This window comes from Passer domesticus, chromosome 2 (assembly GCF_036417665.1).
Source record: "Passer domesticus isolate bPasDom1 chromosome 2, bPasDom1.hap1, whole genome shotgun sequence".
Taxonomy (NCBI): Eukaryota; Metazoa; Chordata; class Aves; order Passeriformes; family Passeridae; genus Passer; species Passer domesticus.
Window position 1 is genome coordinate 25697412 of NC_087475.1, and position 288358 is coordinate 25985769.

Consider the following 288358-nt stretch of genomic DNA (forward strand, 5'->3'; position numbering starts at 1 on the left):
CAGCCCTGACCTTTAAAATTCAATGCTAACATGGTTTGAGGCTAGTGAACAAAACAAAAACAAAAATAAAAAAACCCTATTTTTTATTTAAAGGGATTTTTGTCTCTCTTGCACAGTAATCATTCCCACTAAAGTAATAAAAATTGAAGAGTCTTCAGACCTCTGTCTTATATTGACTACTGAGTTCAGAATTAAGTTCTGCATCACTTAGATTAGGCTGTAGGAGAAACAGCAGGCAAAAAAACCCCAAGGAGTGGGTGAGCTGGTCTGTCTGTACTGTGACAAACATGAGGTTAACAGCAGTTTTCTTACTCCCCTGTTGGCTTCATCCAAGTGGAGAGTAGCTCAAGCAATCCCTCATCCTTCAGTGTTCCCCCAGCTCTGGACATGCAAGAGCAGGGATGGGCTCTGGTGGTTTTTCTGTCTCACTCCAGGAGTGAGCAGTGTAAGTGTACAGGATGGGAATTCCATGTTTGCTGTGGGCTGGAAACATCTGCAGGTCTTGCCTGAGGGAGGGCTGCTCCCCATGCCCTGTGGAGAGAGAGCTGTGTCCTGCACATCCCTTTATCCTGCCAGCCCAGGAGGTGTGTGGGGGAGGTGGGCTTCCAGGAGAGTCCCCTTGGGGGGCAGTGTGCTTCTTCATGTTCCAGCCCATGTCAGACCAGGCTGCCCATGGACTGATGGCACTGTGAGGCTGTGGTAGGCATTTCTGAGCAGTCCTCTCCCATCTCAGCTCTCTCCCATGCCTTTCATAGCACAGCTGGAGCAAGGACAGGGGTCTGACTGATGCTGTGTGTGCACAAACACGAGCCTCTGTGTCTGCAGAGTGCCTGGTGCTGCCGTGGCATCAATGCATGCTCTGCCCTCAGGTGCCACCTTTGGGGTTTCAGGGCAGAAGATTGGCAAGGCCACCACAGGTTATTGGGGCTGACAGTGTAGAGGTCTTGTGGCTCTGACAGGGATGGCCTCAGCTCCAGCATTCCCACCTTTCCATCTCCCTTGACTTCCCCAGTCCACCTGCTCTGCTCATAAAGACGAATACCTGTCAGGCTGGTGACCCACAGGGGGACAACCACACAGTCCTAGCCCATGTCAGTGAGCAGCTGTCTGATATCTGCTTCAGGATTTCAGGACTTTTCTAGGTGAGTTCTCCTGATGGCTTTCCATTAAAGCATGCACCTTCTCCCTGTTAAGAGAGTCTCCCCAGGCATAAAAGCATTTCTCAAATGTTGCAGTAGAAGGCATACAGGTGGCACATTTCCACCAGGTCCACCTTGGTTTCAGGAAGGTTATAGAAAAATGCTGGTTTTGCTCCAGGCAGAGGCTACTCTTCCCTAACAAAGCCATAACCAATGGCTTGCAAAGAGGCATGTGGTGAGCCTGGCTGTGGGGCCCCCCAGCACAGAACCAGGCAGCCCCGAGTCTCCACAAAGCCATGGGAATGTCCTCCTGTCTCAGGGATGAGGCTGCTGCTCCTTGCAGAGCCAGTGAGCAGGAACCTTCCCCTTGTGTGCTGTGATAACCATATGGCAGCACAGCCTGCAGCTCACTCCAGCACAGCCTTCTCAAAGGAGGCTTTGTCCTGCCCAAAGGGAAACACCCAGGTCTCTCCTACCAGGGCTGCACTGATGTGGTGCCACTTACCCACCCTGGTAAAAGTGACTTTGTACTAAATACACATTTAGAGCCTGCATTATTTGAGAAAGACCAGTTCCATGCAGTTTCTAACAAGTGTTGCAGATTTTAGGTTGTGGACATCTGCTGCAGGCTGACCATTCTCTGAAAAGTCAGGTCAGGCCAGTGGACAGTGCTGGCCTTTGGTTCTTCCCCAGGTGGCTTTATGCAAGATCTTTGAGGAAACAAGGATACAGAAAAGCTTTAACGTTAGCCTTAGGAGTAGGGATATAAAAGTAGAGATAAATAAGCAGCTGAAAGGAGGATATGGGTGAAGTCTGAGAGAAATTTATGTTGTGATCTACATTATTCAAAATATTTGTAAGTGATGTAGGAAGAAAAGCATCCGTCATGAGGTGGGAGGGTTTGTTGGTCAGAGAATCATAGGATTGTTTAGGTTGGAAAAGACCTCTCAGATCACTGAACCCACCTGTTAAAGCAGCTTGCCATGTCCACCACTAAACCATGTTCCTAAGGCCACAGCTGCAAAATTATCCCAAGGAATCTGAACTGTGACCAGCTGCAGAAGATCTCATGGTACAAAATAAATAGAAATAAAGGCAGAGGTGAAAGCTGGTGTTACAGCATTCACCACAGGTCACATAAGGAAAACAATCTTAACTACATACATACAAGTATTGGTGGGCTCTCCAAGTGCATAAGAAATATCTGATAGTGCTTTGAGAACACATTTGAGTGTTAAGGAGTAAAGAGACTGTTGGTAATTACTAGGAAAAGAAGGGAGCACAAAACAGCATGCATCATTACACTGTAAATTTATGATGCATCCTCTTTTCATATACTGTCATCTCTCTCAAAAGGTTATCATGGAAATGGAAAAGAGGTACAGGAAATAACAAGAATATGCTGTATAGATCCACTTCAAAAAAGCACTGAACAGAATGTGATTCTTCTGCTTGGGAAACAGATGATTGAGGAGAAATATGATGTAGCTCTACAAAATTGTGTGCTGCATGAGAAAATGTATTCACTGCTTCTCACAGAACTGTGGGTCACCAAATGAAACCACCAGAGACAGCATATGAAAAGGAGCACTTTTCAGTGAAAATTGAATTTTCACAGAATACTGATTTTTTTATCTCATTGGCAAAGGATGTTATAGTAGTCAAAATTATGAGCAGTTTCAAAAGTAATGAGACAAACTGATGAAGAGGAGGCAGTCAAGGGATATGGGAAACTGGTGTGCAGATACACTCTGGCTGGGGCCAGAGCTGGTAGCAGAGGCAGGCAGCAGCAGCTGGGCTGCAGCAGCAGGAGCACAGTGAGGAGCTGGGGCAGGAGCCCGTGCCCAGCACTCGTTGTCAGAGCCCATCTGGGCAGCACCAGTTTGGGGCCCCAGAGCAGAAAGGCGCCGGGAGCCGGAGCGAGCTCAGCCTGCAGCGCCCGGGGCTGGAGCCCGGCCTGTGAGCAGAGGCTGGGGCTGAGCCTGGGCAGAGACAGCTTTGGGGGCACCTCACAGACACCCTGAGCCCGGGGCGAGGGGAGGGAGAGGAGGCAGCCGAGCTCTGGCAGAGGAACTGAAGGGCTCAGGGTGGGCACTGAAACATTTCCATGAGGAGAGGCAGGTCCTGCACAGGGAGGCTGGGCAGGCTCCATCCTTGGGGGATTATGAAACCTGGCTGGGCAAAGCCCTGAGCAACCTGGTCTGACCTCACTGCTGGCCCTGCTGTGGTGCATGAGGCACCTCCTGTGGTCCCCTCCAGGCTGAATTTCCCTTATCTTCTGATTCTCTAATCCTAATTACTTTAGGGATAAATTTTCAGAAGTCAGAAAGGGAGAAAATGTATGGGGGAAAATATTATATTGAACAAGACCCACCCTGATTTGAATTCCATGCATCTGTTTATTTTTAATGTGTTCTTACAAAGAAATAAATGTAAAGAGTAAGAAAAAAAATTTAAATTTAAAAAAAAGTGGAGCACAGTTCTGGGGATAACAGAGCATGTGAGGAGAAACCCTGAAGCCTGAGAGTGACCTGAGCCTTATGACAGTATAAAACTGTAACTGCAGTTGATTCATGTCTGTCCTGAGGAGCTATTTCAATGAAGAGAAAGTAGTTTAAGGCATCCGTTCTGTCTTGTACATCTTCAGCTGGTTCCTTCTGCAAGCTCCTATTACTCAGCCAATCAATCACTCCTGCCCTGTGGCTGCAGAGGTGTCAATGAAAGCCTTCACTACCTTGCACAGTCCTGAATGTACTCAGCAGTGTGTCAGGCAGAGAAAAAAACAAGCTCAGACCTCTGTTCACAGGCTGAGTTTGGAAGATTTGTGGCTGAGAAGACCTAGCACAGGGGTTTTCCAGAGTGACCCAAGATATTGGATCTGTAGTGTAGAAAACACAGACGAACTTTTCAACTAATTTCACACAAGGCCATTTTTCACCTAATTTCAGCCCATGTTTTGGTACTGAGTGAATTCCTGAAAGGGCTGGAAGTGGAAACTACAGTTAAAGAGCTGTTGGTCTCTTGGAAGTCCCAGGGTGATGTGTCATAAATGTCCATGGTGTGGGGAGGCTGCAGCTCACCTACTGGTGCAGAACAGATGCTGTATGGACTGCAAGGTGGGAACAGTGTGAGAGACATTCCCAGCCATTTATGGGTTACAGAGGAATCTCCGTGCTGTTCAGCAGCATTCATCCTTTCTTCTCTTTATAGCTTTTTATAGGAAGGACAAATCAGCTCCTCCATCAAGTGCCAGATAGATGCTGGCAAAATTTGTTTTTCTCATGCCATGGGACTCTCTGAGATAGTTGTGTGTTCATGGGTCATTTCAGGATGATGCACATTCATTTTACCCTCGGGTAAATTTTGGGCACAATGGGCTTTCCCAGCAGAGAAGGCCTTGGTGACATTGCATCCAAAATCTGGACCTAGCACTGCCATCTCAGAACCACAGAGTCACAGAATGTATCAGGTTACAAGGGATCACAGTGGTCACCTGGTCCAACCTCCCTGCTCAAGAGGGATCATCCCAGAGCACAGAACACAGGATTGTGTTCAGGCAGTTCTTGAATATTTTCAGTGAGGGAGACTCCACACCCTCTCTGAGCAACCTGTTCCAGTGCATGGTCACTGCACAGTAAGGAAGTTCTTCCTCATGTTCAGGTGGAGCTTCCTGTGCCTCAGTTTCTGCCCATTGCCTCTTGTCCCATTGCTTGGCACCCCTGAGCAGAGCAGAGCCTGGCTCCATCCTCTGACACCCCCCTGCAGATACTGGCAGACATTGACACAGTCCCCTCCCAGCTGTCTCTTCTCAAGGCTGAACAGCCCCAGCTCCCTCAGCCTTTCCTTGTATGAGAGATACTCCAGTCCTTAACCATCTTTGTAGTGCTGCACTGGACCCAGTCCAGGAGCCCTGTGTCTTCTTTGTGCTGAGGAGCCCAGACTGGGACACCACTGTGTCTTAATCAATGCCTTGTTCCACTCCGTGTAAGAGCTGAGGAACAGGCTTACAGCATCGTGTTTTCCTGTCCCTAAACAGCAATGCCTGATTTCCTAGGGCAAGACATCACACTTCCACATTAATCGATATAGATGTTTCCAAAGTTTGATACTACAAATCAAGCAAGAAATTAATTTCAGAGTGCAGGAGCCCTGTACTTTCTTTCCCTCTCAAATCAGTTCCAAATGCTTCACTCAACAAGTTTCTCCTCTTTTCAATTACAGTTCTCCAGTGGTAGCAAATAAATTTATTTCAAACACACACTTTTCTCTTCTTTTCAATTATAGTACCCTCTCAAGTAATTTAATTTCTTTCAAGTCTTCAATTCACATCCAACTTTCTCTCTAGCAAATGTATACACCTGGTAACAGAAATGCATTCTGGGCTCTATTTTTCTTTGGAGGTTTTGTAAGGTGTTTTTTTCTCCATTACCTCTGAATTGACTAAAGCAGTTCCACAAGAGATACTTACTCATAACACATGAAAGCTGCACAAGTGGCCTTTTGTTTGGGCCATCTCCTTTGGTTCCAGCAGCTGCCCTAGTCCAGCCACAGGAGGGACTGGAGTGCTGAATTCAGAGTTCAAAACCTTATTTCAATAAACATTTATTTACTATGATTTGCAGCACTAGCTGATGTGATAGTGAAACCCAAGAAAACCTCATCATTATCTGCTGAAGGCTGATATTTTTCTCCACCTTGTCTTCACAAAGTAAGAGAAGATGTGGAGAAGGACAGGGCTTATGAGGCACGTGAGGTACAGACAGAGGGGTGAAGGAGCTGCAGGTTGGTGACTTCCTTGGAGCTGAGACTGGGATGGTCAGCACAGTGTCTGGCTGCTCTGGGAGGGGTGTCATGAAAGACTGGAGGACAAGGCAATCCTAGGAGAGGTGTCATGAAAACTGGAGGACAAGGCAATCTGCCAGTATGTGCACTCGATCCCTCCTGAGAATAAACACAGGACTGAGGCGACCATTTGGCCACAGTGTTCCACCTGTGCAACAATACATATTCAAAAGGGGAAAGGTGGTGAAAAATGCACACAAATTCATTACAACAAGCACTGATTTAAACTGCTCACATGACAGTAAGGGGTTCAGGGAGTGAGGCAGTGCATGGGTCTCGCTTAGCATAGCAGAGATAGGTGGTTGGACTCTGGGATATTTGTTAATTCAGCCAGCTGAGTCAGTAGCTTACTGAACAGACACAAATATTTCTCTGATGCTTTACTACAGCCACCTGTCAGAGGATGGGTAGAGCAGTCAGTAATCCACAGAGATCCCCAAGGAGCTTTCTGCTGCCTGTTGGCTGGATCACAGCAGTGAGTAGCGATGATTCAGGCTTTCCTTAGAGCCGTGTGAGGGTTATGAGAGTGAGGGACAACTCTCCTGAGTCAGCTCTCCTGAGCTCCAGTGACCTGATCTCGACAGCTTGCACGTAGGGACTGAGGTGCTGTGGTGTTTTCTCTGTTCCCACTGGCTCCATCCCCTGGCAGGTCACCAAGCAGGCAGGATCGCTCCTCATGGCACTGGGCAGAGGGAGCTCAGTGCCTGTGGTGGACAGCCACCACAGCTCCTGATGGCCATGGGAAACAGATGGTCACACTTGCTTTCATTCTGGACATTAAAATAGAAAGCATGTTTCTGTCTTCAGGCTCCTCAGCTAATAGTGGTTTATTTCTCTATGGATTTGGCTTTTATTGTGCACCCCAACTGACACCTGCTGTTTGTTTATTGAGTCTGTTTTGATGAGAGTCTGTCTTTTTTTCCCCTTTACTTTTTTGTTGTTGTTGTAATTTTGGGGTTTTTTGTTTGTTTGCTTGCTTGGGTTTTTATTGATAATTTCTCTCCCCATTTCACTGTGGTTTCAGTTCATTCAGTAGCTTCCTAGTTCTATAGCTCTGACCCAGGATCTGGCACAGTACTCAGTCTGTCTCTCTGCCTATACAATACCATTTCTTTCCTTACAAAGGCTTGTTTTCCTAACATCTAAATTGTGCAGAGAGGCCCATATGTTTCCATAGCCCATGTGCTCTAAAGCATAGCAAACCACTATTTAGAAAGAGTGCTCTGCAGTCTCCTGTGCAAGCCAAAACACACTCCTTGGCACACTGCCACTCCCATTTACAGAACAAAGCAGTCTCAGGGAGAAGGTTCTCAGGAGGGCACCAGAGCTGATGTGCACAGCAGAAATATAGGTGCAACCAGAGACCAACACAGCCAGTACGCTCCACATGTAATAATCTGCAAGAAAGAAACCTCCCACATCTTCAGTGCCACACAAGGCTCATGCTGAGCTCCCCTTCCTGAGGTGTGCAATGATTAAACTCCTTCAGAGGTTCCCAAGCACACTGAAACCCACCTCTAGCCATTTGGAGCAGACAAGGGATTGTGTGTGAGTGCACAAAATGTTTGCTGGAGCTTCATTAAATGCCTCCCCCACTTTGCTTTTGTCCTTTCCCATTTTTCTTCTGTGTCAAACATCTGTTCTCACAACTGTCTCACAATTTACTCCCCTCACCTTTTGAGAGGTATTTTTGTTTTCTGCACCAACACACCTCCTTGAAGGCCTTGGTAGTGGAAATGATGGGAGTGACTGGATTTTGCTTGTGACCTGCCACAGAAGGCACCTACTCTCTGCTGGCAGCTGTGGCTTCTGCTGCACAGGGGAGCTGCCCCTTGCTGGCAGCCCCAGGCAGGGTGGGGGAACCTCTGCTTGCTGCAGGCAACAGTGACAAGGGAGCTGTGCTGCATCTGCTAGGGAGAGCCCGTGGTTCTGCACACCTTTGGGTTCAGACACTGGGAAGGGACAAAAGGACAAAGTAGCTGCTGGAAGGGCTCTTCCAACCTCTCGGCTGGTTGTCCTCCATGTCAATCCTGTTTGATCCAGTTAATTGTTTCCAGGTGGGAAATTGGATGTGGAATCTGCTTCTCACTGCAGAGTCTTCCTGCAGCGTTTATGCTTCCACAAAGCAAGGAAGCCTCTCCAGGACTGGGACCTCCTTCCCACCCTCCCTCCTCCTCTGAGCTATGCACCTCCTTTGCTGCAGTTTGATATCCCAAGTATTGTTTGTCCTTGTTTTGGTTTCTTTTTCGTAGCAGATTTGGAATATTCAGTTTTGGCTTCTTTCTCTTTCTATTTGCTGGTGCCTCTTCGCTTTCAGTTTGAGGGTATTGCCCAAGCTCTGCACACCCTCAGGGCGCAGCAGAGAATCCAGGGTGGGGTTAGAGCAGAGCTGCACTCAGGGCTGCAGATAAACAGTGTAAGGATGGATGGGGAATCCTACACATTTGTGTTACTGAGAAGTCAGAATGGGGTCTTAAAATGAAATCTGAGGTAAAGGATTTTTTTTCAGACTGACATATTACACGAGCAGTATGTGGAGGAAGACTGTTCCTAAATGTATAATAAATCAAACTTTTCTTGCACATAATCACAGTGGGACAGAATCTGTAACATTCAGAGTATTTGATATTTTCAAATAGGTTCCTATGGGAGAACATATAGAAGAAGAAAAGAGAACATCTCAGTGTTACTGCCACTCCATGTTGGAGCTGCTGTTTTCTGAACTTTCAGGATGAAAAGAGGCAATCATGCTCATGTTTGCTGTCTTTAGTCTCACAGTACCCAGCTGACCTGTCCAAGAGGTCACCTGTGCATGACTTGGTTCCTCCACTCTGCAAATTGAGTCCGAGGGATGATCCTGTTCTCCAGTCTCTGGATTCAGCAGGATTATTCCCTCAGCTGTTCTGCCTTTTACTATTGGGGTCACGGCAGGCTTAACCTCAGGCAGGCTACCAAAGACCTAATAAATAGAGCTTGTTGTTTTGGGCTTGGTGCCATGCTAACCTGGTTACAGATCATCCAGCTGGCACACATCTGGCTGGGGCTGTGGCACACATCTGGCTAGGGCTGTGCAGTGCACAGAGCAGCTCATCAAGGCTTGAGGAACACTGAGCTGCTGCAGCCCATGTGCCCAGCAAGCCTGTGCCATTCCCAGCAGGGGATGCTTGGCACCAGGGACTGGGAGGGCTGCTGGTCCTGGTGTGGAGAGGGATCTGCCAGAGGTGAGGGCCACGCTGCCACTGCCACTTTCCTTCCCTCCGGAACCTTTAATCCTGCAGCCCTTTGCCCCTGCAGGCCACACGGCAGGCTTAGCACAACTCCACCTGCTGATGGGCAGGGGCTGCCCGTGTCAGGAGGAGCTGGCTTTGCAGGCACCTTCACACCACATAATGGTGACAATGATGATTCTCTAGCTCCAGAAGAGCACTTGGAATACACTTGCCTCCTGTAAAACTGCCATCTACCAGAAGTGGCAGGACAGCTGCCCCTGCTGATGGAGGCAGCGCTGCTCATGTAGAAATTGCTGTGCATTCAAAAAGGGGTGAACAACAATGTTTTACTTGATTACTGCCAGCAATGCCAACCCCTACCTGCAGGATGATGCTCCGAGATGGAGAGTGAAGATCTGTCTAGGAAATGGTGACAGTTTCAGTGAAACAGTGTCCAACCCATCAGCTAATGGAAAACACCTCTGTGATTTATCAATACTAGAATTTCAGCTAAAAGTGCAGACTTGAAATATTAATTATGAATATAGTCCAATAAATAAATCCCTAGGCACTTTATTAGATGTACTGTATATTTAAAAAATCCTAAGAATTCTACACTTCCTAGAATTTACAGGATTTTCTGGTTGGACATCTTATAGTAGGAAGAACTGCTTGATCTCAGGAACTACCATTTAAGTAAGTGCTTTTCTACATCAAGCATATACTTTTTGCTTGGTTCTTCTTACATTGTGTACCTGCCTGATTTTCATAATTTGTCTTTTTGGTACTGATTTTTAGAAAATATTTGTATTATACTGTGTGTTGAATATGAAGCAGAATAAATTCAGGTTCTAAGCTAGGTAGCTGACACTTGATCCAACTCACAACACCTTTTAGAAACAATGAGAATAAAGGGAACAAACCTCAACTTCTCCTCCCCCATACAAAACCTGCAGGCACTATGAAGTTTGTGGTTGGAAAGCACAAGTATCTGTGGTGAGACTGAGCTGCCAGCTAGCCCAAACAGCGCCTGACCTTTCAATAACATCAAAAAGAACACTCTTCTAATACATGGTATTTCCTCTGCAGTAAGATTACATCCTGCCTTTGCAGCAAAACAAACTCAGACAAACTTACTTTTCTCCTTTAACTTACAGTTTTAGCTGGCAAGAAGAAATATAATTAAGACTATGCAACTTAATTTTGTGTTCAGTTTCAAGTATTTGGTTACTTCCCTTGTGGAACACTGCTCAGGTTAGTGATCGAGCCAGGGCACTTGTCTTCAGTGTCAAATGTGTGTCTCCTCTGACTGCACTTCAGCCAGTCAAGCCTAATTCCTGCTGATCTGGAAATGGTTATCAAGTCCTGTATGTGCAGCTCCATCTCAAGGAAGCAAAGAGAAGTTACTCATCAATGCTTAGGCTTTTTGGTGAGAGAGATGATGCCCAGCTTTCATTCTCATATCACAGGTAACATTCATTATGCTTTTTGGGGGTGGGTTAAGATTTTGAGAGTGGCAAAGCTTTTAAATTTGATATTAATAATTCCCATAACAGACTGAAGTAGATGGCTCTTTTATAAATTATTCCACTGTATTAAAAAAAAATTAAAGCCAGATATGCTTTAAAAATAAACCATCTGCCTTAAACCAGAGTTCTTTTGATCCTTGCCTGTGAACAACCAGGCACCAATATGAGACAGGAAACTCTGGGAAAGGAAGGAGAGGTGTGAAATGTCTGGGAGTCATTAGCAGTGCAGCAGAAATGTAGTTACCAGTTGCCAGGAATAGTAAATCCTGCTTACACAAGACTTTTTTTTCCCCCCTCATTCAGCTGGGTCTCAAGGATTTCGGGTCTGTGAATCTGTGTTCCCCAGCCCTGCAGCAGCAGGAAAATGGGATGCTCCCAGGGTACCATCTTCCACTCCTGCCTCTTATGCTTCAGCCTAATTGCTGCACAGCACTGTCCAGCATAGGAAGGTGCCACTTCTACTCCTTTTTGTCAATGTAAGACATCCACAACACTGCTCCATCCCCAGGTTACCTGACCCCAAACATGGCATCCAGGACTTCCATCCTGGAGCATCAAGAAATTAATTTTAGTTGCACCTTGACACTAAGCCATATTTGTGTGGATTTAGGGGCAAATAACAACAACAACAACAACAATGACAACAACAACAAAAAAACAACCAAAAAAACACCAAAAAACCAATCACTTAATAGAGTGACAGAGAAGGTTTTTGTAACAAAGGCCCCTAAAGGCACAATTAAGAAGAATTTCACTGGGTTAGTAACCAGCCTGGAGAACCCGTACCAGGGTTTGAATACGTCAGTGGGAAGCTGCAGTGTGTGTGTGTGTCACTTGTGATGGCAGCAAGGGAGGAGTGCTCCAGCTGCCTCACCCTCTGCTGCTGCTGCCTGCATTCCCAGCTCAGGGCACACAGAGGACGTGCTGCATTGGCTGGGTCAGCGTGGAAACACACACTGGGCAGCTCTGTGCTGGGAAGGTGGTTTGTCACCGACTGGGAGAAAGTGGCAGTGCACACAATAGGTGGAGATGTGTGCAAGGCTGTGGCTGAGAAAGTGTGTGTGGAGCAGCTGTGCTGTAGGTTGTCCCTGGTGGGACAGCAAGGAGCCCTTTTCCATACAGGTGTGTTTTCTGCTCAGGATTTATTTCCATGTGTTGTGAGGCAGCTCTTTTGGATATATTGCATCTGTAATTGGAGTGGCAGAAGCTCCGTAGTAGATTTGTAACTTGGATATAAGCAGGAAAGTGGGGTTTAGTTTGGGACTGCAGGAGGCCAAGCCTTTGTTCAAGCAGTGAAATACACTGTATTTCACAGTGTCTTTTTCTAGCTGACCAAACGAGAGCCAGAGCGAGGGTCAGGATTTGATCAGTAAGATGCAGGGCCAGCAACCAGGAAAGTTCACAGGATGTGAAAGTTATTTGCATCTGCTCTTGAAGCCAAGCAGCATCTCATCTTAATCTAATACCTATCTCAAATGAAAACCTTCCTTCATCACTGTTAGAAGTTTAGCATAGATTTTATTTGGAATCAGGGGATTGTTAAAAATATTAAGGACTCTAACTACGTAAGAGGTAGTGTAACATTTCCCTCTTCCAACGTTGCTAATTTTAACTACTCAGTCAGAAATATTCTGTATCAAAATACTGCCTGAATCTGTACTGACTTGTATTTCTGCCAAAACTCTGCAAATGGTTTTGAAAAACAAAATAGGAAAGGAGCTACATTTAGAGGGAATTAGGGCAAAAACATCTACGTCAGCCAGAAAGAAATAAACTGAAATTTCACACAAAATTGAGTCAAAGAGATTATGAGGAAAATGGTGAGAATAACCAGTTAATGAACTCCATATGACATTTGCAGTGGTGCTATCGAGTTGCATCTGTCAGATGGAAAGAAAACTTTGCTTTTGGACAGCCATTTCCAGAACCAAGGTAAGAGTAAAACAAAGCAATACCTAAAAATAAAAAGTTTGCTTGATGCAAGTATTGAGAATTAGAGACTTGGACAGAAGTGCCAAGTATGAACAGTCCTACAACAGTACTGCCCTTGCCAGGCAAAGAGCTGGTGAGACTTTACCTCCAGGTGTTTCAAACCCAGCAGTCTCTTCAGAACTGCCAAGCACAGCTTCATTCAAGCAGCTCAGCGCTGCTGTCAGCAGAATCTGAGACTCGGGAACTCAGGCCTGAGCAGGGTTTGTGAGCGCTGACAGGCTGCCCAGACCACCTCAGCTGCTCTAGCACAGCAACCCCAGGGAAGTCCTCTGCATTTCAACAGCAAGATAGTTAAAAACAAGGCCTCTGCATCATCAATAGCTGTATGTACCTGCCCACTGCAGGAGGTTTGGAAGCAGATGATTTTTAAGGTCATTTCTACCCGGGCCATCCTGTGATTCTGTGGTAAGGGAAGACACAGCTGCATCCAGCAGAACTCATTCTGTGCTTGACAATCCTCTGCTTACCAGTCCAGCACAGGAGTGCAGCTGGATCTGCTGAGCTTATTACTTTTATACCTTATTGCTCACATGCATCTCAAATTACAAGACAAACTGAATCCAGAAAATTCCAAGGAAGCATGAGAACTTTTTTCCTGTGAGTGTGGTATGGGCTCACAACAGCAGCATACACTTGGGTACGTATTCAGCAACCTCAACCACGCTGGGATTCTGTGATTCCACATTTCATGTTTCATTGAAGATTTATGAGATAATTTAAAAACAAGAATTTAGATGGCCTTTGCAGTAAATAAATATATTGTCTCAAAGAGCATCTGCAAAAATGCCATCTTTGAATTCTTATCCTTATTTGATGTTTTAAAATGTATACACCTCAGCTCTTGCCTGAGTCATACTCTGTCACAGCGGTCTGCCTTTGCAACATGAACTGTAGACAGACACCTGGGGGACACACAGAGTGCACCTACATCATATGGCCCTTTCTCCACACAATCCTAATTTAACACTTGGCTTCAATGGGGCCTGACAATAGATACAGACCTTGAAATCTGTCTCTTTATCAGCATGTGGCTGAACACACAGGCACAGAAGTGCTTTTTCAAATAATTGTAAGTACAATGTCTTCTAAGGTATTTTTAGGTGAAAATGTGTGAAGAGCAAGTGAATGAAAACCAAATGTACACAGATTTTAAAAATCTTGCCTTATGAACAGAATCTTATCTTGCTAAAATTATCTACCTAACATTACACCCTCATATGCCAACTTACCAAAGTTGTACCCAAAGCAAGCTCTCCAGGGACCAGTTTACAGCCATGGTAAGATGGAGTAAGGAAAGATGGCAGTGCTTATTATGAGCTGCTTTCATTTATTTGAAGAAGTACCAGAAGGCATGTGGAGCAAACTCGGCAAATACTAAAAAGATCCCGAAACCCAAATGCTACAGCAAACAGGAGCCACTGTCTCCTGACAGTACAGGGCCATGGCCTGTGCTCCTCTGGGCACTGCACAGCAAATTAAACCACCTAAAACCAGGGCCCAGGTACCGCTGTCCAAGCACAGACACGTGGCTAATGTGCATGCCAGAGCAGCTCATCTCAGGTAACACTCAGCTCTCATTAAAGGTCTTTTTTTTTTCCTTTTTTGTTCATTTCCAGAAAGCACTGAGGAGTTCTGCTGGTCTGTGAAAGAATTGGTCAAGTTTCCTGCAAGTCCTACTGTCAATCTGAATACACTGTGAGCATCTTGTGCCCAGTGAACCACTCAGTGTAAAGGCTAATTCAAACACTGACGTCTCTAAAATGAATAGCATTTTGCCTAAAAATGTTTGAATGAGACTATAATTTTTTATTTACAGACAAGCAATATTTTAACCAGGTATTTTTTAAGCTGAAGGCTGATGAGAGCTGTCATACACCAGGTATCCAGTTTGTGTTTCTGTAATTCAGTCAACGATAGCTTGTTGGGCTGTTCCCATTTGCTTTCATATATGGACAAGAAAAAATCCACCAGCAGCACTGAGCAAGATTATGAGAATTGTGACTTATACACTATTGAACACTTTTTCAACTTGCCGCTAAAATAATAACATCTGAACAAAATATTCAGATACAATGTAATATGTTTCTTTATTTATTTAAAATCCAACTTGTAAAGGTCCCTTTTTAAACAAAACAAGAACAAAAAAATCAACACAATTCAGAGGGCTTATCTCATTTACCATATTCTTCCCCACTCTTCACTTATAACACAAGCAGCAACTTATAGTATTAGTGCTCATATAGTGCACTTATATGAATTTTGATTTGTGTATTAAGCATTAAATACAATGTATTTTCCGTGAGCATAGCCCAAAGAGTACACAATGTTACATTTTCAAAGCATATGTTAAAAAAAAAAGACAATAAATGTATATCCAGGACAGTCAAACTCAAATATTTTGACTTGGCAAATTCTATAACGAGTAACAGCAATTTTAAACTGTGTACAAAGCAGAACAGTGCCAACATGCCTCCAGTCTGTGAGCTATGGTAAAACATCAAGCACACATACAAAGGAGAGAAGCCAAAGAAACCCACCACAGAGCTAACCTGAGGCACACCCAACTGCGACCGAACAAAGGCAGCCCACGTCCCCACTCTGTAATGCAAAGAGCCCAACAACAACAAAAAGCATTCTACGCTACAGAAAGTGAAACAGCAACTTCTTCCAAATTTGTCTCTGCATTTTTAAACAACTCGTTCGAAAAATTTAAAGATGAACATCTAATTATACCAAACAAATGTACAAACTATAAAGTCAGAGAAGCTCCAGAAGATTGCCACTTTCAACCTTGCATAGTGAGAGCTGGCATTGATATTGCTACCATAGCTTCAGCAGAAGATACGGAAAAGAAAAAAAATTACCTCTAAGTGATGCACATATGTAGCAATTTCTTCACAAAATTCAGTTAAACATTGTTTTAATAAAAGGGAAAACAGCTCTAAAAAGGGAAAGATAGTGTTCACAAGCTTAGAAAAAAAATACAAAACCAGAACATTCCATAATAAAAAAATAAAAACAATAAACATTCCATCATGACAGCACCTATTTTATCACTAAATAAGCCCCATACATGCAACAAACTACAACTATTGTATAAGGCCATCAAATTAAAGGTTTACTTTTCATATAAACAAAGTGTAAAAATAGCAACAAGTTGCGATCTTCAAATTTAATGCTATGTGAGGATTCTTTCCCCCCAGTTTCATTTGGTAGCAATTTCAATAAGCATTAGATATGTCATTGATCTAGGAACCGTGGTACAAATACATTGTGCCTAGGACAGTATTGTCATATCTCTGTTCGACCTTGACAGAATTGGAATGCTCAACAACACTACTGAGTTCAGGGATGCTTTCAGCAGTATCCCCAAAGCCATGGTAGTGTCCATAGTGCAAAGTGTCTCCAGGGTCTTCCACCCACGAGGGCCGGTTAGAAACGCAGCTACTCGGGCTTCCGTTCAGGTGCAGAGATCCACACATATCAGTGGAATTACTCATGGCTTTTTCGGGCTCCTCGGTGCCGTTACTGGTATGAATCCGATGCCTGCTGGGAGAAGTTACTCCAGGAATGACTCCGTTAGGTGTTAATGCTAAGCACTCCTCACGCCTGGCATCCATCCCACCGAGCTGCTGTGCGGCGCTGAAATCCAAATGTCCATTGATGGCACATCCATTTGTCAGTGCATTCAATATGGAGCTACTGCTATTCATATCTGCATTAAGAAATACACCTGTCACCAACAATTACGAATAAATCGAAATACATCAAAATGTCTCCACTATACTTCATTTACTTAAAGACGTTTCCATACACAGCTTTGAAAATGAATCTATCCTTTCTTTATAACAATGTAGTTCGAAGTAATGAGATCTGACCAGTAAATTTGTGGCATGGATTCTTATGTTGAAAACAGAGCTATCTATCCACATTTGTTTTGAAAACATAGCTGTATTAATCTTTGCAAAGACAATGTGAACTTCTCAGTTTGTTTGTTTGGGTTTGTTTTTTTTTTTTTTTCATTTAACTGTAAGAACTAAGTGCAGCTGACAACATTCTGGGCAGTATTTCCAAGGGAGGAATAAAAGTGATCTTTCCACCTTAACTACAATGCCCTCTTGGAAGGTTATGTACATACAAGAACTGAGAATCTGTGAGAGGGTGAAGGGTGGTTTTTTTTCCATTTTTCAGCTGTAATTTAATTGTGGCATTTTCTTTTTCTTTTTAATTGTAACTCTCACAGTACAGTATGCACTGAAGTAAGTCACATGAAGAAATGTTACATTGGAGTGCTAATATAAAATGTTTCCAAGTTCCTTTATTCAGAAAGTACTTCAATGTACCTAGCAGCTTGCTAAATAACATACTGGGCAGGTTTGTATTTAATGCTATGTTTATAACAGCATGTGTACAATCCACATGCAAAATGCCATACAACAGCAACAGCAGAGTGCACAGAAGACTAAAAAATAGTAGTAGGAAACAAAATTCTAAAAATGTGCATGCAAAAATCACTGACAACTGTTTTGAATCAATTTCTCCTTTGAAGTTAGCAATTAGTACAGTAGGTTTTGTTTCCATGAACAGATTTCATCAGTCTGTCTGAAATGCATGTTTTTGCAGTGGTACTCAAAAGTACTAGCACAAAAAATGCATGATACATTCTGCCTTTAAAATATAATTTATGTCTATATGGGTAAAGATGAGCAAGGCAAACATAGCAACTACAGAGCTATGTGGTGACATTTAAAGATTTTACATTCTGTGATTATCCTTGGATACATGCACATATGTTTATGTCTCCATGAACGCATAAACCCATGTGCAAAACAGGATTGCATTTATGGCGTGTATGCAAATTAATTCAGTTAATTTAGTCTGTTGGCAACTTCCCACATTTGTAAAACACTGGGTTCCCATTTAAGTGACACATAATGAGTACCACTGTCTGACAAGGAAGAATCTGGAGTTTTGGTTCTCTCTGTTTTTTGCATGGCCATTATTTGAATTACAACACTGACACTTCACAGACACCAGTATGTTACACAAGAAATGTGTCCAATTTGTAACTTCCTGGATGTACTAACTGGAGTTTCCCATTCAGTCCCTGCATCAGTTAAAATAACCACATCAGCTAACCTCACTAACCATGAATTCTCATTAAAAGTGGAAAAAAAACCCCATAAACCCATCACGACATCAAAGTTAATACTTCAGTGATGAAAACGCACAGAAGGAGTTTCACATAGTGTTTATTAACTTAAAAGTGCAAAATTTTAACTGTTTAAAATAAACCATTATAGGCTGGTTTTGCCAAATAAAATTTAATAAATCTGGCACTTCTATTAGTTAATATGCAAAAGTAGGTAATGAATAGTTTTAGTGATAATTATAGAATGTTATTATTGGTTAAAAATGAGCACCTATAGCAATACAGCAATAGTATATATTTATGAAAGAAAATAATTTTTCCATAAATAAGAACACTTAGTAATTATCACTGGAAAATACCATAGTCTACTTTTAAAGTATTGATTATATATATGTATATCTATTTATTCCTAACATATTAAAATATCTATCATTATAATTCCTTTTGTTGAAGTGGATCTGTGGTACAAAGCATAAACATATTTCTGGCAGAAAAAAAATTAATAAATAGGAAATTAATTTCTGAATGTAATAATGCACGACTGTAGTAACTCCATGTCTTAACCTACAAAGTGCAAAAAAGGCTGACCCAAGACAGTTTTAATCAAACTCTATAGGCATCCTGTCACCAAAAGCATCTTGATTAAGCAGCCCTTAAAAAATCTAGAGCATTAAAATTGACCAATCCTAGTAACATTTTGACTGTTTCATTATGATTGGTACAAAACACAAAATCTGTTTTGCCAGGTACACCAGTTCTAAATAGTAGATTAGAACTGTGATGTCTGGTCTTCTATTTACATAAAAAAACCCACAGCAAGATTCTGCCCTTATGTCATTGTGTCTGAGAAAGTTCTGAACACAGGGTTTATGTGTAGACTATTCTCTATAATATTTTTGTACTATCTTGAATACAATTTTATCACAACACCTTATTTTCAAAGCTAGAATATGCTTCCCTATCAAGTCTTCTTACTATCCACTCAATCAAAATTAAACAAATAATTTAGCTTATTTCTGAATTTCTTTTAACTCATAATTATAGCAACTAGAAGCAAGGCACAACATAAAACAAGCCTCAGGTTAAAAGAGAAACAGCCATCGTGGACTTGTTTACTTGAAATGTTAAGAAATTACTAATAAACCTTCTCTTTCACCATTACAATACATTGCATGAAACAGCTAATTTTTGATACCTACTAAACCCCCAATATAATGGGTGTTACAGCAATACAATAGTTTTCAAGACTCCAGACAACAATGTGCAAAAATAAAGGACTAAGTTTTATACTTAAATTAAAAATAAAACGCATATTGATTCTTGCAACGACAAGGAGTTTGCATTGCAGAAACAGTGTATATTTCAATTTCTTTTGGTCCAACAGAAGTACTCTCCTGTTGTTTGGTGTCTTCAACCATTTGAGTGTTGTAGTTAACAGGAAACTGTCCACTCCCACCTGATACAACAGCAAACTCTCTATCAACGTGCATATTGTCAGCATCGTCCTCAGCTCCTCCATTCAGCATTGGTATTAAGCCATCAAAGCTGCAGGCTGACAAAGAAAGTCATGTTTAGTCATAAGTGCCCACTTGAAAACTCAGCCAACAAAAAGGTGAGTACTTTGATTATTAAAGCAAAACAGAAAATTACCAGGGTACTTATCGGACTTTGCACCTACATATTAAAGTTACTAGTCTGATGTACAAATAAGTTGAATGAAGAGAAATTTAAGTTACTCATACTTAGGCTTTACAAGCGGTAAAACCAGCACATTGCCCAACTCACATTTGTCTACTGTCAGTTTAGACTGCTCCCTTTTTCACCGTCGAGGGCCAGGTCCCAAAAACCCACCCATATCCACACCAGACTGCTCCAGGGATCTCTTCAAGAGCTGAACAAGCAGAACTGTCTTCTGAAATAAACTGCCAAGTGGTTAGACTGCTGGGGGGAATGCTTTAATAAGCAAGATGGGCTTGACTTCACTACTACTTCTTGTACCTACCCAGAGCACTGCTCCACCACGACCCCAGCAGGCCCTGCTCTGCTCTCACACTGACACTGACACGCTTTTCTACACACACTCTCAGTATTATGTTGTAAATGCCTGCTTTGGTGGACTGCAATTCAGCTCCCATTACCTGGGGCACAACCAAAATTTCATAAGCTACTCATTTTTAAAGAACCTTAAATCCTGAAGTGTTCCAGGGACAAAGAGATCACCAAGGGCTTAAATGATATCAGGGCCCTTGGATCAGCAGACTTCAAATTACCCTAAATCAGGAAAGGAAAGATTTTTTTTTCCAGTTAACTAGAGGAATATGTAAGTGCAGTTTCATGCTGGCCAATTCCAAAGTCCAATTCCAGGAATGCCCTCCATCACACCTCACACAGAACACCCAAAGCATCTGTGTTGAGGCTTGTGACACCAAAACATTGGCTGTAAGCAGCACACACATCACAGAGCACAAGTCAGCCTGCTGAGGGCTGGACTCGAGGGGTCAGGATTATGACTGACACAAACACAGCTGTGTAACCAGCTGGCCCAGGGTGCATCATCATCATCACTGAATCTGTGCACCCTCTGCCGATCTTCCCAGAAAGCAGAACGAAATTTCTGAAAGTGATTTCAGAAAGATGGACATAAAATTCAGTTTTATGTTTCTAAATCAAAATTCAGTTTATGTTTCTAAATCAAAATTAAAAACTATTTGGAATGTATTCTGAAAGAGGTCACCGATTTACTTCTGTTAATTACACTTGAGTAACTAGTTTCTGATACAGTGTATCATGTATCAGTGTTGCCTAATTTTCAGGTTCAAGCCTTTTTTTTACTACTATGCACCTGGTCAGCAGATACAACTGTGTGCATATAAACAATTACAAGTAATGCCCATCCACTGCCCAGTTTAGTTATTCCAGGGCAAAGCACACCCTAAGCATTTATCTTCTCTCAACTCTAGTGCTTACAGCTTCTTGCAAGGGACATATGTTGTTGCAGTAAGTCACTTCAAAGCAGTGATTGCTCCAATTTGGGGTATGGCTATCAAAACCTGACTTTTCCCTGCAAATACAGGTTGGCTTCTCTCTCTGAACATCTGGAATCTCCTGTGCAAATAGCCTTTAAAGGAAAACAGATCAGTGTGGTTTTAGTAAGAGTTTAAAAATAACCCAAAATTGGGCTTGTTCTGTAAAAAGGCCAGCTAAGCACAAAGATGTACTGATAACTCATTACTCAGCTCTATTATTATATCTATTTGTTGTTTACCAAAATGCCTCAGGAACCGTGACTCATTCTCAGTGCAAGAGACTTTTTACATCGATGCAGTAGTTATTACTGATGCTGATGTCTTTGAGGGCAAACACGTCAGACTAGAAACTCCCACAGCTGGGATGCATCTCTTAGCTACTCCAAAAGCCCTCAAGCAAAAGCAGCAAAGCTTTTGCATTTGTTTGTGAAGGTCTTAAAAAGTCATACTGTTAACTATTTCAAAAATAATCTGCTCTGATTGCTTTTCCAACATTTCTGTAATTGTTCAGGAGCACTTGTTCACTTCAAGCACTGTGTTTATTTGCTCAATCTAACTTAGGTGCTGGACCAACTCTGAACAGTGAAATAATGCAGATATAGTGTCACTGCCCCTGACTGTGGGGAAAACACTGCCCATTGACTAGCCTGGAGCATGTTCTGAAAGAGACAGTTGCTTAGGAACACTCACATGGGGCAGCTCTTCAAAATGCAAGATAAGTTAACTTGACTTCATGCAGTGCCTCCTGGTACATCAACGGACTGAAAACACCTTTCTGCAGTTGTTATGGATATTTGCGTACTGGGCAAGTTTTCTTATTCTGTGTAGCTACTCAGGAAATACTTATTCCCGAAGTCTTGTATTTAATTGCCCTGAGACTCTTCTCCATAATGAAATTTATCATTTAGACCAGCTAGATGAAGCAACATATCCTGTTTATGATTTGCCATGGAGTACCCAGTTAAGGTCTTTGATCCTGGTATAGGTGAAATGATGTTTGGATAGCAAGTACTGAACAAATAGTAGTGTTGATATTGATGTGATTTATGTTGCCTATGTCGTATTTAGAAACATGGTTTAGGTCTCAATTCCCCCCTTGCTATCTGGAATTAAGCACTGTTTAAACCCATTCTCTTTGGCTCACTGAAAGTCCCTTATGTTAGAGCGTCAACTTTAACTGAACAAAGAGCCTTCAATGAAGACCTATGAAGTCCCTTTCCTGATGCTAAAGAAAAGCATCATTTAGCATAATCAGGAAAAAGGAGGTTTGAATGCAGAATTACTCCCTTGTGTTTAGTAAGAATTTAATGAAATGACCAATAAAAAGAAGATAATTCTCCTCCATGATGTTATTCAAGGTGTTTCTAAAAACATCTAAAATCTAAAAAGATTTCTACATAGAGCTACCAAAAAGTATCTTTAGGTTGTACTATTTCATCATCGCTGGCAAAGCAGTATCCTTAACATACAAGGCTGGATAGGAAACCTTAAGGTTCATTCTGTTCTTACACCTTGTGTAAGACAGCAGTTCCCCTTGGAAAACAATCCTGGAAATTTAGGGTATGTTAATTTAAAGACATAACCCCTCTTGATTTGGGAAACCCTCATGCACTGAATTTCTTCCATACACCTTATGCAGCAGTTTCTGAACTGTGAATTAATCTCTGAATGGGAAATTACCATCAGAACATCCAAGTATCTCAGTGAATCAATGGAACATGACTTGGCCCTTCTAAAGCTGAAGAAACTGAGGAAGGAGTAGAAGCTTATTTCAGCTCCTACTCCTCTGCATAATTATTCTCAGCATCACGCAGCTTTAGCACTCCCTGGAAATAGAAATTTCTGAACACGCCAAGATGATGACAGGGAGAACTGGGATCTTGCAGCATGGAGTAATTGTATTAATCTGCTTCTTGTATTAATATGTAATTTAGATATGTGAGTTAGTCAATAATACTCAACATCCACTCCAAAAGACTTTAAAACGTTTATTTTCCTTTCCCAGCAACAGTATCAACCCCTCCCTTTTACCTCTGGGGTCTCACCTTCTGTTCTAGCCTTCTTTACTCCAGCAGACTCCGCATCTTCAAAGGATCTCTTTCGACTTGTCCCACCACTGAATGGATTGGGACCTGCATTCTGATGAACCCCATTTAAGGTGCCATTGCTATAGAAACGATTCAGGTGACAGTTCTGGAGGTTCAAGAGAAACTGGGCACATTCTTGGAAGCCCTGGGTATGTGCAAGGTCTGCTGCTGTCAGGCCACTGGCATTTCTCAAGCTGTACAATACAAAGAAACTGGATTACACTCATTCATCAGGCCAGCTGGCCGCTGCTGCTGCCCTTACTGACTATCTATCTGCTGGTGATGAGAGAAAACATACACTTAGCAAATTTTCCATTAAGAAATTAGTTATCAATCTTAGTTTTATAACTATCTTAACTTTTTGCACATATATCTCACTTCTAAGCAAAATTTGGGAGACAATACACTTTCAAATAAAATCAATATACTATGTGCCTTAAACCATCTTCCTATTTAAACTTCTCAAAATACTTTATTCTAAAATAGTCTGAAGTAGCTGATCTTTACATAAGCTTCAGACTAAGTTAAGTGTTGAATTTTACCATCTTCTGCAGTTTATTCTGCAATCTATTGCTTTAACTTGAGCAAAAGTTCAAATACTCAAAACAAACTTAACATGACTTGGCAATTGTCCATGGCATTCTGGTTTCTAACGTAACAACAACATCACCATTTTTCCTAACAACAAAATACAAACATATATAGTAAAATATAGATAAAGATGCTATACTTAGCTGTGCTTTGCTTATACTTTTGTTTCAGGTTTGTTTCTCATTTCAAAGTGTGTGACATCATAAGTACTGGGACTTGCTTTGGTAATTTCAACCAAGACTTTTCTGTGCACAAGAGAATGGCACTGGATTTTGCATATTCTATTGCGTCAAGGAGGTGAGGAATGAAATCAGGGAGGACATGCAGATATGCAGAGGTTTCATTTCAAAAAGTGTTGTATCATGTGCATTTACACAAACATACAGGATGTCTTGTGCTTAGTAATCTATGCTAACTTTATCAGGAAGAGCATAAAAGTGGAGACAAGAAGGCCAGGAATGACAAAACTAGATGGTTACGCAAAAGATGCCCATTAATCTTTCCTAATATTTTTCCAGAGAGATGTAATAGAGAAGTGGAATTTTTTTTCTTGGCTTCAGCCATTTAGACAAGTTCCTTACTTAAAAGTCAGACCAGCTAACAGAATAAGCATCCAGAAGATCAATAGACTTGATTCTCTTGAAACTCCAGCTCATAAGAAATCAAAGAACAAAGCCAAAATTTGATTCCTAGATCACTGTAACTTACTTGCTATAAATAAGAAAACCTTTAGAAACTGACTATTACAGAATCACAAAACCCATAATCTGAACCAGGATTAATTTCATTCCATACTGTACTATTCTAAGTCATTATTTACTTGGACTACAAGTGAAAACCCACAAAACAGCAGTCAAGAGCACTCTAGAAAGTAAGACTTCAAAATATTGAAATCCTAGTCAGTCAAAAGAAATGGAACTCTGAGGTAGTATTAATTTTGAATACTTACAGGAGAGCTGCAAAACACTGTGCATCCAGTGTAGGCAGTGTATGAAAGGGATTAATATCAAAAAAGGAGAATTAAAGCTAGCATCAGGAGAAAGTTTTAGAGTATAAAGGTTGCTGAATCTTGAGAGGGGTCTCTTCTCCTCATTGTAAGAGCTGCCTATGATAATCAGAAATTCTACTGTCAATCCTTTCCCCTCTGAACTAGATGACCTCTTGAAGCTGCAGCTAAGCAAAAAAAAAATAATTCCTTAAAAAAAAAAAACTCCTTTAGCAATTCTGATTTTCTTGTGCAGCATAAGGATGCAGAACAATGAAACTACAGCTTAGGAAACAGAAATTTTCAGAGATCTGTTCTATTCAAGAAGAAAAGCTCAGTTCTCTGACATATTTTTTAAGTTTCTGAGCCCCAAGAGAGCAATAAAAGAAATCTAAGAAAGCATTTTTATCTTACACAAAGATAAAAATGACAAAACCAATATGGCATTGAATGGCCACCTAATTTAAGAGAAGTTCAAGTAATTCTATTACTTAGCAAATACTACTGAACACTAACTCTGCCTTTCAAAGTTGACTGTAAGAGACTACAGCTAAGTCACCGTTTCCCAAAGGATTGTCAGTGTAAGATGCCAGAGGCATCTGGAGATTTATAAACTAAGATCAAAATGTGTAAAGATACACAACCAAACTCTGGGAAAGAAAAACTAAATTTCCCAGAAAAAAATAAACAGGAGTTAGATGCTGTAAAACTTTAAAATTTAATGATCTTTGATATTTAAAGATCTGTCCCTTCTTGTCCTCATTCCTACCTCCTCTTGAACTAATATTACTCTTAACAGGCAGACAAAGATGTGCTTGTTTTACAGAAATATCCTGGAAGCACTGGATAGATTTCAAGGGACTCAAGCCTATTGGATTAAACATTCTTGCTTCTGAAGTTTATAAACACCTCTTTTAAAGGTGTCAATCTGAATTTAGCCTATCAAGTTAGTATTGAAAAGAAAAAAAAGTTCAATGAAGTAAGAGGAGATTATAAGTTCTAGATAACTCTGGAAACTGTTTGAACAAATGTTATGGAAGAGGACACAGATGTTCTCTCTGCTCACTTACAGTGGGAACACTAATTTGAATATATTTCAAATATCCAGTTGTCCATATCCATGATTTTAATCAAAGCCTGATTATTCTTGAACTTTTATATATTCAAATTTCTGTTACACTGCCTTGCACTCCAACATTAACAGGATGCAGTAAAGGAAAAGCTGACAAATTTTGCAAAAACCTTCCGTCACTTTCTCAGAAACAGGCTAGAAAGATAAAAAAAGACTTGCTTCTTTAGCTGATTTCTCTAGCTTTCTCTAGGAGAAAAAAATCTGTCAGTGGGAACACAAAAGGCAGCAAGAGGTAGCTGTGCTATATTATCCCATTATAACAAAATGCAAGCAATAATAAAAAAAAATTGCTAATGTAAATAGGAACAAAATAGGAAACAAAATGCTCTTAACAGATAGCACAGAGTTCTACCAGACTGGAATAATTAATGTATTTTCAAAATAATTTAGAAATATTGTCAATGACTGAAAGGATTCAGAGTCTAACAAAAACCAGTATAATACAGTCCTTCCAGAAAGCCTGGAGTACTTGAATGAATTAAAAAGCTAGGATATCTACTAGACCACTCTTTAAAAGTGTTAATCTGAACTTGGAGTGGAACCTCCCTGTTACAGCTGTAATTACAAGGAACTAGGAACACATCTAATACTAAATCTGCTGCCCGTGTCTGGCAGTGAAGCGTTTGCCTCAGCTTAGATGAGCTGAGGAGCTCGCAGGAGCTAAGCATTTAAGTGTCATTAGACAGACTAGATTATACAGATGAAAATAGAAATGGCTCACTGTCCCAGGCACATATAAGAGGAGTTCAACCTCTTATGTGCAATCCCTGTCAGCCCTTTGTTACGAACTGCAATCATATGTAAACTGACTATCAAGTGAAAAGGAGGATGAATAGTATGTGATTGATTTGGCTACGAAGTGTAGTAGCCACATGACATCAAACGCATGGCTAGAAAAATGGAAGAATGGAAGAAAAATCAACAGGCAGGAAACTCACAGATCATCACTATATTCAAGTAAATTTACAGCTCTTTCAGTTATTGGGTGTCCCTTGAAAGGTACTTCATTTATTGTAGCTGCTGACATAAAGAAAAAGGATTGGTAAAGGGCATTATAACTGAAAGTAACTTCAAGACCTGAGCTGTAAAAGAAAAACACGGGAAAAAACAGTGGACAACATGGACAGAACTACCTCAGGGTCACAGATCTCCAAAAAAAAAAAAAAAAAAAAAAAAAAAAAAAAAAAAAAAAAAAACCCACGGAAAAAAAAAATCTTTTTTTCCACCCATTCCCTGCTTTTTTTCAGTTAGTTAAAAATCCCTCTGGCACCAGCTTTGATCTCTTATTCTAAACACCTTGAAATAGTGGAAGCTCCAAGAAGCTTGGAACACACTGATATTAAATCTTCAGGCAAACTGTCCTTTTGTTACTGCTAATCATACAGCAAATATGACAGGTCTATTTCTGCAACTGCATTATTCAGAATTAAAAAACAAGTACAGAAATTTCCAGCAGGTTTTACACATTGTTTTGTAGGGGGTTTTGTTGTTATTGGCTTTTTTAAAAAACTTCTTGTTTAGTGACAAAGATGCCAAACTTCAGGGCAAGCTTATGTTTCTTTTTTCAAGGTTCATCTTTTGGCTAGGCTTCTAGCTGAAAGAAGACAAATATCAGGCCACAAACACTGCATTGTTCACATGAGTTCATTATGAAGGAAGAAGCCAGCAGCAAGGAAGGTATGGAAGGATGGAAGGAAGACATAACTAAGAAAATCAGAGTAAGTCTTAGAAAGTGACACGTGTTTTATGTTTAGTCAGCTTTTATTAAACAGTATTCATTGACTTGATGCAGAATTTTCTAAAGGCTGGCCTAGTAACTATCAAATCAGAGAGCAGTGCTCCAAAAACTTAATTCTTTTTCTTTTCAGTAAAAAATAAAAAAGTCAAAAACTAAAGACAACTCTGAAGCTCAGACTAGCTACAGGAACAGGTAGAAAAACTGAAGAAAGGACACAGAAAACAAAAGCTCTGAAAATGTCATTCCTTTTTTGGCACCTGTTCTAGACAGGAATACACAGGAAGGCACGAACTGACAAACAGGAGAAAAATTCCCTGCTTAACATTGCCCAGGGCTAAAGGCAGTCATCAGAAAGGCAACTCACTCCATGTTTATAAAACACATACCTTGCATCCTCTCCAAGGCAATTCAAGTATTTGAAAAATGACTGAGTCCTGTTCAGGGTATCTCACGAAGCAGCAATTTTTTGCTATATACTTTATTCACTGTTTCCATGAAATTCTTATTACTAGAAACAAATTAAAATCATTAAGCATGCTATTATTTACCCTCAGCCTTCTTGTAGGCTAAAATCCAGGAGTTGGGAATAAAAACATCATGTTGTCTTCAAAGATGCTAATGCATAAATATATATAAGTATAAAATACTAACTCCAACACAAAAAAAGAAAGCCAAATGTAAGGAAAGATATATTTTCATATTATAAAGCTATTCTAAATAGAAAAAAAATCCATGAAAAAAGACGATGAAAGTCTGAATATGGATGAGCAGGTGAACTTGAAGCTTCTTGACATGACACTTGCTTATCACACTCTGTAGTGACAGGTGTTTTCATAAATAAACTCAAAACACACACTGATATATTGAGTTAATGCTCTGACTTTTGCATATGAATTTATTCACAGACCTACAGTGCTTAAAACACTCTTATAACACGTTTTTCTTCTTCCATCAAGTGATGTTCACAGGCAGTCTTCAAAACTGACTGATCTTGGCATGAAGAGGGCTTTTTTTTTTTAGGATCCATTCTTCTCCCTCTGGGTTGACATCATCTGAACTCCCATTCTAAATGTCCCGTTCATCTGAGAGTTCTGGTACCCAATTAAAGCAGCTATTAAGAGGACACTGATGAAGCATGACTTTAGGTATTTCCTTCTTCTGAAACACTTTTTTCAAGAATGTTGGCTGTGAGTGTAATTCAATTGTTGCTCTAAACCAAGAGACAAGCCCATTATCTGACCAAACAGGATTGGTGTACAGAAACACAAATTTAGCTTTCAGCTTAGCTTTACTTAGGAAGAAATTTTTATTATTTCAACCTAATTTAAGAAATTTACTAAAGGAAGAAAAAAATTGAGGCAAGCTTTCAAAAAATATTCAAGATGCTTCCACTATGGCTAAGCCACAGAAAGTAAAAGAAAAAACCAAAAAAAACCAAACCAAAACCAACAAAACACTCAAAATTCAGAATTGTTTAAATATGACTTTGTGCTAGCAAGATTTACTTCAGTGTAATGTACAGAACTTATTCTTTGAAAGATCTGTAGAAAGAAAACAAAGACTTGTGCTTCTCATACTGAATGTACTTCAAAAAAATTGCTTCTAGTTGCTTCAATTGTTCATTTTTCATATTCCTTGGCAGAAAAAAAACAGATAGTGTATTTCTAAGATATTTCTACGTTAAAAAGACATAGATTTCTATCTTCAACTTATAATGTCACATACCTTGAAAAACAAAACAAACATTTGCTACACAAAAGGTAAATAAATATTTTTGAAAATCATATATGTAAAAAAATTCTCCTGAATATTTAATTTGAAATAGTGATTACAGCACCTACAGCTTACTGTGTTTTTGTTAATGCCATGCGACAATCTAAGAAAATAAACCACAGTTTTCGTATATCAATGTAATATCTGTTAAAAATTACTGATCTCAACTTATCTATTGTTAGTTTACAAATAAAAATGTAGATAATTGTAAATTAGGGTAAGCAAAGCATGCAAATCTATAGATTCTATATCTGAATTCCTAGATTAGCATTAAAACCAATCACCGCAACAAATACCTCAACAGTATGCCTTGTGTGCAGAAAGGAAGCGATACTGAACATTCAATGCCACAACTGTAAGGTTTTCGGAGAAGCACCTGTGGCAGTTTCAGCAGTTTCTATATGGAATGCTCCCCCTTTCTAGGATTACTTGAAAAAATCAAGTCAATTCGAATTACGTAGCTGTAAAACATTGACATGTGTAGTTTTTACAGTTTCAGAATCTTCTGTTTGATTTAAACGGGCAATGGTGCATAAACAGGAAACTTATATCATAAGGGATCACATATTTGCAGGCAACATTAAGATTAAAAGTACATTAACATACATAAAGTGCTGTAGCACATTATTCAATATGTAAGCCATTATCATGTGACCACCTTAACAACAAGATACTAAGCCTTTTATGCCTTTAAAAGCATTATAACTTTCATCCTGAAACCAATTTTTCAGTTCTTCACTGAAATTTATATAGAATGGATTAAAGTTACCGGTCAACTCATGGCTTCAATTACTTTAAATTTAGTAGTCTGTATCTCAAAAGAATTAGTAGCTATTCCTATATAAAAAAAAAATTAGCAGATACAAGGATTAAAACAAAACAAAAGAAGAAAGAGAAAAAAAAGATCAGAACACTAAAACGCCCACAGTGAGAAAAATTGTTTCCTATATAAACAGTAGTATACTAGTCTAAAATTTCTAAAGCAAAAGTATTTTAAAATACTAAACTTTAAGTGTTTTAACCCTTTGGTGTCCAAATACAGAAGTTATAAAATTGTTTCAAACTTTTTTTTTTCCAGATACCAAGAGAATAATAATCTTAACTAAACAGATGTGTGTCACTGCTGGGGCAGCTATACAAATTCATGCTAGAATTACACACTGAGCATCTACAAAAGCACAAGTTGGTGCCAAGTTTTTATTTCACAACAAAGCATCTGGCAGCTGAAATTATTTTACACTTATAAAACCAGTGGTAGAGTTCCTGTGAACATCATCCAAAATCATAACAAGAGGAATATACTGAACAGAAGGATTCTGTTTTGTGAAGCCACTTTCTCCACAGGAAAATCAAGGTTCACTATGAATTATGCAGCTATAATTAGCTCCTAGATACTTCAACTCCTGACTAAGCAAACATTGGCAGAAGAAAGAACTCATTAACCATGGTAGGCAATGCTGCAGTTACAACAAACATCACCATCAAGATTTTTTCTTCTATCTGTATTCCCATTTATATGCTTTACTAAAGACCTCAAACAATGCACTTTATTTTCAGTGCCTTTTGTAGAAAATATTTACATTTCCAAGTAAACTTTTCCCTGGTCAATATAGGCTTTACTTGGCCTGGTTCCAGCAACAATATTTTTAAATTCATATTTCATTATTTAAGAAGTGATTCCTAACAAAAACTCACAAAGGGAAGGTAGGAAAGACTATGGTAATTCTTGGAACAGTCTGATTGCAATACAGCATAACAGAAAAGACCTTTCCCACTAAAATGAAAGTACTTCCTAGATCACTAGCGAAATGTAATTCTTTATGAGCACCTTTATAGTACTGCAGCCATCTTAAACACAAAGAATGTAAGAGTTACTTAACCAACCTTATGACAATGAGAACTGTCATTGCTGTTAATTTCATGTTTCTAGAAAAAGCAAGAATTGCAAATAAAGTTGCTAACAATGAAGAAAGTGTAATGGAAAATTACTGAGGACAGGTTCAGAGCAAACTCTGACTTGAAAAGATAAAACAACCTTGCAACACAGATATCCACCAAGATGACTCTAGTACTAAATAAAATGACATTATTTCTCAACAACATAGCCAATGAAACCCAAAGGTAGCTTAGAATTAGAGAAATGAAGGAAGCAAGCTTCTCTCAAATGTGCCAAACTTGAAAGAAAGTTCAAGCTGTTCAGTACAAAAAGCAGGGACAGTGGAAGTCTGGAAATAAAAATGAAGAGGTAAATTAACGTTAAGGTACTTTTGTGCCAAAAGCAGGGCAAAAATCAAGAATGAAAGGACTATAGGTAGTAGAAGATGGTTTCATTATTTGCCCATAATAGGGCAAATACAGTTTTGTCAGGGTTTTTTTGGTAAAAAATAACTTGGTGTGTTTACTCAAGCAGACATAAAATCTTTTGGATTAAGGAACTACTGAAGTGCATAAAATTAAATTAGCTTCATAGAAAAGTTTTTCAAACTTTTATTTTTCTCCCTTTATAAGAAAATTTATCCATCATATATAAGCTCAATCAAGTAAAACAGAATGAAGCTGAAGAGTAATACTTTCCCTAAGTTATGCCTACAAAACTCTTCCATGGTTTGTTAAGCCTCCATGCCATGAGATACTCAGCAGTGCATGACACACATTAGAAAACTTTTCTGACCAACCTGAACATGTTCTGGGCCACACCACAACTACCTCCTGGGTTTTGTCCAGAGGCTACTAGGTACTAGTTGGTCTATGACCAACTTTACTGAAAAGACAGAAACCAGATCAGCAAACAAAACCCAAATCAACATGGCAGGCTAGAGCAGATGTTGCAATAAACAATCCTCTCACCACCTATCTAGTCAAAAACTACTGCCAGATCAAGCATAGCACCCCTAGGGATCACCACCACTGACATCTGGAGTAACCATCAGAACTAGTAAGACTACTGTATTTGGGATATAATTGTTTCTTTCACTGTACTTAACTCTGGCAAAGCTCCACTTTGTAACGCTTTCATTTCTCTGCTTGACTTAACTGCACCCAGGTTTCTGCAGGTAGAATAGCAACAGAGTAGCTTATCTTGCAGGCAAAAATAAAAAATATCTATCTTAAGGGAACCTGCACATATTAATGTGAACATCAGCACAATATCTTACATGAAGGCAGATCAATCCCAACAAAAAACCCCAAACATCCTGTCAGAAATCTGAGCTATCTGCACATAAAAGTCTTGGTAACACTTCCATATTCTTTACCCAGCTCTCTTGGACTGAAAAAAAGTCAAGAAACCAATGCTATAAGACTTCCTCACTAATGAATAAGCTAAACTATCAAGCTCACATGTGTCTAGTGAATTTCCTCTCCATGTTTCAGAAAGGTCATAAGTGTCATTGCTTTAATGATGGATTTTACTTTATTGATAAAAAGCACAGCCTCCCATATTCTGTGCTATTTTCCAGCTGATGTCAGTAATCACTGTTGTTATTCCACCCTCACTAAGAATAATCTGCATTCAAATGGAACAGGAATTCAGTGGTACAAGTTTGCCTCAGCTTCCTGCAATTATTTGAAGTGCCAGTAACTCTGAAAACTACACTTTTCCAGACTGGTTTACTCTAAGACTGAGCTTCTCTCATTTTTTATCAGTCACCCATGCATATACATTCTGTGTTGGTATTTCCAAATCTTTTCTTCAGACTAAATCCAAATTACTGCCCTACTTCATGATCACAAGCTCCTACAAACCACCTCAAGTACTGCTACAACCATAGCAACCAAACAGGAAACCAAACATGGAAGAAATTACCAAGATTTACTTGCAGTTTTTTTTAAAGGAGAATTAGTGTTTTACCACTGAAATGTCCATGCCACTTTGAATTTACCTTCCCATAACAATTTATATAAAATGGGAAAGGCAGAATAAATTCAAACGTGTATCCTCTACACTGAAAAATGGTCATTACAAGAATACCAGTGATGGCCCTTCAAATGCTTGTTACATACAATTAAACAAGAATTGCCATATATTCTTCCTTAATTAAACAGCAATGTTTAAAAATGCAACGACAGCAATTAATCCAATGTTTAACTAGTATCTGGAGGCAATCAGGTTTATGAAAAGAATGTGTATTAAGTGGTCTGAGTTTGGAAAGTACCAAACAGAATATACAAGCACTAATATAATAATTAACAGATAAGAACCTCTCAGGTGAGAAAGCACCTAAATCCAAATGACCAAGAAGATCCTGAAGCATCTCAAGATGAGGTTGATTTAATGACTGTAAGAAAGTAGAATTTTGGTTCTCCTACCATGAACCTATGCTGTAATACAGGTTCTGAACTAAAGAGATGACATAGTTGTGGCACATCACTAGTATGTTAACACCAGAAATGGACTGCAATTCAATATTAGAAGTTTGGTAGTTAAGTTAACTAGGCAAGAAAAACAAGCTCCCAGTAAAAACCTGCAAATAGGTCCTAAGATTTTAAGAAATCAAGAAGATATCCATTAACTAAGACAGGAGATTTCTGAACCCTGAGACCCCTTCAAGAAAACAGGCCATGTAAGCTTCCCCTCCAGACTGAAAAGGAACTGAGGGTTTGCATCAGAAAGGAATGGCTGACTTCTGTGCTATCCTGAAAACAACACTGTCTCTTCACTAGAGGAGACTGATTTTCAGGAAGTCAAGAAATCACAAAAGTACAAATGAGAAGAATAAAAGCTGAGATATTACAAGAATGGTCATGTGGAACAGGAATACAAGAATTTCACAAAGGACTAATCCAGCAGCACTAAAAAAATCACAGCAGAGAGATTTCTGTTATGGAAGATGGAGAGCAGTTGTGAAAAAGTATATTAATATTGCCTTTTTGAACAACACAATGCAGTTTGTGACACATGAGTTTGAAAAGAAGAAACAAAATTAAGTAAATCCCTGTCAAAGAATGAGAATAAAGGGCTTGCTGAAAAACTTAGTACCAGTGATAGGACATTTCTGGCACTGAATTTACACACTAAGATGAATGCCAGACAGCTTTAACATAAAAGTGGCTGAAATGTCTGCCTAAACCAGATCAACATCACAGTATGAATCTGTCATCTGGTGGAAACAGATGCACTGGTTTATTTATCTCAGCATGTCATTGGTCTCAAGGTTGGAGTAGAAGCAAAGTATATTAAACTAGAAAGGAAATTAATTCTTTAGGGTCTCATAACATGCCATCTCAGTATATAACCCAAATTTACCCAAAACCTGAAGATCTCTGGCAGGCAAATAAAAAGCTTTTCTATAATACTATTCAAATATCATGATCAGTAAAACATTTAAGCAAGCAAGAATTTGTGTTCAATTGGATGGGTGCATAACAAGGCACAGCCCATTCCACAGTGGGAGGGCAGTGTTTGAAACATCCCTCTTAGCTCGAAATCAAGACACTAAGGAATACACAACTGCTTAAATGACAGTTGCAGAAGAATTTTTACTCAGAGATAAGTGGACACAATGCAGAAGTGCATCACATGCAAGTGCACATGAAACAAGTCAGGATAATCAATACTTGCATCTGCTTCTTTTTGATTCAACAGTGTCCTGTGTTTACAGCTGAGTTTTTTATTTTTATATATGCTGTGATACAATCTACATAACTACATTAAAACACAGCATTTACATAACAGTGCAAAAGAGCAAAACAAAACATGGCACCAAGAAGGCTTTTCCTCTGTAAAGTGCTGTGGACACTTATCTGTCACCATGATAAATAATACACAATTAACCATACATAAATTGTCTTTTACTGAAAATCCAGCAGTAATTATGGATACTTTAAAAGGTACTATCCACATTAAAAAGTCAGTTACACAGCAAACCTTTTCACTCATATGAGGACATTGTGACCACCTGCTTCCCCCTCTTCAAGGGTCCATGAATACCATAGTTAGTGGAGCAACCATTTTTATGGCTGTAGAACATACTGTGCACAGAAAATGCTTCAGCTAAAATGAGAAGGTAAATACCACAAAAAAATCAAAATATTTTCACTAGGGTACAATTAATATTTTTTAATATTATTAAAAATTTACACAGGAATAGAGACCCAAATTCTCTCTCATCAATTAGGAAAACAATGCAACAGCTTAATGATATTTATACTGCAATATCCTGTCTTTCTCTGCAAAAGCAATACACTAGCAAGCCTGAAATATAGTAAACGAGAAAAATTCAAGAGAGGCTATTTTATTAAAATTAAAATTCTTACTTTTATCCTTGATTATTATCAATATTCTTTGTCTTCCAATATAACCAAAGGAGGAAATAAAGTAGAAATGTGGTAAACACTAATAACAAGATTACTCTAGTCCAAGTTACTTCATTTTAACAGCAATAATCACTCATTAACTAAAAATACATTTCTTGCAATATTACATTAGTGGTTACTAGTGTTTGTGTAATAATGAAATCTTAGCATCCCTGTTCTACTTGCTATAAAAAACTAGGGATGATGGCATTTTAGACATATATTATAAATATAACGTAAAAGTAGTATACTTGACTATTTGCAGTCCCAAGTGGTATTTCATTCATCCTTATGAAACCAGACTTCAACACTGTTAACTATACTAAGAAATAAAGAAAAAACTGGATTAGAAGAACTAATCCCAGTAAAAATAGAAAGTACTTATTCATCATCAGTACAGATCAGCAGTTTAATTCTACTTAGTGCTTATTTCTGTATTTCATAAAGTTCTTGCCTTGGTTTTATCAATCAATCATCAGTTAATTTTATCAGTCAATTATAATTCCAGTTAATATATACAAATTGAAACTCAAATACATGGCTAAAATCCCTCTCCTTTTCCTTTAACTGGAGTAATAAAATAAAGGAGTCAGAACTTCCAGAGCATCTACCTGTCCATGTTTTTACAAAAATGAGGAAATCCACATAGCCATTAATCAGGGCCAGCTTTCAAAACCAGATGACCCAAAATTAATCAGTGTCAAAAGCATATACATGGATTTGGACTAATTTAACATATTGAAACTGGATTCTAAGGAAAAAAATCCTCATCCCTATCAGTCAATAGCTAACTCCCTAAGGTCACAGGGCCAAGTCCTAATTCTCTAAATCATTAAACTTGGGTTGCTCCACAAGCCTTTTATATTTGCATCCCTGATTTTACCAATCCCATGACAGGACCTGATGCTTAATTACTTATCTGAAACATAGATGGAATTCTAAGTTAGAAAACTGAGAATTCATGTTATTTCCTGTTCATTAAAACCTATAAACCTACACTGTTTCTTCTGCAAATGGCTTTGGTCAAAGACAGGCATCACCCATTTCACATTGTTTATGCAGTTCAACTTTTCTTTTGGTTGCCTACTTTGTTAAAACCACAAGATTACATACTAATTGATGATGATAATTAAGGTTTGCTCAATTCCACAGTAAATTTAATTCCCAGTTTATCTTAAAAATATCCAAAAGTGAGTGAAAAACAGGAAATTATACATTTAAGACTGATTTAATGTGCTTGTCAATAACTGAGACAGCTTATTTTGTTTTTCTATAAGGAAATCTCTTTATACAAAGCAATTAGTTCACTACTATTAACTTAAAGGTAATGTATTTCCAGATATGACACAATTAAAAGACTTAAATTTTATGGTAGATTTATCAAGGCAGCATTACAAAAACAGTAAGATGGAAACCAAAGGGTAAAACAAGAAATTAACTACATGATTCTTATTTCACTTACAACTTCAAAGTTTCATAGTGCAGGTTAAAATACAGTAACTAGTTACCATTTAAGATAACAAAGCTAGCTCTAATTAAAACATATTGCTAAAGTATTGATATTATTTATAAGCCATAGAGCTTATACTCAACATTTCTAGGTGAAAACTGCATCCATTTTGTCCATGCTGTAAGTTGCAAAAGTTTGTGAGCTTTTCTGAATGTTTTTGCAGTACATAAACCTTTAAAGAAAAAAGTTAACAGGGCAAATACACAATACACTAACAAACAGTAATAAACTAATGGTGAAGTGTGTGAATTGCTGTTTTGCACATAATGTTGCTTTTGCATTGTTTTCTATATTTATTCACCCGTGCAAGGTGTAGATTTCTCATAAAAATAACTACATACTGAATAAAGTGTACAGTTTGGGGTCATCTGAAACACAATAAATATTTTACTATATCAGATGTATGTGCAACACTAATGTAGCACAACGGTATCATTTAAGGAAAATTAACTTTATTACTAGACATGCAAAATATCTTGGGCTTCATTACAGTTGGACATGTCTAGCTGTCATTATTATTTGGATCATGTGCCTGCTTTTTTGGCTTTTCTTTCTGAAATTAGTATCTATGTTTACCAATCTAAGTTAGTCAGCTACACACACAACAATCAACAACAACAAAAAAATACCTCACTTACTCTATTTGCGCACCATGAGCCACAAGGGCACTTATGGAATCCATACTACCAGACCGTGCTGCTTTATGAATAGGAGTTTCACCAACATAATCCTGTAAAGACAAACTACATTTTGTCAAACACACTCTTTCTAAAAATTAAAACATTATTACATTACTTTAATTAAGATAGCAAATATATAAAAGAAGCATTTATTATTAGCTAGCAAATACATCAGGTACTTCATCATTACTTTAAAGTCTGCAGTTGGCTGCCAAGTACATTAGACTTTTAACAAGAAGTAACATTAGAGGCATTTAATTCACAAGATAAGCTTTATCCAATAGCTCAACAATCAGCAGACTCTTATTCAGAAAACTGGTTCACCCTCCCAGCATCCACCACCGTAACACGTTATTCTAACACCTTCATTTCCTGGCACTCCTTTCCCAACACACTGGGCTGCACAAGCCCTCCTGAGCTCGGGAGCAGCAAGGCTGATTCTGGGACTGTGCTGCTTTCAGATCTTGCTGGCACACTGACTCAGTCCTTGAGGGCTGCACCATCAGTACTCGGCAGGAGAGGAGCTCTACTGTAACAGAGGTATGCCCAGTGTTCATAGGACAGGCCAGATCCCTCCCAACACATACACATTGATTCACATCCTATATACTTGTCTTCTGATTTTCTTTGTCAATTTCTATCCCATTATTATTAACCAGCACATCCAAACCTTTAATTTTTTTGCATGATGTGCAGACATACTGGGGGTAGAGTATTGCTTTTCAGACAACTCCCCCCCATTAACTGTCTTACAGGTAACAGGGAGGACCTACAACAATTTTATAAATCCCCCATCCAAGCAAGCAGCAAGTATTCATACATCATGATCTACAAAATGCAGAGGAAATTCAGTACTTGCAATTAACCATCAGTATTAAGAACCACAGAGAAGTATCTGTAATTGAACATTGCCTTGGAATAGCAAGTAAACGTTTTTACTGGTTTGTTAATGTGATTCATCCTCAACACTTCCACAGTGCAGCAAGGGGTTTTTTGCCTTGTTTTCTTCCCCCTTCTCTTTATCTCCAAACTTTTGACAGACTTCACTAGTCTGTTCCAGATATTAAACATGTTCTAACCGTATGTGCCTCAGTTTAGCTGCCCTGTTCCTTTTATTAAAATATCAACATTAGCTATTAAATTAACACAGCACCTTTACTGATTCAACAGTGTTTACACACAACAGTGTTAATGCCTAACTCCCCAGTACTGGCTTCACTTTAGCTCTATTTGAAATGTGAATATATGCAAAATATGACCATACTACCTAGAAGCTACTAAGTGTCCTAAATTGTCTGTCAAACTTTTAAGAAATTTAATCCTATCTTTTAGACCATGTAAGTATAACTTGAAAATTAATTTTGAATTATAAATTATGTAGTCTCAATCTTCTACTTGACAATTTTATTTCATGGTGAAATATCTTTGTAACAAGTTACAAAACCACTGAGGCTAAGCCAGCTTACCAGTGCTTAAGACATATATTCAGCCAAACAGTGAACTACCTAGCACAGCCAGCAGGGAACAATGGCACCCAACAAAGTTTACTTTCTCATAAAACAATGAAAATTGTTAAAAAAAGTTTGGATATAGGAAAGAGCAGCAAGTGTCTTAGAAACTAGAAAATGGCTATAGAAATTAGAAAAGGGCTATAAAGCCTTTCTTCCAAAGTGGATGTCAGCAGCTGGTGGATAGAAGACTGCTTTCCAATCAAGCTTATGCAGATTTTTCCTATTTGTAACTTCCCCTGAAGTAACAGGAAGAGAAAGAAGTTTAAGAGAGAATACAATTTTTTTAACCATCATACATGGAAATTTGAGGCTGATTTATCCAGAAAAAAATTCTTTCGGTAATAAATTTTCCAGTCATAAAAGCTGTCTTCGATTCATCATTCTGTTACTGTGTCCTCCCCTCCCCCCTTTTGTTCAAGTGGTCAAAGTAGAGAAAGTAAGTTATTTGCCTCTTTTGTCAGCATTAGTATCTACAAGCCAAATCCTAAGTTACAAGAGAGTCACTCATATGAAGTTCAGGTTAGGGTTAGTTGGACATGCATATGAGAGAGATAACAAAATCTCCTCTAGCTGTATAAACCTGGCACACTGCCCACAGTAAGATCTAGAGAACTGAATTCCAACATTGCTGTGGGGAAACACAAAAGGGATGAGAGAAGACCTTTGCAAAAGGACTCCCCAGCATTGCATTAGAAGAATGAGCTAAGCTTACAGCAGCTACCACTTCCATCACCAAAAAGAAAAATTAGTACTTCAGAAGGGAATATATGTCTTGAGAAGGGCTGCTTTTAATCACTGGTCCAGTAAACCATGTGTCTAAAGTTAAGGAATTCAAATAATACTTAAAAGTGCCAGAATACTCAGATTTAGATTTTTATAGCATTCCTTTTAATTACAGCACCCAAATTTCAGTCATCACTACTATTATGCTGCTTTGAAATTCTCATAAGGGGCCAAATATATTTGCACTGAAACACTTTCCCAGAAATTATCTTTCCTCAGAAATTCTCTCCAGATTATAAATTAGACTAAATGGAAAAGAAACATATATGGAAAAATATATATATCCCACTGAAAGATGGCTTTAAATCTTTCAGCGCATACAGAAGAAAACAAAAGTACTCTGTATGAGTCTCAAAACAATTGTTTTGATTCAACTGGAATGGATGTGACCAAGCAGGAAAACAAAGTAACATTTTTTTCCAAGAAGTTCCTCAGAGCTGTTCAGGGTATAGCCTGTTAGCACATTCTCATGTGCAAGACACTTCTTTCCCTATCTCTTTTATCTCACAAAAGAAGTTATTTTATTTTGAGAAGCTCTATTAATTCCTCATTACCCCTCATAATCCTTTAAATTGGTCACACTCCCCATCTGTGCTTGAGTCTGATACAACCCCTTTTGTAATAATATTCCAGGAAGAGAAGCATGAAGGACTTGTAGTGGCCTTTCACAACTAGAGCAGAACTTGTCCCTCTGTTGCAACACTGCACAAACAGCCCAAACTTGTCTCGCAATCTAGAGGATGCATTATCAATAAATGAGTAGAAACTCAAACTAAGTTTCACTAATTTAGCATTCAAGATAATACATTTGGTTAGTAAATATTTTGTACACAGTGCTCTTGAAGAAATGGCAAAAAGGATTTGTGAACCATCACAGACATTTAGTTTTTGTAGCTCATTACTGAATGCCTTCCTCCTTGGAGACAACGGCTACCCTCTCACACAGACAAGGGCAGTTTTCTCTAGCTTGGGGTCATGACTAGATTACCTTTGACTCCTATTTCATTTTACTGAATAAACATCTAGCTTCCTTCCTTATTATGTTTTTATTTATGTGGCTGAAGAGTCTTTTGCTTTTGTTGGCTTTAATCAGTAAATCTATCTCAGCTTGATTAATCAGTTTCTAGTTCCTCACTAGGCTCTTAACCTCGAAAGACACTTCCTCTACCAATTAAATACTTTTCTCAAACTCTCCTCCCAGGCCTCTTTCATGCATGGGTATTTTTTTCAATTCAGTCTAAAGCCATTTTTTACTGAATTTCTCCTCCTCCTGTCTCTTTGAGACCTGGATTCTGATAGCTTAAGGATGGTTCAGTTGAATTCAGAGCACATCTCCTATTTTGTTCTCCAAATTCCAAGTCCCTGGACATGATTCAATTGATCTCACTCATTGGTACCTTTACATTCCTTCCATTTATTAAAAAAGCAACCAAACACAAAAAAACCCCAAAACAATCAAACAAACCAAACAAAACCCACCCCAAACAAACAAAAAAAACCCCCAGCCAAAACCAAAACAACCCACCAACCAAAAGCAACTTAACTTACTTGCAGGAATTTATTTTTAAAATAAAAAGCTTCCACACACATTTGTACTGAAAACTTTCAACTATGTATACTGTTTTGGATGGGAGAGTTAATTTTTTCCACAGTACCCATTTTGGGTTCGTGACCAGCAAAGTGTTTTTGGTACACCAATGCTCTAGCTGGGTGTGCCACAGCTGGGACCACTGACCCAAATGGACAAGAGGATTATCCCATGCCATAAGACATCATGCTCAGCAAGCAGAACTGGGGCTGTCATTGCTCCAGCACTGGCTGCCATCAGTGAGGTAGTGGTGAGCCACAAAGCTTTTTGCGCTGTGCTGTGAGGTTTTTGAAAATGTTTTATCACTTTGTTTTCTTGGATTTCTTTTTCTTTGTTTCCTGTCTTTATTTCAATCCATGAGTTCTCACGCCTCCCTCCTGATTCTCCCCCTCACCTCGCTGGGTGGGGGGAACAAGGAAGCAGCTGTGGGGTGCTTAGATTCCACTGGGGTTAAACCTCAACACTGCACAAGCACTTCTAAAATACTTCTAGTAGTGATACCTGACTAAGACACAGCAGCCCTTACTTGATAAGAATCACAAACCAACTCCATTCCTTAACTTAACTGCCTGAATTTCAATCATCTATCAGGTGATCACATTTCCAAACACTACTCATTTCTTACATTTCTTAGAAGCCATACACTATCCTTTCTGAAGCTTGAAAGCAGAAACTAGAGAACACAGAGCACTTTTCCTCCTTTGCTAAAAGGCTTTTGTGTGCAAGTGAGAACTTATGGAATCTATTTATCTGGATTTAGACCTAACTGTTGTTTTAAAAAAACCCTGTAATATACCCAAAGAACATTTTCTTCCTCTCCACTAAGGATATCAGCCTATTTAAAGTTCTTGCTCCTATGGGTAGTCTAACTCTCCTAAAACTATCTGCCACCACTGCCATGTGATGTTAACTGACTGCATGAATAGTAAGTTGCATCCCCTGTAAGGGTGCAGTATTTCTTTTCCCTTCCCTTTATGACAGGCCACATACTTTTTTTTGGCCAATCAACAAAGGCAACATACAAAAGAAATGTTTAATAGGCTGAGGCTAGAGGGAAAATACATTTAAATGAAGTCAACAGTTTTCTAAATCAGAAAGTACTTATTATCTGATGTATCTAATATATACAACAGCCCAGAACCCATCTGGTTGTGACAAGGATAAAACATCAGAAAAAATCCTCAGGAAAACTAGCAGGATAATTGCTTTGCACTGTTACAGTGAACTAGAGCAGGCAGGCAGCCAAATGCAGGTCCTGAGTCACACTACTAAGAACTATTAGCAGTCACAGCCCACTGAGGGGAAAAAAAAAAGAAAAATCAGAAACAGTAGGACATTGTCTTGAATACACTGATGGGTAGAAACAGACCATTGCTTGGCACTTCAGCTTTCTTCCTGTGTACTTTTATATGGTGATCCTGGGGGTAAGGAAGTGCCCACTGACGAGAGACAGATGTGATTCTAGCCAGCACACACAGTTACATAAGAGGGCTGGACATCACAGGATATACTCACATAATTTATTTGGGGAACAAAGTGCAGTTGGGACAAGCAGTTTTCAGCATTTGTCCTTCATTGCTGCTGCCTGAGAAGCATCCTGGGCAACTGTCACCAGCAACGAGATAAGACATGTTTAAGTTTTCCTAAACTTCAGGGCAGGCAGCATGAGCTACAATACAATACCTCAGGGCAGGTATGAAACATGCATGCAAACTCTACTGAGTACCGGAGGTTTACGGTAAAACTGAGAGACTCGAGTGGATTCCTGTTCAGAAGCTATCCTTTTCTTTTTCCAGAAGTGAAGGGTTAGTCTGTAGCCAATGACCAGAAGTCAGTTTGGAAGGAAAAGTTTACTAGTTTAAATATCAAGCATTCCCAGATCTCTCTCAGCATGTGTTTTGTATCCAGTGTCCATGGAACACTTGTCCTCACACAAGCATTAGCCAGTGACTATGTCTGTTTGGAGTACAGCATCAGTCAGCGAGCTGGAAGGAATAAACAAAATACACATCAGGAAAGAGTGCTCCAAAAGCTCAAAAAGTGTGGGTGGAAGCCCTAGATGATCACCTAAAAGTGCTTGCAAGTTAAATAAGGAACAGAGACCATTTAAGGAGTTCAAATCAAACAAGAATAGTAGAATTTGACTGCAATTCAATAAACAGCTGAAGGAACTGGGGATAGCAAAGCATGCACTGTGCTTTACATAGCCATGTATGAAACATTCCAACTATCTGTGGGATGAGCTTTCTGCTTTAGTTATCACCAAGGCACGCTGCCTAGCTTTCAGTGTTTGTGCATGAGAAAACAGTGTGACTGACCAGTTGTATCCTACAAACTTCAGAGACTTTTTTGTTTCTACTACCATTTTAATTAACCAGAGGTATTTATTTTGTCACTAAACTGAGTCTGAAATAACTCTGGTCATATGTTCAATTAGTATTTTGTGGGTGCAAAAAAAAGTTACTACATTCAAGTGTAACTTTAGCCTACCATTAATGACATACAAGGCACCCACTGTGTCAGCTCTCAGGACCCACCTCTGTTGTGTCCGTGGTCTGTCACTGCCTCAGTCTGCCCCTAGCAGTCTACAGGATACCATCATCACTATCTGAGAACCTGACAATGTGGAGGACCATTTGCTCTGGCAACCAGCCAGCAACATACAGACTCCTGATCACTGGCTTGCCTTAGTAACTTCTTTTAAGCTGGAATGAGTCTCCTGCCCATTTTTAACTGCAGATTACACTGCCTTTGCTTTCTTTTACAGCCATCTGCATGTTGCCCTCAGCCCATGGAGAGATCTCTCCACACTCTTCTCCTCTTCTTCTGGGAGCTAGCTGCTACTTTCTTCTTTGCTACAACCTCACTCACTACATGTGATTTTTTTCCCCCTCATCATGTTCCAGGACATCAAGCTTGTTCTTCAAATCCATTTCAACCTCACTGGTCAGTTCTTCTCTTTATCCTCATAGCTGGAAACTTTCATTCTTCTCATTCATTCACTTTCATTCATTCTTCTCTTCTCATTTAGCAGTTATTTGTATATCTTTATTCTGTGCATGCCACGTTTCCTCTCTAATCACCATTTCTTTACATTCTTACCTGGTCTCCAGATGCATTTACAGTTCTTGTATTTTCTCTTCTGAAGATTCTACCACTATGCAGCAATAACTTTTTGCATAAGTTACTTTTGTCAGGTATCAAGGAGAAGATGCGATCTATAGCCTCTGCATCCAGCCACCTTCATTGTTTCTACAATTCTCCTGGTGTCTCACAGCTGTTCTCAATGCACCAGACTTCTTTTCTGAAAACTCAACACAAACTTCCCCATTTCTTATTTTTGCACAGCTTAAAAAAAAAAGAGAACCAAACTCTAGAAATGCAAATGTTTTAGTTCTTCAGCAGACTTAGCTTAACTCTACCGCATACAAAACGCAGTCTGGCCCTTAAATATTTTAAGAAAAGTATGATGCAAGATTTAACAGGCCAGACATTTTATGGATGCTGTGCTATACCACAGCTTTTAACAACAGCATATGCTGTAGTAATAATTATTCTCAGAATATTATTAAAAATACTTTTAATTACCGTTAAAAAGGACGTTATGTATGACCAGCATACATAACAGATTCATTCAGTACTTCAAACATTTTCTTCAAAAACATGATGATAGTTTTTAAGTATTGATTCTGTGTTGTTACTGTACCAAAGTACAACACTTCTTTGCAGGAATTTTTTCTGTATTAATAGCACTCTCTGCTACCAAATATATTACATACTCACCTAAAACTAATGAAAGTTATAGTAAAAAAAAAAAAGGGGCAAATGAAATTTTTTTAATCACTTATTCTTTGTTAGTCAAGTACATGTTTCTCATCTACTTTCATAAAGCTACTAGAAAAGCTTCAGAAATAATCTAAAAGAAAAACAACATAAACCCAGATGCACCTTAATAAATCAAGGCAGCTCTTATTAGTTAGATCTATGAGTAAATCATGAAGCACCACAAAGGTCTCATGGTTCTGCAGATAATAGTAAATTTTTCAATTCTTAGCATATTTATTATGTTCCTCACTAGTCTTTTCTTGCCCCTGCAGCAGCACTACAGTATCAGAGTATTTGCTAATGCTGCCAATAGCAAGGCAACATTACCACTTTGTTCAAGAAGCAGCAAGATGTCAATTCCTAAAACAAATATCCTCCAATCCCCTAGAGGCTTAAAGGACATTTATCAGTCCTACCTCTACTGCAATGTAAAATGTCTATAACTGATAATTAAGTCACTTGACTTCAGCTGATGTCAAAAATGAAGCATCTGTATGTTAATGTAAGGCTCATACATGTCATAAAAAGGGATCAAGACAACCCTTGCAGAACTATATGCATATATGAAACACACATTAATCCATACCTGTTTGTTTATGTTGGCCCCCGCTTGAATCAACCAATTCAGGCACTGTGGATGTCCTCCAAAAGCAGCAATGTGGGCTGGTGTTTGAGCAAAACGTGTTGTACTGGCATTTACAGAAGCTCCAGCTCTTACTAACTGCATTAGGCACTCCAGCTTTAAAGACATGAGGGAAAATAAAACCAAAAACGTTACACAGATGTGCTGTGACAATTAGCATGTGGTAATAAATACATAAAACCTAAAAGAGCTAAAATTACCAGTAAGACTACATGAATGAAAAACAAGACAGAATATGAAATTTAGGATTTCCTCCCTCCTCCTTCCTCATTTGGTCATAGACCACACCTGAGAAGTATTTCTCACCTCCAAAACTGAATTTCATCTTTAATTTGAGAAAAGAGGAAAAGGGGGCATAAACACTTCAGTCTTAACTAGAAGAGATATTCAGTTCATTTTTGTTAAGAGGGTGGAAAGGGAAGAAAGAGAAGTAAGGAAAAAAAAGGGGGGAGAGTTCCAATTCAGCAAACATGATACTAACCAGACATGATTAGATAACATTTGCCAAAACAAAAGTGTTGTTAGGAGACACATAGATGCTGGACTCATACTCTCAGCAGAGTTTATATAAAGCTAAATCAGAAAAACAAAAAGATTTTTCATTTCTTTAATGCACTCCTGGAGTGACAGAAGATTAGTCAAGAAAACTAATACTTAAGAATACATATATAATATGTTAAATCTGTAAAAGGAATAAATTAATTCCACCATTTTCTGGTTATTTCAGATAAGAAACTGTTAAAAACAAAACAGGCTGCTTGTGGCACCACAAAGATAAAAAGCCTTTTTTCTTTTAAAAAATTGCAATAATTGTCAAATTATATTCTGCCTTTTTTCCTAACATACCAACCAGAAGTGTCAGATAACCAGATACTATTTTTAAAGGTTCCTAACTTCTCATTTTTAGAAACCAGGCAAACCCCGGCTACGATGACCTCAACTTTCAAAAATAGTCAAAACAACACTCCTTTCCTGTCACCCAGTAACATTGTCTTGTTGACAGGAAAAGAAACTCACTATGCTGAAATAAACAGTTTAGTCTAGGCATCCATTTACTGTGGGTACAAAACAAGTACCACTGCACAAAACAAATACCAGCAGCAAAACAAAGACCCTTACACCAGCTCAGGCATTGGTTCATATAAAACAAATCTGTGGGTGTCTCAGTGTATCACAATTAAAGAAAACATCAGCCACACCACAGCTGTCCATAAAGGAGCAATTAAATATCTGAATGTGGGCTGGCAGCTTGACTCAGGCAGAAGTATCAACATCAGGATTATAACATTCTTCTCTGTTCCTGTATGTCAGCCTTTCCTTCTCCCTCTCCTAGCCTGTACATTTCTCATCTTGCTGAATTACAAATTAGATAAAAGTACCAACCACTGTAATGAAGTATTTTATATTAGTTTTTGCAATTAAGGTGTCAACTTCATTTGTTTCCTTCCCTCATATAATTCAAACACACATGTGAGCCCTATCCCTTGGGATATACAGAAGTCATTTTTTTGGACCGTAATGGAGTTAAGGCTGGACACAGTTGTACCAGGAACTCACTAACAGCATGATGGAAGGGTGAGGATAACTGGAATTTTGCATATTAATGAGTCTAGCTCCATAAACATCAACATTGCCAAAGAAAAAGTACCTTTTCAAAAGAAAATAAGCACTTTTGTTGGGGGAAAACCTCCACATCCAGTAACTTGTTTAAGAAAATTTCCAACTCCAACGCTAGACTACTGAACTACATTTTGTATTTGCCAATATTAGACTCTCCACGATCTTCACATGTTAGCACCCATAATACTGCTGTCAATCCTCCTGTAATTATTAATTAAATTGTAACCCTGCGACTATTAATAAGTCATGTGATAGAAAACACCCCTCCAGCTACACCAAGGGGTTTGTCTGTGGTAACTGAAGGCAAAAATAAATTTCAGCCAGTTTTTAGAACAATAGACTTTATTAATAGAGTTCATTTGAAAACACTTCCAGACAAGCATTACAACTTCAGGAAAGAATAATATTTCCTGCACAGGCACCAGGCTAAAAGAATTCCTTAATCAGGAATCAGCCCATCAACTGAAAAGGAAAAAAACACAAACTGATTCACCAGCACTGTCCTGCACTGCTTAAATCTAAGATGGCCACAGACCATGATTATCCATGTAACCTCATTTTTAAACATTGTTTTTCTTTTTTTTTTTTCCTTGCATACTCTGACTTTAGAGTCATAGGGCTTTAACTATGAATACATTTCATCCCATTAAAAGCTTGAGTATAGATTTTGTGTATCATGGCTGTCAGAAAAACCTGCTTCCAGCATTATGGAAGAACAAGATTAATTCCATCCATGAACAGGAAAAGTCAACACAACAAAAACCAACACTTCACTTGATCATTTATACTTGAGATTAGGACACACAAGTCCAATTTCATTAAATAACCTAAATTTAATACAGAGGATATTTTCCAACCTAAAGCAGAGGTTAAATTGATTTAGTGAAGAAAGACAGGCCTCCATACAGACCACACCACTGGCAAAGTACCAAGCAGGAGACAGGCATTTCTATCTCTACCGCTTTTGTTCCTAAAGAAACAGAATGTATTTACTACTATTTTGCTTCCTATAATGTAAACAGTCAAAAGACAAAAAAGAAAAGCAGGCGAAGAGCACAAGCAAAGAGATATGGTCAGAGAAAATAAGAATTTGATTGTAAGTGATTAAAAAGAAAATTAATGCTAGTCCAAAATAAAGTGAACTAAAATTAAGATGAAAATCAATTTTTTATACAAGCCCTGTATTTTCTACCTCTCTGGTAGCTTTTTTTAGACTATTAACATTTTTACATTCTGACCCATCTTCTCAGAAATCTGTGGAATACCAGTGTAATTTAGGGCACTATAGAATTAACTCCAAATAAAATATAGAAACTCTAATGGGAATTAATTCACATCTCAGAAGACAAGCACTTTTCTCCGGTCAGGGAATGTCCTGAAAATGCAAACTCCACCACAGGTACTCAACACAGCAAGTAAATTTGCACTTGCTACTATCTCTAAAAGGAGCTCCATACTGTCATTAAATGCCCAGGTATTAAACCTAGAAATACAAGCTCTAATATCCATCACCTCCAATTGACTTTGCTGGTATTTTAAGTATTACCTGCAAACTGTAGAAGTGTGTTTTAGAGTAAGGTATTCAAGAACTCTGTGTTTTCACTTTTAGTTGTAAGAGACCCCATTTTTACTGGTACTGGTGCAGTTACACCAGTATTTTCTCCCCCATAAGCCACCTTTCCTCTTTCACATATTCATTTATAACCAACTTGACTGTTGCTGCTACTTCCTTCCTGAAACATATCCACAACTGCATGCAAGAATTTAGCTCTACACAGCTTCACTGTAATTCTGGACTGCCCTTTGATGCAGGGAGAGCCATCTTACGTTCAACCTGTGCCACAGGCAGAAGGAAAGAAAATTCTCTTTGAAGTTCACCAAACCTGGACTCCTGCTGTGTGTGCAGGCACACATGTGTGTACATGTGTGAACTGGGTTAGATTTCATTGCTCACAAGTAGATCCAGAAAAGAACTAAACCAATTTTGTCTTTTCAGCATCCTACAGAGCTGCAGTGAGAAGCAATGGTCTGATGGACCATGCTACTACTGGCCCTATATCAGACATACAGACATGAAGCTCTGTCATCACATAATTTCTTCCAGGAAAAGAAAAAAAAACCACAAGTGATTATCCCACAAAATCTAGAAAAACAAAGAAGTGAAGAGAAAGAGACCTGTTCAGTAACTGTTAAGCAGCACTTCAAAAATTAACATCTGAAAACTGTGGTACTTTGAGAAACAGAAGAATTTTCTATTTTGTTTTGATGAATGTGAATTTGGGAAACAAAAATGCCACAAATGTGAACGTAAGACATGCATCCGAGCAGCTCTTGTGTCACTGCTGGCAACACTCAGCTAACCCGTGAAAGGTACAAGTGTAACTATGCCACACAAACACAAAGCCCCTCGGGTCTGGGATCCAACTACACTACTGTAACTTCTTCAAAGTGTTTCAAAGTGCAGTCTTTGGCTCTGAGAAAGGAACACAACTTGACCATAAAGTACGTAGATAACTTCCACAAATTGCTGTCTGGATCTGATGGCTTTTAGGAAAAAACATATGAACAAAGTTCTAGAAAAACCCATTTACTGCCTATGCCACCTTTGTAAGTCTCATTTCATCTGCCACATTTCCCCCCTATGTAACACCACCACCTACCAAATTTTGCCCATACCTAAGAATGAAAACAGAAAATAAAAGCCAGTGTTGCAGGCTGACTTGTTCCCTTTGTTTGCTATTTCTGCAAGAGTCTCTTCAACAGAAACTGGAATGCACCCAAAAGCTCACTCAACCTAGGATGGTTAGCAGAGAGCTGAAGATGCTTAAAGGAAAAAACAAAACAACACATACACTATCCAAAATCTATAGCCAATAATTAAGTAACTACTACCTTGCAAAAGCACGACTGCCAGAAGCTCATACTGAAAAGAAATTCTTACAAGACGGGAAAAAGAAACAGAAGACTGTAAGGCAAATTAGTACCTTAATACTTCCTGCGAGTGTACTTCGCAAGGAAAATAAAGGCACTCCATTTTTTTCGGAGTGCAGATTATTAGCTTCTCTCTCATCTGATACAAGACTATCCTACATTTTGGATTTTGTGGGTTTAGGGGTTTTTGTTTTCCTTTGTTTTAGGACTGGAAGACTACTTAGATAAAGCTGCTTCGAAAAGCTAAGATCACATAACGTATAGAAACCATCTCCTAATGTCCTTTTATAAACCATGACAACTGCCTAAGCACATCAATCTTCCTCCTCTGGCACACAACCAATAAGCAAATAGAAGTATATGGGAAATGGGAGGGAGAACAAGAACAAAAGCCCCTCGAATACTGAACTCAGACAAATCAATGAGGAAAAAAACCAGATCCCAACACTCTAGGCTGGAATCCTGCATAGTCTGAGACACTCACTGCATCAGAAACAGGAAATGCATATATTAAAATCGAGAAATTAGAATATCGCCCATTCTAAGATGTGAAGTTAGCATAGTTACTTCTTATGTGTCGGTCTTTTCTGCAATACATCGACGCCAATGCACAAAATTCCATACGTATGAACCACAATTTATCTTTCCTACTGAAGGCAAAAGGGGAGCGCCGTACAGGCACAAGCAGCACCTCCTGCCCAAACTGCGAGCGAGCCGGTTGTCATAACACGGGCACCACAACACCACGGTCTCCAGGTGCGGAGCCCGAGGACGACACGGATCGGGAGCAGACCGCGCAGACAAAGCGCCCAGCGCCCCGTGAGGGAGGCAGGCAGGCAGGCAGGCAGGGAGGGCCGGCGGCGAAGGACGATCAGCCGAGGGCGGAGAAGGGGTCGCGCCGCGGCCGTGCCTCCGGCCCTCATGGCCGGCGCCCGCCGGGGGTGTCCGGGGGCTATGGCTGCTCCTCATCATTCTCTCCTGTGCCCGTGGCCCGCGGCCGCCGCTGCCAGCCGGGAAAGCGGCGGGGAGGGAGAGGGGCGGCTGCCGGCGGCAGTGGGGGTGGGATGAGTGATGCCGAGACGGCAGGTGCCGCCAGCCCCGTGACCTGCGGCCACCCACGCCTCGCCGACCGCGGGGACAGGAACGGAGCCAAGCGCCACGGCTGTCCGCCCCGGTCCCGCCCGATTCCCCGAGGAGCGGCAGGAGGCGGTGAGGAGAGGCGGGGGGCGGCGGCGCCTCCCGGCACAGCGCGCGCGAGGGGCAAAGATGGCGCCGCGTTGCGCGCGAGCGGGAATCGCGCCCTCCTTCCCGCTCCCCTTCTCCTTCCCGTTCCCGTTCCCCTTCTCATTCCCGTTCCCACCCCCGCTCCCGCCGCCGGCTGAGCCCGGCCAGGCCCCACCTTGCCGAAGTGCGCGGCCCAGTGGATGGGCGTCCAGCCATAGAAGGAATCCTCGGCCGCCAGGTCGGAGCGGGGCGAGCTCTGGAGCAGCGTGCACAGGGCGGGCAGGTCCCCATCGCGGCAGGCGCGGTGCAGGGGGAAGCGCAGGGTCAGCAGCTCCTCACTGGAGAAGCCCGCCTCGGGGCCGGCTCCCAGCGACATGGCGAGCGGGAGAGCGACGAGAGGGAGTAGGAAGGAATGGGGGAGGGAGAAGGGGAAAAGAGGAGCGGGCGGGCGCGCGCTGCCCTGGCGGGAAGCGGCGGCGACTGCGGCTGGCGCGCGCGGCCCCGGCACAAAGGGAGCGGGGCGGGGCCGCGCGCGACGCTCCGCCCCCCGGAGGGCGGGGCCGCGAGGCCCTCAGGGAGCGCGGGGCGGGGCGGGCGAGCCGGAGTGAGGCGGGGCGCAGCGGGGAGCGCGGGGCTGCTCCTCTGCCCTCCCTCCTCTCCCCTCCCTCCCTGCCCTTCCTCCTTTCCCTTCCCTTCCCCTCCCTCCCTCCTTTCCCTCCTTTCCCTTCCCGTTCGTGCTCTTTCCGCCTCCCGCTCCGGGTTCGCCTCTCCCTCCTTCCCTCGCCGCGTCTCTGCGCCTTTCCTCCCCCCCTCCCGCTCTCCCTTCCCTTCCCTCACCCTTTCGTCCTGTCCCTCCTTCTCGTTCCCTCTCCCTCTTTCTCCCCTTCTCCCTCATTCTGTCCCTCCCCTTTCTCCGTTCCGCTCTCCTCTCCCGCTGCCGGGTTTTCCTTTGTCCGAGGCGGCCGGGCGGGCGGAGCGCTTTGTATCCTTGGGGAATGGTGCCGGCACGGGCTGAGCCGCGGGGCAGCGCCTGTCGTGGTTTGTTCCCGTACACCACGGACGTGCTGTTAGGGCAGCTTCAGCACTCGCATATCACTGTGGGTTTGTCCTGCTCAGTGGGTTGCAAACCAAAGGGTAACCCTGTCAGGTGTCTGGTTAAAATGGCAATGCCTGATTTTAAATTGTTTAAACCAGCAACCAGTCTCAAGCCATTACTTGAGTTGTGGCTCCACAGAAATTTTAAGGAGCTTCTGTCGGTTGCTCCTATTTGTTTTCTGTCCGAAGTATTTGTGAAGGTCTTTTTCTGACACCAGTAAAATTTAATTGATGGCAATGAAGAGTATAATTGTTTAAATGTAAGTGCATTCACCTGTTGCTGAAAATCATGGAATCACAGAAGCATAGAATGGCTTCAGTTGGAAGGGACATCCAACCCCCCTGCCATGGTCAGGGACACCTTCCACTAGACCAGGTTGCTGAGATCTCCATCCAACCTGCCCTTGAACACTTCCAGGGGCTTCCACAACTTCTCTGGGTGTCAAAGAGTATTCCTTGCTCAGTATACATTATCAAGCAATGCAAGCCAGGAGTTATATTCTGAGGCAAAGAAGGAACAAATAAACTTCTATTAAAAGTGTCAAGAGACCCAGGCATTTAAAAAGCTTTTATTTAAAATCAGTCTAAACTGATCATTAAGATGCTGTGAAATATCTTTTTCTTAATATAGGACTTCTGACTTCTCACAAATTGTGATTCTGTAGGCATTCCTCACATTTATTTGGCTTCTTTTCGTTTTGGCATGTATAAAGATGTGTGTGTACAGTATCCAGTGCTCAGAGATAAGGTTCCAGCACAAAGAAAATCACCTGCACACAGAAAGAACTGCACCTTGGCTTATAGCCCAGCACAAAACACCCCTCTGACATATGCATCCCATGGCAAATACTCTCTTTGTACATATGTAAAATCTTAGGAAAGGAATTGGACAGTCAGCATACACCTTTTTTTAGCCTTCAAGTAGGTGATTAAGGAATTCATGCATTATGGAAAGGCACTGACAAAGAGTGGGTGTTTGGTTGGAATGTACTGCTCTCATGTAGAGAAGGTTCTTTCCAGAAAGCTGTTGCAACAGCAGCAAACTGGAGATTTGGCTTAAGATTTTCCTTAAAATATCACAGGGATGGCCTGAGCTACAAACCATGGATTTAGACGGTAGAAATCATAGCAAAATGAAACACCTTTTTTTTGTGTGTTCTCAAAGCTTTGTTTTGATCTGCACATAGTAACATACATCTCTCTGTATTTAGGACTCGAAGCACAAGTGTGGTATCAAGATATTTAACTCTAAATTAATAAAAATAATTAACTTGAAATGTGGCTATATTTTTATAGCTGTGTCAAGTCAGAATATGAAGATGGAAATCTCGCTTTCAGAAACTTTGTTTTAACCTTAGCTGTATTTATTTGAATTGTAAAGGCTTATTTAATTTTTTTTTTTAATCTGCAAAATGGGAATAATAAAATCCTGTTCTGAGTGGTGGTAAGAAGCTCAATTAATCAAAGTGCTTTGAAGTAAAAAATATAACACTGTGATATGCATATACAGACGAGGCATTTCAATGTGAGGCATTACTGCAGCTAATATTTGTATCCCCTACATATTATTATATATTCACCAAAATAAAGTATTGCTTCAGCTTCTAGAGTGCTGCCAAGTTATAGATCTCAGAACAATGTGCAGAGGAGGATGGATTGCAGATCAGCCCTTTTATAGGTGGTGACACTGAAGCACGGGCAAGTGAAATGCTTTGGCCAGGGGAGGGAGTACTTTCAGCTACAGCAACTTTCAGTTCAGTCCCTTATCCTTACAAAAACAAGCATTTTATTGGATCATTTTATGTTGGACCTGGCCTTGGTTTTCAAAGCTCTGAAAGTTCATCATCCTCTATGCACTTCTCATCCTGGGTTATGGGGATTTTTTTTTCCCATGTGCAGCTAGGCAGATGCCAACACTTTTATTTACTGCATGGTTTGGGGATTAACTAATGCAGATCCTATATGATGGAGCAATTGAAAGAAAAAAAAGAAAAAAACCAAACCACACAAAACCCAAAAAACAAACAAGGAAAAAGCAAAACCAAAACAAAACCAAAACCCCAACCTATACCACACTTATGTCATAGAATGGACCTTACCAAAATGTTTGGTATTAAAGAACATGGTTTCCCAGGTTGAAAAAGCAATGTTTTTTATAGTGTAGTGTATAAGCACTGACATAGTTGTTCACATATTGTTTATAACTATCATAAAAGGCAACAAATGTAAAGAACTTGGGTTATAGTGAAGAGGAACAAAAAGATCCCTGGCCTTGAGAAGATTAATATTCAAGATTTGTTTTTTATGTCATACAGGGATATGGAAACTGCCACACCAGACAAAGGCAGCCTGGCTAGTTTCCTTATGGACAGTGACTTCATTTACCTGCTAGTGATTCTACAAGGTAGACAACTACCACTGCATTTCTTTTGGAGGGGTGGAAGGAGAATGCAGGGAGGGGAAGAGGATTTAACAATGCCATGCAGGAATTTGGCATGTGGAAATGAACTCTGGTATATCTTGTTTTGTGACTAGATTCTTTGTTATGAGGTCAAACTTTTTTATTTCCATGCTAGTGATCTACACCAAAAGTTCCAAAATAGCACAGCACAGTGCTCTCTGTATGAGACTGATTCCTTAATCAGTCTGTAGCTGGCATATGACTTGTGAAATCACATTTGTCTCTCTATTTTTTGAAATGTGAATCATTATCCAGATAGATGTAAAAATGTATATGTTTTGATATTCTGCATTTCCTTTGACCTCCTTAAAATATTTTGGCAACTGACTTCATAAGTTAATTAAATTTAATAGAAGTAAAATCTTTAATTACTGTCATATCTTGTGAAACTGAGGACATGGAAATTCTGGAGTTTTTAACATTTCGTTTCAATTACATTATAATTTATTATTTTATACTTCTCTATCATATCGTAGCTTAATTCTGTACAGAACGAGACACATCTTAAAGAGATTTTCAACAGTGTTTATGCAGAAAAGATCAGATACATAAAATATAAATCTGTTTTGTGATTCTAACCTCTTTCTAGATGATAGATCTGGTTTCCTTTACCTGCTATTATGGTCTCTTTGCACATGGCATAATTGAAGAAATTGAGAGTCATGGGTTAAACTGTGATTTACAAACTTTTATGAAAAAGGGGCGCAGTAATACGTAACATTTCAGGTTCTTTGCATTTTCTGTTTTTATGTTTAATATGTTTTTTAAACTGAAGTCTTTATTGGAATGCAGTAATTAGTATTGTAAATGCTTACAGTATTATTTATTTTAAAAAATACATTCTTGGTTTTTTTAATTACTCAGAGAGTTCACCTGTTAAACTTAGTAGAACACATTTTTGTATATTTGAAAAAAAAGTAGTTATTTGCAGTCCTATTTGCATTAATTTCATCCTCAGTTCTATTCTTGGTCTTTTAAGGGAAGTGAGAAGCTTTGTTTCTGTTTCTGTTTCTGTCAGATCAAGGAGGAAGACTTCATGTTTTGTTGGGGCGTTTAACAGAATTAAATTTCAAACAGCAGAACACACAGAGGAGCTTGTAGGCAAAGTGGAGTGGAAGAAGAGATTTGCTCTATTTTAGAGAAGTTTGCTTTTATGTTCTCTTTTGGCTAATGGCACAGAAATAAAATGGTCTATAAATGAAGGCTTCTTGAATATTAACTAGTCTAACAAGTGTATATTTTAAAAGTAAACATGTCGTTTTTAAACATGTGGTTTGTGGAAAAGGATTTGCTGTGTTACTTAGCTGTAGTGTACTTGTCTTCTCTGTGCCACTGTGATACAAATAAATTATATTTGCTTGGATTTTTTTTCAGACAGGTTGAATATGGAGCATTTTATAATAACTTGTACTGGACAAAGTCAGGATTCTGTTGTTTTTTTTTTGTTGTTGTTGTTTTTTAGTTTTGGGGGGTTTTTTTTGTAAAATGTATTCTAGAATTCAATCAAAACCAAAATTCATTCAAATTCCTCCATTCTTGCTGTAGAAAGTTTGCACTGGTTAACACTTAGGGCTTTATTTAGTTGCCCATACATACATTTCTAGTGCCATTTGAGATGCCCAAGAATATTTGTCTCTGCTGCCAGCTGCTGCTGCAGAACAGATAAGTTTACACAAGTTCTCTGCTGTGCCTGCACAGAGCTGGTAGATATCTTGGGAGCCTGAAGGCTTCTTAGGCTAACACTTCTCCACAAATGTCATGTAAATTGATGTGCCCAGTCACATAAGAAGTTCCTCAAATTTTGTCTGGTCCTGAGTCTCATTAAACCTCTTGTCTTTGAAGGAGGTTGTCACACAGTCGCTGTTTACATCCTGCATTATGCCTGAATGTGGTTCTGGGTCTGTGGGTCATTGTTCATTCTGTTTTCCTGTCTTTGAGGGTGATTTTCCAAAAGGACAAACTTATTAAGATGTTATTCATCTTTCTTTTTTCTTTCTTTTTCTTTTTTATTTCTTTTTTTCCTTTTTTTTTCTCAGTGAACTGTAATGAAAATGTGACATTTCTTTAGATGCCATGATTTTTTTTTAGCAATGGTGGGAACTTTGCATCATTTTTCTAATGTAAATAGAGACTGACTCATAATTTTCAGGGAGTAGTTCAAAGATTAGATTTACTTCCTATTTTTGGTTAAATTAAACCACAGCTGAGTGATGCACCACTTGAAGTATGTTGTTCTTATCTAGATTTTTAGCTGTCTTCACCTTTCTTCAGCAAAGACCAAGTGTTCTATTTAAATCACTCCTAAAACAGCATCGGAAATAAACCCTTTTTTTTTTCAGATGGAAGTTATTGGGTAAAAGAGCTGAAACATTTTGTAAAAGCTGATTTCATAAACTTAGAAACATTGGTGTTCAAATGCTAAAACTGAGTGTGCAGAGTATGTGAGGCCTCTGGAGGTACAAAGATCAGAAAATTAATAGCAGCAGTAGCTGCTAACATGGAAAAAAAAGTCATGAGTGGAAAAACAGTAAACTGAAAATCCTTTATCCTCCTTTCCACTCCTCAGTTCTCAGAGTTTTGTCTGGCAAGAAAAGCAGGGAATCTGTCTGACTTTCAAATAATTACTGATGTATTACTCTGTTGGAGGCTAGTAGCAAAGAGCAGCTGTGCCCTGTAGACAGAGCCAATTTCTCCCTTTCCCATCCCCCATTTCTGACTGCCTTCCCTGGAGAAAGCAATCTCACTGTTAAATAAACCAGGGTTGGGTTGCAAGACAAACCAAGAGTTCATTGGGAAAATATTTACTCATGCGTAAAGAAGCCTTTTTTAAAAACTTTGCTGCTTAGGAAACGATGTGATTTCGTGGGTAATAAATAAAAACAGATTTGTTGCACTACAGTTGTAAAGCTGCCATCTTTTATGAGCCTGGGAAGAGTGACCTTTTTCATCATAAGGCTTTGTCAATTCTGCCTCTGTGCAACTCTGCTCTTCTCTTCATGTATGTGAATCATCTGGGCTGCACTCAGCTGAGAGGTCTAGTCCCTAAAAGATAAGGTAGTTAATTATAGTTCTTGTTTTTTGACAAACTACCTTTCTTTTTCCCACACTTTTTACAAATTTTAACTGAAAATTAACAATTCTTGAGTGGCAAAATACCAGTATTGTGGTTAAAAACAGTACTATAAGAAATCAATACCAAACCATTTCCATTTATATTGAACCTGAACCACAGAAACAAGAAGGTTCTTCAATGTCCTCATGTTCAAATTGTGTCCTGACTGTAAAAAATAAAGGGAAAAAAAAAAGTTAAAATTTAGGGTGAATAAAAATTTCACTTGCTGATTGCTTGGATTCAGTAAGTAACTGCTATCTGGAAAACTGGATGGGTTAATTGTGTAATAATCTAGAAACCTTCACATGGGAAAGTATTTAATAAAAGTGAAAATGCCATTTCTACTTACAAAGAGAGGAAACAAAAATCCAGAGGAAGGTGAAGAGTGTGAAACATCTGTCTCTGAGCCTAGCGAGTGTTCTTGAAACCTGCATCCTATGCAGTGAGATCGGATGCTTGTATTTGAGGGATTTAGTTCTTACTTCTCAAAAAGATTGTGCTCCTCCCCAAACCGTGATTTAACAAAGCAATTGTGGCACCACATCTTCATTGGGCATTGGTGCCTGGTGTTTCAGGAGAGGGATTGAAAAAAATCTAAACAGCCTGTGTTATCAGAAATGGTTTCTATTTCAGCTTGCATCATATGAAAGGAGCCATCTTGTGGTTGTCTCCTTTGCAAATAAAATGTTGCTGGAAATTGCCTTGAAAAGCTGAAGTGAAACATGTTTCTACACCTCTGTGATGATTTTTCTTCTGTTGTTTGGAAATGTAACCTTCCAAATAGCATTTGGCTTTAGAAATGTTTTTACCCAGAGAATTTTTTCTATCAGGTCCCAGTTCTACCAAATCTTCCAAATTAAAATAGCACATCTGTCTGTTCATACAGGATTAAACTAGATGTGTTCAGTCTGATTTCACTCTAGTCAGTTCATCCCAGTAATTGCTAGTCCTCTGAGCTCTGTTCAGACAAACACAGTAATCTGCACTCTAAATTTTGCTTTAAACGAACAATCAACAGCATGTCCTCTGAAATACAACTCTTAGAGGAACTGTTTGTTGTGCTAAGTGATCTATATCTGTATCTATATTTATATATATGTATGTATCTATATCTATCTATAGATACGTAATCTTCATTGAAATGCGCTCACTAGGAACTCTGGGCATTCGAGGCACAAGGCATTCCTACCCTTTGCTCCTGGACTTTTAACTCGTCTTGAGGAGCTAACATTTAGATGACACAGCAGTCAGATTTCTTCACCTCTTTGCTGATACACAATAACACTTACCAGTTTTAGAGTTTGATAAATCCACAAAATCCTGAGTAGATAAACAAATTTATTTTATGTTGATTAGCTCACTGAGGCTTGTATCAATTTATTTAAATATATTTTAAAAAAATTCCCACCAAATTACCTTAGTTAGACCATATAAACAGAAGCTTCAGCCATAATGTTTCATGTTCAATTTCCTTAATAACTTTGGGTAAAGTTATGTATGATTCAGCTTGGGTAGCCATCTGCCTACTGCAGTTTTTAGTAACTAAATGTAATATCCAGGCCAAGGATCACCATAACTTGCTGAGAATACAGAAAAATGTTACAGATTTTATTTCATTGCTTTTTGAAATTGATTGAGGGCAAAAATGCATGGAATCTATATTTCTGGTGAATTTGTGCACACACACCAACTAACAGATAAGACTTACTTTAGAATGTGCCATTTGAGGTTTATTGTGTTGAAGAAAAGATTGTTCTAGGAAAATGCAAATCTGCAACTGGGATTTGAAATGAGACTAATATTTGTTCCTGCTGAACTGGAAGGTAGACTTTGAGATCTAGGAGAGACAGGATTAGGAATAGTTTTTACTACATCTGGATTGGAAAGGCATTGTAAAAATATATTTTGGGAAAGTATTTGAGACATTGGATTAAAATTAGACCTGATAAAATTTTCAATCAGGGAATACCGATTGCTTTTTTTACTGAAAATATGAATGGGCTCCTTCAGAATATGTTTTCTTTATTAAGTATAACATTTTTGAAATTAAAATCTGGTTTTAAAAACATTACTGAAATAGTTCAAAACTTCATACTAAAATTGGAATGTTTTTAAGCTGTTAAATAAGATGCTTAAATTTCTTTTCATTTTTAAAAATATCTTGCTGATATCTTTACTTTTCCTCCTCAGTTAAAAAGAAGACTTAAAAAATTTGTATTTTCCTTGAGATGGAAAAATCGTTTTCAGTGTCATCCTAAATAAGATCAAACAGTCAAAAGACATCTCACTGTTTGAGAAAATTACTTAATGGAATGAAGCACCACAGTTGGAGAGAACATAAGTAGGGAAATGACAGATATGCCTTGTAGAATTTGGACATAATCTATCAGTAAGATTGTGTTTGCTCTACTGTGAGCAACAATAATTTTCAGGAGAAATCATAGATCTTTACTTTCTATTTTAATTACTGCTCTCTATCTTGCATCTAGTAAAGGAGATAGAATATCTGGAATGAAACATGTAGGACCTATTTCTTGGAAATAGGTTAAAAGCAAATGAGTTATAATATCTTCCCTCCAAAAATGTTGCTGGTGTGACAGTGATGATTATTCTGAGTGCTGGAATAAGAGAAACAATATATATATGGGATTATTTTTCACACAAATAATCTACGGCTATAAGTCTTTCAATGTACAGGATTCTGGAAGGTAACACATTAGACTAACAATTTAAAATAATATTGGTTAACCTGCCTAATTTCTGTAGCTGTTAGGATGCAGAAAGTCTCCTTTCAAAAACTGAGTCTGTGCCTCGCTAAAGACGTCTAACAGTTACCTAGAACCACAGCTTGTTCTCTACATATTTGGGTGGCACTGGGAGCAAAAACTTATTTTTCCTATGTTTCCACAAAAACATGTATTTACTTTGGTGAAACTGAAACCACAGATTTATAGATCCAAGACAGATGCAGTTGTGGAACTTTTTTATGGAAAGGCATATAAAAATCCAGAAATTTGGCAATTGTAGCATATTTAGAGGAGAATAAACACACATTTTTAAGAAATGTGGAATGTAAAAAAGTTAAAAGAGGATCAAATGCAAAAATGGACTGCTTGGAAGTGAGTACCTTTGTAAAGTATTGCATTCCCTCCAAGTGCTAAACTCTATGAAAGCTGTTGAAAAGTATCAGCATATACTCATTTAACAGAACTGATCAAAGTTGATTAGAATTACCTGGATTCAGCTTCCGGAAGTTTCTTGTTGCTAAGTGAATTTAGTAGTCATAGATACGTTTCTTAGGTCAGCACTTCCATATTAATAAACAAGAAGTTGAGTAAGATTTTCCCTAGGAATAAATCACTGCCATCCACTGTTTATGGAAGCTTTTAGCAGACCAGCCTTAGAGTTACCTTTGTCCAGATTTTTTTTTGTTTCTGTTAACTAGGATTAGGCTGAGTTGGCAATCAGAAATTGTGTTATTCAAAGCAGTAAGGAAAGCATTTTTAAACTGTTTTGTGAAATAATTAAATGGCAGAATCTGGAAGAGAATGAAGAGAATGTTGTAATGCCACAATTTGGAAATTCATCCAAAAATGAAACTATTTGTCTCCCTGCTTCTCTTTGCACCTTGACATATTAAATGAATGTGTAATTTACTTGATTGAAATCTTTTGCTTCAATAGTAAACTTCTGATTTGCTAAAAATAAAATACTTTTGACACAGAAAGACATTTCAAACATATTTGGAGGAAAATGAGCTTTATCTGTGCTCTGAATGTTTACAGATATCATGTACATGGTACTGAATCTCCAGTGTGAGGGTCCAGTGGAAGTTAATCAGTGATATTTCCTGTGAATTCTCCTTCAGATGAGTGTTGTCTCTTTTTGTCATTTACTTTGCTATTATATTATAACAATTGAATATTTCGTGCTTTTTATAAAACTTTAATATTGATAAATATACTGTATTTATATATACACTGTATGCTACACCTCATTTAAATCAGCTAAATGCTGCTAACACCCTATTGCACACCCTTGGCTCTTGCAGACACCCCATTGCACGCCCTTGGTTGTTGCAGTCTTTCAGCAGTGCCATCTCTTCTGCAATATCTAAGTCCAGGTTCTGATCTGGTTGGAATCACGCTAATTTGCACTGAACTCACCAAATTACAGAACAGCTTTGAACTGTTAACTTTATTAATTAGATTGGTGATTTTACTGTATAAATCTGTGCTAGTGATAACTATTTGGCTGGACTGAAGAAATTATTATGGACCAAATGCAGCTGTAGCAAATGACTGTGAAGACCTTGCCTTATGTGCAGCTTCAGTATGTTTTCCTTGGTCTGCTGGGTGTATCAGAATACTTTCTGAAATAACACAGTTCTCAGCAGGAATTACCAAGAGTAAATGCTGGCCTGAAAGCAAAAGCTTTAGGCAGAGCAAACCAACATGGCAGCCTGGAAGCCTCTCCATGGAGTCGTTTTTATTCTATCCAGATGCTGTCTAGCTGGCCATAGTGGCAACATTCTTGTATCAAAATATCCTAACATGCAGATATTCTTTTTATTGACCAATCTTTCTGACAGGTACAGACATTTCAGGGAGAAAAGATATATCTTGTTTAGTCATGGTGTTGCCATTCTGAAGATGTTTCTGAAATTAGACCTAGGAAGTTGTATGAAGCATCTTACAAGGAAGCTTAAACCACAGCCATTATTTATATCAACATAAAGTAGTGGTGTAACCCCAAAGGAATGGCAATGTGTTATTTTAAGCAACCAGACAGGACATGAGAGGCTGTCTGATATCACACATTGGCATAAAAGTTGGTGCTGAAGATATTTAGCCATACCAGGTTTTGACATGATGGATAGTACCATGTCTAAAATGTGTTATCTTTTTTTGAAACACACATAATTTTCTCCCTGCTTGGGGAATAATTGTCTGCTAATTAAATTAATGGCCAAACTTGCAATCCACCTTGACTTTCAAGCATTTGAGAAGCTGAGGAATATCAGCAGTTTGGATACCAGCCTGCATTACGGTAGAGTGGGTTTGGTTCATCCGCTACTTGAGGTTTCTTATGTTGTCCCAGACATACTGGTCCAGACCTACAAAGACTCTTTCTCACATTTGTAGCAGCTGAAACCCTCTTTAAATAGCAGTTACCTCCTTAAAACCTACAGTGAATCTGCACCTAGGTCCATATTCATTGCAAAAATAATCTGGGAGCTCTGCTGGGAATTCCATTGTTCCACAAGGTTTGTGAGGTTTAGTATAATATATGTAAAGTCCTGAGCTACCACCAAGGACACAGAAACAGAAATACATAAACAAAAGCTTACAAGTTTCTATAATACATCACCCATGTAAACATCTTTGATACTAAAACTGGAATATATTCATATCAAAAGGCATATAACCACTGGAATAAAAAACCAAACAAGCCAGACAAAACCCCAAAAGTACAAGCTATAAAACTTTTGAAAAATGCTTTGGGTTTTTTTTCCTCAATGAAATTGTAGGAAAATAAAGCCCTGTGTGTGGATAAGAGCCATTTGGCTCAAATAACCCCAACATTTGGTGCTATAAGCAAATTCGAATTGAAATAATTCTAGGCTGTTGCGATACATAGTTATGCAGAACAATTGTTCTTTGCTTTCTGTATGTGTATCATGACATGATTTTTTTCCACACATTTCACACATTTATTAATGTATTTTCTTAGCTTAATGCAATGTATCGTTTGCATTCAAGTTACATAAATCATAACCTAAACAATTACTTGTTCACCTGTATGTCAGAATCAAGCAGGGGTACTTTTCACTATTAAAAATAGTGCAAATCTATTTTTCTGATTTTCTGATTTTTTTTTCAGCATGTGAACTTGAGCTTGTGGATTCCTGCTCTCACACCAGGTGATATCTATTTTCCAAAGGACAAAGCACTGGTATGTTTTTGCCTCTTCCAAAAGTGTTTCTGCAGCCTTTAGAAGGGAGCAATGTAGGTGACTAATTACTAGCACTCACTTCACTACAGCCTAGGTTAAGGCCCATCAGTTTGAGAGGTACACACATCATGAGATATGTGATGCCCTTTGCCCCAGCATCACCCCTGGCTCACTGGGGCAAATTCAGCATACTGGATCCATACCCATTCTCAGGGGAAGGCAAGGAGCAAAGCTGCTGTTTTAAGGTGCTCATTCTGACATGGTTAGCCCTCCATTCAAAACTGCACTATACAGGAGCCAAGGCACCTGTTTGGGTATGAAGACATCCAAGGTTAAATGTTGTAGTGCTCCATCTAAATCAGTTTGTAGAACAAGTGTATAAGGTTTTTGATGGTACTAGACTGAGGAATCAAGTTCACCCCTTGTAGAACAAGACATGGTAAGGGCAGCAGCAGGACCACAGTGATGAAAATCACTGCCCTGCCACTCTGTTTTAGCCTTGACCAAAGACCAAGACCTTTATGATTCATTGTCAATATCTGTTCTACCTTCAGTTTTGACTAAAAGAAGAAGAAGAAAAAAAGAGGATGCTTGCCACTGTTTATGGTTTTAAATATTCTAGGCTATTTTAGACTTTAAATATTCTAGCACTAGATGTGCTGAGATGTGTGACCTTGGAAATTAAAGTTATGCATGTAGTACATACCACATATATTTGGAACTTTATCTGGGAGTCTGCATACTTTTCAAAATGTGTAGTGCTAGTGATGAAAAGAAAGTATATTTAAAATTTTCAGTTTTGATAAAAAACTTAACTAAAATAGGAGTATGAGTCTGTAAATTCACTGGGGAATTATAAGGATGGTTGCTGATCAGGCCTATAGTGAATTTAGGAGCAGAGCTTTTAAAGAGAGATGTAGCTAACAGACAGTTTGGTAATGGGCGCAATGCTGGAGTCTCAAACAGATAGGATGTCTTCTGAAAATGAGAATCAGAAGGAAAATTATTTTTTCCCTGCTGACTTTATATTTCTCACCTCTAGCCACCCCTTTGGACTTTTCTGACCAAATGCTAAAAAGCTCTGTCAGGGTAGGTCTTATGTAATAGGTTCCATTAGTTGAGTTTAATCCAGCAGTTTAGATTTGGGACTTACTTAGCTATTTCTTAGAAGCATTACCTCAATTTTATTCAGATTTTCCATGGTTTTACTGCCAGGCAGTTTAACTGAAAGTAACTCAGTTTTTCCCTGTGTCTTATATTGTGGGAAAGAACCCTTAACTGTCAAGAATTCCTATGATGCTTTATATTTTTTTTTCTAATACTGATGTAATTCTTGCACAATATAGGTGTTCTAGTGTCACCTAGACTCTACAGTTACTATTATACAGATGACATACTGCTGGGAATGTAAATGGGAAAGCCTGTTGTTCAGAACTACATATTTGTAAGAGCAGTGTGTTAAGAATAGGAGCAGTGAGGGTACTGAATCACAAATGGTGAGGCTCATCTAGTGATGGCTGTGACACTTCCTGCTCCCAGCTGTCCTTTCCATCCCATGACATGGGGCTTTACACCCTCAGTGCAAAGATAGTTCAGCTGTTCAATGTAGCAGCTGCTGAATTTCTTTAATTTGCAGCCAAGCATATTAAGGTAAGCCCAAATAATTTTTGGGCTACCTGAAAACTAAACTAAATTAAAACTTAAACTGTTCTGCCAACAGTAGTACTTCAGTTTTACAACTGAGACACAGATGCAACAGAACAGAAATCTTGGGGGAATGGGAGAGATGACTTTTATCAATGTCATCAATGGACTCAAATTGTTGGATGGAAAAGAGGTTATATCATTATTCTGTGTTGAGAAGCTCAGGAACATTTCCAGACTCTTTGGTGTGGGTACATACCTTAGCCTTTACCCAGCTGCATATTCTAATGAAGCACACATCCAGGACAAGTCATCAACTGATCTTGAATGAAAAGAGGAGTTCCTGCTCCCAGAGCCGGAATCATCTCCAGACTCAGTTTAGGTGTCTATGGTGTAGATTTCTACATGTGATGTATGCATGCATTTAATGCACAAAGGATTCAGTGAATGCAGTCAATATGTCTCTGAGATGAGTTTTGTATCTTGTTGGATTATATCCTCTCCTTTCATTCACCATTCCAGAAACAGTCACTGTATCATATTCATCTCTCTCTTTCTGTAAGTGTTAATGACTTCTGAATGATCTCCCTCTTTTCTTCATCAATTGTCCTCTACTCCATTTGTTTCTCAAGTCTAGTTGGGATGTAACTGTCAGAGATTTTGTGTTCTCTTGCAGAAATGTCATGAATGTTAGTGGTTTGAATGGTGTTTGCGTTATGGACTCAACTTCTAGATGTGCTGATAAGTCTACAAGCAGATGACAGACAGCCTGCATCATTTGATGTCCCTTCTCTCCCACACAAGCTGCCATGTGTCTCACTGAATCAATAAGATTTGATTAAGGGTACATAATGGCTTGTCCTTTTTTCTGTCTTTCATACATGTGAAAAGGCATTATCTTATTAAACTTCAGTTGTGCCTTTTCCCCCAGTGTTCTCTTTAAGACCACAGCTGTTGAATTGGGGTAAATTACAGTGAGTCCTTTGTGGTTACTCTTATCCCTTGGTGACTTCATCTGCCATGAGGTTGTCCATATAGCCAGAGCACCTACAGTTTTCTTCCAATATTCCCATCATCTTAATACTAAAAGAATTCTCCACAGATCTGTGAAATGTACCCTTATGCTGACCATCATTATGTTTCCCTTTCCTTTCAATACTTTCCAGGTTTTTTCATTAGTTTGTCTTTTTAATGCTGTTCTTAACAAGTGTGCCTGAGATTAAAGCGAAACATTGTTCAGGGAGAAAAGGGCTTCTGGTGAAACAGATGTCACTTGAAGGACTGTATATCCCTTTCTTTTGGCAACTGGCACAGATTCTGGCTAACATCAGTGGGCATCCTGCCCTCCAGCAGATGGTGAGAAGTGTGGAGAGCCAAAAGCCCATCTACGAACGTGGAATACGTTGGAGAGTTTATGTCTCAACAAATGTTGAATGAGCTTTTTTAGTCTGAACTTCTGTGCCTGCAGCTAGTCTGGAGAAAAGGAGAGCTTTTTAACAAAAGAATATTCTGCATCAACATATGGCTGCTGCGGTGTTTAGAGCAGATGATTGTTACAGGAGGGTTTGGGAGAGGGAGATCATGAAGTAATCAGCATATTAGAAGAGTGGCTTCTTTGTATTGGGAATACCAATAAGAGACCAAAATGCAATGTTTCTGGTTCAGCTGAGTTTCACAGAATTAGTTCTGAAGTTGGAAAAATCTGTAGTATAGTTGCTCAAATTAAGTTAGGCAGCCTTAGAACAGAATTTCACATGTGTTTTAATAGAAAGTCTAACTTGTTTTCTTATGGCTTAGTCATGTTTTCCAACAATTTTGAGAATAAGGGATGATTTTGATGTCACAAAACCATCTCGCAAAATACAGAAGTTGTCAGATGGATCAATGAGAAGTTTGTGTGGCTTCTGATGGATCAATGAGAAGTTTGTGTGGCTTCTTATAGTCATGCTTAGGAACCTTACTTGTTCTTAATTTTCCAGGGGAAAGGCAGTGACCTACGCTACTGTAGCTGGACAGGAAATGTGTGTTGCAACTAATACAGATATACATAATTAGGTCAAGGCTTTTGCCTTACATTTTCCTGTGTCTAGAAACATTAATATACAGACTGTACTGTACATGTGATTTGTCTTTACTTGTAGGTGTTGAATACCTACCCATGTGAACTTAAATATTGAGAAGGTTTAAGTCAGTTGCTTGGCATGCTAGATGAAGGAATAGCAAACTGTGATAAACACAAGAAATTTACTGGATAATACGGAGAAATTGATGGACATTTACCTGAGTCAAAGCAACTCAGCTGCAGAATTTGTATGTTTTGTGCATGATTGTAGGGGAAGAACTGACTTGAGCTTTGAAAGAAAACAGAGGCAGGTATTAAAGAATTGTTGTGAGGGACACAGATGAGAAATTGAAGGAGCTGGCTACTTGTTTGCTGTGCCCTGAGAAGAATGTTACAGGTGCTTGCATGCCTTGGAGCATGAACCAGAACAAAGAGAGGCAACAGGCAGTCTGCACTCCTCACCATCAGAGCATCCAGGATTCTAAAGATTGCCTTTGTTATAGCAAAAGTTTGTCTTTAAGGAGTTCATGCAGAAATGAGACCAAATGCAATTAAAAAACTGGTAGTGTGTGCACGTTCCCATGGAGGCTTGTCTAGAGACTGTTAGAATTGTTCATTTAAAAGTCATAATACACAACTATCAGGTAATAATGATTTTCACTCACTGTCAAGTCTGTTTTGGTGACTGAGGAATAACAAGTCTCATTGTCATTTACCCAATACTTTTTGGGTTCAATTGCATCCCGCTTTCACATTGATTCCTCCTTACAGTTTTTGTTATAATTCATGATGTTTTAAAGTCTTTCATTTTTAGAGTGGCCAAAATCATATGCTTTGGTTTTTTAAAAAAACTTAGTTCTTTATAGATGTGTTATTTCATTGCATACACATTTCTATAGCTGATGATTATAAGGTCAATCCCCAAGCGAGCTCACTAGCAGTGTGCATTCAGTAGCACTCCTCATTAGTTTGTTCATAAAAGCATAGGGTTTTTTTCACTTCTTTGTACATTGTACTGGAGTGAAGTGTCCCATGAACTCAGTACCAGCTTTCTTGTATTTACCAGCCTGTTTTCTATTCTTTTAGCTCAGCTAAAAATCACTGTGATTACTAGCTGGTGCACAATCTCATGAGCAACATGAGATTTGCTTAGTAATAGCAATTTATTTAAATAATGAAATTCACAATGGAGTTGAATTACGGTGCTTGCTTCAGAAGTATTTTCAAGGTCTTTGTCTTTCTAATATTTAAAGCACACGTGGCAGGTGTAAGAGAGGGGAGGACAAAGCCTAACTCGCTGGGTAGAAAAGTGTGTCTTTGTGTTAGCACTGTGAAAAAGGCCCAATCAGGGACCTAATCAAGAGACTGCAGAAGCTAAAGGCTCTCTGTGATCCACAGGCCTGGCATGGGGCTATTGTGTACTGGTTTATAGCTGAGGCATTGTGTTTGCTATTCTTATGGAGCCCTGCACAGGGTATGAATAGGAAAATGGTGGCCAATGTCAGTTCCTGTTAATTTTTTGTTCTGTACAAAAATCTATTAGCAATTTTCCACGCACCCTGAAGTCCTACTGTCATGTGGTTTTGTTTCCTGGCCGTGTCTCTGCCAAGATATTTTCACCGTCCTTTGTTCATTATCGTCTCCTGGCCCACGTGCTGCACCTGTGTGCTTTTGAAGTGCTTTATGCATCTGGAACTGTTTGTCAGATTCTGGACAGTAGTTTTTCTCCCTTAGGAAATCTGTCTCTCCCTACTGTATGAGGAAATCTGGCTGTGTTCCAGCCTGCTTGGAAGCGTGGCTTTGCAGAATGAAGTGTGTACACATGAATACCGAAGTGAGTGCTTAAGTAAATCTCCAGAATAAATCTGTGTGTGTGTTACCTGGGTGAGGGCTGAGTGACAAATCAGGTGATTATGGAGCCATATTTCACAATTCAACAATTACCTGCTACTAGATCTGAATCCACGTAGCTTTTAAGGTGTGTTGAATTTCTTTCTTTTTTTGTTATGCCAGAAAAGAAGAGCTTTTCGTCCTCATTTACCAATCTAGCATAAATACTACCACCATTAATAGAGAAATTCATAGGTTTAAGTTACAGGAAAATTACCCTGATAGCTCTTCATACTCTTGCCAGGTCAATTGAAGGACTCTATTGATTTTTAACACAACACACACATCACAAGCTGCAGAGAAGTCTGATGTCCATCTATTGCCTGTAGGAGTGCTTCAGCCACTGGGCTATAGGTCGAATTGAAGGCAAAAGAATTCATTGCTCTAGTTGAAGCTTGGCCAGTGTATGACATGGGAAAAGGAGACTCTCAAGTGCTATGTGTTCAACTGGGGACAGTAGCAAAAATGGAATATTAGATTCAAATGTACATGACTTCTACATAGAAAATAAACTGGTCATCTGAGTCTGAATATATAGGAGCAGAGCCCTGCCTTTTTTCCCCACTTAAAACTTCTAGCTTATCAAATTATCATGCAGGCATTCAGTGAGCAAATGTGTCATGTCAATGAACAAAAATTAATTGAATGTATTTATGCCTGTTACCATGGTTAATTCTACATCCTTATTGCAGAACTGCTGGGAAAATTAGAAGATTATTGGCATGGTTGATTTATATTCCACATCTAATGCGTAATACAGAATTTTGCTTTCTTATTTGTGAACAGAACAGTTGGGACTTAGCATGGACTTGATAGAGCCAACAGGCACTGCCATCTCATGTCAGTTTGGTCTCAAGTAAATGGTTGAGTTAGAGGATGCAGGGCTGCTAGCCTTCATGGTTCTAGTATAACTTTTGGTGTTTTCCTTAAGTTTTCAGCCTTTTGTTGGACTTCAGCAAAGCATTCAATGTGTTTTCCTTCGTCTTTCTCCTGCACAAAGTGGCAAGTGGCTGCACGGGTGGTCTGTGAGATGGGTATGAAATTGGCTGAGAGGTGGCACTCAAAGGGTAGTGATCAATGGTTTGTACTCAGGCTGAAAGCCTGCCACAAGTAGAATTCCCCAGGGATGAAAACAGGACCCCATACTATTCAACATCTTCGTAACTTAGCTGGATGATGGTGCTGAAAGCAGCCTCACCAAGTTTGCTAGTGACACCAGCCTGGGTGGTTGAGATGGGTGCGTCAGAAGAGAAAACCCTCTCACACAGAGTCCAAAGGAGGACCACAAAGATGATCAAAGGGCTGGAGAGCCTGCACAGCAAGGAAAGACTGAAGCAGTCAGGTCTCTTTTCCTTGGAGAAAAGAAGGCCTGGGGGGCATCATCACAGTATTCCAGTAACTACTGCACCAGGAGAGGTTTCATCTCTGTATAAGAAGGAAATTTTTTACGATGATACCCATCATTCACTGGAGCAACTTCCCCTGTGCTGGAACCCCCACCACTGGAGATTTTCAAGATGCCATTGGACACGGTGCTAGATAATCCCATCAAGGCTCCCTTTCATCGTGATGTTGGGCCAGGCAATATTTTGAGGTCACTTCCAATGTGGGATGTTTTGTGATTCTATTATTGTTTAAAAGCCTACTTTCTTTTAAATAAAAGCAAACTTTTTAGTCTTAGATTTTGGAGTGTCTTGAAATGTTAAAAATAATGTGGTAAGAGCCTTGGAAGGCAAATAAAAGCAGCTGAAAATGAATTGTTGTAAAGCAAATCTGAAACTTTTTACAAGCCAACCCTCTATATTTGAGGAATCAGTTCAGAATTTGTAAAGGCATGGAGCATTCAATATTGTGGAAAGCCTCTCTTTGGTGCAGTTGGTATTAATGCTTATTGAGTGGATAACTGAACTGGTACCCCAAGTGGCTTGCTAAGCTACCCCCTAAATTCTAGAGTTTATGTTCCATGGCACCAGAAGAAATTTTGCTTCCCTTCTTCAGAAATGCATGTACATATCCAGCCTTCTGCTGTCAGTTTCATTATCTCCTATTATATTTCTAATATTCTACTGTAGTTCTAATTATGGAATCTTATTAATTTTAAAATAATTTTTCAAATGTTCAGATTCTTTAAGAAATCACAGTTTTCTGTTCTGAATTGTTACCTTTGTCAATGCATCTCAGCTTTCATTGGACATAAAATACCTACACATTTCAGTTTCTGAGGAAATGCTTGAAAATATGGCTGGAGCACACTCTAGAGGCTCAAAATTTCAACGGCAGATAAATTATCCCAAATTTATTTGTACAGCAGATATCATTATTTTGAAGCAAATCTCATGATTTTTAAAGTATTTTTTTCATTTCTATTGAAAATTAGAAGCAAGATTTGTGAAGATTATGGGTTTCTTTATCTCCCATTCCTCCAGAGAAATATATTTTATTATTACTCTTAATCTGCTGACAGGGAGCTGGGTTTTCTATGTTCTGCTAAGTCTTATATCTAGGTCAAAGATGGATGACATTCTGCCAGTTCATAGAGGTGCTGATATTATTTCTGTCAGGTTTTGCAAACTAGGAAAATTTAACTTGCTAGATTAAAAAAAAAAAAAAAAAAGTGTCCTGAAAAGCAAAAATGCTGCACTTAATAGAATTGTTTGGAGGACCAAGATACAAGTATACATAAGTTTAAAAATTCTAAACAGGTCTGTGGATATAATAAGGTTGTATAGAATTTATTATGCCACTTGAAAAAGGTCACTACCCTACATGGTAGACTTTGTGTTCTGTGCTATTTTACATCATGTTACATGACTGGAAAGCTTGCATGAAAGCTAGGCAGAGCAAGCTTCCTAAAAGTCCTGATTTATGTGTTGTTTCAAATAATCCACTTGCCTATGCATCTTCACTTTGCAGTTATTTTTTATCTGTATAATATTTCCAATCAAATGTGAAGCTCTTGAAGTGTAGCAGAAGGATTAGTGCATTTTTTGGATTGCTGACACTTTAGGACCATATTTAGTAACAGGTTCATGTTACTCTCTTGAAGGATGGTGCTGAATGTCCAGTTGAGTGACCCAGACAGCTGAATGCTGCCACTATATCTGAGCAGCAATTTGTGAAGTCCTTCATGGTGTTTCTAACCTGTTAAATAGGCAGCTATGAACACTGTCAAATTTTTGTTATTATTTCCAGCTATTTGTTTAACATACATGTTGCCTGCTTGGATTGTGTTGATTGTATACTATTTTATGCTGACACCCTAGAGCCTCAATGGTGAATCAAACTCGGGCATCCCTGTCAGGGTGTGGAGCCCACACACAGTAGTCACAAGACCTTTCTTTTTTTAACCTGCAGTTGCTGTCTCTGTTCCCACTTCTCTGGCTGGTCATTGCTTCATTACACAGAAAATGTACCCTCCAGTCCTCTGTCCTACATTGGCCTTGCTGCTTATTTGAAGAATTTGGGGCAGGTTCAGGCATAACCAGTAGCAGCCCTCCTGGGCACAGGTTCCAGGGATGTGCCACAGAGGAGCTGACCTGGCATGGAGCCACTTGGCACACTCTTGCTATGAAGACTCTGCAAGTGCTCAAGACCTGGGGCTGTGGTCAGGGCAGCTGAGGGATGTGCTGATTCACCATGTCCATGCTGGAGCACGGATTCCCAATCTGTAACCCGTGAGCTAACATTTACCTTTGGAACAGGTGGCTGGGGGTTATTTTCTCTAGTTGGTTTACACTTTGGAAATGGCCTGAATGACTCTCCAGGCCTGTGAACTGCTGTGACTGTAGTTACCAATCTCTGGCAGAAACCACACAGCTGAAAATCAGGGATAAAAGAGCAGCGATAAACTGGAAAAAGCATCTGAGCAAATCTTGTCCCTAAAAGGTATGGACTACTACGAAAAAAAAATTTTTTTTTTGCAAAAATTTCTCAGGATTCTGGATTACAATTTGAGAAAGCCAAAGTATTTTCACTTGAAAACTCAAGGAAAAATATAAAAACTTCTATTATTTTTTGTTAAAAAGGAGAATTCAAGGCAAATTTGTACATGGTCGATGTCACACTTTTCTATCAGAAGATAGTTCTGCTAATCTTACTGGACAGTTTTCAAAAGCAGACCAAAGAACAAGTTTTTCTGCCAACCAAAGCATACAATTTCTTTTAAAAAAAGATTAAAATTGTTTTTAAGTGGCCATGGCATTCATTTGCATTTGATCCTTTTCAGCATTCTGCATCCCTTAAAATCCTGAGTTTGTCTGAACTCTGGTTACAGAAATGGTGTGGGCAGTACAAACTACCAATTTCTATGTGCATGTGTAGTCAAATTCCTCTGGGCAGAAAAGCTTATATTTCAACATTACTACCAGTATGAAAAAAAGAAAAGGAGAAACAAACTCACAGAGAATAAATAAAGTGTATACAGAGGAGGGAGAGAACACCAAGAAAGAGAGTAGGAAATACACCATGTGACTGGAGTCAGAGCAGGAATGATTATTCTTGGGGTTTGACCCACAGGCCTGGCATTTGAGCTTGAGCCTTCTCTTCAGTTCCTGATTTTGGTGCCCAGCACTGATGCCAGGAAAGACATCTAAGACAGTTTATATATACCCTATATACCATGCTACTTTCCAGCTAAATAAAATTAATTCATGGTGATACATAAGACAGGGTATTCTTAAGGAAGACATCATCCACACATGTTCTTTCAGTGAGTTTGCTATGATTCTATGGCTCTTATGTTTTCAAAAATTGTTCCTGATTGTGCAAATGCAAATAATGTTTTCTTCTTGCACTACTTTATGTGTGCAAACAGTACTGCCATATGTTTAGCTAAAGGCTAGGGAAAAGTCAATGTGGAACAGACTTGTTTCTTATCTGGAAGTTTAAAATGTGTATTGTCATACCACTTACAGTAAGTCTTGAGAAAGATTATTCTCTTTATCAATCTTATTTTAACAATTACAAAATCAGTAGGTTTATTTGATTGGTAGTAATGCTTGGATATTTTTTTAAGATCACATAAATAGGTTTTGTTTAATTACTATTTATTTGCTGCAGGTTAACCTTCAAATACACTTATTTTTAACTGCTTGCAAAAAATGCCTTTGTCCACTGCTAAAGTAGAGGAAGACAATTACACTGCAACAGAATTAAGAGAATCATGCAGTGGCTGTATTATTTTGAGCTACTGTTGCACACACGTATGTGTAAAATGAATGTGGACAGAATTCATACTGCCTGAACAAAATTTGTATGTATTGAGCAGTGTGAACTCCCCAGTTGGGGAGAGCCTTTCAGTGCCAGAACGTGACAGGAAGGAGAAGCTGCTCCTGGCAGAGACACATGATGAAATTAATTCCCCTTCATTGAGCTCATCTTACTGGTAAGGGGAGGCACTGTAAGAGTAACTGTTAAGAGGCCCTGCTAAGAACATCAGTGAGCTCAGCATACTATGCTTTTCAGCTTTTGTGATTTTATTAGATATCTGGATGAGGTAACCTCTTGAAATAGCTGAGAGGAAGAGACAGGAAAAAAGATGCTATTTGCCTTACATCATCCTGCTAAAGAAATCGTATAGAGTCTTGCTAACACCAAGAGGTTAATTTTGAGTTGCTGTTTTCTTTATCAAACAGGATGTGTTAAAAATTTGAGATTTTTTTGGTGTTGTTTGTTTTTTTTTTTTTTTTTCCCTTGCATATTCTTGTGAATGCAACTTCTTGTCCTGGAAAATCATATGAATCACCATAACTATTTCAGTCTTTCTGATCTTTGGTGACCAAAGAGAAATCCTGTTTTATGCCTGCACTTTAAGACCAGAAGTGAGAATGATGATTGTTTAGCCTGAAATTCTCCTCAACACAGGTCATGTCTCAAGTCAGAGTCACAGAGGTTCTGCTTGATAAGGGGATGCTGTCTCATCTGCTTATTCAATACTGAGTATTAAAATGCCTTGAGCTTTTTCCTATATTTTTTTTAATGTAAAAGTGATTGCTATGAATTCCCATAAGCAAATACTATCACAAGGAAAGACTGGCTATTTTTTTCTACAATTTATTGATTACTGATCTTTAATTTATAGCTGTAATTCTGGTTCCAATTATATTCTAGACTGTATTTTAGATTTAGGGAATTTTTGTGGGTTTTTAAATGGTTTGATATATAGAAGTTTCTGTATGAAATCATTTGGCTTGAAAGGACATCAAAGTTCATCTAGTGCATCTTTCTGTTGCCAGGCAGGAACATGTGTAGACAAATCCCTTCTGACAGATACTGGTCTAGTGTTTTGTTAAAGGTTGCTAACAATGCTAAGGTTACAGCGCCTCTCCAGAAAACCTGTAAGGACATTTCCCCATCTCCAATCTGAATTTGCCTTGCTGCAGCTCCTTTTCATTGCATGCATCACAGACATGAAAAACACATTCTTTCCATATGCTTTGCAATAGCCCTTCTATGTATCTGAAGATATGTTCAATTTTTTTTGCATAGGTCATATATTTTGTGTGCTGTGCTGTTGTTCCTGCCTTGCATTCTCACTTTCCCCTTGCTATTATCAGTAGCTTCAATAGCACATGTAGCTATTGTTATTATTCTTTCATTTTTCCTTCAAGTACTTGGAGTTAGAATCTTCACAGTGAGTAACTTATTGATAGTGAAACATCAATACTTGCTTTTGTATTTTATCTAAAATATTTTATTCACTGGTAAAGACACAAGATTTCTAAGGTCACTACAACAAAATTTTTTTGCTAAGTCATTGGAACTTAAAAGTTTTATTTTGGTGTTTTTTAAACACTGATTTTCATTTTCAGCTCTCCAGAATGAAAAGCAAGTAAGTACAGGTATCCCTTGCATTTGCCTCTGTTTACAGGATGTCAGACGGGGCAATTTCATGCAGCTGCCATTCCTTCTGTAGAAACAGCTTTGTGCAGCAGAGCTATGTATCCTGCCCTCAGAAAGCTTTAACTTTGCATTAGCTGGATGGTCTGTGCTACCAGTTGGTGGAGAGTCTGAGTAGTCTGAGTAGTCTGCCCCTAGAAGACAGCTCTTGTTGGGGCAATAGTACTCGCCTTCCATGCCCAGCTTCCCACCATGAAACATCTGTGGTCCCCTCAAGACAAACCTGGATCATTTCACCTCACATAATCCCAGAACAGCATCGTGGAATAACTTAAGTCAGAAGGAAACCCTGGAGGTCTCTAGTCCAGCAGCCAGTCCAGCAAGGCTTATAAAGGACTTTTTCTAATTGGGTTTTAAGTAAAGAGAAGCATGTGGTCTCCTCTACATGAGATAACACAGAGCCAGGTGTTTCCCAGGTGGAGCAAGCCCAGCTTTCCCAGCTTGTCCTTTTGGATGTGGTGCTTCAGCCCCTGGACCATCTTGTGGCCCTGTGCTGGACTGGCTCCAGATTGTCAGCAAGTCTCCAGTGTTGTGGTGCCCAGAGCAGGAGATACTCCTCCAGAGGTAGCCTCTCTAGTGGGAATAATGACCTTACAAGCAAGAGAGTTAAAAAACCACTTCTCTTGGCCAGCTTGCTACTTTCTGAGTGCTCAAGGCAACGGGGGGTTGGTGTAGAGCAGATAAAATTTTTGTATGGATTTAAAAGTTTTAATTTTTTCCCTTTTGCTTAAAGCTGCTTATATGAGTTTTCTTCAAACAATATTTTAGTCCCCATATGTGTAGCTTGTATTTAGAGTTCAGCATCACTTTGAATGCCTCTCTCAAAAAAGTCTTTTCCACTTCTTCTTGCAACCAGTGCCCCACGCTTCCCATGTATTTAAACAGATCCTGGTACCTAGTGACCAGGTGGCATGTGGATCCATTTGTAGGCTTGCATTGTCTTTAAAGGAAACACTGTCTGCCCATCTCATTTGCTTCCAGAATAAGTTTCAATATTATTAACTGAATATTCAGATTATTTGCAGCGTTCCTGCTGTCAGTGTATTTATACCTCCCTGCCTGAGTAGAAAGCTGCGGCTTAATTGTGGTCAACAAACTCACCCTTATTTTGGGAGCTCAGCTGGCTGTCATGGAGGGACAGTTTCCATTTCATCTGAGCACATCCTGTGTGAGATAACTCAATCATGAACATATGTTACAGGAAGTACAGTTGTAGCACATTGGGGTTTTTTAATTTATTTTTAAACTTATGACTAAAGGGCAGTGTCAAAGTTCATGGTCTAAAAGTGAATATTTTGTGACAGTCATCTTATTTTTAAGTCTCAACTTGAAACAGGATTTCTCTTGGCTTGAATGGTGATCAAAAAGATAAACAGCTGTGATTTGCAGTAAACAATTAAATGCCTTTGTGGAAGCTAAATTTGCTTATGTGAGATTTTAATGTTTACAAACCTAGTAAAAGAACAATATTTGACTACAAAAAGTGGAAATCTTTCAAAGTTTGTTTGCTTAGTTTTTATTTTAATTCTGGAAGAGGAAGAAAAATTATAGCCAGCTTTGTAGTCCTGCAGGCAGGATGTGCCGTAGTTTCTCTTTCTCGTTTCATTAGGATATTTGGCTATAAATTAAATGTAAAAATAAGTATATTTCAGATAACCTATACTGTAAAATTAATACGTCCCTAAGATGTACCTTAAAATAAAGCAAATTATCTTGTGCTTTGCAAATTAAAAAGTACAAACCAAGTCTTAAATAAAAGTGTCTTGGGCTCAAATTTTGATCTATTTGTTTTGTGGAACAGTATCTGCTCCTCACACAGTCCTGCTGTGTCTCTTTGAGGAGTAAAGCCAATCTCCATGTGAATAAGACTATCCCAGCCTTGTCATACAATATTCAGTTATGTTTCATTACTGCTACAGAAAATCTGCTCTTGCAGTTGTTAAAGCAAAGTGTGTTTATCTAGGACTGAATAAAAAATATGGGATCACTTTGTGGCTGTATTGTTTAAATCAAATGCATTACAGTCGGTTTTTGTGCAATGTTTAAATAAATATATATGGTGTTGAACTACTTGATTCATAATTCTCTCCAGTTAGTCTTCAAAGGCTTATATCTTTCCTTTAAATCAACTTGGGTACTTGCTGAAAGAGCGTGGATAAAGACCTCATGTTGTTGTAGAATTCATCACTTTATTACTTTCACTTCTTATTTTTTACATATGCATGATCTTTAGCTATGTTCCAAACACAATATTGCATTTATTAATTCAAAACTTGTTGCAACTTCTGCATAAAGACCAACCAGTATCTAAAATCCAGAGAAATTCAGAACAATTTTTCCTGGACATGAATTATTTCTTCATGCATTAAAACAATAGGAGAGAGTAAGGAAGGAAAATCCCTATAAAGGTCCTGCCACAGTTCTCTCCAATGCCTTTTAATTTGGCAAAAATGAACCTTGGTATTCAGCATAATGAGCTATGAAGCTTGGGAACTGTACAATCTTCCTGTATCAGTGTTGTTCTCATTCTTGTGCAGTTCTTCTACAGTTCAGGATAGTGCAGTGCTGTTTGGTGATGGAGGAGCAGCATCCTTCCTGGAAGGACGTTCAGGGCAGATTCAGAGGGATGTGTCCTCACTGGCCCTGGTAAACAGCCTCTTTTCGGGTAACAGCAGCAGTGAATGTTGTCTGTAACTTCTTTTTGCCATTTAAGAACTGTATGAATGGCAGGAAACAGCAATGCTTGCCTTTTTCTTTGAAATACTTCATATATGTATGAAAGTTTTGTTTAAAAGAGTATTTTTATATTCATTTGAGCAAAAATAGTGCATTTGTACAGGTGTGACAGTAGTCAAAGGCATTTTTCTCCCTGCTGGTTTAGAAAACAACTCGAAACTTGGAGTTAACTTCTGAACAGCTTTCTTGTCAAGAGCAAAATTTTGAAACTGCACAAGGGAGCCCATTTGTGAAGGACCTGCTTTTCTGGTGCCTCAGACTCATCTGTGACATATCTGTTACATTGTCTGAGCTTGGAATCAGAGGTGGAATAGAACAGGTGAATGTTTGTCTGTCACATGTTTGCTCATTCCATACAGGTACATATGATCAAATCCTCAGCCTGGGAAACTGCACCCAAGAAAATTACTTTTTAAATGCTATTCAGCTACAAGTTTTATAGAATGGTTTATTCTCATCCACAGAAGTTTGCACAGTTGAAATTTGTCTGCTGCAGTGACATCTTTTGAATAAGTGATAATATGAGATTTTATACTTCATGTTTAGGGCAGTATTTTTCCTTTGTTTTGTACTGAAATTTAGGGTAGAAAAATAGTCAGAAGTGGGCTTTGTTACTTCTTCCTCGTGTAAAACTTCTATTTACCTTTGGCAAATTTGCTTGAGCGTGAACTTTGGTGTTTTGACTTCTGTGTTAGTTAATTAAATAACCCTGTTTTCAAGAAGGACTTGAGCAAATCTTTATAATGTAATTTAGTGGTGTAATACTAATCATTACTGGTCCAGACAGTCTTGTGAGTTTGGGTGGAACAAAGTAATGAGAAAATAATGTGGGTTGGAATGGTGAGAACTACACTCTATTTCAGGTGCTTTTTTTTTTTACCTCCAGCATTTTTTTAGGCTTTATCACATTTCCTGGTATATATTTGGAAGGTTAAATAGGTGGATTCAAGTTATTTTGGTGGTGCTATTTCTTCCCACTGGCATTAAGCTGTGACATTCAAGCCACAGCAACACAGCGACGCAGCATTTGAACACCTCTTGTATACATTACTTTTGTCAGACATCAAAGCAGAAGGCTCAGATTTAGGTCTGATCCCACCCATATTATTAAATGTTAAGATTATGTCAATACTGTTGTGAGTTAAACATAAAATACAAATTGGTTACAAAACATTTCTTAATGTTAAACTACCTCAAATTGCCTCAATTGGTGTAATTAGACGGTGAATGTAATTTACATGTTAAGCAGTAGAAAAAATTCTTCCTTGTGCTAACAAGGATACATTAAACAATGTCTCCAGCAAATTTCCTTCCCTTAACATCCTTTACTTCTTAAGTTATTGTTTAATACACTTCCTAATCCTAAATTAGTGCAGGTAGTACTGATTTAGTACTATTTGGCACTGTTGCAGTGTTTTCACATTTTCTTCTGACTGACATACATGATAAGGAGATTTTAATTTCTGAAATGAACAATTACAGACTTGTTTTGCTGTTGAACTGAATATGCAAATAATTATGAGGAAAATAGGCAATGCTCCCAGGAAACCTCTGGTTTCCAAGTCCAGTCCAATTAGTAAAGAAGGAAGCTTTTTTACACAGCATTTATCATGGTCTGTTTCACTGACCAGACAGAGATTCTTGGCAGAGATGGACTGAAAGATAACTATGTATAGAGTCAATCAATTAAATCGATTACTGATCAATCTAGTACAGGTTTATAAATATCATCACATCAAGACAGCACATGTAACATGCAGAAAATACAGAGATCTGCAGTGCTTTGAAAGTTCCCTAGAAAATTCAAGGTAAACACTGAAAATCTTACTTTGTTTAATTACAAAAAAAAAAAAAAAAAAAATTCTCTTACCTATGCAATGTTGTTTATTTCTGTAACAATATCTGATAAATATCTGGAACTTCTGGAAATTGGCTGAGATGTGGCAACAATGGCTGCAGAGCTGTCTGCAAAACAGGCTTTACATGAATACAGAAACTCTCCACTAGGAGCATAGAAATCATGGACAAAGTAAAAGGAGACAAAAATTTCAGGCAATCTTCACCCTCTCAATGTTTCATAGTCCAGTTCCTGTGTTTAAAAGCAAGAATATTCCATTACTTGGTTGGAAACATAAGATTTAACACAAGGACATCAAGTAATGAAAGCCTGATGCTCTCCTTATAAGGAACATTTTTATATGGGGTAATAATTTAGGTGGGATTATACCTAGAATCCTAGATTCATTAAATCATTATGTTTGGAAAAGACCTCTAAAATCATCAAGTCCAACCTTGGATTGAATACCACTGTGCCCACTAAACTATATTGTGAAATGCCATGACTACTTGTTTTTTGAACACTTCCAGGGACGGTGACTCCACCACTTCCCTAGGTAGCCTGTTCCAATTCAAATAGGAAAGGTTGCAAGGAGAATATGGCATGGGAGAATACGGCCTATGAGGGCAGACCTTACAGAGAGGTTGTTTGCTAAATGGTGGTGCCACCTGAGCTTGAGAATTCTAGGAAATTCAGCATGTCAGTGATACCTATTTCTCCTTTCTAATCAGCCCTGGTGTAACTATGTACACCTTGGCTTTTGTAACATTGTAGATCTTTAGTATTCAAGCCCTCTGAAAGACTTTGTTTAGTAAGTTGCTTGTCAAGTAACTACTAATTTATCAGAGTATACTTATTAGTTTTATTTGGCCAAAAATTAAGAGCACTGAGAGTTATAATTGCTGCCAACAGGACTATAAAAGCCAAGGAAAAATACACAAGATTAATGTCCTTAAACACTGTGAGCTTAAAGAGAAAATGGTAGAGAGCTGAGCCAAAAAATCATAATCCATATTTGTTGGGTGACTGTAGTTTTAATCAGCAAAAAAGAAAGTATCCAGAGGTGCTCAGAGATTCTGGGGCAAAGTACAGGATTTCAGCTGTTGCCATCTCTGTATATTCTGTCTGAGCAGCTTCCACAACTGGGCCTCCATCCTTTTCTTGGTACCTGGTGACAGCACCCCTAAAAACCCTATAGTGCAGGGAGGTGAGGCTCCCATAAGCTAGGTAAGCCTTCAGCAGGACTTAGTATTTGGTTTCTTTCAAAAGGAGTGCTAGAAGACCATCTTATTACTGATTGAGAGTGTCACAAATAAATCTGAACTAGTGATGATACAAAGGTCTATAAGCTAATTAATATAACCTACAATGTAGCATAACATCATATCATATCATTACGGGCTGGAAGAGTGCAAATGCTCACTGCAAGGCAGATGGTGCAGTTTATTGACTGTAACATTTATTGACTGTAACACTTATTGGTCAATCATTAGAAGGCTTCTAGTGCCTTGGCCCTTCAGTACCTACTGCGTAGGAAACAACCATAGTCAACAAATAGTAGTGTAGGACTAAAAATAACAGCTCCATCAGCTCACGTGGTCTCTTGCAAAAGTAGTCCAGAGAGCTCTTGACAGCCTGATCGAGCCATAGATGTTCTGCTGAGCTCTGCTGCGTGCCAGGCTGGGGCTCTGGCCTGGTGCCAGGGGAGCAGGTTCCCAAACCCCTCCCCAGAGCATGTCCTGCTGTCGGTGGCAGCAAGTGCAACCCCCACACCCAGAAAAGCACATGGGTGACCCAGCAGATGGTGACACTGGCTGTCCTACAGGGAGACAGCAATTTCCCCTGTGAATGGGGACTAATCCAGTTTTACAGTTTTATCAAATGTATCCAGTATGTTGACCACTCACAGAACTGTGAATAAGAATCTTCTTGCAAACCTCACCAGCCAACCAATCCCATCAAAATCAGTTCTTCTCTTTACCTGAGCCAAGTGTGGAAGTCTTGTCATAAATACACTGGTGGAAGAGCTGTATATTTTGATGCTCCTGCTCAATGCATTGACTAAGAGCTTCTATCATCCTGTGTTCTCTTCCTCTGTCTCATTCCCTGTGCTGCCCTTCCATCTGCCCACACTTCAAAAATGCCTTCAAAACTGTCTGTCTACTGCCAAGGATTTTGGACTAAAGTGGAGAACAGGCAGTGGAGTATCAGGATGCTACATCGCTCTGGTAATTGCTGTGTGTTTAAAAACAAAAGAGGTATAGATATATAGCAAGCTTTTATAGGATTGAAAAACCTGAATGCAAAAGGGCTCTAAAATAAAATCCAAAGGTCACTATGTGTAGCTTGCAACTCTGCGAGCCTATATCTCAGAGAAGAGGGTTTTCTTCCATTAACCTAGTTCACTAAGTGCATTTTCCAAGCGGCAGTGAACGAGTGTCATTAGCATTCACTCAGAGTGAGGGAATGGCTTTGACTGCGGTTCTGCTTATTTGACTTCTCTCACTAAACCTTATCCATCATGATGAATGCTTGGCCCACTTTGATTCTGGTAGGCGTAAGGCACAGTCTGCTGGGGAACGGAGCCTGGGTGATGTCCAGTCCCGGCTACTGCACTCAAACCATGTAATCACTTTAGCCTGCATATTGTACACCCCTCTAAAAACAGCTGGGTTATTTGCCCTGCTCTTTCTTCTCAGCATTGAAAATTTTTATGGCTAGAAGAAGCAAATATATTTTACTGATTTCCAGCACAAATTTATTCAGAAACTGTTTACACCCATTTGCTCTTGTGCTAGCATTGTCCTGAAACTTAAATAGCTGCATGCCTATCTGTGATATTTACCCAGTGGTGTATTTATAGACAGCCCTCCTGTACCCTTTCTCAGGCTTTGTTTCACCAGGGCAAACAAGCTGAGTTCCCATAAGATCACTGTCAGTCTTCTAATGACTCTATTGCTGTGTGATTTAGTTTTTCCAGAGAACAAGTGTCCAAGTTTCTGTGCTATAATTCAAACGAGTTTCTACTGATGACTCAGTAACACTCTTACATTTACTCTGCCCAAATTTCTTCATCAGATACAATTTAGAATCCAATTTGCCTTTTCTATGGATAGTCATGTCAGTCCCCTGTGATCAGAGCTCTTTGCAAATTGTTGAGCTCGCTGTTTAAAAATGTCATAGATTCATCAACTTTAAGGGAGCCGTGACAACTTCCACCAGCTGGGGATCTGCATCTGATATTTCAGCTTGCAGGACACAGCTTTCTCTGCGTCTGGCCTGAAATGGTGGAGCTCGCTGCCAACTCCCCTCCCCCAAGCCCTTCCACAGGGGAACCACTGATTTGCTTCTGTCCAGCCTGCAGTGTTAAAAAAGCACTTATTCCAACTCATGCTAACAAAATAGGGGGCAGAATTTGGAAAATGCTGTTCATTCATTAGGCATTTGTTTAAAAACATCCAACAATCTCAGCTCCTATTTTTTTTTTGTTTAAATTCAAAACATTTTCATTCATTTTAGTAATTTTGATTTCTCACTGTTCTTGTCCTTCATTTTTTTTTCAGACCTTATAAAATGTGAATAAAACTTTTGAAATGGCAATTAAAACAGGTTTCCTCCTGTGGAGAGAGCGTAAGTGTGACTGTGCTGCAGGCTATTGTCCTGCTTCATTTCTTCCTTTCTCAGATCTATCCTTCATCTTCCATCATCTGTGATTTAGACTAAGCTCTTCGTGGCAAGGACCTTCGTTTTATATTCATCTCTGCCGAAAGCAGAGACACTTACTGGTTTCTGAAAGTATAAAGAATGTAGCGGATCAATGCCATTATCCTGAACTGCTCTTAGAAGACAAAGGCAGGTCTTGAATTGATACTCTCGGGAGTGCAGAAGCAGAGCTACATTTTGGACTACTGCAGACTTGCCAGAGGACTCTCTGTATATTTCCTCCTAAAGAACATAGCCAGGGTAAAAGCTACAAAAACACGAGTGACTGTGATAAAGCTTGTAAAACAGGATTGCCTCATCAAATCAAGCAAATTCTGACAAAAAATTTGACTGCTAGGATTAAGATAGACAAAGACTTGGCAGCAGACTGGACTCTGAGCTCAATCAGAGCATAGTGTCAATAGGCTGCATTGATTTAAAGTAAAAACGAGGTGACCAGGTCTGCTTTTGGGTAGGCACTAAAGGCACTTGCCCAGGAGGCAGTAAAGCAAGTGCATTAGATCCTTGGGAGATTTGAGATTTGTGATTGGGGGAAATAAATGAGGGACTTGATCTCCAGGGCATCTCTCTTCCAGCTAAAAGCTCTCATGATGCTAAGCATCCCTGTTTTCCCTCAAATTCTTCAACAGGTGCCTGCAGCCTGCATGAAAGAAAGTGGTTTTAAAGCATCTTTTGTGGTTTTTTGGGTTGTTTGTTTGTTTGGTTTGGTTTGGTTTGGTTTGTTTTTGGCGATGGCTTGGATGCCAGTGTATCCAACACATTGCATTCTGTGATCCCTGTTTGAGAGGCCCAAGCCTGCCTGGGCACCCATGGTGCTGCCCTGGAGCTGAGCAGTGCAGTCCCAAGCATCATGCTGCTGTCACCCTTGGTCAAACACCTGCTGTCAGAGTCTTGGATTTGTGTTTCTGCATCAGCACTTTAGCTGCTCTCTGTGTGGTACTCATTTATTTATGCTCAATTGACAGGCCTCTCAGGACAAAAAAAAACATTTTAATCTACCTATTAAAATACTTTGCAACTTGGAAGATAATGAAATTATTTGCTCTCTCTTGTGTGGGGTTATTTTTTAAATTTTTTAAATTCATAGAGACTTGTTCCAGCACCACACAGCTTATTGATCTGCCTTCCCAAATTCACCGACACAATCTTTGGTGTATGGGTTTTAACTGACCCCTTCACTGACAGGTAGTCAATCAACAGCAGGGAGAGCTGGTGATGTTGAGCTCGTGATAGCTGGTTTCAGGAACTGCAAAAGACTTGCTCCTCTACAAGCCTCAAGATTCCTTTGAAAAGGTAGGTTTAAATGGCATGGAAATACATCTCTGAGTTTAACACAGAAGTGTGCTTTGTTGGGGGTGAGGCTTTTACTACGGAGAGATGTAAACCTCCCTAGGCTAAAACTACAGAGATAATTATGTATAGCATGGGAGCCCCAGCACAGCAATTGATCCAGTGTGACCCCTATATAGCTAATTACAGATTGTCAAGGCAATTTCTGTTCAAGCCGGACTGATAATTAATTAGCTACCTCCACATTGAAATCCTGACCTTGGCTTGGCACAGGGAAAACAGAGACTTGTGTATCTGGCCAAAGCATCTCCTTGCTGCCCAGGGGCAGGTAGACAAGGCATTAACAGCTGAAAATGGAAAATGGCAAATGGAAGGCCAAAATGAAAGAGTAGATCTCTTTACCTGCTCTTTCCTTCCTCTCCTGTTCTTCCTCCTCCAAAACCAATTGCTCAGGCTAAAAGAATAAATAAAATCCACAGAACTATAATCGTCTTTTGGAGACTTTCAGTTAATTCATACCACAGAATAGAGGATGTAGCTCTTCTGATAACTTTTTGGTCAAAATTCAGACTGGCAATTTATTCCTGCTGTATTGTCTTTCAACCAGTCGCTAATCCATGACAGAAATTTACCTTCTACCTTATGCCTACCTGGTTTCCTTAGTAACTTCTTATAAGAATATTACAAAAGCTTGGAAAAGACCAAATTGTCAACTGCTCAATCTTTATTTATACAAAATTATGTGCTGTTAAATCTACTAGACCTCTAACAAAGCTGCCTGATGTATTTCGGAGAACATTTAATTCTTTCTTGTTCAAAAGAGGTTCAGATATTATTAAACTGAAACCCCTCCCTCCTCCCCCCTCCCCCCCAAAATATAAGAATCTATTTGCTTGTGTAAACAGATTTAAGGCCTGGAAGTTACCTGAACCTCCATACATACTTTATATATAGCCTTTGTTTATGAGAGTCAGTACCAAGATTACTTTTTCAGCTTTGCAAAAATTTAAAGTGTTTTGCAGAAAAAAAGTGGTTAAAATCAATCCTCTATGATAACTTCAGAAAGAATTTAGATTATTTTAATACTATCAAAATGGATGCATGAATAAAGATGTAATGAGTTTATCATTTAGGAGCAACAGTGGGACCAGAGTCAGGACATAAGAGACTCAAGCATCTTTAATTGTGAAACAGAGAAGAAGAAGGAGTGCAGACTTGCAATAATTGTGTGTTTCATTGTCTGTTACTTCAAAACTTCCACCATGGCATGGGCTCCACTCGCCAGACAGCGCAGATGCAAAATTTCTGTCTGTCCTACAAGGTTGCAGTGTAAATGGACAGTACTGGGACATGCAGGAGGAAAGAATAAAACAAGAGAGCTGTGCAGAGAGTTCAGGTGCTTTGCAGTAAATACCTCGCAGGGGAAAGTCCGACAAAAAAGGAAGCCAGGAAGGGAGTGGCATTCTCCTAAATCTTTTGGGCACTTCAATTTTTTTTCCTTTAAAGATCTAGAAATTGTTTCCTGGCCTGTGTCAAGCTTCTTTTAGTAGTCTCCAGGCAATCCATCCACAAAGCTTTCCAACGGCAAAAATTGCCATGTTTGTGTTCTTCATAGATGGAAAATGATTGGATCAGAAGCTGTTGCTCAAACTAAATTTGGAAGGGTGTACAGTTAAGTGCAGAAGAATGGTGAGGAGATAGGTGATGGATGTCAGTCAGTGACAACCCAGATATCTCTTATAATGAAACCCTTTATGCTTTGTTAAGATCACTGCTCTCTGCTGTAATATGTTGTTACTTCCATTGCCTTTGGATGGGTTTTCCCACATCATGCTCTCTGCTGTAATCAGCTTCTCACCTTATTCATGTACCCATCACATCTCTCACATAAAAAGTGTCATAAACTCATGCCCATGGTTTTCTACCATGGGCCAGTGCCAGGGATGGCCCCACTTGCTGCTCACCTTGCTCTGGAAGCTACTGAGGAACCCTGTTGGGGATGCTGAAGTAATAGATGCCTTCTGAGCATTGCTGTGTGCATTGTACTTGTTTATCTCATCCTGCTTGAGTCCAGGTGGGCATTAATACTGGCAGAGGCCAGTCTGCTGCTCTCACCTTGACCAAAAAACAAGGAGCAAAAGGAAAAACGAATTTTGGAAGAGGTATCTACCTGAAGTGTCAGAATTTAAGAAAATCTGCACCTATTATGGGTTAGAAGGAGACTGAGTGTTGAAATTAGATTTTCTTGTATCAAATTGAAATGCACCTCTGTCTTTCTGGGCTGGCTGGTGTTTTGGGAGGAGATTCTGGGTCAAAAGAACCTGCCAGAGCTGCTGCTCAGGGACTGTGGTGTTGGTGGATACAGTACGCCAGGCTGGAAGCAGAACAGAGATGAGTCGGGGTTGGCATTATTCCCTCTCCCTCTGCCTTGGAGGTACTTTTGCCCCTCGAGGGGGTCAGGTGGGGCGAGAAGGAAAAGCAGGGGATGTGGTGGTATCGCCTTTCCTGGCGCATGTGCTGCATCTGGGAGGCTGATGGCAACAGAGGGACCCTGGGAGCCCACACCAGCCAGCTCCTAACAAAAAATACTGATTGCTCGCAGTGTCCTGTCCAAGCAAAGCCTTGGGAATGGTTTTTGTCAGAATAAAAGGCACAGGAAGGCTCTGTTTCAGGTTAGCCTTCACAGTGCTTGTGAGTGTTTACGCTGGCTTCCCAGGCGGTGCCGCAGACCATTGGTGTGGAAGGAGGCGCTCCGGGGATGGAGCATCCCGGCAGGCGCACGGCGGGGATGGCGCGCACCGGGGCGAGCCCGCGACCCGGCCGCTGGGCCGAGGTTCCCGAACGGGTTCGCGTGCGCAAGGGAACGACGGGCAAAGGCAGAGATGGCGTGAGTGCGGCCGGTCGGGCCGGAACCCGCTGCCGGTGCTCCCGGAGATAGCTGGTCCGAAACCAGCCTCCCCGCGCCTGCCGCCGAAGGCTTGCGGGGGTTCGCTCTCTGCGCGACGGCGCCGTCCGAGGGCGAAACGAGGGGCCGGGGTGTCCCGCAACTTTTCCCCGCGGCCGGCGGCGCCCGGCGGCTCCGGCTCCCGCCGCGCTGCGCGCCCGCGGAGGCGCCGACGGCCCGCCAGGGGGCGCGCGGCGGCGGGCGCCCGGGGCGCGCAGCGGGCGCGGAGCGGTGCGCGGGGCTCCGCGGGCGCGCGGCCCCCGCCCGCCGCCGCTGCCAGTGATGTCATGGGGCGGCGGCGGCGGCGGCGGCGGCGGCGGCGGCGGCGGTGGCGGGGGGGGGCGGGGAGGAGGCGGCACTGCAGCTGCATGTGTCTGTAGCGGCGGGGCCGGGGCGTCGTCATCTGCATTCACATGGGGGCGGCGCCGCCGGCCTCCGCCTGAAGCCCCCGCCGGGGGAGACACAAAACCCACGCGAGGCGCGGGGCGCCGCGACCCCCGCCCGCCGGCGCCATCGCCATGAATTCGGCGGAGCAGACCGTTACGTGGCTGATCGCCCTGGGCGTGCTGGAGTCGCCCAAAAAGACCATCTCCGACCCCGAGGGCTTCCTTCAGTCCTCCCTGAAGGACGGCGTGGTGCTGTGCCGCCTGCTCGACCGCCTGCTCCCGGGCACCATAGACAAAGTAAGTGCCCGCGGCCCCCGCCCCGCCGCCCTTTGTGCGGCCGGGCCCGCCGCCCCCGGCCCCGCCCGCGCCGCCCCCCGCGCCGGAGGGGGCACCCCGGGCCCGGGAGGGCGGCGGGGGGCGTGGGGGGCGGAGCGGGGCCGGGGGAGAGCGGGGAGCGGCAGCCGGGCCGGAGGGGCTTCCCCCCGAGGGGCCACTGTTCTGCAAGTGCTGTACGATCGCTCCGCTCCCCAAAGCGGAGCTGCTGTGCGCGGGAGATGCATTCATTCTGGGGGGGGACTATGGACCCTTCTTTGCGTGCCACGAGCCGGCTGCAAACTTATCTACGCAACTGCTGGAACTGCCGGTGCCTCACCTCGCCTGGGAGGTGATTCAGCTCATCCCTTCCAGCCTCTGAAGGACATTTTAGCCTTTGATGCTTAGTTTTCATGAAGGCTGTTTTAGCGTTATTTGGGTCCTTTACTGTTCGGTAGCCTGTGGAAAAAAATCTCATCGTTTTTTGGGGGAGGCTGAAAAAACGCGTTACAGCTCTAGTTTGCGTTGTGTTTGAAGAAAATGTACTCTGTCAGGTAACTTTTATGTGTTCTGTGTGCGTACATAATTCCTGTCGTAGCTCAGCCAGAGGGAGAGGGGTTTGGTTGTGCCTCAAAACTCGGGACAGTACCGTTGTCTCACCTGATGTTCAATAACGTAGTTCACGCAGAGATCCACATATTGGCAAAAACTTTCCTCGTGCCCCAGTCCAAGGTAGTGAAGAGAAGATTGATGAAGGTCATCTGCTATGATGATGGCATGACTCCTTGTGCTTGAAAACAACACCATATTTTTCACCTCTTGCAGTTGGCAGAGCACTCCACTCGTTGGAGCCTGCTGACAGTGGGCTTTTGTTACCTTTTGTGGCTTTATTTCAAGTAGTTCTCAGACCCACAAAGTCATAACCAGTGCCTTGAGCTCATCAGGGCACTGGGCTGGACTGTCCCCCTTCGGTTCTTCAGTTTGCCACCCACTGGTGTTGTTACTGTTTTGTGTTGTACTGTAGTGTGGAGGTCTTGGCTCTGGACTAGAGTCCCATTCTGCAGATTTAGTACATTCCTGCCTCCCAAATTCACAGGTACATTAGGAGTGGTGTGGAGATAAGGAAACCTCACAGGAGCCCGCGGTGCTGTTAGCGGGCGATGGAAGTGGTGGGAGCGGGCGCAGTGTGTCGGTGGCTGTGTGAGCGTGGGTAGCTCAGGGACCACCATGGTGGCCAGCGGGGCTGGCTGGGACAGCTGAAGCCCCTGCCACTGCTGCTGCCGGCTTTCCCCGCCACCATTTCCCCCTGAGGGGCTGTTCAGGCAATAGAGCTGAAGAGGATGTCGCTGCTCCCAAGGGGCTGCAGCTTTGTGGAGGTGGTACATGAGGTGCAAACTCTTGTCCAGCGCACTGGGCTGCAAAGTGGGGCTCCAGAGCAGGTAAATGTCCTGTTCTGCCAGCCGGTGTGACACGTGTGATGTGGGACTGGGGGTAAATGGGGGCTCCTCCACCTAACTATCCACTGGCTCTGACAGGCTCTGCCCATGCCTCCTTGTCCTCAGGCTCTTTTGCCTGGTGGCACCAAGCCAAGGAGGGTTTTGGCAGCCTTTCCCACACTGCTGCTCCAGGCACGCTCCCTGAGCACCTCTTGGACTTTGGGTTCTGAGCTTTATGGCAGGAAAGGTCTTTCCCCTTTGTGTAGATGTCAAGCCTAGTAAAATGGGGTCCTGCACTCAATCTGGGAAAGAGGCTCTACCAAAAAACCAAAATAAACAAAAAAGCATAACAGAAATAAATGTTAAAAGAGTGTTTCCCACCTTAATGTGCTTCTCTGTTACAGTATAGTTTGGGACAGCCCGGTTATTGAATGAAAGGCTCTCATTTCACCTCAGAGGAGCAAACACCTCTCATGTTCGGGTGGGGGTCCCTTCACAGCAGCCGTATGCAGAGGAGGGTTTGCAGAGGTGCACAGCTCCCCACAGCCAGCAGTGACAGCAGCCTGGGTGCGAGGAGCTGTCGGTGGGACTCACCGGGACCTCGCAGTGCAGGATGTGCGGGCTGGGCTGGCAGCCAGGGCGGGAGCAGCGCTGGCACCCTGCAGCCTCCCAGCCCCGAGCTCGCCCTGCGTCCAGCAGGGCACTGGGACAGAGGGGCACAGACAGCCCTGGGCATCCCCGGTGGCCCTGTGTGTCTCCTCTGGCTCTCACTTAGTTGTAAGTCTGGGGAGAAATAGCCTTTTAGAATTATTTTTTAGGGGGACTTTTGGTTTTGTGAGGGTAACTGTTCTTAATTCTATGGGCCATTCACAAAGCACTTTCTAATTCATAGATGTCTCTCAAACTCATTTTTCCATCTAACTTTGTAAATATTCTTTTTCTGTAGAATCAGGATTTATACTCCATACCTCTTTCATGTTCTCATCTATGTTATGTCTGAGATGTTTCTGTGTTACTTTATTCTCTTTCTTTGTTTTTTTAGTAAACAGCTATAAAATCCTTTAGTGTGCCATGGTAATTTTCCAAGTCTTTTTGGCTACTACTGTTTGCTACTTTTTTTTATACTGGGTGCATTTAAAATATGAGTCTTTTTATTCTTTATTTGCCCTGAAAGTCTCTAGTTAAAACTGGACATTTTTGAAGTTTAAAAGATACAAGGATGTCCCACAGATGTAGACTGATTCAGTTCTTAAAATCATTTGAGATCATAACTTTCTATAAATATCTGACATTAGCAGACACTTTGAAGACTTACAGAGCTCATTTTTCTGTAAATACAAAATAATAACTAAAACCAAAGACAACATTTAAAAAATTACAAAATATAAATATGAAGAAAAGTTTATCAACTTGGGGTGCTTTTAAAGATGTTTTCTAAAAAATGCTATAAACTTATTTCTTTCTTTCAAAAACAGATTAGAAAGAGGATTCAATATATGCAGGAATGTAGTAATATGTTTTTTGGCATTTTATGCTTTTTATAGCCTCTGGGTACCCTGAGAGTAATTAGTAGGAGATTTTTAATAAATAAAGATTGTGCGACCATAAAAGGAATCAAGCACTTGAAGGTCAAAGAACAGAATTTTCATAAGTCGATAAAACAAATTAGTGGGTTTCAAGGCTGCTTAATGTATTCTTTCTTTAGATTGCTGTGTATTTGTATACCAGCATTGCACAGAACAACTTACAGAGCTTCTTGCTAGGAAGTTTTGGCTGAATTTGTTTACATTACAATCATTTTCTATCTTGAACAGGAAAGGACAGATATTAAATTCACTAGATTTCTCTAAGTCAGAATGAAAATACCTTGAAAAGTAATGTTGTTACAGACTGTTCCTTATTTTTGGGCTCCCATTTAATGTCATAATCATTACTTTGCATTTTGAAAGAGACCATGACAAGGTCTGCACCATGACAAGGTGCAGTACCATCACACTGCCTAACCCAGCAAAATAGCTGGGTTAGGCAGTGTGATGGTACTGCACAATAACCTTGTCCTGAACACAGGAAATGAACAAAAGTGAGGGCAATTATTAAAAAAAAACAATGCAAAATCAACAAAACCGACAACATCTTCCTCCACCCTGTCCAAACCCAGCCATGTCTTAGTTTTTAAAGCATGGAGATCTGTGCTGAAACATGGTTAGTTGATTTGCTCCAAAATTGCTGAATTTATGTAATTTGAATAAAAAAGCCATAATTTCAAGTTAGAGGATTTCAGCCTTGTGTGGTAAAACTGAATTACATTGATGGCAGGGAAGGGATCCCCGTGGAAGCATTGCAGTGCAGTTGTCTGCCGCTTAGATGCTTTCCCTCTCAGAGATCATTTTCCAAACAGATTCCTCCATCGCAGACCAGTTTGACCCACTTTCAACGTTGTAAACAGAGATCAGAATTGGAGCGGGAATTTTCCTTGTCATATGAGGCTTCGCGCTCCATTAAGTTTTGTTTGTACTTTTATTTTTGGTCAGCCGTTCGACAGAAAGCGTCGTTTTGCGGACAGCTTTGTTCTTTTTTGGGGAAAACGCAGAAGGCGCACCGGGGAGCGCGGTGCAGCAGCCATTTGACACCCGCGGTGCCCCGCTCCCGCCGGGGCTCCCGGAGGGCAGGCAGCCGCCGGCTCGGTGTTTGGAGCCGGGCACGGGAGCGCGGCTGGCTCTCGCACGCCCGGGCCCCCTCCGCCGAAGGGAGCATCCCCAGGAGCCGCACTGAGCGTAGGATGGAGCGAGGCAGAAGCTGCTCTGCTGCGCGTGGGAGGCTGATCCAAAACACAGCCGCTGCCTCCTCCCGCTCCCGCCGCGCTGAGGTGGGAGACGGGCGGCACGGGGCTGGCCCCGGGAGAGCAGAGAGAGCCCTCTCTCCTGCTGGGTGAGACTTGGTGCATGGCCGAAAGGATCGTCATTCCCATTCCCCGTGGAGGATTGGGTACTGGCGTTGACATTAATTTGGTTATTAATAGGGGTAGTACCAGGACTGATGGCAGCAAAGATTAAGGTCTTTGTACAAATACCTCATACATCTGTATGATTCTCTTTTTAATGAGAGAGGTCTTTGGCTAAATGAGGCATTCTGAATTGTAATTTAGGAATAAATTAACCCTTTGTGGTCCACAACGCAAATTAATTGTTGTGTATGAGCACAAGCACTGAGGGTTTGGACTGCCACATGTGGCAGCCATGTCACCAGTCTTGTCCCCACGATGAGAGTGTGCGCCTACGGCTCCTCTGGCAAAGGGAGATTTATGCTCACTTATCTCTCATTTCACACGTAAATATCAGGGCTAAGTATACTTCGCTCCTGTTGTGACAAGGTGTGACCTGAACATGATATTTCACGTGTTGTGAAGGAAGAAGAAAGGAAAGGTGTTTTGGACCCAGAATTAATAACAAGTGACGATTTTTGTAGCCCAGTATATTTGCAGAGGGTGCAATGCTGGCTGGGAGCTGAATGTGAAGCTCAAACAGAGCTTGTCCCACCAAGGGTAATGTAATTACTCCTAAGGTGGAAATGTCCAGGTGCTATCTGGCCCCAAACCAACATTTTGGAAGTTCTTCTGGCAGGATGTTCTCACCTTGAAGCCTTGGTGAGGCTGTTTCGGTCTGCCTGGCTGACCCCAAAGGCTGTTCTGCCTTTGCTCACAGAAATCTGTTGGGAAGGTATTGTGGTTGCTGTGTGCAGCAACAGCAGAGCAGGTCATCACAGGACAGGACAAAATCTGCGTTGCAATGTGCATATGCTCCCTTCCTTCAGCAACAGTCCTCCCAGGGAGATTATTGTGCTTCTGGCAAGAATAATCCGTGCTGGACAGGTGTGCCTGCCATGGTTGTGTGCTCAGGGAACGCTGGTGTGTGTATGAATGCTGTTGCTCCAGGGTGGAAGCACTGCAAGGACGAGCTGAGAGCCTGGGGAAAAGTTATCCCAAAAAAAGTCATTAGAGTGCCTTTTTCCTGAATGCATGCTGTTCCCATCCATGATGCTGTGAGCTTTGTAGGAATTTTTGGTCCTGTTATAGACTTGTCATTGACCATGCTACTCCTACTGCCTTGGGAGAGCAGAGATGCAGGAATGCTTTGAAGGAGAGTGCCCTTGCTTTTCCTGTCTATGTACTGGGTCTGTAATTCTGGCAACTGGGATATTATCCAAAGAAATATGGTCTGCCTGTGCTCACTGAGGAAGCAGAGGACTTGTATCTATGTGCACTGCTTTTTCCTTGAAAACCAGATCCTGTCATTGCAAAAAGATCTGGACTGAGTTAAATAAGGGTGTGCCAGGTCCTGAGAAGAGGGGGCAATTAAGGAAACTGTTGGTGATTACATTGTTTTTTGTGAGAAAATGTGGAAAAACAATGTAGTTCTGTTGGTCTTATTCTCATTAATGTCTTTCCCACAGTTTTTATATGCATTCTTTCTATGCCTGTACATAATACGGACAACAAAAACGTTGGTCCTCAGGTGCCCTACTGCTACCCAGACTATCCTCCAAATGCTCTGTGTCTGTAGAGAAAAGGAAGCACTGTGGGGATGCCACCAGCACTCTCCCCTCTGGTTACGCTGCATGCTAGTGCCTGATGGCACCACATTGTTCAGCTGAAAATGTTTAAGATTGTAATTCCAGCCTTAGAAAACTGGAATTCTGGCTTTAAAATTGAAGTTTGTGGACTAGGTATGTATGTAAGTGTATTTAAACATACACACACATATATATATTTATATATATTATATATAGTATGCATATATATTATTAAAATCTGGCTATGTATCATTGAGGGGAATTCAATATATATCTTCCTTTAATAAAAATTTGAATTAATTGTTATCCAGTGGCTGTGATTTGAAGAGCTGTAACTTTAAAACATTTCAAGCATGACAGGGCTTGCAAAAATACTGTGAGCTGGCAGCATGGAAGCAAGTGTCTTGCACCTTGGCTGGCTGAGCTTTACTCCCTGATCCTCAGCCAGTGTGACACCTCTGCTCTCTCCCTCACTTTGCTGCCTAGAGCAAAGCCATTTTCTCTCCACATCTCTCAGTGTGATGTGGTTGCTGCCATTACCCACCACCAGAGTCATAGAACCATAGAATGGTTTGAGTCGGAAAGGACATTAAAGATCATCTAGTTCCAGCAGCCCTGCCATGGGACACCTTCCACTGGACCAAGTTGCTCAAAACCCCATGCAGCCTGGCCTTGAACACTTCCAGGGATCAGGCACCCATGACTTAACCTGGGCAACCTGTTTCAATGCCTCAGCACTGTTATTGTGGTAGGGAGCTGAGCAGGGGTGGCCAGCTTCATCTGCAAGGAGTTTCCTTCGTGCCACTCCTCATCACAGATCACTGACACCCCGTGGGCAGAGGCCCCTGTCCCTTCTTGGCCAGGGAAACACTGCTTGGGTCTAAGTGCATTTAATATGGGTCTCCATTTTCCTGCTCTGCAGTGAGTGCTATTGGATGATGTTGGCAGCTTGCCCAGAAGAGAATCCATCCCTTCTGTAGGGTTTTCGTAGTCCTATGGAATATTTTCATGGGGTGGGGGGAAGGGGAAAGCAGTAAAAAATCATATACCCCTCACTGGTGCAGCTGTGCTGTCAGAAAAGCGGTTTTGTTGGCTTTGTTAATGTCACTGGGGGAAGTGGTACTGTTAGACTGGCAGAGGAATTCCCTCTCTGGCATATGTTACATCCACACTGAGGAGCGATGCCAGCATATCTAGCAGCAAAGCTCTCCCAGTGTAAACAAACCCTGAGTGATTGGACTCCTGAAGCCTGAGCTTGTGCTGCATCAAAACAGCGATGCTCCACGGGAAGCACTGCAGGGTTTACGTGACAAGGGGTGCAAACTCCTTCCCCATCAGCCTTCCTTCACAGGAGAATCTCTTTGGTTCAGTTCCTGCCAGTCCACACCTGGAGCTTATCAGGCTTCAGGGAAATACACATCTTCCTGTGTACGCTTAATGCTGGCACCCCTGGAGCTCTGCAGCCTGAGACTGGTGCTGCTGCTTGGGATTAGGGTCAGTTGCATGCTAGCTGATTTCCTCTTTTTCTTTGAAACAGCAAGAAAATAAGCAAAACCAGGAATTAGGAATATTAGTTCTTAGCTTTTAGGAAGGAAGGGAAAGCAGTTTACTGCTGCAGCTGTAGCTAGTCTCTCTTATGTGTGTGTATCACATCCTTCAGGCACACTCCTGCGCATGTGTTCTGGAAGGACTCCTGCCTAGTTCAGGTCACAGCAGGGAGCCTTCAAGGATCCTAATAGCAGTTGCAAAGACAGCTTGTAAGTTTTATGTGCATGGCATTCTCATTTTCTTAATGCTGTGCCAACCTATGTTTTCTGTCTGAAATATAAAAATTGGATGGAAACTTGAGACAACAAAAGTACTGTACAGACTGCCCTGGTGCCCTTAGACTACAGTGTTTGTATCTTAGGGCTGGGTTAAAACCTGCTTCATGGGAGTCAGTTTATAGACTTCCACAAAGTCACAGAATCAATTATGTTACAAAAGACCTCTGAGATCATCCAGTCTGACTGAACACCAGCTTGTTAAGTAGACCTTGGCACCTCCCATCCAGTCTTTCCTTGAACACCTCTAGGGAAGGTGACTCCACCACCTCCCTGGGCAGCCCATTCCAATGTTTAATCACCCTTTCGTGAAGGAAAGCCTCCTAATGTCCCACCTGAACCTTCCCTGATGCAACTTCAGTCTATGTACATTGATGGGAATTTAATCAGGGTCCAAGGGAAGTGGCAAAAGTACTGTACTTCTACTGCAAAAAGAAAGTACTGTTTTCCTGCATATTGTTTAATTCAGGTACATATCTGAAAAGATGAACTCAAACAGCTGAATCAGGTTTGCAGAGTTGTTTTTGGAGGGCAGATTAATGAAAAAAAGCAGCTCTAATTTTTGTATAATATCGCATTTATAAAGGCTGCCACAAGTCCTGGCTGGCATTTTAACCAAACTGTACATTTCATTTGCAAACTTAGCTGGACTTACATTTTGAGGGCTATTACACTAAAGAACTGAAGCAGCTAAAGCAGAGCATTTGTGTGTTTGAATGTAGGTCACTGTTAATGATAGCTAGACAGGCAGAGGAGCATTTCTGAACGTGTGTAGAGGAAAAAATCAGGAGAACTGGAGGAGTCTTCAGCCAACTAAAAGTGCTCCTGGTTTCACATAGCACAGCAAAGTGGAGGTTGAGGGAGCACAGAGTGGTGGCTGATGAGTTGGTGTGGCCTGTTGGGCAGTAAAGAAAAGGTGATGGGTTATGTTTGTGTGGCTAAATGTGGGATTGGATTTGCTGGTTTGGAAGGTGGTGGTGTGTGGTCTGAGGTGGGAGAGATGGAAACATGGAATACAGGGACTGGCGTGGGGATGTGGGATGTAAAGCAGAGGAGTGTTAGATGTGGGGTTAGTCATGCTGATGGCTTTGGAGTGAGGTAATGGGATGAAAGAGCTTCTACTGTGGTTGTCACCAATAGCAGTGGTGTCCAAGGGCAAGAGATTTGGCAACCTTTATGCTCTATTGTTAATAAAAAATGGACACTAACCACTTTTCAGAGAGTTCTTCCAAATGACACTCAAAGGACTCTTGTAAGTCTAGGAGAGACTGGAGTTTGGGATACTAAGTAGATTCCTGCTTTCACCTTCTGCTGTGTCTTGATTAACTTGCTGTGTGCATATCCTTTTCAGCAAATATGAATTTTAGGGCATATCATAAGGCACCTTCCTTCCTCTTTGTATTGTATGCAGAGTCTAGGTGAGTTGTGGAAATGTAAAGTTTCAGCACATGAAAAAATTTAATGCATGACCTGTAGGAGCTTCAGTCTTTTGCTGGATCTAGCTCTTGCTATTTATGTGTCTATCTGTCTGTCTGCTGGTATGCTTTAACAGCATGGGCTCCCTCAAGCCAAAATACAGGTGTGTAGCCCATGCTGACTGCTGTGCAAGTTCTTATTGAAAAGTTGTGGGTTGCAGGTTTTATAGGGTGGGAAAAGTCAGTGCTAAAGAGCTACAGTACTGCAGAAACTGTATCATGCTAAGGTCTGGTGCTCTGTCAAGACACCTGATTTTAAAACAAAACTGCACTTCGTTGAGAATCCTGATCTGTGTTTTTAGTTTAGTTATAGCATCCTGCTGGTGTGCCGTCAGTAAGATGTGCGGTTCTTTAAGTGATTTGTCTCAACTGCAGAGTGCTCCTTGCTTAGAGATGAGGAAGATGTGATCCTTGGAAGTGCAGCTGTGCCTCCTGCTGTCCTGGGAGGAGCACGGGACTCCCATCTGCAGTTCTCTCAGCCCAACTGCTCACTGACTGCGGAGGAAGTGCTGCACCTGCCATTGGTCCCTAGCAGTGGATGCTTCCTCGAGAAACAGAGGGCGTCCTCCTGTGTAACTGTGTAACCAGTCTCTCTTTTCCATCCCTGCTGGGTGCAATTTGTGAGGGCCAGTGGTCCGGGACAGGGCAGGAAAGCCGAACGCCGGAAGGGATGGGCTGTGCAGGCAGGAGGCAGGGCTGGGAGGGCTGGCGAGGCAGGAGCCGGCAGGAGCTGCTGGACAGTGACTCGCCTGCAGCTTCACCGCTGTGAGAATGGCCAGGCTTCCTCCTTGTGATGCTTTTCATCTCATTTTTGTCCCTGAACACAAACCCTGGCAACAAATCCCAGCCTGTAGTGCTTGTGCAGGAGGTGTTTGCCCCACTGGATGATCAGTTGCCCTTGACCAGTCAAAGGGGTTGGAAGCAAGGGAAACACAGCTGCTGTGGGACTGAATGTGATCAATAGGACCCTTTTGTTAGCTTTGCTGCATTGTGCAATTATGGTATTTTTACTGATTAGATTGCAGTAATGCTCTGTGTGTACAAGGTGCTCTGAAACATGGAGAGAAAACTGCTTTGTGCTGTGAGGGGAATCTGATACAAAAGGGTCCGGGCAGGATGAACAGGATTTCCCCTTACTTAAGGGCTCAGTCTTTGAAGTTCAGGCTCAAACAGCTGTTCACCTGAACAGGATGTTTTTAAGTGTTTACTGAACTTGGCTACTAGTTTGCAACTAGGTTACATTTTCTATTAGTTTCTGCTTTCTAGTTACTGAGATAGTCTTCTTACATACTAAACCATGTTGTACTTATATGTTGTACTAGGTAATTGACTGGTGTAACTTGCATGTAGGAACTGTGTTCTTACTCAGTCTACCTTGTAGATTCCAGTTTCTATATAAAGGCCTTGTACACTTCTTGTTCTGTGACCCAGTTTGTCAACTTGTTCAGCAGTGAATGCAAGTAAACAGCTGATTTCCCATACATATAGCTGAAGATGTCTCCTGCTTTTTATTAATGTCTCATGATTACTCGAGATTGCAATCAAAGAGCTGTGGGTTTGCTTGTTGGTTTTGGTTTTTTTTTAATTTTATTTATTCATTATTGTATACATTCCTTGCTTATTTTCTTAATATAATTTCCCTGTCCAAATGAACTAATAGTAGCCTTTTTTATTTTTTCTAAGACCACCCCTGTTATACCTTTTCCCGATGCAGCCTCTCCACATTGCCCTTTTTCATTCACTCGCTATGTTGTTTAAAACCATAGATTTAAACTGATCTAAAGGGAGGTAACATTTAGCTAGGTACCATCTATTTGCATTGCACATTGTTCCCCGCCTTTTCTGGATGGTGAGAAATGTACTCTGCTCCTTGATAGCTGCAGTGCATCACATAAGTGTCCTCATTGAACTAGCTGTGGTTTCTAGCACTGCTCCCCAAGAGATTAAATCTTAATCAGAACCTGTCCCTGAACCACAAAAAAGTAGTTTAAACAGTGGCTGCTCTGCATATTACCTTCCTCTCGTCTCTCTGGATTCCACCCTGGCACCCTGGTCCCTAATTAAGAATCTGTCATGCCCCTCTGGAATCCCTGTCTTTTCTAATTACTATTAACCTTTTTTTTTAATTTGTATTACTAGAGCACACAGAGATTCCAGTTGGACACTGAGGCCTCTTTGTACTAAGAGCTGTGTATACATATAACAAGTAGACAAGCCCCATTAATGAACTAATGGTGTTGGTCTATGATAGGAAAAGGATGAAGCAAATACTGGAGAGGAAAATACATAACCTCTTCACTTCACTGGCTTTACATACATGCAACCTACTTTTTATTAAGCTAAGAAATTTGGGAATATGACCCTACTTTTATTTATCCTTTGTCTCTGTACAGATTAGCTGTCTTTCAGGTGTATCAGGACTTACCTGCCTGCAGTCTTCTTGCACGATGTTCTGGTACATTTTGAATAGTCTGTGAGGCTATAAATGTGATCTGTGTGAGAGGTCATGCTCCTGAGCTTCCTGTAACTACAAAGGATATAATGTACCATATGTGTGATTTTATCACGGGCCTGGCCCACATAACTGCACTTCAACATTCTGTCACAGGGCTGGTTTTGTTCTTCGGGTCCCTTACTGTGTTTCTCAGCTGTCTGTAGGAGAAGGTTGCCAGAATCACATTAAGATTTTCCAGGTAAATATCGGGTTTGCTTCAGTTTTCGGGATCATTAATGCTTTACATTTCTAGCAGGATGCAAATGCTAAGATATTTTTAAATCTTTTACCCATATGCTTCTGTCTTCTGTTGTATAAAAATGCTGCTGCAGCCACAGAACTGAGAAAATGTACTCTGCTTCTTTTATCACTCCAAAGTCTTTTCCCTTGTTTTGAAGGAAGAAATGATATTTCTAAAGATTTACTGTAACTTATTTTATTGTTTAGAGGAAGATGATTTTTAACTGAAAACGTGTTGGAGTGGCTAAGGTCTCAGTGGTGTATTTGGCATGTCTTTTAAGCTTCCATACCTGATAGGGAACAATTTGCTGGGTTTGAGTTTTCTTTGCTTGTTTTTTTAATCTTCAATTGAAAGTTTTTGCCTTTTTCTAATCATGTCTCTCCTTACCCTCTCTCCTTTCTTCCCCCTAACCCTTTTTTAAATTTTTATTTTTGGCTTCTTTTTTCCAGTTGTTGCTCAGTCTTTTATGAATTATGTGCGGCCTCTTATGAGGTGGTAGTACATGTCTGGGTTTCTTAAAATTACTGAGTTTAATGTGTCGGAGACTTTGGGACCTTTTGTGTTAATGTGGATTATGTTATGAGACAAGATGTGCTTCTTTTAATAGAAACCTGGATTTACTGTGATTTCTTGGGAGACATTATTCGTGTTTGAAGAGCAGAAGTAATGTTAAGGTTTCTCAGAATGAAAAGAGGCCTTGATGAATAAAGTAGATGAAAAAGAAAATGGTGGGTACAGAAAAGAGACAATGAAGTAGCACACGTAAAAGGAGATAAACCCCAGTTATTATGCAATTAGTTTAAGATAAAACAGCTCTAAATTGTAATGATATTATTGTGTGAATATTAAGACTATATAGGAGAGAACATACTGGAAGCATCAACATGGAAAAAATTCCCAGCATCTTATTCTAACAAGGGATGTTGGCGTGATAGCTTTGGATTTCTTACTAGAATTAAGAAATAAATTGATATAGTAATCAAAAAGTGTTTCAAGCAACAGACATGAAGGTTGTGGTGTTTTCAGGGAGGCTCTCTCACTTCTTGTGTCCTTCAAACTTACTGAATTTATCTTTTGAGCTGTAGTCCTTCCATAGGGCTTCTTTAGGATTCCCTTTATGTTTTAGTGTAGTAAAGGGTTATTCTTAAGCCACAGTGATTTATCATGGTACCAAACAATTTGAGGATTTTGGAGGGGTGTGTGTGTGCTCTTTCCTTGAGGAAAGGAAGATTCTTCAACTCATATCATTATCAAATTCCTTGTATTACAGAGTAGTGGCTTTCATTTAGGACTCATCTGAATTTTGTTTAGAAAATGATAGTGACTTGTGTTTTAAATTTCTTTGTGCCAGGTTCACCCTGTCATGCTGTCACATTTGTTAATTTTTGTGGTATCAAAAATTACCTCTGTGGTACTAATTCTGTATCAAAAAGTACCTCTGTGGGTCAGAGGTACCTTTAACATCTTATAATCATGCAGGAAGGCACTACCTTGGTTTCAGCTTGACAGAATGTTTGGAGTTAACCTTTTGTGAAGTTCCCAGTGCTGTGCAGGTGGATTATGCTATGAGTTTATGTAACCCTGACACATGTGTGTAACCAAACCTCCTCTGAGTGTAATGCATGATCAAAGGCCGTGACACTGTGTTGCAACACCTCGGCTTCCAGCGACTTGCCAGTGCACTTCAGTGCTAGGCTTTCCCCTTCTGACAGAACGAGGTGTCCAGTTTGGGCAATGACTTGTTTGCTAAACGACTTCACAGAAATCAATGAATGTATTGTGAAAGGATGCTAACGTGCACACAGAATTTAGTTAAGCTGTGGTAAGTGAAGCCATGTCCCTGAAGCCCTTGGGGCAGGCTGTTTTTCCATGGAAGGGCTACACTTTCCTTTTGTGGTCTACAGAGGTGAGCTGAAGGCACCGTGAGCGCGGCTGCAGAGAGCAGATGGCTGCGTTGACAAAGCTGTCTCAGATTGAGTCAAGGTTTTACTCTGTGTGACGTTGTTTTTCTTCTGGGGTGGGAAGGGGCTGTTTAATAAACCACGGATAAAGGTCATTAACATCAGACCCTGAAATTGGTAGATTATTAACTCCGGCTGCTGCTATTTTCTGCTGAGGTCTTCGGAGCATTTCTGATATAATTCCTCGTTAGCAAACCGACACCCAAGGGTGAACCGGAGTCAGAACGAGGGCACCGACGAGCCCCGCTGGCGACACCGGCCACGCGCGGCGTGCGCCTCGCGCCCTGTTCGCGGTCACCGCTTGTCCCGGGGAGGGGCTGCGCCCGGCTGCCGTGGGCCCTGCCGCCAAACCCGTCACGGCTCGGGGGCCTGTGCAGCAGCAATTTGAACAATTCAGAAGCGCGGCGCGGCGAGGCCCGAGGCCGCTCCCGCCCGCAGCCGGGGCGGGCCCGGGCGGGGCCGGGGAGGGCCGGGCTGGGCCTGCCTCCCGCCCGCCCCCCGGGGCAGAGCCGCCGCGACCGCGCCTGGCCGGGGCACCCCTGCCCGCGCTCCTGCCCGCCGCCCCCCGCCCTCGCACGCCATTTCCTGTGCTCCGTGTTTACTTCCCGGTTCAAAGCCTCCAGTGGGAGCGATCGGCGCCGCTGCCTGCGGAGGGAGCGGGAGGTGAGGGGAGCGGCGCGGCGGGGGACGCCCTCCGCTCCGGTGCGCTCCCGTCTCCTCCCCGCGCTGAGCCGCCCGCCTCTTCTCTTGCAGGTGTACCCGGAGCCGCGGACGGAGGGCGAGTGCCTGAGCAACATCCGCGAGTTCCTGCGGGGCTGCGGTGCTTCCCTGCGCCTGGAGGTGAGTCGGGGCTGGGGGCGCCCGGCTCGGTCCCGGGGGCGGGGGGTTTCTCGCCCTCCCTTTGTGCCCGGGGACGCGGCTGACAAGATGGTGGCGGCCGCCCCTCCCCTGGCCGCGGGCGCGGGGGGCTGCGGGGAGCCCGGGCTGCCTCGGCTCGGCGCGGGGCGATGCGGCGCGGGCCGGCCGCGCCCCGGCGGAGCCGCGGCGGCCGGAGCGCCTGGAAGGGCCGCGCCGTCCTCGGCAGCGCCCGGCGGGCAGGGCGCGCCCGGCCCCCCGCCCTGCAGGCACCGCGGACGGGGCTTGCCTGGCTAAAACCGCTGCTCTTCTGTCCGAGTGACTTCTCGGAACGGATAAATTGTGCCCGCTGTATTCGTGGAATGGCCGTGGAAGCGCAGCGGTCGGCTTAGGGAAATTTAAGTTGCCTACAACCGAGTGAAATGCTAATTGAAGAAAATGGCAGGTGCTGTTTCTTCTATTTAAATTTGCGTTACATAAAAGCCCTGCAAACTGCCATCTTTTCCGAACGTGTGTTCGCAGGGTTGCAAATTAGGTTCTCGAATATTGCTGGTATATTTAGCTATAGCAAGTACATACTGCTGTCGAGTTTACTTGATGTTGGCGTGTGGGAAGGAACTGATGAGATTAAAAAGAGGTTTCAGCTTCTCTGCGTTGGAAAGTGAGAGGTATTGTAATTTCAGTCCTTGGAGACAATTTTTTTTGGGTGGAAAAATTGGTTTCTGGTGGTTCTGGACTTAAATTAATGTAGTATTGCCTTAATTAATTTGCAGGGTCTTACGGTACCTCTGGTCTTGCCTGTGATTTCGCCAGGCAGTAGCTGCATGTCATTAAAAAAAGACTCTGATTGCTTTCCTGAGGCCTCTAAACAGTGTAGTATCATTGGTGAAATAAATGATACTTGCAGGACTTGCCCTTTATCTTAGGTTCTCTCATGGATAAAGATGGAAATTAAGACTGCTTTTAGCACTCCTCTTGTTAAGTCCTTACATTTTTACCTTCCTTCCCTTCTCCCTGACAAATATGTAGAAAATCCCTTAGGATTTCCTGGGAGAAAAACCAAATTAAGTTCTGAAATACTCAGAAACCATTTTCTGGGATTAACATTGCATTGTGTCAAGCATTCTTTTTGCTTTGGAGAAGCTGCCACTCCCATTTGTCTTTTCTAGGGCCACATTGAGCTTTTCATGTTTTGAACATTGGTGTGTGAGAGCAGACCCAAACTTCAAGTGGTAGACATTCATGAACTGGGGAGGACTGCGGGAGGAGGTACTTCTGATCTCAGTGCAGAAATAAATGGAGTGTTGTAAATGTTAAAAAAGGAGAAAATGGCATTTATATCATCCCCTCCCCTTTACTAATTTCCTTCATCAGGTCTCTCAAAGCTTGAAGCTGTTGCAATTGTGACAGGTTGGGAATGGTTACAGTGTTGCAGTTTGGTCTCTTTTAAAGTTGCAAAAAGCTTTTCTCAGCTGTTTTCCTTGGGGTGAGGAGAAAGTGAAGAAAAATGATTGAAAGAAAAGATAATTTTTGCTCTTGTTCTGAGAGCCTGAATATCTTTGGGAATAGTCAAATTGTTAACCTGGCCTCAGGGGCTTCTCAGCAAGACTGCCGGAAACACCTTTCCTACGTGGAGGTAACTGGCAGCAGTGGCTTCCAGCTCAGCATGTTGGAACAGGAATTATTCCCAAGCTACCAGAGAGTTCAGAAGCTGGCAAGAAGGGGTACAAATGCTTGGGCTTATGGAGCTCTTGTGTGTGTATTTATGGTTTGTACGTTGTCTGTTCCCTGTTGTTTTCTCATTAATTTTTCCAGCCCCCTAACTGTGGCCAAAGATGAGAGCAATGGCAGCCTGGATTCAACCAGGGAGTAGCTGGCAGGGGCCTCTTGGCCATCCGCTACTCCTGGGCTCCTTCCCCTCCCTCTGTTAACAAGGTGTGAGTCAGCCCTGGAGAATCTGAGCCTTCCTCACCGTGGGAACTGGGGAGATGCCACAGCCACAGCTCCCCTGCGCAGGGCCTGTGTAATGCTTCCTGAGTCTTAGGCAGGGATTAGAGATTGCCCTGAGCAAGGAGTGTGAGGAGCATCTCTGGAACCGCTTTAGGGGATATTATCAGAGAGGGCAGATGAACTAACAAGGAGTTAGTGGTGAGTACAAATATTTGACAAAGGGTTAGATGTGTGTCTGGTACCTTAACTAATAGAAACATTTGGTCAATATGGGTATCAGAGGAAGCTCTAGGGTGGTGTGGGGAGATGTGACATTATTCTGTGCTCTAATGTGGTGCTTTTCCTAATAAGTATTCCACAATATGGAATTTTCTGTGACCTATAAGGGTTCTGCTTGAGCCTTACATTGAATGTGAATTCTATGTAGTTGGATCAGATGATTTTTCTGTGTGTTATTTTGTGAGCCTGGTAGTGGTTTGGTTAGCTGAAGATCAGCATTGCACAGGCACTTTTTGCTCCCAGATCTGAACTCATCTTGGAAGCAGTAATGGTGTGTTTTTATGAAGCCATGTCAGAACTCCTTGCCTTGCTGCAGTTCTGTAGGTCTCCAGTTTAGGAGATTTTGTTATGGCATTTTTGAGAATTTGATAAACTGTTGTGGTTAATGGAAAGCTGCTCAACAGTAGATAGCTTCTTAGAGATGCTTTCATCTGTGGATCTTTTTTTAGAGGATATGATAACTTTGGTTGTTTTCCTACATGTGAAATAAGGGGCAGAGATGAGAAAATCTGTTGGTTTGGAAAAGTGCTGGGGTCTGAAAGCTGTTCTTATTTTCTTTTTCTTGCTTCCCAGCAACTTTGGGTTGTTAGAAAGATAATAAAACATTCAGAAAGGGTATTTCAAATTCTGATGAGGAGGATTGCTGTTCCTCAGAGGAAACCAGTGGCTCCCTTCCTACACCCCCCAGTATTTTTTGATATTTAAGTGTTCCGTAGAAAAGAGAATACTTAATTTGGAGCTTGCAGCAATCTTTGTACAGCAAAGCATGATTCCAGAAATAACCAGAATAATGTGCTGCAAGTATTGGGTTTTAAAAATTATTTTTAATACAGTTTTTTTTGGTGTGCATATACAAGGAACTGAGACCTATTAATGAAAAAATGTTCCTAAGACCTCCACCAGGGACTGAATTTCCATGTTTTTTATCTTCTGAAAGCCATTAATGTATCCTTAGAATAATTGTAGTGTTGAGTAGTTTTTTCTACTTTGAGCCTTCAATGCTATTGCTGAATGTCTCTATAGATGGAGGGGACTGTAGAATAGCTACCTGTGTTGTCAGTTCACGTCTTACTGTGCACCTTTTCCTTAGGCAAATAGGACATTTGCTAGGTAGTGTTCTTGCCATTTTTGTTTTAAAGGCTGTTTTCCCACCCAGTTTTCTCTTTGGCTGGGAAGACATTTAAGTTTACTCCCTTCTGAGGAGCATGACTTGCTTTTCAAAACAGGGTCCTAGATACTTGTTGTACCTGAGGGACTCTGTTCTAGAAGAATGTGGGTGGATATGTATGGTTAAGAAGGAACTCACTGCAGGTATGTCTTTCACACAAGTCTTGCAAAGGAGAGAAAAATGAAAAAGTGATGGCTTATTTCTACCTGAGCCCTAGCAAGTTTTGCCATTATGGTTGTCTTGTACCTGTGTCATATTACTCTAGTTTTGTTCTCTTTCAAAGGAGCTTGAGCTTCCTGAATATAATGCTGTCTTTTCTTATTCTTTGACCAGAGCTATTTGACAGCTTGCATTTGCCCTGGAGAAATCACTGTATAGTTCAACAGCAGTGAAGTTTGTTGGGGGAGCAGTTGAATGTAGAATAATAAACAAAAATAGAACATGGAAAACCATGTTAGTATCTGCTGTTTAAAGGGCAGAGTGTTTGACATATTCTGTGAACAATGTCACTGTCTGTGTGATCAAATTCTGTAAGTACAATCTTGAAGGGTTTTTTTGCTGGCTTTCATCAAATAAAAGATTAATGCTTGCTTATCTGAATGTTAACAGGTTTTTTGAGCTCAAAAGTGTTTTGTATTTCTGACTTTTATACTGATGGGTAGGATAGCAAAACAAGCCATGGATCTGAGAACCCTTTCTCTACCTGCTAAGAGACCCGCTTGCCTCTAGGATTCAAAGATGGTCATTTTATTGCAGAGGCAGCAATGCCAAGCCTAGGAATTTATTTCTATAATAAACTAACCAAAGAAGAAATGAAGCAAACCTGGCAGTCTTACACAGTCTGAGATCCTGTGCTTGTATGTTAAAAAATCTCTTGAACAAGAGGGATTTGCCCTTAAGGTTCAGAACACTGTATGCAAATTTGTAAAATAAAATTCATAGCACTCAAGATTTAATCAAGATATACAAATGCTTGTAAATGTCTATAATAGAGCTTCAGCCCTGGGGAAAATTTTGTGAGGGGTGTCAGTGTCACTCTGTTAGAGCAGGTAATCTTTTGGGAGCAGAGGTACCTGTCTGTCTCCTTCCCTCACACCCACCCCTCACACAGCAGTTCATCTGTTAGGTGATGCTTCTTTCCCTTGAGCTTTGCCCACTTCTTTAGATCATTATGGCTACAATCCTACTGCCAGTGTGGACTTGGAAAGGTATTCTGCCAGCTGACTTTCAAAGACCTATTTGTATAAGGAAGGCGTAGAGCTATGCTGCTAGTGTGGATGGACTTGGCTGACATTCGCTTGTCAGTGAATTAGGAATAAATAGGTTTCTAGTACTAAAGGCCTTTATGCCAGTCTTAGTACAATGATACAGAAATGAAATCATCTACCTATCTTTTCAGCCCTTGTTCAGACTATGGTCTTTATTTTGTCAAGAACAATATTCCTTAGATTTGCTCCTGGGTTTATTCCAACACAATGTCTTTCTAACCCAGAAGGTGCGCTGCCAAATGCCTTCATGATTCTTAAATGTCATAAACCTTTTCCAGAATTTCAATGTTTTAAAAGTTACCATTCTTTGCTTATGGACTACACATAGTGAAGTTTTATTTTGAGGCTCAGATCTTATTGGTATGTTTTTCAAAGGGGAAAAGTTGTATCTTTTAAGTAAGATGTGTCTACTGTATTCCTTACTTGTTCACAAAACTGTTCTGAATATATTTTAAGTATTGCTTAAAGCAAAGTGCCACGTGTCACTGCAACTTGTCTTGTACGTACAGGCCTCCAACATGTGACTACTTCTCTCTCCCTCACACCCTTAATTTCTATCCTTTTTCTCATGTGTAAATATGTGTTTTTAAGACAGGGAGGTGCTGTTGTTTGACTTATTTGTATTATTTTCGTAAGAATGGCTTCTTGTGATATGCAGAATTTTTATGATGCACGGAGTAGCAGGCCTAGGACTGAGACTGTTATTATCAATCCTTTGTATGCCTGTTGAAGAGAGGCCTTTGAATACTGCTTTAAGGGTGTCTTACAGATAGAATAGTGGAAAAACAGTGGGTTTTTTTTCAGAAATTAAGCCAGTTCCTCATCTTGTGTACCATTCATGCATAGTGTGATGCTAGCTGAGAAGGTGACATAGAGAGGCAGGAACATATGGCATTGGACAGGGAGGAATGGTAGTATCAGAAATACTTACAGTTTTATTTAGTAAAACCCACTCTGAAACACAAATGTGTATGGTAGCTTTTCAAATCCTTGCGTGGTTCCCCTTTCACTTAAACCTTCCTGCTCTTTCTGTAAGAATTTACTTGTGATTCTGCCTTGTGTGAGCTTGTTGCATCAGCAGTAGCATGATATTGTGCTTGCTAACACCTCCTGACTAAAGTGAGTCCAGTGGCTTTCATTAAAGAGAAGAATGAACCTCCTTATTGGAGTACAGGTTCAAAAGCACCTGATATATGATAATCTGAAAAAGACTTAGAAGAAAGCTATCAAGTAACAAATGTGGATACTTAGAAGAAAGCTATCAAGTAACAAAAGTGGATTACAAGCGTATCTTTGTAATGAATAATGTAACAAATATTGCTAGTATTTTTTTGTATCTACTAGTATTTTTTTTTTGATACTTGAGGTCCACGTTCAGTACTTTCAAGGTAAAAAAAAATAATTTTGAAAGTTTGAATTAGACCATGAATATTTTAATTCCTACCAGTTCTTTTGTATTGCCTGATTTGTGGTACTTTGAACACAAACATATAAGACAGCGTGCATGTGAGACTGGCACAATGGCTCTATCATGGGGGCAAGATTCTTTTCTTTGCTGCATGAAACAAGTGCGAGGAGGAGTCCGGTATGTCACAGTACATCCAAAATGTTCCAGTCATGTCTTGGTGGTCAGCATGTACAAGGCAAGTTGCAGTGACACAGTAAATATTAACTAGTCCTCCTAATTTTGGCTAGGATTGAGTTAATTTTATTCCTAGAAGCTGGTATAGTGCTGATTTTTTTATTTAGAATGAAAATAATGTTAATAACTCACTGTTTTAGTTGTTTGTGAGCAGTGCTTACACTAAAGCAAGGACTGTTTAGATTTTTATGCTGCCAGGGAGGAGATTGGTGGACAGGAGGTTGGAAGGAGACCCAGCCAGGACAGCTGATCCCAGCTGATCAGAGGGATATCCCACACCATGTGGTGTCATGCTCAGCACTGAAACTGGGAGAAGGTGACTGGGAGGTGTCCACCTGCTGTTCCCTGGCCACTGGCTGGGCCCTGGTCAGCAGGTGCTTGTGCATCACATTTTTTCTATATTCCCTTATCACTGTTATTTTCTCTTCCTTTTCTGTTGTATTAAGCTGCCTTTATCTCAACCCATGACTTTAACCTGTCTTTCCAATTCTGTCCCCTACCCCCGGGGGTGGGCTGGGGGATGAGTGAGTGAATGGCTCAGTGGTGTGCATCTGCCTGCCAGGTCAAACCACAGCACTGGTGCAGATCTGTTCAGAGCAGTTTTGCAAATGAGTTGCTCTGTGGTTTGGGAGAGGCTTCTGTGTAACTGCTTCATTTGTGGTGCTTCTTTGGAGTTTGAGAATAAAATGAACCTTCATCTAGCAATTAAAATGTATTGCGCTATTAATAGAGAATGCAAAGAAGACTTCAGTGTTATGTTCAAATATAGCAGACTGTTTTCACAAGAGGATTTCATGGCTTCTTTGATAGAAGAGGAGTTAATCATCTGAGGGAAGGTGTGGAAACTAGGAAAGTTGGGAGAAAAGGGTGGGTAGAGAGAGTTGGAGAATTTTGAGCAGAACTTTGGAGTCCTTAAGGCTTAAAAAGGGAGAAGAGTCTGCTTCCCGATTTATACGCTGTTCTCCTGACTTGTCAGAGGAGTTCTTGCTCTCTGATTTCTTTAGCCCTGTTGTGTCCTTTGTTGTGATGCACAGTGAGGAAGGACTCATCTGCTGCTTTTCTGAAGGGTAGGAGCAGTGGGAAGGGGAGCCCTTCTGGTTAGCCCCGAGCAGGGAGCTGTGCAGAGGAGGTGGGGATGCCAGGTGGGAAGGCAGGTGAGAGCAGGTGAGCTGCTCTGTCCCTCTCAGCAAGGGAACAGCAGGGACAGTAGAGAGAGGAATGGAAATGGCATTGGGACAGTGTGGCACCTGCTGTGAGCCCAGTGCTCAGCAGAGAAGGGCATTTCAGAAGTCAGGTCTTGTTCCTGTCACCACCTGCCTGCCTTTTTACTTCCCAGATGATGGTTACGGTCTTGTTAGTTGCTGTTGTGGTTTTTATGAGTGCCTTGTGGACTTAGGAGGTCTCATGCACTTTTTCTCTTGAATAGTTTTGAAGAGATTTTTTATCTGGCAAGCATACTAAAAATATAAATGTAGATAAATCTTGCACTGTACAGCTACAATTGTGTATATTGAACACAGTGACATTGTTATTAGCTGTCAGATTATTTCCCAAGCACACGTGTGACAGGAAAACAAAGAATATACAAAATAGGTTATAGTTGGTGGTGTATTGTGTGAAGAAAACTTGGGTACCTGTAGACCTTAATGATATAATGTGTTTTCTTAATGCATGCATTTGGACTGAGAAGGTCCTCAGAGCTGAAGTGCATCCTGCAGTATGTCAGATGGCAGTGCTCAGTCTCTTCAGGAACCTGGAAAACTTTCTCCTCTTGTGACAATGACTGTATTGCATCATTTTGGCAAGGGAGGAATTCTGGCAGAACAGTTGCTTTGAACCGTACCTCAAATGAGGGCTATGCAGAAGAGAGTCCATCCTGGCAAAGCAAGCTGCTGCTTTTGTTTGCTGTCATCTCGCCAGAATATTTTCATTTTTCTTTGAACTTAAGAGTCGACATAAATCACTTCAGTTATCTGTAAATGGTGGAGTAGCAAATCTATGTCTTTTGTGGGTTGCTCTGATTTTTTAAGTGCTTCCAGCTTTGTAATTGTTCCTGACTTCTGCTTGCATGTAAATATCCTGGCATGTGTGGGAAAGGCGATATGCATTCTGCAGTGGAGAGTAGTTTTCACAGGCTTGATTTTGAAAGATGATGTTGAGGAGAGGGGAAGAGCACCTTGCTCTAATTAAAAGGAAAAGAAACATTAGAATATGGTGATTTCTCCATTTCCTTAAGGGGAGTTATCTTACTGAGCTCAGCTGAATACACAAATGGCTCTAGCACTTGCATGTTTCAGCCTGAGCCCTCTATTCCTCTATAGTTAACTGTGTTTAGATGTTTCATCAGATACTGGGCTGGTCCTGTCAGTATTACTGAGAACTGGAGTTTGTGTGAAGAGCAGCATTTTTTTTTGACACTTCTAGCTTTTCCCAGGTCTTTCTGTTTCTCAGGAAATACTGAAAAATTCTAGGTAATGGGGGAAATTGTAGTGCTAAAAACCTCAGACTTTTTGCTGAAAAAAAGCTGCCTTCAGCTGTATGCCTCTTACTCTTCCTCTGGGGTGAAGCCAGCGGGATCCAGCTGGTTGGGTGACCTGGGGACAGGTGAGGAGGGAGATTCAGCTATGTGGGAAAGTGATGTGGTGTTTTCAGTAGGTGGCAGTCCTTCTCTGAATCAGTCCAGGGCCAGTGATGAGCCTGGTGACAGAGAGAGGCAGGGACAGAGGAAAAAAGAGGGAGCAAAGTGTTTCTGTCAGTGCCATCTTGTGGGTCAAGTGTAAACACAGGAGCCTGAGCACTGGTGCCTTGGAAAGAAGAGGGGTATTCCTTCTGCTCTGCTGAGTGGTGTCCTGAGGTGGCTCTGCCCTGCTGGCAGCCTTTGCTGGGAGCCTGTGTGTGGGCAGCCCAGCAGCTGCCCTCTTTACTTTTGGGGCCAGCAGGGAGAGGGTGAAGTATTCTTGGGGTACCCTTTGTTTTCTGAAGGGCTGGGGCTAGAGGCTCATGTTTAGCAGATGAAATCCTGTTTAATTTTTTTTTCCCAAACTTCAGCTGAAGTCATAGACTTCTTCCAGTTTTTTGACTGTTGTTGGCCACACTTCTTTGAATGGAGTGTTTAGAAACTGTTAAGTAGCAGTTGCTTTTGAGTCCAGTTTACAAATAAAACATTAAATACTGAGCCAAGCTCCTTTGATACAAATCCTCAATGCTACTTGCTTCAGCAGCCCTATGAAAGGTAGCAGTGCAGCTGCCTTAGGCTGTGAAATAATAAAGGAAAAACTAGAGGTGAGGGAACCCAAAACCAAATATATGCCATTACTAGCTGATGTAAGGGCATCTTCCTGCTAGTGCTGAGTGATTTTTTTTAATATCTAGATTTTAAAAAAAATTATTCCCATGCTCTCCACTCTTTATTTTCGATCCCCTACCCTGGTGTTTTCTTTGAGGAGGATGGAAGAGTTATCAGAGAGAGGACTATTGATGGTTAGTAAGAATATGGTGATGATATGCTTAGTAATTTTTGCCAGATATATACTTGTTAAGTAACTTGCAGAATTCCTGCCTGATCAAGTCGTTTCTGTGTGATGTCCCCTCTTGCTTCACAGCAACCCCTAGGCTGTTTTGCATGATGTTTTTAGGAGAGTGTTGGCTGGAAGTGCCAGCAAAAGCAGTTCTCCTAGGCAAGTACTGCTGAAAACAGAGCCATTGCCCTAGCTTTAATTAAATTATTTCTCGTTTCCTCCCCCCCCCCCCACCTTCTTTAAGTTCCCTCTGAAAAATTTAAAGAATGGGCACTCTGGGTATCTGTTTTCTTGTTGCCCGCCTGCCTGGCAGTGACTGAGCACGGCAGAGAAGGGCACACTGGTTTAGATCAATGTGAGCTGCAATGAAAGCTCTCCAGCAAGGTATCAGTCAGTTCCATGTTTTACTCTCCTAACAGACTTGTAAACTCTGTCAGCAAGTGTGTATTGTCTCTGTATTATTTTTACATCATCTAGATGGGTTTACATTGTTTCATGATTATTTCTAAAGAAATGGGAGTAGAAATACATCTTGCTTTGTTTTCAGATGATCTGACAGACTCCCAGTAAATTGTTCATTGCTTCCCTGCCAATATGTGTATTAGGTTTTTCTTCCAGTTGTGACTGACCCTCAGAACTGGGTTGGTTGAGTGGTTAGCACAGAGGACTCAATGGAGAAGGGAAGAGTCTGGGATGTCCTCTTTTGACAGCAGCAACACAGTCTAAAATAAATCGACCTTTAGATACTTTTTAACTGGAGCAGCCTATTCTTCAAATGTTTTGAGGTTCATTCAGTCAGTACAAAGCAAAGAGTGGGAGAGGAAGTGGAATTTATCACACCCCCCACACATGTTCACTTAAATGAGGTAAGGAAAGGACAGTTCTGAATTCTTAAGTGTCTTAGCAGAAGGTGCCTGGAAGCACTTGGTTTTAAATCATCAGATTCCTACTTGTTAAATCAACTGGTTTACTGTTCAAAACACATTGAAATGCCTTTTTTTGCATGTTCTATATGTTTATTAGCTTCATAGAGTGTCCTCAAAATGTACACTTTAGGCAATTACCATGTTTTGTCTAAAAGCAAGCCTCTGTAGAAATCATGACATTATTTGTCATAGTCTTTGTTGTTAAAGCATTTAAATCATATATGTTAAAGCATTTAAGTGTGTGGAGATAGTGTAGTTGCTCACTTTTTTTCTCTAAATATTGATGCTAAAGGTTTAGGAAAGTGTTTGAATTACGAACATGGAAAAGGATGTTAATCTATACTAATCTAATCATTATTTGAATAGGCCATTTAAATCCATCCACCCTGTGGGCTTGTGAGCAGCATAAAGTAAATTACAAGAAAATGCATTTTCACACCCTTTGCCTTAGGCTAGTTCTTCATCCTGGTGTCACATGAACATTTTGCAAAAGATAAATTTCACGGATAAATGCAGCTAAAGTTATTTTCTTTACTTGGCAGTAAAACTGAAAGAGAATTCTTCATTGTTAAAATACAAAGTTGTAGTAATTACCTGACTTTGATATTGTAAACTGCTGATAGTTAAATTGACCACATCTACATATTATTTATGGCCTAAGTTAATTTGTTGGCTTGGAGGGCTCAGCAGTTTTGAGGATGCCAGTCAGCTAGTTGTTTCCTGCCTGTACTTGCTTATTAAGATGGCTTATCTCTTAATTTTTTTTAATATTTCTTGCTAGATGTATTTCAAACGTCGCTATAGCATTCAAAACTAAGTGAATTAGTGTAATTTTATTTATAGCTGTTGTCAGCAAATGCAGAAAAATATACATGTGCCTTTAGAGCACTCAAAAAAATCTCAGGTCTTGGGAAAGTACACTTTGAGACAGAAGTGAGAGACTGTTGTAACTTAGATTACTGCAGTTTGTTGTTTTCAACTGACACACTCAAAACACAGTAATCTGGTGTTGTTTTGCACAGGTGTAAATAAATCAGCTTTTGTATTAGTTTAAAATAGGTGAGTAGGATACTTTGTACTGTAAAAGCATTGCAAGACTAGAACAATTGTAGGCTTAGCTTTTGTGTGCCACACTACCCTCAATTCCATTTTTGATGTGGATGTTACTTAAGAAATTGCTATGCCAAACTCAAAAAGTGTTACTGGGCCCTCTCTGTATGTGCATTTTGCTAAACAGGTAATTGCTCAGTTTGTTGTAGGAACCTTGCCTGGTTCCAGCTGGAAAGCTGTTATTGCTCTTCCTTTAGTCATTGGATGCTCTCAGGCTTGGATTTAAGCATAAGTTTGGAGGCAGAATTAGTAGTTGCTGTATGAATGTAGTGCTTTCCACGGTCCTTTTTCTTTGGTTTGGTTTCTGAAGGAGTGTTATTACCGTTGTTTCATGGTGCTTGAGCTGCAGCCTCGAGTGTCTATGGTTTGACACAGCTCCTCTGGGCCTCAGCTGGAGCTGTGAGTGCAGAGCAGGCTGAAGCCAGGCTGTGCTCCTAGGGTAGATAAACCATTGTGGCAGTACAGCAGCAGTGACACATGCTGTCACTTACCTATTTCTTGCCCATCCATCTTCTAGCAAGGGTGCTTGGCAAGCTCCAAGGTGAGATGGTGCAGGAAGGTCAGCTGGTAGAAATAACCCTGCTAGCCTGCTTGCTTTCCTACCAAATTGACCTTGTGGAGGTCAAGAAGGAGCTGGGGCTGGCACAAAGTGTGAGGATAGATTATTGTACAGTGAATATGTAGATGATCTTTAGGTGATCCTAGACTTCAAAAAAAGCAGGGAGAAATAAAGTTCTCCGTGGCAGCTTGGTGATGTGTGGGAGATCTGTGTCTCTGTGTCTCTATCTCAGCCTCTGCACCTGAGCTGTCAGCTTATCTGCCAGTGGTGGTAAGCTCAGGTTTCTGCTTTGTGTTGAGCTGGGCATGTTCTCAGCTGCTGTGTTTTCTAAGTGTTGATAGCAGAGGGATGATATGACTTGGCTTCTACACCAAGTTCTTAGTAACTGTTTGTTTCTCCTCTCCCATTCTTTTTCTTGTTGGCTCTGTTTTTCCACTTGTGTTTTGAGTTCTGATCTTCCTCTCTGCAATGTTTTCCTAGGTGACTTGCCTCTGTTTCCTCATTCCTGTAGTTGCTAGCTTGGCATCAGCTGTCTAACCCTGATTTCTGATGTTTCCAAGGCCAGTGCTGTCTCTGGCCAAAGAGATGAGTATTTTTCTATCTGTTGCAACTGCTTACTGTAGACTCTCTGTGGTGCTGGTCAGGTGCTTGAAATGCTGAGAACTATTCCAGGAGAAAAACTGGATTGATTTAGGTTTTAGCCAATTCAGTTTGTTACAGCAGAGGGGGTGATGGGGTCAAAAACTAGTGGGAAAGGGAGAGTGCAACTTCGTAGCTGAGCATGTAGTTGAAACAAGTGGGTAATGGAAAGGCTGCAGGTGTCTGTAACACTATACTTTCCTCCCCCTGGCTTCAGCAGTGTCTCATGGATCCCAGCTAAAGTTAGTTATGGAGAGGCTTCCTGTTATGGTCAACAACAGAAACCTCTCCAGAGGATAACCTGTGGTGGGTGGGATCAAGTCTTTAGGGATACAAAAGAAGACAGCATTGACCCAGACAGCTGAAAAATACTGTCCCAAAATTAGGTGAAACTTATTACTGGCAGTGTTGTTCTTTGTCTGACATGCTCCCCCTTCTCATTTCTGGATGTAGCTTTTGTTTTACATGGTTTGAATTGGACAGTTGCTTTCTCTTGGAGGTAAAGCTTGTCAGACCTCCTCTTGGACCTTGTAAGAGACTTCAACTGTTGGGGGGATGTACTGCCATGCTCAGCCCTTCAGATAAGGTCTGAACTGTTTTGCTTCACTACTGAAAGAATTCAATCCAGCTTCAGCACTATCTAATTGCTGCCTGTAATTGCTCTCTAGTTTAGTCTGTTCTTGGTAGTAGTTAAGGCAGGTCTCATCAAGGAGTGTCCTCACTACCCACTGAATACTAATAGCTTCACTAGATAAACGACCCAAGGGAAACAATTACATTTTCATGGCAGTGTCTGCCCTCAGGTAACTGTGGTGATGCTTGAAGTGAGATATACTGAGGTTTGTTTGAAATAATCCTGGTTTTAATATTACAGATGACTTTTTCATCTTTGTGCATTTTTTTTTCTTCTGTAGAATAGGGAGGCTTTGTAGTCCAGAAGAGGAAGCCTTGGGTGCCCTTCTTGTGAGTTAATGAAGGATGTGAAATCACAGCATGAAACTCTCTCCTCCTTTGTTTTCCTGCCTTTTAAAGAGCCTCTCTGAGGGAATTTATGCAAGCAGATGCAGCCTCCTCACAAGCAGTGAGCTGTGGCTTGTTTGACATTCGGAGAACTTGCTCTCAAGCAACTTGGAGAGAGCACAGCTGCTCACCTGATCTCATGGCTTGAAGAAGTTTTGACCTTGGCCATTAATTGGCGTGGCAGCGTGGTACTGGGAAGGAGATACTCTTGTGTTGGAAGACCCAGTGGCTTCTAGTACTTGGAAATTAAATTGTTCAGAAAGCACTAGAATCATGGAGTTTAGGGTGGTGAATTGCCATGAAACAGGACTTGAATTGCTTTGGTACAATCCAGATATTGCATTGTGGTTTAATTCCATTTTAAAAGGTGGCTTCAAGTTTAGTATTATGGTTTGAATGTCTGAAAGAAATTCCTTGTAAAAGATAGTGTGGAAACCACTGCTGCAAGCTTTGAATACAGTCTTCATGGGTGGACTTATTGTTGGAGTACACTAAAACTGACTATGTTGCAGGGCACAAATATGAGGTGTATGTACTGTATCTGTCTGTTGTTTTAGCAGGTGTGTTGCATGGAGCAACAGTCCAGTCAGTGCAAACTAAGGCAGGCTGGTTTAGAAGCCTGGCAAAGGCTTGGCACAACAAATTGATTGGGAGATTGATAGTGCAGAACAAGCATATTCAGTCAGTTTTTAACAAATGAGAAGTGCTTTTTAATAGTTACTTTGTGTCAGATTTTTAAAAATGTGTGTTGATTTCCAGAGCTACTGTTACTAATTAGAGATTAAAAAGAGTGTTCTCTTGATACTGTTCACTAGGAGTTGTGGTCTGTTGGAACACTTCAGTTGGTATCCTTTTATCTGAAAGTATTATGTAAATCATAGTTTCAGTTTTAAATGGTTCCCTGTAGGGGTTTCAGTTGTACTTGAAGCCTCATTGTTAACTCAGCAAACTTGACTTCGCATATTAGAAAATTGTGAGCCTCCCACAGAAGTCCCATTAGTATAAACTTCAACTCCACAGTATCAACTGTGAAGATGGGTCAGTAAAATAATCCATGACTTGTTCTTCTAGACTGAGGCTGACATTTTTGTGGTATTTAAATAGCAAGGATTAAGTAGGGAGAAAACTGTCATGTGTTAATGTATCACATGAGATTTTTATAACAAAATACTACTGTGCCATAACTTTTGATATTTGGAGCTGTTTCTTCTTGCTAATCTTCTTGCTGTCATTTAAGGCTAGACATGATTGCTAGCTAGTTTTGAAGTGGTGCAGAGTTATGTCGGTGTTTAGGGGGTGCATTTAGTGGAATTAGCATTACAGTGTTTGCCTCTCTTGGTGGTGAGCAAGGTTTGTTGCACATCTTTTGCTGTGGCTATGGACTGCTAGTCCATACTATTGGGTAACCCCAACAGTACACAGCCCTGCCACTCTGTGACTCACCCCATGGTTCTGTGGTCTGTGACCAGATCTCACACTGCAGAGGTGTGGGGGGCACACCTGTGGGAGGCCCTGAGTCAGCACTGGCCATTGGAGTAACAGGGTGTGGTTAGACTGAGCTAGGTGCAATGTTCTCTCAGTCTTCTCAGAGATAACTGCTGTCAGAATATTTCTGTGTCTTCTAATATGACAATTAATTGCTTAGCTCAACTTTTAAATCCTGTAATAATTGTGAAACAAATTTGATATATGGCTTTGAGAATTTGGGAAATAAATGCTAATTACTGTTACTCAAGCAATGTTTTACAGACAATGTTTTACATAACTACACTAGCATAAAAAACTATTTATGTAGCTTGGTTTTGGACTTTAAAAATGTAGAAATAGTCTTACTGCCTTCAATGACCTAAGGATAACTATGCAAGTTCAGATCAAAGGCTAGCTTACCTTATCTTGTGAGATGCAGGTCTGTAGTAGTTGCCTGTAAGAAAAGGTAAAAAACCCAATCAAGCTGGTAAAAATAGAGCATGATACCTGCTGTTAAATCTTTCCAGCTTCTGACAGTCCATAGCTGAGGAGCTCCTTGTGGAGTCAGGGATGTAACCCCATATATTTAACAGCTCAATGGAACTCCTGTGATTTTTTTAATAGCTTTCTAATGCTATTTTGAGCTCTCTTTACCTTTACAGCATCCTATGGCAGTAAATTCCATGTCTAAATGATGCATTTTAGAATAATTTCCTTTGTTTGTTCAGCTCCTGCAGCTGGTGGCAGTGGGTGCCTTGGTTTTTGTGTCAGAGATGTTCTCCATGCTATATGTGATTTCATATGGCATTAGGGTACTGCACTACATCCCATCTCTTTCCAGGATGAGCACATTTAGTTCACTTTTTCCTCATGTGGATACCATTGCATTAATTTAGTTGGTTTAAACAGTTTGCACCTCTGTAGCCCTTCTTGTTTTGTAGTATCACAGTTGACCACAGCTGTATTTAGGCTGCAGAAATAGTAAAAAAGTCTGCTTGTTGCCTCTAATTTTCCAGTATTGTTTTTCTTGGACTCCATGATTTGGCTGATTAATTACCTGAGATTGTTATCTCAGGGTCATCTTTTACCTGTCAGTGTAAATAGCTAATTTAGAACTCATTTCTGTATTGGTATAATGATGGAGTTTGGGTTTTTTTCTGTTATTTTGCCTTGGGGTAGGTTATACATTTGTTGGCACTGGATTTTGCCCCTCACTGTAATGTTTGGCTGTTGACAACATTGTATGGCGGCTGTTCTGTGAGTTCAAGTTTTGACTAATTCAAATAATTTCATATCCTCATTAAAGTTCTCTCTCCATGCCTTGTGTGAAATTGCAGGTACATTGTGTTGAGTAAAGTTGGATCTCTATTGGTCCCTTCATGGTGAAACCCAGTTGTTAATATACAGCTATTTGTTTCTTCTGTAGCACTTCTGAATCTTCAAGAGAAGTCTCCTAGCTCAAATGACCTTTGGTTTTATTTTAAACAATCTTTGTTTTGTTATATTTTCAAAGGATATTCAGATGTATGTATTGTCTGAACTGCCCTATGTTTGGCTAATTGCTTTAAGATGCACAGAAGCATTTTGGAAAGGCTTCTTCCTCCTACCATGGCAATGTTAATTCTTTTCTATTTTGCTATTTATGCCAACTTCACCAATTCTATTTTCTTTTTTCTGTTACATCTTTTAATAATTTTCTAGGCTTAGGCATTTGCTTTAATGGTCTTTAGATCTCTGGACCTCTTCCCTTCTTTTCCTTCCTTGATCTTTAAAGGCTTGGTTCATGTTTTCTGCCTTCCATTCCTCTGCTGCTGAGGCTGTGCCAAGTATTATATTACTTGCTGTAGTTAAAATTTCAATTTAGTGTTTGAGTTCTTTTATTGACAGGTGTCATGTAGTCCTGGCAAATCACAAAGATGCTATGCTTGGTCACTCAGTATTCTGTGAATTCTAGCATCAAGATGAATTATATTTACAGCAGTACCTGGGAGAAATGCTGTATTTAAAGGAAATGGAATAGTCTGCCATTTCAAGACTTAACAGAACTTGTTACAAGAAAATGATGGAATTGAGGCTGTGTGAGGTGCAGATAAATTGGGTCTTCTGTCAACAGAAGAGATGAGTAAGTGAGATCAATAGGATCTTGGTAACAGGCAGCATGGAGAAAGTGGAAAGGTTATTTTCTGTTTCTCTTTGCACAGGAGCTGAGGGTTACTCAGTAAAATCCAAGCAATTGGTTATGACCAGGCAAGGTCATAACAAATGAAAGGAAGTAGTTCTTCACCCTGTAACTGAGTTGTGCAAATTATTTCTGTGGTTTTTGTAGAAGTTGAAATTGCATCTAAAGGTCTTAAATGGATTTTATAGATTTCTATAGTCACGTGGTAAGTGATGCAGATAGTCCCTGAGACAAATGGTTGGAAAAAACCTTGAGGAGGTACTACTATGTAATATTTGCTTTTCTCTATTCTTCCTTATTGGCAAATCTGAGATGCAGGTTTTGGGCCTGAATAGGCTGTCACTGATTTTTCTTAAGTGCTTGTCCTGGTTCCACAGATGGCATCCCTAGCTGCTGCTTGCAGGAGTGTGTGGCCCTTTGCTAGAAAGTCTTGCTGTCGAGGAGCAGCACTTAAATTAGCAAGGGAGCTCACACCAAAGCAATCTTTGCCAGTGCCTGAACTGTTGTAACTGGTAAAAGGACAAAGTATCATACCTGAGTCTTGCACTGGATTCCTAGCTCCTGTGCCTGTGGACAGACGCATTCCTGACCATACAGGGCACCAACCACCGTGGGCCTGGACTCCTCAGCGTTGGTGCCTGCATTCAGGTGATAGGATGAGGATGTCTCTGTATGGTTACCATTGATCTGATGGTGTTTGAGGCTTGCTGTGTTCAGCAGATAGGAAACCCAGGATGTGCTTGCTGGACCAGGGTGCAGGCAGCACTGATGAGGCTGTGTGTGCTGCCAGTGAGAGGCTGGAGAGGGAGTGGTTGGGTTTTTGAGAGGGCATTGAAGTTAAGGCATCTGCAGTGGGGGAGGTGAGGAGGCTGGGAGACCCCTGGACTGTGGAGATGAGACTGTTAAGAAGGAATTAAGATAAACTGTGGGGCCTGGCTGCTCACAGTATCACCTCTAGCTGCCCTTGTCAGCTTGGCTACCCAAGCCCATCATACAGTGCATCACCTGATGAGTCAGAACTGTCAAATGCTTGCAATAGCTAATTTCTTAAAGGAAGTTATCTTTATTTCTTTCTGATTGAATTCCCAGACATTACTATGAATAAGCAGAATTGGTGTGGATTGAATTTTTGTGGTTGCTTGTAACCTGCTAGAGGCCATCTTTTCTTAGTTTGGAATGTGGAAACTTTTGTAGATATTCCCATAAATGTTAAGTTTGAATTTCTTACAGAAACTTACTACTGAATGATGGTGGATGATTTGCTGTGGCTGGACTGTAGCTAAGTGTTTGGGGTTGTTTGGTTGTTATTTTTTTGGTGGTTTTTTTTTTTTTTTTGGTCCCTCTGGCAGATAGGATATTTCTCTCCCATGCATTGGCTCAGGTGCTGGTCTTGTCTGATACTGGACTGGCTTAGCTCCTGAAATTTGCAGCAAGCTTTCTACTTGCTGGATTAGTTTTTTGTGAGTTTACTTTAATGGCCCCCCTGAGTGAAAAGCATATAAGGTGGTGTGAGAGAAGGTCTGGGAGGTTTTACTCCTGAAATCTTGCACTGGTCTGTGGGCCTGCAGATCCTGAGCAGGAATGGTTTTACCTAGACATGGAAAAGGGTGTGCTGGGGAGGAGCTGTAGCTCAGAGATTTGTGTACTGCTTTGTGTTCTTCAATCAGTTTTTAAAAGGGAAATAGTGAAGTTAATTTACAGTAGTTGAAACATGACATGTTGGTTTTGGGGCTTGTTAATTTCTGTTAAGTGCTAGAGAATTACTTCTTTTCCGTTTTGTGATTCTAAATTAAATGAAAGTTTCCACAAGTTATATGAAAATTGAGTAAGCCTTTATTCTTAATTTTTGGCACTTTTCACAGTATATTAAGGAAGCAATTGAGATTTTTTTATTATATCCCTTCTTACCAGAAGGGTGTAACATTTTTTTCATTTTTTTCTTTAATTCTTGCATTTCTCTGTTATCTTTATTCCCCTCTCCCACTTTTTTTACATGTGTTTAATCACATTTAGTCAAATTCTGACTGTTATCAGAATATCAATTCCCCCTCAGTCTTTCTTCTTTGGCTACTAGTACATACTTAATGCTACAAGGATTTTCCCGTTTCTTTTGTTAATATGTTTATTTTTAAAAGTATGTGTGCACACACCAAAACGAGAGTTCCAAGCTGATAAGCAGTGGGGGAAATAAGCACTCTTGAGGTCAGTGGGTCTGTGCTTCTGGCTCTGTCTGTAGTTCATTCTCCATTGATGCTGAATCCCTGCATCATCTGATCACTTGGCTGCACACATTTGTTCCAGATGAAATGTGAGCATGTGATGGCATTTAAATTGTGGTTGGAGCACGTGGTGGTGTAGTAAAACAGCCAGCAGACTATTTTAGGAGGGAGATGATAACCTCATGTAGTACAGAATCTTTTGCAATGAGATGCCTTCTTTCACCCACCTCCAGCTCTTGCTCTCTGGCATGCTCTGGGCATGCCTGTTTGTCTGAGCACTGCTGTTCTGAAACAAATCTGTCTCAGCAATCCTACTGTGTGCCTGTGGTACTTGGACTTGCAAATGGAGATTTGGATTGCAGGTAACAATCCCTGTTTTGGTTTTTGTAGGTTTTTTTATTCTTTCAAAAATTTTCATTATATAAATTAAGCTTTTGCTTCATTGTATAGGCCTCTCTTCATCTCTCCATACAGCATGGCTTTTGAAACTAAGCTGATACTTCAGAAATTAGTTGAGAAATGTTGGCAGAACATGCACCTAGACAGAAGGCATCTGAAATCAGTTGTGGCAAGCCATCCTTCCTGTGTTTTTAGGTAAGAGTATGGAGATGTTCACAGTTTAGCTGATGTGTACTTTTTTTAATTGTAGAAAATAACTCTACAATTCAAGTATGCCAGAAGCAGACTCTCCCTTCACGACATTTGAAACCTAGTTGAAAATTTCCTGAATATATCAACTTCCTCTTTCCTGGGAACTGGTTTAATCTGAGCTTTAAAGTATTTATGATGTCACTACTCAGTTCAGCCATTGGGAAGGAGATGATTTAATTCTGAGTGCTTATGTTCATTAACTACTTCCAGACGCTGGCCAGGCCCTTTGGGCATCCTGTTTTGGTATTCTTAATCACTGTCATTGTTGCTCTGGTGTGATTTTGATTTCCACTGTGACTGACTGATCTATTTCAGGTCAGTTTTCCTTTTCAGTGCTTCCGATACTTTGAGTTAGCATGAAGCATTGGTCCGGAGTTTGTGCCAGAGACCTTTTTTAGATTGTTCTTTCATTAAAGCTTTTTCATGACTTGTTTCTTTTTAACTTATTACTGAGGAAAAAAAAGTCTGGAAGAAAATGCAAATGTATGAAAATGATGATGCCATAATGTATGTTTCTGCTCTAAAATGGGAACAGTTTACAGATACTGTTGCAGTAACTTTACTCGAAAGTTTCATGTTCATCTGTGGATTATGGAGGAGAAGGTGGGGTGCTGATCTGTGAGCTATTGTACTGCAGGGCGTGATAGTCATGCACTAAACTGAAATTCAGGAAGGTTTATGTTCTCCATGCTGCTCCATCATGTCAGTGTTGGATGGGGTTGGTGAAAGGATAAGTGCCCAACACAGCCTGAAGTAGCAGAAACTGTGGAATCGGAGTAGCTTCCCAAAATCATAACGTAACACTATGATTTAAAAAGCAGTGCAGCCACTCAAGGGACCAGCTACTCCCCTTACTTGCCATTCTTCATGTCTGAGAAGGATTGTAGTCTTGGGAAGTGCCCAGTTGATAGTGTTACAGACATCACATGGACTTGGAAGATCAAAGTCTGCCAGATCTTCCATTTTTTTGTAATTGCAAGTTATTGACAAATATACTCAAACAGATTACTAGCATCTGGCTTGTAGGCAGCCCTAAAAACTGACTTCACAAGCTTTCTCATGTGATATTAATCTTTAATGGACTATTCATACAAGAAGGCAGTGGTTTCATGAAATAGGTGTCTGCTCTCAAAATCAGCATCACAGTCCTGGAGTAGTTGTTAGCTTTGTTCTTGTGATGGGTAGGGTTGTGAGGAGAGAAGTGAGGCCTAGAAGCTGCTATCCTTCTCTGCAGTCTATTTCACTGGGAAAACCCTTTACCTTGCTCATGTGGTTTTCTCTGGGAAAATAACTATTTAACCATGTTCTTGTTTGTAAGATGTACTGGCAATGTCTGCCTTGTGTGGTTACTAGTGAAAATTAAGTTTCCCCATTTTTATCACTGCTTACTCTGCTTGATAGCAGAGCTGTCTGTATTTCACAATGTATACTTGTTTTTTTGTTGTTCTCACTGCTGTGTGTCTTCTTACTTGGACACAGTATTCCCTTTGCATTTTGGCCTGCATTTCCACATCTGTGTTTCCTGATTTATTTTCGGAGACTAGCTTACATGGTTGTCTTTGTATACCACGAAGAGATGGGTTTTGCTGGCTGAATAACCTGAATTTCTCAGGGTATGTTTCTGGCCAATTTTCCTGTTGAGGTGCCTCTCTTCATTGGCACTAGAAGGTGCTTATGCAATTGCTCTTTCAGCCAAGCATGTAGGTGTAACCTGTTACATTGGCAAGAACTGAGACGTCTCAGCTTCGGTGTCCCAATCAAATTTTCTTTGGTAATTTAATTCCAAGAACTTTTATTTTTGCCTCTAGTTCCAGGAGTGTGAGCTTCCTTAAGCCATGTTACTCAATTGTGTATTAATGCTGTGTGCTACTGAATGCTGTGTCAGCTGAGATTATCACTTTGTGATATCATCTGTAAACCAAAACCTATAAAGCAATTTGAAAATGTTTTACGATGAAGGTGTAATAAATGTAGTTTTTCTTTTGCTGTGCAGGTAGAAATTTGGAATAGGCTTTTCTTATGTTTTCTTACTTACAGAAGTGTAGGCAGTGCTAATCTTTCTATTTATGCTTTTTAAATTACATCTTGCTTTGCTACTACTAGCAAAGTAGTTGGTGTTTATGCTCAAAAGTACTAAATTCTATGATGTCTTACAAAAGAATTCATTTGAGGATACAAACTTGCAGTGCTACATTCTAAAAACAGATTTGGAAAGCATAAGAAATTGTACAGTTCATCTCCAAAAGGAAACATAGCATTTCTTTGTGTTTCTTTTTTTAAATGCTATTTTTGCTTTTGTTGATGAAAAATAGGTTGTGTATGTGAGACGTTTACTTTGAAGCACTTTCTTAGGTGAAATGTTGTTTAGTATTTGAAATTGATGGTCTGTAGAATCCTTAGTGCTTTGATGTGTCTGAGTTTGGGCAAAAATTCTTGGAGCTGGAAAGCTTTAGGATTCTAAAACAGGTTTTTTAACCTTTGTCCTCTTTGGATTTGTGTTTTAAATGTGTATCTGGATGCATGCACACACAGATGTGCACACAGACACTCCAAACTTCCATATACATTTTTACAGCTGGTTTTGCTTGTTTTTGTAGATAACATGTTATGCCTTAAAAGTTCAGAAATTAAAGCATTACTAGTTGCAGGAATTGCTAGTTGCTTTCTAGGTGATGTGGTGTTTTAGTACAGTTTAGGTTTTTACTTTTGAGAACAGGTTTATATGAGCAGCAAAATTTATTCCAGACCATCTCTTAAGTTTTATTTATTCTTTACCACTGATGTTTCTCTTGTGAAATGTTACCAAATGGTACAGAAATAATGTACTGCAGGTCTGGTTTTCCAGTTATTTTCAAACCTTTCCTTTTATCTTACTCTCAATTTTTGAAAGAGAACTTATTTTTTTTTTAGCTTTCTTTTGTGCTGTACAATGCTACATTTGGGCAACAGTATGCTTCATAGAGATTTCCAGAACATTTGTAATCATCTCTTCTCCCCTCACCCCTTCCTTTCCTCTCAGTTGTCATAGTTCCCTGCTTTTCTTATCTCTCCTTTTACTGCTGCAGCTTTCAGATGATAATGCACAGCTCGAGCAGCAGCTGCTGCGTAATAGCTGCAGCACCACTTAGAGCTGACCTAATGTGAGAATAAATGAACAAATCTGTGATTTGCTTGTAGGCTTACCTACAGCATCTTTTTTTTTCAGCCTGGGTATATTAGATGTCATCACTGGAAGGTGAACTGTGGATGGCCTCTGTGGCATCCCCTTTCCAGCTGCTCCAAGGATTGTCGCACAGCAAAGAAAGTTGTTGGGATTCCTAGTGCTTTTTGCAATCACCTGTTTCTGAACACGAGTTGCTTTTTTTTCCCTACCACCTCTTTATTCTTGCTCCCGTGGCCAAGAGCAGGGCAGTGTGTGCAGCAGGAGCAGGTGGAGCGCCACGTTGCCGTGTCACGCTGTGCTTTGCCAAGCCACCCTGCTCATTTCCTTTCATTTCCGCCGGCTGAGCGAGCCAATGTTCTCCTAAGCTTTTGCACGAGGGGCCTGAGGCTGCAAAACCGAGCTGGGAAGTGTCCTGCTGGTTTAGTACACACAGCCCAGGCTTCCAGCTTATTTTGGGCTGGCTGCTGAGGTTAGCAGCAGCTGCCCTATCTGTGCTGCACAGATGCCTGGGCTGCTCCCCAGCTGCTGCAGCTGGTGGTGCAGTACTGTAAAGAAAGCTGTCACCTATTTGTGTCAGATGATTCAAGTGTTAGTACTCACTGGGAATACTGTACCTGTGTATATTCAAGGCAGTAATTTAGCAAGGAAAAAATATTCTATTTTACTTTTAACCAGTATATGAACTTCTCTTGCTATCACTGTTAGATACAGCCTTACTGATACTCTCCTGGTTTAAGGATAGAAACAAGTTAAGGTTTGTAGAAGACATATTAAAAGACAGTGTGTGTCAGAAGAAAGCTTGGCTGAACTACCCCCCAGTTTTTTTATTTCCTGTCTTCAGTTGTAGACTTTGCTTTATCAGGGGAAGTACCTTTATTTTAAAAATACTTCCTCCATAACTAGATTCTGACTTTAAGGTCTAGAAAGGGGAGATAAAATAGTATGAAGGTTACATGAGGCCTTAAAACTGACTGGTTTGAAGAAAAGGATCTTGCTGCAGGCTTACTGCATGCTGTAGTCTGCTGTCACCAGATGTATTTTCAGCTTTATTTTCTCATTTCCTTTTCTTTCATCAAGCTCTCTGGTAGTGTTTTTTTCCTTTCAGTAGGTACTGGTTGTTGCAGGGACACGAGGATAAGCATGTTCTATTAGTTTTATTTCCTTATTGCTATTAGATGAGAAACACTGAACAGTAGTCTCCATCCACTGGGGGTTAGTGGTTTAGAAGACTTAATAATACATTCAGGTAATTTTGAATGTTAAGGAGTTTAAGCAGATCCATGCAGAGTTTAATCTTGTTTAGAATCAGAGGGTAAATGTGGTAGTCAAACAGCCAGTATGGATTAAATTAATCTCTAAGGCATTTTGTTTGATGTTGAAATATCAGTGATGGAAAAGTGAAAATGGCTGTCATGAAGTGAGTTTAAAAACTGGCTTATTAATAAACTTCATTATAATTCCAAATGGAGAATGACCATCCAGTTTATATCTTGCTGTAGGGGTTTTGCTGCCATTGCTACTTAACCACATTATGTAACATTTTGTTAATGACCTGGAAGAGGTCATAGAATTGTTATCAATAAAGTATGTAGCCAGTTGAAATCTGAGGGCAGAAAATGCATATACAGTTGTGGGAAGCCAGCCTTGTGTGCTTGGGATTAGTGTGGTGTGTGGAAAGGGAAGCCAGGATCTGTGGGTGGGGGTGGGCAATTGGCAGGCCTTGGCAGTCAGTGACCAAAAGTGCCAGAGTGCTCTGGAGTGTTGTTGATAGTGCTGTTTGTAGGTCACTGCCAGCCTGGTCTGGTCTGCCTTTAGAACATGGTATCCTTTGGGGTGGTGTTGTGGTGCAGCCCCAGGCAGCCACAGTCTCACTCTGCCCTGGTGGGATGGGGGGGAGATTCAGAAGGGTACAGGTGAGAGAAAACTCCTCAGGTGAGATAAAGACACTGTACCCACTGTAATGGGTACAGCTGAAGCTGTGCACGCCAGCACAGCAGAACAAGGAGTGAATCCATTACTTCCCACGAGCAGGCAGATGGATGTTCAGCTATCTCCAGGAAAGCCAGGCTGCATCACTCCTAGTGGTGACTTGGGGATACAAACACCATTGCTCTGAGCATCACCCCATTCTCCTCCTCTCATCTTAATGCTTATGTAAGGCATATGTGCACGTGGGCAATTCTGTGGTATTTAATAACAATGGCATAGTTAAACAGTTTCTTCAAAAGATTTGGCTTAGCTGGGTCCTCATCTGATCTGTTTTATGATGGTTTTATTCTTGTATTCCTACTAATGTTTAATCTGACTCTTGGTGAAAAGTAAGGATTGAATGGACAAGAGGGTGAATTTTGTCACAGGAAGTTGCCTGGAAGTTGAGGATATATTGGAAATATTTTTTTCCATAAAGCTTTAATATCTGTATAATACCTCTTGCTTACTATTTGAAAGACAAATCTTAATATTTGCAAAGTAATACCTTTCTAAGTGTTTGTATTTTTAGGCTTACAGGGCTGTAGGGATGTGCAGCTTTGAATTCATGTTGTGCTTCTGCTGTGATTAGAAAAGTGGGTTATTCCAGTATTATAGAAGTAATTTAGTATGCCGACCTTATTATTTGTGTTATAAAAATAGTTTGGCTTGATATTTGGATCTCAAAATCCAGCTTTGATTTTGGCAATTGAAGAATTGGGAGTGCTGTATGGTGGAGGGGGTTTGCTTGCCATCCAGTGTCACTGAATGAGAATTTACTGTTTTTAACATCAAGATAAATTTTGAGGGTCAGTTCTACAGCTGATTTGTCCATAATTACCAGAATAAAGATTACAGGCCACATGCAAGTCAGACTTCCCTTGAAAACCTGGAGTAGATTGTTTTCTCTGGCTACTTGATTTTCTTACTCTGTCAAAATTTTCAGATATATTATGAAATGAGCAAACCTCTACTAAGATGGAAGAAGGGTGTAAATGGTCAGCAGGGTTTTTTTTGTTTGTTTTTGTTTTGTTATGGTGGGGTATTTTTTTGTGTGGGTTGTGTATTTCTTTGTGGTTTTTTTTTGACATAAGGGTTTTATAATCAAGTATTATCCTCAAAAGTTTAGAACACTTATGTTATTTCCCTCACCTTTCACCTCTCTAGGTTAGTTATTTCTTTGCTATGTTAGGAGAAGACCCCTCTGGAGGGTGTCATGTCCCCCTCCCCCTTTCTTGTTGGCTGCTGCTGAACACACTGGCCATGAGCTGCTGAGGGTGGCTTCCTGTCAGAGTTGCTTCATGTAAAATCACAAGGAAGCAAGTGTTTCTTGTATCCTCCCATTGTGCTGTTTCCTGTGGAGCAGACTGGATGCATGTCCTGGATACAGGTTTTTTATGGCACTCTACGTGTTGGGATGATCCAATCAAATTGTTCTTGGTATCCCTATAGTCTGAGCGTAGCAGGAAACGAGGCTTCCTCTCAACCTTTTGTTCTCAAGTTAGCCTGACTGTGGAGAGCTCTTGGCTCTATCAGAATCCAGAATGAAGGTGAGATTGAAATGGATTTAGGGTTGGGTTGTTTTGAAGTTTCTGTAAGTTTAAGCTGTAATTTGTAACCTTTTTAGAAAATGTTTCCTTTCTTAGTCATTGTCTTTCTCCCTTGTTGTCCCTTTCTGATCCAGTCCTGGTTTCTGCATGAGCACCTGTCTTGTGTATTTAATTCTTTTAGGATCAGGGCTAGGCTTTTGTGATTCTGTTCACACTTCAAGTTACTTCCACTTCCAGTTTGTTTAAAAACTACCACAATAAGTGTGTAGTAATAATGGAAATTTCACACTCTTAATGCTTTCTTGTTCCATAGCAGCTTAATTTTTTTTCCCGGATTTGAGCAGTGGTTAAGCTGATCTCAAGCCTGGTTTTGACTTTATAAATTATGCTGTTAATAAAATCTATCATGTCTGTTTGTTAAATCAGATTATTTTTTCTCCTTAATGCCTTTTTTGTGTACGTAGTCTTTCAATATTCCTTGTGTTTGAGGAAAAACCTTACAAAATTCACATCTAGACAATTCCCTGGTGCCTCTGCTTACTCCTTACAGCTTCAAATAACTAAGAGAAATCTTTTTAAATTATCTGTAGTCCAGTGAAACTTGAAGTACTTATTTGACTTTATTTATGTGAGCAATAACTGCTTGGAGTATACTGTTGTGTGGTTCTGACTGCTTGATGCTGTGTATGTTGTGTGGCATTGCTTTTCTGGGCTGTAAATGCTGTGTAAATGCTACTCAAGCTTGAGGGATGTTGGCACCTGTACAGCCCAGCTAGAACTGCTGCTTTCTGGGACCAGAGGTGATCCTCAGTCTGAGGGGGGAGAAATGAGCATGTCAATGTATGCAGGTACTCAAATAGTGTGGATGCACTGGGAGTTTTGTTTGTTTTTTTTTTTTTTTTTTTTTTTTTTTTTACTGACTAACACAGTCGTTAAATGTTTCCTAAATCTGTTCTACCTTTCCTGTGATATTGCATCACCAGTCAGAACTGGTCTGGCAGCCCTTTCTGTGGTTACTTTCATAGCTTTTGTTAACACTTTTGCTTCTCTTGGGTTAAACGAGCCTTTCTTTGTTCCTTTCTCGCTTCTCCCCTGGGATTATGAGTTTTTCCTCTCCTGTCTGTGAAGGCTGTTTTCTGGGTAAGGACTTTCTGATAGTGTCTGTGGGATGGGTCTGTTGTCAGAAAAGTGAACTGGTTTTTGTTGACTTTTTAGATAAAAGCTGCTTCATTGCAGAAAACAAAATATCTTTCTGTTTCTTAAATCAGTTGGAAGAACTGCAGCAGCTGTCTTTTATTGTCAGCTTTCTAGTCTTGGACAAAGGAGTACTGTGAGTTCTTTCAACCTATGCAGCATCTATTGCAAGAGCTATTTTTGTGAGACTTTGGATGAGTGTTTCCATTACCTCAGGCAAATATGGGTTTGTGGGGTTTTTTCCTTTTAAAAAAAAGTCCTCTTTTCCCCAAAAAATCCAGCTGTTTAATGTCATCACCCAGTGCTTGAAAGTTGCTGGAGTGTTTTCTGCAAGATAATTCAAGGTTTGGATTGCCTTACCACAGTTAAAAAAATAAAAATAAAATGAAACTGTCCTTTCATCTATCCTCTTCCTAAACCTCATCCTTGATCTAACCTGTCCAGCAATTAAATTCTTTTTAAAATTCATTAATGTTCAGGAATGCTGCTTTCCTCTGTCTTTTAAAGAGATTGCATGTAGGTTGTAATACTTCTTAAAGTATTTGTAGTTATTTTCAAAGTACATTATGAAAAATCAGGTATAATGCCTGTGCACTGCTACCAAAAAAGAAAAGTATGCCAAGAGTAATGGTACCCGGTAATTTTTTTTTGCCAAAATGCGTTAGGAAAACTTCTGATACTTATTTTATTCAACGTTCTTGTAACTTAAATTGTACTTGATATTTTTGCTTTCTCAGTTCTTCAGTTTTTTTCAAATGCAGCTGTTGCTATATTATCTTTCCATTTAAAAGTGTCATAGTTTGTTGGGGTTTTAAATATTTTTAAAGGAGAACCCCCTTCCCCCCAGTTTTACTGATTCATAATAACAGCTAAAAGACTGATACTTTGATCATGCTTCTGCAATTGTGGTTTGTATGTACAAGCTTAAAGGCTTGTTTCTATGACTTAACAGCTTGTTTTTTGGTTCTTTTTCAGACTTTTGATGCAAATGACCTGTATCAGGGACAGAATTTCAGCAAAGTTCTTAGCTCTCTTGTGGCTTTAAATAAGGTGACTGCAGGTAAGTAGACTGCTCTGTCTTGTGCTGGCTTACTGCTGCTTTCACCTTGCATCAGTGTATATTTATACCTGTGTTGTACCCATGATGAGGGGAAAATACACGGAATTTTAAACAAGCTTTTGTTGAAGTTCATGCTTTGAAAACTTCGCAGTGGCTCTGGGTTCTCTAGTCATGTCTTCTGTAGAAGGAAGCTTTGTGGTAGAGCTAAGGCTAAGCCTTCAAGCTGGCCAGCAATTAAGAAAAATTGTGTTTTTCAGAAAGGCCTGGTTTTTAAGTTATTTTCTTTTTTTTCCTTTCAAGTTTGAGCTACTGAAGTTGACTTTTTCTCCATTCTGTCATTCTCCTATTTGAACAGCTTGGCAACATTTTTGCCCTTCCCAGCCTACATTTCCCAGTGCTATCCTTTCTTGCCAATAACAGAAGGATAGCCAGTGTCTTTGATCCCTTAAGCCACATATTTCATTCATTTAGCAGCTAGAAGTCATGAACCACTCACCTTAAGTTCTTTGGTGGGAGGGGAGAAAGCTGTAGAAATAACAGACAGGTGAGAGGTGTCCATTGTAGGGTGAGCCTGTGCTAAATTTTGGCAACTGGACCCTGGGGCAGTCAAGAAATGACATTGGCCCTTTTGGTTTCTTCTTGTTCCACCATCAGCAGCAAGTTTCAGTAATGGTTGTCAGGTCAGAGTCTGAGAGAGAGTCTAAAATTGAACCATATGTGTCAGTTTTTGTGTGAGGAAAAGAAGGTGATAGAAAAGTCAGTGATGCATAAGTGTTGCTTGATTTATTACTAATGAGATGAGTATCTTGTCCCATTTATAATCTCTCATCTGTTTCATGAGAGACTTTGTGGTTTTGGTGGGTTATTTTTTTTTCCCTTGCATTAGAAAGCACCCCTTAAAATTAAGTTTTGCAACCAAATCTTAGTTGTAATGAGTGGGCATGGAGTAATACCATTGACTTCTTTGAAGCTGTTTACACCAGTTGGAGATACTGCCTCTCATCTCAAGTGTAAGTGCAAATGCAAACCAGTGCAGTACATCTTTAAAACTGCTGTACACGGGCCATTGCTGCCTTTGCTGTTGTTAAAGTGGAGAAAAAGTGTGGCTGTGTTGTCCAGATGTCTGTGGATTAAGGCCTGTGTCAAAGAGTCACAACTGCAGCTGTTTGGAAGGGACCTGGGCTGATCCCTTTTGTGGTGGGGGCGTGTGGTGGTGGTATGGAAACCAAAAATCAAAACCACATGCAAACTGTGGTGTTGTCTCATTCCTAGGGGCAAGCATAAACGTTCTTGTTCTTCCAAACAATTTTCATTAACTAGGTAATTGTGTAGCAGGCATTTTAGACTGTGTCTCTCTGCTCTAGTATTGGAAGGTGGATTTCAGATCCCCATGTGGATCTGCAAGAATTTCAGGCATACACAGGTTCTTCTGAGGTAGGCCTTCCTGCAATATGAGGAGTGTGAGTAATGGGCATGATTACTGATGAAGGATTTCTGTGGGTTTTCACTCCATTGCAGTATCAGTCTCGAGTGGTAGGATCAAGGAAGGAGGCTGCAGCCAGCACTGAATCTGGCTCCTGCTTTTGGTGCAGCCCCTGGCTGGCTGTGGCTCACTAAGCCACAGGACACACCCCCCTTGTTGGCTGGCAACATCCCATCCCAGGGATGTGCCAGCCCAGTGTCCAGGGCTGGGGCTGCCCTGGTGCCCCCAGCTGCCCACTCCTGGCTGGGATGGTGGGATGAACCCTGTCCTGCTGCTCCCTCAGTGCCTCCCAGCCCACAAGGGACCCCAGCAGCCCCTGATGGCACACAGCCCTTCAGGTGAACACGTCACATGGGTGTGCTGCTCAGAGGAGAGACAAATGCAAGAGAGGAAATGTTTTGGGAGGGTGTTGTTTACTTGAGAAGCAGCATTTTCTTCTTCTGTTCCTAGTCCTCCCTCCAGAGAAGAAAAAATAGCTTAGTTGGCAAAAAAAACCAACTTGGGATGAGACAAGGGGAATGTAGGAAAAGAGACAGTGGAAGGAATGTTTTAATTGAGAAGGAGATGGGGGGCTGTGGGAAGAGCTAAGAAACAGATGTGGCTGGCTTCACTTCAAGCAAGTTTTATGCAGTCAAAATTCTTGGCTACTAGCTAAAATGATGCTGGTTAATTACCTTTAAATAGACTGGTAGTGAGTAGGAATAGAGAAATACAGTCCTAACCCTCCTCTTTCTAAACAGGCCAAGTTGTTTTCTTGTCTGTGTGGGGAAGAAATTGTCGATGTCTCAGGATTTTAGATTATTTATTGCTATAATTTTTTGAATCTTGAATTACTGAGTAACTGCAGATACATCAAATCTGCTTTAAGCATGTGAATTTTACAGCGATAAGCAGAAGTTATAGATGCAGGTTGTTAAAATTCTAATATTTAATTTTTTTCCCACTCTCCTACAGACATAGGGCTGGGCAGTGACTCTGTATGTGCACGTCCCTCATCTCATCGGATAAAATCCTTTGATTCTTTGGGATCCCAGTCTTCACACAGTAGAACTTCAAAACTCTTTCAGGGACAGTATCGGAGTTTGGTAAGTTCTGTGTGAATGAAATATGCTGTGGTGTGGGGTTCTTTTCCCCCTTTCTTTTCTCCTTTTTTTTTTTTTTTTAATGAGCTTTGTAAGTAAATTATAGTGTTGCAAAGCAACTCCTCTTTCAGTTCTGTATTTTTAGCCTGTGAGTTTGTTTTTGCAGCTTTTTATATGATTCAAAATACATGCAGCTTTTTGTGAACTTCAAACTATTTTTTCCTCCTTTAGTGCTCCATGTTGTCTGCATAGACAGTATCTTCCTGGATTTATGGGTTTTTTTCTCAGTGTAAGGACTTGGTGTTCCAAAGGCAAAAAATCTCATTTTCTGTCTAAGTTTAGGGGTGATTGAAGGTTATTCAGACCTCTGTGAAGGTGATACTTCTAATTTTGGCGGTAGTGGTAGTTGTTTCTACTACTGTTTTTGTGTTATATGTCAAAGTTGATCCTTCAACTTGCCTTTGGGTAACTGAGTTGTATGGGCCATTGTTTTATAAGTACAGCTGAATTCAGGGTTGCATGCCTCATGGACATTTTGATAAAACATACTTTTAGTCACTGAAGGTTTGCAAGGAGGGTTCACACCCCTAATGAAAGCTGCTTTTATCCATGACTTTCTTACGTGTGTAATATGTTTTATCTGGTAGCAGAAGCTGTGGAAGTTTTTGCCCTAGGCCATAATTCAAGCTCCTGTTCTGCTGTTCACAGCCCACTCAGTTTTGCACATGCAGCAGCTGGTGGGACTGGCTGCTAGCTGGATCACTGAAGTAATCAGAGTTTTTAGTGTTTCTATCACTTTGGTGATCTGAGCTGCTCTGTGCAAAGTTAGAGCAGAGAGTTGCGAGAAGGAGGGGAAGAGCTAGTGGCCAAACCCAGGAAATCCCTAGTTTGGTTTTGTTGGTGTAGATGATCTGTTTGGAACTGTTCTCACCAAGTTTGTACTCATTTCCTCTGCTGGAAAGCCATGCTGGAAAAGCATAGGGTTTGTAGTTGATCTCACTGTGCAATGTTTCTGCTTACTTTGTGGCTTTTTACCGTTTACTAAACCAAAACATTCTCTCTTGTTGAGCAGAGAGGATGAAAGCACAAAATGTACCAGCAGAGGACTTAAGGCAGAGGCACTTATTTGAAAACGTGCCAATCTAATTGTCAAACACTTGGGCTTACACTATCTTGGGACTTTCTGCATGTTTTCAAAGTTGTGTTTGCCCTCATTTTCCTGTAGTTTCTCAGCAGCTAACTTTGATGAAAGCCATATTGAGTTGTGATACAATAACATGGTTGCTGGGGTTATGAATTAAGCTGACATGTAAGATTCTGGTGACAACATGCAGTCTTTTCATCACCTCAGCTATACAGGCAACATGTAGGTGAAATTCTTCTGCCTGGATAGCTGACTAGGACTGCTTACAGAGTTGTTTTCTCACTAAGCTATGTTTTTAGCTGTACAAGTATTGATTTTTGGTTATCATAGAGGCAAACATGATTTGTAGTGCTATTCTCTCAGTTCCAGTGCAATGTTTTTAAAGTTGTCCAAGTATTGCACTTTTTTAGCATAAAGGTTTGCCCAAACTCTCATTAAATACTTGAATGGTGTAGATACCCAAAATTGACATCCAGGGACAAAATGCTGAATTTGAAAATCATTAATTTGAAAGACTCATTAGTTACTTCAAAGAACATTCAGATGTTAGGACAGAGTGATAATCTGCCTTTGCATCCACGGTAGGGGATGAGCATGCATACATAGTGTATATAGACAGCAGCAATTCTGACTCCTGCAGGCTTCCAGCTTTACTAGCCTTGAGAGAAATTATTTGGGAGTACTTAGTCAAGGTAAGTTGCGTAACGCTTTAGTAGATTTTGTGAAAGAACACTCCTTCTTTGGCAGGCCATGGACATTTGTACCTTCAGCTGTGGAAGCCACTAACCTGATCTGTTACAGGAAAAAAAAAGGAAAAGGTTTTGAGCTGCAAAGTCTTGATATATGTAAAATTAAATTAAACCCAGCTCAGTTTCTCCCTCCTTGCAGCACAGAGAATTTTACGAAAACGCTCTGTAATGTAAGGCCTTTGTTTCTTTGTAGTTGTCCAAGGTAGTTTCAGTTTATGCTAGTTATAGAAAACGTATATGTTTTCTATATTTTTTTTATGAGAGCAAGAATTATTCTCATTTTAGCTGTTAACCCCTTCTGATTTGGAGGGGCTGTAATAAGTAAAATATATACTCCCATGGCTGATAAAAATCTGTAGATTAAAAATTCCAGAAATGATGGAAATGCTAAATTGCACCTTATAAAGGCTTTTGAGTAAAAATCTGTGGGGCCTGTTGTGTGTGGGGGAAAGGCTATTTCCATTTTATGGACATTTGTTTTGCTCATGGAAATATTGTTGAAGTCTCTAATGATCATTTTATTCTTTGTTTTCTCTTACTAGGACATGACAGATAACGGCAACCATCAGTTGGTGGTGAGAGCCAAATTTAATTTTCAACAGACAAATGAAGATGAACTTTCTTTTTCAAAAGGCGATATTATTCATGTTACAAGAGTGGAAGAAGGAGGCTGGTGGGAAGGAACTTTGAATGGAAAAACAGGGTGGTTTCCAAGTAACTACGTACGAGAAATTAAATCAAATGGTGAGTTTTGAAGGGGAGAGCATACTTGTAGAAATTCTTGCTTTGGGTAGATGTTGATGGTTGGTTCATTGAAACTTGTGATGTTTTTTGTTTAAGTTTGATTTTATTTACTGAACATCATTCACAGTAATGATTAATTCTCAGGAGCTCACACTTCCCCACCCCAGTTCATTGTATAGAGTGGCTTCTGAATTAGCAGTGAGCATGCAGAAAACTCCCCATTCTGTTTGCTTGTCTGTCACATTTGGGCTGCTCTCACTTCCTTGGTTTGAATTCCTAGAGTATGGGATTTTGACTCAGATGCTGACAGCCTTTGTATTTATGCTTTTGGTTTAAATAGTGAGAGATTTCCTACAAAACCCCCAAAAAATAAACAAGAAAAACCCCCAAACCTAACAAAAATTTACTCAATGCATCCCATTACTTAAAAGTAAACAACTGCAGGAAGGAAACCTAATTCTATCAAAATCTTCTTTTGAAAGCTAAAATATTTGTGATTTTTCTTTTTCTTTCTTGTTCATGTGCCTTCAGCTTTTCTTCATAAAGGCTTCATCCTTCCGCTGAAGTTTTATTTTGAACTTTTTACAGTCAAAGTGCTTTCTGTAAATGTCATCTGAATATCAGAAGTAGCATTCCTTTTTAATCCACTAGGACATTGCTGTGGGTGACATAATTTCTCTGTCTCCTTTATTTCCTTCTTTTACCCCATGTCTTTCCTTGTCTTGGCTTATTTTCAGAGATTAGGGATAAGCCTGGTAGGATAAAATTACCCAGGGTCTCTGGAAGGCTTTACCACTGTTTCCTTTGTTACAGCTCCAGTGAAAACACACATCTTTTGGGGCCATGCTAAAGTCTTTGGCATGGCTTTTTTTTTTTTTCTTCCCCCCATTGAGGCAGCTATTCGGATGCCTGATTGCCATGAGGTTGTGGGAGCAAAAGTCTGTTTTAAAACTTATCTTTTCTTCTTTGGTTGCATCCTCTTATTTTCTTCCTTGATTTTATATCTCCAGTCTGTTGCTGCAAAATGCTAGTCTTAGATCTGCAGCTTCATTGTCCTTTTCAACCAGCTTCTCCCAGATATAGTCACAATGTAAGACTTGGCTTTAATGTTTTCTTTAGAGATCTCTCAGATGCAGCTTATCCTGAGAAACAATTCTTGAAGCCTGTTTTTGGTTTGTAGTGTTTAGCATCAGCCATGATGACTGTCTTGTCTCATTGTAATTCATTTAAATTATTGCTGCAGAGATTTGGTTTGGATTTGAGCAGTTTTGACCTGTTCCAACTCCTGGAACCTAGGCAGTCAATTAAGCTCCAGATTAGGAATGCTTTAACAGTGAACATGCAAGAACCAGAAGTTGCCAGTAACCAGAATTAAGTGGTTCTTGTGTTAAGAATGCTGCACTTCGGTGAAGTAAGTAGAAAGAGACAAGCTGTAGTGCCGAGTACAGTCTGATACTTGTGACTCCTTGCAACCCAGTCTGATCCCTGGGGCTGACATGGTTTCTACTTTCACTTCTTGCCCTCAGAAGAAAATTCTCCTGAGTCCTTTTCCCCTCTGCTTTATAGGTGTATTCTCCCTGCTGCAGCAGTTTCTCTTTTGGCTTCTGCAAGACTTCTTGCATTCTTGGACTGCTGTCCAATTTGTTCAGTTTCTTCTGTGGAAGTTTCTTCTGTTTGTGCCCATGCTTTTCTCTTCTCAGGAAGCTTAATTAATATTCATTGAGTATTACAAAGTTGAAAGGAGTGAGCTGTAGCTCACTAGCTTTCTGTTTTCCTCCTCCATTATAAAATGACTGTGTTTGGCTTTTTCCAGTACTTTATGGAACTTCGCTTGTCCTCTTTGGTTTCAGATATGGATATAGCTAGTTCTCTTAGATCAAATCAGCACAACAGGTACTGTGTAATTTATCAAAATAGTAATTTTAACCTGCTTTTAAGCATTTGTAGGTATATGTTTGAATTGCCTGAAGTTGACTTTTTTATGAGGAAGATGGGGGGTAGTAGAAGGAAGAAGGACATACCAAGAGCTTCTTAGTGTTAGTAACTGCGGAGTTGCAGATTATCTTTACCCTTCATGTATGTATGCGTGCTGTGGAATGCTTTGTTGCTACTACCCTCATGTCTATGTTAGTTGTATCTTAAATGATGACCTGACTTCTCCTGCTTACTTTTGCTTCTTTTTGTGTGTTTGTGGTCAGTGTATATATCTGTAATATTTGCTCCATGTCAGTTTGCATCCACTTTTTCTTTTCTTTATTGGATATACCACTAACTTTTAAAGGAATTATCATTCTTGTGGGCCTTTTCTGCTTATGTTGTTACTAGTGGGACATCTTTTTTTACCCATATTTTTAAGTGTACTGAATTCTTCTTACTTGAATGTGTTTTCTATCAGTTTAAAAATCTATTGATTTAAAAAAAAAAGATCCAGATTGGATTGTTGAAATACATGCTCTTGATTAAGGTCTCTCTGAAAAAAAAAAGTTCATCCTGGACATATCATTTGTTTTCAACATTCTCTGTAAAATGGTCTGGCATTGGCAGTATGACTCTACGCTTCTTTCTTCTCTGAAATGTAGCTGAAAATACTGTAAATACTTAGCAGTTCTGTATAGGATGATGCATTCTGTGGAGAGCTCCCAGGACATGACTAAATCAGTTCCTGGGTTTCACTAAATTAAATCCCCTCAGTCTGCTGTAACCTGACTTGTGCAAATTGAGTAAGAGAAGAAATGAGTGAAATCACTTATGCATGTGTTTTTGTTTTAATTCTCACAAACTATATAGGCATTAGGTGTTTAGATAAATGGATTTTTGTCCTAAATTAAAATTCTCTAGTGTGAAAAAACTGTAGATATGTAATCTTAGCTTTTACAGTGGCTCTGAAGTTATATATTCAAGGAAGGGAAGAAAGAGATGTGTGGCAATGGGACTGCCTTTACTCACATTGATTTCTTAAAGTGTTTAGAAGAAAAGCAAGCTGCATTATGTAAATTACCTTACACCAGCAGAGAATATCACATGATATCTCACAGTGGTTGTGCCATGGCTGTAACTTGTTTGTTTAGCTGTGCCTGAGTGATTAGAGTTAGCACACAATGCTAATGAGGTGAGCTACAAATGGTTGTAGGACACATACAGAGAATGTTGAGCAAAGCAGAGCATTTCATTTTCTTAGGCTGGACAATGACTATTTTGGGGGAAAATAAATTTGGTTGAGAAGGAAAATTGCTACCCAAGGGGAAAAAGAATATTTGTTTGAAATTGTTATAGTTATGATCAAATATGAAAAAAAAAATACTGTTTTCTATTCAGGTACATGCTTACACTGTGAACTTCAGAAAAAAAGGGTCCATTTCTCTCTCCCTCTCCCCTGTGCCTGTGTTTTCATTTCTATTTTCAAACCCTCTAACATCTTATGTCTTTCAATGTTCTTTGATCCCTAGTCAGGAAGTGCTTTGAAATGAAAGGATTTTGGTTTTATCCTGCTCTACTATTACATGTGACAGAGGGTAGAAAATAATGTGTAAACTTGTTAAGATACTTGACAGCATGGCCTTATTGAGGTTGTTTTTGCTTACATAAAATGGATCAGGAAGAGGTGAAGGTGTAGGTGGAGTCTCGTCTCTTACAGTGCTGCTTCTGTCTCACACGGTACTTAGAGATTTGGAGACCTAGTTTTGAGGGTTCCCTTGCAATGAAAAGAAGAGTGGTTAGTCAGAATGGGATGCACTTGCTTAGCTACTGTCAGATGTTAATCAGATTTTGAAAAAAACCACATGGTCCGTTACTGTGCTGTATCCAAGCATAATCCCTTTAAATGGCATGAGATTACACAGAAGGGAATACAGCTTTGTGCAAACTACATTTGATATGTCACAAACTTTATTCTAATTCTTTGCAGAAATTAATGTTTCATTACTGCCCTAGTCTCTGTTATGCTTTCTTTACAGTTATTAGTATCAGGCCCAGTGCAAATGACAGTGATAGTGTTTCTTTTAGTTGGATGTTAAAGCAAAATCAATGTGGGGAAAAGGTCAGAATATGGTGGAGGAGTAGAGTGTCAGCTGCTTCCATCCTGTGGTGTGTGAGGGAAGGAGAAATTACACTTTTGGCTTTGGAAAAAAAAAAGCGAAGGAAAAAATAACTAAAACCCCATGAAGAATGTTAGTTTTTTTCTCCCCAACCATGTACACTCAGAGGAGTATTTATTTTCTCATGTCAAGTGTAACTCTTCAGACATCAATAAAATAGAGGTTGGGACCAGTGAATGCTTTTGGGGCAGAAGTGTTGGTAGTGTCTGTACTGCAGAGTGGAGCACTGCAGTAGTGCCTGAGCCCTCTTGAGAACTGGGAACAGGTTTAGGTCTGCCCTCCTGATGCTGGACTTGAACTGATTAGTCTAGGAAGATGGAGCTTGCTTGTAGCACTTTGCTATAGGGACCATACAGCTTTTGGTGTTCTTGTTGACTCATCTTTCCTCCCCTAATGTAGGATGAAATAACCCAAATCGGCTCTTTTTATCTAAATTATGCACAATGGCACAGTAATCGCAGAAATACTCAGGGTGTTCTTGTAGCAGTAAGGTCAAAGTGCTTTAGTAAAGTCTGTTCTGAAGGGAATAAATACTCTGTGGAGTAGCACGAAGTAGAGTGTTGCATGAACATTAATATGGCATAAACTGAAGACATGACAGAAGGGAGAGAATGTGGGAATGTAAGGTAATGTGAAAGCATGTAAGTTAGAGTATTGGGAAGGATTGGGTAAATTGTCTTTTTACAGCCAATCAATAGACATCTGTAAAGAATAAGATAACTTCATTTTAGGGAGTTTGTGGCATCTTAGGGAAAGGTTATAAAAGCAGTTGCTTCCACCGAGGATAATTATTTGCTGGAAAAGTAAAGTTAAAAAGCCTGTGCTACTCTCATTCTGCACCCAAAGATGATCTGTTCAGTGAAGTCCATCTGGTTTGCCACTAGGCAATGCATTATCAAGTGTGGCTGAGGGCATTTGAATGTGATGCTTTGATCAAAAGAGAGATGGACGGGGTAACTTAACTCTTAGTTTCAATCACCAGCAGGATACCATCTCTTCCTGTACTTGAGCAGATGCCTGCCAGCTTTGGATTTGATCATACGCTGAGCCATTTTCACCGTGCTTTCAGTGTTAATATAAGGGATGCGCATTGTGGCTGCAGAAAAGTAGGGAGATGCAAAAATCTTGTGTGTGGGAAAAGCTGGTGTCTGGCTCAGGTCACTCTCTTCCAGGGCTTTGAGAAATAGAGCCCCTGTGGAGTGGGCAAGGTGCCAGGGTTTTGCTGATGTTTCAAAAATCTATGGACTTCATGAAGATGTAGTCTGCTGAATAGGGGTGGTGCCTCCATGAAATGTTTAATGAAATATGCTTTGTTTGCAAAATACTCTAATGTTCTATTACCAAGGATAATAAATGACACTTAAACTAGCACAAACAAAGAAAGTGATTTCTTATGTTCAAGATCAGGATTTTCTTCTCTGTAATGTATTGTGCAATAAGCTAATTGCAGCAAGACTGTTTCTTGTTCCTCATTATGAAGCAAGGCACTGCTTGGAGGCAGAATACCAGACATGATAGACAGATGGACTAATTTGCTGTGTCTGATTCCGTGTTTCTGCAATAGAAATGGCCTTTACATTTTAAAAGCTAAATGTTGATTATGACTGTTCAGGCAAAATTATGTGAATATGTGATTCTTTTTTTTCTATCCTGTCTTTAAATCTGAATTTGGACATGTGAATGTCTCTGATGGATAACTGAATCAGCTGAACAGCTGGCAATATAAATGACTCTATACGTTTCAGCATAAAAAACTCCCACTTTCTTCAGCAGCATAAGGGAAGAGAGCTATTTTTGCACCCTTTAAAATAACAAAGAACCAGAATTCCATGATCAGCCAGCTTAACAATGGTCAGCCATCTGTATTATGATAAATTCAGTGAACAAGTATTTACCTTTATCCTTAAATAACTCTTGTTCCTCCTTTCAAGACATCTGTATTATGATAAATTCTGGGACAAGTATTTACTTTTATCCTTAAATAACTCTGGTTTCTCCTTTCATGCTTTTTGGCACATGATTAATAAACCTTTAGGTATTTAGTGAACGTGAAAGTCACTATAAATTGTAGGATAAGTTCAAGAGCTTCCACAGAGAATGAAAGCAAATTGCCAAGTTTGTGGGAATGACATAATTTTCATCATTCAGTACAAAAAAAAGAATTTTAATTGTCCCATATAGAGAAGCATTATAAATGAATATATTAATGAGTAGCCATACATACGAGGTGATTTTAGGTCTTTTCACACTGAGTGTTTGATGGCAAATCTGCTTCAGTTTACAGCTTGGTTCTAAGGGGGTGGGAGGAGTCCTGTCATTTGGAATTACTTGGCTGTATAGCAGAGCACATGTATACTGCAGGGCTGGTGGCTGAGAGCATCAGTGTTCCCAGCTGGATAACTGCTGGGTCTAACAGTTTTTGTGCTGTGTGTCAGCTTAGGTCTGACGTGGGGTGGGTAGGCAGGGGATATTAACTAAAAGGGTTTTACTGTCATCCCTGAATGTGGTAAGGAGATTTTTTTTTTTCTTTGCATATGTTTGGCAGTTTTAAGACTCTATTTTATTTTTAGATTAGCTTCTTTGAGGGGAGTTCCACTGCAATACAGAGCAAATCCCCTCAAAGATACTTGCATTTGTGTGCTTATGGGGCTGAGCTGCTCTTCATGGGCTGTTAGCTAAAGCCTCTGGCTTGCCAGGCTGTCTTGGTACTGGTGATGAAAGGGTGATCTGCACCTGGAGTCAGCATGATTGAGATGGCATCATGCATGGGCTGTAGCTGGGAGCCTGAAGAAGCCCTAAATTGCTCAGGAGAGGCTGGTATCACAGGGAGTGTTCTGCTTATGATGGTGCTTCCCTGGTCAGCTCTGGTGTCCATGGGAATTTTCCATAGCTGGCCCTTAGCTTGGCTGACAGGGCTTCTCCTGGAGAGGTGTTTGAGACTTGAATAATTTATTCTTAGCCTCAGGTATCAGGTAGAGTTAAATTATTCATATATCTTTATTAAAATGTGTTTGAAACAGGATCTTGCTTTTAAAATAAAGGTAGAGCTTTCAGTAGGTACATTTTGGTGATGCTTCTGTGCTTTTGTTTGGGGCAGTTCAGTTGACAATTTCCCGTTTTATAGCTTGGATGCAAATTACTCAAATGCTTATTTGACATTTGCATGTTAGAGAAGCCTCATTATTTTAAAAGCATGCAGAAATAGACAAACCAAAGCACCAAAATGTTCTGGTAAACACAGTCTCACAAGCATTCTCAGTTGAGTGCACAGTCAAGTGTGAGAGATGAAAAAGAGATGCTGCAAATCTTACTTGCTGTTTCTGCAGCATGCAGCCTGTTGCTTTTGATTTTCTCTCACCTCATGTTTGCTCCTCTGTAATTGACTTAGAGAAGTGGCGGTGGTGGGAGGGAAGGCTTTAGGAGTGTGTTTTCTGTCTCTCTGAGCTGGGCCAGCACTTGGGTAACTCTCAGGACTGCTGTTTTGATCTTGCAGATTAATGTTACCCTTCTAGGAAGAGCATGCATTACTGAGGGATGGATTCCCTATGGGTTATAGGAAGGATTTATTTTTATTAAGAACTCTGGTCTCAAATGCATAAGTATTTTTATTCATTAACAGAAAAATATAATTTGTTTTAAAAAATTTTCTGGGCGTAAGGTAAGTCACTTCACTAGTACAGTGTTTTGAATCTCTATTTTGAGAATGAGTGTAATGTCTCACCTCTGGAGTGTTCAGCTTTTGATTGGTCACTTGTTTTCACAGAGTTCATTAAATCAATATTGAAACTTAATACTGCTTTTGTTTGAAAGTGCGTATATGGTTTGGAAATGCCTGTTTACTGATTTTTTTTTGCTTGTTTGTTTTTTTAATTGCAGTCTATGACAACATCTTGTTTCTAAAAAATAAATTTGAAAGTGCAAATTTTATTAACTGACTTTCTGGTTCCAGGAAAAAAAATGGCAGTTTTTCTGCTTGCCCTCAATGAGGCTAGAATTTCATTAATTGTGAATATATTGATTCTTTGCCCGTAGTTTCAACTACAGTTATGTATGTTTCTCAGTGAAGCACCATTTTCACTGTATCTTGATAAATATTTTAAAGCAGTTTGTTTGACCTCTAGTGTTGAGCTGTGAAACTGCACCCCATTGACCTCAAAATATCTTTTATTTCAGAAAAACCAGTCTCCCCCAAATCAGGTACATTGAAGAGTCCACCTAAAGGCTTTGATACATCTGCAATTAACAAAAGTTATTACAATGTGGTGAGTGATCATTTTTTCTTCCATGTGAGCTGTTATATACAGTAGAATGTAATTTAACTAAATGCTCTTATCTGCCAAAAAAACCCAAAGGCAGTCTTGCCAGGAAGTACCAAAACTAGATATGGGTATTGGTGGATTCTCATATAAACAAGATCATTATTTAATAGAATATCACACGTGTGGATTCTTAAACATGGTGCAAAAATTATAGTCTAAAGTTAGTGAATGATTTGCATTAATGTAATATTATGCTCCTGTTTTGCTAGTTGTTAATTTCCTTTTTTTCTCCCATCCTCCCATGTGACATCCATGTTCCCTAATCTCCATGAATTACTGAAATTCTGCTGTGTTAAACTAATTAAGTATACTTTTGTCCTTTTTGTTGAATAAGAGATTGTTTTAAAATGTTCAATTTGCTTCCTTTGTACTGATGCTTGCAAATCAACTCTGTTGTTACCTTAAGGAACCTCTCCCTTATACTCTGGATAGGTTTCACAGCAAGGCAGAGTGAGCCTTTAGCACACCCCCAGGAATTCTTAACCTACTACTCAGACCTCTCCTTAGTAGATGCATGTAAGAAATGTACCCAACTCCGTATTTAAGTGTGTTTTAACCATGTTGAGAATAATTTGAGTAGACACATTGGGAAGCAAAAAAGCATCTTACTGTTTTTGTTAAGCACTGCTCCCTGCTGGTATAAAACCAAACCACAACCTTTCTTTTCTTCCAAGCAGCTGTCATGGGTTTTCATTTTCTATCAGTTTCTAAGAAGGATCATAAAGCATCATTTTCTGTTTTCGTCTTGTGTGGTTGTGGCATGAATGGCACCTGGAAGAACAGAGGTCTTTTGTCTGTAGTCCCTAATTGAAAGCTGTGAAGCAGCCTCCTGCTCCTCCATCTGGCTCTGTTCCTGCCTCTGCCAGTAGCTGCAGTTCTGTGGTGAAGGGAGGGCTGCAACTCTTTGGCTACTGCATCCCACAACTGCTGGTCACAATGGGAAGTATCCACGTAGGCACACCCTTCCCTCAAACTGCAGGAAGTAATGAGCTTGCTGTGGTATATCCAGTGATAAAATAGTGGATTGATTTTATTTCTTTTTGTTTTCACTGTATCTCTTTATAGTGTTTTTTTCTTTAAGTTATTAAAGTGTGTGGATGCAAATTTGAGAGGTAGAAGTGTACTTAAGTGAAAGTAAGAGAAAGTAGATGTTGAACTTGTTCAGGCACCTAAGTTATACCATACAATTTTGAAATATCACCTTTGGTTTGTGTGATTTTTATAATTGCTCCCTGGATAATCTTTTCTAATCGTGGAGGCTCAAGCTACTGTACTTTGGGAAATACAGCTGTGGCTGACTTTTAAAGTAGTTTAATTAAAAAACAAACAAAAACAAAAAAAACCCCAAACCCTAGTGACCATCATATATCTACTCTTAGGATTAGTTTATTTTATATTTTGCTGAGGTGCAACTTTTCTTGGTGCAATTAACCTGATGTAATGAGATGCCAACTGTTTTGACTGCTAGTTACTTAATAACTGTTGATGACATTGTAGGGGGTGAAAAGGACCAGTTCCTAATAATATACAAATATGTTGTAAATTACAGCACTGACCCTAGGGTGCTGGTCTTAAGTCTGTCTGCAATGAACTGGATAATTGTCGTTTGCAGATTTTTCCACAGTGTGGCAAATACCCCTACTTTTTTTTTTCTTTAAGTCACCATTTTATTCTTCTGGTTTAGAAAGAGAGGCTGTGCTCTATCTTGCCCGTTGTTTCAGAGAAGTAAGACTGCACTGCTGTGTCTGAAACCTAAATTCAACATGTTGATGTTTAGATTTTCTTTAAATACTTTTTTGTGCTTCTGATGGCAAAATATCTATAGAATGTTTTCAATTTCTATTAAATACGTAAGATTTTTACATGTTTTGCATGTAGATAAGACAAACAGCAAACCCATTCACTGAAGTGAACTTCTGAGTTGAGTTTTTCTTCTGTTTTAATATCTGAGCTGCAGACAGGGCACTTCCCTGTGCTGTATGTCATTTGTCTGTCCTGATAATAAAGCTGAGGGAAAAGCTCTCTAAAATCTCTAAAAAAACTTTTGGCAACTAGTAGCTGAAAGGATGTAGCTGGAGTGAAGGAATAGATGTTAAAATCTTTGTTTAAGGTTCTCTTGGCTACTAAGCTTGAGTTGAGACTGGTACTCAGGGACTGTGTACTATTTTTGGGTTGTGGCTGTCCCCACATGCGGATGTGCTCGGACTCTGTAGTCATCATAGTTATTTATTGCTGCTTACCCCAGGGAAGGTTTTGTGCAGGCAGCACTTAAGGATACATTTTTTGGACTGAGGACAAAATCAAAGGGCTGTTCAGAAAGTGATATGAGAGGCTCCCTTTCTGAGAGGAGGATTGGGATAGGCTAAGGGCAAATACATTAAAATAGGAGACTGCTTTCACCACTTGCCTCTGCTCTTCTCCCCCTTGTAAACATGTTCTTTATTTCTGTGGATTCACAGCTCCGTCTGGAGTTCGTGAGACAAATCACATTCCTTCTAGTTTCAGTGTGCTTAATTATTACTGCTTGCACTACATGTTGCTGAGAAGACAGGCATTTGTTATGTATGTAGATTTGGCCTGGCTCAGGAATTCAGGTTAGTAGAGAATGCTGAGGTTTTGTCCTCTATAAAATGATACAAGTCTGTAGTAGTGTGTAATATGAACCAGACTTGTGATGAAGCATTTTCCATGTCGAAGTAATTTAGTAGCCTATTACTGAAGAAGTGGGTGTACTGTTGCATGTTATTCCCTGAAGACAGAGCAGGCATTACTCTGAGTTTTATTTTTGCTTCAGATCCCTTGAGAGTTTATAGCTCTGTATCCAGAATAAAATCAGGTTCTCTCCAGATTAGGTAGCTGTTCTAAAAGCAGGTGAAGAAATGGGCAAATTTCTTCACAGTTTGGTATTTGGATGACCTTGTTTCCTTTTAAGTGTTTGAGAAGTAGTAGAAAATCAACACTGCTTTTGAGGTCACACTTTTAAAGTTGGATCAAGTTGTCTACTGAAGCTCATATAAGTTTTTGACGCCCCTCAAGGTATGGTATACTTGTGCAGTGCTTTACATTGCCCCTCTCAAGGGCCTGTTTTAAGGAGTTCATCATGCAAATTCTTGTGATCCAGGAAAGTTACATACTGATCACAGTTACATACTGATCACAATTTGCTCAACGATGTGCTATTTTGGTTAAGTGCCATAGTACTGTGATAAAATGTCAGTGTGCTACAGGACCATGTCCAGGTGTATCGCTGAACTCTGCCTTTTCTCCCACCAATTTGGAAGGCAATCATCTTCTTGTAGGTGACTTTAAATCCATTTTTGGGTGGTAGGGAGAAGGCTGAGGTTTTGTGTGTCAGAATTGTTAACCGTGCTAGAAATTTGTGTGCCATGTGATTGAGAGAGCTGGTGCTCTATGAGCTGAGTTGTGTGTGCTGCCTTTCATCAGTGCTGCGGGCTGCAGGGGCTGCCACTTCCATGCTGCTCTTTCGCTGCTCGGGCGGATCTGTGCAAATGTTGTGGTGGAGTTGTGGGAACCAGGTCCTGGAGGTCGCATGGGGTCTTGCAGCAGCCAGAGTGCGCAGAAAGCAGGAAAGGGAAGAAAGGTGATTATTAGATCATGCGGACGAGATGTGGATGAGAGGAATGTAAGGGATTTCTGGTGCCAAAATACTGAGTTGCAGTAATGACTACTTGTCACTTCAAAGCACAGTCCAATAATCCTCATAACTTCTCAGTGAGGTAGGTAAGTCAAACTGGAAGAATGCAAGATATCACAGAAATTACATTTTAGAGCTATGTAAGCAAGGTTTCTCTTTAAAAAATGCATTTAAACTACAAAAAAAAAGTTTTATGCAGTGAAAACTACTTGTTAAAAAGAAATGGTAATAGATTTAATATGTTCTGAGGACTGTTGAAACTGTATATCTCAAGTACTGTGTAGCATTGTGAATTACTAGAATAAAAAGATGTATAAGTGTATCTGGTACTCTGCACAGGTTTTGTAGCATAGTTTTATTTACAGTGGCATTAATTTCCCTTTTTCCACTAATTGTCAGGTTATTAATTCTAGTTTTTAAGGTTTCTTGTTATTACCTCTCCCTTCCCTTAAGTCTTTTTCCCCTAATCCCGTGTTCCCCATATGGCAAAGAAAATCCTCAAAGAAAAATCCAAACCAGCACAAGGAAAATAATGAGGTGTGTCCAACATGAAACTAGTTTTATTTCAAGCTTTACAGACAGCTGTTTATAGCACAGAATGGGATTAGTCTTTGAGAAAATGGGGTAGTGGTGCAGTCTTTCAAGATCTTTAGCAAATTTGTTGATTTTTATCTTTCATTGTCTTTTAATAATGTTTGGGTCTTCATCAGGACACTGTGGTTTTGTCCCTGGCTTTGTCTCCTTTTCCCTACTAATTTTTCCTGCCAGTGTAATGACTTTGGGCTGGGAGATTTTTGTGGGAAAAACCATATTGAAAAAGATTGGTTTTGCACTTGGTTTTGAACCTCATGGATGCCAAGTACTTTTATATTGGCATTTGAGCTATTTGCTTTCTTTGTTTGATATGTATGTAAGAGAATATGGAGTTAGTTAGTGCTATGATTGGCAGAGATATTTTATTTCCCTGTTCTAAATGCTCGAAAAACCCCCTTAGCTTCTAAAAAATTTGTGTGCCCATATTGTACTTTATGCTGTAATTTCCCAGTTAGTAGCCATAACTTTCCCTGTGACATTCTTCTGTCACAGTGTTTAGCAGAGAATGGAGACATTTTAATCTTCAGTTCAAGATTCAGACTTGCAACAAAAGAATGGACTCAAAAATGGTTTCTCTCTCTCTCCCCAAATGAATAGAAGCATTCAAGGAATAAGCAGAATCAGTGACACCAATGAAAGGAACAGTGAATTCTTCATTGACATACTGAACTATTTAAAGTTATTTCATCAGGTTTGCATTTAGGAATGAATGGCTTTTTTTATTTTCTAAGAAAGAGTATTGACTACAACAGTGAATAATGCACTCAATTACAGTTGTTCCTATAAATGCTGAAATGAGATATTACTGTAGGCTTGACAAATATGGCATGTAACAAAATGAGGTTTGTGCTGTGGCTGATTACCACTGACTAGCAGCAAGTTTTTGAAGTTCAACTCTGTTCACTAAACTGCATTTAATTCTGATGATTCTCTTGCTAAATAACTTTGGGAGGCAAAAAATAAATTGCCTTCTAAAACCACAGTAAAATCTTATATGATTATATTGGAGGATATCCTAAAGCAGACTCCCAAGAAATGGCTCAGTAAAATGCTTTCCTGTACATACTTGGGGTTTTTCTACTTGTCTGATTTATATTCAGCCAAAACCCAGGTGTGTACTGTATTTTATACATACCTGGCTTTGCATCAGTCTGTTGTAATTTTCTTATGGTGGTGTACTCCCAGTGCAAGGTTAGGCAGCACTATTTAAAAATAACGTAATAGTGCTAATTGTATTGGTAAGTTAAGTTGGAAATTACTTGATCTTTGTAAATTTGTTAATATTCAGATGTTCTAGCAGGATATTTAGTGCATCTGAACACTCCATGAGCAACATTAGTTGCAATGTGTTGTAATTGAGACTGAGAAACTGACACTGTTCATTTCTCTTGCACCTTCTGTTGTGTTTTACCATCCTCTGATCTGTATCTGTTCTGAAGTACATAGGGGGAATAATTACCCCTGCCTTTGGAGGAAAGCTCTGTGCAACTCAAATTTTGCAGCAAAATGTAGTAAATGTAGTGATAATCCTGTAAGCTTACCTTTTCTTTCTTTTTTTTTTTTTAATATAGCTAAAGGATCACTCATCAGTGTAGTGTGGTTTTTTCCCCCTGTGAATTTCATAGATGCATAGTATTCAATATCTGCAGATATTTGCATTTTTAAAGTAGAAACTCTTATTTAGGTTTTTCTCATGCTAAATAAATGTTAGTATGCTTTAAAGCTGGTATTGATATATCTTCAAAAGTACCAATTAGCAATTGTCATTTATTGTAGGTGCTACAAAATATATTAGAAACAGAAAATGAATATGCTAAGGAGCTACAAACAATGCTTTCAAACTACCTGCGACCATTACAAGCCAGTGAAAAGTATGTGAGTTTGTTCTGTGTTTTAAATTGAGATCTGACATGTATTGGGGAGGGTTAACATGGTCAAAATGTGGATGTCAGTGTGAATTTACCTCTGTGAACTGTGTAATTCTTGAGGCAGGGATTGCTTTTATTCAGTTTGCTTGCTGACTGAAACAGTCTGGTCCTTGATCTAAGAACCAGTAAGCATTTTCTTTTAATGCAATAGATAGTATTAATGCATAGTTACTCAATAGCTGCAAACCTAAACATGTTTTATTTGCTTTGGCTCCAGGTTAACCTCGACAAATACTTCATACTTAATGGGAAACCTGGAAGAAATAAGTTCTTTCCAGCAAATGCTTGTACAGTCTTTAGAAGAATGCACCAAGTAAGTATCATGCATACTGGATAGAGTAAATGCTAACATGCAAATATCTTCTATTAATTTACTTGTTGCACATTTTATTTGGTATAGATTTTTTTTTCCTTCAAGAGTTGTTGCCAGAGCAGCACAGTAATAGATGTTTGGAGGTCGTTTGTACAGATATATATTGCAATTACAAAGATGGACATTTTGATATAGTTTAAAAGAAGTTTTGGATTTTCATGATGCAAGTGCATACCAGTAGGAAAGTGGTAGTTTTGTTTTAGGGGCATGAATTTTAAATATTTTCTTCAAAATAAGAGAAGGAATGGAGGAACCTTATGTGATGGTGGAACAATGGAGAAGGAGGTAAGTGACTTGGATGAAGGACACTGTATGAGAATGCTTGTACTTGGTATTCTTCTAGCCTGAGCAAAAGTAGTCATCAAAGTGTGCTGGGAGAGATGTGCAGGATAGGCAGAAAGAGCAACCTGAATTAAATGAAACCCCTCAATGCTTGTCCTGCACCATATAGGAAGCATGGGACACAGAAAGGAGGGCATGAAGACACTAGTCTTCCTTCCATAATTTAGGCTGAAGTGGGAACTTGATATTTTTCAGCTTGTTACCTCAGCACTTGGGTGTGTAAGAAAGGTGACCATACTGTCTTTGGATTGTCCTAATAATTTTGTGAAACTCCACTGAAAGTGTAATTTACATTCCTAACCTCAGTTGTGTCGTTTTTCTTGCCTGTATTCTAGTTTTGTCTGACCACATGGTGAGCTAAGGCAACTTCCTAAAACAAATTTTCTTGGTTTCTGCCAAGTTAGTAATTTGAAGTGGTACTGAGGGCTTAACAAGTTTCAGTTTGCTGTGAGAATGAATTAATGTCTTGGATGGAGAAGAAAATACCTCTTTTGGCAACAGTGAGCTTTGCATCACCTCAGTATGTGTTGTTTTGACCTCTCCCTCCTCTCCCTGAGCTGCTCTGTGTGAAGAAGCAGCCTTGTCATGACGAAGGATAAGCTGCATCTCCACCAGGCAGTAACGTGTGCCTGGTACTGTTGCTGACTTCAGATCCCACGCCCTCCCACCACCTGCCTTCTGTCCCTCCCTCCCTCCTGCCTCTAGATAACTTAGACCAGAGAGAGGGGAAGGGAGGATGGTGTGTATTCTTGAACTAGACCATTCTTGAAATGGTCTGTCTGATGCTGTGAGAAAGAAAGTCATTCTGGCAAGTTTGACTTGGTCAAATGTCTAAATCTCTGAAAGTGTCCGTTTGTCAACATAGTCAAATGTTTCCTTTTGTTTCTTGTCACTGCTCTTTGTTGTCTCATTTGCTTGTTACCATGATTTTGTTTCTTTGTATCAGAAGTTAGGGAAATGAAATACTTTGCATGGAACAGACTGTCATCTTTTAAGTTTTTCTTTAAGGTGGTCTTAAAATGAGAGGAAAAGAGTATATACCTTTATAATATACCTTTAAACAAATATTAATGCAAACTTCATTTCAACCTGCAATGTAAGTTAAGTGATATCATAATGGGGCTTCAAGCTCAGAAAACTTCATTAATAATTCTGCTTGGCTTAAACTGTTTTAAAGCACCTTTTCATAATGTCCTTTATTTATTCTTTCTGCTAAGTGAAATGTTGCTGTATAATAAACTAGAGGAACCTTCTGGATACTAGTAGGTGGGCAGAGAAAGTGATCCCCTAGAGTTACTGAAGCATTATTGCAAACATTTTGTCTTACTTTCATTTCATAAATATGCTCATCATGCTGAGTTGTATTTTCAGTTTAATTTTGATCATAGCACATTAACTTGAGCGTACAGTATTCTCCTATTTGGAATCTAATCCACTAATCCATCATGATTCCCATCATGTAGAAGAATGCTTGCTCTGCCTTCTTGTTTTTTTCTTGTCATTTTGCCATGTTTTTTTGGCTGGTGAACCTGTTCTGTAAACTCGGACTAGCTCCCAGGCTGAAAATAGATTTATCATTTTATTTTATTTTTGGCAGAGAGCTTATAGTTCCATCATTGAGGCACTTCATATTGCAGCATCCGGTGTGGTGTTTTATTCTAACTTGACATGTCAGAATGACCAAATTCTGTCATCCTGCCAATTGTAATGCTGCCAGCCTACCTTGCTTGACAAATTCCTTTTCTTGGGCATGAGAATGAAATGTTTTTTAAATTCCACACCCACCTTGAGACAGTTTGTAATTTGAGTTCTCTCTTTAGCAAATCCTGGCATGTACTTTAGTGGGAGAAACTTGCCTGTGCTTTCCTCTTTTTTGCCTGCACCACTTTGGCTTGCTTAGTCCTCATGGTGTTAAACATTGGGTTGTGGGGTTTTTTCAGAACATAATGCTGTAATGAGTTCTTTGTGTGTTTGGGGGAAATGGTTGTTTAGATACTGTTCGAGTTTAGTTCTGTGCCACTATCCCACCCTGCCCACAGCCTTGAAGGACTTCTGATTCATTGGTAAAGGTTTGTCCTCTTGGAACTTGTTCAGGTTTAGGTTTTCCTATTTCCACCTTTATAACTTCTCTTCTTAAATTTACCAAACAAAAGTCGTGTATGGAATAAATCTAACTTGCATTGAGTGAGAATCTTCTAGCTGATAGGCTTCAAAGGTGTTTTTTTTTTTTGGCTGATCAGCTTCCAGTGCACATGGTTCATGGATGGAAAAGACAAGGCAGAGAGATGCTGTTGAAGCCTTCAGTTGTGAAAGAGCAGATTTCTGTCAGTGAAACATAGCAGGAGTGCTCTGTGCTCTGGTCTCCTGAAGACAAAAAGTGGTCCAGTTCTCTAGGTCTCATTCCAGGTCTGTGGTCCTGTGCCAAAGATCAGCTCTGCAGTAGTTCTCAGCAGAAGAGTTTCTGTGAACAAAGTCAGTGTCCATCAGGTGATCTCTGGCCTGATACAAATGATCTCTATTGAAAGTGTTGCTCTTTGGGTATTTTTGTAGCAGGAGAGTGAACCTGATTTGATCTCCTGCTCCAAAAAAGATTCTTTCATTCACCTGGAAGTAGATGCTGTCAGTCCATGCCTGTATTTCTCAGTAAGGAGGGACACATGACACACAGGCACATGAGCCTCCATGGACTGCTAGATATGATCTCCTGTAGCAAATTGAAGTCTTTTATGTAGTATCACAGACGTACCTCCTTACCCTGTAACAACCATAGCTGGGGTTTGTCCTCTTTCCCTCATGTCCCTGCTCTTGCAGTCACAGGAACTGTTGTCTTGTTCTGTGTCTAAGTGCAGGCAGGTACTTGGTGTTTGGGGATGATCCTGAAGTGGAATGGAATTTAAAAAAACCCCAAGCAACAAAAGCAGAGAGGAGAGGCTAGAGTGTGAGGGGGACACTATTTAAATCTAATCCAAAACTCATCAACCAGTGTTGCAGGTTTGGTTTTGGAGTGCAGATACAAATTAAGTCTTTTAAGTCCCAGTATCATCCTTTACTTTCGGTTATCATGAGTATCAACAGAAATAAGGCTATCAATATAAAGAGAATTTGATTGCAGTGTTTTTAGATAGCCTGAAAAAAACATGCATAGTTACTGATGTCTGAGAGCTCAGACAATTAGTGAAAGGTATGGTAGTGAGGAGGGTGAAAATTAGACTGAAGGATTGTGAATAAGTTGAGTAGTGACTAATTTGTGCAAGGAGTCTCTCAGAAAGTTGCAGTGGCCCCTTATTTCAGTAACCCTGTCAACTGTGAAGCCTCAGGAGATAATGTTTAGTTTTTTTACAAACTGCACCCTTTGGGGTTCAATAACGTTTACTTTTTATTCCTTTCTTCAAATTACCATGCACTGGGTGTCTGTTGTAAGTCTGGAGAAACAGAAGTGATAGCTGCTGGATGCAGCCCCAACAGGCAGACAATGTTACGTAGTTTAGGTGTAGTCACATGGTGATTCCTCTAGCATGTGTACAACAGCAGAGGCTTTGTTATGGTTCCTTTACATTTGCAAATAGAATCAAAACATGTATCTGGCCTTCTTTTAATGGAAGTTGGTATAACTTAGATATATGTGTAAATATTTATATGTGATTCCTTTTTAATTTAAGTGTTTAATATGAGAATAATGTTAGGATGATAACTTCAGAGTAAACTGTAAAATAACTGTGGTCTTTATGGAGCACATTAATTACTAAAAAGTTGATATGATGTGGTGGTAGGCATTAAGTTGTTGATTTTTTTCAGCAAGTAAAGAAGATATAGATAGTTTATCTGCTGAAAATAGTACAGCACTTGCAACTAAAATGCATGGATTAGAAAAGTCAAAGGGGTTGAGTTATCACCCCCTTACAAAGTCTATTAATTATCTTAATTCAACAAAGAATGTGCATTATAAAGTGGCAATGCATGTGCAACATGTGAAAGAGAATAATGTCAGTCTTTGACTTTGCTAAAAGAACAGCAGACTGAGAAGACACAGATGTCTGCTTGGTGCAAACAGCCATAATTCACCCTCCACCCCCATCACTACAGTATGAAGCGGGAATTTAACCATTTTTAGCAACTGTTTATTGGAGCCTCTTGCTATTTAATACTGAGTTATATGTCTTGAGTATGTCTTCAGAGTTTGAGACTTTGGCTGCATCTATTACTCAAAGAATGTATTATTAGCTCGTGCTAGATTTATTAAAGGGGGCCAGCTGCTTGGCAGGAAATGCTGCTTGGCAAGGCTGTAAGAATAGCATTCCCTCAGTGTGCTTGGTTATCCTCTAAACACCTGCAAAAGCAGCCACTCTATTGACTTCAGAATTTAAACTTCTTAAAAATAAAATATGCAGACTTAAAATATGAGCCCTAGCCTTTGACATAAGGAGTGTTGATACTGTGACCTGAGTGTGTCTGGTGTTATCTGGGGATTCAGCTGTAGATTTCTCAGTGTCTGTAATGAATGTTGCTCTCAAATCAGAGAATGTTTCCTCTGACTCTCATTTGGAACACCTCTACAGTCAATTTTTACTTCATTTTGGGTAGTCTTCCCATACTGTGCAGAGGGACTGAACAGCTTAACAGGAGACAGACTTACTGTTTTGGAATTTGGGGGAGTATTTCTTGGGAACTTTGAATTTTGACTTCTATGAGCAAACCTAAGGACTGGGACAAGATGATTGTGTTTGAACAGAATGGGAACATCCCCTGACTGCTGAATGATTTCTTTCCCATTGAAGTTCACTGGAGCATCTCTCACTTTTTTCTAAAGGGGAAATGCTTAATATTGATGTTTAGGAACTTTATGTACATGTCTGGGACAGCTACTGAAAATACTGACTTCTGTAAAATTTTTTTTTCAGGGAAAAAAGTATTCTTCCAGAAAGAATTGTTGGAACTAATTTTAGAATGAAGCTCTTTGACTGTGTTAACAGTATTTGCATCAAGTACTCATGAGGGCGCATTTAGCTTTACAGCTGAAGTGAAGAATGAAGTACTGGCTTTAAGAGTAGTTAAAAAGATTGACAACAACAGTCAAATTCCCCTGTCACATCTTGAAAAGAAGCAAAAATTCAGCATATTTATGTTAGGCAATGCAGCCTTTATGGAAGGAGAGCAAGTGCATGGAGAAATTGAAACATTTCATCTTGCACATGTTGTGCAGTGGTTCAGACAAGGTGTCAGGAATTAGTTTGTAATCTAGGACTGATGAAAGCTAGTGGCCCATATTCTGGTTGACTTCAGTGTGGGTTATGCAATTGGCTATACAACCTTCTGCTGAAGAGGCTTAGTCCTTCCAGTGGGAGCTGCTCTGTAGGAGAGTTTCATCTCTTCTGTTGCCCTTATGCTATTTCACAAATCCCAACCATGGTCTCCTACCAGCCACTGTGAAGAAAATTAACTCTACCCCAGCCAAACCCAGCACACAATATACACTGCTTTTCTGGGCTTTAATTTATTTCTCTGTCTGGTTGGTATTACAGTATTTTCATCTTTATTACTTTGTTTTTAGGTTGCCTGAAGCTCAGCAGAGGGTTGGAGGATGTTTTCTAAATTTGATGCCACAAATGAAAAGCTTATACCTTACATACTGTGCCAACCACCCATCAGCAGTAAATGTCCTCACAGAACACAGGTATGTTAACTTTGTGGTCTTCTGAGTCTGATACAAAAATGGATGTAGTATACACTTGAGTTGTAAAGCTGTGATGCCTCTTTTGACACGTTTGTTGTGGTAGAGCTTGTTTGAGAAAAAAGCCCTACACTTTTAAATAAAAAACTAAATGCCCCATAAAACAAAGCTGTCATGTGGTTGGGACAACTTTTCACTTTTGGCAGTATTATCAACTATTTGAGAGAATTTTTTTGATTGAAAGAACATGTGCTGGATTCTGAATATGTAAAACAATCTTTACTGATTGTGGTCTTTGTTTTAAAAATGTTGATATAAAAATGAGTTTGTGAAATTATGACGAAAACTGGCATGACTTAGGCTTCTTAGATAGTTGGTGCATTGTAACTTAGCCTTCTAAATACCTGTATATACTCAACTTCAAAGTGTATTTTATCCATGGTTTTGCTATTGAGTGGTATGAGAGAAGTGTGAGGTTTGCAAAATTACTATTTTCTGTAAGAAGTAGGATGTTTAGTTGCTCAGCTTTTGGACAGACCTTGAATTTCCTTGAGGGAAAAGTACTGAGGCCAGAATTTGATTAAAATAGTCAGCTTTCACCAGCTTTTGCTGTATACTTGTATTTTGACGACCCTTGTGCTGAAGCAGCTGTTAGTTTGGGGCTATTTATGCTTGCTTCTGGTCCAGGACAGAACCATGACTTCTTGGAGGGTAGCTAGAAGACAAATTCTCACAGCCTATATGTTCTTCTTGCTTCACACACCCCTGTCCTTTTTATCCCGTTGCGTTGGACTAAAGTAAAGATATTTTAAGTACTCTTAACACTTAGAAGACCAAGAGGATCACAATGGATTTTTTCCTGTAGTGTTAGCTTTTTTCAGGAACTCAGACTTCATTTTAACAGCAACATTGTGGCATGTTTGTGAGCTTTTACTCATAATGTTATGAAGACAAAAAGCCTTCTAGTTACCAAAATGCTCTTAACTTTCATATATGTTAATAATAATGATATTCCAACCCCAGCTGGAAAAATCAAGCTGCAAATTCACATTACAGTATAGGCAGAAAGAAGGTAAGTTTTTGTCATTAAAATTCAGCAAGATACAAATATTTTTTTAACCCCCGTGATGAAATCCCTATGTGTTTGCTTTCTTTCGAATTACCCTCTTAGTACCATTTTCTGTAAATGTTTTTAATACTCTTGGGATTAGATTTTTTTTGTTTGAGTCTTTATGCTCTTTTCCAGAGGTCTGAGATTTAACCTATAGATGGCAGATGACATCTGACAGCAAAGTAATCATCTACATTTTTTAGATTTGGGGGTGTCTGTAAAAGATTTTATCAGAACTCAGAGAAATGGTGATAGAAATGTGAGGAAGGAAAGCTGTTTCATCTGCAAATGGAGAAGAGAAGCATTTCTTCTCTTTCATGTTTCTTTTTGTGTAAGATGTCCTAAGAAAAATTCAGCTTCATGTCTCTAAAGTCAGCTTGACATCAAATCCTGGTGGAGACAATATAAGTATGATGGAGGAGTTCAGTAATTTAGTTGTGGAAGTTTGTTTGTATGAGATAGCTCAAGGGAAGAGAAGTTGAGATGGACATTTTTCTGTTTAATGCTATTGTGTTACTAGGCATGAGTCAACAGAATTGCATCCTATTCTTTCTAATTACCCCCATTTTATTATTCTGTTACCTTAATTTTTCTTGTTCAACATTGCTGTAGGTAGCAAGTTGCCTAAGTATTCTGCTTGAGACAGCTGCCATGAAGAAATCAGAAAGTGGCTTTAAGCAGTTCTGAATCTCTGCCTCTCAGAATGCTGAAAAGCGTCTTAATTATATCTTAGAGCAGAGGAAAAGAGAAATAACAAACTGGTTGGAGACATGAAGAAATGTAAAATACTCAGAACTGTCTCTTTGTCTGTTTACCTGAAATGATTTTAGTGTGTAAAAAATCCCCTATAAACCTAAATTTTAAAGTTGCTGTGAGGTTTGAGGACAGCCACAATTGTAGTAATGGTGAAATAATTACACTGCAGTTTATACTGGGTAAACTACCAAGGTTTAAGGTTTTTAAGGAAAGGCAGAGTTGGTTGGCTGTTTTGTCAGTACAATTTTAGAAAAGGGTCCAAACCCATGTGTTTTAATACTAGCAAAAATAGGGCAAAGAAATAAGTATATGTGGAATACTTGGACTTTATTATCGTATTTGTAGTATCTGTGATATTCAGTAGCATTTGAGAGAAGAAAAGGGAACTGTCTGATTGATTTGGAACATAAATTCTTACTGTCTGCAGAAGGTTATTTCTTGCCATGAGCTCTGTGCAATTCATAAACTGAACACATATGCTATTACTGTACCTCTGAAAGCCTTTTTATGAAAAAAACCTAGCAAATGTCAAATTCTTATATCACAGAATTAGTATTTTCTTCTCAGTTTATTAGGGTGCTTGTTTTTCTGGGAACCCATACCAACAAAAAAAATTCTAGATAATTTACTATAAATGAAGATTTAATTTTTATTTTTAAATATACTACTTTTATTATTCTTTTTTACTGTCACTGGCTAAAAAAATCTTTAAGGAAATTGGCTAAAGCATTAACTGTATTTTTTCTTCAGAGTGATTGGATCACTTACATTAAAATTGTAAGCAGTTGTCTGGTTTGGTAGTTGGGGTTTTACATGTCGTTTTCTGAGCTATCAGTGGTGCTCTTCAAGCAGTGTTGTAAGACCTGTTAAAATGTTGTTGACACCTTGTAAAGGCTGTGTGTGTGTATAGGTAAAACGTGATATTAATGTGTTCAGAATTACTGTGCACTTCTATTTCTTTGAATAGCATTCTTGTGAAATAGGTTCTAAATAGCAGTCCTAGGGATGGGGTTGGAGATGTAAAAGGGGCATTCGATTTGGAATGTGACTTTTTTTCCTTCCTTTCTTTTAAATGCCATCCAGTATGAATGCAAATCTGTTTCCACTTTATCTTTTGTCATTTGCTTCTTGACCATATGCAGCAGCAACATGGGGGCTTTCACTCAGTTCATGCAGAATAAGACTTTGTGTGTGCATATATGTTCATGTATGTGTGCATGTTTATGTAAATACACAGTCTGGACAAAGGGGTCAATGATGTTATTTATAAAATAAGATATTTATCGTGTTCAAATCTTGAAAGCCACAAACATCTTTCATTTCATTAAGTTAAATTATTAATAGTCAGACTATTAAAAGACTGTTAAAGTAATTGGAGCCCTGAGTATACATGAACATGAAGAAATGGGAATAAAGCCTAATGCAGCCCATACGTGAGTTCAGGTTCCAGAGCTATATGTTTCTGAAGATGTATTTGCCTCTGATAATCACAGCAACAACAAAATCTTTCTATTAAGTTTGGGAACAGATTATTTTATTGGTTCCAGCTGTGGCTTTCTAAGTTTTATCCAGGTGTTAAAGTTTGTGTACAAAATAATTTCTCCTATTTTGTACTGTCTTCAAATTTGGTAGATACCTTTTTGTCTCAGGAATGGTTTTGGAGCTATTGCATACTTTTTTTCCCAGAGTTTAAATTCCTTCTGCTTAATGAATCAAAGTTTTTGAAGGATTAAGTAATTTTTCCTCTGATCTGTCATTGTGTCTTGTAATTGAGTCTTAAGCCACTGGCTAGAGCTGAAGAGGTGGAGTTTGCCAGGTATGGTTGGGTGGTGCTCTGGCAGAGCTCAGAGTTTTTTCCATGTTCCCTTCTCATAGTGGCTGTAGTGCCACACCATCCCTATTTTATTTACTTTATTCCACAACTGTCCTAGCTTTTGGCTCCATTGTATCAGGTTTAATTTTGCTTGAAGATCCCAGTTCACGTCTAAGGGTAGGTAATCCAGTATATGGTATTATTTGAGGAGATAATTTTGCTTGCTGGTGAGACCAGTACTGCCTTGAGGGTGTAGAGTTTAGTCAAGCCAGCACTGTTCCTGTGTGTGCTTCTGATCATAAAATGTGCTTGCCTTCCAGTAAGAGAAGTAACAGACTGAGCAGCCGAAGGTGTGAAAGAGTGAATGTCCTGCAGATTAAAAACCCAGCTGGATACAAAGTACAGAAATGGGTAATTGGAGCAGGATAAGGAGTGCCAGGAACATGAAATGGTACCTAGCTGGAAAAGATCAGAAGCAACAAAGTTCAGTGCAACAAGAAAGTCTAGCAAAAAGAAAAATAAAAAGAGCAGGCAGAAGCTAGGACTGGGACTTCCTACGGACTATATCCAGAAGTGACAAGAGGAAAGATATTTGAGTAGGGGATTTACTGGAGTTTGGATAACATAATTAAAAAAAACAAACAGTGTAACAGGCCCCACTGCTTAGTGGACAAAAAATTCTTTTGAGGAAATATGGGCAGTACAGACCCAATGTAACCAGCATCAGGTATGTAATTTTGGAGGGGTAGAATGGGGTGTTAAACTTTTTTACTATGTTTAAACAGCAGTATATTTATTTTGAAACAGAAGAAAAATCTTACCAGAAGAAAATTTTATTTGATGAAAAGGCAGTTGAACATCACTAACACACACCTGCTTTTTTTTATTTTGTGAAGTGGCAAATATCAAGCCAGTTCTCAGCAGCGAGAAAGCTATTCACAAATCTTAATTTGAAAATTTAATTTTGCTAGATTCTTCTGTTCTCTGAGATAGCATGTCACAAACATATTCTACACTTGCATCACAGACCTAGCAGTCTGAACAAAATTTGTGGAGCTGGAACATGACAATTACTCTGAGTAACTGGAGCGTGGAATACAGATCAGCCTGAGTCAGAAAACTCTTTGTGCTTCCCCCACTTTGGTGGATCCCTGAGCCTGCAAGTGTGCAGGCTGATGTCATACGCCGAGCAGCAGTCCCTGGGAGAGGAGCTGGACTGGGAAGTGTAGCCCTAGGAAACTAAAAGCTGCAGCAGAGGGGTTGCTGAGCTAAGCTGTGTCACGACGCTCTCAAAATGCGGTGCCTGTGTGCAGTCCTCAGACCCCTCAGCAGTGATAGCTCATGCTCCATCTATTACAAACAGAGCCCTCCTTCAGAAGTGTAAGTTGTGATTTTAAATGTTTGTATTTTTAGTTTCTGGATCTGCTTTCTTCAAGGTTCAATGGCCTTTTTAAATTTCTTCTGTTACTTGTAGGCGCATCTGAACTTTGTTTTCTTCCCTCTTCCAGTATGATCTGTGGCTTTTGAGGCAGCTGTTCCGAGAAGGATTTGAATATATTAGTAGGGCTTAAAGACAGTTTTCATGGTGACCTTCAAAATATCTCAAGCTGTGAACCAACTCCAGTCTGGAGTGGGAGAACTCTTCAGCTTGAGATTTCAGAATATTTGAAGCACAGAACTTTTGTATGCTTCTCTGTATTTTATTGTGTAAAGGGATGTGAGTAGTGAATTCAAGTCTCATCTGCCTCTTTCTGAAAACCTACTTGCTTAGGCAGTGTGACTGTGTTGATGATTTCACTGTTCAAAAGATTTTTCTGTTCAGATAAATGATAGCTTTTTATTAAAACATACTCTTAGCTGTGGGCTGAAGTTTCATTTAGCACATACTGCCTAGGAGACTGTGGTACTTGCAGGCATCAATTGAAATTGTGACATGAAAGAGCCATTGTCTTTGGCAAAGCAGCTGACACAAACTTTTTTATGTTGCAATTAATTACAAAATGGTTGTGAGCTGTTGTCACATTCGAACAGTATTTTAATCCCTGCATATGTTTTTGAAAGTAAAAGTTAACCCTTCCATTATGTCCTGTATGCTATTTGTCTTTTGTGACTAAATGAAAGGCTCTCACTTTAAGCTTTGAGCTAAAGTAGCATCTGCATTTTGATGGATATTTTATGTCCACAAAGTGGCAGAGATGTCAGGTTGGTATAGCATGAGTAGAATGCTACAGTGGTCTGCATGATGGAACTGCTCAGACAAAATTTTGGGTACTATTGTATTAAAGGAGTGTGTGCCTGTGTTCAGACTGGAGCTTGAACAAGCAGGCATGTCAAAACTTGTCAGAGAGAAGCATAGAAGTGTATGAAAGAAAACATTGTCCTCCTGGGAATGTTGGGAGGAAAACTTCGTCATTCAGTTTTAATTACACCTGTTAACACTGCTCCCTGTTAAAGGCTTCCTGATGATGCCATTGCTAAGCCTGTTTTTCAGGACTCTGTGTGTGTTTCAAGTGAGCTGAGGTTTAAACACAGCTCAGTAGATTTCTATATTGTGATTAAGTAAAAAAGGTGATGATCAACACCAAGTGTCACTTGAGCAGAGAATGGCATAACCACTGAATGTGTTTAGTTAAAGGAATTGCAGAGTAGACAGTGAAAACAAGATAATACCAGCTTTTTATTTCAGGTTTCCAAGAAGTAAATTTTAATTCAAGCTACAGTAAATTTGCCCCTGTTTTTTTTCACATCTTTCGTAATGCTGAAATAGAAGAAATGGAACAATGATAATGAAAACTAGAAATGTGAATGTAGGTGAAACAGTAACCAAAATTTCTCCTACAGTAGAAGCATAAAAAAAAACCCCAAACCAAAACCAGGGAGTGGGAAGTGCAAACATTGTCTGAATGCATAGCTCAGTAAATACTAATTGTATAATGCATTTGTATGCACTCAACAGTATGGAGATGGCTGAAGTAACTAGGAATGGGGAGTTTGGCCCCTTAGCAGTCTAAGGGCAAAAATGAAGACTGTTCAGAACAGTGTTAAATTGAGTAGCCCGTGGTATTTGAGGTTGGCACATCCTGTGCAAAATGCAGCTTTGTAGGGGTGAAAGAGAATCTCTAATACACTTATGGATTGTGCTGCCTGAAATGGGGAAGAGTAGTAGATACTGTAAAAGGGTGGAGTTGGTACAGTGAGGCAGCAGGGGCTGTTTCTGACTGAAGCAAACAAAATGCAAAGAATGAGTTTAAACAGCTACTTCCTCTTGGTTCTTGTAGGAAATGTCTTTAAGAAGATGAAGTATCAAGTACTGTGTGTAACCTGACTTTATGATGCTGAAATGGGTGGGGATGATTACAGGTACAATGAATGCATATAACAGAAGAGCAATGACTTGCACATGATCAGTGTCGTACACACAGGGAATTGAAATTGAAAACCAGTCAGTGCTGTCTGGCAGAAGGGCTTTCCTTGGTGAACTTTGGTAAAGCTTCCTGTGTAAACTGGGTATCATTCCTTTATTACTTACTGGAAGCAGTTTCTTTCCTTTTAACTGAGTCAGGAGGAGAGGTGACACCACACTGTAGCCACGCAGCCTGATGTTTCAGGGAATTACCCTGAATATTTGACCAGGAAGTAGCTGGTAACCTGGTAAACCCAAGACAGTTACAAGGCAAAATCTGTAGTTTTGTTAGGGTGCTACTGCAGTCAGCTGTCAAGTTCTGAAGTGGTGTGATTTTATGCTAAGCAAGGGCTGTGATTAAGGAAGTGTTAGGCAAGGTCTTCAGCCTCTAGGTATCCAGAGCTGGCCAGCTTTACTTAAATTTAAATTTAAGCTCAAAAGGTACTCGGGTTCATCTGTGTTGCATTATTATAACCCTTCATGCAAGGTATTGTAGGAAGTTTTTTGAGGTGTTTTAATTTTGGCTAAAACCTGTTTATGTCACAAGCTGATTTAGAAGGCCTGGATTGCTGATACATCCTGCTTAAGAGGGACGCAAGGTCTTTCCCAAGTGTGCCCAACTCTTCTCTCTGCATCTTTAAAGCGCACAGCAGATGTTGAGAAAACCCCTCACACTCTTTCTGGACTCTGTAGTTAAAAGCAGCTGAAATAGCACAAATACATGCACTGAGGAGACCCTGGGCCTCCTTAGAATGGGGGCAAAAAGCTCTTCAAAGAGGTGATGTAAAATGATGATAGACCTGACAATTAGAAACAGTGCTGGCTATACATAAAGTAGTGTAAGTAAATTCCAATTAACTAATCTGAAGACAAGTAAACTTGCAGTAAACTGTATGGAAAAGTGCCTTCTTTCCTGTGAACTGGGTGAAACTTTGGTGTCTAGGAGGTGAATGATCCAGGTGGGATGGTGGGTGGAGCACTTACATTGGGATGGGAAGCTCACAGAACTGTGGAATCATTTAGGTTGAAAAAGACTTTTAAGATAGAATCCAACTGTTGACCCAGCACTTCCAAGTCACCACAAAACCATGCCCCTAAGCACCATGTTTGTGTTCTTGTTCTGTTGTCTTCATTTACTTGGACAAATGACATGAATAATCAGTGTCACTTGTTCTGCAGTGGGAAGGAGTGTGTGTGTGTGTCTTGAGTACAGTAAGATGTTACATATTTAATAAATGACTTTCTGAAATTTTTACATAGATTTTTGCCTTTGGATTCTGTGTTCTTTTGCAACTTGTATTTTATTAAGCCTGGCAATCAGCCCAGATGCTGTCATATCTTCCATTCTGAATGGAGAGGGCTCATTTTGTTCTTGGTGATTTAAACTCTTGAGAAGCTAGTCCTCCTCCATCATAGTTCTCTAAAACTCTGCATTGTAAGCAGAAGATGTAGTTATTTTGTTTCCTTGATAGCAAAGGGAGCTGAAATTCTCAGATCTGGTGTTTTAACTGAGTTGTAAAAGTTGAGGGGCTGGGCCAGTTCTGATTTATTCAAACAACCAAAAATATCTGGAGAGAGGAAGTAGCAATTCATGATACATGGAGAGAATGGATTTCTTACAGTGGCTGTGCTGTGAAAAGAAGTGTGTTGTATAAGGCCACACTTAATGAAACCCTAGCTCATTAGAGAATAGACTGCACGGTGATTATTTCTACCATTTGTATGAATGTTGGTAATTTTTTTGCATTAACACCTTGGATGTGAGATGAGGTCATAAAACGTAAGTGTGAGAGAAAAAAACCTTCTGAAATGTTCTGTTTTCTTATTAGTGCCTGACACCATGAAAATACCTATTTTTTAATTGTATATGAAGCATTTGACTAATTCTTGTGTATTACTTGTGTAAACCACCTCTGTAGTCATATGTGGTTTTACTAGAATAAACAGCTGAGTAATAAAATGCAGCTTCATTCTGTAATTGTTTCTTGGATGGTGCAACATTTAGGAACTGTCTTTGAGCACTGATTGTCTAGAACAGTAAATTTGTTCCTATATATGTTTTTCCCTGGTTGGATCCCAGACTTGCACATGGATTTGTTCCTGTATTTTATTTAATAATTAAAATATAAACTTAATAATAAATAAAATAATAATTAAAAATAATTTTAACTGGTCACAGCACTTAAGTTATACTTCAATTTTATTTTTTTTTGGCGTCCTGTTTTATTGGCATTGTTCATTACAGGTAAAAGATTGAACCATGAATCCAATGTAGTTTATTTGTTTTGATAATTTTAATCTTACTTTGCTTAAATATCTTGTGTACACAGTGAGGAACTAGGAGAATTCATGGAGATGAAAGGTGCAAACAGCCCTGGGATCCTTGTGCTGACCACGGGCCTCAGCAAACCTTTTATGCGTCTGGATAAATACCCCACGTTACTCAAAGAACTTGAAAGGCACATGGAGGTATATCTTATCAGCATTTATGTTCCAGCTTAATGATGATTTGACAACAATTATTTTAAAGGTACATGTCAAACATGATGGGACCCAAAATTGCATTTGCTTGCTCTTCAGCCTTCTAAACTACAGGCTGCAGTGGTTTATGTAAAAGTCAGTGCAGTAAAACTTCCTGTAAAAGATAAACATTTAAAGTAAAACTATCCAGAGAAGCTAATCCTCATTCCTAGAACAGTCTTACCAGGGTCTTCAGTTGACTTGACATTGAATGTGTCCACTGCACACTACTTGAGGCCACTTTATCTTGCAGAGGGAGTGCTGCCTTTCACTTCAGTATGCTGAACACATTGGCAAAATAGCCCCTCTGACTTCTAGTGAGCACTGTCCAAAAGTGATCTTTACAGGACAAGAAGGTGTTTGAGGACCTACTCTTTTCACCTTTGGATTTTATAGGTTATATGTTTGGAGTGGGAAAAAAGAGAGAAAGTGTGGGGTTCTTGTCACATAGATTGGTTTTGCCAGCCAGTGACAGTAGAACGTGTTAGTCTGTAGGAAATCACCTTTGTGACAAAGCTAACCTGCTAAACAAAGCTCTGTTAACTCTTTCCTCTTGAGATTTCAAAATCTCTTATCCGCTAGGTCTTGTAAAACTTCTTTGGCTCAATTTTAAGTATAACTAGGACTGTGCTAAGTAACTGTAGTTCTACTACGAGCCAGACCCACCAGTGTTTAATATGAGAAGGCCATGAAGAGACTAGATCAGTCTAAACTTCAATTTTGCAGAATTGTTTATTTGGTTTTAGTTAAGCCTCTTACAATTTTTAAAATTAATTTTGCTAGAACTGAACCTTTTATGTATGTTTTCTCTATTTTTTTTTAGGATTATCATCCGGATCGTCCAGATATTCAAAAATCCATGACTGCCTTCAAAAATCTTTCTGTAAGAGTCATAAAAGAATGGATTATATATTTTAAGTAGAATGTTTTCTAGTTACATCTTCCTCTATTGCTTAAAAAAGTGAAGCTTTTTCATAAATGTGTAATAATGGGAATCAATGTTGTGTGTAGGCAGAGCTAAGGATGGTAATTTGCTGGGGAGTTGTAGTAAGTAGACTATTGGTGTAAGAATTGTGCAAAGTATTTTACACCTCTTTGTCTGCCCTATCATTATACTTCATCCCCCTTTCTACTAGTGCTTGCATGACTAGTGCCCTGAAGAAGGGCTTCTTTACAACAAATGAGTACATATTCTGTTGTTTTTTTGGTTTTTTTTCCTATGTGCATTCCTTCTCAGGGAATGGCATTGGATTTTAGAGAGGTTGAAGAGAAAAGTGCTAGTGAAGTTGAGAAGATGCAAAACTTCTAGTTACAATTGGAACAGGAAGCCTAATTTGAACAGATAAGCTGTCTGCTACTGTCTTTAGAAAAAAAAAAAAAAGAAAAAAAAGAAAAACTATGCCTCAACTGCAACAAGCAATGATTAGTGCAGTCTCAGTTATCAGAAACTTAATGTGTTGTGCTTCCTCTTAAGAATGTATGCTGATGATAACCTGACATTTTTTATTTTTTCAATCAGAAATTTAGTGTTATCAGTGTTCAGAAGAGGTTTGTGAGTTACATCCTCTTGGGTGCTATAAAAACAAGAGGAAACAATTCTGTTCAGAAAAATTCAAATAAACAGAAGTAGAGCAGGTTGGAGTTACTTAATAAAAGTAGGAACACAAGGTTATAAACACTCAGGTTTGCGCAAGTGGCATGTCCCTTCTTACTGAAAGATGCTTTGTTGTATAGATGTGTATTTCTGACAGAGTCACTGTGTTACTCTTTGCTGCTGAGCATGTCCATTTTTGGTTAGTCATACCAAAATTTGAAGTATAAAGGAAGGAGAAAATTGAGTAGCAGAGCTATGACTGAATTTGGAATGGTAATTGAAGTCAATGTATTGAAAAGCCATAATATTTAATTCAGTAGAACTAGTTTATAAAAATATTGGTAGCAGTCATCTAAATGAAAATGCTTCAAGTAAGATGCTGTCTTGTGTGTATTACAAGCACAGCAGCAGTAAATACAACTGTAGTGGTATTTCTACCCTTAACCCATTCCAGATTGTTAGAGTTTGTAGAGATGATGTTTTCCCTGTGTTTGTCAGGCACAGTGTCAAGAAGTACGGAAACGGAAAGAACTTGAACTGCAAATACTGACAGAAGCTATTCGCTGCTGGGAGGGAGAGGACATCAAAACACTTGGCAATGTCATTTACATGTCCCAAGTCATGATTCAGTGTGCTGGAAGTGAGGTAATGTCCTTCTCATCTATACTGTTACTCTTCCAGTTTTGAATAAAATTCATTATAATCATTATACAACAGAAATAAAGAGAGTGCTTCAGAGATGATAATCTAAGCTAGTCTTTCTGTGTTGATTTAAGGCATATTTTACAAAACCTGAAATAAAATTCCTTGAAGATGGATGGTCTCTTCTGTAAAGTTTACTGAAAAGCGACTAAATACAGTAGTTATAAATGTTGTAGGATGATTTTTGCAGGGCTTTTTTCAGAGGGCATAATTGAACAAGATTTTCCATGTGTTGTTATGTTACAGGATCATTGTGCATAGCAGTTATTACAGTGTGTTTTAAATAGCAAAAGGTTTAAAGTTTTATGTTGTAAGGTGTCTGAGACAAACTCTTTTTTGGCTGTTACGGGCACATTGCTCAAGTAATTAATTTTGAAATACAAGCTTGATACCAAATGCTTTTTGAGAAATAGAATAAGAAGATAAATTAGAAAGTTAACAGTGACAGAGTTGGGTGATTTTTTTTTTTCTAACCAAAGAAGCAAATAAAACATAAAGAAAAAATTGTCCTACCAGAACTAATGTTCAAATAATCGGAAAAGCAAGAACTAACAGAAATGCAATGTTATACAGGTTACTGACATGTTTTCATTGCTTGTTGTTCTCCTGAAAAATCCTTGAGGCTTTGAATCTGATGAGGGCTTTTGAATTGCAACCTCATTCAGTCCATTTCCTCCCTTAGAACAAAGAGGTCCATAAAATGTTTATGTAGCTGAATATTTAGAAGTTAGTCACTTGATGTTTTTCTTTCAGATATTTTGTTAGGTGTTAAATAAGATTCAGTAGAGCTGATAGTGCATCTTCTGCAGTCATGTCTCTTTTTGAAGCCAGCAAAACAAATCACCATTGCCCACTCTCATCATGAGATAAAATGTCAAATGTAATGGACTTCTAGAAGTTTCTGTTTAGCATAGCAGCTTTTTGGCAAGACACAGGACAGCTTCATTTGTGCAACAGCAAATGGGTTAGATTTTGTCTTTCTAAAAATTATATAGACATTTGCAAATGTTTACTTAAAAACATTAAAACCTAAGCTAAGGTTCTTGTAATTTTGCAAAGATGCTTGAAATTAGGATGGTAGCTTTGTCAGTTGATGTACTTAGGTTGTTATTAAAATATTTCACTTTAGTGCTTCTCCCTTTTATTGTTTATAGCAGTAGATTCAGAGTAAACTTATTCCTTATTCCATAAAAATACCCCAAAACAAAACCACAATGGATGAAACCATACATGAAACCAGAAAATTAAAACCAGAACAAAGTAATGAGTGCTTTTGCTGTGACTGTACTGATTATTCCTTTGCTTCTCAGCATAACCCACTGTTTAAAAATCTGATCTCCAATTTGAGAGACCACAGTCTCGATATGACTGTAAAAGTATCCATCTAAATTATAGGAAGAAATAGATCCAGTATGTAATTTTGGTTTTACTGAAATTGGCCACACAGTTGTTATCATATTAAGCAAGGTCAATATTTCACCCAGACTGTAAAAATCCTGTTTTAAAATACAAGGCTGTACTTTTCTGGAAAAAGTATAGGCATGTGTTAGTAGCACTTTTCAAATAGAAAATAAGTAGTTCTGTCTTCTTCTCTTCTTTTTTTTTTTTTTTAATACAATGGAGAAATAGTTTTGAAGTGAGCAAATATAATCATCCAGTTATAATGCTGAGAACTTTTAGTAATAGAAAAATGGATGACGGGACTTGTGAAGGTGTATTTACTTTTTCATTTTCTTCTTTTAACAAGGAGAAGAATGAAAGGTATCTTCTTCTCTTCCCTAACATTTTGCTGATGTTGTCTGCCAGCCCAAGAATGAGTGGCTTTATCTATCAGGTAAAGTACTACATTTATGTATGTGTAAAATGGGTTGGGGGATGTGTTCTTTCCAAATGATATTTCATAGGAAACTTTATATTTAAACTTTAAAGAAAAAAGGTAATATCTGCAATAAGAAGTGGTCATCTGTCTTACAAAATTCTGCCCTAGAACCCCAGGGTTTGATTTTCTTTGTATGTGTGACTGTCACCAAGGAGACATTAGTTTTTTTAACCTTGTTAGGAGTAGATGATGAGAGGAAGTATTGGGAACTTTTAAGATCTGTGTGGGGAACCAGTGTTGCTGCATAGGTTTGTTAGCGCTCTTTGCTGCTTGAGACTTAACAAAATTGCACAGCGCCCTTAAGCTTTCATTAGTGTGAATTAGGCTGTTACCATCAGTTTGTTTAGATGCATCCACGTGAGTGTTTTTTCTTGGAATTGGTGGCACACTTTCAAAATTCATCTTTTAGGTTTTTTCTGTTTAATGAGCACTGAGTCACAGAGTAGAAGTTGTTTTGGGGCTCACAGACTAGATTCCATCTGGATGAAGCTGAAGTGGAAGGCATGCTCCAAATGTACACTTGATGCTCTAACTGTGGGAAATGATCAAGTACACAGACTGACATTCAGTTCCTGGCCCCAGCCTCAGGCTCTCCAGTGTAACACCACCCAAAATGCATACAAGGTGGCCCTAGGGACCTTGGCACCAGGTGTTTCACTTCACAAATCCTCTGCTCACAGCCACTAGACAGTCTTTGAGCTCTCTCCCAACTTTCCTAGCTGAGTACTTGTGGCTGTCCCACAGGCTTGTTCCAGAGGTGGAACAGCTGCTATAGTGCAGGGGTGCCTTTCTCTTGGCTGCCCTGTAGCTCTAGGCTCTGTTTCACAAAAACACTTGCATCTTGGGTATATAGTTTCAAAGACTGCTGAGGGAGACAAATGTGCAATCCCTGACTTTCCAAGTCTTGTAAATGTTCAAGTAATGCCATTCAGGTTTGGGGCATCACAGTAAAATACCAAAAGACAGGGAAAAACTGCAACCGAGTTCTAAAAGGAGACAGATTTCACCTACTAGAAGTGCTTCTATAAAGCTGACACTTGAACTGTTCATTCCTTTCTCCTGAGCAGTGATTTGCCTACTTCAAAGGAATGCTGAAGATTGGTCATTTGGTATTCCTATGTGATCAACCACAGTCAGTCACAAAAATGTGACACTTTTTTTTTAATTAGGAGCAATTAAATTCCAAAATTTGTGTTTGAATTCGTACCTTACCTGCCACAATTGTAGATGGATTTTTCTGAAATGCTGCTGCATTAGGCGGTTCAAGGGGACTGTTAAGTTTGTGGCACTTCTAATTATCCCAGTGTTGATGGAAAAAGGCAGGTTAGTTCTGTGTTCCAAGTGGCATAGTCAGAATTTCTGGTGAGGATAGATTCTTCTGTACTGATTACAAAGCAGCTGACTGGAAATTTAGTATGTTAACAAGCAACATGAAGTTAAACAGTCCGCCAAGCTTTATTTTTCCTCTCCTATAATTTGCATTTCTTCTTCCCACCCACTTTATCCCCTAGATGTACAGGAATTTTCATTAAATAAATAAGCCATTTTCTGTGACTTGTCTTCAGCTTCTAGTCAGAATGGCCACAACCCTTTCTTAGTGTTCAACCATCTCTTGAAAGCAAAACTCTTCATTTCCTCACAACCTCATGTGTGATAGTCCCAGCACTGAGAATGTCTCAGATTTTAATGTCTACACAGCAAGGTGAAATTATTTCATCACTGTTTGTGTCTGAGACAGTTGATCAGAGCCCATGTCTACAGTGCATAATGTGGGCCTTCTGGACATTTTTTTCTGTGGTTCACATTTCAGAACTGGGATGGATACGAGCAGAAGATGATGGAGTTCTCCCAGTCATTCTCAAAGAAATTATGCCAGGCATAATTATGTAGGATGATGGAGGCATCATCCTACATAACACCTTCCCTGCATTTCTGAATAGCCCACTTGTTGTCAGGCTTCAGATTTTCTGGTTGATAGTGCTGATAGCTACGATGTGAGCTAATGGGAAGAACTTTTAGCAGTGGTAAGCTGAAGTCACAAGAAGTAAGGACCATACTCCTTAGGAAGGCTGCACAATTGTTTGTTAAAAGAAGGGAAATACAAATGATTCACCAGTTCACTTCAGTTTTCCATTTTGCTGGGTTTGTACTTTTTCTTGCCATGTGGTTCAGGTGATCTGTCTCCAGGGTACCCCTATATTGCCTCCCCACCTGTGTCAGCAGTTCTTGCACATCTCTCTTGTTGTGGTTTTATGCTGTGTTATTCATGAACCATCAGACAGGAAAAAAGGCAAAAGAGCAAATTTTAGTTGCATTTAATAGTGCACATGGCCACCATGTTTCCTTCCCGGGGGAAGCTGCCACAAGAGAACTCCTCCTTTCTCTTTGGTATCTTGGGCCCCTGAGCATGCTCTGTGCCTACAGAATACCAAGTGATTTTTCATTTTCTAGCTTCTAAGAAACCTTTGTCCATTCTGCTGTCTTTAGGAAAGAGGAAAACATGAAGTTGTTTTTTATTCTTTCTGCTGTGTTGGAGCCAAAATTCCACAGTGCATAGTATTTGTGCTTTTGCCAGTATTTGCTGAATAGTGTTTCTGTGCAGGAGAATACAGAATGTCTTAAAGAACTTTTCTTGAAGTTTTGTTTTCAGTGAAGCTTTTCATCACAAAAATACTAAATTTTATTTATTCATCTGTTTCTAAAGGGTCAAAAAGTTATCCTAAACTACTTTTTTCCCTGCTTGACTGAGTTTAAAATGGGATCTCCTGAAAAATTAGTAAGTTCTTCTTCAGAAGACTTAGAAATTTGAAGGTGTTCACTGCTTTTTTTTCCCCTCAAAGTATTTCCATGAGGGAATTTAGTTGTGGCTTTGTTAGAGAAATAAATCTTCAGTAAATAATTGATGCATTTATTTAGTGAAATACTCCTTTATAAATTTACTTGTCCTACAGACTTTATTCTGGGAGCTAATAAGACAGTTTGCAAACAAATGAGCTTGAAGAAGAGTCACTGTTGCCTCCAGTCATGTAATATGATCCTGAAGGTCTCAGTTTCAGGAACCTGAGACTGAGGAATGATCACTGTTGTGTTTGTATGGATTTTGTAGCCTGAATAGGTATCAGCCAGACTTACTGACATCACAGATATCATTTGCAGAAGTTGGACACATGAAAAACTCCCATTATGAGATGTTTGTATGGATTTTTGAATGTTTTTAAACCTGTTGGGGTGTATGTGTCAATTTACTGTGAATGTCTTTTTTCAGAGCTTTTCTTTCATTAGTAATGTTTTAATGTGTTTTGTATTTAATGTCAACATCTTTTTTCTTTTTAAGGGAAAACTGCCTATGACAGGAATGACTATTACAAAGCTAGAAGACAGTGAAAACCATAAAAATGCATTTGAAATATCAGGTATTGCCCATTAGTATTTTTATTTACTAGTTATTCCAGCATATACTGTTTCAAACATCATGCTCACTCTGAACAGAAGAAAAAACTTGTATATTGTGAGGGTGACCAAGCACTGGCACAGGGTGCCTGGGCTGTCCTTGGAGGTACTGGAAAGCTCCCTGGCCATGATCCCAGCAACAGCTCCAAGTGTCTGTGCTTGATCAGTGGGGACCTACAGAGGTCCCTTACAGCCTCAGCCATCCTGTGGTTATTCAGACTTTGTAACACAGCTAGCCAGAGCCTCACTTGAAGGTTGGTTTTTACTGCTTCTCTTATGCAGTTAAGGTGCTCTTTGCATGGGATTCATCCTGGAATTTCTGTGTCTTAATGAATGGAGCAGTAGCCTGGGAGAAGATCTTTTGTGATGAAGCAGTTCCAAGTACACTATTTACTGAAAGAACAGGAATTCAAGAGGCTCTGGAAGAGCTTTGAACAAGAGTTTTCTTGTAGAAATTTTCCACCTCTTTCTGAGAAAATGAGATGCTTATTTAGCATCTCTGATGTTAATGATGGTTGCCATTGTGCTTCTAGGTAATTTCTATCTGTTTAGTCATTCATTTCATCATGTATATCATGAGACAATTTAAAGGGCAGTGCAGGGTCCCCATGGTGGAGTTTTGTATCTTCATTAATTTCCTGGATCAGTTCTACATCCAAGCAGGTTGCATTTGAAGAAACTAATTTTGACTGTCTCAAGTATGATATCAATGCTATGAGTCACAGGGGAAAGAATTGTTTGTATTGAGAAAAAAAAAGTGGTTTTTGTGCAATAATAGCTATGAGGCTGATCTCAAGGGGAATGCAATGGGTTAAATGGTGTTAACTTTCACTTCTGCACCATATAATCATTTATCTTTGGTTGAGATAACAAATGAATTCTGCCTTAGCTTTGATTTTATTCCTTCTTCTGAGATAAAATTGGTGAACTCTTACTATATAACTTTTCCTGTATTGTACAGACTCAACAATGACATTTTAGGCTGTGTTCTGGCTTTGCTGGGGAAGATGGAGGAGCATAAGGCTGGTAGATGAGCCTGTCTCCTACTCTTGTCATTTAAGGTTGTGCTTAATTACTAGAGTTAAAGGAAAAAAGTAGAACTGTACTAGGCTAAGAATAAATACATGGAGGTGATGTGTGTTACAACCTGGAAAAATGGGATGCCGTTGTACTGAATATATTATTTAAATTTTTGCTTATTATTGAGAATACATAAGGTTTTAAAAAATGAAATCATGTCAGATTGACTAAACTGTTCTTTTTCGTTTCCTATGTCTTTCTGATGTCTGTCACTTAGGAAATATGATTGAAAGGATATTAGTATCTTGTAACAACCAACAAGATTTGCATGAATGGGTGGATCACCTGCAGAAGCAAACCAAAGTCACAAGTGTTGGGAATCCCACCATTAAACCTCACTCTGTGCCATCTCACACGGTAAGCAGTGAATGAGCAGAATTAGGTTATAATTAGGTTGTCTGGCAAATATAACACCATGGAAAGCCTTTTTTTTAGCCATTAGTAACAAGAACTGAATTTTGTCACTGTAGTTTAATAGGTAAAACGATAATTCTATTTTTGTGTGAACAAAGAATAAAATGCTTAAACCTCAGTGTAACAGTTAACTGGGGTGAAAGAAAGTTCATTATCATTACTTTTTCTGTTTTGACCAAGTGCATACATCACCATCTTTTAAATACTTAGAACTGTAGGTTGTAATTGGTGATGTACTTGACAGGCTGTGGAGAAACAGTAATTTCTTTTGGGTTCTGCATTTGAATTGTTGGATATGAATGGTGCTAAATTTAGCTCCACCCTTAGTGGTGAGAGAAGTGGGAGCAGGGCTGCTTGTAGCTGTTCTATCTTTAGTTTTTGCTCTGTCTGTGGTAGACAATAAAAAAATTTAAGCTCCTTTTTTCCAAAAAATACTTTAGTGTAAAATTTTTTGAAGGCCAGCTGTAATAAACAGAAATTCTCTAGCAAGTGGGATTATTTCCTTGATGACACTGTCTCCATTATGATAATATCCCTTCTTTCCTTTCCCATCATGTTCAACAGCTTCCTTCCCACCCAGTGACTCCCTCCAGCAAGCATTCAGACAGCAAGCCAATACCACTGACTCCTGCCTACCACACTCTCCCTCATCCCTCTCATCATGGGACTCCACACACCACGATAAACTGGGGACCGCTGGAGCCTCCCAAGACGCCCAAGCCTTGGAGCCTGAGCTGCCTGCGGCCCGCGCCTCCCCTGCGGCCCTCAGCAGCTCTGTGCTATAAAGAGGTGAGGGGCAGCAGCCCAGAAACAAGACACTGTGGCAGACCTTCAGCAGGAAGTTGTAAATTCTTTTTTGGTGGCTGTGTCTATGTGACTTTGCTTTAATTTTGTAAATCTCATAAACGGGGAAAGAGCGAGAGTTGATCTGCAGTGCAAGATTTGTATTGAAACTTAGCTGCTGTAAGAGATTCTTCTGTTTGGCTGTACTATATGCTTATTTTGTAATTTAAATTGAAATCCTTTTATGCTTTCATGTGTACGCCACTAAATTCTCCAATGTATTAAAATTTCAATAATCTTTATATTGTTTAGCCTACAATAATGTCCAAAACCTATCTTGATAATCTTCGGTAGGTCCTGGTCAGTCACCTTTTTACTTTCTCGTTCTGTGTTTTCACAGAAGATGTATTATATCCTTAAGGTAAAGGGTAGACCAGCATCTTCCTTTTGGCCCTGAAACTTAGTGTTGTTCCTGTAAATTACTGTGACCACATTTTGAGCAGAAATGCTGCTGGGTTTGTTTATTTGTTTATGGCTTTTGTTTGTTTGTTATGTTGGTTTTTGGTGTTTGTTGGTTGGTTTTTTTTTGTTTGTTTGTTTTTTTCTGTAGACCTCTGTAAAAACAGACCTAGACTTTTATAAATTTTGGCTTTGAAGGGTATAGTAGCTGCCAAGCTTCCTTCTTAGGTCCTCTTTTACTTGCTTCCCACTAGACAAGTGAAATGGGTTGTCTCTTCAACTGTTCAGGAAAAAGATCTGTTAAGGTATTCCTGCCTCTTCTCTTCAGTCTAGCTCCCAAACAGGCTGAATGCCTTTGCAGCAGGTTTTATGTATATTTCTGTTAATAGAACAGATAAAATACTTGGTTGTGTGTATAGTTTGAGGAAGGGTAGAGAGGAAATCGGCCAATTCAAGCAAACTGAGCATGGCAAAAAATATTAGTAAACTGAATTTTGGTGCTGTTAAAAGGCTTTTAGTTAGTAATTCCTGTATGCCTCTTAGAAGTTAAATTCTTGAAATGCTGTCTAGAAGCTCTACTTTTTATTTTTTCTGTACAGGATCTCAGTAAAAGCCCTAAAACCATGAAAAAGCTGCTTCCCAAACGCAAGCCAGAGCGGAAGCCATCGGATGAAGAGTTTGCACTGAGAAAAAGTAAGAGAGATTTGAACAAACATCTGCATAATACAAAGGGTGGAATTAACATCAGTTTAATTTCTGTAAGAGTTAGGTGTCCAGTGTAAGCAGGTCACCTGGTTTCCTCTCTCATGTCAGGGGAGAGGGGTAGGTATCTCCAGAGGATGATTTGTTATAGTCATCTTATGCTGTGATGACATTTGTAGAGCTTTACTCATTTCTACACTGGATGTCTGCTTGTGAAGTGCCTATTTCTGTTTGTTACAGAAGCAAGGAGGTTCACTAGATAGCCAGGTGAAGTTCAGTGAGGTAAACCTGTCTTTTAGTACTGTAAACAACAAGGTGAAGATACTGAACTACTCTTGCACAGCTACTCTTCATAGCTGGGTTCTTTAGTTGGTCTTTTAGGAGATTCTGTTGTCCTGGGTGTTGGAAAGCTGGTTATTGCTACTGATTTGAGGACAAGTTGCTTCCACAATCACTTCTTCTAGGATCCAACAGTCTTCTCTTATTTCCTGTAAATAAGACATTTGCTCATGTCTGTATCTAAATAAATTGTAGATGGTTAGGTTGCTTGAAGTCTGAAGAAAAATGCTGCTCTGAATGAGACTTAGTAATGTACAGAAAGAGGTCAAAATCTGGATGTTAGGATAATTTGAAGTGGAGGGAGCATTAATGTTATCAAGCAAACACAGTATTCACTTACTTGTCAGTGTTACTGTAATTCTTCCTTAGAAATGTGAGTGAATGAATAATCTGATTACTTGTATCAATAAAAGACAGGGTGTTTTATTGGACAGATTTTTGCTGTTGCTTTTGTTTCTGTGTCTGTCTTTTGCTCATGGGCTTTTTAAGAGTGTGCCATGAGTGCTCAGTGCATGAAGTGTGTTATTGTGGCAGTTGTCTCTCACAGGCCTATACAGAGTTGGAGAGAAAAAGCTTTTCCTCAGGGTGCTCTTGGTTTGTCTGAGGTGTTAGTCCTTCTGATGTTCTGTGAATTTCATAGTGCAGAGGTTTAGGTAATGAGTAGAACGATTCTCTGTCCATAGATGTGCAGGTGGATATTGTAGTCCAGCATGGTTTATCCTTACAGCAAGGCACCTGTTTAGGAAAAATGAAAATACTGTAATACAGTATCATCTCAGATGCTGGAGAATGGAGATTCAGTAGTTGTAATGATGATGATGAAGCTGTCAAATGGCAGGTTTAGCAATTGTTAAAGAACACAATGGGAGGAGTTAAGGGTTTTTACTTGGGGGAAAGCAGGAGTCTGTAGTTTGCAAATATATTGTTCTACTCCTGATTCAATAACTTTTATTGAAAGGTATTCCTTGGTGTGTTTCTTACAGATTCTTGGTATTCATCTTCCCTAATCAGTAATTAGAAGCTTCTGTTAGTGTTTCTTCAACTGTCTCAATTTTTTTTTTTTTTTTTAAGATATATAAGTTTCCCACTTTTACAGAATTTAAAGCATATTGGTAGAGAGGTCTGGATTTTGTTACTTCCCTTCTCAGAAATCCAGAGGATTTATGGGCTGTGTTTTGAGAACTGCTGTGTCAAATTAGCATTTCAACAGAAAACAACTGAGATGTTTCAACTGACTGACCTCAAAATGCTATTTCAGAAGTGTAGTGTTTGTTCTGCTACTGTAATTATATGGTGCTGCATTCTAACTACAAAATCCAATTATTTTTCCTGCCTTGAGAGAGGGATAACCCATACTTTAGGGTTCCTGCATCTCTTAAGCTGTAGGAAAATTGTATTGGGTCAAGATAATTTCTGCAGTAGCTAGCTTGTCCCAGCAAATGTTTGGAAAGTTGGCTTTGTTGTGGTGATTATAAATCGCAAAACCCAGCAGGATGTATTGGCTGGCAGAGAATACAACTGCATTTTGATATTGAAGGCTTCTCAGATTCATGTAGTGGGAAATCTTCAAACCTCGTTATTTCACAGGGGAAAAGAGGAAAAATGCTTTTAAAACAACAAATTGTCTTTCTTTGCACATAGACTTCTCTAATCTAAACTAATAATGGTAGAGGTAGAGGTTCACTCTATTGTGAGTGAACAATTTGACACTATTTTTACTGAGTCACCCAGTGGCATTTGCTGTGGAGCTTTACCTTTTGGAAACAAGCTTGAATAGTTAAATTTGTTCAGTAGTGCTATTTCTGTGCTGAAGTCTGAGTAGTTTAGAGTAGTCACTTTTCAGATATATGTACATGATCCCTTCTGCATGCTGAACTGAAGTTATGTTGTTAATTCTGAGTTCTGTTTTCAACTATGTGCTGTTAAAAGGGGTGAATTTGATTTATATATATACATAGAAATGCAAAGTTTTCAAGATGTTGTCTGTGAATTAGTATTCTATTTTTTGATTTCTTTGATTAAATAATGGAATAGTGTGGATATTGAGTTGTGTATTCGTATAATAACCTGAGTATATTGGGGTTTTTCAGTAAAATGACTGGTTTAGAATGAGAGTCCTCACATTTCAAAACACATTGTACAATATCAGATGCTCATAAAATTTCTTGAATGCATGGGTGGTTACTCTGAATTGAATTATTTCTAAGCATTTCAAAATAGTCTTTGTCCTTTTAAACTGTTACATTTGTTCATTGAAGTTTGAATTTTACAATTGTATTATTCAAATAATTTTAAAGGGTTGATTAGGATGACCTTTGGACTCAACCGAACTGTACTGATTTACAAAGGCTTTTTCTATATTAAGAAAATAATGTTAAAAATTCTGTTTTTCCCATTGATTCTAGGTACAGCTGCTTTAGAAGAAGATGCTCAAATTCTTAAAGTCATTGAAGCATATTGCACAAGTGCCAAAACGCGTCAGACATTAAATTCAAGTAAGTTAACTATTTCTTCCCATTTCAGTACTTTCTAGCTAAAACATCAATAAGATAGTTTGCAAAATAGAGTGTTGTATATTCTCAGGCCTTTGCAAATAGCAAGTTGGACCTGCAAATAATAATAACCTGTTTCTGGTTTAACATGAATGCCAGCTGTTTATGTATTGAATGCCAAGGACCATTTTTAGAGACTATAATTTTTTCACTATTTTGAAACAATCCAAAACATCAAAAACCCAAATGTAACTACTTGTCATGGTTTAAAATTTTACCAAAGCTTTACCAATGAATAAGACATGTCTGAACTGAATGTAACAGCTAATCACTATGCTTTTGGATAAATTTCAAGAAGCTGGTAAGTAGGAGGAATGTAGAAGTCATTGTAATTTTGGAGGACTGTATTTTTGTTGTGTTCTGTTCAACAAAGACTTTGTCTATGGAAAAATAACCTAGACCTATTAAAAATTTCTTTAATTTTATTGCCACTAGTTGTTTTTAGTATTAATTACAAATTTTAATCCCGTCTCATAATTTCAGGAGAAGTTGTTCTCAGATGTGTGTTGCTTAAAGCCATTTTTAGTTTCTCAGATCAATACCTAGCATATTGAAAACCTGTAACGTGCCTCTGGGGTCCTACTTCATTTAATCCAAATCAAGGTTGCCATGTGGAGTTCCTCTGTATTGTAAGTAAAACATTGCTCAAAGCAGGGGAGTCCACCAGCATGTGTTCCATTTACACAAGGAAGGAGAAAATGCTGTTGCGTTTGTTCCTTTTTGCACTGTTGAATACAAATTTAATTTGGAGATCCTTGGAACACAGTATGATGAATTTTGAGGTACTTGGCTGGTTTTGCTGGAACTAGAAGACTGGACATCATAACTTCTTGTCCACTAAAGATATTTAAATTTTGCAATATTCATAATTTTTACTGCTGCCTACAATGCTCTAGGCCGGTTTTGCTTCCAAGCAAAAGCACTTCGTGCTGACAGTTGAAGTATTAAAACACAATTGCAGACTTAGTTCTTGAATTTTCCTAATACACATTTATTTGCTATTGCCACCTTGAAAAAAAAAAAAACCACAGCTACTTTGTATTCCTATGTAACTTGCAATGGGAATATGGCAGTTCTATTAGATTGTAAAAACCTCTCAAGTAACAAGAGCCTTAATTTTAATTTTTCTGTCTTAATGAACTGTTTATCTCCAAGATCATGAAATCAGCTACCACTACTATTTTTTAATACTAATCTTTTTAAAGTCCTACAGTCATTACAGTAGTGTGTTTAATTGGATAAAAGGAATGAATGAGTTCAAAGTTCTGAAGATATACTGTTGTTCCAAACAAAATCAAATGAGATGATTGCTGTTTCAACACCTCAACTGTGTTCTGTTATTTCCAAGAATAACGTGACAAGAAATGGTTGGGAAAACATTTGCACTTGCACAGTAGTGTGTGTGTGCAGATATGAAGTGGATACGATTTTTTTTTGCTTGCCTATTTTTCCTGTCTATGTATATTTAAGAAATATACATAGTGCTGTGGGTATCATTGCATACATCAGAAGTCAGCTCTTTTATTTGCCCTTAATTGCAGCAAGAAACAATTTTTTATTGATTAGGCACACAGCTGCTTTGTTTGGAAAGCACAGTGTTGTCACCTAAGACTAGGTTTCAGAAGGTCCATTTGTAAACTGGAATTGAAAATAGGGGAAGAACCAATAAAGCTGAAATTGCTTCTGTTGGAGCAGTAGTCATTGTAGAATAATAGAATGAGAGAGTTGCCTGTCATCTGTGAATTATGCTGGTTTTTTACATACTCCATTCTTACCTCCCAGTTAATATTCTGCCTGTCCCTGACAACACTCACTGGGCAATTCCCCTACTGCACCTTAATCTGCTGCTTTTGGCAGTGTCAGTACAGCAGAGCTATGGCACCAGTGCATACTGGTAAGGTGTAGTATTAGAGGTAGCAGAGCAGCTCTTTATCAGTTGTTTGGGTGGGAAAAAGTGGGATTTAATTTGGGTAGGCAGATGGAAATGAAAGAGCAGAGTCTGACTTTCTCGTGCTTTTTGTACACTGACCTTATTTTGCATTTCTGCTTCAAATGAGGACTTAAAATCCTCTGCAATATCATGTGTATGGTGGCTCGTAACATGGCCACTTCAATCCTTGGATATTGACAGGCCTTGAAAAGTTAAAAAACCAGTCCTTACTATGTTTGACTAATGATTCTAGAGATCTAAAAATATTGAACTGGGGAGATGGACTCAGGCATGTAGGAGGAGGTGTGTGAGGGGTCAGAATGGGCTAGGCTGTGTCACTTAGGCTCTTGGCCATGTTTTTCTGCGAGTTAATTTGCCACAAATAACAAGGGGTATGGGCACAGAAGAAAATATACTTTGACAATCTCCTTCAATAGGTGCAAGATGTTGCTGCTGATTTAGTAATCAGCAGCCCTGCTCTGCATGAGAACCTTTGCTTTTCTTTTTCCCCCTTCATTTTCCTCTTCACAGTGGTGACACAAGCACTTCTGTTGGCTGTGTTGTGAGCTGGTGGGAAAATTACCTGCTTGAAAAAACTAACCCTACAAAAGATTTTTTCATCTGAAGCTGTTTCCTGACCTGGCTCATGAAGCAGCTGTACAAAAGGTTGTGTCATTGCAAGGGAGGGAAAGGATGAGGTACAGATATGTGATGGGGAAGGGGCTATTGCTTTTCACATTGGTGCTGGATCATGCTGGCTTACTGTGTTTGTTTACTGCTCTGTGCCCAGTCAAATCCTCCCCAGACCAGAACTGACTCTGTATTTCAAAAGAACCTGACTTCCTCTTGAAAAAATTCTGCTTTCAAGCAATATTTTGTTACTCAAAATTCTCAACTGAGACTGCCTAGAAACTTAAAAACCACTTCAAAATTGTATTGTAACCATTCAAACATTATGTGCTGAGTGTAATTTATACCTAAACCCCAAACAAATTTGAAAAAAAAAAAAGAAAAAACCCAACTTTGGTGCCTTTTTAACAATATTTTCTCTTTTCCTTCTCTTCCCATCACCTTTTTGCTTTTATTTCATGTGTTTGGTTGTGGCTATTCCTTACGTTCTCCTCCTCATCCCACCTCTGCCTATCCACATCCACCATTTCATTTCACCTATACATCCTTAGCATGGCAAGGCACTGACCTGATGCATAATCACGTCTTGGCTGATGATGACCAATCAAGTCTAGACTCCTTGGGTCGTCGCAGTAGCCTTTCTCGTTTGGAGCCTTCAGACCTCTCAGAAGACTCTGACTATGACAGTATATGGACAGCCCATAGTTACAGAATGGGGTCTACATCTCGTAAGAGCTGTTGCTCATATATCTCTCACCAGAACTAATGCACTTCTGAGCTTTTCTTAACAAATGCTTGTTGTATCACAGCCTGCTTTTCTTAGATGTTTTCTTGCTGTTCCTTGTCTCTTTAATGTGATATTTTAACAACTTCTGAGGGAGCTCCTGAAACTTCAGTTATACCTGGTGGAAGGCTCTATTGTCAATTCAGTACACATACAAATAAGTCATTCTAAAAAGTGTATATCCTGTTAAGGATGATACTTCTCGAGGGTTTTTTTAACTGACAGATGTTAATTTGTAGCTCTGAATGGTCTTTTTATTCTTTTGACTTGGTCAGTGTAGTAACAGGTCCTTTACTTTCTTTTTTTTAATTGTTTTGGATAAGCACATTTTTATATTTTGTACTGAAGCCATACTGGTTTGAGAGCTGAGTGCCAGCTATATGGAAATACCTTAGTGGTAGTTGTTGAATTTTCTACATATTAACAAAATATATAGCTGGTAGAGTAAAGTGAAATGCAGCTTAAAAATAAGCAGTACAAGAGCTGTAAAATCATTCAGATATAAACATATCTGGCCTATTTGATTGGAAGAGCATTTGCTAATCCATAAAAATTTCTGGTTTTATACTGCTGTCTTTTGCTCATTGCTTAAAACGTTTATATGAAGGACCTTGCTGCTCTTTCCCCACCCCAGTCTGGCAATTGTCATGAAAACCTGGCAGTCCATGCTCATTACATGCAGTGTTTTGGTACTCTCATGTTACCTGTGGTCATACTGTCACTTTACTGTGTGCAGTAGTGTGGCAGAAAGCAGGGTTTAGATGTTTACTTGCCTGTTAAAATACACAACTGTCAACTCTCAATTGACCATTCTTCTTGAAAAGACGAGAGGAAAATGATTCCCCTGATGGAGGCTCCAGTGTTCACCATCTGAAACTCTAGGTACAACTGTGATCAAATTGGCTTGTTTGAAGTTCTGAATAATAGAATGCTTGGCTTTCGGGTTGTACTGTTTGGAGCATGTCTGTGACAGATTTTATTGTGTCTTGTAACTTCTCTCATAAGCAGGTTTGTTTTCAGCAGCAGCTCTTCACTTACAGTCATGTTGGCTTTTTCAGAGAACTGTGACATGCTGTGCACAGCTGAAGGTCTCAAACCTGCACCTGGGGCACTGCTGGGGTGAACTCTGTGTGTGTTCTGTCTTGTTGCTAAAGTAATTGGCATCAAAACAAAAATGGCATGTTTTCCAAATCTTTGTAAGCATTAGGGAAAAGTGTGGTGAAAGTGATGAAAGGACAGAAACAGTTCTCAGTTTCACCAGGGCTCCCAAGTGCAGCACCCTTATCACTTTTCACATAAGCATGTTATCTGGTGTTCAGATACTATTCTATGAACAAGTTCAGAGTAATGGTGATGAAATTTAACTGCAGCCTGGGAACTTGATCACACTGTTTAAAAGGGAATCAATACCTTTCTGTGGGTTACATGATCAGAAAGTTGCAATTGCTAGGAGTGCATGATTCCAGAAGGTGGTCAGTGTGCAGAAGATGTTTCAAGACAGTTCATGTCTTCAATTTATGTTCAGTCTTGTTTGATCCCCTGCTTTATCCTCTCTCTGTTGTTGGCATTCTATAATGGGACTAACAAAAGCAGTAGTGCTTACCAAGGAGGGTTTTCCTGGGTGCATTTTACTGCTGGTCATATATTAATGTAATGACCAGGAACTTGTGTATGTTGAACCTTTTGCAAATGGAGGAGTCTTGCTTACAGAAATGAGATAAGTATATGTGCTCCATATCATTTCACAGCACATTTGTAACCCACTTCACTCCCTTCTTCTTTTCAGTCAGTTTTTCTGTTTTGTTTTTTTAACATATATGGAAAGTATGGCTTGTTTTTTTCCCTGTTTCTTATGATGTGGTGTTCTAGTTGAATAATGTTTTCTGCACTGGATAAATTATAATTCTTTTATGTCTGTTTCATGTTATATAGTGTAAATATGAGTTTGTAATACAGTTGTTGCACTTGAACTTTCCTTACCACACAGAAAGTTTTGTTATCCAGATCCGAAGATTTTGACTTTTTATGCACCAAAGCTTTGACAGTTTACCACCATTAATTATTGTAGCATTTATGTCACTAGGTACTATCATAATTAGGATCTTTCATATTGTGTATTCTCATATTAACATCACAGCACATTTAAAACCATTCTACATCTTCAATGTTACAGGCTGTAAACTATTGTGAACTGATCAGGAGTATTAATGCAAAATGCTTGAAACAAAAGGACAAATGTGGAAATGATGGTATTCAGTCCAAAGGTTCAGTGTTTCTATTTTTGTGGAACTTTAGTCATGGTAATAACAGTACCTTATGTTTATGCAATTCTGTAAATTGTATGTGTACAGTTACAAATACACTGGAAGGATGGAGAACCTGAATTGGAAGGTAGGTTCAAGCCATTGTCAGGCCCTCTTCTCATGGCTTATGCAGTGTTTCCATATAAATTAGTACTTACCATAAGCTGAAGCCAACCAATATTGATTGGGTGTTTTGAGTAATCTTGCCAAAACACAGTAATGTGTATATAGTGACGTAAAACATAGAGTAATATATATTGTGCACTTCATTTGTGAATGGGAGAAGCCATCTTTAGTAGGTGACTGCCTTTGGAAAATGCAAAATGGATGTATATCTGAATGTTTCATTGTACTGTACAGTATGCATATTGTTTGTGGTTGCATATATCAATTAAGTGTTTTGTTTTATATGAAAAGGACATCTGTTATGTACAGTTGAAATAAATTTTGCATTTGCTAGACTGTGACTTTAATATTTAATTATTACACAGGGGGAAAGGACAGCAGAACTTGTAACTTAACACATCCACTTCTCCCTATGCCTCCTTTCTCTTCCTCCCTTCTTCCCAGAGGAATCAAATGCTGACATGAAAGACCTTTTTTGACATAAGTTTGTAATCTTTGTTTAATGTAGTTGACATCTACAGGAAATTCAATGTAATGGGAAGTATGTATTCTTCTATATCCTCTTTTTTGTAAAAATAATATCAGAGACATTGCCATCTACAGATGGTTTTTCTGTTAATTGATTTCCTGTTAATTGATTTTATTTTCTTCCTTTTAGTTTTTTGGTTGTTTTTTGTTGTTGTTGTTTTGGTTTTTGGGTTTGGTTTTTTTGTGTGTGGGATTTTTGGTGGTTTTGTTTTGTTGTGGTTTTTTTTTGGATTTTTGGATTTTTTTTGGTTGGTATATTCTCAGTAGAAGCATGGGCTGAATTATTGGAACAATCTAAAACCTACTTCTGCAGGTTTATTGCCAGAAAGAAATTTTATGAATATACTAAGAGTGTATATAACCTTATGTGTTTTCATGATTTAATATTGCAACATTTTTCTTTTAAAAGCAAGAGTTATCTGTAGTGTTTCTGCTTAAAAGATGCTTACATATGAGTAAATTTAAACCAATCAGTTAGCTAATATATGTACTAAAATGTTTACATCAGAATAAATTTAATAATCACCCCTCTCTATTAAAAGGTCATAACTTCTTTTTCTCTGATTTTAGCAGCTCTAGTCCTGCAGCCATGTGCTTGGAAATTTTTGTATTGGTTACCAAAATACAGGCAGTTCAGTGGATTGGCTCTTTCCAAATGTTGTCTTAGGAATCTCCCATGTCTTCAGATGGTGTCTATCTTCTCAAACTATTCATTCTGGTCTTACATGACCAACACTTACATATGAAGTTATATTTTGGTCTGCTTTATTGTTTCCGTTTTACTCACCTAAGCATTTAGGCAGTAAACTGCCTAAATCAGTCATCTGAGTCATGTGGGCTTTTATTCCTGTTTGTGATTCTCTGTTAGTTAAAAAACACAAAACAACTTCATGCCCACGCCTTTTTGTATTATTCCCAAGAATTTGCAAGCAATGGTCTATCTTATGCAGTGAACTAAAGTTTAGATGATATTTGGCTTCTGATTTGTGTTTTCTTTACAAAGATAGTAAAGGATACTCTTTTGATTTTGGCAGATCTGTAGCACAGATTTTTCAAATTTTTAAATCTCAACACATGCGAAGTCTGGGAACAGCATTTTTAGAATCCTCTGTGTTAGGATCTCATGAAAAATTTATTAAGAAAGAGAAGGTTAATTTGGCAGGTCTGCTCATTTGCTTTAACAAATTTAATATAACAAAGGCAGTGACACACTGAATATTTAAAATAACAAGTAATTTTTTTGTCTTACGTTTGCTTCACTAGGAAATGTACATGTCTGTACATGCCAGTGGCTAATGGTAGTTCTAAACAGTAATGTATACACACACTTGCTTTTCAGTGGCAAGTCACACTCCTGTCATTGAAACTCAAGTAGATTTAATTTCTGAGAGCTTCTTAGCTTGTGAAAAACAGAATTGTATACATACAAGTCCTGTTTCAAACTTTTGAACTTTATTCCTGCCTTGTTCCCCTCCTTACCTCTCCTAATCACAGTAAAGGTATGAAGAAGTGAAGAAAACAGCAATACTTAACAGCTGTGCAACAGTCTTTGATCATGGCCTCAGATAATACTGTGCACTCCTTGAAATTACCACCATCCCCACATATCTGACTTCCATACCTTAAATTAGGACACTCATAGTCTTCCATGAGCCTTCTCCCTTTCACCAGCTGGAGGAAGCTGTTCTTCGTTTACTGGGGAGACCTGTCTTTTAACTGATGCCCTGAAACCAGCTACTTTAAGCAGATTATGTGAACACCCACCTCCATTTTACTCTTGGCTTAAATGGTTCCTGGACAGACAAGGTCTTTGAACATAGGCAGAGATTTAATATCCAGTTAAAGTGGAAGGGTTTCTGAATTTCATTCCACTTTTGTTACTTCCCTTCTGTAAAACTTCTGAACTGCCTTCATATTTTTCTGCCAAATGATTCAAAACAAAGGACCAATCTGTTTATCAGTACAGCTCTTTCTGGAGCCTGGCTTCTCTTGGGAGCCAGGATGGTGCCATGTAAAAATAGCATGGTGCCCAGAGAAATTGTGAATGCCCCTTCCTTGGGAGTGCTCAAGGCCTGTTTGGAAGGGGCTTTGAGCAGCCTGGTCTAGGGGAAGGTGTCTCTGCCCATGGCAGGGAGGTTGACTCTGTGTCAAACATTTTGTAAGATGTCGTGCTCCTTTTGGGGGAGAGTGAATGAAAGGCTGAGGTTGTGAGTTAGGATTAGGATGTTAGACATCAGTGAGAACCTCTGTGACATTCAGTCTCTGCTGTAGTCTCTTCCTGGTTTGGTGTATGACCATACTCCAGGGCAAGGAGTGGCACTGTACCTGTTTTAGGCAGGTATAAACTGAACTTTTGTTATGAAGTCTTTCAACCATGGAAATACCCAAACAGGTTCCAGCTTTCCTTATTTACAGGAATGCTCAGACCTGCTTGCTTGTTTTAGACTGATTGATTTAGCTGGAAAGGGGATCAGACACTGAAAACCAAAAGCAGGGGGCTGTTCCTCACTGGCCTATTCTTGTATTTCAGGTGTTCTACCACATTATGTAGAGGGTATTGCTCAGGCTTGTAGTCCTGCTCTGAATGTCAGGTGGGCTGTGTTGTTAGGGGCTTTACTCTGGAAGCTAAATTTGCTACACCTATAATTTAGGGTATGGTTTTGTCGAACATTGTAATTCTTTATTCTCCACTCTAGTGCTGAGAGGTATTGATATTGAATAGATACCTTTATTTTTTAATGAAATTTAATTTATGGAAACTTAATTGACTTGTGATTGTAGTGGTCAGTTGTTTGCCTTAATTACTCAACAGACTTCTAAACAGTGGGGTTGTTCTTCCAAGACCCTGGTTTTAAGAGTTCCCTATTGAGAACTTAGGGCAACTTACTTGGCCTTAATATTTGTTTGCTAATCTTGAAATAATTGTTTGGGTTTGTCAAACATACTTTCTCCTCCCATCTACCTTACTTCCCTCAATACCCACCCCCTCAAAAAAAACAAAAACAAAACAACAAACAAATCAAATGAAACCCTGTTTTGTGTAGCTTGGGATGTTGGGTGTCCATCTTAAAAAAAACCCATAAACAAAAAAACCAACAAATAAAAAAACCCCAAACTAAACAAAAAAAAACAAAAAAAAAAACAAACAAAAAAAAACAACAACAAATCCCCACATGAAAATCCCCTACAAACTGACTAGTACTTGTGGTTATGTTGGTTATGTTGTCTCAAGGTGAATTGGGCAGTTGTTTGAGGGTAATTTAAATAGTCATTTTGCCTTTTTGACTTGGAATAGGGTCTTGTAATAAAATACAGTGTGAAACTTAGGATGCTTAGGATTGAGGAATAGCAGATATGGCAAACTAAAGTAACTTGATTCTTCCACCCTATTTCATGAAAATGTGGAGTATGTCTCAAAGGTGTTTAGGATTATCTGAGCTGCACAAACTTCCTTGACTGTCCTTTCAGTATTAATTTAGTGGGAAGTGCCCACTGTACTGTAACACAGCCCTCTCTTTGTGTCCTAAAGCTGTACCTTTTGCAGAGGGAAATGGTTGCACAGAGGGTAGGCCTAAAGAACTTGATGAAGGCACAAGGTGGAATTTAGGGGATATTGCTGAGTGCCAGTGATGACTCTGCTTGAAGTTACTTCTAGATGTGTAATTGCAAAAAAAAAAAAAAAAACAACCCAAAACCACACATACACACACACACAAAAAAAAAAAAACTTAAAAGAAAGGGATAGCTGCTGGCATAAATGGTGCAGAAAAGGGGGATTTTGAAATAGCTTTCTTTTGCCTTTAGAACTTGACCTCAGATTTGACCTCATGTCTGATGTTACTGTGCATGTACTCATGTGATGACTGGATCCTTTGTGGCAGGATAGATGTGCTGTGTGTTTGTACTTTTGATACTCAGCATGTGCTTGTGGGGTTTAATCTACAATAAAGAAAAACCCTCCAAAGCTCACAAAACCCAAACCATAATCATTTTTTTACATAAGTATGAACCATAAGAGCAGGAGAGTTCTGACATAAAAACAAGGGTTTGTATGACCAAGGGTATTGGAGCAGTGAAGGCAAGAGTGGAACTTGTGTTCCACGGTGGTTACTGCCCTGTGGCACAGGAAGGTCAGTGTTGACAGCAGCAGTGTTCCATTGGGTGCATTTGTGTAGTGTGAGGTCTCCTTGTGTGTATAATGGTGGTGAAGTGCTTTGTGTGTCTGTGCAGTGTTGTGTGCTGTGCTCTGCTGTACTTTCACCCGGATGTGCTGCTCTAGACATCTGCTTCACATGCATGTGTGTGTACAACTGAACAGCTGGGACATTTGTTGTCAGGCTGTCTCCTCCTCGCTCTTTGTGCTTTGCAAGGACCCGTGTTACCCTGCCCAGGCTGACAGCTGGATGCAGCTCCGTACAAAGGGAAAAACATGTGCTCCGTTTGGGTGGAGGGAGTGCCTGTTCTCTCCCCTCGGCCTGTGCTGGGCTGAGGTGTGCTCCACATCAGTACAGAGACCCAAAATGCAGTGATCTGGTAGCAGCTGCTGCCAGCTAATTCCTAATACAACATTTAATTCAGTTCTGTGTTAGCTGCAAGGCTAATAAAGCAGAGCAGTAAGCAATTAACTGAAATAAACATAAGAGAGCTTTTTACAGAGACTGACAGCACAAACAGGGAAGTGTCCTTGAGCTCCCTACAGAATTTGGATGTGTTTGTTTTATAGGTTGTTGCTTCTGGAAAATAAGTGGAAGTGTATTAACCCTTAAAAGATTTCTTCGCTCCGTAAGAAGAATTTACAGCTTTTGAGGACAAGACTCTTTCTCAAATCTGCTGTTCTCTTTAGTCCATATAATTTTGACAATCACATACTGATATGTTAGATCTTTACTGTAAGCTTAAGGAAACTTTTCTGCATTAAAGACATTTGTCATTGTTTGCTAAAATAATTTAAATAGCTAAACATGTACAGCTAAGATAGGATCCCTACAAGCTCACTGTTCAGAACTCAAGACTGCAGCTCTTTGGGAAGTTAATATTTTGCAATGAGTGTGATTTATTCAACATTTTTATTTATTTGTTTATATTTTGTATTTTGCCATGAACCATAAAAGAAAAGCACTGCTAGCACAAAGCAGCTGTTGAGCAACTAATTTCTCTGGACAGGCATGTACCAAGTTACCAGTTTCAACTGTATGAGACTTGAGAAATTCCTGGTTAATGAAAGTTCACTACAGTGAATTTGTGACAGGTGTACCTTGTTTGTTGAAACTGATGTCTTAGTTTAAAAATGTAAGAACTTCAGTGCTTTATCTGCAGTGTTTGAATTCTGAACAAATGCTTAGACACCAATTTATTTACAGACCTTCTTAAAAAAAACAACCCTTGTAATTTGTTGCAGCTGAATTGAATAATGTTTATAGAATTATGGATGGATGCACATTTCTGAGTTGTAGCTTTTCTACTCAGAACCACGTTTTTATAATCTATATGTTTTATCTTGATGTTGCAAATTGTAATGTGTGGAAAAAGTTCTGAAGATGTTGGGATGTTTTGAGTTTTTATCATCAAACCATGAAGTGCTTTTTAAAACACCTATTAAATACCAAGAGTGTGTGTCATTTGATAGGAATGTATTGTAGGACTAAAAGGTTATCTGTAAGAGTATTTGCATGTATATGTGTGCACACAGCAAGTGGGGTGCTTGCAGTGTTTTGGGGAAAAGAGTTTTTACTTATTTTTCTTTAATTGCTGTGTCATTTGATACTACTATTCTGCTCCTTACTGACAGAGTAATGGGTTTAGAGCAGAATTATGTCTTGGATTTGTATCAGTGTGAGATCAGAGTGCCCTTGATACTTAAATCACTGTTACTTAAACACCGCTATGTCTTTCTCAGTCTGCTGTGGGGAATTTGCACAGCTTTTACTGATGGTTGAATAGTGCACTGTTCCTTGAACAGTGCAACATCCATGTCAGTGACTCGGGAGTTATGTCACCAGTGGGGTGGGGGTGTCACACAACCTTTTGTTGTTGTAAGGCTGTGGTTTCAAAAGTAAAAAAGTGTCAGTAACTTGTGTGTAGAGGGAAGGGGGAAATGCAAAGTGGTATACCGTGGTCATGGGGGTGTATCATGTGGTGAATCTTTAAAATGCCACAGTGGTATTTGTGAGTTGCTCATTTTGTAATTTATTTTTACAACAGGTTCCCGTAAAGAATCAGCTCCTCAAGTCCTGCTTCCAGAAGAAGAAAAAATTATTGTAGAAGAAACTAAAAGTAATGGTCAGACTGTTATAGAAGAGAAGTAAGAAAATGTTTAATGAATGATGAATTAAAGTAGTAAACTTTGCACTCTTCTTCCTCCTCCTGTCTCCCATTATAGTAGGGTGTGTGTGGTATGTTTGTAGTTGGAATAGAGCTGTTTGGAGTATGCTGCCAGTCCTCCAAGTGCAGCTGGCCTTCATTGAAATGCCTGTTTCTTTGTATATGCTGTGCAACCTATCCCACCCATGCCAAGCAGTGACGTGCTTCACTTACAAATAATTTTTCCAAGTGCTGTCAGATTTCAGTATTAAATTGGTGTCATCCTTCTAGTTAGCATGTGGTGTCGTTCTACTTTTTTGGTAAAGTGTGTGTTGGAAATGAAACTGCAGTTGTGTTCTAAAAAGCTTTAATGCAGAAACCAGCAGAGGTCCATAAGTGCTTGAGAGGTGTTTTTTGTCACAGAAGCTAGTAACAAGTTTTTGCCTTACTGAATATAAATCAAGATTAGAGACAGTTTTGTTTTTTTTTAACACAGGTTTGAAATCAGCTCTTAGGTTGTGGGGTGTTTTTTATTTAATTGCATGTCATTAAACAGTTTTGCCTAATAATAGATTTAGATGTATATTTCTGAAAACTGTTGTTACAGATGATCTTCTTTTTTCATTTTAGAAGCCTTGTTGACACAGTATATGCATTAAAGGATGAAGTACAGGAGTTAAGACAGGTTGGTAACTTGCTACATTTATAGCAACATGGAGAATGAAAAGATGGAAGGCTTGTTATAAAACTGAATATGGCTTGCAAGTTCACTTTGACACTCAGGAGCTTAAATTTTGGACTAGATTTACTTTTAAAAGTAAAATATCATTTGCCAAGAAAATATTCCCTGTTGTCATCAGTCTTTTGAGAATAGCATTGAGGATTGCTTCTCTGAAGTGAATTACTAAGCTGGTTTTGGATGTTGCAGCTTCTGAAATGGTGGAAGTGTTAAATTCAGTTGTGGTGTATCATCAGCAAAGCTTACAGAGACTGAGAAATCATAGTTGACAAAGACCTAAGTAGAACTAGATATTTATAGTTCTAAAATGATACAATCTTAAAGTGACCTGAACACCTCTATGGATCAGTTCTTAAAACTGCTCATTTCCAGAGACAAGAGTCCTTTTCAGTGCTTATCACATGGCTTTTTAAAAATGAGGGCTTCACAATAGCTTTTTTGTCACTTATTCTAAATATCCACCAAGATTAAATAAAAATACCACCTTATCAGGGCATAGCTTGTTTTAACCATATTAATGGTGCTGCATGTAGACTTTGCTTAATGTATAAGTGGAAAGAAGCATTGGATTTTCCTCACTATGGAAGGTGTGAATTTGCTTACCAGTGTGACTCCAGAAGTTGGATAAAATTTCTTGTGTTAATGTAAAAAGGATTTGTGTTCAAAATTCTTCAGATCTGGGGCTATAAATGTGATTTTCTTTTTGCCATCTATAACCATGCCTACTATTTCTAAGGCTGTCATGCATATTCCTTGAAATAGGACAGTTGATGTATTGCATACTTGAATTCTGCTGGGTTCAGCTTATAAAGAATGGGTATCCCAGGTTAGAGCTGAATTTGGCAGTCTTTAAAAAAATACAATGCATATAATAAAAGCAGCAGTAATAGCCCACTACTACTCCTGTGGCCTCCTGCTCTTGTACAAAGAATAGATGTGCTGCCTCACTGAGGCTCTGCACAGCTCCATGACCCTTAAACAAAAAGTCACCTTCTCCTAAGCTTCATGCAACAGCTCTGTTTTCTGGTGGCTTTTCAAACAGATGTTCTTCAGAATGTTCTTCATCTTCCAAGCCAAAACGTATGAAAGCCTGATTTCATTTTCTTACATACCAGGAATTCAGGAATCTTATCTTAAAAGCATTTATTGGTCCACTGCTGTGATGCTGCCAACCAGAGAAGGGGCAGAAATGATCTCTGAGCTGGCAAGGGCTTTTTGGATAAAGGCTCTCTGGGAGTACATGGTGTCCTGGTTGGTGTAGACACCAGACTGCAAAGTGGGATCCTTCCTAGAGCAGCTTCCATCAGTTATCCATAGCTGTTGTTCCACACGCAATACACTTGAACTGGTCCTGAATTGGCAGACTTAACTTAAATCTGTTCCTACATAAAATACTGAACTTTCCAAGTTTAACAGACTTGAGGAGGGAATGGAGTTAATGAGGTGACAGACCATGGTTGTGTGTACAGAGCAGAGAACAAGAAGCTGGAAAGCAGTGCCACAGAAAGAGACCTGTGGGTCCTGGTCCATGGCAAGTTGAACTTGTCAGCAGTGCCCTGGCAGCCAGGAGGGCCAACTCTGTCCTGGGGCTTTAGGCACAGCATGGCCAGCTGGGCAAGGGAGGGGATTGTCCTACTCTGCTCTGAGCTGGGGCAGACCTTGAGTGCTGGGGGCAGTTTTGGGTGCCACAATAAAAGAAAGACATTGAAGTATTGGAGAGTGTTCAAAGGAGAGCCATGAAGATGGTGAAGGGCCTTGAGGGGAAGCCGTGTGAGGAGTGGCTGAGGTCACTTGGTCTGTTCAGCCTGGAGAAGAGGAGGCTGAGGGGAGAATTCATTTGGTCTACAGCTTCCTTGTGAGGGGAAAAAGAGGAGTAGGTACCAATCTCCTCTGGTGACCAGTGTCAGGACTTGAGGAAACAGCATGAAACTGAGCCAGGGGAGGTTCAGGTTAGATATTAAGGAAAGGTTTTTCACCCAGGGGGTAGTTGGGCACTGGAACAGGCTCCCCAGGAAGCCAAGCACCCCAGTCACAGCACAAAGCCTGTCTGAATTCAGGAAGCATTTGGACAATGGTGTGATGTTCTTGGGGTGTCCTGTGCAAGGTCAAGAGATGAACTTAATGATCTTGATGAGTCCCTTCCAACTCAACTCATATTCTATGGTTTCATAATCCCATCCTTTTTCTAAAATGTCTGTAAAGGATAGCTAATGGGAGTCCAGTTGGACCCCTGGATTGAAGGCCTGTGTTTGTTAAACACCATTAGACTTGTCTTGGGGCCTTATTTCAATGTTATTTTATCTTCTGGTTGCTTCCCTACTGTTCCCAGCATCACCTTGGCCTGTACAGGATTAAACAGTGTAAGCATTCCTGTCGGTTGGTCCCTGTCATCCTTATGGTCCTGTTGTTCATTTATTTCAATATTGCCTGATGGTACTAAACAGTGAGAACTCACTTGCTAATGTACATGTGGAGAGATGATGTTCCTTGAAATTCAGACTTCTCTTAGATTGCTGGTAGTCATCAGTCTAGTTTAAAATCTAGTCACAAAACACTTTTCAGAGAATGTATTGGTTTTCAGGATACTCCTTTCAACTATTTACATTCCTAATGAAGCAAGTTGATTTGCATTAACTTTTAAGCTTTTTGGAGATTGAAACAAGTTAAAATCACAGGAGGTTCTTACAGGGGATATTTAGACTGCTTACTGCTCCATTTCCCTTCTCCATTAGCAACAAATATTTTCTACTCCTCATTGATCAGACTTGAGCAGAAGAATTAATGATTAGTAGCCATCTGTTACTAGCACTTGCTGTATAAAGGCCCCCTAAGCACAAATAGGAAATAGTTCAGTTTCCATTTGGTAGCTTTTGTTGCATTGTGTGAAATAACTGTGTGTGACTTGTGAAGTTAATAGAAGCTTTGCTTTTGAACACCTAATATTGGTTTTACTGGGAAGAGCCTTCAGAGTTTGTAATTGACAGTGTATGTATAGTCAGATCTGTTAGAAGCCCCAAAACCAACCAGTAATATTTCTGTCTCTGTTAAACAGGATAACAAAAAGATGAAGAAATCATTAGAAGAGGAACAAAGAGCTCGCAAGGACTTGGAGAAGCTTGTTAGAAAAGTTTTAAAGAATATGAATGATCCATCTTGGGATGAAACCAACTTATAACCACTTTTTCTTTTCCCCTTCTTTCTATTGAAAGACCAGTTGTAGAACTGAGCTGGGAAGCCTTCTGACATTAGTCAGTGTTGCATCAAGAGCACTATAAAACAGGATTTAACTGGATCTAGTGATTTCTTGCTCTGAACATACAGAAAGAGTCAAGCCATTTACTGCAGCAATCTGTACTTTAAGCATGGAGACTGTGGATCCTGAACTCTACTAAACTTAATTTGTTTGCATCCAAATTACCTCATTTTGCAGAAAGTGCAGCACCTGACTAAAAGTCCATGTTTTTCAGTGGCTTTTTAATTAAATATATATTTTTCTTGTAAATAGCTGTAATTTAGAATGCATATGTGATTGATGTATCAGGGCTGATATGTTGGGGTTTTTTTCTTGTGTTATTATAATGGTCACAAGTGTTAGAAATGATGGCAGTACTGTCTTACCTAAGAAAGGTCAGAGTTCCTTGTGGATAATTATGAATTAGTTCCAAATTACCCACTCACCACACATGCAAATTTAAACCCCTGTTTTTCCTATTTACCACTATATTTAAATTCTTTACTGTTACCTGTTACTTTAAACAGTTTACAGTTCCTTAAGAACAGTATTAAAATACAGGAAATTGTTTATTGACAGTAGAAACAATTTTTAACAAATCTAATGCCCACAATTTACATTCACATACACTTGTTTGCAGACTAATCTGTTGTGCTTTGGCCACCAAAAGACTGATGTACTTGCCTGCTTTTTATGACTGTGATTTTTAGGTGTTTATGTACTACATTTTCTATTGTTGTGCTTAAACATACAGCTGACTGATAACAGATCATACAGTTTGTTTAAAGGAAAAAATCAATCTAATCCAGAATTTTGTGAATAAATTGTTGCTATTTATATTTTATGGTCACAGCAGTTAAATGTTAGCTAACCTTTGTGCATAAGACACATGGGCTAGGCCAAACTTCATTCAGAGCTTTGTTTCTATACCACTATATAAGACTCTCTGTTTGGAGTTCCCATACTGTGGAAGCAGTCATTCCTTTCCCACCCTTTTTTCTTTGCATGTTGCTGATTTCTGTCCTACTGGGATTTAAATGGAAAGAAATGTGGAATTAAGATTTTTTTTAATCGTACTGTAACTCATAATTTGCACTGCTGACAGATTTTAAAATACATAAAGGAACATTAATTCCCTAGCCTGATAGGTGCAATCACTGCAGTTTCTTGTATTTAAGATAGGAGATGATACATCACTGCAAACGGTGAGCTTCAGATGAAGCACTTAAAATACTAATCCCATTAAAGCTCATTGTTTTCATGGATTTCATCAAACTTTGGATTTGACTCCAGACAGTGCAGCTTTCTGAGGGGTTTGCGTTCAGTTGAGTCAGAAGTGCAGGTATAGCACAGACTTGAGTCACACCGTTTGTCATTCTGATTTTCTACTGCTCTTTTAACTCCTGCTAAATGTAACGCTCAGCGTTGAGCAAATGTTTGTACGAACTTTAGTGAGTTGGAGCCAGGATGATTTGGGTTGTAAGAATTGTCATGCACATTTTGAATCTAATGAAAAATCTACTTTTAAAGCTACCCACTTTTTTCAGTCAAGAACAGCTTTTTTTAAATAGGAAGTTCTGTCAATGATTACATACTTGAGAAACAATTCTATGGGAATGGATGCTTCATAACCTGAGTAGACAAGTTGTCTCTTTTAGAAAGCTGAATATATTTGTGTCTTGTGTTCCTGCAATTTAAAAATGTTTTCCTTTAATTCTAAAGGAGGAGAAAATGAAAAACATCTACATTACCAGTTCTATATATTCACAGAATTTTAAATTTGTTCATTATTGTTACCAAAATCTTCCCTTGATGTTTGCGGTTGCACAAAATTGTGGACTGACGTTTTATTTATCTTCGCATTTGGAAAACATCCTTGCTAAAAACTAAGTGATACTAACCCCTGCAAATGCATGCTATCATGGCCAAATTTAGACTTGGGGAAGCCAATATAATTAGAATTTTGCTAACATTTTCACTTTTTGACATCCAGGGTATTTTCAGAGTGATTTTTAATTTTCAATTCAGCATATGTGAAAGGACATTCCAGAGGAAGAAGTATAAAAGGAAAACATTAAGCTTAGCAGTATTTAGCAAATTTTAACTCAGGAACAACTTCCATCATAACAATTTGTTTTGCATTATATTGTAAAGAGTGCTGTTGCTATGTAAATCTGCTGACTCTTAGTACCTGTGATATTAATAATTTCTGACAGTACCCCTACATTGACATCTAATGAACATGCCTTAAACACTGGGATGAAGCAGTTGTTAAGTATGACCAGGACTTAGGGACTGATTTTATTCAAGGTGTATTGGGAGGACTAATTTTTACCAACACACACACACACAAAAAAAGGAGGCAGAAAAGAGAACTGACCTAATGTTGTAGGTATGTACCTAATGTTTGTCTCCAGTGCAGAGAGCAGCTTCTGACTTTTGGGAACCAAGAAGCACCTGAACTTGTTTTCATTTGCAATTTGTTACAGTGTATATAGATTGTAAATGTCACCATGGACCTTCTGAATTGTTGGAAACTTTACATAAGCATGGATAAATGGGGCACTGTTTATTTAACCTATTAAAGGGTTGTTTGTTTGCTCTCATCATTTAGGGATGAGGAGATGAAGCCATTTCTTATCCTATAGATGTGAAGCACTTTCAGTACTGAATTGTCCAAAATGTAGCATAACATTTCTCTGTACTTACTGATGTATGTGTGTTTGTCTCACCATGTCATGACATCCTAAAGATTGAATAACTGACTGCTTTTGTATAAACCTTTTTAATGCAAATCATTTAGGGAATTTAGAGTATCTGTTTACAGTGTCTGTGAAGAACTCTAGTTTAGATGTCACAATAATATCCTGGTATCCACTACTAAAGCTTTTATGCTACATTGTAATTAAACCATGAATTTTTTCCCCTACCCTATGAAGTGTTATGTTTCATCTAATATGTGAGTTATGAGATAAAGGGAAATTGCTTTAATTTTTTTGCTGTTCATATAAATAAGCACCTCTCCAATTTAGTAGCTGCTATACTATCTTGAAAGAGCTTTTTCATGGTCTTTTATAATAGTAAATTGATTCCTGGAGAAAAAAAAAAACAACGACCAAACAAAGTGAGGGTTGTTTGGAGGGGTGAGAAGGAGGATCTTACCTGTCTTACATTGAGAAATGTTTGCTTTATTTGGCAACCTGATCTGCTCAGGTAATGTAAGAAATGGAGGAAATGAAAGACAGAAAATAGTGAAAGGAAATACAGCAGGAAACACCAGAAACTGCATCAATTGAGTAAAAAATGTCTACATGCATGAGTTGTCTAATAGACAGAAATTTGTGATGTGTGTACCACAGAGACTTTTTGTGGTTGGTGTTGCCTGAAATAGGGGGAGGGGGTGATTTTTATGGTAGCAGAATCATCAATATGGCTTTATGCCAGATGGTGGGATGGGTTGAGGAAAAGTGCAGGGAGCCATTTGTTTGAAAAGATGGTTTCAGTCTTTGGTCAAAGCATTTGAAGGGATTAGTAACATGTTGGGTGTGTGAAATCATAGATTTATTCCATCTTAGTTCAGCAAGGAGATATACTTACAACAGAGGACTTCATTTGTAGCAGTTTATAATTATCCTCAGAAGTCTCACTTTGCAACTTTTCTCTGGGTTCATCACTGTAAAGATGGATATTTGACACAATTTGAAATGGTCATTTTCTTGTCACCTGAAGTGTTTTGGGGATTTTGCTTTTTGAATGCTTTTTATTGTGGTGGATTGACCACTGCTGGCTGCCAGACCCTCACACAGCCACTCTTTTACTCCTCACCCTCAGCAGGAGATGGGAGAAGGAATAAGATGTGCATTGAGAAGAAAAAGTTTGTGCATTGAGATAAAAACCACTGATTTCTTACTGTTCACAAACAAAAAGCCACCTTTCCCTTATGCTACTTCTTAGGCTGACCTTGACTCTTCCAACTCTGTTGCCCATCTTCCCCTCTCCCCACACCAAGCAGTGCAGGAGGGTGGGAATGGGGGTTTTGGTCTGTCCATAACAATTCCTCTTTCCTGCTCCCCCTTCATGCTTTTCCCTGCTCCAGTGTTGGTCTTCTCCACGGCTGGCAGTCCTTCAAGGATAGATGTGCTCCAAGGTGGCTTCATCCTGGGCTACAGGTCCTGCCAATGATCCTGCCCCACTGAGGGCTCACTATGGACTGCAGATTCCTTCAGTGCATCTGCTGCAGTGTGGACTCCTCCATGGGCCATAGGGGAAAACCTGCTGCACTGTGGTGTTCTCTACACCTACAGGGCAGCCTTCTCCAGCACCTGTGGCACCTTGTTCCCCTCCTTCTCCAACCTTTTAGGTGTTTACAGGACTTTGTTGCACTTCTGCCTTGCTGCTGCACTCTAAAATGGGTGTTCCTCAAGGCACTACCATTTGTCTGAGGCTTAGCTGTGTCCTGCTCGTTCAAGGGATGTCTCAGTTACATCCTGTTGGACTGCTACACCTACCAGGCTCAGAAGTTCAGGTGCAGAACTTGCTGTTACCCACTTTTACACCTTCATTTGCTGTGATAGGTCATGAGAAGGGAAAAGGAGCATGTAAGCCTTGATTATGGGACTGAGGGGCCTACAATATTCAGGGGTGGTGTGGGTTAATGTGTGTGTGTGTCTCTAGATACTCTGTAAGTCCCACCATGTTGATGCTGAAGGGTCCCAGAAAAGGGGGGTTCACACTTTGGAGAAATGCTGAGATGAAATTTGAGATGAATTTGCTCTGCAAGACATGCTTCATTGTCTGGAAAAGGGATGGAGGCTTGCCCTCTTGGAAGGGGAGCTGAGCCTGGGTTTGGAACTAAATTAACCTCCAGAGCTCTCCAATACTTTGAGTGGCTGCCTTAAAGGCACTGTCCAGGCCTAAATCTAACTTGTGTCCTTAGGAAGAAATGAGAGCTACAGTTCTGCAAGTTACTATGAATAGTTACAACTTGTGTACCAATTACTTAGTGCAGGTCTTCACAGTGCAAAATTTGCTCAGGTGCTCCCATTAGTTCCTGCACATTCTCACTGATCTCATTGTGTTTCTCTGTTGATCATGCCTAGGCTCTCCTTTGTGCATGGCAGAGCTCACTTCTGTGGTATTCTTCTCCCTGTTCACTGTCATGAATCCATCCCATCCCCCATCTGTGTGGGTGTGCACACCTGCAGGCATATCTGCTGGATTTCCAATAACATGGCAGTGCTAACCAGCCTGGGAAAGGAAGCATATTTTGCTGAATCCAAAACTTAACACTGTATCAGCTAGTGAGAAGAAAATGAGCTCTGTCCCAGTTGTAACCAGGACAGACCTTTTCCTAATGTCCATTCTACTGTCATATGCAGGCCTGGTGAGATTCTCCAAACAATTAATTTTATTTCTTAGTGTATTGCTAGCCACCTCTTGTCAGTCAAGCAGCCTGTGTGTTTGCAGTAGACAGAAATTAACGATACAGAAATAGCATGTTTTTGCAATATTTTTCCAGCAGGGGACTGTGTTAGCTTCTCCTATGTCAGAAACTACTCACTTTCCCTGAATTTGTTAATATTTCTATTTTTGCATGCTTTATAACCAAATGGAGTTAGCTTTTTGTATATTTTGGAGCAGCTTTTCAAGCTCCAGTAGGTACAGTCTATTAAATACCTTCTGTCCTGTAGTACAGAGGTAGACAGTCACAGTTGTAAGTGTTCATGTAGCACTTCCCCTTGGCACACATGGCTTGTTTTAGCTTCTGTACATTCAGCATCACAGGCAGAATTCCAGAGGAACTGAGAAAAATCTACTGCTACAACATCTAATGAAATCTCCATTCTGAGACTGAATTGAGAAAACTGACATCATTCAATGCATGCTCCATCCACTGCACTTGATTTCCTCACTGCTGGGAATTTATGATATAGGACTGTATCACTTAACAGTGCTGGGAGGGGCAAAGAGCTGTGCCTTGAGGGAGCTTGCTAACTTCCCTTGGTAACTTGCCTGAAGATAAGCGTTTGAAAATAGAGGTTCAAGAAAGTGCCCCTGCCATGCCATGCCCACCAGATTTTCACCAGGATTTCTGTCAGTGCATCCAAACCCGGCTGCATGTTCTACTGTCTGTCTCATCTCCACTTGTCAGGTCCCCACTGAGCCTTCTTTACCAGGCTAAACAGTTCCAGCTCCTTCAGCCACTCCTATGATTCATTCTCCAGACCCTTCACCACCTCTGTTGCCCTTCTCTGGACACACTCCAGTGCCTCAATGTCCTGCAGTGAGGGCCCAGAACTGAACACAGCACTGGAGGTGTGGCCTCATTGGTGCTGAGTAGAGGGTGACAATCCCTGCCCTGCTCCTGCTGGCCACACCATTGCTGATACAGGCCAGGCTGCCATTGGCCTTCTTGACCACCTAGGAACTGCTGGTTCATGTTCAGCTGCTGTTGGCCAGCCCCTCCTGGTCCTTTCTTCCAGGCAGCTTTCCAGCCTCTCTGCTCAGCAGTGCTGCCTGGGGTTGTTGTGACCCAAGTGCAGGACCTGACACTTGGCCTTGTTGGACCTCACACCTTTGGCCTCGACCCATCAAACCAACCTGTCCAGATCTCTCTTCAGAGCCTTCCTGCCCTCCAGCAGATCAATATCCTGCCCAACCTGGCAGTCTGCAAACTTACTGAGGGTGCATTTGGTCCTCACATCCAGATTGCTGAAGATATTAAACACACCTGGCCTGGAGATGAGCTCTGGGGAACACCCCTGTGACCATCCAGCAGCTGGATGCAACTCCATTCACCACCATTCTCTGGGTCTGGCCATCCAGACAGTTTTTCACCCTTTGGGCAGCACACCCATCTGTGCCATGAGCAGCCAGTTTGTCCAGGAAAATGCTGCAGGAGACAGTTTTAAAGGCTGCAGGTAAACAACAGCTAAACAGCAGGGATGGCCCACTGGTGGTACTTTTAAATCCTTACCCGTTTGTGACTCTGTGAAGTGATGGAAAGTGTCTCAATGAAGACTTCCACCAGTGCCCCCAGTATGCTCAGGTGAGTCCCATTCAGCCCCATAGGCTTGTGTGACTAAGTGGTGTAGCAGGTCTCCTTGGATTATGGGAGCTTCGTGCTGCTCCCCATCTCCCTCTTCCCATTTATGGGGCTGCTATTTTGGAATCTGTTTAGACTTTAAAATAATTTAGATTAACTGGGTTCTATTAGGAAGTGAAATGCAAGAAATGCAAGATATTTCTTCAATACTTCTTCAGTGCAAGAAATAATGTAACATTTCAATGTGTTTCAATGTATTTCCCACTAGTAGGGAAGCACTTGATTCAAAGAAAAAGCATATAATTTTCTGGCTATTCTGAATGACTTCCTGCTCATTAAAGGTTCTACCTTATTCGGGTAGAATCAGATCAGCATCAGATATTATCAACATCCAACATGAAGAGTTCTGTGTTCTGCAAGTCTGCATAAAAAGAGCTCAGATGCATCTGTGTAAGCTGAGAGGCACTTGGGGCATGGCAGGAGGAAAAGTAATTTTTACCATAATCATTATACATGTCTGTAAGGCTGGAATCATGTGCACAGCCTGATGTGGTGTGTGCCAGGAGGATTCTTCTTGGCAGAGACTTTGGCAGGCTAGTTCAACCACCCTGTGGAAACAGCAGTCATGCTTTGAGCTGCACTCCAAACCAAAAGCATGGTGGAAGTGGGCTTGCAAGCAGGGAAAGTAGGCAACCTGGTGCAAAGGTGCACTATGGCAGGGACATGACAAAGGAAACAGGGAGCTGTGACATGGGGCTGACTTGTGATGTAAGAAAACCACAGTGAAAATGCCCTTGTCTCACAATCCTGATAGGGGAAGCACTGCTGTGTTCCTCCAGCAGGGCAGCATGTCCTGTGTGCTGCGCACACCGGGAAGAACAGCAGTGTGAAAGCTTGAGTGGGAAGTGGCAGACAAGTTGTTGCCTGGCATTACTGAAAATCCTGGCTATTGGTAGAGGTTGGAGTGACAGGCTTTCTTTGATGGGGAAGCAGGACTGAAAACACTGTACCACCCACAGGCACTGTCATAGATGAGGTGGAAAATTTGGAGGGTTTTTGTCCACAGAACATGAGCTCCTTATTCTGCTCTTTTCTGCAAGTGTTCTCTTCTGTGTTATGCCTCCCATGTCCATGTGCTGACAACTATGATGCTATGTGAAACAACATGTGACCCCACTGAGCATCAGCCCATTTCCCATTGTGGGGAAAGAAGGGTGGGATGCAGGTCCTGAGCAGCTGGAAAAGCTTCTACCCTGAAACTTTAAGCTACTGATCTTGGCTGCACTGAACACTTTATTTTTTCTCAACCACATTAGAATCCCTTCTGCCTTGTTTCTGTTTTATTTCCAACTGAACCCATGGCTTTCCACAAAGTCCTCTTCATAGCTTTGCAAACAAAGCCAGCAGACTGCCATAAAGAAGCATTTTTTGTTAGTGTGATTCCTCACAGCTTCTCTTCAGCTGGAGGCAAAAGGCTTGGCCTTTGCCTCTAAGTCACAGGTCATCACTGACTGTAAATTCACTTGTGTTCAGGCAAGATCTCCACAGGGGAGATCTGGATCTCTGTCTACTGGGAACCTTGTCCAGTAAGATTAAAAAGCAGAGATGTAGTTTACTCTGTGCATTCATGCATCGTGCAGGCAGATACTGTGCATATTGTAATATATTAAACTACTCAGTGATCTATTACTTGGTTCCTAGGTAGAAACCTGCTGCTGTAAGACTGTTCTGCATCTTGCCTTGACTGTGTCTTGCAACATTTGGAAGTGCTCTGTGATCAGCTTTAATAAGATGGAATCATTAATCTTGATTTAAGGAGAATAATTTACAGTGGTTTTTTGGGTCTAACCGATCTTGTTGGTTTATGGAAATTAAAGAATCCATTCTCTTTGTCAAACATGGTTGAAGTCTGAATCTCCATCAGGAGGTCCAGAAATCGTTCAGATTTGGAGGGAGTATGGAAAGCAGAGGAGTTGGCCATTTTTCCCAGATTTTTTTTTGCAGGTACCTTAGGAAAGTGATAGAAAAAGTATGTACAGGCTTGTAATGAACCAAGCAATTTCTTGTCAGTCTTGAAACTCCTGAAAATAACACGATGGAGCTGGGCTACCTCAGACACCTCAATGAGACACTGGCACAGGCTGCCCAGAGAAGCTGTGGATACCCTATCCCTGGAAGCATTCAAGGCCAGGTTTGATGGGGCTCTGAGCAACCTGGTCTAGCAGAAAGTGTCCCTGTCCATAGCAAGGGCTGGGAACTAGATGATCCCTAGGATCCCTTCTAAGCTAAGCCTCTCTCTGTTTCTGTGGGATGCTGGATGTGGGTGCCTGTGTGGCAGTGGCTGCTGCCCAGCACAGCTGAAGCCTGCCAGCTGCTGGAGGCTGTGCCTGTGGAGAGCCATAAGGTTATGTGGATGTTTGCAGTTCTGCTAAAATCCCCTTTCTAAAGCCAGTAACACTTTGCTTGTTTAGTTGCCAAGTTCTGTTTCGAGAACAGCTGCCCAACAATTTTGGAATGTTGTTTCTGGGCTTCTGTCCCCCTATTCAGAGTGAAGTAATGCTGTGGAAATATGAAGGGAAAAAAAATTGAGGCATATTGATTGAGGGAAATCCACTGACTTACAGGAACCATCAGCAATTTGAGCAAAACTGACTAGAGCAAAACTACACTTACAAATCCCACTCTATGAACTTGTCACAGACTTGCACCCTCTTGTGTCTTTGGTGCATTGTCCTCCTGTTCATGGCTCAGGGTCTGTCACTTCCATCAAACTCTCTCTCCCTTTGATTGCTGGCTCCTGACTGCAGAGTCCGTGCATTTTGTGCTTGACAAACTCTTTCATCCAGCTCAATGCCTCTGCAAGAGCTGTTCTTCAGGAAACTCTGATCATGTTTCTTTCTGAACCTGCCTCTTTTTCATCTCTCCATGAAAGCCCCTGGTCTGAACCAAACACTCACAACTGGCTGCTCAGATGCTGTCCTGGAGCAGTAATTGTACAGCATTGTTTGGATGTGTTCTAGAGTTGTTCATAGAAAAATATTTTAAATTTATCTGATTAAATGGATATGAAACCAACATGGCTGCCCACATTAAGCTGAGAGTAAATGAAAAGTTTTGTAAAACAAAAAATAAACCCCCTCCTGTGTGACAGATCTCTTCTTCATCCCGTGTTTTGTGGAAGTGATACATGTACAGGTGAAAACTGCAAAAGTGGAATATTTGAGGGACTGACTCCAGCCATTTGCTGTAGCTGATACTGTTGTGCAGGTAAGTATTTCCCTCTGCTTTGCCATATTTGGATTATTAAAACATACCTGTAATACAATGACTGACAATCTTGTGACTTTCCCTTCCTTCCAGGCTTTGGAAATGACTCAAAGGAAATGATCTCTGAGCATTTGGCTTTGAAATAGTGATAGATGGCAAAAGTTGTTACTTCATAAGTTGTGGCTTAGGAAGCAAACTGCTTTGGATGAAAATATTTACTTTGGGTTTACATGCCTAAAATGTGAAAAGCAAATGCTGTACTTCCATTACGTGAGGCCTCAGGAGAATACACAACCTGTCTTCAGGGCCAGAAAAAAACACACTGGATGAGAGATAATTCTGAAATGTAAACAGTCAATATTATAGCACTTCACCACAATATGGTAGATATTGTAAATGAGTCATACTACACTGCTCTTAACTATGGTAAAGCACTAAAGAGGATCCAGAAGTGCAATGTTGCAGTTCAGTCCTGTACTCATCAAAAAAATAAAAAGGAGGTTTTTTTTTTTCAAAAGCTGAGTGCTTCTGAAATCAGGTGCAATTGACAGGATTTTGAAACATGATGGACAGATAAGGTTCACAGAATATTTCAGCAAAGTCTAATTTATTTTTGTTCATTGTATGGGCATTGTATTGTGAGGAGATTGTGTGCTTTGGTGAATAATCCTGTAGAATGCATTTTCAATGTCAACAAATTTGTAGAAAAAGAAAACCAGGTCCAGAGAAGCTTGTCATATATATCATATTATTTTTGGAACAAGCACAATCCTAACAAAAGCCATGATGTAGGGATACAGGCTGGGGAAGTTGGAGATCTGCTAGCCCCTCTTTCATTTGTATTTATGCCAGTGTCGTGCTATGTCTGAAGGAGACAATGAAATGTGTGTTTTATTCTGATGCTTGGGAGCACTGAGCCTGGATGAACTCCCCAGAGCCCCCGGATAACGCTCTTGGCTACCTGGATACCTGCATGCCCTGAAGTGCAGCTCACCTAGGGCTCTGGGAATGCCTGCAGCGAGGAGGGGGCTCCGAGTGGGGCTCTTCACCAGCCAGGGGAGGAATGTGTTTCACTGCACAAGGAGCAGGAGCAGTGGCACACAGGCGCAGTGGTGGGAAAAGAAGCCCATGAAGAAGATGTAAATTAAGGACAACTCACAGAGTACAGGCAGAACAAAGAAACATCTTGTGAACTCAGTATGAGTCCCCAAAGGACAGAGAACAAGCTGCTGTGTGTAAGGTTTTCTGTGCTCGACATGAGGGCAGTAGGACTTGGAGGAATCACATCAGGAGCAGCAAAGCAGCATCAGGTGCTGTGCTGTGCTGTACTAGTGCATTCAAATTAGATGCGCAAGGCCCTCAGAAACTCTGAACTCCAGGCAGACCCCTTCCCATACATCTTCCTCCTGCAAGTCTGGCAAAATCCCACTGCCGTGCTGCATCGCGCTGTCCTTAGCGGGCCGGGCGGAGGGCAGCTGGCTCTGCCTCTGTCACGGGGGTTCCCGGTGTGTGTCCGTGTCCCCCCGGGCAGGGGCACCGCCGGCCCGGCCGCGCGCTCCGTGAGGGCCCATCCGCGGGGCCGGGGCGCCCCCTGCTGGCAGCGCCGCGCCCCCGGCCCTCAGGGAAAGAGAAGGGTTAAACAGCACCCACCGTGCCTAAAATCTCCCAAAGAATCCCTTCTCCTGCGCCTCTTCCTGTTGCTCTGGCGTTCTCTTCATTGCTCTGTCTGCCTTCCTGTGGTCGAACCCCAGCCGGCAGCCCAGCCCCAGGCAGCCGCTCGCTCCTTCTCCCTCGCTGGGATTGGGGAGAGAACCAGAAGGGTGAAAATGAGAAAACCCCTGGGCTGAGATAAAGACCGGGGCAAAGCAAAATCCGCACACGCCAGCCAGGCAGAACAAGGAGTTCACCCACCGCCTCCTGTGGGCAGGCAGGTGTTCAGACATGTCCGGTAAAGCCAGGCTGCACAGCCCCTCATGGCGACCTCAGGAGCCACAGACCGTCTCTCCGAATGTCCCCTGTCCTTTCCTCCTCCTTACCCCAGCTTTACATGCTGAACATGGCACCATATGGTGTGGGACATCCCTCCGGTCACTTGGGGTCAGCTCTTTTGACTGTGTCCTCTCCCAACTCCTTGTGTACCCCCAAACCCTTTGCTGGTGGGGTGGATTTGGGCAGAAAAGGCCCTAACATTGTGCAAGACCTGCTCAGCAATAACACTGTGTTAACACTGTTCTCATCACAAATCTAAACATAGCACCACTATACAAATTCCTATGAACAAACCTAGATTCTGGTCAAACCAAGTACAGCTTTCAGGTACTTCACAGGTTTCTAGAGACTGCATCTGGCTGGATCCAACCTTCTGCAAGTTTACTGTCCATTTTCAATAAAAAATTATTCTGTTGGTCCTCATGAATTGGCAGATCTGTGGTACTGTGTGGTAGTTTCTATCACCATAGCTCTCATTTTCTCAAGTTGACCCAATATTTTCCCCGCAGCTGTCATCAAGGATAGCTGCAGCCCAACAAGTGATATTGAGAACTACTGGGAAGTTTTATTCCTAGTTGGAACTGGAATTTGGAACCACTATCTAGTGTTAGTGAGGCACAGAAAACCTGAACCCATATTGAAAAAGAAAAGTGTCCTTCCAAACTGTGGCTCCTGTTTCAGCTCAAGGATATTTAAGTACCTAAATCCTATTAGATCTCAGAAAATTTCCCCATTGGCCAAGAGAAAGACTGAGCAAGCTGGTCAAGCTGGGCTATTAATATCATCTTTTTTTAAACTTAGCTTTCTTGCTTCGTCAAGATTTGACTCCAGGAAGACAGGCATTAAACCCATACCAAATGTGCTCCACAGTTAGGCTGGTTCCCAGGTGCTTGCTTTATATTAAAGAAAAAAAAAGGTTGGCCATAGTTACTACATTCCAGAGCTCCTAGGCCTATATTGGGATTAGAAATTTGACTGTAGCAAAGAGGAACAAGCCTGAATTTGACTACATCATCATCTCCACCTGAGCACTGATGGTAGGATCAGCTGAAGCAGTGCAGGCTTTGTCATGGGCTAGGTACATTATTAAAAACAATCAGGCTAGAAGGGACCTTGAAGGGTCTTTAGTCCAGCCTCCTGCCCACCCAGAGCAGGGACAACTCTGAGGTCTGACCTGATTGCTCAAAGCTTTGTTCAGTCAGGTCTCAAAACACCTCAGGGATGAAAAACTCACCAGAGAACCCACTAGGCTTGAACTGTTCATGCTGCTGAAGGAACTTTACTCAAAACAGGAGCACAGGTAGGCTGGGCACATCTGTAAGGCTGCAGTTTAGCTGGTGTTGGTCCTAGCTCAAATGACAGTGTGCTGCTCTCTTGGCTGCTGAGCATCAGGATACGTACCCCTATACCACGTTGTGTAGTGCAGCATAAAATACCCTGGGATGGTGCACTACAATGCCTCTACTTCCATAATATACATTTAATTTTTAAAATGGGGCAGAGCTAATTGGGAATGGGCTTTTTTCCCTTTCTTCTTGGTGGTTATGGGAAGGCAGGTTTGCAGGTCTGGACAAACACCTCCAAAAACGCAGCTCTGAAGGGCTTCTGTTGAAACAAAAACCCTTTAAAAATTTTGTTCCATTAATGTTTATGTTCCATTAATATTAGTCCTGCATCTCAGAGATGTCCCCTGATGTGGGTTCAGTGTGTCCTTTCCTGTTGCAGGCAGTGTCCTGTGTGAGCCCTTCAATGTGCCAGCACATAGCTATCCTCCAGTTTTAGTTTTTTACCTAGTTGTGCTGATTTTACAATTCCGTTTCCACTTTATATGATAAAAAGATTTCTTGATTAAAATGTTGAACTACTTGTAAATATATTGAAATTGGTCAGTCACAGAGCTGTACTTTTCTTTATTCTTCTTCTGCAGTACATATTCATTATCTTCCTCCTTTCCTGTCAGAATGGGAATAAAAATTCTATTATATTACACAGGCTTGAAATACTAAAACCTCTGATGTGGATAATTTAAACTTATAATACAGTAAAGTGTGGAATAATTACATATTACAAATCGAACCTCAACATTTCTATTGTATTCAGTCTGTCTTGTGTTCTACTGGACTATTCAGACTGGCATCAGGAAGAGTCTTCCACTGAAGTGTATTATGACTTGAAGACCGTGTTGTTATGAATAGTCAATTCTACCTTTATTTTGTTTGCTTCAAACTTTAATTTATTCTATATATGCATTACAGATTTCACTTTCAGTGATTATGAAGATAATGCAGCCACTTGCAGTGAAGTTAAATGAAAAGCTAATGTTAAATCCACTGCCTTTTTTCCCTCTCTTTTTTTCTTGTTTTCTATTTTGTACTTTTTGAATGCTGTGCTTATGAAATACATCACCAAAAAGTTCCAGGAGAGGTGTGTGTAATCACAGACTGCTCCTTCTGTGGGTGAGATGGTTATCAGAGAACTAACGTTGTTCAGATGCCAGACTTTGCTTCTAATTTTGGGATTAATGTCTTTTCATGGACCAACTTTGTGGTGCTCATGTCTTAAGCAGAAAGAGATGGACCCGTGCCCATGAAGCTCACCACAGTCTTTCTGCTCTCATTTTGAGTTATTGATGCCCTTGTGCCCCTGCATCCTCCTCTGATGACTGCCATCACATTGCTCATACTAAAATAACCAAGAGAACTTCATCAATTGTAGGGCAAATGAGGAAGGAAAGTTTGCAGGAATAATACCCAGATTGCAATAAAAATTATATAAAGGTTTATTATAAAAATGTTTGGGACAGCAATGTGTGTAAATCATTGAGCAATCAATCTGTGTGGAGGCAGCTAAGGACTGATAATGTTTCAGTTCTGTCCAAAATGTAAGCTGGTGCTCATAAGCTGACTTGTACTTGCATTTCAGAGGGCTGGTTTCAGCTTTCTCTGATAGAGCCATGGGACAAGGAGACATATTAGGGAAGAGAAAAAAATCTTTATGAGTAAACTGACACAAATAAGTTTACTCAGGAAAATGTAGAGCAGACATGTTTTCTCGAGAAAGAAACCTGCAAAAGAGCACCTTCAGAGAGAAGTGGGATAGACAATTTTCCCTTAACTTTTCCTGTATGGGTTATGCACATCTAAGTTAAATCTGTATTTGTGCAATTCTGTGATTCTTTAAATATTGTGTTGTTAAAAATCTTGTTGTTGAGAATATCAGGTTTCCATATAAGAAGTCTACCTGGACTGACTGAGGAAAGTTAACTAGATCAGTGCAAGAATTCCTCCGAGGACTTCCAGGGATACTGAGCAAGTTCACAGATGATAAAAAACTGAGAGGAACTGTTGACTTCCTTGAAAGCAGGGAGGCCCTGCAGAGAGACCTCAATAAATTAGAAGACTGGGCAATCACCAACTGTATGAGGTTCAACAAGGGAAAGTGCTGGATTGTGCACTTGGGATGAGGCAACCCTGGATGTACAGACTGGGGAATGAGAGGCTGGAAAGCAGTGCCATGGAAAGGGACCTGAGGGTCCTGGTGGATGGCAAGTTGAACAGGAGCCTGCAGTGCCCTGGTAGCCAGGAGGACCAACCCTGTCCTGGAGGTATCAGGCACAGCATGGCCAGCTGGGCAAGGGAGGGGATTGTCCTGCTCTGCTCTGAGCTGGGATGGGCTCACCTCGAGTGCTGGGGGCAGTTTTGGGTGCCAAAATATAAAAAAGATATTGAGCTATTGGAGAGTGTTCAAAGGAGGCCACAAAGATGGTGAGGAGCCTTGAGGGGAAGCCATATGGGCTGAGGTCACTTGGTCTGCCTGGAGGAGACTGAGGGGAGACCTCAATGCAGCTACAGCTTCCTTGTGAGGGGAAGTGCAGGGGCAAGCACTGATCTCTTCTCTGTGGTGACCAGTGACAGGATTCTAGGGAATGGCCTGAAATTGTGTCAGGGGAGATTCAGGCTGGATATCAGCAAAAGCTTCTTCCCCCAGAGGGTGGTTGGGTGCTGGAAAGGCTGACCCAGGGAAGTGGTCACAGCACCAACCTGACAGAATTCAATAAGTGTTTGGACAACGCTTTCAGGCACAGGGTGTGACTCAGGGATGTGCTGTGCAGAGCTGGGAACTGGACTTAATGATCCTGATGTGTCCCTTCCAACTCAGCATATTCTGTCAGAAGCTTGGACAAATGACAATGAAGAATAAAAGTACAAAAGGTATAAAGCCAGAGATAGGAAAGGATTTTTTATAAAAAATATTGAAATGAAGACAGTATCTGTGTGAAAGGGGTAATGGGATAAAGGGAAATGCAAAAAGGGGAAAATTACTGACCTATAACTCTTCAGCCTGGAGTGTCTTGCAAGTGAGGAACTCATCTTTGCTCAACAGATTTTAATTTCCGACTGAAGAAAAAGGTTTCTGACTTACAATTTAGGGTATACAAGGAACACCAAAATGAGCTGCACAGGCATGTTTTCATTTTCAGAAAAATATCCCTGCCCATAGCAGTGGGATTGGAACTAAATGATCTTTATGGTCCCTTCCAACCCAGGCTGTTCCATGATCACAGCATTATGAGCTTACAAGACCCAACATGCCCCTCATTTTATTTTTTTCTCCTCCTAATTCCTTTCTCTTTGTGAAACAAGTGCAAAACACACACAAAAGTGTATGCATGTCCTTCACCACCTTCTTCTGAGATCTGGGTTATCTCATGTGTTACAACATTCACTTCTCTGCATTTCCCCATTTATTTTAATTTACTCACTGTTGAAGTAGCAGGTTCATGCTGAGTGCAGGGAAGATGGTGTGTGGTATTGTTTCTTCTGGCATAGGGCACCTCTAACTCAGACTCTGTATGAGGCTTTGCTGAAAGAACTGTTGTGCACAGAAAAGGGTATTGTTGTTCATACAAATCTCTTTGCCAAAAAAGTGCTGCTTCATTGTGGCTGCTCAGAGTTTCACATCCTGATTGAATCACATGAATAGTTTTGGCCAAAAGAGGGGAAAATACATGACATTTTGCAATGCTTGATTCAAATGACCCATAAAAACCCATCACAGTGCTTCAGAATGGGTTTGCAGAGAGGTGCAGGTCTGTGCAGGGAGAATGCAGTGCTGCTTCAATTCTTCAAATCTCCCTTACTGATGTAACTCTGGGAGGGTTCTGCTGGCCAGTGGGGTTCAAACCTTCCTTGTCCTGATGCCAGTGAGTCTGTAAAGCAGGGATAGAAGTCCCTTGATCCTTTGCCTTGGTTGGGTAAATAGAACACTGAAATGCTTCCTATTTTATGTAAGTTTATTTACATGCCAGTACAAAGATATTCAGGGATTTGATTCCTTCATGGTAAAGAAAATATGTTTTAAGGTGCCTTTGCCAGTGTTTCAGCAGTCAATCTCTGGCCTTTAAAAACTGGGGTTTTTCAAATGTCATGGCAGTTAAGATAACAATATTAACAGTACCTCTAGTGATACATATGGGGCTCTTTTATTAGGTATCTTACCTTTTAGCATAAACTTGTTATTTTTTTCCTCAATGAGCAAGACTAAAAAGTATGATTTTGTGGAGTGTTCCAAAGGTAGAATTATCTTCCATATCGCAGGAAAAAAAAGAAAAATCTTGCAAGATCCTAAATCATTATTTTTCTGCACATTTTTTTTTTGTGTCTATCTCAAATGAATCAGTCACCTAATCTTCTAATCAAGATAATTCCCTTGTTAAAAGTCAGAGGTGGAGACCAGAAAAGAAAAATGAGAAGGAAGTCACAGTTAAACGTCTAAATCACCCATATCTATTTCAATAGCACCCTACAAGTGTCTCAAACTTGTGAACAAGTGTGACATATTGGAAGAGAAAACTGTTCCAGTGATACCTGATATTAATCACACCCCTAAGTGTGTGCTGTCCATGCCACTCCTGTATGTAATGTGCAGGCTGCTGCCATCATTATTTAAAGGAGCAGGAAGAAATAATGTTGAGGAGTTGTAGATGACAGAGTGTAATTGTTTTTCAGCCTTTGTGAAAGTGATTGCCAACCTGATAATACTTGTCCTGGGCATCTTAATCATATTTATGTATACAGCAGGCGAGTGCTTTTACTCTATGAAGAAAATGTAATTCTATTGACTTTGCCAAAATTGAATTAGTACCATATATAACTTGATTTCAAGCTTGTAGGGGCTTTCACAGATATTGAATTTTTTTTCTTTTTTTTTCCTTTTTCTTTTTTTTTTTTTTTTTAATCCCCAGAAATATCTGTGCTGCTGGCCCAGGGAATGGCAAATGAAGATAGGGTATGTGAATTAACTGTTTGCTGAGGCACAACCAGGCTGTTTTGAGTATCTTGTCCTCTAAGCTTGGATGATGATTCAATGCACCTCACTCGTTTCAGCCAGGAAACAAGGATGATGGATGTATTATGACTTTATCCCACTTGAGGGAGGGTTTGAGAAAAGTGATTTGTGCCCTTTTGGACAGTCCTGAGCTGCTCAAGCAGCTGGATCCTGCCCTGACTGTGCAGTTCAGCTGCAATTAAGACATGTAAATGTGGGCACCTTTGTGTGTGTGCTAGGTGTCTCAGCTCTGTCTCAGCTCTCCTGACTGCAAGTCACTATAGTCTGTGGAGCCCAGAGGGGCATTCATCTGATGTGTGCTTTAGGATGTGAGCTGAGCCTTGCTCTGGGATCCCATTACTCTGCTGAAAAGTTCCAGTTACCTAAATAAAATATAAGCATGTCTTGACAAATGTGGTGTGCTAGGGAGGTAAGACATCTTCAGCCTCATGAAGATGTCTTACAGGACCTGTGGGAAATCTCTGCCTTGCTGGAGAGGAAAAAAACCCAGAAAAAAAAAACCCACTCAGAAAACACAGCTCATCTCAATGATAGTAGTCACACTGAGTGCCATCTGCATAGGTCCTGAAATATTCCTGACACAAATAGAACCTACTGAAAAGATTCTGGTCTCCCTCTTTCATTCATAAAAGTAATTTGTCTATAAAGTACTGGTCACCATTTAAAGGGATCCTATCTCAATGTGTTCTCTGGGGTTTTTGAGGGAATTGTGTTAGTCATTTTGGCCCTGTGGTAAGATATGACTTCTTTATGGACCTTTAGTACTCATAAATGCAGAGATTTTTTACATTTTTAGTTATGAAAATTTAAAGCCAGATGGGTACTTGTTTTAGCAAAGGTTTTTGAGAATTCCTAGATGGGACAATGGGGAAAGAGGTTGTAAAGTTGTTTATAATTAATCTTCTCTTGGTCTTAGAAATACTGGGGGTTGTGAAGTGTGGGGCTGTGGAAATGGAGTGTTGTGATGTTTGCTTGTGGCTCAACAGTGGCTGAAGTCTTTCTTCCTGTTACACAACTTAAACCAATGAAAACAATACTTGGCTCCTCCACACTGTAATTTTTGCTGCATTTTATAGTGACTGAGGTCCACAGGCAACATTTACCGCTGCTTTCCCTCTGTGCCTGAGGCTTCCACTCATTAGTAACAGCCTCCCTCTGCTCCATGGGTGGTAACAATTGCTTTACCATGACTGGAGGAATGGAGGTCACTATGGGATGGGTGCAAGGGAAGATGTTGCAAATGTTCTGAGTTCCAGCATTTCTAGAGAGGGTTTCTTGTCCCTCCAGTAGGAGGCTAAAGAACTTCACCTGCATTGATTGATTTCAACTTTGTCCTTCCTGACAGAGGTTTTAGTTTTTAAAGTCACCTTCCTTTTCAAAGGAAGATGCATATAACATGCTCTTTGCTATCTTGTATGAAGAGCTCCTATGAAAAATGAAAAATATGCCATTTTGGTTAAAATACTTTGTCCAGGAATTAAAAAAAAAACACCTGGGACTTGTTTTGTGGCTTATCACAAATCCATAATCAATATTCATTTAATAGGGGCAGGCTTTAACAATCATTCAAATTATATACTTTCATCAAACATATTTTGATGTTAAAATAATCAAATTATCCAGAGAAATTTGGAGCAGTATCAGCTAAAAGTCAAACTAACATGGGACCATTGGCAGCATGATATTCTCTCATTATAAACTGGCCATTACTGCCTGGTTAAATGATGTATAGAGACTTAGAACATTTATCTAAATAAATTGTTGTTTTTAAAGTCAATTACATGATAGCTGGAAAAGAAAACAATGTGATTGCTGTTAAAACACTGCCTTGTATTCATGAGATAATGGCCATGCAGTCATTCACACTGCCTGCCCGCCTGCCTGGTGACTATCAGGGGTTTTTTGTTTTATATATTTAGAAAACTCATGTGCCTTAAAGATGTGATGAGATATCAACATAGGAACTTTTGTTGTGGGTCCAAAGGCACAAATGTTTATTATCACTAGAAATCAGAGAGGGTTTTCAATTTCTTATGTTCCTAAACTAGATGTTGCCCAGTATTTGCACAGAATGCTTATCTGTAGAGTCACATCACAACTGGACGATGTAATTTGTTACGCTGATGAATGAGCCCCAGCAGACCTCTTCAAGACTGTAAGCTTGGAATCAGCAGTAATAAGGAAAGAAAGAGTGCATATTTAATTTCTCTGGTGTAGAGAGAATCCATAAAAGGAGGGCCTTCTCTAGCAACAGGTTTGAAATAAAGATGAGGAGTTACCTGGTTGTCCTTGTTTCCCTAAAGGCAGGGGCCAGCTCAGACCCAGCCATTCTGAAACTCTGACTGCAGCTGGTACCTACCACAGAGGCTTTTATGACAATGGGACCCATTTGAGGTCTAAGAAGAGGGATGATTGACCTGACCAAGGGGGAAAATGCATCATAGCCAACAAGTTGACCAACCTGGTATGAAGAATTTTATGAAGGAATAAAAGGAGTGAGAGTGATGACCACATTCAAGTGAGGTGGTTGGTGGTTGGCAAGTAAAAGGTGCAGGCTGCTATTGTCAAGACAGAATCTGCAAACAGCAAAAGAGGACTTGAAAGGACCTCTGAGTGTATGCACATAAATGAATAAATACCTACAGGACAGCATGGTGGACAAAGCTGTTACCTTTTCTGGGCTGTCAGTGCACTTGGGTGCCTCTCTGAAGTGCCTGTACAGCTATGCATGCAGCTCAGGAGCAAACAGAAGGGTTTAGAGGTCTGTGTGCACTTGCACAGAGACGTGGTGGGGTAGCTCACACTCCTGGAGTGCTGCAATGGAGGGATACAGGCTCTGCGGAGGGGCAGGCTAGGAAGACAAGGAGAGAGACAGCATTTGTGAGAGAGGACAGCAGGACTGCATAGGGCTCTGCCTAGGAAAGGATGATGAGCCAGCCTAGCACTCACAGGATCAGGGTTAGTGGATGGTGTTGCAGTGGGTGTCTGTTGCATAGTGACTGATCAGGAAGAAGTAGAGGTAGCAGCTTTTTCAGAAAACTGAAAAAAGTGGACTTCAGGATCCTTAGAAGAGAGAACAAGTCAAAAAGCCAGACAAAAAGCCCATACTTCAGAAGGGCAGAATTTGGCTTCTTCAGGGATATGCTTAGAATAATCCTATGGGAGATGGCCCTGGAGATAAAAGGAGTTCAGGAGATTTGGTTGATATTGGAGGATTGCTTCCTTCTAGTTCAAGAATAGTCTCTTCCACTGCTACTGAGTGCATACTTTTTAATAGTAAGATCCTCCTTCATAAATGTGGGGACCCAGAGGAAAGTTTGGAGCAAGAAAGACTTTCCTTTGGTAGAAAAAAAAAACCAAACAAACAGATTGGTGAATACTTAAGCAAACCAGAACTGCATAAATCCATGGGGCCTGATAGGATGCACCCATGAGTGCTGGGGAAGCTGCCAGATGTTATTGAGAGACCACTGTCTACTATCTTTGAATTATAATGCTAACTGGAAGGATGACTGGAGGAATGCAAATGTCCCTCCTATCTTCAAGAAGGGCAAGGAGGAGAGCCCAGGAAATGATAAATTTAAATGATAAGTTTAAAATGCCTTAAAACAAAGGAAAAAGTCACTTGATATTTGTCACTGCGGCACTGGGGTTTGTAAGATGTGTTCCAAACCTTACAAAAGGAGGGATTGTTCTGGGCTTTGCATGATTTCAGGCTGCAGCATCTTGCCATGGCAAGGTCTTCTCTGAGTAAGGGCAGGTTTGTCACATAAGGCTTCCAGAGAACTTCAGCATGGAAAGGGACATGTTCATGGTTTTTGCCCAATGTCAAGAAACAGCGAAGGAAACTAGAAAGACAGTTGAAGTTTTAGTACTGTAATTTAATACTCTGAATGTCAAGTTATATGTTCTTTAATGGGTAATTCTAAGTTCCTTTCCTTAAATATACCAACATTACCAGGACAGGCAGGCTGAAAATGTTTGTGGTGTTAATTTGTATGTGTAGTTGCAGAAATGTTTAAAACTGTAGCACTTCTTTTAACAACCTATTTTCCAGGTATGCTCCAGGAAAGGAAGAGACAGAGTGTGAAGGAGGCAGTGGTCCCTATTTACCATCCCCAGTTACTTGCTGAGCTTTTCTACTGAATGGCTCAATACGGTACAGATGATGAAGTAGCTTCTAAGAAAAAAATTATCTATTGTGCACTAATGTAGTTTTCAAGGAAAATCCCTTCTGAATCATCACAAATGTTCTGTAATAGTTATTAGAGGACCTATTTTGCATCCATAAATAGTTTCTTTTATACTTAACTTCAAACCAAGTGTCTTTCCAGCTTGAATTAAAGTGTTGCTTTGTCAGACCATTTGTTGTTGCAGTAGCTGGTTGATTACAGATGTACATCTCTTTTTTTCTGGTCTTTTTAGAGGGCAAATCACTATGGTAACCACATTACAGAAAATTGCTTGTTCTCCTTAAAATACCCTTCAGAAAAAGGTCATTTGTTATTAACATTTTCTGACTAAATCCAAAATGTTAACAACATCAAGAATATTATCACTGTTTCTATACTTACATGTTGGGTTTTTTTCTTTACCATGCACCTATCAGTTAACTATCAAAATAGGACAAAATATTGAGACTCCAAACAATTGTGAAGCTGTAGACTTTTAGGTATGTTTGAAATATCAAGATTCATTCACTTTGCTGTGTTTCAGCTGTTGGTATGCATGGATTTGTTCAATTGTTTGCAGTTCTCTGATTCTGAGAACAATCTAGGCTGAAGTTACTCTTTCCACCTCTGTGTGCCATGATGGAAAGGAAGGGCAGGCAGGCACGTGACTATTATTGGCAGCCGTCAGTTGTTGATTTATGAAATAGCTGTTCTGGATAGTCATCCAAAAGCCTGGAAATGGCTGGTTAAAGGTTTCTACTCTCAGGGTAAAATGTGTCCAAGGGATATTACATGGGAAAAATCAGGTCTGATTGTAAAAGAGGGTCCTAGCCTGTGAAGTGAGAACACACAAAGTTGTTCTCTTCCTGGCATATGCCACTTGTGTTCTGCCTGATTGGACACGTTGTTTCTTTGCCATTTTACATTATTATCTACATTGCCTGCAAAGGATCTTCACATTTGTATAGTTTTTTGGTTTACAGATAACTATTTGCAGCTTTTATCTACGCTCAGTAAACATCAACAAAAAAAATCCTCTTTCTTGGAGTTCTATCATTTTGGAATTGACAAACAAGTTAAAAAGGCTGCCAAAAGAAAGCAGGAGTTGGAGGAAGTTAATTCACATTGATGTGTGCATGCCACTGATAGCAAGTTATGCCTATGACATTCTGACATTGCCTCTCAAAAAAGAGAAAGAGTGGAGTGGAGTGAAAGACTAAGAGGATGTTCATTTAATTGGAAAGCCTACTGAGATCTGAGACAGCTGAGGCAAAGGATGCACCCTTTTTCTGCACAATGGCATTGGCTGAAGGTTGTATATAAGGTGGCCTTATTAAAGTGACAAGGCAATTTAATTCTTTTGTGCACAATGATTCTACTTCATTGATTTACAATGGGAAGGATATAATTTTGCTAGTGTTGGCAAAAAGCTCAAATGTCAGGCTTTTCAAATTGCCATACTTGCCTTGTTCAGGATGAATAATGAATAAGTCACCTTTTGTCTACAGTTAAATATTCTTGAATAAATACAAAGAACATAAAAGACATAAATGATTGCCTGATTTATATTTAAAATAAAGATCAACATTGTGATAAATGGTTGAAAATGCTTAGTGTGAAGTAATATGACTATGCTGATAATTACATTATCAATTAAGGGGCAGCCCAGGTGTGGAGTGTTATAGAATGGATGCCAGAGAGAAACCCCCAGTGTGGAATATGCCAAACTTGTCTATCTGGAAAATGTGGGTGAGGGAGTGAAGAGACCCTTAGCTGTGCAGGGGATTACATGTTTTAAATTGGACATTTCATGTACTGAAACATCCATTCTCTCAGGAATCTGTGGCTGTTGCTTCTTGCTTTGTCATTAGCAGGATTCACTGGTCTCATTTCTGGAAATAGATATTGCTTCATTTATTCCTGATGGTTTGAGTGGTCAGAGAAGGCTACTGATAATTTCTCAGGATCTGTCTTTAGAGAGGAACAGATCTTAAAATCCTGCTGAGTCAAAGGTTTATAGCTGGCAAAGTTGTTAACACCTCAGTAAAATCTGGAATAAGTTTGAAGAAAAAGAGATGCAAAAATATACTGTATACTCTTCATTATGTGATTCCTAGACCATGAACAAGGCTTGTTTCCATCTGCACAAACACAGAGGCTCCTTTTTATCTAAAGTAATTGTGTTAACACTACTCCTGCTCCAGATCTGTTTTTCTTTTTCTTTTAGAAAGATTTCTTTCTCTTTATTTAATTTCTCCATGTCTTAAGGTGATCAGAAAGATGGTGCTTACCACAAGAGTGTGGTAATATTCCTCAGCCTCATGCAGAGACAGCATGTGCTCTTCTCTTATTCCCTTCTGTGGCAACTTTGATTGTACCATGACCACCCAGGCTCTACTGATCTCATATTCTCATTCTTCCACACTTTTATTTGTTTACTGGGTACAAATATCCTCCTTTTTATCCCTTGTCCCAAATCCCTAATCTTCAGAGCTACCCTTGCTTTCCATGTATATATGTTCCCATTTCTTTTGTCCTATCATATTTCTCACTTTCATGGGATATGTTACAATGTAAAGTGGAAAAGAGCTGTTTCACCCTCTTTCCTGCCCTTTTGCTCTAAAAGCCCAACAAAAACCAATACCTTAACGTTCTCCTACCTTACCCACTATCAGTTTGTGGTAATTGGGAGTGGGGCTGCCTGCCAGCCTCATCCCCAGTGGGCACAGCTGTGAGCAGCAGGTGAGCAGCATTGACAGCAATGAGCCATGGAGCGCCCAGGGGCACTGACAACCACCAAAGGGAACAGAGGCACACAGGTGCAATGCATCAACACGAGGGGTATAAAAGGTTGGGCTGAAGAACAAGAAGGGCAGACTCTTGCAGCCTTCTGAAGTGGTGTGGTGTTACTCTGTATGGGCAGATGCCTGAAGCTTTCTGATGAGGTAGGGTGTTTTTTTTTTTTTTTGGCAAATGCTTAAAGCTTTCTGCTATTGTATGGTGATATCTGTGCATTGTGGCTGTCTCAACTGTGACATGAGCTGCAACAAGTGTGCAGCTTGTTTATCTCCATGTGGGGTGACAGTAATGGCCAGTACTAGTTCAGGAGCTAAAGGTGTCTTCTTCCACTCTGTCCTGGAGTTTTAAATTAGATGTTGAAGAGGGACTGGTTTTTTGCTTGCTGTTAAGAGTTTCTATGGGTATTCTTCAGCCTCTATATCACAGGTTTTTTACTATTTGACTGTTTTCTGAAGGAGTTTGTGTTTTGGCAGGTGCTGTGTAAAAGCTTAAGATGTTCCCTGTTTTCCTGGTGCTTCCTGCTTTTTCTAAAATATTGTTGGCTGGTGATTCCTGTAGTAGCTCTTTCTGATATGGCTTTTAATTCCTAGGGCTGAATAGTTTTAATGTTATGTTAAATAACTCTTTCTAAAAGAGTTAAAAATAACTCTGTTAGAAAAGAGAATCTGATTTCTTGTGATATAGTCTGAAAAAATATATTGACAGGGATTTATCATTCTGAAGTTGCTAGGTGTGTTTCTTTGTTTGTATTCACTCATCTACCATTGAACAGGATGTTACAGAGAAAGAAGCACATGGCAAGAACATAAACATTGCATGCTACTTTTAGAAATTCTGAATGATTTTAAGCTACACATGGCTTAAAAATCTTTATGGGGTAAAAAAATGTGTCCAGTATGTGCTTCCATTTAGCTATGCTGTATGGAATATCATAGCCTTAGCTGTGCCTTTTTGTTCAAAATTGCTGCTAGAGATTTAAATGACTGAGAATCTGCCATACTTCTATGGCAAGCAAACTGCTTTATGATTTCTTTAGGTCCTGTGATAACAGTACAGTTATAGGGGCTTTGCAAAAGGAGCCTTGTATGAGTGAGTGCGGTGAGCTATGAGGGGCAATGAAGGCAGATTGGAAAGCACTGTGTGATAACATTCCTCTTGGACCCTGGGCTGAGTCAAGCAGTGCTTTATTGACAGCACCTGTGACATCATTCTCCCAACAAGGCTGCATGGGCCAGCTTCTGCTCAAACCTTGCTTCCTCTGGTTGTGTTCTAGGTCCATCTGATGTCCTATGTTCTTCCTGAATTAGGAGATTTTGATAAGTCTATTTTACTGCTGTTTTTGGGTAACTCTAGCTTCACAATAGGACTCCTCTGAGACAAAGGAGTGACATGTTTTTTTCTATATAATAAAACATCAGACTCTTCATAGAAAACTAGTAAGAGAATGAAATAACATGTCTATGTTCACAAACCCATTAGTTATGAATAATAAGAACACCTATGGGATTGCTCTTTGCTTTTTTTTTGGCCACTTGCTATCACAAAAAGCGAATGTGAACTAATCAGAATAATACATGTAGTTTGAACACTGCTCCTCTTCAGAGGGAGAATGGGCAGATGAGCCATTCCAGTGAGGACCAAATGGGCACTAAATTTTCATTTTCACCCAAAAGGAGACTTATAGAGGGAAATAATTTCCAAATCAAGATCCATTAAGCAAGAGAATCTAGTATACAATGACAATTTCACAGAATCATATACTAGCTTATGTTGAAAGGGATCTCAAAAGATCACCTGGACCAACCTTTGTCTAATGCAAAGGCTGATAGGAAAAATAGCATAATTAAAATTCTTTAATTCCAAATACTTGGCATGCATCCAGAAAGTGTTGAAAGAGTTGAGTATTTAAAAGATTCACTTACCTAGCAATACATTTCAGGACTTCTTTGCTGGATTTTTTTTTTACAAGAATAGGTGCAGAGGGATCTCTTTTAGTACTGGGGACTATTAGTCCTAAGAGCCCAAACCTGAGCAAAGGAGTTTTGCCAATTACATCAGTTTCTGCCATCCTCACCTCTCCCAGCTCCATTCATTCACCATAAGAAATTCCTATAAGGTGCTTTAAAAAAAATAATCCAAACATTTGTTAAGGTGGTTTATATTTCAAAAAGAAAGACTGAGGAAACTGGAAATATAAAGATGAATACTGGTTTTTACTCACTCAAGTGATTCTAGCATCTGTTGTTTTTTTTGACTTAAACCAAGGCTTCTGAGTAGAAACTGAATGTTATACTTGCAAGATGCCATTTTTAGGAAGGACTTTTAAAGCACTGTTCAGGTACAAATCTCCTTTGTGTGAGCATTGTGTGAGAAACCACTGCAGTAACAAACAGAATGAAGTCTACGCTTTCTCCATCCTTCCTTAAGAAAAATTCTGAGAACTGTGCAAACTCCAGGACTTCTGTGAACTGCATTTTTTAGGTTATTCAATTAGTCGGACCTGTCAGTATAGTTATAATTTGTGGTCTGGGAAGAGATCAGTGATTGCTGTTCAGAAACTGTCTTGTGTGTATATAACAATTTCTTTATAACTGAAAAACTCAGGTTAAAAATAAAAATTAATTCTGTTCAAAATAGGAAGTCAATGTATCTTTTTTTCCCCAGATGGAAATGGGTTGTTTTCTTTGTGCTTTAAGGATCTGCTGAAGTAAAGCAGTGTGTGCTACATTGATGTTTCCCAGCAGTTGAGCTGGGTCTCTTCCTTGATGGATGATGAAACACCATGCACTTTGCCGCCCAAATCTTTTAGTTCCTCATCTTCAACTTTTACTGGAGTATTTTTAAGGTCGATGTGTTGCTTTGTCTCTTCTAGCTGTCCCTGTGGCTGACTTGTGATAATTTTTATTTTTTTTTTTTAAGCAGGAGAGGTAATGTGTGTATATGTCAGGATAGGAGGCCCCCAGAAGAAGCTCCTGCAATGCCATTGCAGAAGGCAGTTTTGGCTGTTGTGAATCAGTTCTGTGAGGAGATAAATGCCCTCCCAGCCACTCTTTGCTAGCCTATTTGCTTACCATCTTGTCCCCTCAAAGTCTTGTGTGCTTCATTTCTGGCCCTCACAGGGGCATGGACAAGAGCACAGGGAGAATCTGAAGAAGTGTTATGGGTCTTTGTAGGGACTTGAATTTCAGAACTTGGGTTGCTTTTGAAACCATGGGGTTGAACCCATGCTTCAACTGAACCAGGTGCTTCAACTCATTTTCTGTGAGAAAGACAATGTCTGTTATTGTCAGCCCCTTCTTGTGTGAACACCAGGTGACATGAAGATGTAGTCTGGGTGAGAGACAACTTAACTCCTTAACAACTTAACTCCAGGCTTTGTGCATCATCAGGACCAGCAATAAGGGATTGTGCTCTGAGGTCCCTGGAGGAGCACAGCTCAAGTTCGGGCTTCAACCTGTTGATTGAGAGAGAATTTTGCACATGGAGAAAAGTGGTTTTAAAGCTCTGTTTGAAGATTGCCTTTGGCTGATGTGGTGCAAATGCTAACGCACGTGTTGGCTTCCTGTAAGACCAACGCTTGTTCTAATTTGATTTGCTTTTAGGAAGCCCACACAATCAACAAAGGTTTATCTTGCCAGCAAGTAAAGACCAATGGGAGCAGATATGCAATAAGCAGGAAGAAACATAATGAGCAGCTCCTCCTTCTTTGCCCAAGAGTCATCTGTAAATTCCAGCCTAGGCACAGTTTTCCATGTTTTCTGAGCTTGGTTGTTAGAGTAGACTGTCAATAGGGTAGCCTAAAAGACTATTCGTTTAGCAATGAATCCTCTTTCCTCCTTTTCAGTACTTGCTTTGCCTTCTGCCTTTTTTTGGATTTAAATGTTTGTGATTTTCACCTCTTTATCCATCATAGCATACCATTGACTGAATAATACACTTTTATTAAGCTGCCCTCTTTCTGTGAAATAAATGCCAGCAATAATCAGTCAATCATTCAATTCATATGAATGTGGAATTTAGATGTGGCTGTTTGAATTGGGTTTATAATATACCATTTCTTGGTACAGCATGTTCTTTGATAGTATTCTTTTAAATGACTGTTTCCAACTGCACTGGAAAGCACCTATGAAAGAAATTGTTTGTGATGCTATACTTAGTTTAAATGTCCTTTTTTCTTCAGCATTTCTGTCTGTATTTCATTTCTATGCAAATTATATCTTTGTGAGTTAGTAAAATTTTACAAACCAGTTGAAATGCAGCTATGGAATGAATTATCAGAGAAAATTTGGAAAATACGCCCATGAAAGGAAAATTGAGGAAAACATTTAAATCTAATTGTGTATTATTCAAAGAGAATTCCAGAGCAACTCTTGGGCAAATATTACATAAATGTATACCTACATTAAATGATTAATTTACCACAGGTAATATACTTGAAGGTTCAGGGACTATTTTCCCGTTAGCCTGTGCACATAGCACTGCTCAGCTGAAATACAGCCTAGGTACACAAATGCACTTCACTTGCTCATGGGGAATTGCAGAGAAGGAGCTGTGAGTGTAATGCTGTCAGCAGCTGCAGAGCAGTGGCACTGCTCCCCAAGATCCCAGTGCTTTGTCTCCATTACAGCAGCAGTGACTGAGTTTAGCCTTGAAGGAAGTCAACCATTGATGACCAAGAATCATTGCATCTCCTCCCAAATATAAAGTATTCAGCCCCTCTAAATTCATTAGCAGCTGGCAGATCAACTGTGAATACTCTGAATAACTACCAGAGTGAGCAATTGATCTCCAAAATGGGAGACTTGATAGCTGTATCTTTGTCAGCCAAGAATAGTTTCCATGATTTGTGCCTCTATGAGATATATGCTTTCCCCTCATGAGACAGACTGACTTTGTGAGTGGTTTCACCCCTCACTTTACCATTTGCCTAGATAGACTGTAGGCTGATGTACAGAGGCAAAGGTGCTAAAGGGCCTTCAGAGTCTTTCAGAGCTACCAGAGGAGAAAGCAACTGAAGTCCAACCCAAAGGTTGTGTTGGTGTCTCCAGAATCCAGGAGATACCATAGCAAAGCTCAACATGACCCTCTTTTTTTTTAATATGTATTTTAAAAATGGCTAATTCTACTCATGTCTCCCTGTTCACAAGTCCTGAGCTCCACGTCTGGAGGGTCTGGCTAGAGCAGGAGGATCATGGGTGCCAGTTTTCTTCCACTCCTTGGATGTCCTGGGCTTTTCAGCATGTGGTCAAGAAGCTGAGGTCACCAAGATGTGACTTTAAGGAACCAACTGCAACCATGGTGTTTTGAGACATCCTGACCTGTTTGTGTAACTCCTTAATACTTATTCCGTTTTAGCTTGTTATGTTTGTCTCAACATTTGAGCCCTGCCCATTACCTTTCTGTCATCAACTCACAATGCACACTGCCCCCTGTTTAAGTCTAGCTGCCTCCTCTGCCTGGGTGCTTTGTGAAGGTGTGTGGATGCTGGGAACTTGCATATCTGGGTACTGTTGACACCTTCCACTGTTACAGCTCTGCTTCTGGTTTTCCTTTATTTTCCTACCTTTCCTTCCAAATCCAGATATGCCCATTCATTATCCATTCCTACCAATCTTAATACTTTTATTACAACTTCCCCCCCAACCATGGATGAGTTTAATCAGTTTGAGTTTCTGCACCCAGCAGAATGTCTCCTCATTTCTTACAGACTGTTGGTCTATAGCCTGTTTCTTCTGTGGTGCAAATACACCCCAAAATCCTGAATTTTCTGGGTTGCCCATGTAGCTAAGGACCAGATTAAGTAGAGCCCCTGGGGACAAAGTGAAGTGCAGGATGATTTAAGGCACTGAAGAATATACTGCACTCCCAGCTCCCTCCTTGTAGTAGCCCATTCAGCCTGGAGGTGTATATGGTGCTTCCAGCTTGAGTTCCAAGCTCCTTTGATGGCTCCTAGTTTGAGCATCTGCTTAGATGATGCCTAATATGTCTGAAGGTCTAGAAACACCTTACCTGCCTCTGAATAACTTGGTTTTCCAGGAATTGTGCCATATACACTCGGACAACTCAGCCCCTGGTGAAAATCCACATGAATTCTGCCTTGAGGAGCTGGATTGGAGCTGCTAAGGTCACTGCCTGGGGGCTCCCAGCTCAGCCCATGGCTCTGAAAGGAGCTGTGGTGCTGAACAAGTAATTCTGGTTGACACTTCAAGGGTCAGGTACCCTCCACTGGGCCTTTCAATGAAGCAGAAATGACATGCAAAGCTTCCAAGAAAAACGTGCCACAGCTCTGCAGTGAAATACACTCATTTATGAATTGTTGTTGACTGTAGGAACACTTGTACTGAACACAGACAACATGAATCTTACACATTCGTCTTATTGAAATAGTCACAGTAGTCCTCATTAGCAGTAGCTCTAGCATGGTAATTTCAATATCTTTTTTAATGAATGACAAAGGAAATTTAATCTTTGATTTGAGTTTCTGTCAAGGATAACTTAAGTTGTAAGCTAGCAGTGAGGTTTCAATGTCTGTCAGTATCTGATGGGAGGGTGTCAGAGGACGGAACCAGGCTCTGCTCAGGGGTGCCAAGCAATGGAAAAAGAGGCAGTGGGCAGAAACTGAGGCACACAAAGTTCCACCTGAACATGAGGAATAACCTTTTACTGGGAATAGATTGTCCAGGGAGGTTGTGGGTTGTCCCTCATTGGAGATATTCAAGAACCTGCTGGACACCATCCTGTGCAATGGACTTTAGTGTGACCCTCTTGAGCAGGGAGGTTGGACCAGATGACCAACTGTGGTCCCTTCCATCCTGACCCACTCTGCAATTCTTATTCATAATACAGAATAGAGGGTTGTGTGTGTGTGTGTTAGGGTTTTTTTCTAGAGTATTTTCTGCTATGATGTGTATGAAAAAAGGTCATGTTTTTAAAAGAGCTCATAATTCTGTACTGAATGTATAAATTTTTACATCCAGTATATTAATTATGTGAATACAATGCATAGCAGCTCATAGGTATTAGACTTTATGTTAATTTCCAATGCTCTCGAAAAACCAAGGGGATTCATTAGTTGGATGCAATTCAACAAAATCATAAAAATTAATGAGTGTTCAAATAATAGCCATATTCAGACAATATTTTTCAGGACAGTAAAAGGATTAATCTTGGTAAGTTTAAATTAGATGTCGAAGTCCACCTTCAAGGTTTTTCCAGGCCTTCTAGATCTTCTGTCAGAAGCATTTAGAGACAGTGATCTCCAGCTGGATTGGAATGGAAGACTATAAATTTGCAGATGATCTAGAAAGATGACAAGGCAATTATTACTCATTGTTTTTCACAAGAGAAGGGCTATAGAACACATAGCTAAGTCAACATCCTGTTTTTAAAATGAACATGGTGTGTAATTAAATGATCTGTCACAGGATCCAGTAAAATAATATAAAAATTATTTTATAAGCTGTACAGAACTTCAAGAATAGGTCTGTTTCTGGGTTATTGCATGTACTTATTTGGCTGTGATGTGTGACTTGGGAAACCCCTGGGCTTCTCAATGATATGGGGAGGATATACTGGGGACAAATATTTCCAGCTGCTGGCCAGCATGACATTATTATGAACTGATTTTTGCCCTGATCAGTTTTGAGGGTCTATGTTCCTTTGTCTCCTTACATCTAAAGAGTATCACTGAAATAACACTGCAGTAATACTGAGTAATCTCAGCGCTGTCAAAATCTTTGTAAGCATTATGTTCCAAGAACAATTTATTGTAATATTTCTAAAGGCAATTCTCAGTTTGTTTTTCCAAGGGGGCTCATGACAGCAAGAGCAAAAGCTGACTTCCTCAAATCCAGTGACCCTGGACTTATGAAGAGAAAGTATATGGCAGGCATGGATGCCAAGTTCCCACCAAAGCCTTTCTATTGCTCCTTCCTGACCTGGACAGGGAGGAGAAAGTAAAATTAAAGATAAAAAAAAATCTTGCCTCATCCTTCTCGCCTTCTTGGGCTTAAATTTCCTCCTGATTCTCTACCTCATACTCTCTGTGTCCCCAGTAGATGGGAAATGGGGGCTGCAGTCAGTTCATTACATGGTGTCCTGCCCCACTGGCTCTCCATGGGCTGCAGGGCACAGCTGCCTCACCACGGTCTGCACCATGGGCTGCAGGGGAATCTCTGCCCCGCCTGGAGCACCTCCACCCCCTCCTTGACTGACCTGGGTGTCTGCAGGGCTGCTGCTGTCACATAACACAGCAGTTGCTCTGTCTGCAGCTGCTATTGTGCAGTAACTTTTTTGCCTCCTTAAATCTGTTATTCCTGAGGTACTACCACCATCACAGATGGGCTCAGCCTTAGCCAGTGGCAGGTCTGTCTTGGAGCCAGTTGGTACTGCCTACACTGGACACAAGGGAAGCTTCTGGGACCTCCTCAGACACACCAATCCTGTAGCCCTCTGCATACCAAGCCTGGCCATATGAACTCAATACAAAGAAATATGTAATTCTGCATTGGACATCTGATTGTATCTTCAGTTTGCCCGACTGACAGATGACAATGTTTCCACTGGGAGTGTTGATTCTTGAACAAGATATGGAGGTGTGTTGGGAAAGTATTGCAGAGTTTACAAGAAGAGCCTTCAGGAGAGATATCTTCTATGCGTAGTCCCAGGTTTCTCACCTTGGAATAGGAAGTGTTGAAAGGGAGCAAAGTCACCCGCATCTTGTTCTGGACATTCCAAGATGTGAATTGAAGATTTTGGTTATTTTTCTTTCTCGCTCCTAAATATTCACACAAAAAAGGATGCGATAGTAGAATAACAGGACAAAAATCTGCTGAACTTTGACTATTACAGTTTCAGTAGTTCTCTCTGTGACTGTCACACTCTGGTCTAACCTGCTGACAAAGTCTGTACCTTCAACTTTCATTTTCCTTCTGTGATCTGTGACCTTGGGGTCGAGTCCTACCCTGCTACATACTTTACATTTGTATGAAGGAGAAATCCAGAATGGATTGATAATTCAGACTATTAAAGCAAAATATGCCATATCCAACCACGCAGGGGAGGTGAGGATACTGCAGCTATGTGCCTGCAGCTCCTCCCTGTCATGAGGCTGGAAATGTACTCCCAGGAGGCACAGACACATGGAGCACACACATACACCACATCTGTATATACACAGCTGGCCACAAGGTCACAGACAGACACACAGAGCACTCACACAAACACAGGTACCAATGACAGCCTCATCCTGCTCATCCCTGAGCAGAACCAGGAGGTCTCTAGAGAGAGCATACCTACCTAAACAGGATGGACCACTCCAATGGCTCAGCTCAGACACTCAGTCTGCCCCAGCTGCTGGCCCCTGCATGTCTGAGACCCCCTATGTAGTTGCTGGTAAAGACCACATCACTCATCTCCCCCCCACCCCACCCCGAGCTGAGGGTTCTCCCTGGGCCTACAGCCACCACCACACATGGTGTCACCCTTAGAGACACACACAAACTGGGTCTTGCTCCTAGTGACCCTGCTAACTGTGGGAGCTGGTGGGACTCCACTTGTCCCACCTATAAGCTGCTCCTCCCATGGTCTCACCCTGACAGACAGGCAGACACCTGGCTCATACTTCATGTACCCATGGGTGTCTCTGCTCATGCTCACACACTCAGCAGCACCCCCACACTCACTGTCCACCATGGGCATACAGACTCCCTGTGACCCAAGGTCACCTTGGGTTGCTGCACTCAGACCCCATAACACACATGTACACAGAAAGCAGAGCCTGCACCCAGGAAAGGAGTTTAATTAGGGCATAAACCAGACTGCATTCATCAGGCAAAAGGCATGGACAGACAAGTGTGCCAACCAGCTGCCTATTTAGATGTATCCAACTCTTTCATCTGCTTATCTCTCGCTTTTCCCACATTTGTTCCTTCCTCAAATCACCTAGATACCCTCTTTCTCCACCTTTTTTTTCTCTATCCTAAGTGTCTCATAGTAAATCCTGAATAATCCCAAACTACTTCTTCCCTGTACCCCGTATGCCCCACCCCTGGTAGCACCTCCACCAAGTCAGAAGTGTGACATGGAGGGCTCTTCCTGATGACTCATCCCGTGGACTCTGTGTCTGGGTTGGTGCCTCTGCTGGGTCCACTTGGGAGGATAGGGCATCCATGCTTTGGGAGGGAGTCCTTCACTCAGGATCCCTGCCTTCTATTGTCTCTCTCTGCTCCTTTGTGGGACCTTAACTTGTAACACTTTCCTGTGCAGCAGGAAGCAGTGGAAAGTCTGATTTCTACTTCTGCATTGCAGCCAGGGAAGCTGGAACTCCAGGTTTATGCAGTTGTCTAGCCAGGCTGTTCTCCATCTGCCACGTTCCAGTTTCTCCTCACTCGACCGTTGCACAGGCTCTAGGGTACCATAGGCCATGCTTTGTATGCAGAGTGGGACAGGACCAAGACATTTTTTCTAGAAATACAATTATGAAGAACTTTGACACCAGAATATGTGAGCATCTCAGAACAGAAATGGAATTTTTTTCTCCAGGCCCCCAGCAGAGTGCTATTCATTCCAAACAGCTGCTCTTTTCCCCAAATATAGATAAGGAGATTGATAACTTGATTTACTATTTCAAGAAAAGTATTGAAACTTTATTCTTAGGAGCACCATGGTCAGTCTGGAGTTCTTGGAATCTGTACATGTAGGATTTCTTAAATTGCTCCACTGAAGAGGATTAATGAGCTGGGTAAGGTTGCAAAGGGAATCCTTTACTGTGTCATTTTCATGGAGACAGCTTTGCAAAAATGAAAATTCCAGCTACCTGTTTGCAAAGTTGGGTATTGCCAATGCCACACCACTTTTCTACCAGACTGCTTGAGGCCTTCAACTGGCCAGCTGCCAGTGGGCTGGGAGGACAAGTGACTTATTCAAGTGTCATTGGCTTATTCACTGAGGATGTGCATAGTACAAAAAGAAGAGTGAGCAGCGCTGCTAGTTCAGATGTATTTGTCCTCAGAATAAGAACAAAATCAGGACACGTTCTTGCTGCAGAGGCTTGAATAGAGTCTTTCTCTTTATAGTGGCTGAAAGACAAATTCAGCCTAAAAGTAAGAGTATGATGAAGGAAACCCTAACAGTACAGAAAATTAACCATTGTTATAATTTATCAAGGTCAGCAATGCCCTTCATTGAACAAATTTTAGCTCTGTATTCAGGCATACATTCCAGTACAAGAAAGGCTTTTGAGCTTGAAATAGCATATAGAAAGACAATCTTACAGTGCCATAATGTACAAAGTTGGACTAGATGATTTTCTTTTTGTCCTTCAGGTCTGTGAGTTTTATGTCATTCCTGTCTGCAAGAAAGAGAAGCCTTTTTAGTACATGCTAAAGGTATAGTGTTTTTCAAATGAGCACATGTGCAAATGGGATGACTGTGATGGGAAATGGGGAGACTGGTTATAGGGTGATAAAAAGCAGCTGGTGCTAGGATATTAAGACATTAAAAATACACCTTTCTCCATTACTAAAGATAAAACAACTCAATTTGCATAAAGAGGAAGCTAATGCAATGTGGTAATGACCAAATACTGAATGAAAGACAAAAACACAATAGAAGAGAGGTCAGCAGACCAGAAAGGGATTTAGGATAGTGAAAAACAGTAGAAAGAAGAAGTGACTGTGTTTGCCAAAGATGCTGCTGTGATACCTGTGTTCCCATTCAATGAGAAGAACTGGATCACCATTATTACCATTATTTGAAATGTCTTTCTTGTCTTTCTTTTTTTTTTTTTTTTTTTTTGGTGCTTGAGAGTTTCACTTAAGATTCACATGTCTGGTACATCACACATACCTACTTGAATGCCTTTCTCCATGAGAAAAATTGTATCTTTCATCAAGGTAATGTATTTTTTTTAAACTGTCAGAATCATTCGAATGAAATGCATGAAGAAATCAATAGCAGAATTGTATTAAAGAAAAGCCACAGCTTTGCTCACAGTTAAAGGTTTCAAGTTCAATAATGTTGGACTTTAAAGAGAAGGAAAGAAATTTCCTTCATTTTTACTATAATGCACTTAATGCACCATACAGAGAAGAATAGAAATGCTGTCCAATAGATCCTTTGTGTTTTCCTCAACCTTTGCTGTCAGCCTCCTTCCCCGTTTCTTTTTAGTTCTCATTCATTTTCAAAAAAGACCCCTCCACTGTGAACAAATTTAATTCCTTCCAGTGGCACTGCACCAGGTATCACTGCATCCTGTCACAAACCATATCTATGATGTTTAGAGAATTATCTTTTATTTTGAAATATTGGTAGAAAATATATTCCTGGTTCTGTTCTTCCCAAGAAAAGAAAGATAAAAGAGTGGGCTACTGCCACAATGAGTACATTTTTTTCAAACAAACCTGTTCTCAGTATGTTTATACACAGTGAAGAAAAGAACCAGATAAGCAAGATGTAATTTCCTTCTGTCAGAAATAAGACTATTTATTGAGGATTGTTTTCTTAGGCAAAGAAAACAATCTTTCTTTTCCTTTTATGTCAGAAATGCAGGACTGCCCTAAACCAGCTGCTTCTGTTTGGAGCTGTTCTCAACTACCTAGCTGTGATTCCTGGCTATACCTTAGGGATTGTTTCCTCAGTGTTTGACTCTTTGGTGTCTCTAAGTTGTCTCTTTCCATTTAGGTGTACTTTAGGCAGTGATTTATCACAACTTGCCTTTGAATTGAGCTTGCTTTTTTCTCTTGCTGTCTTTGAATATTCCTCCCACCGACAGCTACTCTTTCTTTACATTCTTTTTACGTTACTTTGCGTGGGTTTTTCTGCCAGCTACCTCTTACAAGAGAGTTTTGCTTTCTGCGTTGAAATAGCATTTCTAATAAATATTATTTATTTTTCTAAAGTAAATACTTTTCTGGTGAGGGAGAAGGGGTTTCAGCCATGGAGCAGACAATTGCCTGTATCCTTAGAAATACTTAAACTGGTGTTTAGGTTTGCATGGTTTAGGTTCTGACTGTCTCTGTGTTAATAAATTGCATAGTTGCTCAACACTTCCCTGTCCCACTCTAACCAAAAAACAGGAACAAACTCTGATCTGGTTTCCAGCTGAAAATCAGAGTCTCTAGGAATACTTATGAAAACATGAATGAGATTAAAGACCTGATGTCCAGGGAGACCACAAATAGGATCTGAGTCCCTCAGCAGTTTTCCCACCTCCTGCTATAATGCAAACAGCCACGGCAAGGTACCTCTTGACTCTTTTTCCAAAGATCCCATTAAAATTCCCCTCCTTTTGGGAGAGGGAGGAAAAAAAGGTGCTGATGAACCCTTATTTACCTCTTCACATGCAGAACAGTAAAGCTGTTATCCAGTTTGTACCAACTTCTTCTCTCTTCATGGACTTAGACTGGATAGAGGCATGATCTCTGCTTGAGATTCCCAAACTGGTGAAAAAGTGAGCAGTTGTGCTGGCTAAAAGGCTGCTGGAAAGTTTGCCTATGGTAGAATTATGAAAATTGAGGGGATGTTTACTTTTAATTTAGTAGTAAGTCTAATGCATTTTCTAGAGAGCAGACAGAAAGAAAAAGGTGTGAATAATAAAAAGTCAATAAGTTAATTAATCTGACTTACATGTATGTGATCCCAGTTAGAGATAATATCAAAAGAGAAACTTAATTGGTAGTTTCAAGTTCTGCAGTGCCTGTCCCTCCCCCTTCTGTAAAAATCCTCTGTGGTGTCCTGTGTGGAACTTGGCATCCAAGTGCTGAAGTGCAGGCTGAGCTGGGATCTGGGAGAACAGGTGCATGACTGACAGTGCTTTGACCCACACTTGTAAGGCAATGATGCAACAGTGAGCCTGTCTCTAAAATGTTGACATTTGTTTAGTACTAGCTGGTTCAAATGATTTAAAATGGACTGTGTCACCTCCTTTTGCAAAGCAACAGTTTCTCAGTATTGGCCAAGAAGTGAATTTACTACTCATGTTCTAAGAGGTCAGACCCTTTAGCTTTTTTTATTTCAAGGTAAGAGCAGCTCTTACATCCTAGCTTTGCACCCAGAGATACTTATTCTCTGTCTCTCCTGTGCCTGCACTCTCATTGCAGTCACTTAAGTCAGTGGAGGTGAAGAAAACAGGAGGGTGAAGATTTGCAGGGAGAGTCAAAGCACAGCCTTTACCTGCAGGGGAGGATGTGATGGGACAAAGTTTAAGGCTGCTGCTGGACTTAGATATGACAAGGAGCCCACTGGCTTAGTGGAATGTGTCCCTGACCATGGCAAGGAGGTTGGAAATAGATGATCTCTAAAGTCCTTCCCACCACAATCAATTCTGTGATTCCATGAAACACTGAAAGGGTCTATGGCAAAGGCTCGTGGAAATGTTAAAGATCGGGAAGCTACCCAGAGCAACATAGTGTCTGCTAGAAACCCTGTTTTTGGTATTGCTCTTCTGTGTGCCCGAAGGCCTCTTGATCGTATTTTGTCCAAGAATGAAGGCATGGGAGGGAATCTGTAACATCACTCTTGTGGAAAGATTAACGATGAAGACCTGGTACAGGCAAGTCCATTTGCTTTAAATAAGCTCTTGTACTTAACTGGTGGCTTGGCAGCTTCCCTTGTTTTTTCCTGTGTAATGCTCTAATGAAATAGTGTGGACAAATCCTGTGACTATTTCCCTAGTTACTGTTGTCCTGGCAGAATGCTTAATGCACATTCATAACCATAGCATTCAAAGACATCTCTCAGCTCCACAACATCAGCCTCTTGTGGGTGTTGAGGGATTGAAAACTATCATGTGTTTCCACCCATAGTCTCTTACACGGGAGCTGTCCACTGGTGTAGCAGCATGCCAGCCATTCCTGCATTCCTGAGTGGGGATTTACCGAGGAGACAGCAGGCTGTTTGCTGCTGGTGTGCATGGTGCCTCGTGTGAGGGACTTTTTACAACTGAGGATTACCCGTCCCAAAGGAAGACAGCAAGTGTTAACAAGAGAGAAGAGAGACAGGGTGCACCTGTGGATTATTAGAAGGGTCCAAACCCACTGTCAGCTCAGCCTTTCAGGGAGCAGCAATATATTAAAATAGTCTATTTGTAAGACCTCACTAGTCTGTCAGATCCTCTCTGTTTAAAAAATGTGGGATACGAGACAATAGATATTTTCAGAAAGCATCTGCTGTAAACCAAAATGTGCATGTGGCTGCATATAATGGTTACACACAATTTCTGAGAGTGCTGCAAAACCAGCTAGATTTTGTGTGCAGATATACATAGAGACCACTTTTATAGTCTGCATGTGTGTGCACACACACATTTAAATACACAACAGTATGAGATCTCGGTGCTCAATACTCATCTGGTCTTCAGTAGTTCTTTCACTCAGAAATGGTGCCAAGGATAACTGAATTTGTGGTTAAAAATGGTGTGTGCCTGAGCAGTGGTATTGTACCAGGTGCTCTTACTGCCTTCACGTGCCAACAAGCCTTGTGAATAGGAACTGGAATTGCTCTAAGTAGACAAACAGTTTTTCCTAGTTGCAGTACACTTCCCTAAAAAAATACTATTTTTCAGAATGTAAGTGGTTGTAGCCATCCTGTCTCTCCTTGGATATACCTACACAAGTTTATAACATTATCAGCGTTTTATAGGTGTTAAATTACTGTGGAATTAGAACTTCTTGAATTTGAAAAGTGCTTGAGTAATTGTTCATGGTCTGTGGTCTGTGCCATTCTCTTTTTTCTTCCCGTTTTTGGTTCTGTTTTCTTCTTTCCTTGGTTTGGATGCAAAATTTTCCAGTTTGCACATCAGTTTGCCAGAGACTGGCACCGACTCTTTAGAAAAGTTTCAAACACAGTAAAAAAAATGAAATGAAATAATGAGAACGCTTGAAGATGTGAGTAAGCTGAGACTGTGTAGCAAGCTGTATGTTGGAATTTTGAAACACTCCTTTGTACTCAGCTTTGTGAGCTGACAGTGGTCTATGTGTACACTGAATTTCGTAGCAAGCTACCCAACTGTCAGAAATAGCTGTAAAAAACCCGAACGGCACTATTTCCAAAAAAATCAGTTCTTTTTAGGTACATGCTCTTTCTTTCTGGCACTGAAGGAGGGGTTTTCAGCCTTCTTTGCCTTTATAAACTCTCCCGATATTTTTCAGTAAGAGTACTCACTGAAATGTACAAGAACAGGTTATTTTTTTATCTTAATTGCAATTCACAAAGGACTTTTACAGTCAGACCATCCCAGTACAGAAACTCTGACTCACTGAAGTGAGCATCAAGAACACAAACCCTTTTGGACCCAGAGATGAACCTCAGGAGTAGCATCTGCCTTTAGCCAGAGCTTAAACCTTTCAGCTTTTTGGTGTCAGCTGTGCTCATTCTGAAAGAGAACCAGAAAGGAAGTTCAGATTTTTCTGAAATTCCAGGTTTGGACCCCACCAAAACCTAAAGATAATATTTTCTTTCCCCCTGAAATCTATATGAGATTAAGAGGAGTGCCTGAAATGTGAATCTCTGCTCAGGACAGGTAATGTTAAAAAATGCACAATGAAATAAAAGGTATAAACACAGCATGAGCTGAGACTTGTTGGTTTACTTGTTTTGGAGTTTTTTTTTCAAAGTTTGTGTTAGACGAAGAGACCCAGATGGGCCCCATGGTAGCAACTACAGTTAATTTTCCACTTTAGCTTTTCAAAAGTTGGTGTCAAATTATTAAAAGATGAAAATGAATTAATGTCATTTTTATGGTAGCTATGAAAATAGAAATTGTCTCCGATTTAGTAGCCTTAAATTTATTGCATTTGAGTCATTCCAATCTGCTGTATTCTAATTGTTGTGCAGACTTCTTAATTTAGTGAGTGAGCCAATTCAAATTGTAGTAGTACAGAGCCTGCTCTCATAATATGGCATCCAGGTGTCCCTGGCAAAGTCCATGTACTAGCAGTTCAATTCTACTCTTCTATCATACATATCCCACAAAACATTTTTTAAAAAAATAATTTAAAAATCTTTCTGTCTGATACAGCAAAACCAATTTATGCCCTTTATGGTCTGACAGCTTAATTTTTATTTCTTGAAGAAAGAAAAATCATTCATTTTCTAAACCCAATTTGGACTTATACAATTTGTTAAAAGCCTCAGAAATTAGCAAGCAGCTTTTAGAAATGTTTAACTTAAAAACAGCCAGGAAGGTTTGGGTTTTTTTACATTTGTTTAAAAAAATTATATTCTCTCAAAATGAGACCTTTGTGCCAAGTTTTATTCTGGAGCACAGCTTTACAGCTGAGCTAAAACCCCCTATAATAGGAGAAAAGTGACAGACCCTTAACTATAGTAGCATGAACAGCACTGCTATAATTCCTGGGTGAACTTTGTCCCTGGATGTGTGTTTTTGGAGTGTGCCGGGGTGACATTCAGCCTCTACATTCATTTTTATGATAATTCAGAGTAAATTGTGGTGCAATAAACTCTTCAAGCCTGTCTTTCTTGTGAAAGCCATGAATCAATCAGCTGCAGGCTTTTTTGGGTCTTTTCAATGTATAGTGATCATTTAGATTTGACATGCATTGTGAGACCTTGGCTTAGCTCCTCTCTATGGTCTGTCATTAATTCCAGCCTTTACTGTTCTGAAGTACAGTGAAGGATGACTGAGAAATCATTGCCCCTCTTCAGCTCTGTTATTGCACAAAATAGCAGCGCAATAATTTTTTGTCAATGTTTTACTCTAAAAGCTTTCTACATCAGTTTTGAAAAGGAAGCAATAAAGCCCATTCAATGGTATGAATAAAAATCCTTTGAGGTTTAGGCGCAGGGCTGCTTTTCTTCAGCTGGTAATCAAATTGGAGCTAAAATGAAATTGAGTTTTCTTATGAAAATAGCCTTTGTTGCTGGGAAGGCTGGTAATTCATAAACAATAACCTGCTCTTTTGTGTGGATAATAATATATTCATGTTCTTTCAATAGGGTAAAAGCCAGACCTAGTGCATTATGGTACAGTAAAAATAGCAGAAGGAGCTTGCTGGAATAATCTTGAAGAAGAGATGTAGCATTCGGTGACTTAAGCTTTCAGCTCCCATCTGAAATTGTACTTTGCTTTTATTTGCGAGCAGGGTTTTAGTTGTTGATTTGTTGCTGCTATACAATATTTGGTTAATTGTGGAAGATCTCAAGCTGTGCTCATCACTGCTCCTGCGAAAGCTGCTGCCAGCTGCTAGAAACAGAGCCTGCTGCTACAGGATGTACACTATTCACAGGAGCAGCCTCTCAGCGCTGATTATCACTGAAGAGTTGCCTGCTCTCCATCACTGTGCGCCCTGCACGCAGCCGGACCGCGGAGCGCGGGGAGGCAGCCTGCCTGCCCTCTCCTCAGGGTAAGGAAAGGCGTGCGCCGGGAGAACTTGGCTGGGAATTTTCCAAGCGCTGGTGGGGAAACAGGCTCCCAGCCCCTGGGAGGGTGGCGTGGGCTCAGCCGCTTTGGAGCCAAGCAGGGGCTGGAGGAGGATGTGAGGGGCAAAGAGTGAGGGTTTCCAAGTGCTCTGTGAGGTGCTCTTGGAAATGTTGCTTTGGGGTTCGGTGTTTTTTCCTTCTTAGCCGGGTGAGACTTTGGAGGTTTGATTCAGCACTGGTTCTGGTTGAACTGGCGTACCTTGTTGTCACGTCTGTGTTTTGTGACTCGATGCTAAAAGTCTTGGTATGGATGGAGGTTGCTCCCCAGATAGGTTGTGTGAGCAAAGGCAAGAGACTGGCAGATAACTCTGGGAGCATGTCCTGTCTGTAGTGACTCTTTTTCTTTGCCTCATCTTGGGGGGAGTGGAGGGTAAACTTCAGTCTGAGTACCTGAAATTACCTCCTTCCTGCTCCTCTCCATCAGTTTATGCTTTTAAATTGTTGATAGCTTTGATAGTGTTGAGCTCTGAGTGACAAATTTGCATGCAGACACAGACATGCAAAAATGCTGATTTGGAGTCTGTTTATGTGTAAGATGCAGATTTGATCAGCCTCACCAATGCTGAGGTGAGAGATTGCTGAAAGATTTAGCTGAATTTTGACTAGTCTTCCTGCCTGGATTACAGAACTAATACTAAAGCCACTCGTCAGAGAGCCCAGGGAGATGCAGGGTGAGGCACGATAGCAGGTTAAAACTGTGCCTTTACTTGTGGATTTCGGTGGCAGGGAGGACTGAGCGTGTCTTGATGGCAAGTCGGAAGCAGCTTTGCAAAGAGCTTTCTTACGGTGGAAGGGATTGTAACCCAGACTCTGCAAGCCATGCTCTTTTTAACTGAAATAAGGAATGGATTAATACCAGGTGTATTGTTCTCCTTATAACTTACCCAAGGGTTTAGAAAAGTTTAACAAACCCACCCTCCCTTGCCAGACCAGAATGTATCCAAGGCAGATAAAAGTAAATGAGAACGTAAAGTGCAAAGTCTTACAATGGGGATTATTTTCAAAGTAACATTGACATTAGGTCTGTACTGTATGCAAGGCTGTCTTGAAGTAGTTGCAGAGGTTTTTATTCATTTTTAACAGTGAAATTACATGCTTAACAAAAGGAACTTTTAAAGGCACAGTGGTAACTGACAGTCAAAGCAATATATGTCATTATCCAATTAGTACACACAAATGTGTTTTTATTATTCACTTAACATACCTCTGTGTTTGGCTCCCAGAAATACAGTGTTTTATTTCTCCAAGTGTTTTAAGACTGGTATATGTTTTACTGCTGCAGTTGGAATAATATTTGTGAACATTACAAGTATTTATATTATTGTTGCTCATTGGGTTAACTCTGTCTAGAGAAAAATATTTAAAATCAAAAAATTGTGGGTAAATGCTGGTTAGACAAAATGTAGCATGCACTCAATTCCAGTTTTATTCACAATGGGAAAATTTGCTTTATATTACATTTAAAGTTGAATTGAGATAAATAATATTGCTTGTGTTTAAAAGAATGATAATATAACTAAATTTTCAAGTGCATTTGAATGGAATGTATGTTAGCATATAAAAGAGCATCTGTTGGTACTTACTAATATGAGAACAGAGAGTCTATTCAACAGACCCAATCTTTTTGTTTTGGTGAAAACTATCTAGCAATGTGGTTTTGCATTTGTTTCATTGGGAAACTGACATGTGGTGGTGATATTAGCTTTTTAATTACAAGTTCTGGTGCATTGCATTATCAGTTTTCTTTAGGAGGAAACATTTCAGTTGTAGTTGGACAGTGCTCTTGTCCTAGCACCAAATACACATAATAGGTACAACAAGTTTGCCAAGCAATCCACTCTGTCTACAGCTTTAGAAAGAATTTTCCTTCTCTTGCCTTATTTGAGTAAGATTTAGTGAATTTGTTTGGAGTATGTTTCCTAATGTTTCTGATGTTGGATTCAGCTTTGTCATGGAAATGCAAGTTTTTTTTCTGGGCTTCACATAGAAAGGATGCTTCATTTAGGTATGAGGTGCTCTAATGAAGCTCTGGTATGTGCACAGACGTCCATGAAAACAAACGATGTCTTTAAATTTCACTAGCATTAGACATTTCCCACACTGATAGCACCACAGTGGGACAGCTGTACACTAAAGAAAGTACAAGCTTCCCATGAGAGAACTGCTAATGCATCTCATGCCCAAGCATTATTCTGTTATTTAGCAGTGTTATGAATTAGGAATAAGTATCTAACAGTGAAACACTGTAAGACCTCCAAACTAATTTAATGATGCCTATTTTAGACTATAATATAAACAAATATCAATGTTAACTTTATGTAATGCTGTAACTCACAAAAGCAGATATTTTCAATTGTAATTAGCATTTCTAAGTTTATAAAGGAACACATTTGCAGTCTATGCAGCCATAAGTTACAGCCTACTTATAACACACAAAGTTGTCCCCTGTTGACATAGTTGGTTGGATGATGTGCTGTACATTTCCCTTGAAATTTTAAGTTTCTGCTGATGCTGGAACCTAAATTCTTTAGAGTATGGTCTCCCCTAGAGATACAAGGCAAATTATAATAATTATTTTGCAATAAAAAGCAACTTGCAACCATTGCAGACAGTAGTGTAATTGAAGGCCATCAAACCCTGTAGTAAAATAAAAATCAATATATTCAGGTTTGGCATACCTTACATAATGAATGCACCCTATCACTGGGGAAAAAAAAAGTCGTGACCTTTTACACAAGAAGGTAAATGAAGTGAATTAAGTATAAACATATTTTTGTATATTTACTGTCTCTGTACTAAATGTATTTAAATTTTCCAGCCTCGTTTTTCAAGTAGTTTGGGGTTGCCTTGGCTGGATTCGCGTTGTTTATTAAAAAAGAAATCTTCAGTAAAGGCATATCTGAATAATTCACTCATATTAGAAATCTGGTGCTAGAATAGCTCTGGCACCAAGCTTTAGGCTTTAAAATGTGTAAAAATAATATGGAAGATGAAAGATATGTTATAGGATTTTCATCAATAATTTTGATAATGAAGGTGACAAAGTGTGACCCATATTTTGTGGATGAATGTCTGTAGAGTGCTGTTTCACAGACCTTCCTGCTTTTGCTCTTCTGATCATTGTGCTTGCTTAAACTGTGCATATTTTAGTAAAATGCTGTGCTTCCTTATGTAAATTTCAGATATAAAAGTTGAGAGTAGACTGAAGTTTCGATACTTTCATGTCTGTCTACTTCAATCCTTGAAAACTGAGAGCTTGTTTATGGGCGTCTTTTTATTTTCAAGTTAGGTGTAAGGTTAGTAGACATCAATGTTTATTGTGTTCTCAGCTTTCAATGCACTCTTCCTTATCTGTGTACTTGAATCCACGTGGTGCATATCAATGAAAAGCTTTGAGTATTTTTATTAAGACATCCAGCAAGAGCTCTGTAAACAAGGCTTTGCCTCCTAGAGCTCAGGCTTTGCATTGTCACCTGTTGTAAACACACTCTTACTTCCTCGTTATGAAATGTGGCCAGAAAAAAAGAGCAGATCTCTGTGTGTGGTGCCTTCTTAATGTAGCTATTTGAATACCAATGTTCTGCTTTGAAATAGGAATTTTCTGCTTTATGAGGAGGGCTGTTCCTCAACTTTTCTTAGTGTGATAGCCTGAGGGTAATGTTATTTTACAGTGTAATTCAGCTCATTTTATCCAAACTGTTCTTAAAGATGGTTGGAGCAGCAGCTTTCTGCTTTAAGGCTCTGAAACACAGTACAAATAAGTCAATAAATGTAAAATTTTTGCCCGCAGTTGGGCTACCAAATGGGCTTCAGCAGTTGAAAAGAAAGGAGGCATTGCACTTTAATAGCTTTTAGAGGTTCAAAATGGGCTAGAAATAAGCAGAGGAAAATCAACTAAACAATGAGCTGAAGTAAAATTCCTCCAATTTGCTGTTACAAATGGGAAACCAGGATCCTAACCCTCCCTGTCTAGTACTTTGCAGTTTGGTGAATTCAGAGAGTAGGTAAAAAATGGAGGCTGGCATGGCAGCTGGGCTACAGTTCAAAGGCCTGGGCATCCTCCAGGTTAGTTTATGAAGTTGGAGGAGGAAATGGTGGCTGGGCACAAGTTTTTGGGATTGCAGGCTACCCCACAATAACAGTGGTATAAATGCACAAAAAGCACCCGCTGCAACTGCGGGGAGTTTAAGTCACTCTGCACAGCTGTGAAGAATCAGATCTTTAAGGAAGTAAATTCTTGATGAAATGATCTCTCAGAATATTTCTAGCACCATCTCTGATGCCACCGGCCAAAGAGAATACATGCTGTAAAATCAGACCAATGCATATTGGATATATTGAGTATGTACATAGAGGAGGAAATATAAACTGGCAGTGCTCAGGAATCTAAGACTACCATAACACATGAAATAGTGGGGGTTTTTTTCTTAAATTTATGATGTTGATGGCCTTTGTGATGACTGTATTTTTTTTTCTTTATCCATACATGGATTTTTTTTTCCCACTTGTTTTCTCACCTCTCTAAAAAAAATTAAATCTTCTAGTTTTAGCTTATCATTGCTCAAAGCATTGGTCCTAATTTCCCCAGAGCACTCCATCATTTAAATATCTGTAACTAATTTGAAATCAGATGTGAAAGTGATGGGAAACACTGGGTAATCAGGTGTGCACTCAGACTAAAATGCTAGCTTTGCAAAAGTTTTTCAGGTCTCTTTTTTTGTCAAATGTAAAAGCAATGAAGTTGAACAGCCTTTCTCTTTTGCTCCTTAAGCCATCCATATTTGCTAGTATTAAGGTCATCTACAAAAAATTATGTTCCCACTACCACACTGAAGCCAAAAGGTACCAGCCATTATTTCAGCATAATGGGAGCAAGAAGTAATTGGTGTACACACTACACAGTACCATAGAAAAAGGAAAAATTTAAGGGTACTCATTATTGTAACTATTATGGGTACTCATTTTCATGGTCTAGGCTTGTAGCACATCTAAAGCATCAAACAGCCTTCCTCAGACAATTTATACAGCCTTTTCCCAAACACTGCTTACACTGAAGAAAGAGCACAGTTTATACTTCTACCAATCAGCAAAGATACAAAACTTAGAGAGTGTTACAAAAATGTCATTACAGTCTCCCTAGGAAATGGAACATCCAGCTGCAAAGCATTTATAAAGTACATCAAATACTTCATATCTCATAGCAGCTAGCAAAATGTGTCTTGATTTATCTGTTTGAGAGCTCATCTCCAGTGTCTCTTTGGAGCTGGTCTTAATCTTTCATCAAGGTCTTTCATGGAAGTTTTTAACCATATTGGAATTGTGAAAATGTTGTGTTTAAACCATATTGGAAATGTGGCATTATATTGCTTTAACTGACAATTTTTTACAAAATCAATGTAAACATGCCCATAAATGTTAAAGGATAAAATGACATTGGACTCTTCAGTTGTTTTATTACGCTGAGCTGCAAATATGTTAAGATGAATAATGGACTACTGATTAACACTTGACTGCATAAGCTGACATAACTGTACTGAAATCATTAAAATAATTTGTCAGCTCATAAGAAGATTTACCATAATGAGTTTTTAAAGTGAATAGTTTCAATAGGTCTCCAAACCAGAATAGCACTTTAAATGAGACTACTGCCTGTTAATTTAATAAAGCATTTCAGCACTTAAAATCAGGTAATACTCTGGTTAGTCTAACAGAATAGGAATGTGGGAGTTGAGTTACCCAAGTCTGAGAGGTGCATCAGAGACTTTGACATTGATGGCCAGCACCCTCGATAGTCTTGTGGCTGGAGTACAAAAGTACTGTGTTTAATGAATAAAGAAAAAGATCCAGTTGATACAGATCTGTGATCTAGTGGGGACCTCCCCACTTCAGGTTCAATTCTGGGTGACCAATTTTTGTCTTTTATTGACAGTGAAATCACATTTTGCTGAGGATGCTTCCTCAATGTCTCAACACTAATCTAATCCAGAACAGACCATAATTTTTCGTGGTACTAGGTAGATAAACATTCAACTTTGGATGTGTCTGAATTTTTATCCTCCTGAGAAACCATTTGGGACTTAACTTTTTGATGTCAATCCACTTCAGAATAACACCAGTACATCATCTTACAGAAATTCTGTCCATTTAGGTATTCGTACCTCACATTGTGTGAGTAGGGGAAAGAGGGCATTGATCCTCTTTCAGTATTCCCCTCAACATTGTAGGAAAGCTTAGAAAAATGAAAGTTTAGTTATTTATACAGATAAGACCAAAGTTTTTAATGTAATAAGGGAGCTCATTTTTTGGAACACTGAATTTCTGCTGTCCCTAGAGATCAAGCTTTTGTGTGTGTAAATGCTGCTTTGGATGGCAGCGCAGCAAAAGGAAAAAAGTCTTGTTCAAAGAAGCAAAGAGTCTTTAATCTGTGAGAGTCCGTGTTTTCAGAATAATGGTCTGTCTGAAAGTAGGGGGGTGTAGATGTGTGCAGAGGACCTGAATCAAAGGACACACGTGGTGATGAAAGGCTGCTGAAAGTCCCATCCAAAAGCCACTGTAGAAACTGGCAAAGCTATACACTCTGTGAACTTTTGCAAACTTCCTGCCACGTTTCTGGGGACATGTCTTTTCATGGGCATTACGCACATTCTGTGGATGTACTGTGAGTTTTTAAAGGCTCTCTCTGCCAGGTCAGATGTGCTCAAGCTAAGTTCTCTTGCTCAAGTACTCTTTGTTATGTCACACTATTCATCACACTAACAAGATGTAGTGGGTAGTGCAGGCTTGAGCAGGAAGTCAGGAACATCACTGCACAGGTTGCGACATAGATCCAGCACTGAAAGGGAGAAGGAATTTTCAAAATGCTACTAAATAGAACATGAGAGACTGTTTGAGCTTTATAACACAGGAAGGGGATGCGTCAACTCTGTGATTGAATAATTGTATTCATTTTCCAGGTAGCTGGGGGAGGGTGGCTGTTGCTGTGTAAAACTGACACAGTATAAAATCCTCTGAAGACAACCTTAGACTTGTTTGGAAAGGTGGACCCAGCTGTATCTTTTGTGTTATAAAACCACGTGAATTGAAAGCCTATGAGTTCTTTTCCTTTTTCAACTTAAGAAAGTCAAAAGTGACTGTTTTCCTGGGTAATGTTGACAAATAGAAATGCTTTGAGACCAGCTTTTCTTAAGGGATGGCCCATGGCACAATCATAGGTGGCAATAACTTACAGCTGCTCTCATTCCAGACTGGATATGACATAAAAACCTAAAGATAGAAAGATATTTGTTCAGTTACTAAGCTCTAGCAGCAGTGACATGCTGTAGTGATTCCGTATCTGAGCACTGCATTTCTTTTCTGAATGTCCAGGGGACAAAATGCTTCCCATGCTTTTCATTCAGCAAGAGAGTGAAATATCCACTAGCTTTATACAATAATGCTTCTCTCAGGAGATGATGGGCTAATGTCTTATGCTCCATTGAAGATGATTGCCAAAAGCAGCAATGAGAGCTTACCAGTTCTTTTTGGTAGCTTGTCATGTGGATGCTGACCTTGTGCAGCAGTGGCATTGCATCATCTGGTACAGGACACCAGCAGGCTGCACAGGAATTAGCACTCCCTGGGAGGCTGATGCAGACACACTACAGTGGGCTCCCCTCCTCACTCAGTGCTTTCCTTGTTTTAGTTTGTGCTGGATCCTTAAATAAAGAGAAGAAAATGCTGTCAGGGCTCACCTCATTTTAATATTGAGGAAGAAGAGGGAAAAGCAATGAGTGTCTCTGTTTTCTGCCTTACTTCCACTGTGAGGAAAGGGAAAGCCAGCAAGCATACAGGACTTGGTTGAAAAGGAAACAATCACCTCTCTTTATCAGGACAATCTTCTTTTTCCTTGCTCTCTCTTCTGTTGCAGGCTTTGTTACCTGCTGGCAAGGAAGTGTTGGGATCCTTTAAGCTCCACAGAAATTATCTTTCTTTTGATCTTCTACCTTCTCTGCTTTTAGCAAAGGAAGAGAGAAATCTCTGCATTGTTTTCATTTCCTTTAAATCCTGCTAGGTCTTTCTAGGCCCTTAAGCTGTTGACAATCTAGTGCCAGTCTGTCACCTGCTGTCACCTCTAACCTGCTGGGAAGATGCTGTGATTTGGGGCTTTGCAGTCACATTGGCAAAGCACCTCGAGCTTCTTTGATATGTTTGTGGGCATGAGTTTCTGGAGTGCCTTCAGCTGTTCATTGATAGCAAGAAGAGAGCTTTTCCATGCTACTGACTCATACTCTGATGTAGGATGGAGCTCTGCAGAAGCTGGCTCCTGACTTGTGCAGAGCTGTGAGGTACCAGGTGCAGGATGTTTTGCTTGCTGACCTGACAGAAAGGCCCTTGTTTCGTTGCAGCTACAGTTAGAGTGTGTCTGCTTTGGGTTCATAGTAAAGCACCTTTAGGGCTGAAGTTCAATGTTGTGCTTTAAGTAAGCTCTGTGCACATTTCAGCAGAGGCATCTGCTAGATCTGCTGGCACTCAGAAGTGAGTTCAGATAAGCAACACCATCTTTAAATAATTTTTCAGTGAAAAAAGCAACTGAATTGGTTATCTATAGAAAGCTTGTAATGTGATGTCACATTATTACTATTATTATCATCATCATCATCAGTAATTGACCAATTGGAGAAAATCTCTAAGTCACTAGGCTTCAAAACTTTAACCATGTTTTTCAAAAAACATATAACTGAGCATGTATTTCTGTCAAGCTGCCCAGCAGGCACATTACATGTCCCATAGAAGCAACAGGAAAGTTATGTTTTCCCCACATGCTTATATTTGCTTTTTTTGTATTTTCATTCCCTAAAAACTGTGAAGAATTAAATGCAGATGAACTCACGTCATTGGAGAGGTTTCATGTTATGCCAGTAACTTCATTTTGCTTCATTGAAGAATAAAACCTGCTCATCTTTCTTAACTGATTGATGTGCATTTGACAATAAAAAATTTTTTTCCAATGATCTTGTATATTTCTACAATCAAAAATGCTTGACACAAATAGTTAAAGGATATAAACATATGCATATCCTTGCTTGCTCTTCACTGAGACTGGATGTTGTGCTCATCCTCTACTCAGGAGAAAAGCAGATTTGGGCAAATGATTTGGGCACCATCTTCATTCCCAGTATAGCTTAACAAGGTGTAGCTATTTATTGTTTTCCTCTGTGCATTGAAGCTAAGTAGTGTTGCCAGGTTTTTACATATATTGGTCTGAGGGGATTAATTTTGCCAACATTTCTCAAATGAAATATGCATGATGAAACCCAGCAGCAGTTAGAAACCAATACCTGAGGCTCATGACTGAAGGTGTGTTACAAGTGACAATGGGAATATTCCTGAAACAGTCTGATTTTCATCAAGTCAGTGTAAGATTCAACTACATGAGCCAACAATGATTGTTTAATAATATCATTATTGTTATAATGTAATTAATGAAATCCAATATCTTAAAATGATATCAGTAATTGCAATACATTAGATGCAAGGATACTGCTTTGGAAATATTGGTATCCCACACTATGGTGTAATTCTTGTAGAAAGATAAAATCCATACTATCTGAAAGATGACACAAAAAAATTTGAGAAATATGAGAAACTCTCTTAGTTTATTTTAGTCTACCTTTATAAACTCCTCCATTTGATTACAGCAAGACCTGTAATTTCAAAATAAAGAACCAACATGGAATTTAATTTCTTATGCCTGAGTGTTTCAGCAGATATTTTCATGAATGCAATATGAGCCTATCCTGGAAATGGATATTGGGCAGTAATATCTCAACAGTTTTAAATCTTGAAAACTGGGACTGAAACTGATGAATGTAAATTGCCATAAATATTTCCGTGAAATATAGTAGATGTTAGCTGAAATGTTTTAAATTAATATAGCAAAAAAAATAAATCTTAATTATATTCAAGACTTCTTATTTTATGGATTATGACTATGCTTTTATGTTTTTCATTTTATATTTAACAGATAAAGTTTGAAAATTGATGAATAGCAACTCGTGCATCCAGTACAGAACTTTTGTGCAAGACTGTGAAATAGTTTTAATAGCACTTAGATAAGGATTTGGTAAAACCTGTAGCACTGTGCTGCTGAGGCCATCCAGTCAGGTGCTGATGTGTGTGAGAAGACAGAGCTCTGCAGGTCCCTCTGCTGTCTGCAACTGTTTGTACCAAGGCAGGTACTGTGTCTGTGGTCAGACAACTGATTTTAGGGCTCGTGCAGTGTCATACAGGATGTTTCAGTAAGAAAAGAAGCCTGAAACCCCTCTGTAGTGACAGAAAATGAAGTCTGATGGAGTGTATTTTAATGTAAAGGTGTTCCCCTGGTGTTAATCTCCATTAGCTCCTTTTAGCTTTTCACAGCTTTTTACAGTGTCAGAAGAATGTTTCACTTGCTCCTGGGTTGAAGTAAGGGTCTGTGGTATTGTCTGCCCTATTCCTTCATGAAGCATGAAAAGTCCTCTCCACTCTGAAGTTTTTCAAGCTTAACTTTTTAGAGGCATCTCTGAGCTCACTTTTTATTTTCTGCTTTGTTCTCTGCTTCTCTGGTAGGCTTGTCAAAGACAGAGTGATTGACTAGAATTCCGTTCTGGAGGTTACTGCTCGCACAGGAGTGAAATGTATGAAAAGACAGGAAAAATTTTTTTTTTTAAATTTTGTTTCTGTGGCATCAAATATAAATTTAAAGATGGAGGGTTATGCTAAGATGCCATCCTTGTTTCCAGAATTGGAAGAGCTGGGATGCTGTGTTATTTAATACACTAAATCCTGTGTACTTTGAAGGCTTGACGTGAGTCCCTCTCTGTGTGTTTGCTGTTGAGGACTGTCTGAAAAGCAGTTTGGTTATCAGGTCACTGTGCAGGGGCCTCAGACAGATGGCAGGTGGGTGGTACAATGGGGGTCCAGGATGTGAGAAGGCCAGGACAGTAACACTATGTAGCTATTGAAAACTTTTTTACATGAGAGGGTTGCTCATCTGTATGAGCATGAGGCCGACAGACCTATTTTTCAGGTAGACTAGGAGAGACCATTAAACTAGGAATAAAGATCATTCTCATGGAGAACCAGTAGAAAGGTATCTTGATATTTTAACACTTTAATATTTATGGCTAATTTCTGTCCCAAGCCCAGCTTCACAGTGCAAAAAGTTGCATTTGCAAGGATTGTTTAGATCTGTGGAGCTTAGCAGAGTCTTGTCTCCTTTCAGTTTCTGGTGTTCGTGGTTTTTTTTCTGAGAGGAGTGTGTTTAGCAATGCAGTATAAGGGTTGGCCTGAGATAAGAAAACTTAGAAATCTTTCTGTAGCTGAAATGCTGTGACTTCTATCTGAGGAAATGTCTCATATAGTGCTGTGCTCAGCCTCTCCTTATATAATAGATAATTCAAGGCCTTCATCATCTCTCTGGCCCTTTTCTGTGTTCAACTAAGTCTGTGTCATTCTTGCACCAAGGAGCGCAGCACTGGAGCCAGCACATCACATGTATCTCACCAGTGTGAGCTGGGGAGAAAGATCCCCTTCTGCTACCCACAGACAACATGCAGCCCCTAATGCAGTGCAGGATGTGCATATTATCTTATTTCTAGAAAAAACAGTGAACCCAAACCACTTGTCCACTACCTCCCCATGGCTGAATTATTTTCAGAAATTAATGCTTTAAAAGCTCTTGTGCTCTATTGCTGCTCCAGGTGCATAGGCCATGCCAAGCCTGTGTATGGATGCTTATTAGTGTTAGTGGAAATATTGCAATGAAGCAAATGTAGTGAGTTTGTACTGGAAAGTGTGCCAAAAGTAGAAAGCTGGTTATCTTTCTCTGTTTATACATAGTAAGGCAGGAATGCAGGCCATGTCAATGTGCAGCAGTTGCATCTTCTGAGTTGTCTCAGGCTCTTCTGTGTGATAGAGAAACCAGTGATTTTAATGTTTGTTTTTCTGTGCTGATTTTATATTAGGGAAACTTCCAGGAAATTGATGGAGTTACATAGATATATATCACAGTATAGCAGAATGTTCTGCTGGCTCCTAAAACCCCACTGAAAGTATCCTCCAAGACCTCATGCTGTCAGCACTGGAGGATGCTACAGTCAGTCTACCTTAATTTCTTAAATTAAGTCTAAGTACTTGTAACTAAATGTAAGGCTATCTTGAACGAAGGTGCCTCAAACCCAATTTTGGATTCACCAGAACATACATAGTGGTCTAGCTGCCATAATGAGGACAGATGTCTGGAAGAAAATGACCTCCAAGTAGATGTTCCCCAAGATTATCCTTCTGGGAAACTGTGAAACAAGTCCAATATTTCTATGGAAAACAGGTATGAATCTACGGACAGTGTTTTGCCACTTCTGGTGCAAAATTGGAATATGCAGCTATGTAATTTACAGTCATACAGTGAAAAACAATATTTTGAAAACCAGTCATCATTATAATGTGTTTGAATCAGTTTCAGCCTTGCTTCTCAAATATTACAGGCTTTTACATCTTGTTATAGACCTGGAGTATTTGAAAAGCTTCGTGTTTTATCAAAATAAAAAGTACTCAGTGGCCATGTACACAAAACAATGTTCTAAAGACAGCAAGGAATAACCTGCTGATGCTCCTCATTGTGTGTAAAATATTGAGCTGTGAGATGGTGGGACAGTAGCAAAGGGCAGCATGGTAGATGCTAATTTCCTGGGAATGTCCAATGGAGGATGTCCCAATGGGAAAGAACAGAAGGGGTGACCATGTGATTTGGACTCAACAAATTGTGGTTGACTTTTCCCAGGCCTTTAGGAAGGCAAACTGGAGATATTGGATTGGATGTATGCTGTGGATGTTGCTGTAGTCATGAGCAAGCAAGTAGACAGATCTCACCTCAGTAAACAAGTGAACTGTGTGTAAGGGAAAGACAAGAAGAAACAGGAAAATTCAGCTGAAGTGCAGAAGAGCATAGGATAATGAATTTCACAGAAAAGCAAAGATTTCAGCTCATATTTTGCCTTGTTGATGTCAGGTTGATGGTTTTTAAGAGAATGTCAGAGGTACTGAGAGGCTAAAAGTCAATAAGTACATTTAGGACAGCTTGGAAAAGTGGGGAAATACTTTGGAACGAAGCAAGAAAATGATGTGTACTGTGGCATTATTGTCAGGGGTAAGCAAGGATCAGAGGTGTGCTAAGGTACTCCATGGGGTGCTGGTCTTATTGGGAAAGTCTGTTACTGAGGTGATCCATCACTGCAGCAAGGGAGCTGGAAGAGTGGATCACAGCAGTTGGGATGATGAATTGGAAGGTTGTTCCTTGTGGTAGGGAAGTCAATAGCTTTAAAAAGGCCTGGGGTGATATCAAGTGCAGAAAGGAGGAAATTCTTGGAATCAGGACAAAAACTTTTACAAACCAGGAGATAGAGACTAGAAGGTGCAGATAGTCACCAAATGTAAAGCTGTAGAGACATAGTGAAGGCAAGCTTCATCCAAATTGAAAATGATGCTTTATCTTCATAGACAGACAATCCCTCAAAAAAAACCCAAGGAGGAAGTCAGCAATGATGGGTACAAAGTGGTAGAAGGACTACAGCAGAGTTCAGGTGAGTTCACCAAAGACTGGTGGGCTGCAAGGAAAACTCACATGTACTCTTGTAGTAATAAAAAGAGAGATGCTTAGCATTGCTTAAAATCAGGAGGCAGTATCTTAGCAAAATGGAATTTATGTTTTAAAAAAGAAACACATTAAAGGCCTCAAAATGCTGGCGTTCCGTGGTATTTGAGCCACATCAGCTCATCAGAAACACAGATGAGGAACCTCACAGCAGCACTGCACTATATTTGAGCATGTCTCCCATTATAAGTGAAAAAAAAATGGCAGAAAGGAGCTTAGCACCTCAGCTGAGTACTTGGAAAATGCATGAATGGTGAAATAGGCTCATTGACTGCAACGACACTGGTTTTTCTCAAAGTTACACAGGGACATAAGTGCCTTGCTGAACTGAGAGCCTGAAGGTAGGGATTAGAACTTGTGTTTTCTTGGCTCTCTGCCTGAGCAAAATTGGTTATGCCACACCGATCCTGAAACAAAACTTCTGTTTGTATTATTTGTGGAGTGCTGTGGGGAAATGAAAGCTGGTAAGGCATAATTTCATTTGTGTGCTTTGAAATTTTATATTATCATGTATTTCTTGTTGCACTGTAATGAAGCACTGATTTCCATATTAAAATTAATAAAATGAAAATAACACAAATGCAATATTCCTGCTGAATGCACATTGACTAGAGAAAATTTTCATATTATTCCACAGGCAATTTATGACAGCCTATTTCTCTGTGTCTTGAGAAGGCTGCAGGTTCAGAGGAGCTTCAGTCATTCACATTTTGTTTATTCAGTTACAACAGAATTCACACATGATCCATACTTGAATACCACTTTTAAGTTAAGAAGTAAGAAAATAAGTTCCATCATAATCATGTTTTTTGGCTGTTGTTTGCTTAATGAGCGAGTTTAAAAAAAGTATAGCACTTACTGGAAAGAAATAATCTGCTAAAGTAGAGCTTATATTTAATAGTGAACAGTCCTTTGCTTTATCATGGATATTGGGCAGAGAACAAGAGTGTCACAGCTTTGATTTGGGTTCACTAAGTATACCAAATTCATTCAGCTATGGCTTTGTTATTTGGGCCTCTCAGCTTAGCAAAGACCAAATAGTTGTTAATAAATAAAATCAGCGCTCTGTAGGACTTGACAAACGTGTTGTGCATTCCAAAGGGGGTGGTGGTTTGAAAGGTGTGGTTGTCTACCATCACTGGTCATTCCTGATGAAAGCAGGGACCATGGGTTGCTCCTTACATCCCTGCAAAAGTACCACAACCCATATTGCACTGCAGTATATCAGGCAGTCCTCTGCTCAGTGTCCAGTTACACAGGAAGCAGACCAGCAGGAAGAACACAGGTATCTCGATGGCACATGGAGGTTTAGATTAGATAATAGGAAAAATTTCTTCATTGAAAGGATAATTGGACATTGAAAAGGGATGCCAAGAAAAGTGGTGGAATCACCATAAAACATGTGGATGTGGTTAGCTGGTAAACATGACAGTGCTGGGTTAACAGTTGGACTTAATGATCTTGGAGGTCTTTTCAAACCTAAGCAATCCCATGATTCTATTCCATGCCTGCACCTCCCATACACACAGCCTTTGTGCAGTCTTTACCTGTTCCTCACATACCCCCTCAAAAAGTTCATGGAGTTGCAAGAGGGGAGAGTACATCCCTCTGGGGGAGGGGTAGAGACAGAGGTTGGATGAGATTTTTCTAGGGCTCCTTGCAGCCAGCCCAATCTCTTAGGACATGGACCTTATGCCTCCCAAGACCACTTTTTGAGGATGGAGGAGTGATTTGAGAGACACACAAATAAAAGGCACTTCTCAAGTAATCATCACAACAATTCTCCCTGTCATCTTGGTGATACATCCACCTGTTGGATGGGGAAATAGAAAAAAAGCTCTTTTGTAAAAGCATTTTCCTTGTCACTCTTGCCTGGCTACCTTTTGTGGGATTTATGATTTTAGAAGCATTATGAAAAATGAATCATTTTTTCACTAAAATTAATTTCAGAGTGCTAGAAGACTGTCATTTATGTCAACATTTGGTTTTGTTTGGTAGGTGTCTGCTACCATACTTGAGGAAAAGTAAGCATCACTGGCAACAATTTGAATATTTTGTTAGTCAATACAGCAGTCTTAATGGAAAGCTGCTATCACTGGCCTTCACAGCATGGGCAGTGTGTGATGATGTGGTGATGTTTGTTTCCTGCCCAACCTTCTTGTATGTGCTCTGAATGAAGAAGTGTTGTTGGGAGATGTTATTCCTGCTCTGGTTCCACGAATCTAGAAGGCACTAGATAAACAAAAGAATTGTATGTTCTCAGTATTATCAAAAAAAGTTTCTTCACTTTTCTTAAATTTGTCTTTATTCTGGCCTTTCACATCAGAGAAATAAATTTTCTAGCAGATTTTCTGGAAAGCAAAATATTTTGCAAAGTATTTTGGGGTATATTACCTAAAATGGGACACCATATACTCTTAGAGAAACACATATATATAACCTATAATGCAAAACTAATCTAATGATGTAGTACTGCAATATAGGATCATGTCATGATTTTCAGTGTTTTAGCAGTAGTGGGATAGCTTTCTGATGAAGCTACTTCTGTACCTGGTTCATAATCCTTCTAAAAATATAAAAATAAATGCAGTTCTAAACTCTCTCCCCCAGGTAATTTTACTGATCAGAAAACGCAGTGCCTCTATTTGTGCTCCTTCACCTTTTAGTTGATGATGCATTGTGGTCAACAGTATTTTTGTAATTGAGCCTTTATGGGTCTATTCCCCCTTTGTTTGAACTTCAGTTTTGATTATATGAACTCAGAAAGGGCTCAGGTATTTGTTCCAAAGAACTAAAGACAATTAAAATATTTGAGATTCTAATCTTATTTTCAGAAGTAGTTCAATGTTGACTGTGAAGTCAGCACCAAAAACTACAATTTAACTAATCAATTCCACTAAGCTGTACATGTGTCAAGTTGCTTTCACTTATGGTAGCAAAGAAATGATTTTCTGAACTGCTTTTCTGAACTACCTTTCCAGAACAACAGTCTGTTATTTACTACTGATTTATGGCAGAGAGAAAAAGATTCACCCTAATGGAACAGCCAGAAATTACCCCATCTGCCTTCACAGTCAAACTGCTTTTCACTGCATTTCCAGTAAAAGTTATGTATGTGACTGATCTCTTATCTACATCACAGAACAAAATTCTGTTTTCACTTGCCTGTGAAACATATGTTTTGATATTGTAGAACTAGTAAATATTTGGAAGCACACTGAGGCCTTTGCCACCACTGTCCCTTTCTGTGAAGATTGCTCTGGGTGCAGGTGATCTTTTTCTTTTATTTTCTGCATGTAGAAAATGAGGTAGGGTAGGTTTCCTTTTATTAGCGGTATCTGGAAGGGGGAAATTAGTTCAAGTTCACTGTACTCTCAATTTGATAGTTACTTGCAAAGGAAAACAGAGGACTGAGCCTGAGATGATGCACGACGAGATGTTCTTGCTTCTCTGCACAGCTCTGTAAAGCAGTGTCAGTCACTATGGGGAATGATAAAAGGCCATGGCAACATCACAAGAAAATATGTTTTGCTGGAGCTTTGGTGGGAGCTTTTAGTTCTTCTCCCTTTGGCTTTTGAATTGTACAGGGAGAGGAGTGAGGTCAGGGGTTTCAGATGGCATTGCATAACACAGATAACACAGATTGTTCTCCTCTTTTTCTGCATTTGTTTTGTGGCAAATACAGCATGAGAGAAATGTATGAAAGTAATAATTTTAAGGGGATCATCTACAGAGTACTCATCTTCGCTATGCCTCCTAAATTTTAGGGCATAGTAACTCACTGCAGTAGCAGTGCTCTCCAAATTAAGCACAAATCATCCTTCATGCAGCTATCCAGCTTTTTAGTGGTAGATCTTCTGTCCATCCAGTTTGGACAAGCAAAGCAGATCATCACTGTACCCTCATATAGACACTGTCTCTCTCAGGGACCATCTTTCCCCAGCACTGCCAGGGTACCCCTCAGCAGGAGTTTCTGCTGCTGGCCTTTCCCAAATTAACTGGGACCTCCCTTCCTGACTCGTCCCATTTTGTCTTTGCCAGCTGGCTACAAACTGTGCTGGTTTTCAGTCTTCTCCACACCTATGTGTTGTTAGTGCTTTATCAGTGGAGCAGCCCACCTGCCCCATGATGATGGCAGGTGGGCTGCTCCACTGATAAAGCACTAACAAGAATTAGTGCTTTATCCTCCAAGAGGCTGGGGTGAGTGACAGGGATGTACCCACCTCAAAGGTACAGAAAAGAGTGCAGGTTTGTCATAGCAGCTGATGATGGGCAAGCACTGCCTTGCCCAGCCCCCTTACACATGTGCTTCCTTCTGGAGGTTGGAATTTTGGGCGGCTGTGAAACTTCCTGTTTGAAAAATGAGCCTTCTCCAGAGAGCAGGTATTCAAAACAGGGAAGTAGGTCTTGGGTGTTCAATCTAAGGCTGTATTTCACTCCAGGCTTTATGCACTCACGCTTCTTTTTGCATGTGCTTTTCTTCATTTGCAAATACAGTGGGATTAAATAGTAGGGCAAGTTATTTGATGTTCAGAGATGTTATTTGAAAGACAAAACTTTGTCTTTCAAACACCTGATTACAGGTGGTCTCTTAAACATTGTAGAGGCTGGTAGGCATAAATGAAACTGGGCAACTGTGCGTAGATACTTAAATGCCTACCTGCCTGAAATGGAAATGCAAAATATCTTATGCTGGATTTTGGGGAGAATTTTTAAGTGGTCATTAGCTTTATTTTCAGAATTATGTTTGGCTGCTCATTAAAACCCACAGGAAACATGGAAGTCTTTGTATCTTTGAATGACAGGAGTGTTAAATCTTTCTCATAGCTGTAAAATGTTACAGGTCAATCATTATGGAATAAGAATGCAGTGAGGGTTAATTAGTATTGCATTCTATGAATTCTCTCAAACAGGTCATTAAACATTACTGTACACTATGGTTATTTCACCAGTGGAATGTGCCTTACTGTTAACCTGAAAAAATATCTTGAGCCACATATAACATTTACAAAGATGCTTAAGTCACTCTATAATAAAAGCCTCATTTATGTTGTGATGCTTTTATTCTCAGTCTTGAAGTACTTACAATTTAGTGAAGTTGCTGTCTGCTTTTCCCCATGGACCACATTGTGAGAAAAAGCCCAGGATGCTTGTTTCTGCTCCCATCTCTACTTCTAACTCACTGTGGAACTTCACATCACTACTTTTTCATGGTGTTCATTTTCTGTGTTTTCGTATTACAATTACACTGAGTTGGATTACTTTAGGCAGGCTATCTGGCATGTACCTATCTTGCTAAGGTGGAGCTTTTTTGTCCTTTGAAACTTTTGAGGTGTGCAGAAATTCTCTGTTTTTTTACAACAATAACTTCCACGAATTTTTGCTTTTGCTCAAAATGGAAAACTGCTGTATTTAATATTCTGCTAGAAAAGCTTTAAGACAATATTCTTACAGGGAGCTGGGTAAAACCATTGGCCAGGTGCAAATCAATCACCTGTTTTAACAACTACTGAGACTTAGATTGGACACTTTCATTCACAGCTACATCAAAAATTGCAGATGTTTATCTTATCTGCAAATAAAAAGTTACAGGGAAAAATATAATTTTGCATGTAAGAGCCTCATATTTTTCTACTTTTCCTAGAAAGGGAGATGGATGTGGAGATAGCTGCAGTAGTGTTTTCAAAGCCTTGTTCTCTCTCTGTGGGGGATTTTTTTGGATGATTTTTTTTAGACTTTCATTGAAATTGTTTCCTGAGTCATACAGGATTTTCTTTTCTTTTTCTTTTCTTTCTTTTTTTTTTTTGTTACCATGTATTAAAATGAACTGGGGAAAAAACCCCAAAGTGTGCAAATAAGCAGCTGGAAAATCTTGAAAGTATGAAACTACTGACTAAGATTTTGTGGCTGTAACTAAAAATTGAAACATCTGATTTCCAAATAACATGTACCTTACTCTCCTCTCTGAAAACCCATCCTTGCAAGATTACTCTTCAAAGCTTGATCCATATGGTTTTATTTTGTCCTTAGTTTTCTGCAGTTTCTGTAAAGAGTACTTCTATTCGTTTTATGTAAAAGTGTGACCTTCCAGAGGAGGAAATTCCCATTTAAACTGTTCCCTGTACTATGGCATAACATCTTCCAGTTTCTATAACTATGCCCCATGATGGCACTGGAATATTGTGTACAAGGAAATCCAGTTATGATGGCTCTGAGGAATATAGCTCAAGCAGTGGAGATGACATGACATATCAATAAGTATCATAAAATTTGTAAGTAAATTTGTTAGGAAAAGCAAGATATCTTGTCTCTGTATGTAGGGCGGTTGTGTAAGTATTATTATTATTTGCTTTCAGAATCAAAACCATCTAGGACTTCTTGAATTCAAAAGAAGCTCCAACATAATAGGCATCTTTGACATGGACTAGCGTGCTATTTATGCCATTGGCAGCTTTTAAATCACTTTCAGCGGTCTGCAAGAGAAAGAACTTGGGTCTAAAGTGTGCATTTCTATGCCAGAACAGATTATAATGGCAATGTCAGGACTTGGTGGAGGAACAGTTAAGAGACAAGAAGAGACTTTATTGGCAAAAGTAAGTTCTAGTAGCAGTGGCATTATCTGTGTCCTCCCAGCTCCTGCTGTTCCTGAGGGCAAGGTCGTTGTTAAGCAATGACAGAGTTGGACAGGCAGATTCTGAAGCTGTTAGCACTGCTGGACATGGGAAGTTCACAACTGAGGCTGTGTCCACTCCAAGGCAAGGATAAACAGATGAATGAATCCAGCAGTGAACCACCCAGTGCTATGTCTGGTCAACATCTGAAGAAACCTTTGAATGTTTGAGTTCCCTGAGTGGCACATCCTTTCCAGGTAATGACAATCCAGAATATCTGTTTGCACTTAGTTGCTCAAGGTGTGGTGCAGAGCAGGTCTTTGTTGGACCACATTAGTGTCTCTCTGTCTGTTCTCAGTTTTGTCCAGCAGACACAGGCTCCTCTGAGGAGCACTTCCTCTAAACAGAAGCCAGAAGGCTGTATGACTTGCATGATTCATAAAAAATGCCCTATGTGGACCCTCTGACCTTACCACCCCACCAGGGCGCACATTTATAGCCCTTGCACAACAAACATCAAGAAACAAGGTAAGCCCTTAAAGGACTGACAGTCTGTGTGGTATTTTGTCCAGCAATGATAAGCCATACACTCAGCATTTAGAAATATCTAAGTACCTATGGCTGCAAAAATAGCTTTTGAAGCATGGTTTGTCCCAGTAGTGTGAACTGAGATGCAAGGTGAGGGGAAAAAATTACTTCCTACCTGTAAAGCAAATGAACAGTCCAGGTTTTGTCATGAGCTCAGTAAAAGGAAAGAAAAAAAAGCTCTTAAAAAGCTTAATACACTTAGATGATTAAAAGATTAGCTCAAAGAAAAAAACAAGTTAACTCCAAATATTTTTTGAATATACCAGTACAATACAAGTAAGATAAAGGAAAGGTGTTACAGAGGAAGTTGGAGTAAAAGGGAAGCAGTTAGAACATGGTGGCAGAGTCAGGATTTTTAAATAACACAAATAAAGCTGAATAGCTATACACAAAAGAATAAAAAAAGAAATGGTCATGATGAGCAAAGATGGAGAGACAAGAAAGAAGGAGATTCATTGAAAAACTCAGACAATGAAAACTCTGCCCTGACGTACAGAAAGGAACACACAATCCAGGCTGAGTCTCATTTTAAAGGAGGTTATAAAAGGATAGGATAAGCAAGTGAAGATAACATCAGAAATGCCAAAGGAGCAAAATGAGATATAACTAGCTAGAGACATCCAAAATGTACTGGGAGCAACAGAGAGACACCAGGAGAATAATTGATCTGCTGCAAAGCAGCAAGAGAAATCTATCAATCAATGAAGTGTGAGAACAGTTGTATAGCAGTTTTGTTTATCCTTACTCAAAGTGTCAACTCTGATCAGGCCAAAGCAAACAGTGGGAACCCAGAGCTCTTAATCTGGCTACATTCAGCATCTAGTCCAGGCACAATGGTGACATTTCCTGCCACTCATGAAAATCTGAATGATGTGATAACCTTTTAGTGCTACAGAAAGTTAATATCTAGTGTGCAACACACAGAGTGAAATGTTTAGAGGAACTTGCATGCCCTGAAGTTGTCAATATTTCTTGTTAGGAAGAACTTCAGAAAGCTGAAGAAGAAGCCTTTGTTTTGCTCAGGTTAAGTTTCTTATTTCATATTTCATGGAAAGATGTCTGCTTGGCTGGTCTGCAGAATGTTTTAGCGCTAGCAATTTGTTATCTATTTGATATGCAAAATATTGTACTAAGCCCAGGTACTCAAGGTTTTCCCTGTTGCAGAACAGAAGAAAAATCTCTACAGCAATCTAATTCCATCAGTGTTCCCAATCACTTCAAGCAATTAGTTCGAAAGACTTTTCCCTGAAATTTACATAAAATGCATACTTTTCTCCAATCCATTTACAAGTGACAGATTATTTCTTGCTTAGCACTGCCAAAGATGAGGAGCAGGAAGGGAAACTGTGCTTGGACTGCAGCAGGTGCTGAGAATGACTCCAAGAAGAGCAATCTCCCAGCTTCCCTCATGGCTCTCATTAGGTTGGTATGATGGGAGTGAGAGATGAGCTGATCTTTGTTAGTGAAAGAAGGTCATCCTTAAATGCTCACAAAATGGCTGGTGGCTAGATCTGGAACTGGCATTTTCTCATTAGAAAATGGTAGCCTGATAGACCAGTGCATGAGTGTTGGGATGGGCAAAGTACTTGAGGGGATGAGAATACAGGTTGTTTGCATTATCTCAGTTTCTGTGCCTGAATTTTGCAGAAATATAAGCTAAACAGTCAGTCATGATGCTCATAGACTGGTTCTAGCAGTGCCTGGAGTACCAGAAGCTATCCTGTATGGGAAAATACATGTTCCAAATCCAGGATTTTAATTTATTTACGTTGGTTGGGTTTTTTTCCTCTGTGGACCAAGGACATGCTAGAGAACACTTCTTGGAGTTTGCAGTCTGAGTAGTAAATATTGCAATGGTACTATCCTAGAATCATACATAAAACTGTTTTTCATTTCATGCTGTTCTAGGTCTCAAAGGAATCCTTCTGTAAGGTAGATTGTATTGCCTGTCTGGTTTTCAAAACGTCTAAGAAAACGGTGCAACAAGAAAGAACGTTGAAACGTTGAACGGCTGAAAGTTCTTTTATGTGTGTCTTTATTGAACAGATTTGCTTTTATTTTGAATTCTTGTATAGATTGTTTATATTACAGAGGTACAAAAATTTTTTTTAATGATGTGTCAGTGCATTAAGAGTAAAGCTGTTTTTGTGAAGCTATCCCACCTGGTGTCGAGAGAAGGAATAAGATCTCCTTTACCCTTCCCAGGAACTTCATACCAGACAGCTGCTGACGCAAGAGCAGTTATCCAGCTTTATGCTGGAGCAGACTCAAATTCAAGGTATCCCTCAGAGAAGGGAGATCCCATGGTTAGACCTAGGAGTTCTGTTCTTCCCCAGCATCCAATGTGATCTTGTTAGAATTCTTAGTGCCAGATTCCCATATGCTCTTTAGGCAAAGTCCCATGGGTTTCAGTTTTATTGGAATGGGGAAGAAGATATCCATAGCTTTTGTGCTAGAGGTTTGCAAAAATGGAGATAACCACCTCCCAGTCAAGGGACATGGATGAAAGTGATGCAGTCCAGTACTGCAGAAATACTAAATAATTGAGCTAGGTTAAAAATGTGCCTTCAAACATACAAAGCTAAAACCTATTGCCTTTTTGTAAACTGTTTGTGTTCTCTAGAAATGCTTTGGTGTGACAAGGTATGTTTTAGGAATTTTGGATATGTTCCTGAAGAAACATGATAGATGCATTGTGGAAAGGTTTTCTGACTCATCTTCTATTTTCCTGCATGACCTAACAATCCAAAGGAACTCAATGCCTTGCATCATACATATGCTTCATTACTTGTTAGACTGCATTTGCTTTTCTAATACTTCAATATGGGGGTTTCTAGAGGACTGTTATGTCTTGATATGCCAGTGTAGGCATTCATGGAGTAGCAGGAAAGCATATGACATTTATGTTATTCAGTTATATAATTCCATACTGGCAAAGTTTTGAATGCTTCAGCATGTCAGAATTCAAATTACATCTGAGGCAAATTCACATGGTTTTTATTTCTGGTGCATTTGACCAGTGTGATGTTTTAAAAGGAGGAAAAAAGTATATGGTAAAAGCTGTATGCATAGGCACAACTTTAAAAACACAAGGAAAAAATTAATAGATGGAATTTACTATAAGGCCTTTGACTTCCTTTCTTGTCTGTGTTTTAAAGTTCAATATTAAATGAGTAACTGGAGGGTGAAATAGGGAATATAGTGTCACATTTGATGCTATCTTTCTAGAAGCTTTCTCTCTGCATATATTAAAAAATATTTTAAGAGTTTTCATACAAATCAAAAGTTGAAAAATCTGGAGACTTCCTCTTATTAAATTTTTTTAAAACTGTGGGTTTATCAGTGGATTCTTCCCAATTCCCCCTTTCCGCCACTCTTTATTTTACATTTTATTTTACATTTTATTTTGCCAAATAAATGAACTAAAATCTCATATTACTGCCTAGAGCAGCTTTTCAGCATGGGTTCCATTTGCTGTTAAAGTAACAGGATTTTTTCATTCACATCATGTACCTGGTAAAATGTTTGAGTAAGTCATTATCAATTAAAAGGTATGGGATGACAGCATCTATTTGGACAAAACAAGTAACTATACAGAGGGATTTAAGGCTTTCAGACTGGGATTTGATATAGTAAGAACAGATGATCTGGTTTTATTTTAACTTCATCATGCAAACTGAGTATTCTTAGTGACTTCAAGTGTTATGACGACAACAGATGAAAAGAAACATCTTGAATTTGCAGTGGCACCCAAACTGTTTAGTCAAAGCAAATAGGAGTTCATGTCTCAGTGGTTTGTTTTTTTTTTTGTCTCAAGTTTATGTCCCCGATATTTCTTGTCTCAAGTTCCAGCTGTGATGGCTTATCTTATGGCAAGTTCCTTCTGTGGCCTTGGCAGTGTTTGAGGCAATTGTGATCCTTAAGTCTCTTACAGCAGCAGTGAAGGTAGCAAGAGGACATCCTCCATGAGAAGACTTACAACTGAATGCTGAAAAATTTGTCTTGAAAAAATGCCATACTATGCCTCTCAGCTACTCACAGTAGCTCCAGTATATCCTCCATTATTTCCTGCTGTCATTTTTTCCCACAGCCTGAGTTCCTAATAAAGATATAATATTCTGATACATCATGGAATTTCTTTCTCAAGACCAGAGTCATAAATCATGACAGACTGTAGTGTATATTAAGTTGCAGTTACAGATGGGAGGCTAAAACCACACAGATACTTTCACTAGACAGTGAATAATCCACACAAAGATTAATATTTCAGTTTTCTACAAAAAATGTGGAAAGGAAATTAATTTAATCAAGCTTCTCTTTTTTCAATGTTTTGCTTTCCTAGTTCCCTTAGTTTAGGCAGAATTTTTTTCAACAGTTTCAGTCTTTACTCTTGAAAGTACTGATGTTCTCTTGTGAACTGTATTGCTGAAAGCAAATGCAAATTTCCTGTGAAATACAACTGAGAAATATATTGGTGATACTGTAACTTAGAAAAGTTGAGTTTTAAGTATATCAAAGTATTTGGAACCTGAGATGTTGGGACTAACCCAAGGAAAATAAACTTCTGTGAGAGAAACTCAAGGAAGAAGCTTTTACAAAAAGATTACCAAATGCTTTGAGTTTTACAGTCTCACTTGAAAACCAAACATTTGATTTGCTTCATTTTTCCAGGGAATGTTGTGGGACATTGCATGTGTAAAGAAAGGGGGGATTTGAACTGGTTAAGTCTCTTTCACCAGAAGGTCACTTGACAGTTGGTTTGAAAAGCAATGGGAGTTGACACTTGCAGAAGAATTTTCCATCTCCCATGTTACCATCTGTTTCTGATTTGACTGGAGAGTTTCCTTTTCTTAAAAGCCATAGAGGTGCTGTGTATTTGACTCAGCCTTTGAGTAATCAATTTATCATTGTGGGCATGGCATCCATTTATAATTTATGAAACAGCACTAGGAATTGGACCACTGTCATTCTTGGCTGAGGCTGGTATTGCAGTCAGACCTTGGTAAACCTGTGGGCTGTGTTGTGCAATGCTTTTGTCTGGGTTATGTCAATATCTTTTTCAGAATGGAGTTTTAGGAATTTAAGTGTATGAGGAAGTCAGAGAAACTTTGAAGCCTGTACTCTGATCAAAAAGAGTAATAGTTTTACATTATCTTTGGGTGTGTAATAATTTCACAGAATTATTAGGTTGGAAACAAGCTCTAAGCTCATTGAGTCCAACACCTTGAGCATTCACCACCTTGTTAACTAGACCATGGCACTAAGTGCCATCTCCAGTTGTTTCCTAAACACCACCAGGAGTGGCAACTTCATCACCTCTCTGGGCAGTCCCTTCCAATGTTTAACAGCCCTTTCTGTGAACAAAGACTTCCTGATGTCCAACCTGAACCACTTCTGTCTCACTTTGAAACTATATTCTCTTATCCTGTCACTGGTTGCCTAGGAGAAGAGGCTGATCGCCACCTGGCTACAACTTCTTTCAGGTAGAAAATATTCTAATATTCTGCTAATATTCTCTGTATTGCTCCAGTTTTAGTACATGTGCTTGATAGTATCATAAGGTTAAGATTATAATGTTAATTTTAAAAGTACTCAGGTTATGCTTGGATATAAGCTGTGTTGAATTGTATGTTCAGCATGGCTGTCCTTCTTTCTGGTTGGGTTTGGGAGCAGAGCTTTACATGACTAAGGATGCTGACCCTCCAAAGTTGCAGATCTTGCTAGTGTTTGGGTCCCAAACAAAGTGAAAGTGGGCCACAGAGATCCATTTGTGGGTTGAGTCTAGACTTCTAAGTCAATCCTTAGTGACTCATATTTTCAAAGGTATGCTGGTGGTACACCAGGACTCTGATCTGATCTGTACCTAACTGGATGATCAAAGGTGTGGCAAAAATATGTCTTCTGCAGCAGGTTGAGTGATGGCTTCTCATCTCACCTTCTCCTGAACATCTCCAACATACTCTTTATATATAAAGACTCAAGTCTTGAGTCAACCTGTTCACTCTGAAGAATATAAAATATTTATTTTTCAAATATATAAATATATATTTTGTTCAAACAGAGCAAAATTGAGCAATATTAGGTTTTTATGATGGAAAATTTTCTTTGCACTTTAAAATACAAATCAGTAGTTTTTTTCAATTATAAAAGTGTTTATATTTGAGATCATTCTTCAGTTCTGAAGTGCTACATGGATTAGAACAAGCTGCAAGGATAAGCATCTCACAATTTCTGACTATCATAACTTGTGGCATTTTGTTTTTGATACAAGTGACTCTTGGCAATTAGGGTCAGCTCAGAAGTGTTGGGACCAAACCATGGACCTCCAATTGTCTGATAGGGTTTGGTCTGATTTAATGATAGCTTGAGCAACTGAAATACTTCTGATAAACTCGAATCTATTTACTTTAGGCTGCTCCAAATAAATATATCTTGAACATTGCTGCAATTCTGGAAGACCAACATTATATTTCACAAGAAGCTTGCAGATATCATTCCCATCTTTTTTCCCTTCTCAGTGTAAGTATGTTCCCTTGAAATTCATTAGGTTTTTCTTTAAAGTACAAGAGAATACAGAAAATTTGCCTGCTCATTTGCAGAGATTGAAGGTAAAATGCACTATTAAAAAGGACTTAAGCAAGTTTTTCCAAATTCAGGCTCCTCAGAGAGATGCCCCTATAAAGAGTCTCTGTCGTCAATAAAAAGATGAAAGGGGGCTTCTCAGAAGGAGATTTATTCCACCAACAGACAAGGGGACTCTGTTCCCAGACAAGGCAGTCTCTTAGATGTTTAGAGTGAAGTGGAGAGAGAGGAAAGCCTCACAAATTGAGATATGAAATATCATATTACACTACCTTGTAAAGTTCCAGAGACTGAACTGTTAGGAAGACAATGGTAATCTTTCCCTCTGACCAAATGTGAGCTGTGTCCGTGGCCCATCACTTGGCACATCTGTATTAGATCAGCTGGTGGGCACTAGGGAAGAAGGATCACTGCACACTTGCCTTGTTTCATGTGCTCTTTATTCCATGTTTTCCTGGGCTCTGGCCATGTTATCAGCCATCCATGGCTGAGCCTGACCTCTGACTTGCAAAGGTGTCTTGTGTATATATAATTGTTTGCAACTGATCTTATGCAGACATTTAAGTTGAAGAGGCTTCTTAGGTGGCAAACTTTGAGGAAAAGTCTCAAAAGTCTCAGTCTTCAGCTTCAAATTTGGTTTTGACACAAGCACCAATGAAAGAAATCTATCCTTAAACTAAAAAATATAATAGTAAGATGGTTTTATTGGATCGACTTAATAGTGAACTTGGATTACTTACATTTTTACTATAATTTGATTAAACATTAAATAGCTGTGACATTACAAGACTGTATGTATGTAGTGAAAATAATTACTTTTGAAAAGTTAAATATTTAGTTTTATTATGTATATTTTGCATAATTATATGCTAAAAAATCTCAGAAGTAGAACAGATATTTATTTTAACAAACATGATTTCTTTCAGTTTATTAGCTTATGTTTAGATCTTACTATTTATTTCCAATGTGTACCTTGTGCTCAGCACTGTAAGCTCTGTTCTGAACTGACATGCAGAGTTAGGTGGAGTTTCTTCAAAGCAGGTTTTCTTTCTGCTCTGAGCCTCAGGATCAGAGTAAACTACCTTTGCACCCCTGCTGATGTTATTAAGTTGGTATCCAGGGCTAAACTTTGAATGGCTCCAGATCTGATGTGATCTCAATACTGTGGTTAAAGCCAGAGGTCTGCTCAGTCCCTTTGTCACTTGAGGAGATTTGTTCTGTGTCACTGTGCCCCAGCTTTAGCACAGCATTGAAAAAGACAAAATGCCCAACGGTTGTTACTCAGTTCCTGAGGTTCATGACTGCTTCCCCATGAAGTGGTTGTGCCTTTTCTATGCTAGGTCAGGTGATGGGGTTGAGGACTTGTGGTACAAGCCTGCAACTGGGATGCATGCATCTTCCAGGTGGGTACTTCAGACCATGTGTGCTGAGAGGCATCAAATTCTGGATGTCTGCAGTACTAGAGCTGCTTCTCAGCCCCAGGTTCCCTTGTGTGACATACCTCTGACTGATAGATCAGTGGCAGTGCAGGCTTTTGATGCAGGGGATAAATTACAGTACTCCTGTGACTTGCAAGAGAGGGCAGGATGGAATGTGAAACTGGGCCACGGGAGTGAATATCACAAGTGTGGCACTTGGCAGGTCTGCTGGATGGGGCCAAAGGACTTTCTGAGGAACTGTGGAAGACCTGTTACATAGTGTGCTTTATTTTTCTTTTGTGTTCTTTTTTCCCCCCTATACATTGAATGAAATTACTTTTGTAAAAATGTAGAAAAATTATTGGTAACTTGAAGGAAAAGGGATGACTTTGCAGAATTTTCTCTGATGGGATAGTCCTGTCAAAATAACATAGGTGAGCTGCGTAAGTGATCGATCTCTATGAAGACTACAAGCATTCTGTCCATACAGACTTGACTATAAAAACAGAAATTGGATGTAAGCTCAGAGCAGGATGTTTGTTCTCTGTTCAGCCAGATAGGATTTATTTCAAAGGCATAATGCATTTTTAGTGAAACATACTTTTATTTTTCAGAATACCTGTACTGAAAAACAGACCTATTTCATTTTTTGCAAAGGCATTTTGCAGAAAACTGTTATGTAGAAGAGAAAGCAGTTCTAGTGGTTTTGAAAGAGAAAGCGGGGGTTTGGCAAGCACTTTTGAGAATAAAGTACTCATTGATTAGAAATTTGTGAAGGTCGCCGCCATCTAGTGATGAGATGTTGAAGATGTTGCTTAGAGCAGAGCAGTACCCAAACGCGAGGCGTCTTTTCTAGCTGCGGCTGCATTCACTCATCACACTGGCTGCACCCTGAACCAGTGGGTTTTTTCATCGTGTGCAGTACCTGTACCACAGGGCACGCTGTGACAGCACTGTGACACCCGTGGGTGCCTGGGAGAGGCTGTGGAGCTGTGCTGCTTCAGCTGGCAGTGCGCAGAGGAGCTGCAGGAACGGGTGGCAGCGCCTTCTCACCACGACCCCCCTGAACCAAGTGGCTGTACTTCTGCCACATATATATCACATGTATATCACATCCTGGCTCCCTGTATGTGTGTCAGGTCCTGGAGAAGTAGCAGAGGAATGCATGGGAACATGACAGCTTTCTGCTGTAGGATTTTGCTTCCCAAACTCTGTCACTGGGAAGTGACTGGGGAGCAGCTCCACTGACTGAGGTGAAAGTGTTGCCCTAGGAAATGATAGTTCTGAGTAAGGCTGTGATGCTTACTCCAGTGCACGTACATGTTTCTGAGCCTCCTGCAAGCTGCAGGCACTGGAATGGTCCTGCTAGGACAGAATTACAATAATCAAGCCTTATGGCCCAAGTGTGTATGTTGCAGTTGTTAGGTCACTGCATTACCAAAAGGGACAGCTTGTGTCTGAAATTTGCTGCCTTTCCAAAGCTGATTGCCAGCCACCAGCCAAAATCTGATAACCGTTCTGAGGAAGGAGCATAATCAAAAGTGTCATCAAGATACTTAATCTAATTCATTATCTCAGCATGCATCCTTTAAACAGCAGGGGCATGAAGGAAGGGAGCATCATCATGGCAATGACCTTGACCAATCCACTAGACTTCTGATTTCCCTGAATGAAATTATGCCAACAGCATGCATTACAGCAGTCAAACTCAATTTGTTTTGTGTCACTAGTCTAAGTTTATATGGGTTGACTTGCAGTTCTAAAGGGCCTGCAGCCCAGTCATCTAGTTTAAATATTATGCCAGGGACAAAGCTAAGTGGTACTAAACCAATGAGAGGCCTGAGTATGATGTAGTGTCTAGAGCTGTTTTTATAGAAAGACCTCTGTCTTTGTTTCCTGCTAGAGGTCAGCTAAGGAGGTTATATTTTTAATAATACTGAAAAATAGTCTACTTTTCAGGTGAATCAGTGAAAAAGGAGCCAGTCCACCTCGCTCGGTGACTAGTTCTGCGGTCCTTACAAGAATAACTGAAATTTGATAAGCTGAACAAATATCAAATTGCAAATAGGAACATTGTTGAACCTTGTGGGTTCAACATGAATCATGATTGTGACCTTGGATGACTAAAGCAAAAGGCCCTCCATTTCTTAATGTCTGTGGGAAAGCATAAAGACGTTTTAATTCTCCAGCTACTGTTTGTATTCTCAGTGTCTTCTGGGCTGGCACCACTCAGTATTTTCAATAGTGATGGAAGTGGTGTGGTAGTGTTTGCAAGCAGTATTAAGGTGGAAAGGATGCCCAGAATAAGGAAGGACAGTGTCAATAAAAATATTTTAATGAATTGGAAAAGTGCTCGGGACAAAAAAAACCCCAAAGGAAACCATGAAGGATGAACTTTGGTGTCACGAAATACAGGATACCAGAGGAAGGCAGGGATAGAAAGTGATAAAATCCCACATTTGGAAACAGTAGGCTAAGTAAGGGTGAGAAGCATGGTAAAAAAGGACTAGAAGATAATACTGATTCTGCTGGACTACAACATAGAGTGGAAAGAGAAAGTGATGGGAATTATTTGCATACTGTGAAATAGTAGTTTCCTCTACTTGGTGTGAGGAAGGCTCTGCTGGAATCCTTGATAAACTGCTAGGGAGGTATCAAAGCCTAAGAAGTTAATTGAAAAACCATGAGCCCGGTAATGACAAAATAAACTTTTATTGAAGAATTTGTAATTGTTTAATCTACAACAAATGGCAAGGGGAACTGGTCTTCAAAGAGACAAAAAAGTTGCAGAACCAGGGGAGACTATTTTCTACATACTGTACTGACAGCATAAGAAATTGTGAATTTAAACTGCATCAAACTTCAAATTAGACAGACTGCAATATTTTCTAATAGTAAGTATAAGCACATGTGACTGTTCTGGGAGAAGATAATGTGGTCCAGGGTTTTGAAAACAGATGAGACAAAAATCTATCATGAATGCTTTGGGGATATCTGATTTTAAAGAAAGGGATCAGGAAAATGGGAAAAAACCTCTACTTCTTTAAATTTCTCCCATTCTTATTTTCCCTCATGAAAATGTGACCTTCTCAGGTAAGCAGATCTATTTTACCTTCCCTGTAAACTCAGCAGCTCACTGAGAGAGCAGACCATTGTTTCAATATTTTAAATTCTCAAGGAGAATACAAAGACTGACAATCAATTCTTTACATATATATAGTCTCCAAAATGACTCACACTTGCCAAATTTAGCAGCTTTCACTGATGATCATAATCAGGGAAGGTGAGTCATGTTAGGGCACTCCTGTCATGCTTAGATGATTACATGCCTTTCAGGAGTATAACACTGCACATATTCCTGGCCCTCACTGTCTGAGTGAAACTTTAGGCTATAATTTATAGCAGTCACAATTGAAACTGTTCAAAAGTAGTTTCTATATGTTAAACCCAGTGCTTTAAAGAACAATCTACAGCTACAGAATCTTTGGTATAAGTGTTTCTTCACATCAAACACCCGAAATCTGACAATTGAGATACTGTTGTGGATGCCCCATCCCTGGAGGTGTTCAAGGCCAGGTTGGATGAGGTTTTGAGTAACCTGGCCTAGTGGAAGGTAGGGGGGGTTGTAAATCAGTGCTTCTAAGATCCCTTCCAACCCAAGCCTTCTGTGATGTTCTGGGGCGCTGGGATGTGGGTGCCTGTGCGGCAGTGGCTGCATTTTGGGCTTAGGAGTTTGTAATGCTCCTCTGGTCATTGAGCAGCAACCCATCTTCTGTAACATGTTATTCTACAAAATATAACAAGAATGCAAAGCAACCACAGTGTTAGCTTTGTTAGTGAAGTGGCTTAGATGGAGAGAAGGGTCTCCTGTTCCAGGCCTATCTCCAGTCAGGAGCTTCTCTTGCAGTGTGACACACTGAGCTCCCTCTGCCAGAGGGAATAACTGAACAGAGGCATCCTGTTTCTTACAGCCAGACTGAGAGTTTGCTGTGTCCAGGTAGGCAGAAATGCCTTGTGGTCCTGTATTTAAAAGCAGAGTAGACCAGAAGGCAATTTTTAGCTGTGCAGCTCAGCTTCATGCTGGCAGAAATGCACTTTTCTTTGCATTGCTGTTGCCTAGCATCCTGCTGCTCAGGCTTCTGGGACATCCACAACTGTACATGGCCAACTGCATGGGGACCAGGGTCCTCAGGTGGTTGTTACAGCATTTTCTGCCTAAAGTCAATGTCATCCCCAAGCTCTTCTCTTTAGAAAAAACTCTAAAATAAAGTTTGCTTATGGTTTAAGTGTCTGACTTGAACACATGCACTGTTGCCTTGGACACTGTCTCTTTTCAGCTTTGCTTCAAAGAAAAATATTTACAGGTGTTTGGGTTTCTGCTGCTCCTGTGACTTTTGGTGGATCAGGTTCAAGGGTTCCTCTGACTTCTCTTTTAGCACTGCATGTAGTTTTTTGAAGTTTCCAATGGGACAAGACAACAACAGAGTGGTTTTCTGTACAGGTGACAAGAGTTAGGGCTGTGCTCTGCTTTAAGCAATCCTATTTCAGTTTTGCCACTGAAATACAATAATTGTGGAAGTTAGGAGAACCAGGTGATGAACTGGGCCATTTAGCCCTTCTTTTTTGTGATTAAGCCCAGTTTTAAGCAATACCTCTTAGTCAGTAATCTTTTGTGCTGTGGACTGAGTTTAGGTTTTCTGAACTTAAAAGGAGCTAATGCAGTTTCTTAGCCTTAACAATCTCCAGATGATGCTAATCCACTTTTAAAGTGCAAGACAGTTTCACTAAGGTATAGCTATAGTGTATTTTTCATGTTTTGTGTAGCAGGTGTAGTCAAACCACAAACAGCAATGATTTTATTGGTAAAAACATGCACCTGGAAATTCCTGGTACAAGGGTTAGGTTTTACCTCTGTGTTGACATGCATTTCCACAAAACATCACAGATACTGCATGCAAGTGATTTAGAAAGCATTTGCCACCTGGTTTACATATGAATCCAGGCTTTTTTTTTGGTTTTTTTGTTGGTTTTTTTTTTTTTTTTTTTGTTTCCTCATTCCCTTCTGATGGATTGAAAGCAAATCCATGATTTTGTGCACTCACTTTCGCTGCCATTAAATGTTGACACTTTTTATTGGATTCATTTTGTATAGTGTAGACCCAAATGTTTGTGCCCTCATCTCTTTCCTTTTCAGATGGCAAGAGCTTTTAATGTGTTTTCAGGGTGAGGCATGCCAGAACCTACCACTTAACAGATTGTCTTTTACATGCGAGGCATTCAATCATTTAATTAGGCAGTAACACATTAAGCCATTAATGTGTGCCTTGGGTGTGCTGGGAGACACAAGACTAAAGGCAGAGTGACTTCAGTCACCTCAGCAGTGCTTTCATGCTTTGATAATGTGCATCCTGTAGTGGCCAGTTGCTGTCATAATACAGACTTTCTGTATTTGGAAAAGCTTTTAAATTTTTTAAATGCTTTTCTTTTATGTTTTATTGACTACGTTTCTCTTTTGGAAAAGTAGGTTATTGATGTTGGTCTGTTGAGATGACTGCATGACTCTACTGACCCTGTCTCTTTCCTCAGTTATTAGAATACAATCCTAACAACCTTTTTGTCAGCTTTGTGTAATTATAGATGACTATAAGATGCCAGACTGAAAAATTTCTGATGAAAGCAGGGTCACAGTTTGAGGGCTAATTTTTCTCATTTTTTATTGGTTCTGTTAATAATATATAAAAACCATTATTAAAAATATATTGAGATATGCTATTAATAAATACACAAAATATCATTATGCATTAATAAAATTATGCTATTCGCACTTGCACTTTTCAAATAGCTTAGCAGGTGTTTGAGTAGGTCTCACTACAACTGCATGAAGTAGATAGGAATGCTGTAAACTGAGGTATACAGAAAATAAGGTACTTGTAAACACTGAACTTGCCAGCAGTATTTGGACTGTATGTATTACTTTTGCAAGGCAATAGGGAAAAATGCACGTAGGATAATTAAGACTAAAATATTGAGGTTATATTTCAGCAGTGCAGTGATTCATGTCCAGCTAAAACCAGAAGGTGTAATTGCTCCGTACCCTGAGGAAAATGTAGTGTACCCTTGATTCAGTTAAAATCTGTTACTGCTTTTCCTACCCCAAAGGATAAATTCTCTATTTGCAGTAATTGTTTACATTTTTGAAGACAGTTCATGGACTGTATTTTCTGTTTTCTCTTTCCTAGAGAAAGTTGTTACCTCAGGTTATGTTTTCTACACTTCTCTTCATTCTTATTACCTCTCTGGACTCTCTCCATTTGGCTCCCATCTTTCTTGAAGTGCTGTGACCAAAACTAGACATCACACTCTTGCTGCTGCCTTAGCAGCGCTGAGTAGAGCTGAAGTCCCCGTCAGGCAAGACAGAGTGGCTCACAAAGTACTTCAATCTGTATCAGCTGCCAGCAGTGTCAATAGGCCACTCCAACAGTCAAGACTCACTGAGATGCAAGAGAGTCCTTGTCATGTTCTCCCCTTCACCCCCACTCTTAGCAACACACCTACCATTATAGAGAAAAGCATTCCGTACTCCTTGATTTCTAGCTGTGGATTATTCACAGCACGCTGGAGTCAAGGCTTCAGTGATTATCTAGGGCTGACTCATTGTTGCCTTCTTTGAAAAGTGGAAACACATCAATTCTGTCATTCCCAAGTTTCCAACCATACTTCTCTCTCTTTGTAATGTCTGTGATTCCTGGAAAGCAATTGGTACATTGATATATGGAGGAAACTTAAGCAAAAGAATTCTCTGGGAATACCTATTTCAAGTGAGTCCTAAACTGCCCCAAACAAGAATCCCTCTCCTACAGTTCAGAGAAGCAAAGGGCCTGATCGATTTTTATTTTTCCCCCCAGCTTAGAAGACCTTTACAACATTCAGGCAAAGAATTTGTCCAGGAGCTTTGCCGTATTATAGTCCACTCCTCAGGGCATTTCTCAAGCCAAGTTCAAACTCTGTGTATATAGTATTTGTACTTTCTCTTCTCTATATTTGCACGTGATGGTTCTGGTTTCAAGTGGAGGTGCTGAATGTACCAGGAAGGGTAACCTCAAAATGCCTCTGACTTTTAGCTCTTCCATGGACATGAGGCTCAGTTAGAGCATGCAGATGGCTGGAGGTTTAGTGGAATATTTATGATGTTCAAATCCAAGAAATGTGTGGACTGATTATTAAGTAACTACAGCTCTTCTGAAAGTTCCTCTAAGTTCTCTAAGGTAGAAAGGCTCCTAACTGTTGCTGTGTGGGGATTCTGGCAGTGCTTCTAACAGGAGGCAGAACTGAGAAACTTGTTTGCCTAAAATTTCCATTTTCCTCAACGTGACCTTGGAAGGTCAGCTGGCCCAGGTTATGGATCTGGATGAGAAAGGATTCACCAGCCCTAGTTCATGTTTGAAAGCTGTGTGCACAGGTGTTCTTAGTGACCTCCAATGGCTATCAGTTTCGGGGAGAAAGTATTTATGATTTCATAGCACTCAATTTACTGATATCACAGAATGGTTTGGGTTGAAAGGATGTTAAAGATCATCTTGCTCCCTCCCCCCTGCCATGAACAGAGCTCTTCGCCTTTCACTAGAGCAGGTTGCTCAGAGCCTTATCCAACCTGGCCGTGAACACTTCCAGGGATGGGGCATCCACAGCTTCTCTGGGAAAACTAGATGTAATCTAGAGTCTGGTACAAGAATCCCATTAATCCCATGGTTAAAATGGTAAAAGTCATCAGTTTTTTTTTCTGGGGTTTCCTTTGCAGCATGAGAATCAATCAGACATGGCACCTGTAAAAAAGTATGCTGAAAACTCCAACTGGGAATTGGACTAATAGCTGTTCCTTCAGGATGTTTGCAAATTATTTACTTTTTTGCTTTGTTTCAGGAGCAGACTGATGTTTCCATGAAAGTCTTAAACTCTCATAAGCCTTCTATGTTTGAAATATACTTAAACACCTAATTTGTGTGTGATTTACATTTCCAGTAAAACCATGAGTATTTTTTAAGGTGTGTTCTGTGTCTTGACATGATGAGACACAGCCTGTTACAGCGTTTGGAGCTCACACCTGGGTTCACACCTCTTATTTGCTGTGGCTGCATTACAAGAACTGCAAAGGGAGTAGTTTTTGAGCCATAGAATGGAATGACCTTAAAGATGGCCTAGTTCCAATCACCCTGATAGTAAGATTGCTCTTGTTATCTGACCTTTAGAGCTCCCTAAGGTGCTGAACTTGCTTGGAGCCACCTAGTACTATTTAGGCCAAGGATATTTTTTCATCTCATCATCTGTCATGGTTTTGGCTGGCATACTGTAAATATTTTTTTCTCAGGCGCTGGTACAGTGCTGTGTTTTGGATTCAGTACAGGGTAAGTTGATAACACACTGATGTTTTGGGTTTTGCTGAGAAGTGCTTGCCCTGAGTCAGGGACTTTTCAGTATCTCATGCTCTGCCAAGAAGCAGATGTGCAAGAATCGTTGAGGGAGCATGGCCAGGGGGGTGACCTGACCTGACCAAAAGGATATTCCATGCCAGAGAATGTCACAGTGTGCATCACTTGTCTGTCTTGGGTTTTATTCCTCTCTCTCCCCTTTTAATTACAATTATTATTTTTGTAATTATAATACCTTTGTTTCAGTTATCGAAACTGTTCCTGTCTCAGCCCGCGGGGTTTCCTTTCCGCCCTCGATTCACTGTGGGGTGAGTGGTGGCTGCGGCGGGGCTGAGGCAGCGCCTCCCTCCCCATCCCCGCGTCTCCCGGGCCATCCCGGGCCATCCCGCACCGCTCCCGCCGGCCCGGCTCCCTCCCGGCGCCACCAGATGTCGCCAGCATCCCTCTGGAAAAGCAGCCGGGATGAGGGATGCGGGATGAGGGATGCGGGGCAGCCTCGGGGCCGCTCCAGCGCTCCGCCCGTGGCAGGACGGGAGGCATCCCGGGAATGGGGAAACCCCCCTGGCCCGGCTGGGACCGGCTGCGGGCGGGACGGGGGGAGCTGGGGGCCGCTGGCTTCAGCGAGTTTCGCTCGTGCAAATCCACACCTGTAGGTTTTGCTGAGGACACGAGTATGGCAGATTTTGAGTAAAATAGTAATAATTTTGCTCACCATACCCCTGACCGCTCTGTGCTCATCCTGGGACTGTGCTCTAGCCAGGGTGACACAGCGACGGAAGGGGACAACAGAGAGCCCGGAAGGTCCTGACCCCAAGGCACTTTGTCCCTCAGGAGCCTCCAAGCCCAGGTCCTTTGTTAAATTGTCCCATCCTCCACTGAGGATCAAAATGCTCCCTGAGCATCAATATGCTTTTTTAAAGGACGATTTTTTGCTTTCTCTGCTTTTGTTCTGAAAGAGGATGGTCGTGGACATTAAAGCCCCACAGTCCTGTGTCTAAGTCAGTGTTGTCTCCTGAATCCCGTAATTGCTTATTTCTTGTTCTGGAATCAAATTCTCTATCCTCAATCTCCAATTTATGTTTTTTTTCTTCTTTAGTGCCTATTTCTCAGCGAGTTTTTCATGCCACCTGATCCCTTCATTCTGCTTTTATCACTATTTCTTAACTTTTAAAAAAATTTTAGTTTCTTTATCAGGGTTAGTCTGGAATTCTAGATAGGAACCTTACCTAGTTTTTACTTCTGATCTAAACTTTGGTATAGGGTTAGTGTTAGACCATTTTTCTTTAGCTGAGAGAGAGGTTTTCTATGTTTAATTCCAGATGCTCTTGTCCCAGTGCTTTTTGTGTCAACTTTTTTCTCTTTAGAAAAATCCAGTTGCAGCAATGAGATATAGAATGCAAAGCAGAAGCAGCGTATTATTTTAAATTGTGTAACAGCAAAGAACAGCACTATGCTCAACATTTTTAGTTGCTATATTATGCTTTTTTCCTATGAATTCTTATTAAAAGCTAATATTTAAAAGTGTAAATGGGAGAAAAAATAGATCATGTTTGTTGCTTATCTTTTTCAATATGCAAAACTGGATGGGAACAGAGACAAATACAGATAATTAGATAAATGATTCATTATTGATGCCTTAGGATATGACTTCTGCTTAAATAATTCCAGCTGGAATGATGACCGTCTCAGTCACATTGAAAGCAGGAAAAAATGCAGTGGATGAATATCTCACAGTTCTAATTTTGAGCTGATATAAACCATCATCCCAAAGTGCATGTCACTTGAACTTGCTCCTCCTTTCCCCTCAAATTCAAGTGTTCGCTGTCTTTTTTTCTTAACAAGATTTCCTTGACATAAGAAGGTTAACTGAAACAAAAAAAAGAAGGAAAGGAAAAAACTGTTTATTTGGGCTCAATGGCATAGTGTTCTAGCAAGGCTGTCTGTGGAAAGACTGTGTGTAATTCTATTTTAGGGACCTCAGGTGTAACCTTTGATCACACCTGTGTGCAGCACAACCATGCACTGCCCTCTGGAGCTGCCTGCAGCTGACAGCAGCTCTGTGCTGGGCTCATTGTGTACAAAGTTATTGGGGTACCTGCCCACACAGCATCAGCCCTGCTGGAGGACATCTGGGCCATCTCCTTCTGCACCCAGCAGTCCTGGCAGGAGAGAGGGGTGTCTGGGGAAACCTATGGAGCTGCTGAATTCCTGGACAGCACCTTCTGCTGACTGTGTAAACAGCTCTATGGTGTGTATTTTCTGATCTCTGAATGCTTGAGTAGGCTGTTTGAATGTTATTTTAACGTGAGGCTTTTTTGTTTTTTCTCCTTAATGGAGTATTTATTATACACTCCTGCATCTATTGTGCCTTTAGTTCCACTGTGCTCTGGTGTACAGTGCATGTTTACTTGTCTTTGTTTGAAATAATAGATAAATAAATTAGGCAACGTGCACTGTCAAACAGCAGTGCTCTGTGGGTTTGCAAGCCTTGCAAATTGTGCCAAATCCCATTATTGAGCTAGAAACCTATAGCTGCTCCTTTTGTCTCCTTTCTGTTGCACAACCAGGAACCTGTTCAGTGATGCTGCTGGATGTCAGAGATGTGGAAGATGTTCAAGGCCAGAGGGTGCTGAGCTTAATATTCACTCCTGAGTGTTGCAGAGATAACATGTCAAAAAGCATTTTGGGGGGAGGGGGGGGAAGCCCTTTTTATTTGAAACAGAATATTTGACGGGACAGGTTGGTTTGAGAGAAGTTATTTAGAAGAGAAATTGGTGTGAAAAGCACCTGCAAGCCTTAGGGTTTCAGTGTTCAAAATGCAGAGCTCCAGTAGACAAGGGTCGCCAGGTTTTTGGTCACTGCTCTGTGGTGCTGGAAGTCTTTCAGGCTCAGTTGAGCCACTCTCAGTAGACAGAAGGGAAACAACGAGACTCTTACCATCAGCCTTTGGACTTTCTCAGACTTCCTGAGCTTCTTGGTAGTGCTTACCTCCAGGGTGGTTAAATCAGCACAAGTTGGCTGTGTAGCTGGGCTGGATTTCTCAGATTACATGGCAGGTTGACAAAACAAAGTTAAGTCAATAAGGAAGCCTGACGCTAAAACTAAAATGTTGCTGTACAGTCCTGAACTGAAAATGCCCTTATTGCAGTAGAGACTTGAAGCAATGATGGTCATCAAAGCACCTCATCCTCTCACCATGCTGGGCTCCCTCCTCCTGCAGTGTCTCTGGAGAGGAGGTGCCCATGCTCTGCAAACAAAACTGTTTAGCAGGTTCATTCAGCCCTGCTGCATTGAGTTGGATGTATTCTGTGGTTAAGGAGACTTTAATCTCAGAAAGGTGGGCTGTAGTTGTCCCAAAAGATCTCCTATTCAATGACACCACTGAAAAGATATCTTTCTATGACAAGCTGAAATAAACCATAATGAGCCAAGAGCTACTTTCATGTTATCTACATTTCTGAAGAAATCTCAAAGAAAATATGTCATCAACCACCTTTATAATAGGGCATCACATAGTCATTGTCTGTGAATGTGTTAATATAATAAATCATCAGTGAAAAGCAAACAGCAGTGCATTGTCCACCTTCATTTTCTGTCTTCTAGAGCTCTAAGAGAATTAAATAAACATTTATTAAATGTTCTTATGAGAAAATTGTGCTAAAAAGTTGGGTGGCTTGTCCCACAGAAACAGGATGGATATTATAGGGCAAAAAATAGCCTTGTGTGTCCTGCACTGTGTCTTAAAACCAGAAGTAATTGTACCAGCTATTTCAAAACCTTGAAATAACTTAAACTCTGTTCAGAATATTTATATTCTTTGTCCACTGCATTCTCCAAAGAAGCAGCTTAGTTTCAAATGTATTTTCAGACTGTAAATAGTGGCATGAGATGATTTTTCCCCTAAATAAAGGGTTCAATGAAATATGCTCTAAGGACACCGAGTTGCTTGAAGAGTTACTGGGCTGTGCCTTGATCTGCAGCAGCTGCTATAGTTAAACATGCTGTATCATGATTTCTGGGATGTTAGCAATGGGGATAAAGCCAGGCAAGTGATAATAGAAGTATCTGTAAATAAAAACAGACTGGTGGAGGTAGGATCACTGCAAACAGAAGCAATGCATGCTGTTCAGCTGAGCAAATATCTGTCACACAATGCAGCTGACACGAGACTAACCATAATTAATGGGATTAATAAGGTAATCCAACTGTTAAAATGTAAAATGGTTAATTCCTGTGACATCTGGATTTGGTTTAACCTGTGAATAGCAGTTAATTTTAGAAAAAAAACCTTCCATAACAGTACAGAGTATTTAGGGTAACTCACCAAAACAAGCATTTACAAGTAAATAAAAATAAACAAAAGCAATATTAATTTTCTTTATGCTTCTCCAGTGTCAATATTAAACATGTTCTATTGTTCTGACATCTGGGCCATTAAATAGATAAAGATAATAGGGACTGGAAAAATGGCCAGCCAAGCTACCCATGAAGTTGGGGTATTATGAAATACTGATTGCAACTATGATGCCTGAATTTGAATTTGTAATCAAGGCTCTGGAGGTAAAAAAAAAAAAAAAAAAGAAGAAAAAGAAAAAAACAAATCCAACCCAACTGTAACAAAAACCATTCCCCTCAAAACCCCCCAATTTCTCCAGAAACTCAGTCAAAAACTGACATAACTGCATAAGCAAAGAGGAATTTGTGCATGCAGCTCTGTGTTCCTCAATATCAGCTTTTGGAGCATGGCAAGTGCATGTGGTTGTTCAGTAAACTAAGCCAGACTTTTCACTTGGTTGCTACATGAGGTCAGTTCACTTTTGCTGCCTTGTGAAGTGTGTGGGATAAACAGGGCAGCAGTAAGCAATGGAGTGGAGAGCTGTGCATTTCCCACACAGGACAGAATGGATTTCCGCAGGATGTAAATGCTCTTCTGACAATGAGGCTGCTTCGTTTCTTTCTCTCTCTTTACTTCAAGGTCTCTAAAGAATGCACTAATTTATCCTTATGACCTGTTTTATTATTTTACCACCTACCTTTTCTTTCATTCCTATGCATGTCTATGTGTGAACATTTCCTTAATACAATGTTACAAGTGCTTTTAATTCTCTTTGTATGGAGTCCTCCAAAACTCACAACATTAATGCTCAAGGGCACAAGCTTGGTAACAGCAAAAAGTTACATCACTTTTTAATTTTTTTTTGTAATTTTAATCAGTTTCCTAAATAACTTATATTCTCTGGATGAACCTGAAGTCAAAGTAATCATTAAGATAATTTTATAAAACATACAAAGTCTCTTTGCTTCTGTGTGTGGGGGTTTCTAAAATGAGAATCATTCTTTATTGTGTGGGGAACCACGTGCTGGAATGGGTTGTCCAGAGAGGCTGTGGAGTCTCCCTCAGTGGAGATATTCAAGATCTCAGGGATGACCCTTCTTGAACAGGGAGGTTGGACCAGGTGACCCCCTGTGGTGCCTTCCAAAGTGACCCATTCTGATTCTGTGAAAGACTGGAGCCCCAAGGGGGATTCTGAGTGATATACCTGCAAACAGGATCTTTTACAGATACACGGAGATGTAGGTAAGCAATCTCACACAGAATACCATGTATGGTGACTGTCATTTTAGCTTTGCCCAAGTGTGAAATCTAAGAATGAAGTCTCAGTGCGCCGGTTTCATGCTGTTAGTGTTGTGTCCACAATAAACACCTTGGTGGAGAAATAAGGGTGACATAAACTGCTTATTTACACAGGAGAGATTGTATGTGGTATGCAAAAGCATGAGTTTACAGTGAATCAGCTACTCTGTACTAACTCCCGTGGTGCTGCTGGTGAGGGCTGCACGTCCTACTCCACTTGCAGAAGTAGAGCTTTTGAGGGGACAGCAGGAGAGACAAACCCGAAGAAGGACTGGAAAAAGGAATACACCTTCAAAAAGAATGCACCTTCACAGTCCATTGGTCCAGCCAGAATGCCTTTTACACCTGTCAGAGTGGAGGCTCCCTGCTCATCCTCAGCTCTCAGCGCAGGGCTGGGGCTGGGGCTGCTCTGCAGGGATCCCTGGTTCCTACTGCCAGAGCTGGAACAGGCTCCATGCAGCCTGGAGGAAGGGGCTTTGGTTTCTGGATGGAAGTGCAGTTGGTTCAAACCTGTTTTGACAAAGCAAAATATGTT

General features: G+C 40.1%; 2 protein-coding genes and 4 long non-coding RNA genes across 20 annotated transcripts; 4 read left to right on the forward strand and 2 right to left on the reverse strand.

Moving 5' to 3' along the window:
- Positions 1-10215: 10215 nt before the first annotated feature.
- On the forward strand, positions 10216-14683 carry LOC135293539 (uncharacterized). Its single transcript, XR_010355644.1, has 3 exons — positions 10216-10659; positions 12581-12651; positions 14328-14683. It is a non-coding gene; the product is annotated as an uncharacterized LOC135293539 (long non-coding RNA).
- A 90-nt stretch (positions 14684-14773) lies between these two features.
- On the reverse strand, positions 14774-52328 carry ANKRD10 (ankyrin repeat domain 10). 3 transcript variants are annotated; one of them, XM_064407827.1, is made up of 6 exons: positions 51980-52328; positions 45973-46125; positions 37638-37729; positions 22935-23170; positions 19320-19415; positions 14774-16444 (listed from the first exon to the last, which is right to left on the reverse strand). In XM_064407827.1, the coding sequence occupies exons 1-6, from the start codon at positions 52178-52180 to the stop codon at positions 15960-15962; spliced, it is 1263 nt and encodes a 420-aa protein (XP_064263897.1). In that variant the 5' UTR covers positions 52181-52328; the 3' UTR covers positions 14774-15959. The 3 variants fall into 3 exon arrangements, with proteins under 3 accessions (XP_064263897.1, XP_064263898.1, XP_064263899.1); XM_064407828.1 differs by having other exon boundaries at positions 14774-16426; positions 51980-52327; XM_064407829.1 differs by lacking the exon at positions 51980-52328 and adding an exon at positions 51148-51269.
- A 238-nt stretch (positions 52329-52566) lies between these two features.
- On the forward strand, positions 52567-75671 carry LOC135293538 (uncharacterized). 5 transcript variants are annotated; one of them, XR_010355639.1, is made up of 4 exons: positions 52567-52946; positions 55215-55303; positions 62258-64427; positions 70955-75671. It is a non-coding gene; the product is annotated as an uncharacterized LOC135293538 (long non-coding RNA). The 5 variants fall into 5 exon arrangements; XR_010355642.1 differs by having other exon boundaries at positions 52567-52938; XR_010355641.1 differs by having other exon boundaries at positions 52567-52905.
- A 14119-nt stretch (positions 75672-89790) lies between these two features.
- Positions 89791-203765, forward strand: ARHGEF7 (Rho guanine nucleotide exchange factor 7). 9 transcript variants are annotated; one of them, XM_064407825.1, is made up of 23 exons: positions 89791-90133; positions 104901-104987; positions 133384-133418; positions 134448-134532; positions 136970-137100; positions 139533-139734; positions 148002-148090; positions 154173-154267; positions 154542-154637; positions 160588-160710; positions 170121-170259; positions 171134-171193; positions 172403-172549; positions 174354-174440; positions 177820-177898; positions 179233-179372; positions 179994-180218; positions 181271-181364; positions 184118-184207; positions 187376-187552; positions 196767-196866; positions 197496-197550; positions 200657-203765. In XM_064407825.1, exons 6-23 carry the CDS (start codon positions 139536-139538, stop codon positions 200777-200779), a joined length of 2118 nt encoding a protein of 705 aa, XP_064263895.1. In that variant the 5' UTR covers positions 89791-90133; positions 104901-104987; positions 133384-133418; positions 134448-134532; positions 136970-137100; positions 139533-139535; the 3' UTR covers positions 200780-203765. The 9 variants fall into 9 exon arrangements, 8 of the variants coding, with proteins under 8 accessions (XP_064263895.1, XP_064263887.1, XP_064263890.1 ...); XM_064407822.1 differs by lacking the exon at positions 89791-90133 and adding an exon at positions 104645-104810; XM_064407817.1 differs by lacking the exon at positions 133384-133418 and having other exon boundaries at positions 89830-90133.
- Positions 203766-233595: 29830 nt separating this feature from the next.
- On the reverse strand, positions 233596-235587 carry LOC135293545 (uncharacterized). Its single transcript, XR_010355652.1, has 3 exons — positions 235367-235587; positions 235132-235232; positions 233596-233755 (listed from the first exon to the last, which is right to left on the reverse strand). It is a non-coding gene; the product is annotated as an uncharacterized LOC135293545 (long non-coding RNA).
- A 27123-nt stretch (positions 235588-262710) lies between these two features.
- LOC135295268 (uncharacterized) lies at positions 262711-268318 on the forward strand. Its single transcript, XR_010357307.1, has 5 exons — positions 262711-262793; positions 262885-262946; positions 264920-265431; positions 265533-265702; positions 267671-268318. It is a non-coding gene; the product is annotated as an uncharacterized LOC135295268 (long non-coding RNA).
- Positions 268319-288358: the final 20040 nt, after the last annotated feature.

What these genes read in the sequence shown, in the direction of transcription:
- ANKRD10 (XM_064407827.1), bottom strand. Translation starts at nt 52,180, where the DNA reads ATGTCGCTGGGAGCCGGCCCCGAGGCGGGCTTCTCCAGTGAGGAGCTG. An exon ending in GGGCCGCGCACTTCGGCAAG is followed by an intron (nt 46,126 to 51,979) that starts GTGGGGCCTGGC and finishes ATGTCTTTAAAG; the next exon opens with CTGGAGTGCCTAATGCAGTT. An exon ending in GCTCATGGTGCGCAAATAGA is followed by an intron (nt 23,171 to 37,637) that starts GTAAGTGAGGTA and finishes TGTATTGTACAG; the next exon opens with CTTGAGAAATGCCAGTGGCC.
- ARHGEF7 (XM_064407817.1), top strand. Translation starts at nt 89,969, where the DNA reads ATGAATTCGGCGGAGCAGACCGTTACGTGGCTGATCGCCCTGGGCGTG. An exon ending in CAGCTCTGTGCTATAAAGAG is followed by an intron (nt 180,219 to 181,270) that starts GTGAGGGGCAGC and finishes TTTTCTGTACAG; the next exon opens with GATCTCAGTAAAAGCCCTAA. An exon ending in GCGTCAGACATTAAATTCAA is followed by an intron (nt 184,208 to 187,375) that starts GTAAGTTAACTA and finishes ATACATCCTTAG; the next exon opens with CATGGCAAGGCACTGACCTG.